The following is a 288,358-nucleotide window of genomic DNA, read 5'->3' as shown; positions in this document are numbered from 1 at the left end:
CCCTACAGCTTCTAGACATTGGATCAAGATTTTCACCACATTTTTACACTGGATTAGAGCAGAGAGGTAGATTGACTATAGCCGGTGTACTAGATAAATTCTAGTTGCTTAATGTACAAATTAAATTAAATAGGGAGGGTTGTTCCTCTTTCTGGAGTGCCCTAGGTTTTGACCTCAGGAAAGAATAGAACCACCATAAAAGAGTGCCTTTGATCCTTCACCCTTGCAAATAATATCAGAACAAGAATAATTGGTTGCATTCCCCCCATCCACAATCCACCACAGGTCATCAACAAGATGAACCAATACAGTTTCTGTCACATGTCTGATCCTGAACTCTGCCTGAAAAGGGGCCAGACGATTTGCTTCTTCCCTACTTTTTGTACCTATTGACCTATTCCATTAACAAAAGGAAAGTTTGAGAAATAAAGAAAGGTGCCTAGCTGAGCCTGTGGCAGGACCAGGAAATCAGCAATCTCTGGGAGCCACCCCAAAACTTGATAAAATATTAGAGAAGTGGACAAATAACCTTCTAGCTGTTTTCTCAAAATACAGAGCTAGGGAGAGAGCAAACTGGAAATCAGGTAGGTGCCCTGTTTTGTGTTTCTGTGTATAATATGAAGATGGAGCTATTGGCTATCTCTTTAGTGACAGAAGAAAGAAATGGGTCTTTAGTGACAGAAAAAAGAAATGGGTCCCACAAGGTTTCTCTTTGGGAGGCAAAAGTGAATTCTAATTACTGGAAAGAAAGGCTGCAATTTGTATGCTTAAATTCTGGATTTAATTATTAACATCCAACCCGTACAAAAATTCTACCTCTGATGTCTCATGGTGGGGCTGCTGAGGAACTTAATCAAGTTCCTTTTTTCATCTTTCAAGGAGGAAAGTAAATCTTAACATGTTATTAAAAGCATTTACCTAGTGATTCTCATCAACGACAGACACTTTTCTGCAAGATTTGTAATTTTACATGCAATAACCAGAAAAGGTTGCTGAGGTTAGAGATTAAATTGAAGGTAGTACAAGTAAATAGGGCAGAGGGATTATGATCTCATGTTACAGATTTAGCTCTTGCAAGCTATGCCTGGATCCTTGTGAGGGCAGACTTACTTCCTGCTTTTCTTAACTTGGGATAGAATTTCAGGTTTAATAGTGAGAACAGCAAAGTATTCTGTTGTTCGGCATGACATGGATAGATAATCAGTACAGATAATGCTGAACTAAACTGAGCTTTGTATGTTATGTTGAAAAGACAGAAAGCTGAATCCAGAGATGCTGCACTTTTTGATAATAGTGTTTCATGCAACACAATGATAATCTATAGGTCTAGATTGGTTTCAGGATTCAACTGGACCTGCTCTCACTTAAGTGAGTTGACATGATAGCAGTGTTCCAATATCTCAGGGGCTACCACAAAGAAGAGGGAGTCAAGCTATTCTCCAAAGTGCCCGAAGGCAGGACAAGAAGCAATGGATGGAAACTAGTCAAGGAGAGAAGCAACCTAGAACTAAGGAGAAACTTCCTGACGGGTTAGAACAATTAATCAGTGGAACAACCTGCCTCCAGAAGCTGTGAATGCTCTAACACTGGAAGTTTTTAGGAAGAGACTGGACAATCATTTGTCTGAAATGGTATAGGGTTTCCTGTCTGAGCAAGGGGTTGGACTAGATGACCTCCAAGGTCCCTTCCAACTTTACTACTACTACTACTACTACTACTACTACTGTTGTTGTTGTTGTTGTTGTTGTTATTATTATTATTATTATTATTATTATTATTATTATTATTATTATTATTATTATTATTATTATTATTATTATTTTGTGGCAGTGAGGTCTGGCAACCTAACCCTGCAAATCTATGAATAGCTCCTAGCTGACTCTTCACATGATTTTCAACAGGATTTTGTACTGTGAAAATGCATGCGGGCGCCTTCTACTTTCTTGTACTTTCATTTCAAATGATTAAATTATGTTTTTAAAAAGGATGTTATATGCTTTTCTTTACTGTAGTTGGGTAAAACTGCTATTCTTTCTATGACAATAGAAGGCTATGTGGGCAAACAATTGATCATCTCTTAGCATCCTGCGATACTTATTTACAAGCACTTGGTTATCAAGTCAGACCTGTCATTCCAACAGACATATAAATCATGAAATGTAGGACCATCCCATTAATTTTTTCTAACTGTCAACGAAATATACCACTTCAAAAAATGGGGGGGGGGAGAAAAAGAATGACAGGAAATCTCTGAAGCATATGATGGTTTCTATAGTTTTATGATGTTAACTGACATCCTTATCTAAAAGTTTTTCCCCCTCATCTAGTGTGTTATTCTATCCTCATGGTAACTGTGATATGAGAGGCAAGTCAGGAAAAGAAACTGCAGGCAAACTAAGACTCCCAAACATATATATTACCTCAAATATGTGTCAAAACCGATAGCACTTTTCAGGCTGAACATCCAGTTTGAAGAGGCGAGTTCATCTTCAGCCAAACAAAGCAAAACCAGAGAGAAGGGAAAGAAAGAACTAGAAAAAGACATCTAGCACTTTTTCCCCACAGTGAGTGGTGATCTCATATTGCAGCCCTCTCTGGATGTGATGCATTAACCCCCCACACACACACTCATCATCAGTAGTCTATACACTGGCTAATAGTTGGAAACCAGGACATCTACTTTGTATACCTTGTCTGCCTCACAGAGATGAGAATTTCAATTTCTCCAAACTGTAAAAAACAAATCTCTGAATAATATGCCATTGCTTGCTCGATACAGCTGAACTCTTGATTGAAAACCTTATTGGAATCTTATTTCCTTGAATAATTTGAAGTAATTAGTGGTGGGTGGTGGTGGTGTTCTTCTTAAAAGGGTTTTTATTTTTATATGCATCTTATTTCTATGTGTACCTAGCCATTTAAACAGAAGAAAGTACCACTAACAGAGAGGAGGAAGCATAATATTGCATCATTTCAGTCTCATACCAATCTGTATTAAATGAGATCTGCCTTTTAAAAAAATGACAATATTTCACATTAGCTTCAAAAAAGATAATGAAAAGGATTATACCCTCACTTATTCAGAAAAAGCGTTTTTGACCATCAGCCCTGAAATTTTTAAAAAATGGTCCATGACAGTGGGATAATATGACATTCAAAGCTATGGAGCTGCTGTTTTTAAATGGAGCCAAATTCTACATCTCCATGATTAGATACTGTGACACTGAATTCAATGTTTCTCAACCATGGCAAAGTTAAGATGTGTTGATTTCAAGTCCCAGAATTCCTCAGGCAGTATGCCGTTTCTTTCCACATCTCCAAAGTATGCCTAGATTGTAAAGCAGCATCCAAAAATTGCTAAATTTTCTGCATGTCAAATACCATAAAAAAATCAACTCCAGGCATTGCTAACTTGTATGTACGTGCTGTGTAACAATTTATTTTTAATGAGCAGAGACAACAGGAAAGCAATCATCTGGACCAATTTATATGAAAGGGTAGTCCAGCCCCAGCTGATCTGAAAAGCAATACTCACAGCAAGCTACTGATGTATGTGCAACTGTTTATTCATAAATAAAATGAATTCAATGGGAATAATATCCAAGTAAATGCACCTCAATAATGCAGTCCTATACCTGTCTGTTCAAATTGAGTCACATTTAATGCATCCTCCCTTAATCTCTAAATGCTTTCTTACAACTCCTGTCACTGTAGCTTAATAGCTGCTGACTGTGGATGATGTTTACTGTAGTTCATCATGTAAAGGATGCCAGGATAGGAAGTCAATTGAATGAGACATACTTATGTGTAGTAAATGTAATTAGTAAGACAGCTTTGGTATGAAGGGAAAAGAGAACATATATAAAGTAGCTCAGAGATGTAGAAACTAGTTAGCAATTCTCTAGAGAAATGTATTAATTTACCTGCTTGTAAATCAGTATAAATTGATCTTATTTTGATAGATTGATAATACTACCTTGTAGAATAAAAATGGAGATGCCACTGATGGAGATTTCTGCAGAATAGTATGCATTTGGTCAAAAAAGACCAGCTTCTTCTAATGCAGACATGTCAAACTCGTGACGTCACATGACATCGTGTGACGTATCTGAGCTTTTTCACCATTGCCGGCAATGGGGTGGGCGCGGTTTCTTCATGACGCGTCCAGCCTACGGGCTGGCAGTTTGACACCTCTGTAATGGCAGCAGCCAGTTAAAGAGCTCATGGGAGAATCAGGAAGTACCAAAGCTCCTTCTTGAGTTGTTCCTTGATATAGAAGCTGATATGTGCTATGAGAATATCTATTGACTTTGCAGAGCTAATTACACTGTGGAACATGGTGCAAGCTTATAGTAGCCTCAAGGGTCTTCTTCTCTTCTCACATATTTTTGTTAAATTAGGCCTTGGAGGTTTAGAGGTGGTGGAATGATGTGGAAATCAACAAGGAGTTATTTTTACCTGGACATATTATTGCTTGTACAGAAGGAGAACACTGAACAGATTCTGGATTGGTTTAGTTTCAGGGATTTGTGCATTGCATTAATGGATTTTATATGTGCAAAAACCAAGCATGCAATAATTACGGCAATGTGAAAATCAGTAAAGTTCATATTTAGGACACTGTTTACACAAATGTGAATTGGATGATTTCTATGTGACTTAGAAATCTTATAGTCATATAGCCATTGAATTGAGTAAGGCCATTAAATTCCAGGGAAATTGCCTTTGAGTAAACAGCACAATACTGTGCTTACTATATCACTCTACTTTTCACTTCATTTTAAGTTGTGGATCAATCATCTAATACTGACGTAAAGTAAATAAATGTTCTTATACCACTGAAAACAAGAGGTGAACCTTAAGACTGGACAGTCACTTGTCTGAGATGGTATAGGTTCTCCTACTTGAGCAGGGGGCTGGACTAGAAGACCTCCAATGTCCCTTCCAGCTCTGTTCTGTTCCGTTCTATTCTTAATGCTTTTTGCTAGTTAAGATCCACTTTCTGCATCAAGAAATTTGTGTAATGTGTTCAGAAGACTCACTGAATTCATTCAAAACCTCACCATAGGACCTGATGCTTTTCAGAAAGTGGAAAAACTAATCTATTTACCTTTAAAGACCTGGGAAGATAATATAAGAGCTGTGGTGGCACAGTGGTTGGAATGCAGTATTGAAGGCTAATTCTGCCCACTGCCAGGAGTCCGATCCTGACCAGCTCAAGGTTGACTCAGCCTTCCATCCTTCCGAGGTCGGTAAAAGGGAGACCCAAATTGTTGGGGAGGCAATATGCTGACTCTGTAAACTGCTTAGAGAGGGCTGTAAAGCACTATGAAGGGGTATATAAGTCTAAGTGCTATTGTTATATCCAAATATGTATTATTAATGGCTTTCGTATCCAATGTTCAAGAATCCAGTTTCACTTGCAACTTACAAGGAATATAAAACATAATACTCAGTATCAAATTCTTACACTCATACATGTCAGTGAAACTTTGGTTTTTAACAATCAACCGAAATCCCAAACATAACTAAAACAGCATACAGATCTACAGAGAAAAATCTTATTTCCTTACAGTTTCTGTCAAGATAATAAAGACTGCAGAGCCAGCATTGTTGCAGAGGTGGACTTCAGGAAGGCATTTGGCCAATATTAAAGCAGATGCTAAAAACAGGCCCCTCCTTGCCAAAAATATCAAAGGATTAAACTACTTATCCCATCATTGTTGTGTGCATCTAAAAGTAGTAAGGACAGGTGCATCATCCAAGCAATGGCTGGGTGATGCTATAGTACAGTATTATATTTATCAAATTTAGAAACCACCCCTCTCCCTAGGACTCTGTACAGCATACAAAAATATTTTAAAAAATAAATATGTAAAATTTAAAAAGAGGCAAAGAGTTAAAATTCAATTCTAAAAATTAATTAAAAGGCAGGGGGAGGGACTTTTGGGTGCTAACAAGTCCCAATCTGTGTATGCCTCTCTGAGCCCCAAGCAAGATAGCAGAGCCAGGTTGTCCCAAAGCTGCTTTAAAATCAAAGGCAACTGGACTTTGGTTTTTCAAGAAAATCCAGTTGCCTTTTTAAAAGCATTTCGGGGACAACATTGACCTGGATGAGTGGAAACTTCAACAGAGAACCAGGTATTTAGATATTTCTGAAAGGCCAGGAGAGTGGGGGCCTATCTCATTTCTGGGGGCAAAATGTTCCAAGGGGAGGGGGCAACAGCTGAAAAGGTTCTCTTCCTGCACTTTGGTAACTGGAATTCTTTGATGGGAGTCCACCCCTGATGGGGAGAGCTGAGGTAAATGGTTTGAAAACAGTTCAGTAGGTAACCTACCCCATACCATGTAGGCTTTAAATGTCATAACCAGCAAATTGAATCAGATCCAGAAGTAAATTGGCACCTAATTCAGTATAACAGCTATAGCTGATTGTGTGCCATGAAATCATTGTCAATTTTTAGCAACCACATATTCTCCATTATGATCTGTCCCTAACCTGGTCTTTTAGTCTCCCAACAGCACCACCCACCCCATCACCACTGTAACCCAGTCTGTCCATTTTGTTGCCGATTGTTTTTTTTTCTTCTCTTTCCTTCCACCTCCACCTTTCCCAGCATTACAGCTTTCTCCAGAAAGCGAGGTCTTCACGTAATGTGTTGGAAGCAGGATAATTATTAGTTGTAAAATGGCCTCTGTCAAGCCAGGGACAATTATTTTTGGTTGAAAGACAAGAGCAGAAAACAGGGCACCTAGGTGGTACTATGTGCAACAATGGGAGCACTCTAGTCTGAGCAGCTGGAAGTAACTAAGATGTATTAACATTATGAATAAATAAGGTAGTTTCACAGAGGGTACTTTTCTGGACAAAGTCTGCCAGGCCTGGACTGCAACATTCCAGACGGTAGCAACACACAGGTACAACCCCCCCCCCCCGGGATTCTTTGCTGCCATCTAGTGGTCGTCTGGGTTTTAGTAGCCCTAATTGCAGTCGCCCAACATCCTCCGCGGAACCCGCCACTCCATAAATGCCAGTCTGCGACCAGGGACACAGAGATGACTCACAGAGACGGGGCATCTCTGCGCATGCGGATTAGTTGCGCAGCCAAGTACGCCAGACCCTTGGAATTAAGGCTCCAGGACCGGAGTAAGAGCAGTGGAGATTCACGGCTAGAGCGGCAAAGGTGGCCTTTTGCTTTCTCGCCGAACGGCTGCCCCGTTTAAGGCGTCAGTTCCGATTCCTGGTGGGCAGGCTAAAGGAGGGAAGGATGGTAAGAGGGGACAGCGAGGTCGTGGCCGAGCCCGAATTCCCTGAACAGTTCCGTTCCTACTCGGAGAACGAAAAACACTGGCAGGCGCGGCGCGCCTTCATCCTGCGCAACGCCCCTCTGGAGGGCGGGGAGGCGGCCACTCCGATGCGTCTGGACCAGCTGCTCTCCCTCTCGATGGTTTGGGCCAATCATCTCTTCCTGGGATGCAGGTACCGCCTCCTTGTCTCTTCGCTCGCAAGGCCTCCAGATGGTTTGGGCCGCAGAGCCCGGCCGGCTCGCGCCCAGCCGGGAAAGATAGAAATTGCCGTCCAATGCACCAGGGAAACGTTAGACTGGGGGAAGGAGTGGGCAGGGAGTAGGCGGCCAGCCGTTTTTTTCATTTGACGCATGCGCCGGGATTGCCCGGTATTTTCTTACCGCCCATTTTTTTTACAGATTACGTCATAGTAAGAGAAGCCGCCTCCTTTATATTTGCAGGTTTGAGAGCTGCTTCACCTCTCGCAGTTAAAGAGAAATAAGCCTATACTTACATAAAATACAGCCACACCACAATCCTGGTTTTCTTTCTAGAATCTAGAGGGGGAAAAGGACAATTATGTATGTAGATGTTGAAATAAGAGAGTAGCATGACAGGATTTCTTGAAGTTGTTTGCTCTGAATGCAGACAAAAGTTGATATGCTGTCTAAAAATTGTGCGTACTTCCTGTCATTCAATGATGATTAACTGTCTGATAAGGGATTGTTCCCTGTAAACTGTATTTCCCAGCATATTGGAATAATGGACTATAAGGTAAGGGTAAAGGTTCCCCCACACATGCGTGCTAGTCGTTTCCAACTCTAGGGGCCGGTGCTCATCTCCGTTTCAAAGCCGAAGAGCCAGCGCTTGTCCGAGGACGTCTCCGTGGTCATGTGGCCGGCCTGGCTAGACGCCAAAGGCGCACGGAACGCTGTTACCTTCCCACCGTAGGGGTCCCTATTTTTCTACTTGCATTTTTACGTGCTTTCGAACTGCTAGGTTGGCAGAAGCTGGGACGAGTAACAGGCGCTCACTCTGTTACGCGGCACTCGGGATTCGACCCGCCAAACTGCCGACCTTCTGATCGACAAGCTCAGCGTCCTAACCCACTGAGCCACCCTATGTCACCATAAAGGAATCATCATGCTGTTGTACAAAAATGGGAAAATACTATTTCAAGATAGGCAACCCACTTATTTTAAGTATTTTGTTCTCATTCTTCGGCCAGCAAGTGTCTTGGGTTAACTTACGTAAGGTCATTAAGAGCAATAGTATGCTATTAAAACATTAAGACTATTTTAAAAGGTGACAATGATGGCATTTTACCACTTCTTTTTCTCCTATTCACAGGTCAGTTTGTTCAGAGGAACTAGAGGCAGGTGATGAAAATTTTGATAGAAGTTCACCTTGCTGGGTTTTTTATCTTCTACTTTTTTAAAGAAACAGGTGTTTAAAATCTGTTTTAGAAACAGTAATCTGAACGTTTATGAGCTTTTGATATTTGCTATAGGGTTGCTTTCCAAATTTCATTTATGCCTTGTTCTTAGAAACAAAGCACAGAATTTTTATTAAATATGTTTGGAAACTTGGTACCTAAAATCAAGGTAACTTCAATATTGTACTTAGCCTGTATTTTGCTTAATTTTGTTCCTAACTTTTATAATTAAGCTGGCCTAAAGCATCCCAATTTTTCTTAACTTTATGGATGCTGTTTATAAAATTGAAAGGATTGAACTTTGTTGATAGCAAATGTGAATTGTGGGAACAATAGAAGAGTATTAGATACCTTGTAAACTTTTGGTTTCTTCATACAGCTATAACAAAGATCTATTGGAGAAGGTGATAGAAATGGCAAACGGAATTGAAGTTGAAGATGTGCCACATTTCACAACTCGGGATGAATTACTCAAAAGGTGAAGATTATTCAAGATTTTGGCCTCCTTTAGGAAAACCTTTCTTGCGGCAATTTTACATGTATAATCATATTTGATTACATAACCCATGGATTCTATTTTCTGGAAAGCTGAAACTGCTTAAATGTATGCGTCAGAACAACTCTTCCCCCATCCCCCCACCCCTAATATTCCTCTCTAGTGCAGCGTCCTATATTCCTTGAAAAACAACTCTTCTTTGGGTGACCTTTTATAGCATTAGGGAATATATCTCAGAGCAGGTTGAGAAAAATTGGATGTAATGACTTGTATAAAAATATAAATTTTCTGCTAAACAAGCAACACTAGATATAATTCTTTATCTTATATTTTCTTAAATCTGCTGGCATATAAATTAAACTTTTATTGCTTCAGTAGAAAGCTTACTGTATATGCTCAACTTTAGAGAAAAGCAGTATTCTCTATAATGGATTGGGCTTCTACAATCTGTAATAGCTCCTTCTGTCTTTAAGCCTAGTTAGTGTAACTTTCTAAATCTGTTCTAATAGATTGTTCTTTTATGATTGGTTAAAAATATCAAAAATTATATAATATGGGTATTCCTAATACACGGCCTTGTCATTTGTATTACAACATCAATATTACTTTTATAGTAAGGGCACTTTTACATTGAATGTCTGTTAAGGGCTCGTTCATGAGCCATAATAATTTCAGCAAAAAACAGCCAAAGTGAAAAGCTAGTAAGTGATGTGTAATTCAGGTTTTTAAGCTATGCCAAGATTTTAAATTTATTATTGCACACCTTTCAAATGGCTGGGTAAACATGATGCTTCTGTTAATACATACAGTAGTCTTCACCATGCCACTATGTATTCATAACTGGCCCAACAAAGGTATACTAATTATAGCTTGTGGAATGCAGCATTAAGTTTTCCCTGGCTGCCATGCGTTTAAATGTTTATATGAATCAATACTTAATCTGCAGTTATTTGTTTAATTATTTAGCAAATAATTAAATTTGTGATTAGTGCTTAAGTAAAGTCTTCGGTGGTTTGGTGTAATAATGCTTTTAAAACTTAGGTTTTGTGTAGGATTTCTAATAACTAAGGCTCTTTATATAATACTTGAATAAACTAAACATTACAAATGATTGAACTTCAGATATCTGTGACTGCAATATACTTAATGGGCTTCTACTGTGCATTTTTTTTAGAATCAATACTAGTGCCTAGGAGAGAAGAAACGTCAGGCTTTTGCTCTACTACACAATCTGTTTATATTGAAAACTGATCTGGATACTTCAAACATCACTTCTGAGATGCATTTTAGATTAGACTGTTTTTATACTGGATGCTTAGAGATTATGTACAGATTTTGATTTATATATATATATGCATATATATATATATAAAATCAGATTAAGAGTGAAGAAAAGAAGACAAGTACTTATGTTTATTTATCATTAGATACTCTCCCCCCCCCAAAAAAAAACCACCAACCTTTCAGAAAGCAGGTTTAAATCGGATATGGTGACACTTCCTAAGGTACCAGTTATATGGTATGAATACAGAAGTAACAAAATCCCACAAAAAATAGATGGGAATAATAAAAACAAATGTACAGTCATGAAAAATTGCTGGATGTAGGAAATAAATGTTTTTTTAAAAAACAAAACATTGTGTTGCCTATTTTTTACTACATACTGTATGCCTTGTACAGGCAGTGCCTCGCTGTTCTTCTTTGGGCTTGGAATTTTTTTTTTAATCCCATTTATATCCCGCCTTTCTCCGAAGACTCAGGGCGGCTTACAATTTAAAGCACAAATCAATGTGCTTAGCAATAAGTAGGCTTGGACCTGGTTAGTTCTTAGATAGGTGACACATTGAAATTCGTCAGCTCTATAGACCAAAAAACCAAACTGGAAGAAGGAAATGGCAAACCATTTTCATATTGGGCACCATTTGCAAAAAATTATCTGCCTTTGGACTGGATGGTAGTTGTGGCTTCTACTTTGGAACTCCTTGTCTTCAGAGTTTTTAGTGTCCCCGTCCTTCATATTTCATAAACCATTAAATATTATTCAACCAATAAGGATTGAATATTTCTGGTGGCTTTTTTGTAATTGTAATTACAATCTTTTGGTTGTTTATTCTATATTTTACTATGTTGTGTACTGCCCAAAATTTCTGGATTGAAGGTTACAAAAACTAAAAACTAAAATGGTAACAGAAAATGACATGGTCTTCTCTGTGACATTAATCAGAGTTCAGCTATACTTAAAGACACTACCTCTTACATAACCCTTTTCAGTATTAAGGCTTTAACCATAAGAAAGTTTCTTGAATTCTCCATGAGTTTTGAATTATATATAACTGTATTCTGAACTCTTGGACTTCAAAGATATCTCTTGTTGAGTATTAGAACATTCCAAGAACCAGTAGTAGTATTAAGCTGACTTGATTTTGTAAAAGGGCAGTACATTTTACCTTAAATTGATTCAGTGAATATAAAGTACTGCCCTAATCTGAATTTAAGAAAAGTACTGGCATACAAGGCAAAAGGAGTCTAATGTTGCAACTAATGATCAGCTTCTTTTTTCATATTTCGGGTCTTGCCTTGTTCTTCCTGGAGATACGGTAATTATTTAGTATAACTAACACGAAAATAACTTAGAAAGTTTCCCACTCAAACATCTCTACCATTGTGGGGTGGGAGAAATTCAGTTTTGGATGCACATTCTCCTTTTCTGCAGAAATTTTCTGCAGCATTTATCCTGATTTTGGGGCTCTGGCATATCTATATATACAACAATATTATTTATGTGAGGGATTACTCTATCCCTACTGTTTTGACACCTGGAAGTTGAACATTACATGTTTTTAGTATCTGAAAGCTGCAGTTGGTAGGGATGATGATGCAAAAATGACCAATATTTTTCCCTTGGCCTTTGGAAAAAGATTGGGGATTTTCTTTTTAAAATCTATTTTACACTTAATAGTAAGCCTTATGCTACAAAACGGCTGGGAACTATGCAACAATTTTTAGCAACTACGATATGGTCAGACTTGGCTTAAGGGTTGAAAAAAGGGAAGACGGATTCATAAAGCCCCCTGAAAGTTGCCCACCCCAATCTTAAGTATTCTTTCTATTGCAACTATAGCAAGGAAAACAGCTAAACGTGTTTAAAAAGACCTAGGAAAGGGAAGCAAGTTTTTCTCCCTTGGTGTAGACCTCTGGACTCCTTAGAGGTTCCAACCACAAAATTGTTCCTATGGTAGGCCTGCTCTGCTTATTAATCAACATTTTGCTGGAGTTGGAGATGCGACTGAATTGCATGTGATTTCATAGGAACGTAAAAGCTTTGTTGGATTAAACCCAAGGTTGATTAGTCCAGAAATTTGTTTTCAGTAGGTCAGCCAGATACTTCTGGGAAGCCTACAAGCAGGCATATATGCTCCCCTCCCCTTCTTGGCTGCTAGCAAGTGGTATTTCCTTTAACCATGACAGCTGACAGCTGATAGATATTTCATGAATTTACTTTTTCTCCTTATCTAGCCATCTAAGCTCAAGGTCTTTGAAATGAGTGCCCTTTTTTCTGGTTTGAAAGAACTGCCAGTATGTTTGATGAACCTGACCTAGAGTGGTCTGGGTGAGCACTACTTCTGTTGAAGACAAATGAGAATGATGGCAGTTCATTGGCATCACTAGAAGTGATGTTAGTGCACAATTGCAATCCACTGCATGGTGTATATTTAGAAAGGGTGGGACAGACAAAACCTTTTTCCAGGAATGCAGTATGGTGGTATTGGGCCTGCTATCATTAGAGGCCTAAAATTTTCAACATCTTACATTTAGGAATAGGTAATTATATTGTACATTACAATACCTATTAGAGAATGTCGACATATTTAACCACTGCAGAGTCATCAGATTACACAAACGCAACTTCTGTGTTATTTTATCATTGTTACAAAAGTACATTCTAACTGCCTTTGAGTTCTTTCGATATCTGTAATAGAAACTGGATTTCCATCTGGTGGATCTGGAGACACTGAATCTCCCTTTCCTTCATTATACAGCTGCAAACCTGAAATATTTCTAGGGCATGTATACAGAAAAAAGCCAGCCCATCTAGATTTTTCAGTAATTAGCTGTTATGTTGTCTATTTAAACATGAACCTTCTCCATTTGAGAATAGCATTTTTGCATAGAGGTATTCCTCTAAAATGAATACAGCTTGTTTTTTCCCTTCATCACTTGCTTTCAACTCACTAACCCAGTTTATTACAATGAAGGGAAGTCCATGCCTATTTTTCTGTTTAGCTTACTCTTTCCTTTACGTAATTCTGATGAAAGATTGGCTAGGCATATTGCTGGTTCTCTGTTCTGAGATAACTTGGAATCATTTAATGCTATTCATAATACTGCAGTTCTGTGATCTACAATCTGATCTGAGCTTCACATAAATCCTATTAATACAGAAAAAAAGTTCTAGTTAAACAGTTCAGTGTACTATGTCATGTCTTTACTGAACACTCTGAACTAACATTCACTGATCTTGCTGGAAAACATTTAGCAGTAATAACTTCAACTGAATGTTTTCTATACCTGTTGATCAATCATGCATTCAGTATGTTGTGTTTATTAACAGAAAAGCTACTTCTATTAAGGAACTGCTTTCATTGATATTTTTAGACTGTCTTTACATGAACTGGTTGCTTCAGGTGATGCTACATCATTTCAGTTAGATTAAGGTAAGAGCTTTGAGTCAGCCATTTCAAAATTAACAATTCAATTGGCTTGTTTTATTTCTGTGTGTTTTAACTGCATTGTCATACTATATAACTCACATTAAAGTTTCAGCTCCCAGACATTTTCCAGTAGAATCCACTGGTACAATCCAGACTCCACTACTCCCTCAACAATTGCCAGACACCTGAGGCTGAAAATCAGCTCCAAATCATGATATGCTTCTCTGTTCTATTTCAGTATTATCAGATATCTCTAGTAACAAGCCAGACTGGGGAAAGAGCAATTCTCTCTGGGCATGGGTTAATAAGATTTATTAGGAATAACAATGCAGTGATAATACAGAACTTTGACCAATACGTTTGTTTTCAAATATAAAATAATTTAGAAGCAGTTTATATTCTGGCTTTCTTCCTTCAGTGTAAAATAAGTGTAAAATAAGGAGGAAGACAATCTTTATGAGAAGGCAGACCATTCTGTCACTGGATTTTGTTTACATAATTCTTATTAATCTGATTGATGTGGGAAACCTATTAAAATGTTTTTTTTTTACAAATGTTACTCATTAATAATCCAAAGTTCCACTTTCATCTTGTCTAACCTCAAAATCTTGTTCAATTGGTACACTAAGTTGTGCAAGTAGTTTTGGGCAAATTTTCATTTTGATTTTTGGAGAACAGCAATTTCCTTGTTACTCCCCCCACAAACTGTTGTAGATCAGTGTTTTTTTTTAATGTGGACTCATGAAAACTGACATCAAACATGGCCTGCAGATCCTTTGCTTTTATCATAGATTTATGACCTCCAGGAGTTCTGTATTCTCCTGAATGATTTGTTGGATAATTACTAGGAAGAGGTAGCAATGCTATTACATTTTCTCCAGTTGTACATCATATCTAACTGTAGATTTTAATTGGAGGCCCAAATCTTTGGTTATGGTTTTGTGGCCTAGCCCAGGTTCAGGAGCACCAGCACTTTTTCTGAGTCTGCAGCAACACCTGACTGAGGCATGATTTATTTTCATAAACCTGTGCTATGATGAGCAAACTCCAATGTTAACAATAATCACAGTTGCGTTTGTTATAACAGAGGGCTCCTCAAACTCATACCTGTGACTGGAATTTCTGACAGGACTTAGCCTCTTACGAGAGCTTATTTTCTTGAGGCTTTTTCAAGAGGGGAAAAGTTGATTCAGTATGTTCAATAAAGACATGACAGACTCCACTGTTCGGACTGGATTTGGATTTTTGCAATTCATTCAGTAAGCATATTCAGTTGCTATTTCTCTTTCATTTACCAAACCTGAGCCTTAAATGACCTACTATGCCTGTTAATAAGGTTGTTATAGTAACATGTAGTCTGATATCAGTACATGACTACTATTTATATAAATGTAATATGAGCTTAACCACAACAAAGAATCACATGTGCACAGCAGTTAAGGAAAATGAATTAGCTCTTTGAACAAATAGCTGCAATGATCCAACAGGAATAGACTTGCACCTCAAGTCTTGTCTATGTTTAAAACAGGAGTGGGCAATTTTCCTGTGGTCAAGGGATTAATGTTTTTGAGTCTGGGTTTGAGGTAACTGTTGGGTATTCTTTGCAGTTCAACTGCAAAATGGTTATTTAAAGGGAGACTACTGTAGCTTTAAAATGGGAAAAACTGATTTGTCAAGAAGCCATATTCAAAAAGCCTTCAAGAGCACTGCAATTCAAATAGATTTTCTTCAGTGATCACGTTCACAGAATTACCAAGGACAGCTTCTCAGCCTTTTGGCTAACATCAAGTGTAGAATTACCACGTAAGGGTAGAAGAATAGTAACAGAACAAAAACTCAGCACAGAAGACTTGCATAGCCAAGGCATGGGTACAAATTATTCGAAAACCCAGGAAGGTAAAAGTTTTGGGGCTATAATGTCCACAATTCATTGCTACTATATATACACTGCTCTGGCACTTTAGTGTTAAGTCCCTAGTGAGCAGTAATTTGTTTCTTCATGTTCAGAGCTATTTGCACTTTATTTAATGGCACTGGGCAAGTTTTTACAAAAATGTTCACTTCGGAGAGCAACCCGGGTGCAATTTACAAGTCCGATGTAAGACCTGTAAGGTCTCTTATGTTAGTTTGCCATACAGGACTGGTGAAAAATGGCTGTGCAGAATGCTTCTAAAAAAAAGCATATAAAAATTAATCAACTTTAAAATCTGTGTCAAAAATAGAATAGTGACCAAAATGTCTTGCACTGAGGTTATGTATTTCAGCTTTACATGAAATATTATATATATAAAACTCTCTTAAGTGATTTGTCCAATTTAAAAATCTAAAGAATTCAAAAATAAGGCATTCAATATTTTGAAAAAAGTACAGATTTACAAAATATGTATATTCTGTCATGAAAACTTCACACCAACATTATACACTTTGAAAAAAATACAAACAGGATATATTACAAATTTATGTAGCAATAACTTAGGTCATAACATGCAATAAAAAGTACATTAATCAAAGTACACAAGCTTTTAAAGTTTTGAAACTGAAGAGCATTTGTGAATGCATCTGTATGCAAGTCAAACGTGGCACTTGAGTTCTGGTAGCATTTCCTATCGCAAGTTAAATTGTACATGATGATTATGGGGTGTCTGTTAATGAAAGTCCTTTCTTATGAATCATTCCAACTTTGTTCAACAATAGCTGAAACTCGTTTTTCATATTCACGTTTGTTCTCCTGATAAAGCTGTGCAGCCTGACTGTTGGCAGGACTATTAGGATTGGGTTCATCAAGCAGTGACTGAAGGCAGAGGAAGCAAAAAAACATGAAAAATAGTAATCAGCATTAAAAGGATAATGACAAAATAAACAGAAACAATGCAACACTGGACAGAAATTATAGCTAGAGTGATGTTACAAATACTTCATGTAGTGTTAAGTTCAACACAACAATCTTTTTTGACAAATGTAGTCATACACTAACTAGCTTAATCAAACAATTCAATATAGCCTACACCTGAAGATTAAACAGCAAGCTAGCACTTCTATATCAAGTTTGAAGAAAGTATTCATTATTATTTAAATTACCTGAATTGAAGTTAAAATAGATGAGACATCGTATGTTGGACTCCAACGATTTTGGAGGATATCTAAACATATGCTTCCATCCGCATATACTAAAACAGAAGATGTTAGAATTATGTAATTGGTTTCAGATTGTTAATTTGCATTCAAGGATCATCTAAAAAAACATGATGCACACTGTCTGATTCCTCTGTAATTGGGAAAAGAATATCCCTCCATAATTTTAGTGTTACATCCAAAATAGGTTTCCTAGGTTTCTTTTTGCTAGTCAGGAAAAAAATCATAAAGCAATAATGGCTACTGATTTTGATGGGAAAAAATGAAGAATGCAATCTCAGTTAGTTATTCTCCGATTTAACTGTTTCCAAAGGAGCTAAGTATTTCAACACCATGCAGAAAGTTTAAATTATTTTGATATTTTATTAAGGTAGGTCAATAATATATTCCTTCCAAGGCTTAATATTTTAATACAAATTTAATTGAACAGTTCAGAAAACTCTGCAGAGGTTCATAAGATTTATTGCCAAAAAATAAGCATCTGAAAATGTATAACATATTTCTCAGAAGAGACTTTAAGTACAACTCATATAAAAAAGTCATTATATTTATTTAGATACCATAACTTATTTAATTATAGTATTTATTACTCACAAAGGAAGAAAACCCATATTTTATAAACTAATGGACCCATATAAAGGTTACTATTATACTATTACTATTGGTTAAGATTCGGAATTCGGAAAAAATTAAGGGGATACAAGTTGGAGATCAGGATTACAGATTGAGAGCATTTGCAGATGATCTGGTTGTTACAGTGACCCAGCCAGAGAACTCTGTTGTGGACCTGATGGAGATAATAACACAATATGGGAAGGTTTCTGGATTTAAAGTAAATATACAGAAAACTAAAATTTTGGCTAGAAATATGACAGTTTCGCAGAAGGCTCTCTTAGAAGGATTAACTGGATTTGAGATTGTTAAAAGGGTTAAATATTTGGGGGTGATTTTGTCGCCCTCTAATACAAAGCTATATAAAAATAATTATGAAAAGTTATGGGGGAAAATTCAAAAAGAACTGGAGAGTTGGGAAAAATTGCAATTGTCTTTGTTGGGACGGATCGCAGCAGTGAAAATGAATGTCCTGCCCAAATTTTTATTCTTATTTCAAATGATACCGATTCTTAAGAAAGATTCTAACTTGGAGGAATGGCAGCGTGGTATCAATAAATTTGTGTGGGCAGGGAAAAAGCCACGAGTTAAACTTAAGATTATGCAGGATACTCGTGAGAGAGGTGGCCTTAAAATGCCTAATTTTAAATTATATTATGAAGCTGCTGCACTAGTAGGAATAAGTGATTGGATTAATTTGACACAATCGAGGTTATTAAATCTTGAGGGCCATGATCTGTTGTTTGGCTGGCATGCATATTTGTTGTATGATAAGAAGGTAGATACTGTGTTTAGGATGCATATTTTAAGACAGGCATTGCTGAGAGTTTGGAAGAAGTATAGACATAAGTTAAGCAGCAAGATACCATTGTGGGCAATCCCAAAACACGCAATAGAAAATATACATGCTGGTTTCAAACATGATGAGACTACTTACAAGGAAATTTTAAGTTTGGAAAGGAATATTTGGTGCTTGAAATCATATAGTTTCTTGCGAGAAGAGAAGGTTGTTCAGACTTGGTTTCAATATATTCAGTTACAGGCCAGGTGGAAAGAAGACCAAAAAAATGGATTTGCAACGACTGATGAAAATTTGATAAAGCAAATTAGAAATCAAGGACCAGCACATATTAAACGGATATATCTTGCATTGATAGAGATCGATTCAGAAACAGAGCTTGTTAAGGATTGTATGATAAAATGGGCCCAAAACATTCAGGAAGTTATTACAATGGACACGTGGGAAAAGATCTGGGTGAGGAATGTAAAATTCACTCAAGCTCAAAGTTTAAGAGAGAACTTTTACAAAATGTTTTATAGATGGCATCTAGATCCTAAAAAGCTTGCAAGTATGTATCCGAATTATCAGCCTAAATGTTGGAGGTGTGGTGATGAAGAGGCAACATATTTTCACATATGGTGGACATGTAAAAAGGTCAAGGCTTTTTGGATAAAAGTCTGGTGGAATATGCAGAAGATTTTTAAACGGAGGATAAAGTTTTGTCCGCAATTTTTTTTGTTGGGAATAATTGTTGACGCTACAGTTGTGGACTCTAAGTTGATGCTGAATTTAGTTACGGCAGCAAGACTTTTGATAGGTCAATATTGGAAGAAAGAGGAACTGCCGACTATACAAGAGTGGATTTTAAAGGTTTCCGACTTGGCAGAGATGGCGAAGATTTCGGCCTATTTGAAAGATTACTCGCAAGAACATTATATTATGGAATGGAGAAAATGGATTGAGTTTATCCAGAATAAGTATAGGGTCAAGAAGTTTTATCTAGCATTTGAATAAGTCTTCTTTCGTTTTCTTTTTTCTTTTTTTATTTTGTCTTCTATATATATTTAATAATGCTAAGTTTTGTTTGATCCTATATAAGTTAGAGAGTGATGGATTTTAGAATTTATAGTTGTTAGTATATGGTTGTTTATGATTGCCTTTTTATATATATATACCTTGTATTTAGCTCTGGGAAGTCCGGGGGGGGGAGGGGGGTTAGGGGGAGGTGGGGGGGGAGGAGGGAGGGGGGGAGGGGGGGGAAGGGGGGAGGTAGGGAGGGGAGGTAGGGAGGGGGAAGGGGGTTTTTTAAAGGAAAACTGTATTTTTAAAACTTTTCAATAAAAAAAAAAAAAAAAAAAAAAAAAGGTTATTTTCCAAATTTTGGACTTTTGCAATGATTAGTAGTTTAATATATGAGATTCAGGACCCAGAGATTTCTAAAATTAAAACAAAGGTAAGTTGTGGTTTATTGTAGATTAAGGTTTATTTTTATTTATGGTAACGGAATGGGAGATGGCGATTACTGTAGTCTAATGCATCTCCTTACAACAGAAAAATATCTGACACACCTATCGTATAATTCCTTTATGGTTCCATACAAACAGGAGCTTTTAATTTCTCTCCCAGTGGAAACATACTCTTTTAAACAATCTGAAGGTTAATAGTTTCTTTCTGCATCTTCTTATCTGCCTATTTTAAAACATTTTTATATTACAACTCATATTAAATTTCACTGCAGTATATAGTAATAAGAATAATAGTAATATATTCTTCCATCATTGTTTGAATTAATACATTGCAAAGTACCTTTAAAAAAGGCTTAGCTAAGGCAATAAAGGAAAATATAAATAAGTCTGATTATATGCAGTCCCTTGGTATTTTGACAAATGACTGAATTACTGCTTCTAGTTAACTCCCTACAATGACTTTAAGAAAATAAGAATTGACCATCTTAATTTCTTAATTTTGTGATTATTCTTTTGATCTAAACATTTAATATTGTATTGTATTATCACTGGCAGATTGCGACGAATTTCTGGGCTAACCAATTGTCATAAGCCTATCTTCAACATACAGAAATAGAACATTGCTGAATATATGATTACACAGAAGATTTTTATTATTGCATACTTACCATTGGGATGAAACATCTTTGATAAAAACCTAACTGTTGGTGGTTTATTTGGGTATTCTTCTGAAAATTCTATTATTAGTTTAAAGGTTCCTGTGTGAAAAAGGTAAGCGATAAGGAAGTGTGGTAGGGATTAGGAAATAAATATATATGTAATTTCTTTTAAAAAGTGAAATAATAATAGCTTTATATAATGCATTCCTATGTCATCTTATTTAAATATTTTGAAACAGTATGGTCACAGTAAACCAATTGAAAATATATTTTTTCATTTTTTTTTCAAAAACAGGATGTACCATTGCAAAAACAAGAGTTCGATAAAGCATTTATTTTTATTTCAAATGTGAGTAAAACACTAAAATGCAAATAGAAGTAACATCAACTTCCTCTAGCAACCCATATAAAAGACTATGGACAGGACCTAAAACGGATTAAAAATTCAACTATCAACTATTGTGAGGGAAATGCTGTAGATCACTAGAATATCACTACAACTGAAGAAACCAAACACAAAAGTAGAATTCAAGATAATATATGACTAGCCAGTTCAGAAGAAAAAAATGTAAATACTCCATTTGTAATAGTTATTAATTCCTCTGCTAAACTAAATGTTATGGCTTCTTTACATATTATGCATTTCCTGTACCAAAAAAAACTGCTTTGCATTAGAAAATTCAAGATTTTCTGTGCTTCTCTCCCTCCTTCTCATACACGCAAACACAGAAAATAAAGAGATACAAACAACCTACACCTGAATTTCATAGCCCTCTCTGGTAAGGAGACAGGTAATTCAACTAGATGAAAAAATTCTACTTTTATTGTAAGGTTACATTAACAGAATCTTGTTAAGTCTCAGCATACAAGCTTCCTGTCACCACATTTAAGCAGCCTAATCAATTAGGGCTGATCCTTCCTAAGTTTCTTTCTCTGATTGTTAAGTCACTGGGGAGGGGGCTCCTGTCTCAACTGTCTGATTGTTTTTTGGGTAGCACACCTAGCCCCCCCCTTGTTCCCCAAGATGATCCATGCATTCCATTACACATACAATACTTTCCTTTTTTAAAAAAATAATAATTTTATTAAGCATTACAATTAAAAGATAAAAACTAAAAAAGGTAAACAAAAGAAAGCTAGAAAATGCAGAAAAAAAGAATATAGTAAAGAAAAAGAAAATAGATTTCCCCCTCATCCCAACAAGTATGAACAATTTTGGTAATTTATTGCCTTTTCTCAAAATGCAACAAATGATCTCTTTTTCCCATAACTCTTTAAAATGAATCCTTAAAATTATGCAGTCCTAGTCAGCAAAAGTCCATTAAAGGTTACCAGAGTTAACAGAATATCTATTTTAACTTTGATCAAATAAATCAAGTTTATATTCCTCCCTTTTATTTCTAACAAAGTTGATTTTTTTAATAATTCAAAACAACAGCATTTTCCTGTAGGAACAATTCCTATAATTTCAAAATCTTTATTTCAAACCTATAGAAGTGGGATCGTTAGTCTATTTGTAACTTTTCCAAATCATCATTTCTAATCCCTCTTTTGCTGCTTATTGCAAAAAAGGGGTTTTTTTAGTCCTTAAATTTGTATTATTATTATTTTTGCTAAGAATTGAAGGAAACACACCTGGTTTTATAAAATAAACTTGTCAGTCTAAATTTTCTAATAGTTAAGAAGCAATTTCCAAAAATGATTAAGAAATGAAGTTTGGTAAACCTTATGTCCATATAGGCTACATTAGAGCTGTGAGCTTAGTTGAAATCCCTTAACTTTCAGCTGCTCAACCTATGAATTGACCATAAAAATCTAAGCTCCTGCAGTGCAAGTGGGCGATCTCATAATCTCTCATTTTTCTGGATTTTGCTGGCTAGAGTTCACCATCTGGCTGTAAATCTCCACCACAATGCCATCCCTGCTCCTTCATGAACAATCTAGTTCACCATGAATCCTCACCAGAAGCCACTTACATGGTATTCTTTTCAACAGAAATTTATTGGCAGGGAAAAGAGCTTAATACATATTGTATAGATGCACAGAAATAAATCTTCAACTTTTATACAGAAGGAATAAAAATATTTGTAATGCAAAATTCTTCCACAGCATAAAACGTAATAGGGACTCATTCTTTCGAGACAAGGGGATTGTAAAATGTATTGACTAAGGCAGGGGTGTCAAACTCCTGCCCCACGGGCTGGACGCATCACCCAGAAGCCACGCCCACCCCATTGCCAGCAATGGCAAAACTGTCCCAATACGTTGCACAATGTTGCGAGTTTGACATGTCTGGACTAAGGGTTTCTGGAATGCAAGCCCCGGTATATCCACAGAAGTAAATACCACCAAGTTCCAAAGGACTATTTCATTACTGTTGTTTTAAGGCTCAGGAATATATTAATTTAATCAATGAAAGTTTATTTCACAACAATTTGAAATTCCACTTTTGGAGTTTTATTTGTAATCCAAAAATAATCCTTCAAAGAAAACTGATAAATGTGTGGACAGTTTTAGAAGGCGTTATTATATTCAATACTGTTGCTATAAAAAGGTAATAGGATCTATATGCTATGGCAGAAAAGGAAGCATGTCATCCATGAGAGTGTTGAACTCCCCCACTTTAAAAAAATAAAATTAAAAAAATAACAGCTGCATATAGAAATCTCAGGCAAAGTTGGCTTGTGAATAGCCATTTGCCTTTTTCAGGGAGCTGAATAAGAATAGTTTCCAGGAAGGGAAGATTCACAATATTATTCTGCTCCTTTCAAATACAACAGAAGCCAATGCCAAATAAATCTGATCCAAAAACTTTTGTGGATCTATCAGACTTATAATGCATCCATTCCCATATTCTAGTATAAATATAGAATATTAACATAAAACAGTTCCAATCATTAAACTGAAACTTTATAGCCTATATTTGTTACTTAAAAATACATCCTCATCAATTATAAGACTCTCACATATATACATATCCTTTAACAAATTTTGAATTATATACAAGCATATTTCTAACTGTATTAAAGCTGTAAAGGCTGTACAACACTTTGGCTTCAATTGAAAAGAATTGCAGAATGCGAGTATAGCATCTGTTGGTGAGTCTTTAAAGCAGGATTGATCCTGGAAACAGATGCATCTGCGTTAATGAAGCAGTGGCAACTTTTCAGAACAAAATCTAAAGTATTGCGCAACCTTAAAAACATGTCTTCAAGACATAACAATTAAACCTGAGAAGTGGTTGGCTACAGTATACTGTATGTCTGTCATTGCCATAATAGCCTCATATTTTACTGTGGTTGGACAATGTATTACTGATAAAACCCAGGGTATTATTGACAAAGGAATACTGCATGAAAGATAAAGTGGCCTTTCAACCCCACTGCTTACTGAAGACACTAAACATTTAGGACACAAAAGCTTGGTCTAATGTTTTGATATGTTACTGTCTTGCAGTCATTTTTCTCAAAATCCAGTTGAATCAATGACCTCAGATTTAGTAAGGTCTTAAAGAGTGCCTCTCACAGGTGAGAACCAAAGAGTGGCTCTAGTAGTATATAGGAATTTGATCATGGTGAAGAGTGTTTTTTTTTCTGACTATAGGGAAGCAATGGTTGTTTTTAAGATTTCGATGTGGGTGAATTCATTTTTAGAATTATCAAGTCTGAGAGCTAATGCAATTAATTATAAATAATCCCATGTGAACCACATACTTGAGCAGTGTTTTTTTTTTAAATCTAACTTACTGCAGATTTTGAGTTTTACTCATTTATTTACCAGCTTATTTATCCTGCCTAGTTCCAGAGATCTCTTGCTGGCTGACATCCAGATGACAAAAATAGATAATAAGAGGGGAGGGGGGAATCCATATTGGGGTTCTTAAATGTACAAATGTTTCCTGTAGAAGTGTTTATTTTTTGTAAAAATATATTTTAGCTTTTTTTGTTGCATGTGCCAAATAGATTGGTATATTTAATTTCCAATTACTGATATTATTTGCCAACAGATGTTTTCTGAACAATTCTTTTTGTCACTGAGAAGCAAATGATTGCATGCTATATAGACAAGCTATCGGTTACTGTTTCTTACATATTATTTTTCAGGATCTGCTTCAGGTATCAGATGCAGGAAATACTATATAGGCTAATGAAACTAAAACTCAAAAAAAAAGTTTAAAGAAACCTACCATCTTCAAAGGGAGTACCTTCAGGCCTGAAAAGAGAAACAAGATTACTATAAATGACAAAAATAAAACTCACATTTATAACTAATCTGCTGCAATTAGGTATTCTATAAATATTTAGAATATATAATTGCAGATAAATATAATTTTCTAGTACCTCAGGTCATCTATTTTCCAGAGTCCTACTTGCATTTATTATTTGAGGCAAAAGAAACACCAAATGGGATTTGCTTACAAATGTTCAACATTATGAGACAGGAGTAGCCTTGCTATGATGCCACGTTTATACTTACAATTATTAAGAACATTTTATTTTGAAAACTATGGAAATACTTTTATCAATACATGTTGTATAGTCTTATTATCTAGCATTTATATCATCTTCACAGAGAATTACCTAATATATATTGACTTTTTTACTTACCCAAAAATTACTGCATTCCATTGCATTATATTGTTTTCAGATGGCGCACCACTGACCCCAACAGGTGGATCTTCTTGTAATCTTCCAATAAACAAAATATAATAAGCAAAAATATAAAACCTGACAGTGTGCAAACATTAATTATGCAGCCTGAAAGTATTCAGAATCATATTGTTCAAATACTTTACTACTTAACTCGAAAAAATTACTGACCTGCTTAAGAAAAATATAAAATATAAAAGCATTCTCTCCAATTTAAAAGATATTGGTCAGAATGTTCCTACCATGAACAGAATTTTATAGAAAAGGATGAATCCAGTTCTCGGAGATAATTGATATTACAGGTAGTTCTTTAAACCACAATTTAGGCTGGAATCTTCAGTTGTTGAGTACAGCGGCCATTAAGCAAGACATCATGTGACCATTTCACTCAAACACAACAATCCTGGCTGTCTCACTTGTGGTTGTTAAATGATCATGCAAATCATTTAAGTGGAGCACAGCAGTGGGGGCGGCCCTAGAAGGCCTGGTGCAGCTACAGGGCTCAGCAGTGCACAGAAAACTGCCTAAGGTCCAGCCCTTCTCCCCACACATTACAGACTTGGGAGGCCTCAACCAGTTGCAACTGCTCCCACTTACCTTTGCATTTTTCTGCAGCTGCTCACTGGTGTGTCCAGCCAATATGGGGTACAGCCTTCCTTTATTCTAGTGAGCATTTGGCGATTTTTTTCTTTAAAAAAAATCATATGATTTGGAGGAGCTCTTTCTAGGTTTCTGAATGATCGTGAGAATGGCACCTGCTTGCAGAATGATCCGAGTGGTTTTTATAGGAAGGCCACACTTCACATCAATTGCATATGCCTGTGAACAGCTGCAGAAAAACTAAAGCTAACTGAAGCAATTTCCATGCACTGCTGGTCCTGTCACTGGTTGAGGCTTCCTGGACATGATGGAATGGGGAGCAGGTCCAGGTGTCCAAGGCTGCAGCAGCTTTGCAGATGCTGATGGGCCAGGTGGGCAGCTGAGATAGGGGCAAGAGAAAGGCAGATGGGGAGTTGCAGAGTCCCTGCAGTCAGTTGTAAGGATGGGTGGACTGCCAAGTGCCCAAATTTTCATCACAGGAGTGCAGGAATGCTGCAACAGCCTTAACTTTGGGTACAGGTTGTAAGCCCCTTTGTTCAGCACTGTCATATTTTCAAATGGCCACTGAACGAACTGAATGAAGTGAGGACTATCTGTACTTTTCCATATAGTTACCTCCATGTATTAGGTATTGATTGTATCTCTCCAAAGAGGGGATATTAATTTTATCTATCTGAAGCACCAATTAATTAGTACAGATTGGAAACCTTTAAGTCCTTTGTTTGAATCCAAATAGTAAACAAACAATACCAGTTTATTTTGGTTGGTGAAAAAGCCTGATTCTGATGCGCTGTCCCATTCCACTCAATCATCTCTACGAGGTATTCCATCTCTCCAAAATACCCATATATTTTGTCTATCCTAACCATGAAGCATCTTAATTTTTTACATCATTCAATCACTCAAACTGAATTATCAACAGGCCATCCGTTAGAGGAAAGTTAAAAAGTACTAAGTTCTATTATGTGGCAAATGTTTCCTCTATAACAGGGGTGTCAAACTGCCGGCCTCTGGGCCGGATGCATCACCAGGAAACCGCGCCCACCCCATTATCAGCAATGGAGAAAAAGCTCCGATACGTTGCGCGATGTCACATGATGTCACGAATTTGACATGTCTGCTCTATAATTTTACTGCATGAAACTTTCCTTATCCTTTCAAACCACTCAGTTACTGTAATATGCAAATGTCTTTACTGTAGCATTGTGGCATTTATATAGCATTATTCTCATTTATTTACATTTAAGAGTAGAGTTCACATCCTTTTATACAGATTAAAAGAGCTGTATCTAAAACAAAGCTATAGTCATATACTGCTGTTTCTTGGAAAGAAAATATTTGCAATACAGTGATAATGAGCATAAGAGGAAATTAACAACATGATCCTGCTAATCTATACTTCTTTGCCCTTTAAAACTACTCTGAACTTTATACAGCTCTGATTTTCAGGCATGCTCAGTTCAATGCATTAATGTCAACAACACAGGCTACCCAAAGCCTTGGCTGGATAGCAAAAGAATTTGACCCTCTGCTCTATGATAGCAAGTTTGCACACTAATATCACACCAAATTATTAATTGCCACGTGCATTTCAGAGATAATTTTGGTTATTAAAGTTTCATTAACACCATGCTGTGAAAAGCTTTTAGATTTTGAATTCTAAATGGGGATTTGATATGTGAAAACTGTCAGCTGAAGGTCACAGAATACATAAATGCTATTTACTACCTCGTTTAAATTCATAAACTTTCTCCCATTAATAAGTCTTCTGAGCCTAGTACAGAAGCTTTCTGACAAGAAATCACCTCCAGGGCCACTATACCAACCTAGCTATCTAGAAGGAACAGTAGAATAAATGAATTCCATTTTGAGATACCTGCTTCTCATTTAATATTTAGTATGGATTTTTAAATCTTTGCTAGATACCACAAATGAAGCATATTTTGCATTCAGTGCTAAATCCAAGCAGTCCTCTAATGCCTGAAGTGCAATTTAAATCCTAACCAAATACCAGGGTTGAACTGCTCTACATATATGCAAATATGTGCAGATTATCAACTATAGCATCCATTCTGAAACATCTACACTTATAAAAATAACTTTTTTTCTCTTGCCATTCCACCTATACTAATTTCAGTCTAAATGAATGTTGGACATCCTATAGCTGTGCCGATTTTCTAGTTAACATTGCATGGGAGCAGCTGTAATATTAATATAGTGATATACACATTATCCAAATGTTCAGTTTATGAGCAGTTGTTTAATTAGGAATTTAGGCTTTATTGGTGAACTTTATTGGCTATGCCAGGAAAGACATTTTGGACAGTGTTCTTAACAGCTTGCTTGAGAAAAGGGAATGGTCATATTTCTGCCAACTAGCAATAACAAGCTCAGATGCCTCCAGATGTCACTAAAACCTAAGAGGCAAAGAAGATAGAAGGAAGCAACCTAAGCAAACACGGAAGTACAAGCTCCCCCTTCCATAAAGAAAATTAAATAGCTTCCTTGTGTGAGAGTTACTCTACAGTACTTGGAATGTTTATTGTATTTGCTTCAGCAGAACTGGCTTTTTCACAAGTATTTAATCAAAAAAGTATTTTCAGAAAAATTCAGAGAAAATAGCAAATCACAGGTTCATAGACTATTTTTCTTCCATCCACATTTCCCATTTTTCCCTCTCAATTATAGAATTCATTAGCCAGCCTTTCCCAGATTTTACATGCCTGAAATAAAAACTGTGCACAATTCGCTCTGTATATGTATTAAAGGACAAAGTGAAGTAAATTCCAGATATACCTTAACGAATACTTAAGGGATTAAAAGATTCAACACACTGACTAAAGAAGAGGATCCTACTTTCGACTCCAGGGTTTCCACACCTGAGATTCAGCAATGCTTGTTATTATTTTTTGAATCAATTACACAGTATTGGTAAAATGCTTTGTAATCAGTGGACAGAAAGCATACCAAATAAACATTTGAAGCCACAATGAAGACTGTATTTCACACAAATTATGGCCCATCAACCAGAAACCAGTAAGTAATCGACAAACGTGTTGGCTTTTTTTTTTATCAAGTTTGCGGCTTTCATGAAAGGCTTCTAATCTTCTTCTCTTTAGAAAGAGAAAGAAACATGCTTTCGTTTCCCCAGGTAGTTCAGTACTTGGCAGAAACGAGGAGAGAAATCAGCAGCTTTTTAAAGCAAAGCTTCTGGCCACCATTTCCAAGGAATAGTTAAAAGAAACCTGGCACTTGCTTTCGCTCTCAACTACATAGGCGTCCCAGTCAAGCTGTTACTACGTGGTCAACTCAGTCCATTTTAATCCGGCTCACTTTATTTACAAAATATGCATTAGACCCGAAGCTTTCACAGTCTAATGGGAGGTTCTTTTGTTGGGAGGATTAAAACCAAAAACCAAAAACCCACACACATCAAATAATCTGATCGTTTAAATCTCGTTTCTCAAATAATCCTTCTTAAATTTTAGCATCCTCATTGTTTGCTTCCCTACCGCGGGACGACTAAAGCCCAGGAGAGTGGAAATAGTTTCTTACAAAGGAGGGCAATACTTTGCCTCCCAGTTTTTGAGCAGAAGAAATCCAGATTTCCTCTTCGCTTCTTTTCTCTACCAAAGGCCCATACTCGTCGCCGCCTGGAAGGGCAAAGAGTAGTTAGGTTCCAGCAAGGGACCCCAAGAAAGATATTCCCTTCCCCAAGAAAAAAAAAGGGGGGAGGGTGTCAATCCCAGCTCAAGCACTTATAAAGAAAAGGGTTCTAGCCCTGGAAAGAGCGATCCGGAGACATATAGGCAGCATTTACCTCTTGAAATCCCTCATTAGCCTCCGCCTGGCTGGAGTGGACATGGTCTTCTCGCCCCGATGATCAAGGACTCCCGGTCGCCCCCTCCCACAAGAGCCTCGGCACTCTTCCTACCGCAGCTGCCCCGCTCCTCGCGTTGGTTCACAAACAACTCTGCAATGGCGTCTCCCTCCGCCGGTGGGAGGAGGGAAAGAAGCCACCCTTCGCGACTCTACCACTGTGCCCGCTTGCGGAGGAGAGACCTAGAACGCCTTAGGAATGTACCACCGCGCCAGGGTGAAAAGGGGAGTGCCTCTTTCTCCGAAAACCCGGCGGTAGCTTTCTCTCTCTTTTGCCCGAGGGGGACGCGGTTGGCGCGCGCGACGTTTTGCTGATTTCACTTGTAACGCATGCTGACCGGATAACCCTTTGATTTCAAGATTGGGTCTATTATTCAGGTTTCTATATTAGCCACAGGTCCCTGGTCGTAAGTTGTGGAGGCGAGGTGTAAGCCTTATGAAGAATTTAATTATAAACAAGTCTTTATGGTGTCTTAAGGAATTTATTACCGCATGAAAAACTGGTCGGTTCTGAAGATGCCACACCATTATTTTTGCCGCCAAGCGTAACCAGCAACTGAACTTATAGGTACGGGACTCTGTGTGTATGTGTGTATAGCGACCTTGCCCAGCAAAGGAGTGCTTTTCTTGCCATAATCTTCTAATCTTTTTTTTTAGATACCGTATATCCATTCTACGATGACATCGGGGTTGCTTGGGTAAGGGAAACAATGATGCCCTGAAAACTGATGGATAATGAAAAATTCTTGTGCTCTCTGTCCACTTCGTTTACTGCAAAATAAAAATAGTTAAGCGGATTCACATAATCTGAGAAGCAAGTATACTTCTGCAGCTGAAGAGAGGCGCAGATATACGTGAAAGAGCATAGGGGGGAAAAAACAATTAGCAGAATGCCTAGTTGTAGCCACGGAAATACCGCAAGCTTTCTATTTCTGAGCCGCTGCTGTGCGATGAGACCCGACTGCCTAAATGCGCTCGAAATGAAGTGGATTAAAAAAAAACCCAATGCAGCATATTGCCTATTAATTTAGAAATAGTTTGACGCAGGTAACTACCGCGCAGCTGAAAACCACCCGCCCCTGGAACTTTTCGATCATCTGATATGTACAGGCGTTACATATAAAGACAAAAAAATGAGCTTTTTCCGGGCTGGGGGCAGTTGGCATTGTCTGGGTGCCTCCAGACTTAACTTTTTGCCGATTCGCGGGACTTTCGTGTAACCGCGGCTTTGCAGAAACCCCGTTAGGCGGGGTAGCACATCGTGTTCCACCTGGGAGCTGACGTCACCCAGGACCTTGCCTTGCCCGAAATCCATCGAACGCCATGACGTCGTCCCTGGCTGTTGACATAGCGGCGGTTGCCATGGAACCGGGCCGGTTTGCTTGGCTAGACCTGGGAAGACTCAACATGGGGATTTCCCGGGATCAGGTCAGGAGCGACCTAGGTCAGGGTTGCGCGGGAGGGCAGCTGTGGGATATCCTGGTGTGACGCGGGAAGGAGGTTCCTTGAGGCCCGGAAAAGAGCAAGGCAGGGTGGAGGTTGCGGTGGTGAAGCTTGCTCAGGTTGTGTTTCCGACTACTGTAGCATGGGAGGAGATGCGGTGAAAGTGAGGAAAATATTGCAGCCTGACAATCGTCGAAAACAAAATGCACGTTTAAAAGCAAAGGATTATTGTGCAGTCCTATAGTCCCTTGCTCCAGAGAAACCTTCAGTACCTAAATTAATGTGCAGGGATTTGAGTTGGATATACATTATGGAACATCCAAATGCAGCAAGGGGCATATTTGCAATGAAGGTTAATCAGAAATTTCCACCCTGATATCCCTCACTATGGGCAGAAGGATCATTTATTTATTTATTTATTTAAGATTTATTTTATATAGCCATCTAACTCACTCACAGTAACTCCTGGAGGCTTACAAAGATAAAAAGACCAATACAAAAATAAATAAAATGCCATAACACACACACACCACCCCCCCCACCCCGCTGGAAACATCAAATGCACCCTTTTATGGGCTTCATCTCATTTCCATCTGTTAAATGGTTTTAATGCTTCCTGCAAAAATTAGGGGGTTAAACGTTTGCCATTTTTTTTCCTTTTTGAGAAGGGGGAGATACTCTGTCATAGCACAGTGTACCCAGTAGAAAATAAGTAAATAAGGATAAGCCACAAAGAATGCAAACAGACAAGGTTCAAAAGAGGGAGAGGTGAGCTGGTCCTGGAATTAATTTGCATTACTTCACCTACATTTCCTTGCTATTGACCATTCTGATAGAAGCTAATAAATTGCCTGCTCTCAATTTTCTTATGTATCACATTTTCCATGTTTTCTGCAATTAACCATTTTGGAAATGAATCCTCACAATATTCTTATAAAGAATAGTTTCTTCAAATAATCTTATTGAAAGAAGAGAATATTTTTAACAAGAGAATACACTCAGCCAATATGCTAGTTCTAATATAGTTGCATTATAAATCTTGGAGCAATGATGTAGTTTTCAGGTGGATATGAAATGAAAGCATTAAGAGTCAAGAGTAGACTATAAACTAATTGCCTGATTTGAATGCAGGCTACCCTTTGTATTACATGGGATATGGTCCACCAAATCACTTTTTCTTAACAACTCAGAGTCATCCAGGATCAGAGCTAAACCCAATTTATTCAACAATGTTCTTTCAGGTAGTCAGCTTACTTATGAAAATAGATAAGCAGAGTCTCAATAAAATTCTTATGTCCTCAGCGACAGTTAGTTGGAAGCATATTATTTCTAATACTGGTGGGAGCATATATCATCATGACAAACAATTGTAGATAGCCTTATCCTGCAGTAGTCTTTTCCAATGAGAATAAATATTCAAAAACCCATTAATTGCCCCCATTTAGTTTAGTGGAACTTGATAAATCAGTGTCCTTAACCATTATGTAGCTTATTAGATACAAGATGTTTGATTCTGATTATGTGCTATCAGGCCAGTATGCCTGTAAGTGTAGGCATAATTTATCTCCTGTTGTTTATAAACATGGCTTAAGAAATAATCAAAAATAAGACTGGTTAACAAAACAAAAATAAGACTGGTTAACAAAATATTTTTTTTTCTTCAAGAGATTTCAGACTTGAGTATGGAGATGTATGAGATCCTTGGAAAAGTGGGAGAGGGAAGTTACGGAACGGTAATGAAATGTAAACACAAGGAAACAGGACATATAGTTGCCATTAAGATATTTTATGAAAAACCAGAAAAATCTGTCAACAAAATTGCAATGAGAGAGATTAAATTCCTGAAGGTTTGCTTCTTTTATTCTTTTGAAAAATCAGTATTTTTAATAGAGGCATGTATAACTTGTAGCAAGAAAAGAGCCACATTGATAAATGAAAAAATAATCACAGGATGTAAATAAACGCCTGATGCACCAATCAGTTGTTCTCCAGCCAGTAGAGTTGTGGTGTAGTGCTAGAGCTGGCGTAGAAAGTATTTAGCAGGACATCTTTGCACTGCCAGTGGCTGTTTATTTATTGACTTTTTTTAAAAAAATGCTGGTGGGCCACATGTTGTGTGGGGTGTTTTGATACTAAAAATTTGATTTATAACCTAGTAAATACATCTTCTTGTAAACTTCCTCTTACCACTTCGTTGTCTAGGGAGATACAAAATTCAGGTTCTTGCACTTCTGGTAGCCTCAACCATTGTTATTTGAGGCTGTTGCAGTGTGTCTTTGATGTTGTCTCTCCATCTTCTTCTGGGTCTGCCTTGTGTTCTTTGGCCTTTTCTTTTTGTGTATGCCTTTTATGGTATAGAATGCCAAGACATTCTCTCCAGGTGAGCGAACCACTTAACTTCTATCTTTGTATATAATTTAAGATTGGTTCTGTTACAGTTCTTTCTCTTATGATCTCATTTTTTTATTTTATCCCTTCTTGTCACTCCATCAGCTTTCCTCAAACATCTCATTTCCGTGAAGACTAGCTTTCACTCATGCTTTATTGCAAATGTCCATGTTTGGCACTGGTAACATAGGTTGGGGAATCAATAAAGATATATATATATATTACTATAAGTAAAGGGATTATGTTTATGTCAGACGTATTTTTATGTAAGCCTTTTGAAATTAGCATGCATTGTTTTTCAAGAACTTAACACTCACCTGAATTTTCCAAAGAAATTAAATTACATTTATTACTGTATGAATTTCTTATATTATCTGTAGCATCAATGAAGGCTGGCTTATTCAGGGTTGGCAGTATTTCTTTGCTTTAGAGATTTAGATTTTTAGATTTTATGTGCTTAAATATTTTGAAATTTTATTTTTCAGTGAGATTGTTTCAGTGAAAGTTGAAGTTGAAGCTTTTCTTTGCTGGCTATCCCGGTGAAGATTCCTCTTGGAATGTACACATGCACAGAAAACCTCTTTAAAGTTATCCTGCTGCAGCTACTTCACATCTTCATGTGGCTGCAGCAAGATATGATTATTTTGCTTTCAGTGGATAATATAACAATTAAAATACAGCAGTTATACATTAATTATATAATATTTATTATTATTATTATTATTATTCCCTCACTTTCCAAAGCTTTGTTTCTGTGTAGTTTCAAAGCCTCATGCTGTTTAACTTTTATGTAAATCTGTTAGGTGAGGTGATCTGGGATTTGGAGGTGGATGTTATTGGCATTCTGATTTTGTCCGACTATATTTCTCCCTTTTATTGGAGTTGTATGCTGTTGCGCAGATAAGGGACTACTGACTGGATGCTTGAATGACTGAGACATGAATAAATTGGAGGCTGGATAGAATTGGGATTCTCAGATGTGGGCATTTGAAAAATAGCTTACTTAGATAAGATTGAACTTTTGAAGACGTCAGTAGCTTTAGAGTATTTTTCATCATTTTTTGTCATTGAAAGGACAAGTAACTTTGATGATCTGGAGTCCCTTTGGCCAGGTATGTCTATTTTTAGTCAGGGATAGAATATTCATTCTCTGAAATTTCCTATCTGATATCTATGAGGTTATATTTGAAGGTGGCAAGCTTTTCGCATCCATTGAAAACGCCACATTTAAGATCAGTGGCTCTTTGGTGCTGTCATACAAGCAGAAAAAAACAGCAGCAATGTGTCACAGATTCTTCCACCTCACAGCCAGAAGCAATGTGTTTCCATTTGCATTGTTCCTGATCTTTATTTGCTAGTTTAAGAGATGGTTGTGATTCTGGTAGCAAGTTATGGGTAGCAGTTTTCAAGATTCTTTGACCAAAATTGACTCAGAGAGGATAGACCAATTTTGCTCTGTTAGATACTGAAAGCAGTAGTAGGGCCCACATATTCTGCAGATTCTGGTAACAGCACATGGAATTCCTAAAAGAATTGCACTGGGTGCCCTATGTTTATGGTATATGTTTGTGGCATTGGTAATAACATTTAGAATCCTAAATGGGACATCTCTCTTGTACGTATTTGCCTAAATATTAGGTTCTGTGAGTCTGTCCTCTTTGTTCCCTTATACAAGCTGTATGTTAGGAAGAGATAGAGATTTTCAGCTGTGATAGCTGAGTTATGGAATGACTCCTTTCATGGGCCTTTCATGGTACATAGATTTATTTCAACAACAGGTTAAGTTGTAATTATATAAGCCTTGAGATTAATATAATGTTATGTTCTTTAGTAGTGTTAATTTTAAAATTGCAGTTGCTATTGTATAGTTTTTCTGATTCAATCTATGGCATAGGTGGGTCAGAAATATGTTAATATAGTTAGTCCTTTTGTTGTTAGCTGCGAAGTTGTGTCCGACCCATCGCAACCCTATGGATAACGTTCCTCCAGGCCTTCCTGTCCTCTACCATCTTCTGGAGTCCATTTAAGCTCACGCCTACTGCTTCAGTGACTCCATCCAGCCACCTCATTCTCTGTCGTCCCCTTCTTCTATTGCCCTCAATCTTTCCCAGCATTAGGCTCTTCTCCAGTGAGTCCTTCCTTCTCATTAGGTGGCCAAAGTATTTGAGTTTTAGCTTCAGAATCTGGCCTTCTAAAGAGCAGTCAGGGTTGATCTCCTCTAGGACTGACCGGTTTGATTGCTTTGCAGTCCAAGGGACTCGCAGGAGTCTTCTCCAGCACCACAGTTCAAAGGCCTCAATTCTTTGGTGCTCAGCCTTTTTTATGGTCCAACTTTCACTGCCATACATTGCAACTGGGAAGACCATAGCATTGACTATAAGCACTTTTGTTGACAGGGTGATATCTTTGCTTTTTAGTGTGCTGTCTAGATTTGCCATGGCTTTCCTCCCAAGGAACAAGCGTCTTTTAATTTCTTGGCTACAGTCCCCATCTGCAGTGATCTTGGAGCCCAGGAAAATAAAATCTGTCACTACCTCCATTTCTTCTCCATCTATTTGCCAGGAATTGAGAGGGCCGGATGCCATGATATTGGTTTTCTTAATGTTAAGTTTCAACCCAAATTTTGCACTCTCTTTCTTCATCCGCAACAAGAGGCTCTTTAGTTCCTCTTCACTTTCTGCCATTAAAGTGGTATCATCTGCATATCTTAGGTTGTTGATAACTGAGTCCAAACTTTCCATTGCTAATCATGACAGTTAAGTGAATTGTGCCCCATTTTAGTTTTTTACCACAGTTGTTAAGCGAATCACTGCCGCTGATAAGTAATTCATGTGATTGTTAAGCAAATCTGGTTTCCCCCATTTACTTTGTCTGAAGCCAACTGGGAAGATTACAAATGGCGATCACATGACCCCGGGATAGTGCAACTGTCAAAAATACACGCCAATTGCCAAGCACCTAGATTTTGAAAGTATGACCATGGGGATGCTGCCATGTCATAAGTGTGAAAAACCAATTATAAATCACTTTTTCAGTGCCACTGTAACTTTGAACAGTCACTAAAAGAATTGTTCTAAGTCAAAAACTATAAATACTGTAACATATCATTATTGAACCTATTTCCATAATTTATTGGTTGCTTGACTACCAATAACTCTGGGAGGCTTTACAATTCATTAAGGAGGGTAGCTTGACTTTCCTTGTGGAAAGATTCCTAAATTCAGAATTGAGGTAAATTTTATGAGGTAAATTCCATTTTAAAAAAATTGTAGATGAAACAAAGTTTTCAGGGTTTTTTTCGTAAAGTAGGTTATACCATAAATGCTGATTTCCTAGTTAACAGTAATGTTTGTGATACTTTTTTTAATTACTTAATAAAATATATTGGCTTAAATTCATTATAAAAAAATAGATGAATAATAAATAATACTCAGAAGCGTTGAGGGCAGTGTAGAGCACACAAAATATTTATTTGCTCTTTTGTTAACAGCAATTTCGTCATGAAAACTTGGTCAATCTGATTGAAGTCTTCAGACAAAAAAAGAAAATTCATTTAGTGTTTGAATTTATTGACCATACAATTTTAGATGAGCTGCAACACTATTCTCATGGACTGGATAGTAGAAGACTTAAAAGGTATCTTTATCAGATTCTTCGAGCAATTGACTACCTCCACAACAATAATGTAAGTACTTTCCAAAAATATTGTAAAGTACTGTACAGCTTGACTACTGCAATGTACCACCTAGAAGCTTCAACAGGTCCAGAATACATCAGCATGAGCAGTGATGGGCCTGCCTCAGTATGCCCATGCAACTCCATGGTTTGCAAGCTGCACTGGTTGCCATTTAGCTTTTGGGTGCTGGTAGTTTCCTATAAAGCCCTTCAGTGACATAAGACCTGGTTACTTGAAGGCTGCCTGTCTTCCACAGTATCTGCCCCACTGATTCAAACTGGCAGGGGTGGTGCTCTCTGGGTTTCTTCAGTTAAACAATGCATCTCTTGAGATTCTGGAAGCAGACTTTTGCTGTAGCAGTACTTGTTATGTCAATTTAGTATAATAGCAAATCACTCCCATATCAAACGTACTTGAGTCACAGACTTCTTTCATCTGGGCTCTTGAGTTAATACTGTATTTGCTTTTCTATCCATCCTGTTCCAAACATCCAACTCTTGAACAAAGGGATAAGTCCCTTTTTTCAAGTCATGCTTACAGGAAATTGAATTCCTAATTAACAGTTATATTATTGCTCCTTCCAGTGTATTAAAACAAAAGCTATAATTACAAACTAAGCATTTATTGTTTCAAAAATGCTTTGTTCCACTAAAAGAAAAAGTCTAGGTTTAAATAAAATGGAATATAGTGTTTCCAAAATGATAATAAGCAAGCTTGTTGGGCTCACCTTTGAAAATAATTGAATGCGTGTCATATCAAGATCTCAGTATGTAACTTGCTTTTCAATCTTTCTTTTATTGCTGGAACTAGTATAAAAGTACCGATATTATAGGTAGGATTTAGTTTTAAGCCAGATACATTTGATCAGTCCAACTAATTGACCTAGACTTTTTTCCACTTCCTAAAAGATAATTGTTTTACTTATTCTTTTATTCTTAGTTGTTTAGCAGTTTGAACTTATATTCTTGTTATATTTACTGAACTAGTTAGCATTTAATTTTCTGTTCAAACAACATATTTTTGTTCTTAAACCAGATTCTACATTATTCTTCTGGTAGGTCATTCACCGTGATATTAAACCTGAAAACATTTTGGTTTCACAAACTGGAATTACTAAGCTTTGTGATTTTGGATTTGCTCGGACTTTAGCAGCCCCAGGTGATATTTACACTGATTATGTTGCTACAAGATGGTACAGAGCTCCAGAACTGGTATTAAGAGATACAACATATGGGAAGTAGGTTTTTTTTAAAAAAATGATTAATTATTTTTAAAGTACAGCCACACAAATTATTCCAAAACAAATGTCTACAAACTTACTTGTGAAGAATAGTAAAGGAACATTAGATGGCGCCCTGATACATTTCTACACTATAGTTTTTGTTCTGAATTTTAAAAAGTCCTTGATTCAGATTCAACTCCTAATGAACCTCTGGGAATAGCCGTGTAGTTTTCTTTGTATAGTAACAATATGGGATGGTTTGCCATTGCTTATTCTGGATTCTTGTTTTTTATTTGTTTGTTTGGTTTCCATTCTACCCTGTGTTCTGGTATTCCCTGGAAGCTCCCAATTCAAATACTAATCAGGTCCAACTCTGCTTAACTTCCCAAGTCAGCCAATGGCTATTGCTTTTCTCTTTCTTTCTTTCTTTCTTTCTTTCTTTCTTTCTTTCTTTCTTTCTTTCTTTCTTTCTTTCTTTCTTTCTTCTTTCTTTCTTTCTTTCTTTCTTTCTTTCTTTCTTTCTTTCTTTCTTTCTTTCTTTCTCTTTTTCTCTTTCTCTTTCTTTTTTTTGATAAAGACTAAACAAAGTATTCAGTCTCAGCAATTTATAGAATTTTGTATACATAATCTGCAGTTTGAAGAGAATTATAAATGTTGCATTAGGGTAAATCCTTGACTACAAAAACACAAGCAAAAGTGTGGAAAATTTGAGCTGAGGAGATTTGGGCTACAGTAGCCTCTGCCAGCTGAAAGTTCATGCAAAGTTTGGTATCAATATGAAACTTTATACAAAAAATATACATTCCTTTTGCATCCACTCTTATGACTATATGAGTATTTATGATAGGAATAGCTGCCTAACTCTGGTTCTAAAACAGGTGGGTGAATTTGGTGGACTTCTTTTGATGGCAAGATTTTTTTTGTGCATGTGTGTATGTATCTTAATTTACTTTATTGAAGAAAAAGTGAAAGTAATAAAGTAATTTATTTTAGAGCATTTATATGATAAGATGTAAACATTTGTAAATTTAGTCTTTGTATTGTTGAGCACTTTGTTCATTTCCTGATCTTAGACCTGTGGACATCTGGGCTTTAGGTTGTATGATTATCGAGATGGCCACTGGCAACCCCTATCTACCCAGCAGCTCTGACCTAGATCTACTTCACAAAATCGTGACCAAAGTTGGTAAGTACTGTTCTTAGTGTTACTCAAAGAGAAGTAATATAAATGGAATTAAAAATAAAAAATAATGTGAAGTTATAAAGTTATCACTTTATAATGCCTTGGTAAGACCACTCTTGGAATACTGCATTCAGTTTTGGTGACCACAATGTAAAAAAGATATTGAGACTCTAGAAAGAGTACAGAGAAGAGCAACAAAGATGATTAGGGGACTAGAGGATAAAACATATAAGGAACTGTTTCTGGAATTGGGTATGTCCAATTTAATGAAAAGAAGGACTAGGGGTGACATGATAGCAGTGTTCCAATATCTCAGGGGTTGCCACAAAGAAGAGGGAGTCAAGCTATTCTCCAAAGCACCTGAAGGCAGGAAAAGAAGCAATAGATGGAAACTAATCAAAGAGAGAAGCAACCTAGAACTAAGGAGAAATTTCCTGACAATTGGAACAATTAATCAGTGGAACAACCTGCCTCCAGAAGTTATGAATGCTCCAACACTGGAAGTTTTTAAGAAGAGACTGGACAACCATTTGTCTGAAATGGTAGAGGGCACGGGTCGGCAACCCGCAGCTCTGGAACTGCATGCGGCTCTTTCAGTCGTCTCTTGCGGCTTCCAGTCCTTCTCCGCCATGTGCAGTCCCGAAAAAAAAGTGGGACTAAAAAAGTTCAACCAATCAATTCAAACTTCTCACGAAAAAAAACCTCACGAAGTTTGTATTGATTGGTTGAACTTCTTTAGTTTGTGGGACTGCCCACAAACCTCTTTTCTTCTTCGGACTGCACATGGCGGCAGCGGAGGAAGAGACTGGAGGATTGCTGGAAAGGTGAGTGGGCCCTTTTTCCACCTGCTGCGCCTTCCTTGGGCTCCCCTCCTCCGAACACACCGCTGCCGCCTCGCCCGACTCCCTCCTCACCCCACTCTTTCGCAGCAGGGCCATCCAGCCCTTTTTACGTCTGCTGCACCTTCCTCAGGCTCCCCTCCTCTGAACACATCGCTGCCGCCTTGCCCGACTCCCTCCCCACCTCACTGGGTGAAACAGTGGAGGAGGGCAGCCCGAGGAAGATGCAGGAGATGGAAATAGGGCCGGACAGCCCTGCTGCAAAAGAGTAGGGATTACCACCTCGGTTGCTGGGCAGTGGCAGGGCGTGAAAGAGCAAGTGGTTGCACGCGTGAAGTTGCAGAAGATGCTAAGCCGGAGGCAACCCTCAGACCCTGGATCTGGATGCAGTGACTTTGGAGCGGTCTTATGTAGTGTTGAGCTGCAAAGAGGTCCGGTTACAAGGAGTAATAAGAGTACTATTAACTACATCCATATTTTGGCTGCAACAATAGGGCATGCAGGCTTGGCTTGCTGAAGGATTTCCTGAAGAAGGAGGTGCGAACTGTGAAGAAAAACTCCTTGCACTCCAATTCTTCCCAGAGAGGGAGAGTGCGGGGCGGGGGGAGAGCAGTGTTTTCCGAGGGGAGGAGAAGCCAGGATGGCGGAGCCATCCATACCAGAGCTAGATGGGGGGTAGGGCTGGTGCATGTCTCGCCTTAGGCTCCACCCTTCAATCAAGCCCCCTGTTCTGCGCGTGTGCACCTGTGTGCGCATGTGTGTATGCATTTTCTGGCTCCCAGGTGGTGTTTGTTTTTTTGAGGGAACCGGTTCTGAGTGGCTCTTTCAGTGTTTCAGGTTGCCGACCCCCGGTATAGGGTTTCCTGCCTGAACAGGGGGTTGGACTAGAAGACCTCCAAGGTCCCTTCCAACTTTGTTGTTGTTGTTGGTAGTAGTAGTAGTAGTAGTAGTAGTAGTAGTAGTAGTAGTAGTAATACAGGGCAAATCTATTGGTCCAGAATACATTCATCTAACCCTATATGTCTTTCTGTTCAGGCTTTGGGATTTCTATAAGTTTGATTAAGGGAATGGATGAATCATATTCTTTATCTAAAAAAACACTTTCAGTAAAATTTTACTTGAAAAGTTCTCCTTGGCTTCAAAATGTCTGCATGTTTTCTTATGATACATAAAATAGAAAATATGTGAAGCAAAATAGATTCAATTCTTTCAATGCATGAATTTCTGATCCACTTTGCTCCCTAAGACTTTCTCTCTTTTCTGCCCCCCTCATATAAAAGTGATAAACTGTGGTAAATCCGGTCTTATTATTCATGCTATCTTACTTGCTTGACTTCAAATACAGATTTCATTTTTACCTACCTCTCATCTCTTAACCTCTCCAAAGTCATATTGGAACATGTTGATCCCATGTTTAAATACTTCTTCCTGTATTTCTAATTTCAATGCAAATTATCTCCAAAAGCCAGAAGCAAATACTTTCTAGAAATGTACAGAAGTCATTTTAAGATACAGCATTTATTAATTGTAGAACTGACCTAAGTGTATATGTTATCTGTTTACTTCCTCCTTTCCTTTTTATGTTATATATTCTGTCAAATATATAACAAATTTGCAGATGACACTAAAGGTAAAGGTTCCCCCGCACATGCGTGCTAGTTGTTTCCAACTCTAGGGGCCGGTGCTCATCTCCGTTTCAAAGCCGAAGAGCCAGTGCTTGTCCGAAGATGTCTCTGTGGTCATGTGGCCGGCATGACTAGACGCCAAAGGCGCACGAAACACTGTTACCTTCCCACCGTAGTGGTCCCTATTTTTTCTACTTGCATTTTTATGTGCTTTCGAACTGCTAGGTTGGCAGAAGCTGGGACGAGTAACAGGCGCTCACTCTGCTATGCGGCACTTGGGATTTGACCTGCCAAACTGCTGACCTTCTGATCGACAAGCTCAGCGTCCTAACCCACTGAGCCACTGCGTCCCTGTGCAGATGACACTAGACTGGCAGAAATAATGAACATTCCAGAAGACAAACTCAGGATCCAGAACGATCTTGACAAAGGGGCCCTATCCAACAAAATGAATTTTAATGGGGAGAAAAGCAACGTTTTACATTTAGGCAGGAAAAATTTATCTGAAATCGTATAGGTTCTCCTGCTTGAGCAGGGGACTGGACTAGAAGACCTCCAAGGTCCCTTCCAGATTCTATTCTGTTCTGTTCTAGATTCTACAATGTATGCTCCTTGGGGCAAGGATGCATACACTTACAGATTATACACTTAAGTTTCATTTTAACTGACAATTGGGAGGATGGTCTATTAAATATTATAGAGCCTGACATCACTTGTGTGATGTTGTCATTACACCAGTGATGCCGAATGCATCATTTATGTCCATTAATATGCAAATATCAATTGATACCAAACAGAAGAATTTAAATGATGACATCATGCAATTGAGATGAATTACATTGCCTATGTCATTTGCATAAGAATGTCATAATTAATCATCAGATTTTTTTATATATTTTGCATATACTAAACATAAGTTGCCAATTTCCTTCACAGTTACTTGTTCCCTGAGGCCTAATCAGATTTAGAAATCTAGGTGTGTTACTCTCCTTCCAGAGTTCTGGAAGTGTTGCATGGTTTAGATTCCTCCCTGCCTTTCCATATTCTTTCTGTGGGAAACTTTAAAGAAATAAAAGCCTTCAGCTTTTAACCTTATTTAACTTCAAGATGAGAGGATTTGTGTTTACTTACAGATGTATGACAGGTAATGTTAGCTTGTGTTCTGGACTAGCCGGATTTTCAGAAATTGCACCGCTCGAGGTATCCATTATTGTACCTCTACTGAACGTGTACAATCTGTAGAACTTTACTAAATAATCATTATAATGAAATAAATCCAAGGTCTTACACAGGGGAATTTATTCCCACTACACTACAGGACAGATAGTCCTCAACTGAAAATGACAACTGGGACTGAAAGTTCCATCACTAAGTGATGCAGTCTGCACTGCAACCGGACTGCTAAGTGATGGCAATTCTTGCTGTCCCGGTTGGCATCCGTAAACTGAATTCCAGGCTAGTTATGCAAGGCAACTCCTGCCAGCTTCCTACCACCAAAGTCAGTGCAGAAGCTGGTAGGAAGTTGCAAATCCCAGCCCAGCAGGCAGCTGCTGAGTGGGGGAGGGAGGGATAGGGTGCCCCAGAGATTCAGCTTGAGCTAAGGAGTGTACACGAGTGTGTGAGAAAAGTATGGATTGGGGAGGGTGTCTGAGGATACAGTGAGGGTTGGGGAGAGTACGCAAGGGTGAGATTAGGGCTGAGGAGGGTATGTGAGGGTGCAGTGAGGGTTGGGGAAGAGCGCATGGATGTAATGCAGCTCAGTAAGGGTTTGTGAGGGTATTGTAATTGGTTCTGGCATGATGAGTATTTATACCTTTGGACTATAACAGGGGTAGGCAACCTTGGCTCTTTTATGACTCGTGGACTTCAACTCCCAGAATTCCTGAGCCAGCATGGCTCAGCTTGGAAACCTTTCCCTTTTGCCTCAGCATGGCTGGCTCAGGAATTCTGGGAGTTGAAGTCCACGAGTCATAAAAGAGCCAAGGTTGTCTACCCCTGGACTATAAGTACCGTCTCCTGTTTGACTAACTGGCATTCCCCACATACCTGACAGTGTCCACTGATATCTGTTCCAATTCCTGGCCAGCAGAACTTGTCTAGTATTCAGTAGACACTTCCTTGTATACATTGTCATTTCTGGCCAAAATGTTTTTAAAGAAGTATCTTCTCTGTTTTTCTACCATATCAATTTCCCATTGGGAGAGCTCCAGTATCCAGGGTCTCTCCTCTAGCTTGATCTGCCTCCCTATTTCTTTTTCTCTTTTGGAGGCTTACATCCTTCCCCACTCAAATCTGGTTGAGAAGAGAGAACATCTATTGCTTTGAAACCTCCTCTTCCTGTTACAGGCTTGTGCCTCAGTAGTTATTCTTACCCCTCCCTCTGAGGATATGTCTAGCCAGGAAAATCTGATCATATTAGCACTCAATAGGGCAATTTAGTACTAGTCACAACTACCGTCATTTCTATTTCATCCTTAACTTGTATATTTGCTCTATATGAATAATGGTACAAGTATAGTATGACTATAAACGCTTGTTAAGTGCTCTTTGTTCACTCTTTGTACTTTTTGACCAAATAAGGACATATTTGCTTCCTAAACCCGCAAATGGGGTTCCATTGATTGTAGCCCATATTGTTATTTCTTATTCTCCGGATGCTTGTAACACGGCTAAGAAAGATTCCTTTCCTTGGGAGATTGGGACAGTCTTAACTAAGTGCCCCATCTTGGCACATTTATAACAGGGCCTATTTTCTCCTTGGTTTGTTCACCCTCCCTTTACCCTGTGTACCTCCTTTTTCAGTCTCTCCTTTTTTTGTTCCCTTTTCCAACCTCTCCATGCCCCCCTTCTAGCTTCCTCAGTTTTTTCTGACTTCAGCTAAGTAGGCTGCCTTTATTTCTGTCTCTTGAGTGTCATTCTTGCACCCGAAATCAGTCAGGACCAGGCAGGATCTGTGGGAATTGTTCAAAAATAATTTCATCTGTACTATCTGTCTATCTGGCTGTAATCATGTTCTAGCTAGGTCTCCCAGCCTTGCCTAGAGTTCTCTCACTCCTTCCTATTCCAGTTACTTATATTCACGGAATCTTTGCATATTTTGTGACTTCATAATAGTAGAGGATCACCTCTTTCTCTTTACTGTAATCCACCACCTCCTGAGTAGGAAGACCTGCATTTCCCTTTCCTATCATACATGGGGCTAACCTGCCACCCAGTCCTCCCTTGGCCATTTAAATGACATTGCTGCACGTTCAGACATAATTAAAAATGCCTCTGTGTCTTCATCACACACTGATGGATGGGTGGATGGATTTTTATATTCCTAACATACCCTACTAAGGGTAGAGCTACCCAGTGGTGGAGCTTTTTCCTATAGTGACTTCTCTTTTCTTGAGGAGGGAAATAAGAAGGTCCCTACGCTCCTTTCTTTGAGCTTCTCTTTCTTCCCCCTTTCTTTTTCTAGGCGATCTCTACATTCAGCCTCTTGCCATTTTGTTTCCTCTTCTTCCCTTCTTAAGAGATGCCTCTGTTTGCTGTTGGTGTAGTACCTCCTTCATAACACTGGTTCATGACTCTGCTGGGCTGGATTTGCTTTAACCCTCTTCCTCATATGCTTTGAATGTTGGATCTGGATCTGTGTGTTCCTCAGAAACCCTCTTTGCCTTTTTTTTTCCGTATCTGCTGCCCGCTTAATGTGTCCTTGAGTTTGAGGGCATGCTTGTGATACTTGGAATTATGTACGAAGAATTATGTATCAAGTACTGGTCACATTGCTTCACCTCCTTCTCCATGCACTTATTTGAATGTCTAAAATGTAATCTGCATGCCTGGAGCATGATATTGTGATCTCTCATGAGGAATTCTTTCTGAAGGGCAGTATTGTATCTAGCCTCCCGCCAGCATTTGACCCGCTTCAGTTTGCTTACCGATCAAATTGCTCTATGGAGGATGCTATTTCTTCTGTTCTCCATCTGAGCTTGAAACACTTAGAGCAGGGGTGTCAAACTGCTGGTCCGTGGGCCAGACGCGTCATCCAGAAGCCACGCCCACTGCATTGCCGGCAATAGCAAAATAGTCCTGATACATCTTGCAACGTCACGTGATGTCGCGAGTTTGACATGTCTGACTTAGAGGAAAGAAATATTCATGCGCATTTGTTGTTTGTCGACTTCAGTGTGGCATTTAACACTCCCCAGCATCTAGTAGACAAACTGGGCCTTTTAGGCTTAAACACTCCTTTATGCAACTGGATTCTTGTTTTTCTTACTAACAGGCCCCAATATGTGCGAGCTGGAACAAATATTTCTAACACCATTTTCTTGAGCACAGGTTCTCCTCAGGGCTGTGTCCTAGGTCCCCTGCTCTTCACCCTGTTGACCCATGACTGTTGTGCTAGGTTTGCCACCAACCATAAGTTCGCAGATGATATAAGAGTAGTGGGCCTTATTCATGATAACAGTGAGGGTGCTTACCGCAAGGAGGTTGAGGGTTTGGTGAACTGCTGTAAGGAAAACAGCCTAGTTTTAAACACTGGAAAAAACAAAGAGATCATTGTCAGTTTCAGAAAAGGCAGCCATAGCCACACTTCTCTGTGCATTAATGATTCACGTGTGGAGATGGTTACCAGCATCAAATTCCTGGGTGTGCAGTTAACAAGTAGGCTGGCTTGGTCGCTCAACAGCATGACACTGGTGAAGCGGGCACAGCAGCACCTGCATTTTCTGCGTTGCATGAGAAAAGCACATCTTCCTTCCCCTATCCTTACCACTTTCTACAGAGGGACGATCGAGAGCATCCTGTCATACAACATCAAGAAATGTATGTTATTATGTGTACACTTTGAGAGCAAGCAACTAAATTTCATTTTTAATGTGTGCCATTGTGCCCACAGTAAAAAGTGACAATAAAGGTTATCTAGTTGTGTCTGTCTGTCTGTCTGTCTGTCTGTCTGTCTGTCTGTCTGTCTATCTATCTATCTATCTATCTATCTATCTATCTATCTATCTATCTATCTATCTATCTATCTAATGACGATACACAGCATAGAATAAAAACTTTACATAATCTTTATTGTACTACAACACTTTACTCAACATTAGGCTGTTACCCTGGCTTCACAGGGTTAATTCCACTCTTCTAGCCCTGACAAATTGGCTTAGCACGTAAACAGGTGAGGCTCAGTCCTTACAACAACTAAAAGTCTTAAAATTTGTAAAGTGGCATACAGACCTCGCTTCTTCCAACATTTTTTGCATTGGGGTTTATATGCTTTTTTAGCATGGCTGTTCCTTGTATAATTGTTGCCAAAGTCCAGGCCAAGCTCTGCTCTTAAGCAATGTTGGTATTGAGCATCCAAGCTGAATTCCAGACAGGAATTGGCCACTTACCCTGTTTTTGGTCGACAGTTGATCGTCAGCCATTTTGTTTGCCTGTAGCTGTTATATGTTCCTAGATGTCACTTTGCACTTCCTCATCTTCTTCTTTGTGTACTCTTCTCCCACTCCTGCAGACACACATTCTTCGTTGGCTTTCCCTTTTTTTAGGCTAAGGGATAAGGTTGCTGTCCATGGACATCGGTAGAAAAGCCCAGGGGATGTCTCAGCTATCCAAGTGGGATGTTGTTATGCCAATCAAATAGATGGGTGTGGCCACATGACCAGCAGAGATGTCTATGGATGGACATTGTTAGTCCATTTCTCTCAGCCGGCTGGGGGGAAATTGAGCACTCAGATTTCCAAGACTGTAAACCTATGTCTCTTTCCAGAAGGAGTTGAGCTTAGCTTAGCCTCAGGAAGTTGGGTGGGTGAGTGGATGACATTTCTGCATGGCTGCAACCACACCGCTCAAGAATTTTTATGCTGTTTCTCCAAAGCACAGAGAGCAGTTCTAAATTGATCTGTCTCTTAATATGAATAAAATTGCCATAGTTTGAGTTTAATCTTTAATTATGGATGCACAATCAATGTTAACTGATGTATTACATAATATTAACAGTGCTCGAATAATAAATGTTGAAGTAACTTGGACTATTTATGTGTATGTTTGCTGTCTTTCAGGAAACTTGACACCTCACTTTCAGAGTATTTTTATAAGGAGCCCGGTTTTTTCAGGGATGGTTCTTCCTGAAGTTCAGCATCCTAAAACTGCAAGAAAAAAATATCCCAAACTCAGTGCACTACTTGCAGATATGGTTCATGTATGTCAGAAGAGGTCTGAGTATCAAGCTTACTGTTGATTATTAATTGTAGCCTGACATCCTTTTTATGTATAATTTATAAACCTTGAAATATCAGTAGTATTTAGAAATGGGAAAGAGACTTGCCATATGATATAAAAACTTCTTTGTTGTTCATTTGTTTGTCACTGCCCTTTTCATATCCTGTAGAGATTTATTGATATTTATCTAAAGAGAGGTATTTGCATATTTCAGATATTTTTGCTAGTCTGTGAAGTTTTTAATTTTCTAGTCCAAGATGCTACTTTCCATTTTTATCCAATAGATTGTTGTAGAAAAGGTCTGAGTATATCTTAACAGGTACTGAAAGGCAGAGAGAGGTACTCTGTGCGTGTGTGTGTCTGTGTATGGGTGAGAGAGAAAAATACATACTTTTAAATCAACAAATATGATTTTGCTCTACAGCAAGTACCATTTTTTAAAAAGGTACCTTCAAATCAATCTCGACTCCTAATAACCACATGGAGACATTCATCTGACCCTTGGAAAAATCAAAGGTTTTTGGATGAAATTCCTATTGACTTAACAATTTAATATGCAGGAGTAAACATATTTTAGATATATTTGTCACGCATACCAATAAATTAATACATTAATATTAAATAAACTTGTTAAATAAATGCTTATTACTATAGTTGATGGATAAGGTTGGCTTCTTAGTGGCATAGCACAGGGCAGTGCATTTGGAGAAAAGAGGATGTCCTAGCTTGAGAAGTCTTGGATTATCAGTCATCCCTTAGAGCAGGGGTTGGGAACTATAGCTCTTTTATGACTTGTGGACTTCAACTCCCAGAATTCCTGAGCCATCCATGTTGGCTCAGAAATTCTGAGAGTTGAAATCCACAAGTCATAAGGGACCACAGTTCCTTACCTCTGCTTTAAAGATTGAGTGGTTGAATTTGCTGGCACTTTTAGTCAGCATTAGGAGATTTTTCTCCCTTCATGAAATTCAAGCTCAACTGTAGTCATATTTTGACTTATACTGTTTACATATTCTGATAGTATTTATTATTTATTAGTCAATCTTATTTATTTGGGCAGCATAGTGCTTCGAATTTGATTCCAAAAGGGTTCTTTGGAGGCCAAATATATGATCCTTGGGAAAGGCATGATTACTTGAAGGAGTGGCGGACAGATGCTATATTTATGTTCCTTCATACTCCAAAGCATACATTGGAATGGAATTTAAGATGCTATATAGGTCTACTGTTTAAGGTGTGATATTATGGAAACTATTAGCCATTTATTAAATCTTATGAGTGGATTATAATTTGGCAAAATATTATGGAAAGCACTAACCATTATTAAATCTTAGTAGTGGATTATAACTCTACAGAGCACACAACTGGCATTGCTTTGGTTCAAACAAGAAATAATACTAACAGAAGATAAAGTATCTGCTGACCCTTTTCATCTTCATTTAGAAATCAGACACACCCAATAATCTGTAAGTTAACATAGGAGATTTTCTTAGTAATGAATATATTGAAACTATCAAGATAATAGTTAATCAAAATGAATTTATTAAGTAGAAATATTGTCTATCATCTTCTCTCAAGTTAAAAATAATAATAAAAAAGAAAAAGATACAGATATCTTCAAGGTATCTTCATTGGCAGCTCAATATTATCCAGCCACATAATAAAATACCAATAAATACTTAATTTTCAAAAACTTTCCCCCCTTTTTATCTTGTTTAATAGTTGCCTACCTGCTTCTTGACTTTTAAAGATCTTAACTGAAAACAAAAAGACACTTTTTCTAAGTCTCAAATATTGTTAATTTTTATTAACTAATAGATATGATTTTGGAAGCCACTGTTTCAAAATTAGACCTACTTTTTCTTTAAAACATGCTATTATTAACTACATTTATACACTTCACTATTAACTCTGTTTAATTATGGCATCAATTGGTGGTCACAGTTTCAGCTTCTTTAAAAGTATAATGCAATTAAAATACATAAAAATTCAAACAACTGTCTTTCAAGGTAGGTAATTAACTTAAAATGTTTCCTAACAAATCTATATTAATAATTACAAGACACTTCTATAATTTTCTATCCATGTCATAGCTTTTGTATTTAATAGCTTGAGTTTTATTCCAACTTTTAATAGGATCCAAATTAACTTATCCATTAGTTTTTTCTTTGTAAAACTACTTTATGTTATAAAACTATTTCATGCTGTACTATCCCTTTTGGCCAATCATACATATATTTGGAAATTATACATTTATAGCTTTGAATTATTAGTTATTTCTTATTAATTTTTTAGTTTAACATTACAGAATAAACTTGTTTGTAATTATTGGTTTTAAACTTTCTACACTGCCTAGAGCACGGGTGTTAAACTCGCTGCCTCATGTGATATGTCACGATGTATCTCGACTTTTTTCGCATTGCCGGAGCTGGAGTGGATGCGGCCTCCATATGATGCAACTGGCCTGTGGGCCGGCAGTTGTTAATAAGAACAACAACAATAAAGTTGGAAGGGACCTTGGAAGTCATCTAGTCCAACCCCCTGCTCAGGCAGGAAACCCTATACCATTTCAGTTTTACAAGCCCTGGCCTAGAGTCACTGTTGTGAGATAAATAAGTAATTTTATTTTTCACGGAGGAAAGGAAGCTTGAAATTCTACAACAGCATCTAAGATTTTTAAGGCAGCTAAAGCAACTATTTTTTTATCCATAATAGTCTAGGCAGGAACTTAGGATTCTGAAAGTCTATTGTTAGCCGTTTATTTGTTTGTTTATTAGTGATGTGATGGATGATTGTTTGTTGTGGATGAATCCTGATGTATTTGGTAAATGGAGTGGTTATTTTGTGTCTTGTAATTAGTTTGGCAGGGAATATTGCTTTTTCATGCTCCTGATGCTTTTGATAATTGCATTCACAACTCATTTTTTTGTATGAGGAAAGGAAGAACTTATAACAGTTTTTGTTTAAGAAGTAGAGGCTACCTGCAAATCTATTTTCAATTATGTGAAAATTTAAGGGTAACATTTTAATTCTGTTTAATCAAAACTTTAGCTAAAAGATTTTCCTGAAATATTATAAGCTAATTATAGAAAATTTCAGTATGCATATTATTTCTATATTTTTTCTGAATAAATTGCTTGAAGTGGAACTCATTCATTCTATCAGCAAATTGTGCTGGCCTAAAATTTGCTGTTCACATTGTCTTGCCTCAACTTGCCTCTCTTGTTCCAAATCACTAAAAGCTTCCATCATCTCATTCCCCAGAAAAAGAGAAAGGGAGACATGGTAGATCTTCTTGACCTCTGAAATACAAAAGTAAATAAACTGTGTCAATTCTGCTGATCATAGTTTGTTTTTTGTCTTAACCACATTACAACTCAGTGGTTCTTTGACTTTATATTGGTTATGCTTAAACTAAGGTGAACAACCTGCTATTATGTTTGTGCCATGCAAGTTCCAGATAGATACATAAAGTGGTTATGCAATGTAACAATGCAGCTGTGACTAATCTGACATGTTATGTCAGCTTTCTTTCCCATGTCTCCTCTCTGTTTTGGTAATCATTACTCAGCTCAAAGACAGAACAATATTGGTTTTTGTTGTCTTGTCACTAAATCTGTTGTATCCTCATTCCAGATTAGATTGGGAGTTTCTATGGTTTAACTGCCTGAACTCTTTGTGAAAAGTCCTGTTGAAATGAGGAAACCTGATTTAATCTATTACGTGATGACATATTTCCTGGAGACAGATCGATGGCCTCTTTATAATTTTTTCACCCATAAAATAGATTTTCCTAAAATTTTCTGCTATACAGTATTTCTGAAATCTACATTATACAAATACTGTTTTAGACAGTGCCTGTTTATCAGATCTTAAATCTAAAGAATTGTACATAGTAACAAAGAGTCAGTTACATTATTAATGGCAATAGCAGTGGCAGGCACATTTGTAATACTACTGTACAGCTATCATTTATACTTGAACAAAAGTCTGAAGTACTTGATTCAGCATAAAGTAATGAGACTTACAGCAATAGTGTTCATGTAAACCATAAGTCCTTTAGCACTGATAGATTTCATTTCAGTGAAATGAAGGGTTATCCATTCATTCATTCATTCATTCATTCATTCATTCATTCATTCATTCATTCAGTGAAAGGTCATTAAAGCTTCAAACAACAGAATGATAGTATTCACAAATTAAAAATGTGTTAGCCAAACATGGACATTTTATGGCAACTTCAGTTTCTACTTTTTGCAATGCTGGTATTTAGTAAATTTCAAGGATAGTACAGAAAGTGCTAGTTATTGTAATTCTGGGATCTCTCTGTGTTAACTTTCATATGCCACAGTATCATCATGGCAGCTAGTCACAGAGTTCTAAGGTTTCTATATGAAGCTTACAATCAACTCTGCTTTTCTTTTAAATTATATAGATAGATAGAGGGAGAAAGCAAATTAAATATTTCCCTATTGCTCACTTTATGAAATGCATTGCCTTTTTGATGGCTAAAACTCACCCCCACCTCAAAAAACCTCCAGTAAAGTCTCTTTGCACCAATATCCAGTGAGATAGGACCACATAAAGATAGCAAAACAATTCTGCATATATCTAAAGGTTCTTGGGCTGCTTCCAATCCAACAGTTTCTAGTTTTCAGCCAGCATTCCCCAGCCTCTTCCAATATGCTGGAATACAATTAGCATGGCTAGGTTGCAGAAGAGTTTTCTGCAACATCACTGTCTTGGCCAAATTCAAAACTACAGAGCTTTTCCTTACCCTATCTTACTAAATGATAGTTTTAAGTTCATTTTTTTCTGATGAAATATTACACAGAGAGAGGGGGAAATGTTCACTGCTGTTAAATCTAAATATGTTTACATTAATTTGTTCAGATCAACAACTTTGTAACCAGAGCACTATGTCATCTCTAATAGAATATATGTTTTAAGACTCCTGGCAAACAAGGGCTCTACTATTCAGGAATAATACCCTTATCCCAAAGATGCTTTTTCCCAAGGCAACTGGACTTTCCTGTTTTTCTTTGAAGACGTTTTACTTCTCATCCAAGAAACTCCTTCAGCTCTGACTGGATGGTGGGGAATGGAAAGATTTCCGTCAGACAGCTGTTCATTTGCATTCTTTTAGTGAGTCATTAATGCCACCTGGAAGCTTATCAGTGTCTTCAGGGTCACCTGAGTAGTGCAAATGGGTGTGGAGCCTTCTTGGAACTGTTGAAAGGACTGTGTTGTAGACTGGAGATAGATGGTGTCATATTCCTCCCCCTCTATTGAGAGAGGGCTGTTCAATTTTGACATACATGGCCTCTTTGATCCCTCTTTCAAACCAGCAGTCCTCTCTGTCCAAAAGTTGGACTTTGCTGTCTTCGAAAGAGTGGCCTTTGTCTTTTAAATGCAAATGGACTGCTGACTTTTGTCCTGATGGGTTTGTTATCCTATGTTGTGCCATACAGAGGGAGAGGGATACAACATCATCTATCTCCAGTCTACAACACAGTCCTTTCAACAGTTCCAAGAAGGCTTCACACCCATTTGTACTACTCAGGTGACCCTGAAGACACAGATGAGCGTCCAGGTAGCATTAACAATTCTCTAAAAAAATGCAAATGAACAGCTGTTTGCAGGAGTATAAATCTTTCCATTCCCTACCATTCAGTGAGAGCTGAAGAAGCTTCTTGGATGAAGAAGTGAAACATTTTCAAAGAAAAACAAGAAAGTCCAGTTGCCTCATGAAAAAGTATTTGGGATTACTATGACCTGATGACTGAGAATCTCCATAGACAAATAATACCCTTATTTATTTTTAAAAGGCCAAGTAGATTTTGTGAGTGTTGTTTTTTCACAGCAGAGCTTTCTTTGCTAACGGGTTTATAAGAGTTCAAATTCAGGATACCTAATCAGCCCCAGGTTGTGGAAATTATGCTTTTCTTCATTTTCATCTTGACTGGATAGTTCTGCCTATTCAAAAACAGGACCTGATAACATGAATAGATTATTTTCTGGGAATGAAGGGAACCATGCTGGTCTCAGCATTTTAGAAAATCCAGTGATGTCAGGTTTACAGTGGCAGAGCTAATGCCTTGAGGGGAAAAAATGCTACTAGGAATGAGAATGAGACGGGTTTCTTCATAGTCTGCCTTAACATAGGAGCAGCCAATTTTTTTCTGTTCTGTGGTGGTGGTGGTGGGAATCATTCAGAGCGACTAAGGGCATAAATGCCCAATTATAATTGGGAATACAGTTGGGAAAAGAAAGCTCCTAATTAACACTGACTATGCATAAAAACAAATTGCAAATGTGTTTCCTAATTATAAATTCAGCATAATGTCCAGTTTGCCCCTTTGTTTTAGATTCCTACTCGCACATTTCTTATTGTTTGTAGGTTTGCAATAAATAATGCTCTAGATCTAGAATAAAAATTAGGTAGGTGTTTCCTAACATTGCACTCTTGTTTTGCACTCAACAATCCTTGGCTAGCATTACCCTGGATACACATGATGAGACTTTTGGTCTGACCGAGTCCTCTAGCTGAGAAAGGCAGAATTGCTAAGTTATCATCAATAGCCTAGCTGGTAGGTTATCATTATTTTGGGTTTTTGAACTTATAATTGGCACTATCAGAAAAATTGATTCACTTTTTGAATCAGCTAATGCACTAAGAAGGAGAAAAAAACTGCATTTCCTCAGAAAAAGTAAAGTATTGTCTGAATGTTAAGAATGTTAACGCAACTGAGGCTTTGGTGAGAATATTTATTTATTTATTTATTTCAGTTACATTATTAATGGCAATAGCAGTGGCAGGAGAAGAATATCCATCCTTGCCCTACTCATCCCCTCTACAACCTTTGATATCATACCATGGTATCCTTATGGATCAGCTCAGAGGATTGAGGGCGGGTGACACTGTGTTGTACTGGTTCATCTCCTTTCTCCAGAGTCAATTCCTGTCAGTGTGATTGAGGGGAATCTTACCCTTGGAAGCTGCTGTATGGGGTGACACAGGGTTTGGTGCTCTCTCTTCTCCTATTCAGCATCTCATGAGGCCGCTGTGGGAGCTCATACATTGCTATTAGGTGAGGTATCATCAATACACTAATGACACATCTTTGCCCCTGGTGAATTAAGCAATACCATAGACATCTTGGTGTGCCTGGAGGCTGTGAAGGTCCAGATGGGGAGGTCCTTCTGGACTCATGATTCCTGCTCAAAAAGTAGATGGCAGTCATGGCTAGAAGGGCCTTTGCACATCTTTGTATTGCATCTGTTCCCAGATCAGGGGCTCTATTTATTGTCACTTACACCTTGGTCATCTTCTGACTGGAGTTATCTAACATGTTCTACATGGGGCTGTCCTTGAAGAGTATCTGAAAGCTTCAGTTGGTGCAAAATGAAGCAGCAGGGCAGTTATGTGTGCCTTTAGAACATCACTTCCCTGAGTTGCATTGATTGCCTGTTTGCTTCTGGGTCCAGTTCAAGGTGCTGTTTTCTACCTTTAAAACCCTCCAGCCTGGTTATTTGAGGGACTGCCTCTCTTCAATTATACTGTATCTGGTAATTCAATCAGAAGAGACATGCTACAAGTCTTGTATGCTAGGGACCTATACTTGACAGGTCTCAGGCAATGAGCCTTCTCTGCCATGGCACTCACATTATGGACCCTGACATGAGGCTGATTCCATCTCTGTTGATTTTCTGGAAGTCCTCAAAACCTGGTATCAAGAGCGGTTTGCCTAGGGGACTTGTGAGGTACTGAGATGGTTCTGTTTTTGTTAACATCTGCTGTCCTTTCTTTACATTTGTAATCTTTATTATCTTAAGCACACAGGTTGTTGGGGGCAATAAGCTGACTTTGTAATAATGCTGCTTGGGTGTGTGTGTGAAAGCCCTAATAAGCAGGCATATACATAGAATGAAGGCTACTGCTAAGCTTGTAAGCCGCCCTGAGTCTTCGGAGAAGGGCGGGATATAAATGGAATTAAAATAAAAATAAATAAAAAATAAATTGTTTTATAGATGAAAAGTATATTTCCTTTAGGTAGGATGGCATGATTCTAGACAATAAATTATCAGCAATTTTCATTTCTTATGCTATAAAATAGGCCTGTGTTCCTGAAGAAATCCTTTCAAAGATCATGAGAAGGATAGCTATTTTCTCTTTCAAGCAAGACAGAATTTGTCTTAAAAGGACTGAGACTTATTCATATCAGTGTGCTAATATAAGAATTTTTGTAGTGAAAAATTGAACTACATTTTTCTGCCAATAAAGAGAGATACTCATTGAAACTAAAAAACCCAATTACATTTACTTTTTTAAATAGTAGAAAAAATATAATACGAATTTTATTACACAACATTCTTCTATAATATATTATTTCTAACATAACAATTTTTATTTACTAGGCTTGTTTACAAATGGATCCTGCAGACAGGATATCATCTGCTGATTTGCTACAGCATGAATATTTCTCCAGAGATGGTTTTGTTGAAAAGTAAGCTATTTGGATATAACATTCAGCATTTACTCAAAGAGCTTTTCGAGATGGTTGGCTTTTTGTATGACAGATGTAAAATTGCTGTTAATTTATTGATTAGAAAGAGTCAAGTCTCCACTTAATACTGCTTACGTTGCTGAGACATTATATTTTCTTTATGCATAATATCTGATTTCTTAAAAACCTTATTTTCTTGAAATGTTCTAGATATAAAACAGAGCAATTTGAAATGCAATTACTGTGTGATTGTTGCTATTCAATGTCCCAGTACCTATAGATCAGAACATCCCACCCTAATACCTTCCAGATTTCTAGGTGCTTACTACTTTTAAAATTTCTATTCAGTGTGGCTTTGCCTGGGAATTCTGGCTTTTTCAGTCGAAACAAATCTGGGGGGCAAAAGAGTATGTGAAAGGTGAGCCAGAGACAGTAATGCGAATGATGGTAACTGAAGAATTCTCCTTATCATAGCCAGAACAACGTGAACTTGAGGGTATTACTTTATGAAATTTAATAGTTTCTTCTGAAACTATTGGTGTTGACTAGCCAAGTCTCTAGGAAGTAGCCTGGGAGAAAGAAAAAGAGGTGGTGAAGTTATCTTATTGTTCTTGTTTTATCTAACTCATGTTCTTGCTTCCAGGATGTACTTAAGTGATGGGGTTCACAGCTCAAATTTGAAAATTATACCCTTTGACAGGGAAACCTTTTCTACAGACAGTTGTTTGCATTTAGAATCTAAAAAATATATAAGGAAAGGGAAAAGATTAATTCCCATTGGAGGAATTAGTCCTGTGGAAAAGGAAGAAAAACCTCACTTTTTGAACCCAGATCTCAGGACCCAGGTTACTGGTTTTTGCATATCTGATATTGAACTAATTGGGCTCAAGTATATAAAAAAAAGTGAACACACGTGTTAAAAAAACCCTCTGAGTCTTACAGATATCTTGGAATGGTGAAAAACGTAATCCAGTGTTTTTCAACCTTTTTGGGGCAAAGGCACACTTGTTTCATGAAAAAAATCACGAGGCACTCCACCATTAGAAAATGTTAAAAAATTTAACTCTGTGCCTATATTGACTATATATAAAGTAATTCTCTTGAATAGGAATCAAATAAACACAAAGAAAGTATTTTATAATTACTTTTCAATTTTTCCCACGGCACACCAGGCAACATCTCGCGGCACACTAGTGTGCCGCGGAACAGTGGTTGAAAAACACTGACGTAATCTATACAAGAGAATGTCCCATCACCAGACAGGTGGTTTTTTATTATAAGAATGTATATTGTTAGAAACTTGATTCATCTTCTGAGAAGGAAAAGGGATCAATGAATGGGATAGTCTCAGTCTCAACAAATGGCTCACAATATAAGCAAACTAGGGATGAGAGAAAGGCAGTATCTTTTCAATACAAAGGCTGAGAACAACGGAACTGGGTTTTATTGCCTTTGTGCAGAAGATGGATTATATAACTATATTAGAAAGTTTACCAGCCTTGTCTATCTTGTCACCCATTCTTGCTTATCAGCACATATATGTTATAGTTTTAGATACAATTTTAGTAACTAGCTTGAATGGATAGAATGCGTAAAGGGAAAGTTTAAAGCACAAGCAAGTGCAAAATTCTTTTTTTGCAGACCCTTATAGTATGGAGCGTATTCATGGATGATATAATAATCTTAAGCATTAGATGAAAAGACTGAATGAATAGTGAATTTGTTGCAAATCTGTCTAGGAATTTGTTCTGTTTTTCAAATTTCAAAATAGTTTTGCTAAAGGGACAAGAAAGAATCCTGATTTTTAAACACAACACATAGAACAGTGCATAATTTGTCAAGACTGAAAGAGAATTGGAAAGTTAGTATATATTTTGTACTGAAAGTAAATATTTAATGTGGAACACAGCAAATTCTTTTTAAAGTCTTTTCCAAGGAGGTCAAATCTATGATATACAGAACATGTGTTGTCATTTGTGTGCTTTGTACAGTATAGTTGCTTAATATAGAGAATAGATATATGGCAGTAACTGAAGCTGAATACTGAAGAGTTACGTGAACTGTCTGTTGCATTAATTTTTCTATGAATTATGCTTAGTTTAATGCATATACAATAGTTTGGTTTCTAGAAAGAAGTAGGTGGTTGGGAAAGCAGGGAGAGCAAAACAGTTGTAGGGAATCAAGCAATTGGACAAGATTATATTTGAAATTGTCACTGTGATGTAAATAATGTTCTTTTTCATATCAGATTCTTACCAGAATTGAAAAGCAAATTACTACAAGAAGCAAAGCTGAATTATCTTTCAAAATTCAGAGACAATAGCAGAGAGATTGAACAAATCAAAGATGAAAAGAGAATAGTTCATATTAACATGTCTCAGAATGGTCCCATTCTTGTAAAGGTAAGAATGATTTATGATTATTCTTTTAAAATGTTTGATCTATGACATAGCATATAACATATACAAATTATTTGTTAAATATCTACAGTTATACCATAATATTGCTTTATGTATGGTTTAATCATATTTTATAGCTATATTAAATTAATTTCCATAGAAAATTTATTCTTCTCTTAACACAGTGATTTATTCTTCTCTCAACAAATCTATTACAGCTCCCAGACTTGTGGTAATTTTTGCTCAAAAAAACTCATGAACTTCAAGTTAGACAAGGCTTAATTAAGAATTTTGATTAAATGAATTTTGATTAAATGATTGTGAATTTAAGATTTATGCTTAACAGTTAAATAGCACAATTCTGTCAGGTTTATTTGTCCATCTCATTGCATTCAGAAAGTCTTATTCTGTGGTAAGAAGGATTTACCATGGGATTGTTCAACTCAGGTGCTGAGAGAGCAACACCTTAAATATCCTTGGTTGATTAATAAAAAAACAACTAAGCAAAGTCATACCTAGCTAGAATTTGGATGGGAGGAATGTAGGAAATCTCTGCTGCAAGCTAGTCAAGAAAGAAACAAAATATCTAGAAAGGCCACAGTGCCAAACCATTTCCATGCTGCTGCTAAGAAAACTACATGGATGGTTATGTGTTTTTCCATTTTGCTTGTTCTCTTAAATAGAGTAAAAGGTCTCAATAGATCTGCCATTGATTTCAAATGCATCTTTGCTTTGAAATTGCTGCTATAAGCTTGATTTTTTTCAGGGGTATTATTCCCAACAGGTGCAGCTCTAATATAATTACATTAATGTCTTATTTGAGATCTCTAGCGTCCATATTCACTTCCAGGGCATGTTTTGTTTTTACTTTTGATTTTATATCTATTGCTGCTGCTTTGATAATCCCGGGGAAAAATAGTTTCTCAATCTAGAGGAAAGCTTCAGAAAGTGCATCACTGCCAGAAATTAAATTGAACAAAATGGGGCTCATGGAACCAATATTTACAATTTTGAATGAAACCCTTAGAGACTATGGGTGAGAGTGTTCTGAGGTTCTGTTATTATGCCATATAAGCATGGACTATTGTGGTATATAAAGCTGAATATCCTAATCTCATCAGACAATTTGGAGAGACAAATCCAAATTTGGTGATATATTTTGTTGTAGAAGTAGATTTAATTTAATATGTAACTTTACTCTTGAGATTATATATGTATGTATTTTAGAAACCACCCAACTCCCATGCAGAGGGACTCGGAGTGATGTACAAATAAAATATCAACATCATTTGTTAAAACTGCTAAAGCATTTATTAAAATTGATAATAAACATTTGGTGTAGTGGCAAAGGCATCAGGCTAGAAATTGAGAGACTGTGAGTCATAATTCCACCTTAGGGACAAAGCCAGCCAGGTGACCTTAGGCCAGACAGTTTTTCTCAGCCCTATGAAAGAGGCAAGGGCATACCCCTTTTGAAAAACTTTGCCAAGGAAACTTGTCCAGGTAGTATGTGAGAATCAGGTACTGTTGAGCAGAAGAAAATGGTGATACTAAGATATCCTAAAAATTCAATTTGATAGAATGTGATATCAAATTATTGACATTGGTTTCATTCTAGCTGATTGGTTTGTACTAGAATTGGCATTACAATAGGCTGTTTTAATTAGGCTGTAAGGCTAGCAGAGGAAAACAATTTAATGTTAATAAAAAACCTCAGGACTTGTGTTTTGTCTAATATTGTTAAGCTGAGAGTCTAAACAGCTTTTTTTTTTTGCAATTACATCAATTGTAAATGCCTTTAGAAATGAAGAAATATTAGCATTCGTTTAATATAAATATTGTGTTTAGGTGTAGCAAGCTGCAGAGGAATACTGGCATTCCTTTTTCAGCAAAAGCAACGAAGAGTTTTGCCACACCTAAAAAACCAACAAATTTATTACAATCCCGATGAGATGGATTTTGTGCAACAATATTTTGATGTAACAAATGTAATAGCTTTAAATTGTTAAAAGACTTTGTTTAATGTAGTATCCCTGTAAAGATTATTTTAGTAAGACAATTCCACAATTAAAAATCCCAGCATATTATCCAGAGAATAAAAGTTCAGGCACTCTATTGGCAAGGTGATATTTTATCTACTGTATCAAAGTTCGTGTTCCATAATTGTTGAGTTAGTATTCCGGATCAGAAAATTACAAAGCTGGGCCTTCCTTATGTTGTTATCTACCAAAATAACTATTTTTAAATTGTGAATTCATATTCTGAAATGCCTTGGGACAGTTTCATTTCTCAATGAATTTCATAAACACGTTTCACATTTTATAGTGTGAGTAGATGTAATGGTGCAGAGTTTGAATGTATTACTTGTTCTAGGAAATGGAAAAAGACAAAAAGTCAAAGGAGATGAAGATCAGAGGTATTAAAGTGAAAGGGGGGAAATCTGAAATTTCGGAGCTTAAAAGAAATGAACAAGATGATGCTGTTTCACAGTGGATGACTTTGTCTCAGAATGCTCTCAACTTACCGCATGAGAGCAAACCCCCAATTGGTGATGGTACCAGCTTGATAACAGTTGGCATTGATGCTGGTGGGATAAGGGATGAAGCTCCACAGACACCCTGTACAACAATGCCACGGATACATCCAAACTGTGGAAATCTTACTGCGAATTTCAGTTCACATTTCCTGTGTCCTAATTCAAGGTATGTATTGGAAAACTGAATGCTGGCCATGTGTAGTGGAGAGTTGGATGGAGGATAGGAAGGGGTATTAATTTTTATTCATTTATTTTTTATTTATGTTATTTTATTTTATTTCCATTTATATCCCGCCCTTCTCCGAAGACTCAGGGCAGCTTACAAGCTTAGCAGTAGCCTTCATTCTATGTATATGCCTGCTTATTAGGGCTTTCATACACCCCCCAAGCGGCATTATTACAAAGTCAGCTTAATTGCCCCCAACAATCTGGGTCCTCATGTGTCCCATGGGCCGGACACATCACCAGGAAACAGCGCCCACCCCATTGCCGGCAATGGGGAAAAAGCTCTGATACGTTGTGCGACGTCACGTGATGACAGGAGTTTGACATGTCTGGTCTAATAGGCTCCTCCAATCGCAATCAACCTGAAGCATTTTTTTATTTCCTCTCCATAACTTGAATTAATACTATACAAAATATAATATCACAAACATAAACTTCACAAAATGAGATCCTGGGAATAACTTCCAAACATCTAGTTCAACCCTCAGGGCTTGTTCAAAGCTTTAAAGAGTAGAGGTTTTTTAATTCATAGATTTAAATGTAATGTGTTTGACTCCTTATTTAAAAATGATCTCTCCAGGATAAATTTTTTAAACTGATATAATATATGAAACATGTTTTTTAGTTTCATTTTGGAGGAAAATGTTACACTCTCAACTGCTCAATCATTGTTCAAGAATAAATGTATTCTTTCTTTATCAGACTTCCAGAAAAAGCAAAGAAACGGCGAAGTCCTTGGCCATCAGTAGGACACATAGGTTCAAACAGTCGTCAGGAAGAGGGGATTATGACTCAAGTAATTATAAAAAAAAATATGTAGTAAACTAATGCTGTTCATGTACTACTGATGCAGTTGTAAATCAAATTATTTTTCAATTAATTTTAAGCTATACACTAGATGTGACAGAAATAAAACTTTTGTTTAAACATGGTTTATAGCCCAGCTATAGGTCAAGTAGGAAGGAGGTTCCATCAACCTTAGGTTTGAAAAACTGGCTGGGTGACTTTAGGCCACTCACTACCTTGAGTTATTTATAAGGTAAAGAAGGCGGGATAAAAAAACCAAACAAATCAGGATATCTCCTCTTTGGAGCTTACCTTCTTTGCAGGCTGTGTATCTTAAAATAAACATTCCTGTTTGATGGTCTCAAATTTAGGTACATTAAAAAACAACCTCTTATGCCCTTTTAAATCAATGAGGAAATAATATCACTGCTGATTTCAGCTGAACTTAAGCAAATCTGTCAATATCACGCGGCTGACTTTTGTAGAGTTTTGATTTCCTGTACAGGTAGTCCTTGTTTAGCGATTGCCTCAGACTATGACCATTTGCAGTTACAACAGCAAGAGAAAAGTAACTATGTAGCCAGTGCCTGCATATATAGGACCTTTGCGTTGTTTCTCAGTCACATTGGCCATTACAGTCAAATAGTACAATATCACATCGTCCTACACCTGATTTTTTTTTTTTGCCCCCTGGATTATTTAAGCAAGCTATCTCTTCCCTGAGAAGCTTTTCTCCACAATGCAGTGCTAACCTCAAGTTAACCAGCTCAGCTCTGTGACTTTAATTAGTTGATTGGAACTCCTCCAGTAGGCTTGTACTGCTGCCTGACACTGACCCTAATTTCACACTGAAGATTTTTTTTTTGCCTCTAAGCCATGAGTTGGATAGAAAAAGTGCCAGCACATTCCTTTAGATGTGTATTCCCCATTGTATGGCAAGTTCCTCTCTTGTAATCCCTTCCTATCGAATTAATGCAAATACAAACATTAATTCTTTTCTTGCTAATTATCCCAGTACGAGGAGGGAAGAGTAGGGGGGAAAAGGGCCATAAGATTTTTGTTTTTGTTTTACCCAGCTCCTTTGTAAGTTGAATTCTGGAAACTTTCCTTAATGTTTGTATTCACTAAGCTTTTGGAGTCATATCTTTCTGGCAGCAATGTAAAAAAAAGCTGAAATCAAATGATGAGCACTGTTGTGGTCATATGGTTTTTCACTTAGGGACTGCTTTGCTTAACATCTGAGTTACTGGTTTCAACTGAGGTTGCTAAACGAAGTCTAGTTGTCTTTATCCCTAGTATTAAAGCATTTAGAAAGTTCTGTTATTTTTCTAGTCTAGCCTGGAGTTAATTATTCCAATTCAGTTATATTCCTTTGCAAAATATTTGCACTTTTTCAGGCTTCTAAAAATGAGTAAACAACTCAGTACTAAATGGACAGGTTTTTTTATTTTTTATTTTAATTCCATTTATATCCCGCCCTTCTCCGAAGACTCAGGGCGGCTTACAAGCTTAGCAGTAGCCTTCATTCTATGTATATGCCTGCTTATTAGGGCTTTCACACACACCCCCAAGCGGCATTATTACAAAGTCAGCTTAATTGCCCCCAACAATCTGGGTCCTCATTTTACCTACCTCGGAAGGATGGAAGGCTGAGTCAACCTTGAGCCTGGTGGGATGCGAACCTGCACTAATTGCAGGCAGCTGGTGTTACTTAAGGAGGCATTAGCCCACTGCTCCACCAAGGTTGATGTTTACACATTTCTGGCCTCTGGACTATAGCTTGTTCCTATGAAAATAAACAACTGTCACTGAGCTATGCATCTCTTTGGCTTTTTTTGGTGGTTTTGGTTACAGTGAAGGCCTATTTGAATGTGGTACCCGGAAAGCAGCAAATTTTTATGGGAAGATTGGCTATCGAATTCTGACCCAGAATGGAGTTTTCGTAGCCTTTGGTGTGCCAGTTAAAATAATTATTTTAAAGAAATATGCTCGGAAACATATTTCAAACATTACCTTGGCTTCCCCATTTTTTTCAGAGGAAGTTACTGCTTCTTATTCTTTAGCAGATGAAATAAACAAATCTTAGTAAACAATGTAGTAAACCAAGAACTGTAGATGGATTTTTCAGAGACATAATGCTGAATGCTGTCAGTTACTAAAGCACAAAAATATATTAATTTAGTTTTCCCAGTAATTTTTTTTAAAAACTTCTACTTCCTGTTGCAACGGTATAAATTTATTTGGTGATAAAAAAATAAAGGAAAGGTTTTTAGCATGTTACACGAAAGGCAGAAATGCGTAAAAACAATTTTAAAAATTAAATGAAGTTCAAATCTAAAGAATTCTTATAGATGTCTCCCAAGACTAGTTTATTTTGCATGATTAGAACCAAGTTCTTATATTTATGGTTGATTAATTTTTAAATTTTTAAAAATTCTTTTTGATTTTTTTAAAAAATATGGTTTTGGGGCAGCATCTGGTACTGTTCTATGTACAATTGTCCACTAAAGTGTTGAGTTGCTGATTTGATATAAGTGATACTATAATCATGGTATAGATGTTTCCTTGGATGCATAATTATTCCATGTTTAGAATCAAATGGAGAAGGTTTCCCTGTATGAAAGAGCTGCTCAAATTGACCACATGGTGAACATATCGGTAAACAGGAAGAAACGCAACATTTCAAGATGCGAGAAGAGAGAAATTCACTTGCCAGAATTAACTACAACAGGGCAACAGAAAGAACTGAAAGCAATGGAAAGTATGTTTGTTATCTTCTACAGATCTTTGTGAATATGTTTTGTGTTTGTCTATATAATTACGGGCTTCACATCTGAAATGTGTATATATATAATTATGGACTTTACATACGAAGTAGCAGTACATAAGATTTGAAGAAATAGTTCCCCAAACGTTTATTGACAGCAAACAATTTTTTTTCTTTTAGTACACAACTGGAGCAGCATCTTTCCTTTGTAAATGGATGACTGCATGCAAACCAAATCTAGAAATTACTGGAAACTGGAAGAAATCCAGCTATTATTGGAGTACAGTTGTGGCTGGCTTTAAGTGGCAGCCAGCAAGCATATTTGCCCCCCCCCCCAATTCAAATGGGGCCTTTAGCCTTGATATTTTTCCATTAGGAGCATTAGTTGCGGTCCTTGACGTAAAACCATTTCTTTAGGGACTGTTTGAAGTTACAATACTGAAAAAAAGCAACTTATGATCATTTTTCACACTTTTGTAACAACCACTGCAACATCCTCATGGACACATGATCAAAAGTTGGACGTTGGGCACCTGCTTCATATTTATGATGGTTGCAGGTGTCCCAGTGTCACATGATCATCTTTTGCAACCTTCTGACAAGCCCGGTCAATGGGGAAGACAGATTCACTTAACAACCATGTTACTAACTTAACAAATGTGGCAAAAAAGGACATAAAATGGGGCAAAACTCACTTAACTGTCTTGCTTAGCAATAGAAATTTTGGGCTTGATAATTTGAGGACTACCTGTATTGTGCAAATGTCACTGGTTGCACTGGTTTTTGTTTGATTTTTTTTAAAAAAGATCAGATTAAACAAGCCCCTCTATCTAGTGCTGCTTTCTCCAGTAAAAAAATTAGTTCCATTAGAATATTTTAAGCATAAATAAAATTTGTTGTTGTTAGCTGCAAAGTCGTGTCCGACCCATCGCGACCCTATGGACAATGTTCCTCCAGGCCTTCCTGTCCTCTACCATCTTCTGGAGTCCATTTAAGCTCACACCTACTGCTTCATTGACTCCATCCAGCCACCTCATTCTCTGTCGTCCCCTTCTTCTACTGCCCTCAATCTTTCCCAGCATTAGGCTCTTCTCCAGTGAGTCCTTCCTTCTCATTAGGTGGCCAAAGTATTTGAGTTTTAGCTTCAGGATAAATAAAATACTAAAAGATAAAGTCCTGAATAGTTTGGCCTCAAGATGGTGAGGAACATGTATTGCTTTATTTTCTTTGAACTGGAGAAATTCCATAACCAACTGAGAAACTACTTTGCAACCCCATCATTTTCTTAAACGGCTTGCAATAGGTAGGGGAGTAGAAGGAATAGGGGAATAGAAGAATGACTTTTTTTATCGGTGAAATATCTTTTGGATAATGCAGTGTGAGATAGCAAATATATTCTGATATTTTGCTAGCCATGCCATTTCCCTATCAGAGCAAATTTGAAACTCAACCTGGCAATAGAAGTCACAACATACTTCTGTGTTCATTGAGGCAGTACATGGCTATAAGCAGTAGATAACCAAACCATCATCCAAATACTGCTTATAGCCATGTACTGCCTCAATGAACACAGAAGTATGTTGTGACTTCTATTGCCAGGTTGAGTTTCAAATTTGCTCTGATAGGGAAATGGCATGGCTAGCAAAATATCAGAATACAATATGTATGTTTGTGTGTGTGTGTGTGTAAGTACAGTATGCAATGTCACACATGTTCATTACATAAGGATGTGATATCTGTTGCTGCATTCAACTTCAGACCTGTTCTGAAGAGACTCGCGGCATGACTAGCAAAAGTATGTATTCATAGTATTCATGGTCTCAACTGATATTACCCAGAATTCATTTCACTAATAAATAGTGGCCATGAAAACTGCAATGATTTCTGTTTTCAGTTCCTTTTTAAAAAACTGATCTTGGGCTATTTTTTTTAACGCTAAGCAGTCTGAGGAGTTTCAAATTTGAACCAGAGGCAGTGATTAATGTTGCTTTTCTGACAGGTATTATGCTCCTGAAAATGGCCATTTTAACCATACAGGCTGACGTACATATACATGTACTGAAACTGAATTAAAACGTGTAAGCTTTGATAAACAGATCCCTTTTCCTTTTGCAATGGTTTCTTTTTTGCAGTCTTCAAGGATTTTGTTAGCTATTGGGTTGTAGATTTTGGAATACTGGAATATCAGAACAGAAAATGTGCAATTCTATATTAATAATATTATTAAGCTTATGAAGATTTAAATACAAAAGAAGGTGAAATATTGGAAAAATGGGGAAGGAAACGGGGAAGAGGAAGAAGTGTAGGGGAAAGGGGAAAAAAGAAAAGAAAATCCATTTTCTAATTCTTTTTAGCACAGCAAAATAAGATAGTGTCATTACAGCCTCAACTTATTTTTATATGCTTAATATATACCAGCCATTTCTAACACAACAAACTAATCTAAACAGCAAAACCCACAGTTTATTTTTTAAAAAAAAAAGGAAAGAAAAAATGTGCAATTCTAGAAATAGTTATTTTTTCTTGTAAAAGTTAAACAGGTTAGAGTGCTGAAAAGGGAGTCAAAGAAACCTGAAATATCCAAAATACCATCTTTACTAAATATGGATCAGAATCGTGAAAAACAAGAAGTAAGTTAAATTTCTCTGCTGTGAACTTATAGCCATGTAACAATGTGCTTAGTCTATTAAAATTGACTGAAACCTCCTTGGCTCTGTATATACAGTAATGACAACAACTCAGCCAAAAATTAAAAGTCCAGGATAACCACAATCCCTTTGGATAGTTTATCCATGGAAGGATAGAATAGAATGGGAAGGTGTGTGATATCCATTTCAAATGACCAAGATATGGTTGATGAAAATGTTGTGACATCAATTTCCTGCTGGGGATATTCACACTGGTGGTGGGCTGTTAGGTCAGAATGCTATATAGATCCTATGGGCATGAAAGCCCTTCATTCCATTTGGGACTTTGCATTGGCTTCCTTGGTTGCATACTGACCAAGAAAGTTCTCCTGATTCCTTTCTGGGACTTGATGCCCATATTACTTTTGAGGTAGCAGAATCTTGGAAATACCAGAAAATCTTGCTCTTCCACTTCCATGTTCCCAGACCTTCTTTGAATTCTTTTGGTCAGTTATTGTTTGAATGGGGTCCTGAGTAACATTTGCATTCTTTGGTCTGTCGTTTATAAGTACATAAAAAGCATGATTTCATGCCGCATAAGGAATGGTAAAAACTGCTGCTAAAACCGTTTGGAAATTTTATTGCAATGTAAAACACTGGGGTTTTGGGGAAGATTGGTGTGCACCGCCCAGAATTGCTTTTATACAATTTGATTAATAAAGAAATAAGATAATTTTAGTGAGCTTTTAATAAAAGTCTTCTGTCAACTAATTGTATTTTTTAATGTAATATTTAGAGCACAGGAAATTCGGGAAATATGCAAAATGAATGAAAAAAGCCAAGTTTTTCCATGTAACAGCATGCATCTTGGGAAGATATAAAATGTCTGGCGTAAGACATTTGCTTTTCAATTAAATTTTCATTTAAAAAGTGCCATGGATAACTCTGCAGAACATGTGTAGATCATCTAATAAAGTATTTTGAAATGCAGTAGTCACCAAACTATTCATTTTGTATGAAATTATATAGTATATTTAAAGGTACAGGCAAAGGAGACCTATAATCAGTTTGTTAAATTAAATGTTTGGGGAGTGCATATGTTGTTGTTATTTTAGTATTAGTTGTAACTGGGGAGAAAACCCTTGCCACCCAGATGTTGTTGATCTACACTTTTTAATAACTACTGCCTGTATGTTCATGGACAGGGATGCTGGGAACTGTAGTTTTCCAGATCTTGAGGAACCACTTCTTTCCATACTGCCTCATGTATTGAGCCTGGGAAATTATCAAATTGTTTTGTTTTCACTTTGTGGTGAAAAAAATAAATAAAAAAGAGAAGACATACCACAGTTTTCACAGAAATTTCAGCACTGTTGATTGATTAGGGATTATGCTGGGGTATGTACTCAATGCTCACTCTAAGACACTAGGGCAGGGGTAGGCAACCCTATGCTGGCTCAGGAATTCTGGGAGTTGAAGTCCACGAGTCATAAAAGAGCCAAGGTTGCCTACCCCTGCACTAGGGGAACACCTTAGCATTCAGCTTCACATAAGCACACATAGAATAATCAAAATTATACCAAAGTGCCTTTAGTCCACTATCCATCACTCGCATTGCTAGCAATGTACAGTTCTATGAAAAAGTATCCATCCATTTTTAGTTTTTTATGAATTTTGCATATCTTTGCCGCTGAATGTTATCCGCTACAAATGTTTTTAATTTTGGTATTATTTTTCTCTCTCAGACATAATTATTTGGTAGCAATTAATAGCAAACATATGCAAAAAGTTCAACAATCCAACAGGGGATGAATACTTTCAGCTCCATGCAAAAAAAGATATTGCTAAATGTGGCTACTACTAATAAAGCATATCAGAACATTGTATAAGATAATATGCAAGGATTCTAGCTTGTGGAATAATTGTAGCTGGTCTCAACTACAAAAGTATTTGTGAGAGTGAACCTAAGATATTGTAAAATGATTTGGCCAATGATAATAAGAGATATCACTGCTGAAATACAGTCATGTAACTTACATTTTATATATAGTACTGTGCAAAAGTCTTAGGCTACCACCTGCTTTGTTGTTTTAGCAATGTTTTAATGACCATAATTATTTTTTTGGTCTTGAATACCACATCTTGAATATCCAGTTTGTTGATTTTCCTTTGAGAATAGTCTTGCTGATGCAAAAGTATGATTTTATGACTGTCAAATTCTGTGTTCCTTGGCATTTTGACTGGAATGTTATGATAGAAATTGGGCCTTATTAGCAAGCTTCCAATGAATTACACTCATACAACATGTGTCTGTACTGTACTGTACTGTATGTAATCCTGAAGCATATGATGTAATACACTTTTTTGCACAGCAGTCATTTTGGCATGACATAATAGGACACATACAGATGTTAGCAATGGCAGTACCTAGGGTTCCATTCCATTTAGGTTTATGGGGGCCAGGTGTCTGCTGTTGCTCAGGTACAAGGGGAGGTGACACTACATACTTGTCACTTTGGCCTGCGGAAGCTGTTTTTTCTGCTTTTTCCTGTTTTGGATTCTGCATACGAATTTCCTATATTTTCTGACTATACTTTAATAATGAGACTGAGACATAATTATATATGGTCATTGTACAATTGCTAAAACAACAAATCCAAAGATGGCCTAAGACCTTTGCACAGTACTGTACATAATCAGGTTTTTCTGATAATGTCTGAATCTAGGTAAGCAAGCACCTAATATCTTGGAGAATTAAAAAAACAACTTCTCATCCTGGTTCTTATTTTGAGAGTAAGACAGTTTATCAATTATATCACTGGTGATGTTAATTAAGGGTACCCTGTAGCTCTGGTGTGCAGTATTTGAATGCATTGCATAGGCAATAGAATATGAGCACTGAAAGTATAATCTTAATATTTAGCACAATCAAAATATGGAGAATCAGAATAATATATACATGTGTGGGGCAAAATATTCAGAAATGGCTTTTGAAAATGGCATTATGGACTACTGCATGGTTTATCAAGATATCTATAGATGCTGAAAGGTGTGAAATTGCAGAGTTAGGATTCTTCAGACAGTGATAGAAAGTAAATAATAAATATCTGTTATGCATGTGGAAGAAAGTAAGAACAGAGAAGATGAGTAGGAGAAGGATAACTGCCATATCCACACTGTGTCCAGTATTTTTATTTATTTATTAGCTTTAGAGGCTGCTGAACTCCAGATTTGGGGAGCTCATAATTAAAAATGGAAAAACAATAAAAAATATGCCTGTTTTGTTTACATCAATTTGACATAATCAGGATTGTGCAATGCAGTGTTATTAATAATATGTCTATTGCTCTAATGACTATTATTTGGAGGAGGCCATTGTCTCAAAGTATGTGGGAAAAACAGCAAGGGCTGTAGTACCCTTTGATTAAAAACAGCCAATACGTTAGGAATTACAAACCACATTCTACTTCAAACTGATAGAAGTATTTTTTATTATTCATATTGGCTGGTATGTTTTAAATGCTCTGCTAAACTGTTTATTTTATTTTATTTTTCAGGAGGTCAGAGAAACTTACTATTAATGCAACGCAAAGTGAATGCAGCTTTTTTCTTTATGATTTTCCATTGATTATGCTTTTCACCATTCAGCTTCAAGCACTTGATAAAGGAAATAAACAGGAAATAGCTTTTTCTCATGCAATGAATGTGTAGCAGGATTTTTTCTTAAATAAATATATACAGTAATTCTCATTTAGCTAATTAAAAATATTTTGATGTGTCTTGCACATGTCATGGACAATAAGCTGAATTTCTGTGATTCTTTATTTGCAGAGGTTTTATTTGCAACCTGAATCAAGGATCATTTTTATCGAATTGGAAAGGAAACAAACACACTATCACTTGTAAAAATAAAATATAACAAAAGGAAAACCTGTAAGTTTATCTGCTGCTAAAGACTTCTTTCCCTTCCTCCACAAAGGCAATGAAGTTAGACACATTCTCACTCAAGTACACACCCAGAAATACATATTTTCTACAGCAGCTGATCAGAATACCACAACAATATGTGCCTGAATATTATTATCATTTTTTTTACTGTTTAATGATTACAAATAACATAGAAAAATTACTATAGCAAGGCGCATTCAATGTCATTAGTTGCCTTGTGTGATTCTGTTAAATTCTATAAAATAGCATTTTTTTAACTTAGTGCTAGGTTTTTGGACATTAATTACAAATATTTATTTTATTTATTTTATTTTAATCCCATTTATATCCCGCCCTTTTCCGAAGACTCAGGGCGGCTTACAATTTAAACCAATGTGTGTGTGTGTGTGTGTGTGTGTGTGTGTGTGTGTGTGTGTATATATACATATATATACATATATACACATATATACACATATACACATATACACATATACACATATATACATATATACATATATACATATATACATATATACATATATACATATATACATATATACATATATACATATATATATATATATATATATATATATATATATATATATATATATATATATATATATATATATATATATATATATATATATATATATATATATATATATATAGTCAGTCTTTCAAGGTAGATGATGTCAGGAAACAGATTCCATAAGATATACTCCTATGAAAAAGGAGTTCTATGGTTTTATGTATCAGGACATAATAAAATAATCCGGTCCTTAGCAGTTTTTATAAGTAGGTAAATTCAACCTCAGATGAACAACAACACATGACATATTACATTATATCTTTTACAAAAAGAAAGCCAAAATGGAGAAGCCATGTGGAAAACTAAGTACATCAGTAGTGCTTCCATAGGTATGAAGAGGCTAAGTAGCAGTCAAGTCTCTTGACCAATTGATCATTGGTAAGTGTGATTATCTGTATAAAAGCCAGGTTTAGGAATTTGCTGGTCTCCAGCAGTCAGGTATGTGTGTTAAAAAAATGCCAAAGAGCAAAGCAATTATCTTAGAGAAGCAATTGTTGCTATCCAACAATCTGGGAAGGTTATAAGGCCATTTCCAAACAATTTAAAGTCCATCATTCTTCAATGAGAAAGATCATTAGTGAAGAACATTCAAGACAGTTGCCAATCTTCCTAGGAGTGGATGTCCCAACAAATTCACCCCAAGGTCAGATCATGTAATGCCCAGAAATGATCCCAAGCACACCAGCAAATTTTCAACAGAATGGCTGAAAAAGAAAAGAGTCATGTAATGGCCCAAAGTTCAGACCTCAACCCGACTGAAATGCTGTGGCAGGACCTCAAGACAGCTGTGCATACGCAAATGCCCACAAACCTCAATGAACTGAAGGAATATTGTAAAGAACAGTGGGCCGAAATTCGTCCACAATGATCTAAGAGAAGACTGATAAGTCATACAGAAAACAATCACTTCAAGTTATTGCTGCAAAAGATGGCTCTACAAGCTATAGAATCATAAGGTGAACTAAGTTTTTCACACATTGCTTCCCCATTCTTTTTGTAAAATAAATGATGAGATGGTGTCAACATGTGTTGACATATTTACCTACTTTTAAGAACTGCTAAGGACCAGATGATTTTTACTATGTCCTGATACGTAAAACCATAGAATTCAAAGACGGTGTACTTTCTTTTTCACATGGCTGTAGATGTCACCTGATATCAAGCAAATACTTCAGGAAGTGGCTCAGATGGCACCCTTTGTTATGGCTTGTTGCTTATTTAAAATTCACTAATAATTGTGTGGCAAAACAAATTCTAGTTAGGCACATTTTTGAGAAAAGCTCACCCAGTTGAATTTCTCCTTTGTTATATAGCTGTGTAGGGCGCTGAGCTTGTCGATCAGAAGGTCGGCAGTTTGGCAGGTCGAATCCCGAGTGCCGCGTAACAGAGTGAGCGCCTGTTACTCGTCCCAGCTTCTGCCAACCTAGCAGTTCGAAAGCACGTAAAAATGCAAGTAGAAAAATAGGGACCACTACGGTGGGAAGGTAACAGCGTTCCGTGCGCCTTTGGCGTCTAGTCATGCCAGCAACATGACCACGGAGACATCCTCGGACAAGCACTGGCTCTTCAGCTTTGAAACGGAGATGAGCACCGGCCCCTAGAGTTGGAAACGACTAGCACACGTGTGCGGGGGAACCTTTACCTTTACCTTTAAGATCCAAAATAGAAATCTGTATTGGGAAAAAATGGCAACTATATTTTAAAAGAAAACCTTGAGTGTGTAAATGAGTCTAATCACAGCTCCCCAAAACCTGTAGCAATTAATTCTATTACTGCCCAAACTACTTTTGTACATTTCTTTATTATCTAGACTTACATATTCATAGCTGAAGTCCCACAATCAAGCCTCATGTCTTCTTGCTTTCTTGCATGTTGACAGGAGAGCTGAACATTAGAATTCTGTTCTCAACTTCTATGCCATCATGAGGGCGTGGTGCATTTTAAACAACACAAACTTTCAAAGCACAAGAAATTCTCACTAGTGAATGCAATAGCCTGTATTAAACTATTTGGTAACCACAAAAATAATTCATGCATAAGTCATGCATGCTTCAGGGTTATAGTAACTGACACGTTTTTTCTTTTGTGACACTTGCACAATTCTGTTCTATCTTGTACTGCCCTAATTTGGTCCTTTGTTCTTTGTATCATTTTACCATAGCTGTAGTTCTTCTGATTTCGTATTTTTAAAAAATCCCAAAACCCAAAATCTTTTTTTTAATAATCATGAGGATTTGGTGGATTTCTCTCTATTTGATTTTGATATCTAGAAGTCTTATGCCCATCTTTATTGTTATCATCATTAGCTTGAACCAAACCACTACACATTAAAGATCTCTTCATTGAAGATTATGGATTCAAATCTATCATGTTGGTTCAGTTTAGGGCTGAGAAACTTGGTCAAAATCACCCAGCCAGTTTCCATGCCTGAGAGGGGTTGGGAATCTAATATCTTAACTATTTTGCCATCCTGGTTCTCATATTTACTTGATAATGGATCCTAAATAGAGATGGTTTCTATGTAGAAAACAATTATTGGGTGTGTGTGTCTCCCAATATTGAATATAAGATTTATTTTCAATTGTAGTTGATTACCTGAGAGCAGCTTTGTGAAGCCAGTACTGGACTTCATATTGTCCTAAATTTCCCATCTCTCTGGATTTGTTTCCCAAGAAATATACACAAAAAAGTGAATATGTTATTTTTGTCTCAATAATAATTGTAAGGTAGGCAGAGAATAGACTGTGTAGAGATCACATCCGACCTCTTGAGCAGGAATAAGTGCTGCCTTTCAGGAGAGTCACTTATATTTATATTCTCTTCCCACATATGACTAAATGCTCCAAAAATAATTCTAAACATAACATTTCAGCCAGTTGATTATCAGATCACATGCTGTTTCTTTCCATGATTTTATCACTTGTCATTACTGGAGAGAGAAGGATTAGGTTTCTCTCTTATCATAGTCACTCCATGAAGTTAACCATTAGATCTTATCAACATCACTTGTTAAGCTATTTTATATGGTTATTCAGGCTAGGAAAATTGGGTATATTGGGGTATTTTACAATTTGATAAAAGTGCAATATTAGAAGCATGTTGGAATTTAGTGTTAATGAAGTAAAACAATAACTTGTTTATCCACTGTACTTATAAAAATCCCCACTCAAGCTATTGTTACGGTAAATCATATTTCATTTTGGATGCACATATCTTTTGCCTGTTTGTTCTCTGAACAATGTAATACAAACTTCCCTGGTGCCTTTGGTGTTAAAAATAGGTGATGATGCAGTTAGGATAATTATGGTGGGTCTGAATATAGTTTGCATTCTTACATAACAACATGTTCTAATCCAGAGCCTTTATTAAAAGGGAGGAGTGGAATGATATGCTGTGGCAACCAGAAATTATGTATATATCATTGTTCCGTTTCCATAGACTAGATCAGGAATATACACCTTCACTGCTTGAGTTGAAACCATCTGCAGTCAAGTATCATGAAATGTGATACTTTTGTTGCCTAGATTCAGTGATGGGTTACCACACTGCAGACGTTTGTGCAATTAGAGAGAGAGAATATGTCCCATCAATCTGCACCTTGTTTTTGCCGAATGATGAAAATAGCATTTAGAATGTTTCAGTGTACAACAAACTGCATGAAGAAGCACTGCAGTTCTGAAAGAATTCATCAAACCACTCAGTGTAGTAATATGTTATTATTTCCATATTAGGTGTAAGTCAGTGGTGGGATTCAGCCAGTTCACACCACTTCGGCAGAACCAGTAACTAATTTTTTTTGTTGCCCAGGCCCAGAATGGACTTCTGGAAGCAGCATCCAGACAAAGAACCAGCTATTCACATATTTGAATCCCACCACTGGGTGTAGTGTTAAAATATCAGGCTAGCAATGGGGAGACTGGGAATTCTAGTCCTGCCTTGGGCACAAAGCCAACTGGGTAACCTTGGGCCAGTCTCTCTCAGCCTTGGGGGGAAAGGGCAATGCTAACCCCTTCTGAAAAACCTTGCCAAGAAAACTGCAGGGACCTGTCCAGACAGTATCCAGGAGTAAGACTGACTCAAAAACACACAAAAGGATTTCATTTAAATGTTATCGAAAAATCCCTAGCTACTGCAATCCTACAGAACAAGTAATGTGTTTTTATCTAGGCACATTTGACTGAGAAATAACAGGCATTTCTTGTGGGTTGACTGCTCTTCTAACAATGTATTTGTAAGCACATGCATGGAAGATGGTAGACTGCCGTCTCTGTTTCCTTGGAGGAGGACCCTTTAGCAGTGTTTCTCAAATAGGGGCCCTGTGAAAAATTTCTAGGGATTCTGTGAGAGATTGGGATTAAAAAAACAACAAACCCACTTTTTTTTGAACTCTGCACACTGTACAGTGCTAGCACTCTTGGTGATGGTAGAGTTTATGGGTCATGACTCAATTGCCAGCCTGCTGTTTTTCTGTTATTGTAAACATTGTAAAACATTGTGTCAGTTAGAAATGAATTGTATTGTGAAATTTTCATATATTTTGCAATTTTTATTCAGTGGTTCCCTGAGATCTGAACATATTTCAAAGGAGGTGGGGTATTAAAGGGTTGATAAAGGCTGCTTTGAAGCATTTCTTCATAATCCCTCTTGGATTCTCCCATTCAGTAACAATCTATTTAGGCCATTGTCATTATTCATGTTATTTCAGGGAAAAGTCCTACTCTGCATTGTGTAACTCAGGAAGAAAAAGGGGGCAAACCGTTCTTATCAACTATTTAGCCAGGTGAGGCAAAAAAGTACTACTTATTTATCTTATGCTATTTCTGTGTTAGATGTTTATTCTACCTTTATTACTTTTATAAATAACTCAAGGTGGCAGTTATTTAATTCTCCTTCCTCCTCCTATTTTTCCCATGAGAACTCTGTGAGATGAATTGGGGAGAGAGAGAGAGAGAGAGAGAGAGAGAGAGAGAGAGAGAGAGAGAGAGACAGACAGACAGACAGACAGACAGACAGACAGACAGACAGACAGACAGACAGACAGACAGACCGACCTAAAGTCAAACAACTGGTTTTCATGCCAAAGATGGGATTAGAACTCAAGTCTCCTGGTTTCTGGGCCAGCACCTTCACCAAAAGTAACACTGATTCTGAAGAGTTTTTTCCAGCCATTTGCTCTTCTAGCCAAGAAAGCAGTCACAGAATTAGAGAATAAAGACAGGAATGAGAAAAACTAAGAAAGGCACCAAGTAGATTTTTTTTCTGTAATACCAATAGAAGAGAATAGTTGTAGCTCAGGATTGAACTGTGGGGCCCTTGGTGTTCTTTGCACTGGGTTATTTTCTGGTAGGCGTCTCATAACCAAACTAAGTAACGTCATTAGTGCTAGAAGGGAATACTGTTTGCTCTCGGTTTATATACTAGTGATTTGCCCTGTCAGTATTGGTGGGAGTGGTCTTGGTGATTCCTTGTTAGACTGTTGCTTACTGTTAGCTTGTTTGTCTGAGTTGGTGGCTCCTTGATAGGAAGGGGTATTGTTAACTTCTTGATTGTTGGTCTAGCCCAGGGGTCAACAACCTGAAACAGTGAAAGAGCCACTCGGAACCGGTTCCCTCACAAAAGGAAAAACTGGGAGCCGCAAAAAATGTGTGTGCATGCGCGTACATGCGCGCATGCGCAGAACAGGGTTTGACTGAAGAGTGGAGCCAAGGCGAGATATGGTGCATATACCCTGCATATTTGAATTGATTGGTTGAACTTTTTTAGTCCCACTTTTTTTTTTTGGACTGCACATGGCAGAGGACTGGGAGCCGCAGGAGACAGCTGAAAGAGCCACATGCGGCTCTGGAGCCGTGGGTTGCAGACCTGTGGTCTAGTGTTAATGTATTTATTTTCTATTTTCTTATTTTCTGTGAAATAAAAGCCATATTTTAATTCATGGCTCTCTGACACTAGTCACCAGATAACTATTTCCTGACTTCCAAGCCCAAATTTCTGGTGAGTAGGATACTGTTTTCATGGCTTGTAACCAGCCCAGGAAGAAATGCTCCATCTTCTATGTGAGAAAAAAGGCACAACTAGGACATTATGGAACCAGCCCTCTCCTTTTTTAAAGGTTTACTTCAATGATAAAACCTTTTTCCTGACTGGGCACGGTACTCAGTGTAATTTTCCTATGCTTTGATTGCTTTTACTTGGTTTCTAGTTTGATAGGCTTAATTTGATTGATGGATTGCATTTGAATTTTCTTATTTTGGGATCTCGCTTTCTTGAGGTGGGATTCCCCCCCCCCCCCCCGCACTAATGCTAGGTGCTCCAAACAATTTTTCCATTGGAGAATCTGTTATAATTTTCCTCCCATTGCTTCTTTTATAAGCCCAGATTAGCACTTAGAAGAGTGCTAGAAGTGTGTGAGGAAAACAAAAGACTATTGCTTTCAAATGCTAATTCTCTGTTACAGAGAAGACAATTTACACTGAGAAAGACAGTCAGATCCTGCCAGCTGTCTATGTTGCTTGTTCTGTCACCAATGAGTTGCTTAACAGGTGGGCCAATCCAGGTTATCTGCTTCTGCCAATGACTGAATCTTTTATAGCTGGGGTGAGGAGGGGCAGTACCATTGTGCCTACCAATAGGCTACTTCTGGGTGGTGTTAGTCATAGCCACACACTGGCAGCATCGCTATTCCCTTGCAGTGTTCCATCAAGGACTAAGCTTGCTTGTTACTTATTTCTCCCTTTCCTTTCACCCTGGTCTTTCCTTTGCACCTATTAGCCTGGAGGACAGGTGACAAGCACATAGGAGTAGCATGTGGGGCAAGGTGAGGAGAACTTCCAATGCATTGGAGGAACTCCATCCTGCTTCTTTCTGTGCCTCTATGTCATACCTGCAACCTATTAGGTAACTTAACAGATGGCTAAATTTACTGTTCAAAGTACCTGTCCATACTCCTCCAACCCCACATGTTGAGAAAACATTGGTAGTTTTATTTCCCATAGCAGCTGATGCTCAATGGGAGGGGAAATTACGGTAAATAGGGAAATCAACCAATGACTTTGCTTAACTTGTGCATTGACACTATAGTAACAAGAGAAGAACCACTTGCTGGCCTTGTTAGTGAGGCATAATAAGATTCACCTGCAAAATAAATCTATCTTACTTTTTTGCTGGTTCAGTGGCTAGTGGGCAGTATTTGTAAGGTATGTTCAGAAACAATTTATGAAGAAGATAAATAAATAGCAAATCAGCACATCAACCAGCAGTTACATGCTGGATGATGTGTTGATTTTCTTTTTATTTATCTTCTTAATTTGTACTTTGAAGGTCCTTCTAGGATGTAAAGTTAACAGAAGTGCCAACAAATAACTGGTGTTTTACAAGCCAATGACTGATTTTCAAGACAATGGAGGCATTGATTGGCTTGTATATTAGGGGAAGCTGATAAAAAATTCTTAATTACATCTCCCAGAATATATATGTATGTAGAGATATTCCTTCATGTGTGTAGGAAATGCCTTCTTCAGATAAGATTTTTTTTCCTCCCTCACATTGCGCAATGCAACGTTTTCTCCTATTTTTATTTTTATTCAGATTGTAAGGCAGGCTGGTAAACTGACAGGTCACACAAACCATCACAGGCACCAAGGAACACTAGCAGTTTAAGTCTGCACATCTTAAAAGTTGCTGATGTTGAGAAGCACTACTCTAAATCACTGGGTTCAAGTCCAGCGCCGTTACAACTAGGGAGAGTCCCCAATGTGTATGTATATATGTATATATTATTCAGGAGTGCTTGTTGTGATTCAGGGTCAGCCTGTGGGTTCCGCAGTTGGGTCGGATGACTCAGAGGAGGAGGAGGAGGGGGGTGTTGAAGAGCTTGCTGAGGGGGTTGGACAGCTTGATGAGAGCCCTCAGCCAGGCCCCTCTCACCTGGTCACGACGCAGACCCAGCTGTGTGAGCCTGACAGTGTGGATGAAGATGACCCACAGCTGGCCCTGTTCAAGGACGCCCGACGCAGGAGGCAGTCAATCAGGAGTAAACAGAGGAAGGCAATGGGGCTCCTCGGAAGGAGGCAGAGAGAAGCCACGCCCTGAACTGTATTTAAGGGGGAATGCGTGGGAGGGCTGGTTTGCTGAAGGCAACCGCTTGAAAAGCTCCTGTTTCTTGGTTCGTGTCTTGTTCTATTTGTTTTTGTAGCAATAAATTTGGCAGGCGTAATTCCAGCCTCTTGCCTTCTTGTAAAAGGGGTTGTCCCTGCCTTTTCTGCAGGGCCGGTAGCAGGCTGGTACAGAACAGTGCTGTCTTTCCTCTTTCCTTCCCTAGAAGAGCTCTTGGGAGGGTGCCAGGTGCAATGGCAGTACATTCACTGTTTTGAAAGTGAAAAAAGTGAAAAAAAAATATGGAGGGGTGAGGAAAGAAAGAACAAGACAGACTGTACTCCAGAGTGGGAAAATGAAGAAACTTCTGACCAAACTTTCTCCTCCTATGCTTAGAAAGTTATTTGCACTTATCCAACATGTACGTGGATTGAATTTGCTATGTAGGTAGCTCCTTCCTTCATTAATCTGGACTTCTGAATCTCAGCTAATTCCTTTTGTTGAAATGCAGCATTTTCTAACCCAGCATATGTAGCCGCTGGTTCTCAAGCTCTATACACAACTGAAGAGTTACGTAACTTAGGACAGGAAGTTCTGACCTGTTGGGTAAGCCTTCAATAACTTCCAGCCTGGTTTTGCAGAAAGCATTGCATATTCATCCCTTTTCCATTTAGAGCTGCAGAAGTGAAAGTGAGTGGCCCAGAATTGGCTGATAGAAGGGCCAGATGCCAAAGAGGGCAAGAGCCCTGCATGATGAACAGATACATAAAAGAGCAAGTTTTGGCAGGCTTGGGTTGCTGTCCTTGTATTTTTCAACCAGAACAAATTGCTGCTCCTTTCTGAATAGGAAGAAAGAGCAGATAGGCTTCCTCAGGAACCGTCACGGGGATGCAGAAATTATATAGAATTTTATGGCTATTGGAGCCATGTATGGCATGCCAAATATATGCAATTTCAATCGCAACATAAAATCCTAGCATATTATCTCCATGACAACTCCTTGTTTATCCTCATGATCTGTTCCGTTTTATTGGCTTTTGTGAACGAATTATGAAGGAACAGGAAACTATGCCTCGGGTTATGTAGTCTGTCATTCAGGGAACGGAGGAAGCCATAAGACATTCAACACAGATCATCAAAGCACTTTGCTACATTCACTTTATTTTATGTGCTACAGTTTTATACCAGAGCTTTCCAGGATTCAGTCTTTGTATCTATTTTCTCTGCCAAGGTTTAGTTGAGGGAATAGATGATTTAAGAACAGACAAAAATGCCCTAGGCAGGCTTATAGTGTATTTCCTACACACCACTGACTGAGCAGAGAGAATCTGCAGCATACATCAGGGAGTAAAGGAAGGGCTTCCTAATCAGAAAATTTCACCCCCAAAGCTAACTGCTGGCATTTCCTTTTTTTAAGAAATTAACCACTGGGGATTTGAAAGCCCATAACAACTGCTGTGTAATGGAATATGGCAACCCAATGAACATATCATCAATTCCCAGCAGTAAATGTGAGCAGATGTCAGGTTCCAAACAGCAGCATAAAATTTAATAGGATTCCCAATGCCTGATTTTCACCAAACTGTAAATGCTGCCAAGTATTTGTTGGCAAATTAGAGGATTTATATTTTAATCTGGTGCTATTCCCCAGGGCACAACATCAGTTGAGATGGATGGGGGAGGTTGACATCCTTGAAAATTGTTGTAGCAGGTGCAGTTTCAGTAAAAAAAGGTGACAAGGTTTCAGTTTGTTTGAAAACTTTACTAGTTCCACTGGAGAAAAAAAAATGATTCAACTGCTTGTTAAACTGAAAGACAATAGCATAAAGGTATTTTCAAGGGTGTTAATGATCTCTTAATTCATACCATCATCATTCATGTATTATGTTTTCTTCCACTCCTGTTTTAAATAATGTATGCACATATTATCAGATTGAAGAGAGTCAGCCAAATATTTATGCTGATCCAACAACTAAACAAAATTGTAAAAGAACTTCAGCAGGTACTTCAGACAGATATTTTAATATGCATTGCCTTTCTGTGTGATAAAAACCTGATATAATCCCATTTAAAGTTACATTTCTATCTGATCCATGCATAGCAATTTAGTCAAAAAAGCAGTAAATGAGACATGTGAAAGTAGTCAGCCCTACATTTATGATAATTGGTTGGAACTATTTAGAAAAAAGTCACTTCCTTTACAAATTCAAGTATTTATTCCAATATTTAGAAAGTGGCTTTCAGAGAGTGTAGCTTGTCCAGAATGCTATACAAAACAACTGCATATAATAATAAAATATTGATATGTAGCACTTTAAATCATGGGTATTCAACCTTTTGGCTTGCCTGGACTACACTGAGTGAAGAGGAACTGGATATAAAATATATCATATAGTAATGTATATAAATCACATAATTGTGTTAAAAGTTTACAATCTTGTGGGGCCACCTTATTAGCTGTTAAGGGTCACCTGTGGCCTGTGAGCTGGACATGGCTGCTTTAAATATTATTAGTTCTTTCCAGAAATGGCATTATTAGGAATGAAAAAGAACTAGTTAAGTGGACAATAAGGATAAGAAAATGATCTAGAGCTGAGAAAACAGGTTTTTTTTCTTTACCGGTATTTACCCAACTATCCTTCTACTCTTATTTTCCCCCAAATTGTTATAGCTTAACTCAAGGATATGGATCTAGTATTGACAGTACAAAGTTCTGTAGAATTTCTGGAAGGGAAATTTCCTTCAAAATGTATTTTTTCTCCATATCTACAAAGACACTTCTCCCAATAAATAACATTGGAATCTAAAATCACATTAACTAACCTAATCGAGTGACTATTGATACTAATATTAACAAAACATTAACCAGATTTTCCAGAGTGTATATACTGTATTTAGGTGTAATAGGTATTTGCATTCCATCAAAGGGCAAATTCCATTTGTTCCCTTGTTATATATTTTTATTAAATTAAATAAATTGTAAAAACAAATATATTTCTTGTTTTTAATTGGCATTATTTTGATTCTTCTTTAAAGAGAAAACAATAAGCCTATTTTAATACATTGAACAGTACAGGACTATATGAAATAATAACTGCTGCTGAAAGAGTCACTTTTAAGCACTGGATTGGCACAAAGCCATTTCACAGAGAAAGACATGTGTTCTGAATGCACATACATTTCTACCTCTTTATAGAGTGTATGGAAGAGGGACATAATAGAGAGGATGGAGAGAAAATGTATTGTTGGAACTCATATATCAAACTAAACTATTTTCTTAAATTGCTATTATATGCCATAATTGGCTGGGCTAACATAACAAATCCACAATATTTCATGATGTGAGTTCTCAAAATAACATTATGACCTGGTAGAGGGTGGGAATCCAGTCTTTGAATGGTATTATATAACTATTTTTTTTACAAAACTCATAGATGAGGGAACATCTATATCAAACCAGTGTAATCTGGATTCTAATCCAATAATGCAATGTATTTAAAATTAGTATATCACCTGTCCTACCATACTTTCCTAGTTTGTTGTTATATATTAAATACAGTATGTAATATTATAAGGTGGTATCACATAATTCAGTAATCAAACAGAATTAAGTGGTGCAAAATACATAATCAGTGATCAAATGGAATAAGTGGCTTCTGGTGTACATCATGGTTAACTAAAGATGACTGCACCAATCAGCAGAGATGACAATTGTGGAAACAGAAAAATATACCTGGCTTACCTTTTTAACTCTGTTCTCCCTGGTCCTTTAATCTTCATTTACAACCTTCATCAAGCCTTTATTCCTAATATGGGCTTAGTTCCATTTCGGTCATTTTCCCCAAATACCTTATTTCATCATATATTTGTTTTTTAAAATCTTAAAGCAAAAAATAATTAATATTCCAAATGTCTCTTGTCTCCCAATCTGTTTAAAACTTTCTTAAAATACTTTCTTTTTTGCTTTTTGCCAATTGCATATTATTTTTAATTCTTAAGTCTATTTAAAAATGTTCAAATCTGAAAAAGGTAAAACTGACAGCTGTCATATTAAGCTTGCTGTTTTTAAGATCTCTGATAATAAAGTTATTAAATTCAACATTTCCAAATATAATTAGAAAGTGAGTTTGGCTGGCTTAGTGTCTTTATGAAATGCTTTGCCATTGCTGAGAGCAAAAATGTTGTTTCCCTTGGCTCCTGGTGCTCAAACCCACAGGAGACTGCTGTTTGTGAGCAATTCAGAACACTTGTAGACAATCTCCCAATCTCTATTTCTTTGGAGAACCAGAAAACTCAATCTATTTGCCAGTCTTGTTGCCTGTTTCGTTCAACTTCTCTTTTTTTGCACCTGATTTTTTTCTTCTAATTTAGTTTGCATTAGTTTTTACTATATTAGCAATAAAATTATTAATCAAAAAATACTGACATGAAGTGCCCTGATAGACCTGGTTCAGAAGGAGATATTCAGGATCTAAAATAAACCCTACTCATGTTTATCTGGTCCCATGGAGCCTTCTTGCAGCTATCTATTGAGTTCTGGATTATGAATGCATAGCCTGATCCTGTGTGCCATCAAAGTAAGCTTATTGCTTTCAGTAGTATTTAGCATAATACAAGGTATTATGGTAAACATTCTCACAAAGAGTAGATGAAACTTAACTAAGACTTGTTAGAAGGAAAAAGAAACAAGTGACTTCAGCCTGGTACTTTGGCCATTTCCTCATTAAAGATTGATAGCATTTTAATGCATCATCCAACAGTTGTTGAAGTAATATATCACTAATGAAGATAGGCCTTACAATGAATTGCCGACGGTTGGATCATTATGCTGCAGTATGTAAGAAATCATTAGTGTGGAAATGATAAAAATATGTTTAGATGGTAAATAGTTGCAATATAGAACCATCTTGTCGGTTTGCCGTCTAGTAAATAGAATTGTGGGAGCTTGATGGCTCAGCGGTTAGAGACGCTGAGCTTGTCAGCTGGAAAGTTGATAGCCCAAGTTCAAGACCTGAGTGTTGCATGATGGGGTGACCTCCAAGTTTCACTCATAAAACTACATACAATATGCTAAACCAAGTAGAATGGCTGAATAAGTCATAATAGGCTGGATTCATACAATGAAGCTCTCAGGATACATTGGGCCAAGTCACTTTCTCAACTTTGCCTACCTCAAGGAGTCTGTGAGAAAAAACAGGAAGAACATTATGTACACTGCCTTGAGCTCTAAATGAAAGCTGTGATAGGAATCAAATTAAAATAGTAACTACATAATTGCACTAGTCATGATTCCTATTTCACAAACAGCTGTGTTGGTGAAACATACTAAGCCATAAACAAATCAAATTATGCCTTGGTACAATGTGTAAACCAAGTCATAATCTGAGATGTGTATACAAAGTTTAACTTAATCTAATTGCATTCCCTCCCTTACTCCAGAAGGTAAGCATAATGCTAGTTTCAAGATTTTGCAGTAGCAAAACCATACTGTCCCAGATAAACTGCTCTTAAACACAGCAGCTCCTTTGCTATCTAAGGAAAGATTTTCAGGTGGCCACTTTAGATAAGAAATTAACAATCAATCAATCAATCAATAATTTTATTTGTATACCGCCCTTCTCCCGAAGGACTCAGGGCGGTGAACAGGGCAAACATATAAAATACAAAATACAATTATTAAAAAGGAATTAAACAAGATGCCCAAGTTAACAATAGATTAAAATACATTTAAAACAACAATAAAATCCAAACCCCATCCCCCATCAGGCCAGGCTGGCTTGTTCGAACAAATAAGTCTTCAGATCGCGCCAGAAGGAGCGAAGGTCGGGCGCCATCCGGAGCTCAACCGGCAAACGGTTCCATAATTCCGGCGTGCCCACAGAGAAGGACCTGCCCCTGGGGGCCACCAGGCGACATTCTCTGACCGGTGGCACCCTGAGGAGGCCCTCTCTGTGGGAACGCACAGGGTGGAGGGAAGTTGACGCCGGCAGCAGGTGATCCCTAAGGTACTCCGGACCCATGCCATGTAGGGCCTTGAAAACCATTACCAGAACCTTGAATCTTACCCGGAAGACAACTGGTAACCAATGCAGCTCACGGAGCAGAGGTGTAACATGGGAGTATCGGGAGACTCCCAACACAACTCTCGGGGCTGCATTCTGTACCAGTATCATTTGTGTGTGCTTTATTGCCAGGTGCGAATCCAAAACTTTATTTGAAAGTTTCTTTTCTCTTTGAAAACAAACAAAAACTGCAAAATACATAGTTACTTTCATCACAGTGAAAACACACCCAAAAAGAGAGCAATTGCTTCTTGTACAAATACATATATGAAGAGTACCTAAGGGACATCTTTTCCAATTGCATCTAATTCTGTAGAACAATCACTGTTATTTTTAATTCTAAGGTCACAACACTGGTAACAAAAGACAGCTCACATGGTTAGTGAAGACTGTTGCTAAAGAAAAAGAAACCTTTCCTCTCACCTCTGTCCTAATTCAGTTTCTATTTCAAGACAAAAACAATGAAGTGTTTTATGGCTCTCTACAGTTTAAAAAGCCACAAGACACTTGGTTATTTTCCCTATAAAAGTGTTAGAGCTACTCTTCCAAATTCAAGTTACAGTTGCTTTGCAAATAGTATTGAAAATACCAAATAGAAAACCACACCATCACAACCCCAACAACAACAGCAGGGCAAACTACAGAGTGAATAAAGCACATACTCACTAAGACTGATGATATTACTTAATCAGGTAATGAAATGTCTGCAAGTAAACAACCAAGCTCAGACAGCACCAAGGACTCCATAGTATTGAAAATGCCTGCATACAATAGGCCCTAGTATCTGTTATGCAGCCTTCTAACACTGTCAGACATACACACTTTAAAAACAGGAATGACAGTGATTAATATTATTTGACTTTCACCTATTTTCCTCCACTAAGCCTAATAAGTATACTTACTTTGTTTTTGTATTGTTTCAAAATTGCCAAGGGACTGTTGCATTTAGAAATATGAAGGATTTTTATATCTTGTTGCAGAGAGGTATCTTACCCACAGAAAATCCCATTTTTTTAAAATCCCATTTATATCCCGCCCTTCTCCGAAGACTCAGGGCGGCTTACAATCTAAAGCACAAATCAATGTGCTTAGCTTTTCCTCCCAAATTTGTAACTCCCCTACAGTACTGATTCTTTTGAATCATATATTTCTTGGTGCCTCTCTTTCTGGACAGTGGCCATGCATAGGTTGTGAGAAACCACAGCCTTATTTTTGCAGCCTCCAGAGTTCCTTAGAATTGTCTCACATTAATATATCAGTATTCACCTCTTGGAAACGTCAGCAAATGTACTTCTCCTATTGCCAGGTTTCCCAATCTTGCTATATTGCAAAATATACAATTTGGGCTATTTTTTGTAAAAGTGGAAACAGAGTCAGTATTTCTTTCAATGTAAGAGATATAACCAATGCATGTCTCTGCTTGGGAAAATTAAAGGAATCTTCCTACATTCATTTTCTCAGCATTATGCAAAAAGTATCTTATAATTATATAAATTAACTAACCTGATTTTATGTTTCTTGATTTGACAGATAGCATTTTGGAGATGCAATTTATAATTTGCCTAAAAGTCTATAATACCTTAAATATTTCATCTATGTTTTAAAAGTAATTAATTGAGCCCTATCTATTATAATAATGTTGGTAATTTAGTCCCCTTTCATTGGTTAGACTTCCCATAATAATAAAAGATTTAGCAGTTGCTCTTTATTTATTTATTTTGGGACTTTTTGAAAAAATGCTTTTAAAGCATCCTTGCTTATAATACTTCACCATTATCAGCACAATCCTATGCATGCCTACTCAGAAATTTGAGCTCAAAGAGCTGAAAATTACAAAGTAATTATACTGATGCCAATTCTAATAAAATAGGATTAGAATATTAATAAATGAATGAATTTGTAGAAGATTGGGAAAAAGTGCCATACCTTAGTAGCATACCAACTCTATTTTTACCATTTTTATTTAATCCTCTCTAGGGTGGAGGTTAGAGAAAACTGGTTCTACTCCATTGCAGGACAGTCCTGATTGGATGCTGCCTTTCTAATTATGAATAAAGGATGTAAATCAGATCTCTAAGCTGAAGTCTCTTAAATGTATGTGCAACAAAGGTAAATGGGGCAAATGCAGATGGTTAAATTTAGACTTGATTTATTTGTTTTTTTAGAAATTATTAGATTTATATCTGCCACTATTTCATACAAGGCAGCATAATATTCTCACCCATTTTTCCACAACCATCCTGGGATGTGGGTTGGGCTGAGAGAGTGACCCAAGGTTCCCAGCTGGCTTCATGCCTAAAATGGGATTAAACATTACCATCTTCAGGTTTCTAGCTGGTACCTTAACCACTACGCCAAGCTGGATCTCCAGCAAAAAACTACAGTAATTCTAATAGAAAGATCCAGTGGATAAAATAAATTAGTTTAAACCAGTTAATGCAAGATTCCGACTGGCCAGTTCAATCTGGAAGAGTTTTAGTGCACTCTGGGTTTCATCAATGAAATAATGTCATCTGTCAGAACTTTGGAAGTTTGCCTTCTCTGTAGCAGCACCTGCTCTCTGAAATGAGATGCTGCCATGAAATTCAAATGGCCCCTACCCTTCTGGTGTTTCAAAGGGCCTTAAAGACCTGGCTCTGGAAAGGACTAATGTTTCTTTCCTTCTTTCCCTGTTTACCACCCAGAGTTGCTGGGAGTTGGGAGGCATATACATTTAATAATTATCAAATTATTTACTCCCTCCCCCCATTTCTGCCTCACAGTTCTCCAAAAACATTGCTACAGAATGGAAGTTTAGATAGCGAAAGGAAAGCATCTGCTTCCCCCTAGGTCAGGGGTCAGCAACCTGAAACAGTGAAAGAGCCACTTGGAACTGGTTCCCTCACAAAAGGAAAAACTGGGAGCCGCAAAAACTGTGTGCGCATGCGCGTACATGTGCACATGTGCAGAACAGGGTTTGACTGAAGAGTGGAGCCAAGGCGAGATATGCACCTACCCTGCATATTTGAATTGATTTGTTGAACTTTTTTAGTCCTACCTTTTTTTTTTTGGATTGCACATGGCAGAGGACTGGGAGCCGCAGGGGACGGCTGAAAGAGCCGCATGCGGCTCCGGAGCCGCAGGTTGCAGACCTGTGCCCTAGGTTTATTTAAAATAAAGAGTGGTAAAAGGTTGGTTACTTTGGTTACATTTGGATCTAAACTTGTTCCCAACAGCTTCAGAATGCTGAACCATAATATTCATCCCATGGTGACTGGGAATGCCAAAGGATGCTGTTGCAGAATTATTAATCATAGGAGCTATAATCCAGTAGAGACGTCGAGAGCACGGCTTTATACCGAAGGGTCATCTTAGTCATTTGAAACTGTTGAAAAATTACCCAGTGTTTTTTTATCAACTGTTGAACACGTCGCACCTGATCTTTGGAGGGCACCGGCTAACATCAATTTCAATGTAGTAGATATATCTTGGATATAATTTTTATTACGTTGACATCTATCCATTTGGGAAATGGGTTTGCGAGGTTTTTCTCTTCGACCTGACGCCCGTCCGCTAAACTGCGGGCTTTTTGCGCTTCAGCTTCAGTGTCTCCTGCCTTTAGTGAAAAGTATCTACCGAAATGGCACAGAAAGAAAATTGCCGGGGACGAGTCAGATTTCTGAAGTTGAGATACGGGCACGACATAGAAGAGAAATATAGCATCTTGCAAAAAGCATCTCCCTCCAAACTTGACTCGAACTTTTTGCAAGAATTAGAATGAACCTCCCTTTCTATACCTAAACTGCGATTCCCGTACGTTTGATTTATGTCAAAGAAGAGTTACCTTTCTTGGCACGCGACCAGGACGCAACCCACCCCCTCCACTCCCTGGAAATCTTACCCCACTCTCTCGAACGCGCGGAGGAACTCATTGAAACATCGCTGCGCCGCCGCGCATGGGGCTTGTGCGCATGCTCGAAGAGGCTTCCTGTGGGGCGCTTAGGGCAGAACCACCCATTTGACTGTAAGGACGCATGTGCGCCGTCTGGTGCGCCTGAGCTGGTCTAAGGAGGGTGGGAAGTGTGGGGGTGACGTCAAGGCGCGGCAGCCATTACACGGAGAGCGGACCGGATCGGCGAGCGTGGAGAAGCAGCCGCTGCCGCCGCTCCCCGTCGCCCGGGAGGGAGAGATTCCGCTGTGCATGTCTCTCTCCTCCTCCTCTTCCTCCTCCGTCCAGCCCTCACTTCTTCCCGACGAGTAGCAGCCTCCCCTAATCTCCGCGAGGGGGAGGGAGAAGGGTGGGCGGAGGTGGGGCAGGGGTGGTGGGTGCCGGCGAGGGAGCGAAGAAGGCAGGCAGGAAGCGGCGGCGGCGGCGGGAGCAGCGACGATGGAAGAGAAGGTCTTCACGAAGGAGCTCGACCAGTGGGTCGAGCAGCTGAACGAATGCAAGCAGCTCTCGGAAGGGCAAGTGAAGAGCCTGTGCGAGAAGGTGGGCAGCCGGTGGCGATCCCGCGGGAAGCGGGGGAAGACCCCAGGACCCCGCTGGGGAGGAGGGGGAGGGGGGAGAGAAGAGAAATACGTGTCGGGGGTGGTGGTGGGAAAGCGAAGAGCCCCCTCCCCCGACAATTGGGGAGAGGAGCCTCGGTAGAAAGGCGCCGGCGATCCGGCAAGGTCCGGAAGGGGGATCGGGGATGGCGGCGGGGCCATTGATCGCGGAGGGCTTCGCTGAGAGGTGGGAAGCGGGTGCGGGCCGGGAGGGCGCTGGGACGAGCGCGGACTTCAGAGCCACCGCAAGGGGCGCCGTCCCGCCGGCATGAAAGGAGAAGCGGCGGCGGCGGCGGCGGCGGAAGCGGGAGTACATCTAGCCAGGGAAGGCAGAGCGGGGTGTGTCCCCGTCAGGTGCGGTGTAGAGAAACGGGGCTCCTGGCGGCCAGGCTGCCCATTCTACAGGCCCCGCGGGGCACCGCCGAGGCCTTTACTCGCGGAGTAGCCCGTGTGGCTCAGTGGATCGCTTCCCCCCGCCGGCCCGGCGCCCCCTGTCGCATCGCCCGCTCCTCCTCCTCCTCCCCCCCTCACTAGCTCTTAAAATGGCGCCTTTCTCCGAAAATAATGCCGCTAGGAAGTCCCTTGTGCTTCGTCAAGCGGGTTTTGCTCCACGGGCGAGCGATGGAGAAGGAAAGGTTTAATAAGATGCCGGCGAGGAGCAAAGAGAGGAGCAAAATGTATTTGTTCGCTCTCGGCAGCTCCAACCTTGGATCGAGAGGGTTCAGCATTAATTTATGCGGTCAGAATGATCGTTGGTTGTAATTTTTACAACGCTTCCTTGGTATTTTATTCCACTGAACTTAATCGACCTTACTTCTGAATAAACACGTAGAAAAGCATTGTTGGAATAATGGGAGAAGCATGGGGGGGGGGGGGAGTGAATCGCCCTGGAATCTAGGGCAGGGGTCTTCAAACTTGGCCCTTTTATGACTTGTGGACCTCAACTCCCAGAATTCCTCAGCCAGCTTTGCTGGCTGAGGAATTCTGGGAGTTGAAGTCCACAAGTCATAAAAGGGCCAAGTTTGAAGACCCCTGATCTAGGGAGTATTTTCTTGTATTGCAGTAGCATGTAATGATGAATCAGTTAAATTGGATTGTAACATTTGTGGTCAAATTCCTTCGTACTAAAATGCAATTGATTTTTTTAATGATGCATTTGCCACTTGTTAAATTACATTAACGAATGGTATTCAAATAATTTATTACAGTAACATTACATTAAATTTAAATGACAGCAGGAGAAAGAACAGTTTTTCTCAGCACGTTGTATTTCCTTTTCTAAATTGACTCCTGTGTCTTGTCTATACATGTCACACAATTTCAGCCCAAACCACCTCACAGGGTTGTTGTGGAGAAAGTAAGAGGAGGAAGGGATGTTGGGTATGTTCATTGCCTTGAAGTATTTGCAAAAATAAAAAAGATGAAATACGAATTAATTAAATAATTATTTAATTCAAGTTTAATTTTAGGATTATGGTTTTAGGTAAGTACGTTTTGGCTAGAAATATATCTGATGAGACTTAAATACTGATTTGGTAATTTTCATTAGATTCATAAGGTTTTTAAAAAAATATTTAACCATCAATGGCAGTGATTTTTGATATAAACGACAGGCAGTCCTTGACTTACAACCACAATTGAGCCAAAAATGTACATTGCTAAGTGAGAAATTTGTTAAGTGAGTTTTGCCCCATTTTATGACCTTTGTTGCCACATTTGGTAAGTGAATCACTGCTGTTGTTAAATTGTTAGAGTTGTTAGTAATACAGTTGTTAAGTTAATCTAGCTTCCCCATTAGCTTTGTTTGTCAGAAGGTTGCAAAAGGGCATCACATGACCCCAGGACACTGTAACCATCATAAATATGAACCAGTCATCAAGCATCTGAATGTAAATCACGTGACCATGGGGATGCTGCAATGGTCATAAGTGTGAAAAACTGCTGTAGCTCACTTTTTTCAGTGCTGTTGTAACTTTAAATGGTCACTAAATAAACTATTGTAAGTACTCAGTCGTAGTTGTCTATGGAGATTCTCCGTCATCCAGGTCATGGTTGCCCCCAAAATGCTTTTTCAAAAGGCAAATTGGACTTTGTTTCAAAAGTCTAGTTGCCTTTTGAAAAAGCATTTGTGTGACATTCAGTCGTAGGTTTCATTGGAATCCATGGAAGGAACTTAAACTTAAGTACAGTTTTAGTTGTAATAATTTTGTGGTAACAAAATTTAATTGTTTGAGTTAGCAGCCTGCAAGCCAAGTCCATTATCAGGAAACCACTTAGGTCTGTATTTACTGCTCAGTTTCTTGATAAGTTTACTAAAGTAGCCTGGTGTGCAACTACTGCAGTGTTAAATGTTTTCAGTTCTTTCACTTTACATCAGACGTGTCAAACTTGTGATGTCACACGACATATCGGAGCTTTTTCCCCATTGCTGGCAATAGGGTGGGCGCGGTTTCCTTGTGACACATCCGGCCCGTGGGCCGGCAGTTTGACACCCCTGCTTTACATGCTAAACATGTTACTCAGCAATCATTTGTAGTTACCAAAAATCTCCCTGGGGATATTTACAGCCCAGTGCCAAAGTTCTGATGGCTGCCTCCGTCATGCAACTGCATGTTCCGTGCTCAGCAACTGGCCTGCATTTACAGCAATTGTCAATCCTTACAGTCATGTGCCCACACTTTATTATGGTGTTTGCCCAAAACTGGCATTTACTTCCAGTTTTTGACAAAACCGCCCATAATGAACCATTGGTTTGCTTAACAACTGCTGCAAAAGTTGTAAAATTGGGTTGGTCACATGGGTGGTTGGTTTTATGACCATCACAACTTATAAAATGGTAGGCAGGCTCTGTTACAATTGTAAGTCAGAGACTGGCTGTACTAAATAACTTTAGAAATGGTAGAAATTCAGTTTTGAAATATACAAATTTTGGGATGAAGGCTGGAGATTGTCCAGTACATTGGCATGTTATTAATAAGAATGAGGAAAACAGGTAATGGAGGATTTATTTTAAAGTTGCCAATCCTTTCTTTGTAGTTGTTTTTGCGTTATGTATCCATCTGTGAAAACATTCAAAGGTCTTAATATACCTTGAATTTGCAGCTCAGATTATGAGATGCTGGTTTTAACTAGTATTTGAAGCTATTATTTTTCTAGTTTTACTAAAGAGTTAGATGTTAAATATTGCAAAAAACTCCTTTCCATACTTGGAGCAGTCTACCTTTGATAGTAAAGAATTTGGAGAGAAAAATTAAGATTGTTCTTGTTTAGTGATTGATTGCCTTTAGTGAATGTTTGCAGTTAAAGTAGTGATGAAAAGTAACTTTACAACCAATTCTCACATTTACGACTCTTGTAGATGTGCAAATCAGAGGAAAGCATAGTCATGGTTTTATTTAAGAATTGCTCTATTTAACAACAAAGATGCTGGTTCCAAATGTGATTGCTAAACAAGGACTACCTGTAATCCAAGAGGTTAAACTGTAGAAATAAATATAGTGGTGATTTGTGCTATAAGGCCAGCATGATTTTAACATTAGATATGAATGGCATAAGACCAGGAAGCTTTTCTGCTTGTTCAGTGATACCTACGTGAATAAGTGAAACATTATCTCATATATTCATCATAAATTTTTTTTTCCTAATACAATAAGAATAGCAGGTAAAATTTGTGGCTTTGCAAACTTGACTGCCTGAAATTCTTTTAAATTTTATTGGAAAATTCACTAACTCCTTTGGGCTGTTCAGATTATACCAAACACAGGTTAGAGGTTCCTGCCAGTTTATGTTTTAAAAAATTCAGAACTGAATTATACTAAAGAAATGCTTTTATAAAGCTGAATTGTTTATCCAATAAAATAGGAATGCATAATGATATATTGGTCAAACTTGTACAAAATATAGCATACATATAGAAAACCCTAGTTGATCTAAGATTTTTGTTCAGGTTAGCAGTCATCTCTTGTTTTGTGTATTTCTTTTATAGTGATATTCATACTTCTGAGACTATAGTCCTGTTCATTCTGCACTGTCCTTTGCTTGGAGTTACCTTTTAAAAAAATTAAAAAAATATTTTGGCAAATCTTGTTCTTAAAGCTGTCGGATGATATTTCAGTCTTATTAGTGCTCAACACATAGTGCAGCATTCCTGTATAATATCCTCTAGGAAATAAAGTTTGATTATTACAAATTATGGAGGAAGGGTAGAATGTCAATTTTTTTTAAAAAAAGTTTTGGATAGAGAAAATGGACTTCGCTTCAGAATTTTTTATTCTGTAGACAAATATAAGTGGCAGGTTTTGTTAAAAACACAGGGAATAGAAAAAATTTAGCATGAAGAATTATTTATACTAAAAAGCCAGACATTTATGGTAAAGGGATTAAAAGATAAATATAAGTTACAATAGTGATTTGTTCTAAGGAAATTAAACAGATTTTAATTTTTCACTTGAATTCTGATATTAATGACAAATACTACCCCACTGATACAGATAATGCAAATAGAGTAATACCTTTATTGTCATCTTGTATGTACACTAATAGGCATACATTAAAATTAAATTTCATGGAAATATAATAAACTATATTTCCTCTTCCTGTCTTGACAAGTTGCTAATAAAGAAAATAATAGTTGGTTCATTTCCTCCATGCTGGTTCTCTTTTCTATTAAAATAGCTTACTGCTTCTGTACTGGTATGTCTTTAATTTAGATATGAAGATAAGTAACAGTACTAGCTAAATATGCAGTTGTTAATTAGTTCTGAATTGGATTAGGTACTAATAGAAACCTGGTGAAACGGAGTGTATAGTATTTACTTCTCATCAGAAGTAATGAGTTTTTTGGTGTTATTAACTGGATCAGCATTTAAGTTAGCAATTAAAGCCCTGTGATATGACCTCACTGAAACATTGACTTACCTTGGATTAGGTACAGATTCCAAATAAAAATCAAGATGTTCTGGTTTTGTGTATTTCAGTGTTTCATGATATATGCTTACGGTTTATTGACAGTAATTCATTTGCTTAGACCAGACATGTCAAACTCACGATGTCACGTGACGTCGCGCAATGTATCGGGACTGCTTTGCCATTGCCAGCTGAGTAATTATGGATTAGATTTAACTTTTCCAAATATGCTATACACATCTTTAGGATGAGACAACTGAATCCTATCACACATCAAAGAATTAATAGCATTTATAATCTGTTTTCAATCATGGAGTGTCTGGCATTTAAATTCAGTAGATGTGGATGTGTTAATCTTAAAATTTTGCAAATTTACCAAAGCTCCTTTGAATGCTGTTCCATGTATTATATCATGAGGGGTCCTTGGTGCTCTATGAGCTTGCTTGTTTTCTTGCAGACATTTCATTACCCGAACTAGGTAACCTCATCAGTGCTAGTAAGGAGTGGTGTTTGCTGTCAGTTTATATTCTAGTGGTTTGCCTGTCACTGTTGGTGAGGGTGGTCTTAGAGCAGGGGTGTCAAACTGTCGGCCCGTTCTTCGTATGTTTTGGTCTCCAGGCCTTTGATCATTTTAGTTGCTCTTCTCTGAACTTTTTCCAAACTCTCAACATCTTTTTTGTGATATGGTGACGAAAATTGGCTGCAGTATTCCAGGTGTGGTCTTACTAGCGTTTTATAAAGCGGTACTAATACTTCGCGTGATCTTGATTCTATGCCTCTGTTTATACAACCCAGGATTGTATTAGCTTTTTTGGCTGCTGCTGCACACTACTGGCTCATGTCAAGTGATTGTCCACTACGACTCCAAGGTCCCTCTCTCAGTTACTGTTTTTAAGCCATGTCTCGCCCAATCTGTACTTGTACCTTTGATTTTTCCTGCCTAAATGTAACACTTTGCTTTTCTCCACATTGAAGCTCATTGGATAGGACCCATTGTTCATGTTTTTCTATATCTTTTTTGGATCCTGAGTTTGTCTTCTGGGCTGTTGGCTACTCCTGTCAGTTTGGTGTCATCTGCAAATTTGAGGAGTTCCCCTTCAATTCCCTCATCTAAGTCATTGATGAAGATATTAAAGAGTATTGGGCCTAAGACAGAAACCTGTGGTACCCCACTGCTTACTTCTCTCCATGTGGAAGTAGTGCCGTTGAGGACTACTCGTTGAGTATGATTTGTCAGCCAGCCGCAGATCCATCTGGTGGTGATGTTGTCTATTCCACCTTTTTCTAGCTTACCAAGGAGTAGGTTGTGATCTACTTTATCAAATGCCTTACTGAAATGTAAGTATATTACGTCCACAGTATTTCGCTGGTCTACTAGTTTAGTCACTTTATCAAATAATGAAATAAGATTGCTTTGGCAGGATCTGTTTTTAACAAACCCGTGCTGGCTACTGGTTATGACTTTGTTTGCTTCTAGTTGTTTGCAGATCTGTTTTTTGAGTATCTTTTCTAGGATCTTCCCAGGTACTGATGTTAAACTGATTGGTCTGTAGTTTCCTGGGTCCATTTCCCCCCCGCCTTTCTTGAATATGGGAACCACATCAGCCCTTTTCCAATCCTCAGATACTTCCTTAGTGCTTCAAGATTTTTGAAAGAAATGGTACAACGGTTCTGAGATAACACCTGCCAGCTCCTTCAGAACTCTGGGATGCAATCTGTCAGGGCCCGGTGATTTATATTCGTCAAGGTCGGATAGGTGTTCTCTTACCATTTTCTTGCTTATTTTAATTTTTGTTTCTAATTTGTCTTTTGCAGTAGTTTTTTTTATGTTGGGCTATGGTTTCTTTTTGTTTGAAGACTGATGTAAAGTATGAGTTAAGCAGCTCTGCTTTCTCCCTGTTGCCTGTTATTTCCTTGCCATCTTCTCTCTTGAGTGGACCTACAATTTCCTTGATGTTTTTCTTGTTGTTAGTATGTTGGAAGATTTTTTTTTATTATTATGCATGATTTCTGTTGCACGTCTTTGTTCATTCTGAGTCTTCGCTTTCCTGACTTCATCTTTGCATGTTCTGGCTGTCTGCTGATAATCGGTCTTAGTTATGTGCCCCTCTTTCCATTTTTTGTATTTGTCCTTTTGGTCTTTCAGTTTGTCAGGGAGATTTTTGTGCAGCCAAGCTGGTTTCTTCTTGAATTTCTTGTTTTTCATTATAATAGATTGAGCTCAAATTTTAGGCCTTGAACTTCCCATTCTTTGTTTTGGTATCTAGTTCTTCTGCAAGCCTCTTGCTTATATATTCAGCATAGTGTCTGGAGTGGAAGGATACAAAAAAGTTCTATTCACAATCCAGTTTTTATGATTGTGGGTCCTACTGAGAAGGCATTTGCAGGGGTTGTGGTGGCACAAATGTTTCTGTCTTCTAGCTTAAAAGCTTAATCAGTTTGAGTGGCTGCTTGAAGAATATTGTGGTAAAATTGAATCTGTTCATTCTGTTGATAATAAACTATGCAAGGTCTTGATTTAATGCTTTTAAGAGGCAGGCTATCATAAAATCTCACATCTGAGTGTGTGAGAGGTACTGTGGGGATTGGAAAAGGTTTGTGGCTGTGCGCCAGAGGTGCAAAGTGGATTGGGGAGGGCATATGAGTAGAATAGTGTGGGTCAGAAAGGGTAGCTGGGGGTTGTGTGAAAGTCAGTATGGGGAAGCAATGTGGGTAGGAAAAGGTGCAAGAGGGGCCATGCAAGTTAGGGAAGGTTCATGGGGGTATGTAAGAGGTGCTGTGTGGTTTTGGGAAGGTGGGTGGGCAGCACAGGTCAGGGAATCAATGGGTGGCACAGATAAGGAAAAGTGTGCTAGGTATGGCTTGGGCCAAGAATGGTATGTGAGGGCCCTTCCCTTTCCACAGCTAAATGTTGCTAGGTGGGAGAAGAACTGAGAGATTGCAAGACTGGCTGGGAAACTGTCACATAACATTGAAAATGATGATTGTGTGACCATTTGAAGTTATGATGATATGGAATGAAGGACTTATGACAAGTTCTTGAAATTCTGGTTGTTGTATTGCCCTTGCAATCAGTGAAGAACATTTGGGCCCACCCATATTTACAACTGCCTTTCAGCTACCTGCTTACTCACTGCCACCAGCTGCTCCCATTGCCTGGCCCTGCCTACCACCTGTGTGTCACTTCTGTACTGGCCTGGGCTGCCTTTCTCAGAGGTGCAGCCGGGCCTTCTCTTGCAAGCTGACCAGAAGGACTTACAAAAGAAGGACTTGTACGGGTTGGGAAAGAAGGTCAGCGTGTGAAAAAAGAGACCCTTTTGTGCAGCTGGGCCCTTTTTCCCCTTATTGACCTTTCATACCTCTCCTGGCTCTTTCTATCATAAAAGAAGGACCTGGATTTCCTAAGAAATCAGACCCAAGCTGCTCTAGCATAAAAGTATGCCCAGGTGGCACTAACAGTATGGGGGAAGATAGGTGCATGGAAGGAGTCGAAGTAGAAGCAATTGTTACCTTCTCCCGAGAGTGGCTTGAATCCAGATAGCTTGTTGCCTAACGATCAGGTAGGATTCATTCATCATCAACTGGGATTGTCAGAAATGCCATCACTAAGCGGAGTCAGTCACTTGACAATTCACTTAATGACTGTCTTGTTTAGTAATGGAATTGCCAGTTGTTACAGGTGAAGACTACCTGTAGATTAAAAACATTTGGGGAAACGACTGTTTTTAGACTGCTGCAAATACTAATTTTTATTCAGGGTCTGGCTTTTCTGAACTTGCTTTCTTGTATGTATGCCGTTCTTTAAAGTTTTAGAAAACCAATAGTATTTATATTGAGGTACTTTAATCCAGGTATAGAATTTGCTTCCTTTCTATCATAGGTAGAGCATTGAGCATAATCAAACAGTATAGTAGACCATTGATGAGCTTTTTAAAAAAAATCAGTTACTGCCAGTATTAAGACACCTGGTGTTGGCAATATAGCTCTTGTAGAAAACTATTTGAAATGTAATACTTAGTAATATTAAACAAAGAATAATTCACTTGACTTTTAGATATCCAAAAATATTTAAAACTAACACTGTAATTTAATTTCGGACTGAACAGCTTTGCATGCATGCTAATATTGGTCTCTGAATTGAAAACTTCCAAAGTGCTATTTTGTTTTGGCAATGCAATGTTAACTGCTGCTTCTTCATTATTTTATTACTTAAGCTATAATTCTATTTTCATCTTCTCATGGTTCTGTTATGCAATTGGAAATACGGGTCTTCAAATGAAGCTGATAAGAAATTGTGACCTAGTTATAATTAAATAAATGTTTATTGGTCTGGATGCTGCAGATTTTCTTTGTATTACAGTAGCTTCCATAGATTTCTGAGTCATAATACTATCATAGAGCCAGGCTTTGTCTAAAGAGTGCCAGAGAGTAGCTGTATCAGTTTGTATTCAGGTAATCCATGCATGTACCGTATTTTCCGGCGTATAAGACGACTGGGCGTATAAGATGACCCCCTACATTTCCTGTTAAATTATAGGGTTTGGGCTATACTCGCCGTATAAGACTACCCCTCTTCCAACGCACACCAAATAAAAATTAAAAAACACCAGATTTGATTTTAATATGGTAATTTTAATTCAAATGCTTATGACATGCAGGTACTTAGTAGGAAAACTGTCACTTATAAACATAAGACTGTCATCAAGCATGTAAACATGAAACAGTGCAAGTGGATTAAACTTTTCCTAATTCACTCTAAAGCTTTCCCTGCGCAGACCAAATGGGAAATCCGCTTCAGGTTTTCCAGCCAGCCCGCCCAGTTCCTGAGTCAAATGTGTCTTTAGAGCTAAGCAGCTGCTCTGGCTGCTGCATTCCCCACCTGCCTTTCAAGTTGGGATAGACTGCAGCTGCTCTTCAACTTTAGAAGGAAAGACGCCCAGACCCCAGCCTGTAAAAAATCACAGACTGCAGCTTCTTCTCCAATTGGTCCCGCTTTCCCTGCGCAGACCAAATGGGAGATCCGCTCCAGGTTTTCCAGCCAGCCCTGTCCCTAAACCCCTGACTTTTGAGAAGATTTTCATGGGTTAAAAAGTTGTCTTATACGCCAGAAAATACGGTACCTGAATATGATAGTCATATTGTGAAAATATCATGGCATTCTGCAGAATTTTAAATGTGCCCATTGCCTCCCTTGGTTTTTGTGCCCTAAAAAGATTCTATTCGAATGCAGACATGTATTTATTGCATGCTAGAATAGAGAAAAACTAAGCAGCACTCAAGAGAAAGCTGAAACATTTCTGCTTTCACACTTGTTCTACATTTTAAACAAAACTATTATTGATTGGGCTGGTTAAAAACCAAAGAGCTTGCTTTTTAAGCTTAAAAAGTGATTTTAATTGTTATGTTAGTAATTTCATTTGCGTGGCTCAATTTATTTTACTTTGATCTGCAATACTGATTTTTGTTTAACTACTAACATTGGTTAATATGACCTTTGTATTTAATAATGCTTTCATTTTTTTAATGTGTTGGCAGAAAATTATTTGAAAGAAAGGGCTTTGAATTAAGCCATAATGCCTATGAAACAATAGCAGATTTCACATTTTAAAACCGGAGTGCTTATAGAGATGTCTGGTCTTAGATGCATATGGTATATATTTCTTATTCTAAAACGGACTTCATTAGTTCTCAAAGCTTTCTGGATGCTGTTAAATGTAAGACTTAATACAAAAACAATACTTTTGTGTTGCCTACCAATTAAAGTGCAAGCTATCCCAGACAACAATAATATTCTTCAGGATTGGCTGGGTTTAAAGGAGGAAAGAAGGTTCACAGTAGTTCTCTTATTATTCTCAGCACTGTTAATAGCACTTGGTTTTGGGGTTTCACAAGTAATAATTTCAGCTACAACGCTGAACCCAAAGTCTCCTTCATATCGGATCATGTTGAGTAGCAATATTCAGTGGCGAAAACATGAAATGTTACGCCAATGGGGAAGATTGGCTGCAGAACTTTTTAGTACTCATGAAAGTAGTGTAAAATGGGCAATGTCTGATTATTTTTAGTTTGCCTCCTTTCTTCCTTTGGTTCTCTTTCTGAATAATTTGAGGGAAACAGAACAAACATGTACATCTTTTCTCTGGTACAAGTTTCACTATGAACTCTGGAACAAACAGATTTTTAATTGGTAATTTTCAAACTGAAAAGATTTCTGAATTATTTATTTACAGAAGATGTTTCACTGTTTGGCAGCAGAACTTTGATATATATGGATACTGTAGGTAGCCTTTTCCTTGGAGATGATAATTTCTAGCTCTTCTAAAAGAAGACACCATTTGAAATGTTTATATATGTAATTTATCAAATTGAATATACCACCAAAGTCAGGTAACAGTGCAGTGATTACATCTTTCTGAAGTTTTTTTTAACATGATAAAAACATGCAATTATTATTATTTATAGGGAACACTGCTGAGGTGGAGATGTGGGTATTTGAGGTATTTGTCTTCTGACCACAGTAATACGTTTTACCATTCTCTAGCTACGTTGCTTTGGGGAAAAATGTTGAAATATGTTGAAGGATTCCCATATTTAGTACTGTTTCATAATTCTCCTTCCCAGGGGCAAATGTATAGGGTGCTATATCTTTCTTGTATGGATTTGTCATGGATGCTCATAATAAGGAGAAAAGTGCATCCTTTTTTGAGCCACTGTTTGTACAAAAAACTTGAACATGTTCATCTAAAATACACCAGGTTTTATTCCACCAGAAAGAATAACAGTTCCATTTCATTTTGTCAAGAAAGTACATGTATTTGGGACAGACATTTATGCTAACTTCTCTGAAATTGCATCACCTTCTGTTTTCTAATAAACAGCTATTTCTATAGGTTTAACTGTTAATATTTTCATATATTTGAGTGGGGAGATCAACTGAAAGAAATTGAGTGTTATTCAGACACATGAGATTTGAACAAGTCTTACAGTTGGTGAGCACATTAATGTTTATCTTTTTTTCTGTATGGCTAGGGTTGTCTGCAGGTAGGACCCTATTACTTACAGAAATATAACTAACTGGCAATTATTGGGGGAATTTAATCTTTCGATTTTGAAATAAATGAATCAACAACTGTAGAATCAGGCTGCAGCATACCAAAATTGTCAAAAGTGAAGTGGGTCTGAATACTTTCTGAATGCACTGTATTCAGAACTGCATTCAAGTGCAGGGTAAGGTCTGACCTGGTGCTGGAAGTTGTAGAATTTGGATAAGGGTAAAAGTAGGATAAAATTGAATCCTAGCAAGACTGGGCTTCTGTTTATTCAGAAAATATCTGGTACTCTCTCTAGTCCAATGTTCTCAGCAGTAATACCCACCTTCTAGAACAGATTTCCACCAGAAATCTAGATGGATCCATTTCATCTGAACTAACCAGAGAAACATTTAAAATCTGTCACCAGTACAATACTCCTATGCTGTTGTCTCTCGTTATAATAATTTGGGAAAGGCTTTGAAAATTTTAAGGATAATGTTTATGTTATGCTGTTCTTTAGTTTTCATTTTTGTATTTTGCTGCTAGGAGTCCAAATGAATTATGCTTGTATGTATGATAAATATTGTTCAGAAGCAGAAATAAATAATACATATGCTATTTTGTCAAATACGTTATTAGGCATTTTGAAATGTTAATTAATTACTTAAGGTTAAGCTGACTTTTTGCTCTGTTGCAGGCTAAAGAAATCTTAACAAAAGAATCCAATGTTCAAGAAGTAAGATGTCCAGTAACAGTTTGTGGAGACGTCCACGGACAATTTCACGATCTCATGGAACTTTTCAGAATTGGAGGCAAATCACCAGACACAAATTACTTGTTTATGGGGGACTACGTTGATAGGGGATACTACTCTGTTGAAACAGTAACACTTCTGGTAGCGCTTAAGGTAATAAAAATACATTTAAAACATGTTGGCATTAGAAATAGCAGGCATACAGAAAATTTTGGGGTTACTTCCAAATATTTTGAACTTTATTATTTTGTGTTTATGTTCTGAATTATTGTAATGCTGTTGAAAATTCTGCACAAAATAAAAATTGTACAGGAGAAAATTATATTATTGTGTAATTTAAAGAGACTCCTACATACTAAATAAGATGCTTAGATATACAGGTAGTCCTTGACTTACAACCATTCATTTAGTGACAGTTCAGTTTTACAATAGCATTGAAAAAAGTGACTTATGACCATTTTTCACATTTACAAGCATGGTCACGTGATCAAAATTCAGACGCTTGGCAACTGACTCGTATTTATGATACTTGCAGTATCCTGAGGTCATGTGATCCCATTTTGTGACCACCTGACGTGAAAAGTCAATGGGGAAACCAGAATCATTTAACAACCGTGTTAGTAACTTAACAACCACAGTGATTCACTTAACAGCTGTGGCAGGAAAGGTCATAAAATGGTGCAAAATTGACTTAATAACTGTCAAGCTTAGCAACAGAAATTTTGGGCTCAATTGTTGTAAGTTGAGGACTGCCTGTAGCTAGAACTTCCATGTTTCTTTAGTTTGTATCTCCATTTCAATAAGATGGAAAAGAGATCTAGGACTGATAAGATTCTACTCTTGAATTTAAATTCAATAGTCTCCCCCCTCACCCCTATATATCAATACTAACAATCTAAACAAATTGGGGTAGGAGGAATACAGATATTTAAAATTTGATTTCAAGAGATGTTTAGAAAATTATGTTTTCTCCATACACCTGTAACTAATGATTAATGATAGGGGAAGATATATGTTAATAGAGATGGGGACAAGTCAAGGTAGGGAATGTAAAATGAAAAGCTCTTAATTGCTCTGATTATACTAACTACATTGTTTTATAGGTCCGTTACCGTGAACGCATCACAATCCTTCGAGGGAACCATGAAAGCAGGCAGATCACCCAAGTATATGGTTTCTATGATGAGTGTTTAAGGAAATATGGAAATGCAAATGTCTGGAAATACTTCACAGATCTTTTTGATTATCTTCCTCTTACTGCTTTGGTGGATGGACAGGTATGCTGAAAATATGACCTTGTTAATAGCAACAAAAATACAAAATAGGGTGAATGTTCCAATATGTTTTAATCAGATGTTTTCCTTTTAAAATCATCTATAATTTTCATTAAACAAGTTCAGCTAACTGTAGTTCTTGATATTTAAGAAAAAGTTATTCTAATACTAGTTTTCAAAACTTTCACAGATTTTCTGTCTACATGGAGGCCTCTCTCCATCTATAGATACACTGGATCATATTAGAGCACTTGATCGTCTCCAAGAAGTTCCACATGAGGTAAGTTAATGCCATTTGAATTCTCAGTTGTGTTTATGCATGTTACTGTCTAATGGTACTCTTTTAATTATTTTTTCTTTTGTAATTTTTATTCACTCTTCCATACTATATTTTAAATACAGTTTGACTATAGAGGCAGACAATCTTACAACTAATTTCTAGGTCCTCATTTTTAAATATATCCAATGGTAAGATATTTTTCTTAATTCTGTAATTGTGAGTTGACTTGGAGTATTCTCCTTTATAATCTTTAGTTCCCTCTGGTCTCCATTTTTTAAAAAAGTTTTTTTTTAAAAAAATATTTCAAAACATTTTTACTACCTTGGAGTGAAGAAGTAAACCAGTTAGGTAAAGTGACTGCTAGTGTCAGCAATCACAACTCAAACTTACAGTGTTTATCTAATTTTCACTGTTCTGAGTTATATTTTCACCATTCTGAAAGAAATTTCTTTCTATAGATGGCTCGTGTGTGGGCAAGGAGATGCTGGCAGGTTTTTCTCCCCAGAAGTACATTCATTGCCACAATGTCTTTCAATATTGTTATGGCTTACAGTATTGTTGTTCACAAGAATTAGCTTTAGTTGAATTCAGCTGTACCTGAAAAGTAGCTGTAATTGAATTTTGAAGAATGCCCAGGCGTAGGGAATGTAGCAGTACAGAAATTCTGGATTTCTGGTATTTTTTACTAGAATTTTTACCATCAGCACGGGATAAAAGCGTACTATTCCAAAATATTTAGCCGCTCCAATTGGCATTTTGAAAGTTTCCCTATGTTGTATTAGCTAAATCATAATGCTGAAATATTTCCTAGGGTCCAATGTGTGATTTGCTGTGGTCAGATCCTGACGATCGGGGTGGCTGGGGTATTTCTCCTCGAGGAGCTGGCTATACTTTTGGACAAGATATTTCAGAAACTTTCAACCATGCTAATGGTCTTACATTGGTTTCAAGGGCTCATCAGCTGGTAATGGAGGTAAGCTTGTTTTGACTTGCTCTCAACTGTTTTGAGATATTTAAAACAAACCCAGATCATACCCTGATATATTTTAATACAGCAATATATTTTATTATAACTACAGCTTATATTATCTGCAAGGGATTCTTATTAAAATTACATAATTTCTTTTTTCAGGGATACAACTGGTGTCATGATCGGAATGTAGTAACAATTTTTAGTGCTCCAAATTATTGTTACCGTTGTGGTAACCAAGCTGCAATTATGGAGCTTGATGATACTCTAAAATACTCATTGTAAGTATTTTAAAAATATTTCTATGAGAGTGACCAAAGTGCACTATTTATACTTCCTAGTTAAAACTTTCTAAAAAAAAAGAAAAAAAGTCATCTGTGCTTGAAATAAATATGCACTGTTGCTTGATCTGGTCTTGCCAGGTATTTCAGAAGAGATTATTTGTGGAATATCAAATTTATTTTAAATTTGCATAGTTTTAAAATAAAAAAACATTTCTGTTTGGATATTTCAGGGGGTATTCATTGATTCATGAGTTACTGTAAAATTTTAACAGCAATCCTTCTTAAATTTTTTCTGGATAAGTTCTTTGAAGTTTAAGACCTAAGTTACGTTAAGAAATACTTGCTTCTGTTAATATTAATACTATGTATGTTGAGGAATCTTTTTACTTCTAAGATTCACACAAATAGGTTGAATTGTTTTTTGTGTAAATTTGGTGAATGACAAGACATTAATTCTGTGCCTGAATAGAGCTTCCTTTGGAAATTCTTTTTCTCCCAAAGTGGCTCCTGCCATTTATTTTGCCACAATTAGTGGCATTATAGGAAAGCTTCTCTGTCCTTCTGAAGAAATTATCCTGAAGTGTTCTTTGAAATTTCAAACAGTATGAAATATATTACAGGTTATTTTAAAAACATCAGGAGATCAACAAATTCTAATTCTCTCTTCCAGTTTGCAGTTTGATCCGGCACCACGCAGAGGTGAACCACATGTTACTCGTCGCACCCCAGACTACTTTCTGTAATGAGATTTTCCACTTGTACAGTATTGCCATGAACCATGTGTTGACCTAAAGGAACATGGGAAGAGCAACAGTAACTCCAAAGTGTCAGAAAACATTTTAACATTCAAACCTGTTTTCACATGGACCAAAAGATGTGCCATATTGAAATTCAAAGCCTCTTGTCTGTCAGCGACTATGACCACTTTAGAATGAACCAGTTCATTGCATGCTTGAAGCAACATTGTTGGTCAAGAGATCAGTTTCTGGCATAGTTCTACTTGTAGTTACTTTTGCTTTCTCTGAGAGACTGCAAATATTAATACGTAGACATTTAAACACTTCGTGAATTACAAGTAACTTTCCATTTAGCTTTAGCTTTCCAGCATGATTGTAGATAAGAATAGCAAACTATCATTGAAGCTTAATGAACATTTTAAATAAGCACCAAGACTGACTTTTCTTATTTGTGTTCTTATTTTGTTTTTTAGGGAAACAGTTTAATTTAATTGTCTTATTGTTTCATCTGAACTCTGTTCCCACCCCATTTTTCTCTCACATTTTTCCTCTACAAAGTGTCCCATGTATGTGTTCATCATAGTGAATTACTTTGAAAGAACAATTTATTTCTGTAAGACGTTGCTGCAGGAGGGTGTTGCAGCATTTTTCATAATAAACTCGTGAACTAAGTTTGGAAGATGATTGACTTTAAAATGTATTGCAAGCACATATCATGTTGTATTTAATAAAAAAATAACTTTTATGTCTCTTTGAACCTTTGAAGGACCCAAACAATACTGAGTTCAGGAAACATATTACAGTACATAAAAATCAAAATCTAAGGGATCAGATTTGGTAATCTGTGATGTATTAGGAAGGCAAATAATTACTGCCATAATTCTGTTAGCATTTGTCAAATACTTAGGGAGAAAGCTATTCTGTGAAACAGATCTTCTGACATTTAATTCTATGTTTAAAGTGGAAAGCCTCGATTGCGAAGTTAAATCTAACTTCACCTAAGCATAGTCTTAATTATTATATATACTCAATGTTCCTGATGAAATTTCTTTTTGATATACTTTTAAGCAAAAGAATATGAGGTTACTGCTTCTGTGCTACTGAATGAAGAATGGAAAGGAACTGGTGAGAGATCATAAATCAATCTCAATACTCTGTACCCATTCTTAGTAGTAACAGTCTCTCATGCACATTATGACTCTCTCTTGGGCAGCTTACTTTCCCTCGGTTTGAGCAGAAGGCAGTGAATAAGTCATAGGCTAAATACTCCAAATACTTGTTGAATATATTCTGATCCCAGAACTTGGGATATTTAAACAGCTAGGAAAAATGAGCCTATTACAATGGAAATTAAATTCTTACTTGTAATTGTTGGTATCAAGCATTTGTTGAATGATGATGGAAATAGTGTAACAATGGGGATATACCAACAAACCACCTGTAACTTGACTGTCTCAAATGTGAAAATCAAAAACATGTATTAACAGTGATTTCCTCTTACTTTGTAACTAGTGTTTTTACTTAGCATTCAATAAAGTAGTAACAGAATAATGAAGTTGGAAGAAAAGTCCTTATGTGCACAGGGCATGTTAAAGTGTTGTGCATACTTGGTGATTCTTAAAACTTTTTCATGGAATGAAGTGGGCTGATACCTTCAATTTCAAGTAGCTGCCTGGCCTTGTAGCAAGGGCTGCTGTTCAGAAGCAGGAAAAAATGCTTTTGTAATTCCCAGCCAAGGCATTTTTAAGTCTACATATAAGTCTATAAATATATAGAGACAGACTTCTCAGTTTCCTGGAAAAATTTCAAAAATTGAGCTTTTCTTAAGATATTGTTACAAAAAACAAATAGGGACAACTATTATAAAGAAATACTATTGGCACCATTATTACTCTCCATTTCCCCCTAGTGTCAGTTGACTAGAATATTCACTTTAATAGAAATTTAACTCCAAATATAGACACTAAATAGAAATTTAACTCCAAATATTTAAAAATATATATCTTCAAATAGAAAGTTGATGTGAGCTAAAATACTGGTAAGAAAAAAAACCATAAGTAATAAACTAAAAGTGGCCAGGTTTTTCTATGAATTAGCCAGATGATACACTAGTTTGAACAATTCATTTTTCTTGCACTGTTTTAACTGAATAATACACTGCAACTTCATTTTGCATCTTTTCTCCACATGATCTCATATTTAAGCATAGATTATTAGAAAATGTTTCCATGTAAAGCATGTTACCCAATTTTAAATATAGTAACTCATGATTGCAATTCCTATCCCATGATGATTGGAGAAGGTTCTCAAAGTGGAAATCACCCTGCTGCTTCTTGGATTCCACTGTCTAATTGGGTGCTTTTAAGACACTTCTAAGCAAGTTACTGCCCTTGGTTAAATATGGTTTCTGGAAGTGAAAGCTGAAATCGTTCTTTTGAAAAAGAAAAGACCTGTTGACGGGTCTTGTGAGCCTATGTATTGTGCAGAAGAATCATTGTTTAAAATTGTTCAGTTGAAAAAACAGGTAGTAAATGTTTAGAATAACTTGAACATAATAAAGTATGGACTATTTTATAATTCTATGTTAACATACTAATAGGAAAACACATCATACCTAGTCATTTACATCACAAAACGGCAATTTAGTGGTATTTAATAAACCTAACAAGTTGATTTTGATCTATGAAAGTTCATATGATAGGTCTGTTAGCCTTTAACATGTTTTAATACTCTTGTTTTAAAGAGTCATGTTTTGAAAATATAGTTAGCATGGCCAGAAAGGAAGTCATAGTTAAATTCTTTTATTTTTGGGGGGGGGGGTAATACCTTGCCAACTTTGGCTTATCTAGAAAGCTAATTAGGAAACATCTAGGAAGCATCAAGTTGGTTTGTTCAGGAACTTGGAAAACATCCTAACGGTGGTAAGACAACTAATTCAATGAGCATCTGTGGAGATATCAATATAAATTGTTCAGCTCGTGCTTAATCCAAAGGCAATTTTACTTACAAGTAATCCTTGTTTAGTGACCCAACAACTCAGTTGTTAAGTGGTTGCTAAGTGTAATTGGGACTGCTTATGGACTCACTTCAACTTCTCTGCTTCACAGGGCTGCCAAGGTCATAGATCCAAGGATTGTTTGCAAAATTATCGTCATAAATCCAATTTACACTAAACAGGGTAATTGCTAAACAAGAACTATATACCAGATGGTGATGGTGGGAATCGGATTATTTTCATCAATATCTGGGCTAAGTACTTCACCGTGGCTGACAGCGATTGCTATCCCTTGTATTGGGTTTATAATACCTCTAGATCTACCTGGACTTGGTCTTTTTGCTGCAGTTCACTCCATATGCCTAAGGAAATTTAATGCTCTAAGACTGAACACTCCATTTCTACAAATACTAGAAGGTGATGTTTGATGACACTAATATGCACTATATTTATCAAGCAAGAGGTGAGATTTTCCAGTTTGGAACAAAAACGGGTTTTCTGTCTTATGCATAAAAGAGAGGGAGTAGTAAGGACATAAATTGTGATATTGCTGTGATAAAAAACATAATAAAACATCATATGGCATTCATCTGAGGTAGTTTAGGACTGCTTTCGGGGGTAGTTTTTGCTTTGCTTAAGAGAGCTAATTTAAACGTTGGTTTAAGTGGCAGAGATCTCTGATTCCAAACAACACTGGCTTAATGTTAGAGAACTGAATCTGCTCCTTGATTTGGAAATAGTCTTTCAGAAGATGCTCCTCTCAAAATTATATTTATTGGGGGGAGGAGGAGAAACTAATGTACCACTTGAAATTTTATTGTGCCTGGAGGAGTAAATGTAGTGCTGCTCATCATATAAGCAGGCCCCTTTCCAGGCTTCTTTCAAATATCTATGCAGTTAAAATAGAACTTTTTTGGGGGGGGAGTTTGAGAGGGTGAATAACCAATAAATCAAGGCTGCATTCTTACTAAAGAAACCACCTGAATAATTCTCCTACCTGGGTAATGGCAACTAACATCTTACTTGATAAGAAACAGTAGATGTAAAACATGTGCCAATGTTAGGATGATGTAGTTTCTTACCAATGATTACATGTGGAAAACATACTTGGACCGATTCACTTATAATCCAAGGGTTCGTTGAAATGTCTGATGAATTTGTGGACACACACAACCAACTCTTTAACATAGTAAATTTAATTTCCTCGGCAGCAATGAACTGCTTGATATATTCCTATTTCAATTTCTCTGCCTTTTATCAATTACTTAACATCTTTGTGTGTGTGTGTGTGTGTGTGGGGCAAATAACCCCACAGAGTAACAACCACAAGGAGCTGGATTCATACAACACCCAGGATTATCAGACACGAACTACGTAGTCGTCCAACTACAACGGGGAAATGAGAAGGGAATAGAAGTACGTCGCTCAGAATAAACGAGAAACCGTCCTTCCTATTATGACGTAAAACCGTCGCCACCCTTATGAGCGAGCTCGTACCGGCAACTTCCGATTCTGCCTGAAGGACCCCGAGGTATTTAATATCTCAATAAGTTTAAGGGTCTCCTTCTTCCTTTTTATATAAATTTGGTTATTCCCCCCTTCGGTCCCCTCCGCAGTCCATCTGCGATGAAGCGGGGAAAGGGGGCACGATGCCTGCTGAGTCGTCCAGCGCAGGCACTCAGACGACCCGCCCAGCGCCGTGAGTGGAAAGGGGCGGGGACAACGATTGGGCCCTCGGCTCGGGTTCGCTCCGCCCCCAACTTTATAACATGCAGCGGCCGCAAGGCGCTCCAGTGCGCCCTTAATTTGAGTTGGGTGGTGTATCTTGTTGGGGAGAGGCTAAAAGGCGCCACCGTTGCCGTTGCCGCCGCCGTTGTGCTGCCTCACGGTGAGTGAGGCCCAGGCCTGGTTGAGGTTCGGGCCTCCTCGGCGGATAGTGAGGAGCGAGAGCAAAGTTAGGAGGAGGCTTGTAAGGCCGCAGGGGAGGACGGCTTGAGAACCTATTGCAGGTGGTTGCTAAGGGAGCGGCTTTTTCCTCGGGAAGGGGTGCGGAGACGCGCAGCCGAAGAGCCGCCTCCGCCATCTCTTCCAGTAGCCCGGCTCGTCCTGGAGACGGACGGAGGAAGGGAGGGAAGGTGACTACTCTAGGAATCCTTTACAGATGTTCGTCTCCCGAGCCTGAGGAGCATTTTCCCATCCTGTTTCCCTCCTGTTAAGGAAATAACGTCTTGTTTTGTTTTTTAAAAAAAGAGGGAGTTGATATGTGCTGCATTGCTTGACGGCGTGAGTTTTCGCAGGGCGTCGTTAATTTGCGAACCGTGCACACTTGAAGAGGAGAGTGTGTTTTGCTGGAGCGAAGCGAGAATACCGTAGTGAGTGAAATAAAGGGTAGTAGGGCTGACGTAGCTAGCCGGGCACTTCAGCCTCTCTTGTTTTATGCAGAGGCTACCCTAATGCTTAGTCACGATTGCCGTTTAATCTGAAGCGGCTTATAAAAACTGTCTCTTAACAATCTGGTGAGTTTTAAGCTTATTGGGAAAAAAAAACCCCGCAAGTAACAATGATAAAAGGGCTGGATGCAAACCTCGCTTTAGGATTTAAGGATGTCCTAAATCAGAGGATTTAAATGAGGATTAAAGTGTCCATTCAGTTTAATGGCTCTGTTTGTCGGGCTAAACAAGAGATTCATCCTGATCCCAGTGCTGCACAGTTAAAATGTTTCTACTGGTACAATTGATGCTTAACATTACAGGTGTATTTTGTTTGTTAAAAACGCTTGTGATTTTAATGGGAACTTTCCTTATGAAAAATACCATGGAAATAATTATTGTGCCTTGAGCTCTCCAAGGTAGTATGCGTTACTTATGGAATACTAAGACATTTATTATCCGCTTTTGTTTTAAGGGGTCACTGCAGCTGAAATTATGAATTTTGCTTAATCTTATCCAAAGTAGATTGTGTACTTTTTAGATACTAGATTCATATATTTAGTGATTTCTGGTTTTGTACCTTGAAAAATAATTTGGGTTCCTCTTAAAAACACTACCGGTAATATTGGTTATGTAGCTTCTTTCATGATGTCTGATCACTTCCCAATATGTTGTTTTCCAAGTAGTGTGAAGAACGATGGTGTAAAGATAGTTAGTTGAAAGTGCAATATTATATTTTCAAAACTTGCTTGATAAATAACCCACATGATTGGAATTAGGTCAGTGACCATGAATCATGTCAAAATGCCCAAATAGTTACCTCATTCTGCAAAATGAATGCCTGCTTTTGAAGCAAGTTTCAGGCATATGTAATACACTGCCTTAAATAGAATAATACAAGTCAGATTTAGAATTTTTTTACTCATACATTTTTATTAGTCATGTGCAGCACTTTATATTGGAAAGTAAAAAGTTGCTTTGAAACATTAAAAGGTAAAAAAAAGGTTAAACAAGCTTCTTGAGATTCTTGATTAAAACATGTATTTTAGTCTTATGCACTGATATTCCATAATAATGATTAGTTTTAAGGCAGCAACATTGCAAATGTAGTCAGAGTAAGTTGTAATCTGATCAAGCCTTTTTTTTAGCCATTAATTTTAAGCAAACCATTCCTTAAATGGTTTGCTTTACTTAGCTAATATTATTGACCACATTGTGATGATGCAGGGATGGATGAAATTGAGCATTGCAAAACAAAAAAATTCCTTTGTAAATATGGTTTACTGTCTCTCTTGATAGGAGATGCTAATGAAACCACAAATGTCATACGTAAAAATATAGGTAAAATATTTTTTCATTCATTTATAGATGCCTTCAATTAAACTGCAGAGCTCCGATGGAGAAATATTTGAAGTTGATGTTGAAATTGCAAAACAATCTGTAACTATCAAGACTATGCTGGAAGGTATGGGCATCATAAAGATAAATGCTTTCTGTATTTCTATTTCTCTGCACACACACCAGCCATTTTTAATTTGATAAATTGGATTTTAATCCTTGAATCAATCTTAGGGGTCATGGGATGTCTTTCTTTTATGGGGGTTTTTACAGCCTAGTGGATTTCCCGAGACTAAGAGCTTCTTGGCAAAGGCATGGGTAAGGTTGTCTTAATTTTTGTTTTAGAGCTGATAGTGAATTCTTACTATGTCTTGCAACTGGGTTACAGTTAAGCCTTGTGAAGCAATAATATAAAGGTAATGGAAAAGTAAAGGGTAAAGGGCTCCCTGCGGATTTTACTCCCCTAGTTGTTGCTGACTATAGGGGGCGGTGTTCACCTCCATTTCAAGGCCATTGAGCCAGTGCTGTGCGAAGACATTTCTGTGGTCATGTGGGCAGCATGATATCACAGAATGCCGTTACCTTCCCACTGAAGTGTTACCTATTTATCTACTTGCATTTATATGCTTCCCCAGCTGCTAGGTTGCCAGGAGCTGGGGTGAGGATGGAGCTCACCCCGTTGCATGGCACTTGGATCTCAAACCTGGGCTGCCAGCTTTTCCAGCAGACAAGCCCAATGTTTCAACTGCTGAGCCATCACGTTGACATAAGGGTTCATAATTATCTGTCATAAGATAGATAATTAAAATGTGAAGTTTTGGAAGCAGTTAAGCCTTGCAGGATGAAAGCTTAATTCTGCTTGGGTCAGTATGTTTAAAAAAAATGATGAGGAATTTAGCCACATAACTTATTTTTTAAAATCAATTGTTCATAGACCTTGGAATAAGAGTCTAGAAATCTTTATAAAGATTTGATTTCAAGCTACTTTTACAGTTTGAATGTTGGAGGAGTAAGTAATATTTGCAGAAATTTAGCCCTTTTCTCTGTCCATAAATGGTTATTTGTAATGTATTCAAATTCTGTATTATACACACTTTCTAAATTTCATTATCTCTGAATTTCAGTAGATAGTCCTTGGGCTACGATGGCAGTTGTAAGCAATGTGGTTATATAAAACAACATCACATGACTATCACTTAGTGATGGCAATTCCAGCAGTACCAGTAGCCATTGTTAAATGAGGATTGGGTAGGTAGTTGAGGACCTCACGTAATCATGACTTCCTATTTCCTGCCGGCTTCCCCATTGCCTTTCCTTGTAGGAAGCCAGCATGGAGCTCAGAAATTGTGAGCATGTGACCAACAACATGTTGTGTTTTAATTGTAAGCCAAGTCCTGAGAACTGAGATTGTAGTCGTGGCTATGGGAACCCTATGATGGCTGGAACTCCAAGGATCCATCATCTCTCCCCCCCACCCCCATACAACATTGTCATAACTTTGAATGGCATTGAACAAATGGTCATAACTTGAGGACTAGTTGTAATCATCCAGATAATTGCTTGTCCCAGTAATAGTAAGGGGAAAGAGGAAATGTGAAACCTTTTAAAATTTATTTCTGTAAATTTTTTATTTTGAATAATGCAGAGAATATTTAAGGAGTGAAAGGCAGTCTGTTTGGAAATTCATTAAATAAAGAAATAAAACAATATATTCAGAAAAGGATGTTTTGTGTGATAAAAATATGCATTTTCAATCCCTTTATGACACTCCCAATTAATATTTGCTATATCTGATTGATAAAGTGGATGACAACATTTAGAATATGTAAACTTTTTTATGTTGGTGGTTTCTTCTATTTTAATTACTCTTGCCTGCTCATTTTTACTAAGTAGGGAAAACAAAGTGATACTACATTGTTTAGAGTTGAACAGCTTGTAGCTCTATTTGTAATACAAATTATTTTAAAATATATTCCATCCCCAAAATTGGTAAATTTTTGCATGAGGTATATTGTTACAGTGTATATACCAAATATGCTTTTCCAAGTAACACAAAACCATATTATTTGATTTTATACTTCATTTTCTAAAAAGCTGTTCAAAAAAATCTAGACATCTTTTTGGTTAGTTACAAGGGAATAGCCACATCAAATACTTATACAGAGACCGTGGCATAACTTTGGAGGGTTTTTAAAATGTATATATTTTAAAATGTTTATATCATCTTGATGTATCTGTCCTCCTTTTATGCTATACTTGAATTTATACCACTTGTTCTGGTCTTGTTTCTTCACTGCTATTTCAGGGTATTAGACAGCTGCTTTAAGCCAGATAAATCCATCAATTAAAATGGATTAAAATGAACTTGCAGTTCTATTCAGTGTAAGCCTAGAAATATTTGTTTTTAATCTCATTTTTTTGGAATATAAGGAAATGTATATTGTTATGTGCTTCAATAATCATAGTAGCTTAGCTTAGGAAGACTGAAATAAAATATTCTTTTTATAATTCTCATTCAACTCTATTCAAATTTTAATATTTTAGCACAATGGTACACAGAAACTTCAACTAATTTTAAATAAAATGATGCAATTAAATTATACAATGGTAAAGTTTATGAGAAAACCATGCTTTATTTCTTATGTGCAACAGTTTTTTTAATATTATAAATAGTTCTCACTTAACAGTGGTGATTGGGACTGGGAATTTGTTGCTAAACAATGCAGTAGTAAAGTAGGATGTCACATGACCACACTGCTTAGGGATGGCAATCCTGGCAGTCACCATTGCCAGGAAGGGACAAGGGGAGGGGGACAGGCTGCCAGCGCGGCTGGCGGCTGTGCTGCCAGTGGCCATGGCTTGAAAGGCCGCTAAATTGCTGGACAAGAGTCGCACAGCATTAAGAGGAGAGTTGCAGGAAGATATTTGTAATGAGGGAGGGAGAAAAAACAGGCATCCCCTGAAGGAGACCAGCAGATGACCCTTGCCCTTTTCATACACCCGTGGCCGGGCGAGGCGAACTGGCAACATGCCGAACCTGCCTGTGTGCGCGCAGAGGCAGAGGAGAGTGCATGCGCCTCAGCCTCTGCACCTGCACAGGCACGTTTGGCATGTCGCCGGTTCGCCTCACCCGGCCGCTCGGCTCAGTGAGGAGAATGTACCTCAGCCTCTGCGTGCGCACAGGCAGGTTTGGCATGTCGCCGGTTTGCCTCGCCCGGCTGCTCCGCGCTGTGAGGAGAATGCGCTGCTGCCTGCGAAAACCAGGCTGGGGGCTGGGCAGCATAGTACAGGTAACATGGACTCTCATGCCGCTTGCAGCGTTCCCTCACCCGGAGTCCATGGGTGTGTGAAAAGGGCGAAGGTCATTGGCTGGTCTCCTTCAGGGGATGCCTGTTTTTCTCCCTCATTACAGATTTCCTGCCTGCTCTTAACACTGTGCGGCTCTTGTCCAGCAATTTACAGTGGCCTTTCAAGCCATGGCCACTGGCAGCACAGCCACCAGCCGCGCTGGCAGCTTGTCCCCCTTCCCTTGTCCCTTCCTGGGCACGGAGGGGAAGGAAGGGACAAAGAGGGAAGGAAGGATTCTCATGCTGCGACCCTTCCCCAGCTGCATTTCTTGCTTGTTTGTCGCTGCCACCCGTGTCCACACCTGGCCTGTTTTTTGTCCTCCTCTCTTCCTCCTCCTCTTGCCTTTAGTGCAGCTCCAGCTGACTCTTCCTCCTCCTCCCCCTCCCAAGGCTGCGTCTTTTTTTCCCTCTCCCTCTCCCGCCCAAACTGCCTCCTTTTATAGCCTCTCTTGTCTCCACCCTCCTCCTCCTCCTCCTCCTCCTTTCTCTTCCGGGTGTGCTGGAAGTGCTGATCCTGGGACATTTGCCTCACCCCAGCAGCGCTGCAGCTCCCGGGGACTCTCTCAAGGCAAGTCCTGCGCTGTGCCGCTTTGGCTCCTTCCCTCTCCCGCTACCCTGGGCTGGGCAGGGCCGTGTACCACCTGCCACGTGCCAATGTGTCACAGGTGGTACGCATACCATCGGTTGAAAAGCCCTGTCCTAGGGGACAACTACTTAAATATGAGCCAGGGGCTAAATTATTTTATTAGTAAAAATGGCTGCTAATATATTTTTCATTGCTTGTTTTTCTTTCTTAGACTTGGGAATGGATGATGAAGGAGATGATGACCCCGTTCCTCTTCCAAATGTTAATGCAGCTATACTAAAAAAGGTAATCTATTTTAATAAAATACATAAAGGGTACATAAAGGGTACAGAGAAGAGCAACCAAGATGATTAGGGGGCTGGAGGCTAAAACATATAGGGAACGGTTGCTGGAATTGGGTATGTGTAGTTTAATGAAGAGAAGGGTGAGGGGTGACACAATAGCAGTGTTCCAATATCTCAGGGGCTGCCACAAAGAAGAGGGAGTCAAGCTATTCTCCAAAGCACCTGAAAGCAGGACAAGAAGCAATGGATGGAAACTAGTCAAGGAGAGAAGCAACCTAGAACTAAGGAGAAACTTCCTGACAGTTAGAACAATTAACCAGTGGAACAACCTGCCTCCAGAGGTGGTGAATGCTCCAACACTGGAGGTTTTTAAGAAGAGACTGGACAGCCATTTGCCTGAAATGGTATAGGGTTTCCTGCCTGAGCAGGGGTTGGACTAGATGACCTCCAAGGTCCCTTCCAACTTTATATTATTATTATTATTATTATTATTATTATTATTATTATTATTATTATTATTATTATTATTTTGTTATTTGGATTGTAGATAGTTTTAATTCTGTTGTTTTTATTGTGATATTGTAAAACATGATTTGTGAGATTGTGGTGGGATAAAATTAAATTTTGTGCATGATGTCATGATTAACTGAAGATCTTGAATTTCTGTACAATAGTAAATGCTAAAGCTACGAGGCCATCTTTGAGGTTTTTCCACACTGCAGTTTATTATTGGCATTTATGTCAATAGACTATAGTATTTAATATTAACGTATAACTATTGTCTTATATTTAGTACATGTGTTTTATGATAAGTTTATGTTTAATAGTATATTATTGAATATTTTCTGTGAGTTACTTAGATTTTGAAAGACTGATTACAAATGCTTTTACACTACTTTGGTCAATCAATAATTAAACAATTCCTCAGTGCAAAAATTAGGCCTGTTCATGTGGAGCTGACTTTTTTTTTAAAAAAATAGTTTTTCTAGTGAAGTTCTTTTGAATCCCTTGTTGCTTCTAGAAGGACAATTTTCTAGTCAAGAATGCCGTTGTTTAGCTTTGCCATTGTAACAACTATGCCATTTCTGGAAAATGCAAGTTTGTCTTGTGTTGATACAGAGAGTGATTAAAGCATTTCTTATATAGAACACTGCAGTGCACTTCACACAAGGTTGACCTTGAATCTTTAGAAGTTGCAGTTAGTGCAAATATGAAGGCATTCTGGCATGGATTTTGTTGTCCATTTTGCACCATTTTTGTTGTCCATTTTGTGCCATTTCTTCTATCACTTGCATTGATTAAAATTAATGTTAATTTAAGTTGTTCGGGGGTTTCTTATTTTTGTCATAGTTTTTGTCATACTGAGAACCTTTTAGAATGGTAAAACTATGAAATAGAACTTTCTTGTGATAATAGCCCAAATATACAATTTTTATTCTGATTAGATTATTCCTGTTTGGTTTACTTTTAGGCAAATTGTTTATTTTTAACACTTTACTTTTTAAATGTTTAAAATTAGACTTAATTTTAAACATTTACTTTTAGAGTACTTTGTATTCATGATGTTTCTGTACTACAAGAGGGTTCAAATAGTTGTAGAAAAAGAAAATATTTGATTATATATTTAATATCAGTGCAATATCCTGGCAAAATTGTTGAAGGATTTATCTTTACCTTTATTTTAGACGTAACAAAATAGAAATTTGCATTATTTTTACATTATTTAAAATATTTTTCTAGGAAGTAGCTAAACTAAAGTATTTTAGTTAGGAACATTTCTGTTTATCATTTTTCTGAATATTTTTCTGTAAATCCTTTATATTAGTATAATTATGCTTGGAATTCAGAATAATAAATTATATGAGAAATATGTGAATTCTGATTCATATTCTCTAGTTTTCTGTCTCTAAAAGATTGGCACTTAAGCATTGTGAGCATGCTTAATTTGAAAATGGTGCAGCCTTTTGTTTAAACCCATAAACCATGTTTGCAGTATTGTGCTAAACAATGTTTATACAAAAGCTTTGTGGATGCTAGTAGAACACTAGTGCAGTAGAAAACACAAAAAAATATATAAAGTTTTTCCATAACATATTTCAATTTCCAAAGGTGATTCAGTGGTGTACCCATCATAAAGATGATCCGCCTCCTCCTGAGGATGATGAAAACAAAGAGAAACGAACAGATGATATCCCTGTGTGGGATCAAGAATTTCTCAAAGTAGACCAAGGAACTCTATTTGAACTCATCCTGGTAGGTTGGCCTAGTATGTCCTGTTCCATTGATATTTACAGACTAATGAAATATTGGAGTATAATAGAACTTGTGTGTATTTTAATGTCATAACAACTTTGCAGAAGTCTAAAATATCAAATGTCAAAGCATCATGATTGTAAAGATGCAGAGATAGACATTGCAAGCGACTCAGTAAATGAAATCACTGAAAGCATGTTTAATTAACTGTGCCTACAGGATTAAAGGCTGAGATTTTGCTTAGTTTATCTCAGAAGTTTAAACAAGAAAAAGTAAGTATGTTTACTGGTTTGTAGTTCTTGCTGCTTTTTTGAAAGCTCAGCAGAACTAGTTGAACAATGAAAACTTGATATATTGTATCGTATGGAATATGTATTCCAAAGTACAAAATTTATAACAGCACAGTGAAATTTTAACTGGCAGTCCTTACAAAGCCTGTAAATAGAAGAAAGGCTTATTGCCATTAGCAATAATATTTCTAGTTATACTAGGCTTGATTTTAGTTATCACTGGTTGCTTTTGTGTATGATTACTACTAGAAATATAATATGCACTGTTATTTAATAAATCACTGATTTGCAAAGCCTTTAAAATCTGTTGCTTTCTGTAAAGGCTGCAAACTACTTAGATATCAAAGGCTTACTGGATGTGACATGCAAGACTGTTGCAAATATGATTAAAGGAAAAACACCAGAAGAAATCCGCAAGACTTTCAATATTAAAAATGACTTCACTGAAGAGGAGGAAGCCCAGGTATGTGAAGCCCTTTTACTTAAAACAAAATCTATTTACTATTTAATCCTACACACACACACACACACACACACACACACATCTCAAATATTTGTTTTTATAGACAATACTTATTTGGCAATTCAGCCTTCATATGCCTTCATATAATTAAAATCAAATGGCGAATAAAATAAATCTGTGCTCTAATTTGTCCCATTCACTGGCTTTGCTACCCATGTTTTCCAGAAAATAAGACCAGGTCTTATATTAATTTTTGCTCCAAAAGATGCATTAGGGCTTATTTTTCAGTTAGGTCTTATTTTGGGAGAAATACAGTACTAAATGCATCAGTCTGGCTGACAATCTTAACTGGGGCTTATTTTTAGGGTGAGGCTTATATTATGAATGTCATGAAAAATCATGCTAGAGATTATTTTCCGGTTGGGTCTTATTTTCAGGAAAACACGGTATCATTCGTGTATGGAAAAAAAAAGTCTCAAGCAAGCTAGCTTACTGTATGTATTAGTACACTTGCTATTCCTCATTAGGGAGCTTAGAACTACAGTATATACCAGTGGTGGCAAACTATTTAGAGACCAAGTGCCCAAACTGCAACCCCAAACCCACTTTTTATTGCTGGGTGCCAGGTGGGTGTGGCCCACTGAGTGGGTGTGGCTGTGGTGGTCATGGAAGATTGGGTGGGTGTGGCCAAGGTGGGTGTGGTCACCTCAATGTTGCTCGTGGGGAGGGACACCTATGGGGGTGGGCAGGGTTGGGGGAGCTCCAGGAGGGGCGGTAAGCAGGAGACTCATCCTGTAGCTTGAGGCGAGGCAGGGTGGGGGTGCCATTGCCATGGGGCAAGGCAAGGGCTGGGGCAGCTGCTGCCTGACACCATCAGCCCCCGCACACAGGCCAGCGAGCGCATGGGGGCCAACGGTGTCTGTCAGTAGCCACAGCCTGCTGGCCCCTCGCCAGGTGCACTTGGGCTCCGCAGCCCATCGCCAGTAATTCAAAGAAGCTGCCTCCAAGATGGATGGTCGGTCAACAGCTGAGGAGGCGATGCAGTGGGTCATGCCTGTGAAAAGGAGAGCATGCGAGGCCAGGAGGGACGGGATGGGGGGGGAGGGAAACCAGCCGTGCCGGGATGCATTCAGCCACGTGGGACCTTGGCGAATTAGCAGGCGGCTGGTTGAAGAGGGACAGCTGCCACCTCCGGGGCATGGCGCGGGTGCCCACAGAGAGGGCTCTGAGTGCCACCTCTGGTACCCGTGCCATAGGTTCGCCACCACTGGTATATACAAAAAACAGCTTTTTTACATACGCAAATCAAATTATTCTATACATAGAACTTAGTACCTCTTAAGTTTTCTCCCTTGGCCCTCATCATTTAGGGACTTGCCCCTTCCAAGACAAGTTATTCTATGCAGAATAATTCGCCTAGTCTCTCTGATGTCAAGATAATAAGGGTAGAATAAGCAAAATCTCTGCAAGGAGCATTACCAGTATAGGAGTCACTGAGGATTTTACTTCACTAGTCGTTGCCAATTATAGGGGGTGGTGCGAGAGAGAGAGAGAGAGAAAGCATTTTATGGGAAAATGCTAGGAAGAAAAAAAATCAGAGATAAAGGCGAGATGACTTGCAAAATATTTTTTTTATTGCTGATTAAACATGAGTTAGAGTAGGTTGCCTGACACAATCTAGATGTTTAGACTGCAGTACCATATGCATGGCCTCTTGAGTGGCACTGTTGAGAATAACATTTAGCAGATGCTAGGTTACCTAGCATAGATCTGTAGTGTCAGTCTTGCTATTGTTAGATTCCAATTGGAAGGACTTAACGTCCAATGCTCTACTATGGAATTACTGTGTGATTGTTTTAAATTCTTTTTAATTCTATCACTATAATTGTTGGACTGCAACAATTAATAGTGAGAGAACCATTTGGACCATTTATCCATTTGATTTCAGTGGATCATTTAGCATGTTGAAAATAACTGCTAGTGTCCTGCAAACAGTATTCTACCTAATAAAACCCATTTCTTCACCCCAGATTTTTACCCATCTTTGATTTTCTTTTGGCAGAATAAGTTCACCGTGTTAAAAAGCTGAATGCAGTCAGTTCTAAAATGTAGCTTTATTTCCTTAAATATAGATATATTAGTTTTGCACAATAGTACACTTAGTTTTTAAATACTACTTGATATCTGGAAGACAGCTGAAATGGGGAAATAATTTGAATCACAGGGATGCTATTAATATATATATAAATATCTAGAAGAGGTATTTGACATAGCTCTTCAAGTGTAATTGTAAGGTTTGTCTTTGTTTTTAGGTACGCAAAGAAAACCAATGGTGTGAAGAGAAGTGAAGCTTTGTGCCTGATACCTAACAACACTGTAAGGATTGTTCCAAATATCAGTTGCACTGCTCTGTTTATAATTGTTAATATTAGACAAATGCAGCAGCAAATGAAGTTGTACTAGTCTGGTGGTGTTCTCTTTGCATGTGTAACGTTTGAATATAGATTTAAATTTTATGGTTTAATCAGTGTAATCTGATTTCCTTATTTTGCCCTTTTCTCTAAATAAAACTAAACTCCGTGAAAGTTCTTTATGGGAATTAGCACTACAAACTACACCTTCCGTGAGTCTGAATGTTTCACTGTCACATTAAAATCCTTGGCATGTCAGAATTCAGAAGTCTCTGACCTTGTAAATAAAATTAATTGCAAAAGTTTTCTGAAACTGAATCGGTGAAGCCTACTTTTATTCATGGAGTAAGAACCACAATATGTTTTGGAAAAACAAGTTGGAATAATTGTTTTGGGATTCTTCCATCTTTTGTAGTAGTAACATTATTGTTAAAACTAAAGCAAATTAGCTTTGCTTGATACCTACCATTCTAATCTAATATAGGTGTGACCATGGTAGCGCCTGAGCAGTTAAAGCTCTCTTCTGCCTAAATACTTAATATTTCTGTCAAGAAGCATATTATTTGGTATGTCCTATTTTTAAAACTAATAAAAATTTCAGTTTTGACCAAAAGTAGATTTCTAAAAAAAAATTCTTGGACAGTTAATATCGGTTTCAATATTTCCTTATAGCTATCAGAAACATGACATCAGATTGCAGTGATTTGTCACTGCATGCTGAGTGGTGATATGTATTAAGATCATAACACTTGCCAGTAGCTGAGTACTTTTTTCATTCTTTGTGATTCCATTTAGGTGTTAGAGGAGAGAGATGTAATAAACAATGTAATTATCCCCCCCCTATTTCTGTATGAACACTAGGTAGAATAAAAGTTAACTAAAGATCAGTGATGAGCTTAAGGATTTAATGTACAATACAGAATTTTAACATTTAACTATGCATAACAAAGTGTGTATACTGGGCAATTTCACAAATTTGGTCATTATCAGAAGTAATAAAGACATTTTTCAATAAAATGGTTGCCAAAAAAGATTAATCACTAGTAATATTTTAATATAAACATAAGTGTATTTCCTACAAAATAGTTCAAAAACCACTTAAGTTTCAGTTGAAGAATCTAGTGATAAAATGAGTAATGAAGTTTTAGAATTTGTCTCTTTTCAGCATATCGCAATTAGATGAGAGGATGATGAAAAACAAAAACAAAACAATAAAAATGTGACAGCAATGGAATCTTAGTTTCTGAACAAAGTCTCCATTCCAATCCACCCACTATTTCTGTCTCTGTGCCTTAAATGTTTTATCTTCGTATACATACACTGCCATTTTCAAGGTACTGTCTCAGAACACACTTTGGCAGCCTACTGGGCTTAGCATGGGGTAGCATTGGAATCTGTTTTCAGATGATAGCAGTGTTCTGTTGTAAAAAAAAGGTACTACAAATCCTTTTCAGTCACTCATTGTTTAGCTGTTATAAGGGAGCACTTAGTAAGGAGAACTGAGGTTATTGCCTTGATAGGAATTACAGTGAGGCAAAAAATTATTTGATCCCCTGCTGATTTTGTACGTTTGCCCACTGACAAATGGTCAGACTATAACTTTAATGGTAGGTTTATTTTAACAGAGAGAGAATAACAAAAAAATCCAGAAAAACACATTTCAAAAAAGTTATAAATTGATTTTGCAATTTAATGGGTGAAATAAGTATTTACCCCTTTGCAAAACATGACTTAGTATTTGGTTGCAAAAACCCTTGTTGGCAAGGGTCAGAGGTCAGATGTTTCTTGTAGTTGGCCGTCAGGTTTGCACACATCTCAGGAGGGATTTTGTCCCACTCCTCTTTGTAGATCCTCTCCAAGTCATTAGGGTTTCGAGGCTGATGTTTGGCAGCTTGAACCTTCACCCTCCACAGATCTATGGGATTAAGGTCTGGAGACTGGCTAGGCCACTCCAGGACCTTAATGTGCTTCTTCTTGAGCCACTCCTTTGTTGCCTCAGCTGTGTGTCCTGGGTCATGCTGGAATACCCATCCACGACCCATTTTCAATGCCCTGGCTGAGGGAAGGTGGTTCTCACCCAAGATTTGATGTTACACAGCCACATCCATCATTCCTTTGATGCGGTGAAGTTGTCCTGTCACCTTAGGAGAAAAACACTCCCAAAGCATGATGTTTCCACCACCAGGTTTGATGGTGGGGATGGTGTTCTTGGAGTCATAGGCAGCATTCCTCCTCCAAACATGGCGAGTTGAGTTGATGCCAGAGAGCTCGATTTTGGTCTCATCTGACCACAACACTTTCACCCAGTTCTCCTCTGAATCATTCAGATGTTCATTGGCAAACTTCAGACAGGCGTATACATGTGCTTTCTTGAACAGGGGGACCTTGTGGGCACTGCAGGATGTCAGTCCTTCACGGCGTAGTGTGTTACCAATTGTTTTCATGGTGACTATGGTCCCAGCTTCCTTGAAATCATTGGCAAGATCCTCCCGTGTAGTTCTGGGCTGATTCCTCACCGTTCTCATGATCATTTAACTCCACAAGGTGACATCTTGCATGGAGCACCAGACTGAGGGAGATTGAAAGTTATTTTGTATTTCTTCCATTTGCAAATAATTGCACCAACTGTTGTCACCTCACCAAGCTGCTTGGCAATAGTCTTGTAGCCCATTCCAACCTTGTGTAGTCTACAACCCTGTCCCTGACATCCTTGGACAGCTCTTTGGTCTTGGCCATGATGGCAAGATTGGACTCTGATTGATTGATTGATTGGTTCTGTGGACAGGTGACTTTTATACAGGTAACAAGCTGAGATTAGGAGCACTCCCTTTAAGAGAGTGCTCCTAATTTCAGCTCATTGCCTGTATAAAAGACACCTGGGAGCCAGAAATCTTGCTGATTCATAGGGGATCAAATACTTATTTCACTCATTAAAATGCAAATCAATTTATAACTTTTTTGAAATGTGTTTTTCTGAATTTTTTTTGTTATTCTGTCTCTCACTGTTAAAATAAACCTACTGTTAAAATTATTGACCAGACATGTCAAACTCGCGACATCACATGACGTCGCACAACGTATCAGGACGATTTTGCCATTGCCGGCAATGGGGTGGGCGCAGCTTCCACATGACGCATCCAGCCCACGGGCCGGCAGTTTGACACCTGTTATAGACCGATCATTTCTCAGTGGGCAAACGTACAAAATCAGGCAGGGGATCAAATAATTTTTTTCCCTCACTGCAGCATTTGTCTGGAAATTTGGGTGAAATCCATGCTTTCCTGGCCAGTTGCCTTCCGTGTGAAGTTCAAGGTGCTAACAATGACATACAAAGCCCTACATGGCATGGGTCCGGACTACCTACGGGAGCACCTTCTGCCAATGTCAGCACCCCACCGTCCTGTGCGCTCCCACAGAGAGGGCCTCCTCAGGGTGCCACCGCTCAAGGAATGTCGGCTGGTGGCCCCCAGGGGGAGGGCATTCTCAGTGGGTGCGCCAGCCCTCTGGAACAGCTTGCCAACCGAAATCCGGATGGCCCCTGACCTCCGCACCTTCCGGCGCGAATTAAAAACTTACCTGTTCCAGCAGTCCGGCCTGGCCTGATAGCTCTAATTGGGGTCCCAGTTTGTATTTTGCTATTGTTTGTTTTTCACTATTGTTCATTCTGTATGCCTACCCTATTCTGTACACCGCCCCGAGTCCCTCGGGAGAAGGGCGGTTTATAAAAACAAATAAATAAATAAATAAATAATAAATATAAACAAGAAGGGCAGAGAACTTAGAGCCCAAAAGAGCAGTAATGGAGACTTCCCTGTAAATTTCAAAAATGTATATTGTTTGTCTTTCAGTTTCAGAAACTTAGTTCTGTTCATAATTATGCTGGTTCCTTCCTTCTACATTGCTGTCTGAGAACTGAGATCAAAGCAGTGTGGCTGGCTGTCAACTCACAGAATGCACTTTGGCAAATTACCCTAGTATTTTTCATCAATGAAGAACAGCTGTTCACCTAATTTGTTTTTCACTCCCTTGCCCTGAAGAAAAGTTAGGGACTGTCTCCCAAGATGGTATTTCTCTTTTAATCATAAGGGGAAGCTCAGGCTAAGTGTTTTTACCCATCATGCTTTTTCTAGCCAAAGAACCAGTTTCATATACATTAGTGGTTAAGGCACCAGGGTATAAACTATATAAGTTCTAGTTCTATCTTAGGTATGAAACTAGCTGGGTGACTTTGGATCCAGTTGGGTTCTCTTAGCCCTACAAAGAAACTCATGGCAAAACACTTCAGAAAATCTTGCCAAGAAAATTGCAATCCGGGCAGTTACTAGGAGTTAACGTTGGCTTGAAGGTACCATTTGCCTTCTAATAATGGCTGATGCAAAAATGAGACCCAGTCTGTTTTAGCCATTTGAAGAATGCTATTCAACTGGACCCTTTCAAATGGAAAACAATGGCTTTCTCTTTGATGGTGGCTACAGACTCATTTGGGGAGGCACAGTTTAATTATAGGAAACAGTCTGAGCATTGAATAATATAAATTAGTGAAATGTCACTTTAGAATAGTTGGAGATACATATTTCATGTACTTCAGTCAGAGTTGAAGATCACAGCTGATACAGTATTGTACATGTATAGTGAATAAGAGAGGAGCTCACACAAAATCAGACAGCAACACCTGCATGTTGCACCTATAGTGCCTTTATTAGATTTAACATAATTGCAGCTTTCTTTCAACTGGTATAGCCCTATCCACTTGAGGGAAACCTCTGTCCCTGAAATAGTATATATTTCTTTTGTAGGAAGAAAATAAAGAAATTATAAAAAAAAATAGAACGATCAATTTTCACTGCCATTGTCTTTGAGTGGCTAACCAGATCTACCATTGTTGATTTATGCACTTAAGATGCTGGTGTTGATTGAAGTTTTGATTGCAGTTAATGCACACTGTCTTTAAGAATAAAGTCCTTTTAATGCTGTTAGATAAAGTGCTAAATGTTCAGTTTTAAATTTGAATGCTTGATGAAGCTAAAATTATTGTGGCTCATTGGTTTTCTTCATAAACTGTCATATACACACACACACACAAATATAACATTGTTTATAGGATTATAGTCCCCAGTTACCCATTTTTGAATGGACAATCTGGTAGATCACTTTTATTTATAAAGCCATAAACAAATTTTAAACAAAGAAGCAAAACAAATTCAAGATTAAAAAACAAACAAATTCCAGATGATAATTGTACAAATGAGAGAATTTTTCCCCTGCTACATACATACATACTTTTTTTGGCTTATTACAGTTAAATTTCCACGACATGGTACATTCAGTCTCTTCAGAAAAGCAAATAATGGCATTAAAACTGCACTTGTTGTGTATACATTTAACTCATGAGTAAAACACCATGATCAAAGCTTTCATTTTACACAGCGAGGGAAGATAAAATACAGAAAATTTAATACAGCGTTTTTAAGCGTCTCTTTTTGGCATTTAAGTGATACTTGCATTTGTGGAATCTTGATTGTTTTTAAATGTTTGTAAATTCTTGTGACTGCTCTAGTCTTGACTAAAATAGCTTATCTTCCTAGTTACTATAAATGATAATCATGCTGATTTATATTGAATAGTTAATTCAGTTCCATTTTTACACATCTAGTTATGTACTTATCTGATTATAGGTGCAAATGCAGAAGTACCTCTTTATGAGCTATGCTTTTATCATTGGGTTCAGGAGGCCTTCACTAATTTCAGAGTTCCTCTGAACTATTGATTGGGTGAGCCTTTCTGGAAGAAGAAATCAAGTATAACATTTTAAAGAATAAAATTTCAAAATGATGATATTTTAGGGGGAAGTGCAGGTTTGGGCAACCTTTTGATGCCAAAAGGCACATCTAATTTTCCATGGGTTACTAAAGGTTTTACAGGAGGACTATTTCATGTATGGCTAAAGATACTGGCTGGAAGCTGGGAGACTCTGTTCTAATCCTACTGTGAAAGAAAATATCAACTGTGGCTTAGTGCCAGTCACAGTTTCTCAGCCCTAGGATGAATGCAACGGCAAACCATTTCTGAAAAATGTTCACAAGAAAACTGCATGGACTTGTTTGTGTAGTTTTGAAGATCAAAGCTAACTCAAAGGCACAAATAAAGTAAAATAAAGTAAAATTCTTATATGTATGTGGGCTGGGATTTTCCCAACTCTGATAAGTTTTTGAAGCTGAATTATTTTACTACTTGTACTATATTTTTGGTGAGTTTTTGCCCTAAAGATGGGGAAAAATACTACCAGCTGTTCTTAGAAGTCATTATATTGGATGGTTAAGGCAGATGGCTAAAAAAAATGGCTGACAGACTATGGCTTATCTACTCTTGATTTAATGAGGTTTCTGAGAGCATTCCAAAAATTTAGATTAGGAGTCACTTTTCTTCTTGTTTCCCTTCAGTTCCTAAGATACTTGAATGAGAACATCATGCAAGTATTAGGAGGATCAACCTTCAATTCTACCTTTGATTCATTTATGGTCAGCTTACTCACTACTTTCAAACTAACCTGTCAGGATTACTGCCTCTTTCTAATCTTGCTGAAAATGGAAGGAAAAGAATGTTAGAAGTTAACTATGGCTGGAGTCTGAAAAAAATGAAGTCAATGAAGGAGTTTTCTCAATCTGTATCAAATGTAGGTCTACAGTTACATAATTATTAATTTGAAGTTCCAGACTGTCCCTACCATTATTTATACTGATTTAAAGCTGTAATTGACTGATTTCTCATTCCCCAGAAATTTCTGTTTTCCTTCTCAAGAGAGAAGTGGGGAAAATCGGAAGCAGTTTCTTCTCATTGCCGCAGAATAAAGTACTATGGGAAATACTGTATGCTCCTCAACACTGCAAATTGCGTAATTTTTTGTGTTAGCTTGCATGTAAAAATACTTCTATTTGATTTGTCTGAATCAGTTTTTTTCTTGCTTTTTGTTCCTTTAGAGGTAGCCTTTTCTAAACTTTATTTCTTAAGGATTCAAGGTTTCTTCAATAAAAGACAGTAAAGAATGAACATGCTAATGTAGAATGCTTGCTCTACATTGCATTCTTTACTAAGCTTCATGTTGCTCAATTAAAAAAAACAAGCAGCAAACTCAATGCAATGGATATGTATCTAGGTTTTCCTCTTTACTCTCACTAGTCCAAATGAATTTATTTCAGGTTTTAACCAGCAATAATTTTTGCCTCGGCTGTGCGTGTTGAGATAGAGCAGAGAAAGCATCAAAATAGGGAGAAGGCAAATATGAATTGTCATAGATGTATGTTTTATGTTGCTAAATATAAGACTTGAAAAAATACGTTTATTAGTACACTTACAGAAAAATACTCCGTATGAATCTGAAAAACTGGCATTGCAATAAATTGCAGTGAGAGCAGAACTTGGTTTTTTCAGTGGTACATTCTTAACATCATGTACCTCTGGTTCAATCAAAGGCTTAATCAATTGTCTTTTCATCAGAGTATTGTATTGCTACTGCTGTTCTTACCTAGAATGGAATCTGGTGCTGCCCTTTTTAGTTACGGAATGGTGTTAGTTAGGAAAAGAGGGAGGGAGACAATTCTTCTCTTCAGCCTACATTTCCTCTCCACCCCCACTCCCCCACCACATCTGTTCTGGGAGGGATCAGAGAAGTTCTACAGGATTGAATGATAGCACAAGAGAATAATTCCCTGTGCAATATTGGATTTTGCCCAAGGTGATATCATAAACAGTAAAAAAAATGTCCAAGAATATTTCAGAATAGTGCTTTAGTTAAAAAAAGGGATGAAAAAAGTAATGCAAAATCAGTCTTTAAGTGAAAAATCTCTTATTCCAAATAAAGGCTAGATTTTTATGAGATCGCCTCAGTTACAAGTTTTGTTGATTGAAAAAGGTACTTTTGATTCATCCATCCTAACACTGATTACAGCAGTGAGCTTAAGATGTATTATAAGGGAAACCACTAATCATTCATTTGCTCACAACTTCTGCAAGAGATGTGTTTGGGCTAGTAATCTGTCATGCTCTATGAGTGGTGAATCGATAGGTTTTAATGTCAGTTAGAAAAAATAATCAGAAGGAGGCAATAAAATAAAGGGAATTAAATATTCTTTGTCCATGCTAGCCAGTCATGTTAATGCTCACACCCATCTTCAGATTTATTGAGGTCCTTTCATATGGAGTGAAGCGATTTAGTTTCAAGTCAATAAAGTTAGAGAAGTGGGTTTCAAACTCTTCAGGGCTGTTACTTCGCCAACTTCCTTTGATTTCCAGAAAGGTTAATGTAAGGTTTGTTGAAATACCATTGTAAAGGTGATAGGGACCTACTTTATCATTGATAATAAAGTGACTCACCCATTTCAGCTACTCCACATTATGAATTTTCCTACCCTTTGTTCAGTAGCTCAGCACTCCCATTGATACTACCTCAGTATGTTGGGATTGGTTGGTATCAATGTGTGACTCTAAATTTGTCCTCTGAGAAAACTTACCATCCCTAAAGTAAGCACCAGAAAGGAACCATCTGGGTTGATTATATGCTTAAAGTTCAAAGCAATCAACTTTGCTTAGCACTGAAAATGAATTGGGCTCTGGGGAAGCGTATAACTTTCAGATAAATATCTTCCCTGTAGAACAGACAAAAGGGATACAGAGAATGAAGAATATGACTAGGCTTCAATATTGCAGCTGTAGGAATGACTCAATAGGCAGAGTGCGCTATCACAATTGGCTTGAAATAGATGGTGGGTATATCTTGGCAAGCTTTTAAGAAGCCACAAAGACTGCAGAGTAATTTTTTAGTGATTAGAGGCACAGCTTATATCCTTTTCTTATTTCCCACTCATTATGTAGCAAAAGCACAGTAACCTGTGAAAAATAAGTATTTTTGAGTTTTGCATATTTTACAGTAGATAGCATAAAAAAAAATCTTTACAGCTGAAAAATTGTGATGCACACAGCCCTATGTCTGGAATACTAGATAGACTTTCACAGCCAGTGTTTTCTCCTATTTCATCACCTAATAAAGCTGCTGGATTAAACATTTATTAATGCCATCCTCCCTTGATCCCAAAGATGAGGCAAAATTAAATATTTTAGTTTTTTACAAGTTGCTTTATACTTTTTCTGTGGAACATTTGAGCTTGTCATTCAATACTGGTTTTGTAACGTGTAATATCTATTGGATGGCTGAAACTCAGGACTGACTATAATAGTTTAATAAATGCCTTAATGTTTATAGCACCTCTCATCTGCAATTAAATTGGGGTATTTTGTTTTTATCTGTTGGAAAAGGAATTAAGTAATTCAGTTACTGACCAGACTTAAGTTTATCTTCATACTTTTCAAAGAGACTATTGATGTCCTTACTCAGACAACACTTTTAGTGCTGCAGTATTGTTGTTTTCTGATTTGGCTTTTAACTGACTTGAAGACTACCATTTGATGGCACGCTGAAGTTGTCTCTCTGTAGCTTCTGTATGCAGCAGAACCAATCGGCAAAGTGCCTGATGAATCTGTGCGCCTTATTGTCTTCATTAGTACTATGTTCCTATTGATATCATATTGTATCCTGAGGATTCACTTGGCACTATGGATTTATGAGGCACTGTTGAACATTTAGAAGGAAGTCCCGATGTGCTTGTAGAAGTTTTGAGATGTGCAGACAAAGAAGAAGGATTGGCTTGGTTTTGGTGTATAAGATCAGCAGGAGCAGCGAGCTTGTTTGGAATAAAAGCAGGGGATGTACACTGGAGCACATCCAAAGGGGGGGAGGGAGGGGAATCTATAGTACTTCCATTGGAAGAAACTGGGCTGGAGCAGTGTCCTTTTCCTTGTAGGTACCGAATGCACTTCTTTTTCCTCCTAAGAACAGTGGAGAGAGTTATCTGTAAATAAAGGGTGAATTTACAATGTCATATTTTTTTTTAAAGTGAAACCATTATAGCATGTAATACAAGTATAGTGTCTAAGGAACAAGGATTTAGACACAAAAAAACGTATTGGTTCTTAACTTCTATCACTCAAGTTTTTGTAAGAAGCATATTTTTTTTAAAAAAAACTTATTGTCAAGTTGCATTTTTTTTACCACTAGATGGAGGTGTAACTGTAAAACTGCTAAAATTTCTCCAAGCCGATGTGCAAAACAGATAAAAAGTTATCAGAAATGTTTAGTTATGGTTATTACTCTCCAAGGGGTTACTGAAAGAAAAAAGAAAAAGAAAAAAAAGCCACACAGGGATATGTAGATTTGGATAATTCCCAATAAATAACAAACATAATGTTTTTGAGTCAGTCATTTAATTGGGTTTTCTTTATTTAGTTTTAGGACTTGTGTAGAGAACAGGTCATGTTTTAAGTTGAATTCATGGGTATAGTGGTTAGAAACTAGAAATGGACTAAAACCTGGAGACCATGAGTTCTAGTCCCACCTTAGGCATAGAAGACAGCTGGAGGACTTTGGACCAATAATTTTTCTCAACCCTTGAAAAGGAGCAATAGCAAACCACTTGAAATCTTATCTAAAAACTGCAGGAACTTGCCCAACAGTTACAGGAGTCAACGGTCTTAAAGGCATCCTCTTCACAAAAACATTTAGAGATGAGTAGCGGTTTTGGCAGGGGTAATTCTAAGGATGCTCTGTCCATACTTGAGCATATTTCAGAAATTATTCTGCTTCCTTGAGTATGAAGTAATTATAATTCATTGACTAGCTTGACTAACAAAGGATGTCACATTAATTTCAAAGCTATAATCTTATATTTTCCATTCCAGTTCTGCATATTTCCATTACAGCTTGGGCAAATGATTAAATATTTATTTTGACAAACAGGCTTGAACTTTGAAAGCAAACAAATTCATTTTCACTGAAAATGCAATCTAATTCACCTTGATTAAGCTATTTATGTGCTCTCAAACCACTTTGGGCAAAGGCTGTGGGAAATGGACTCTCTCAAGTCTTCCCACCCAGGATTAGTTGATGGACTTTCTGCCAGGCAACTTCAAAATTGCCTAGTATAGCATGCAATGAAGCTACGTAGCCTGGAAAGTCTTCCGTTTATGGGAGTGGATCAACGGTGCAACCCTACGATAGATATATTCTAGGCAGTTTTGTAGCAAACACCACAGCCAGTCTATCTGAGCCCTCTTGGTACATAAAAGTTTTCCAAACAGGTTGATTTTGACCAATACAACAGAGTTCTTTGCAGCATGCAATAAAAGTGGCCAGCTTCAAAACACTTCAATCTGAGAATTTTCAGCTTATGAATGCAAAAAGAAAGCAGGGGCAGTAATGGTGATATTTTGGCCCTTATACCTTGGAGAGTTGAACAATTGATGCCAGCCAGCCACACATTTATGGACTGTTGACCAACATGGGAAGAACTGGTGGCAATTTCACTTCAAGTCCTTTTGGCATTGGCTGTCAAAAAGTCTGACAAGCATGTGTCAGGACAGGTGAGTGGTGGTGCACCTTGCTCACACCTGTCTGGCCTATTTGGCACCTGCTGGGGGGTGCTCCTGCCAATTATCTTGAGAAGAACAAGTAGGCCAATGGTGTCACTGACTGCCTCTGCCTAGGATACACTGGATAATGCTCTGCTATATTCTTCCAGCCTATGGTACGAAATGTCTACCCTGTACTGAGAAGGCACTCTCCATCTTCTCTCGCAGGCCTTGCCAAAGAAGATTCTTCTCAGCCCACATTTATAAGCTCTGTGGGAGTATGGAGTCTAAAACAGACTGAAATGGAACAATTGTCTTAAAAGTTGGAGGTCTTTATTGCATTGTGAAACAACTTCAAGGGAATGCCACATTTGAAAATTTGTAGACTCGTATTATTTTGGGGAAAGATAAACCAGTAAGCCAAGGATTTGAATTGCAGTAAGATCCAGCTGTGCTGCCTGTCTGGACAGTATCACTGTCCTGCTCCCTTTCAGATACGCAAATTGGTTTGTGCATCACATTTTAGAAGAGGAGGAGGTAAGGAATTAGCTTCAAAGATGCAGCTCAACTACTTTTGTTAATCTGGAATCAGTGTTCACTACAAGCAAAATGTTAATTCTTACCTCAGTATAAATATATTCAGAAAGAAAAGAGTAGCATATTTGTGTTGCTAGAGAAGTTCACTATTGTTTCTAGTCTTGAATATTAATTGATAACGTAGTCTATATGGATACCATTTATAAAAGAAAACATTTAATAGCAAATAACAAGATCAAAATGAATATTTAGGGTTTTTTCCCCTAAAAGTTCAGCGTTCTGATGGCTAGGTAGACATGATGCAACCATTGCACATTGTTACAGAAGCCATTTATGTTTTGAATTCCTTCGTTCAATAAACCAGCATTGAAAGAAATTATACCAATCATCAAAGTAAACATTCTATACTTAATTGGAGGATTCAGATTGTTTGAATCAACAAATTGCGTAAAATCATGTTGGGCTGAGAGAACATGATTTTAGATCCATGATCTCCCAAATCTAGAATAAACATCCTGACATTGTGCTTCCAAAGAGCACCGAGGTTTTCCTTAGGGCTAAGTAGCTCTCGAAATTCAAAGAAAAGTACTGAGAGCCATCAATAGTATGACAAGAGTGTGAAAAATAAATTGTCCTCTATTCTAAATAAAAGCAAGATAAGAAGACTTATTATGGGAGAAGTGAGTAGATACTCTTTTATCAGTTTCCATGGGAAAGGAAGGATCTGAACCAGGATTGTTGACCCTGCTCAAAGTTTGAAAGCTCTTGTGTTCTTCCTTTTCTGTGTTACGGTATCTCTCAAATAGACTTTGGTTTACAGATTACTTCTTTGTTACTTTTCCTATCATAAATGGAAGCCATTTGGTTTGTATTACATTTGCAGAATCATATTTTGCTTAGCAATCCTACCCCCTCCCCAAATAAATAAATATTGGGAAGTGCTGTCTGTATAAAAGCCCATCTTTGAAGAGCCCTGTATTACAACTTTTTTTTTTCATCCATTATTTTAAAAATAGTCTGAATCTGTTCTGGAAGAAAAAAGTGGGGACTGTATGCTTACATTATCTTCAGCCACAGATTGCTTCATTTGCCAGGATAAGAAACTAAAACAACTAGTTGTAGGGAACTGTTCATGCATAAGTATTGAAATCAACTGATACCAAGAATAATGTGTCATTGCTTCCTTACAACAATTCTAAGGAGCAGGAGTCATTTTTTACTAAAGGACTACTAAGAAGAGAGAATCGTGGAGGACCACATGTTAAAAAGCTCATAGAAGCCATACTGTTTGGATTGGCAATTGGCAAGGAAGGGCATATAGTACCTGTCAGTAGGTCTTGGTTGCTGATTCATGGGAAAGTATTCTGATAGTTTGCCACTTTTACCATTAGACCATTTTAAATAAATCTGATATCCTTTTCCAAAAATGTAATCATTTTTCTGTATACTGTTCTAATTAAAAAAGTTCCTGCCCCCATGTACTATGCTAAGATAATAATAATAATAATAATAATAATAATAATAATAATAATAATAATAATAATAATAATAATAAAGTTGGAAGGGACCTTGGAGGTCATCCAGTCCAACCCCCTGCTCAGGCAGGAAGCTCTATACCATTTCAGACAAATGGCTGGCCAGTCTTCTCTTAAATGTTGGAGAGCATTCACTGCTTCTGGAGGCAGGTTGTTCCACTGATTAATTGTTCTTACTGTCAGGAAGTTTCTCCTTAGGTCTAGATTGCTTCTCTCCTTGATTAGTTTCCATCTGTTGCTTCTTGTCCTGCCTTCAGGAGCTTTGGAGAATAGCTTGACTCCCTCTTCTTTGTGGCAACCCCTGTGATATTGGAACACTAATATCTATTTATATTTTTTCTTTCAGCTTATTGGAGTTATTGGAACACTGCTGTCATGTCACCCCTCATCCTTCTCTTCATTAAACTAGACATACCCAATTCCAGCAGCTGTTCCTTATATGTTTTAGCCTCCAGTCCCCTAATCATCATCAATTTCTCTCTTCAGCCTTAAATGCAGAAAGCATCTGCTCAAACGAGCATGTGGAAAATGGAGAGTAAGCCTAAGCAGCACCATTAGTAGAGTTAGAAAAGGCAGCTACAGAAATGATGCAAGAGAGATAAATCAAAATAGAGAATAACCATCTTTGTGGTAAGAAACAAGGCTGCAAAGCGAAAGTTCCTGATACACACCTGCATGGGCCGCACCAGTCCATTTGTTGGTTGAGGCCAAAACGAGCTCTGCATTTCTTAGGAGAGGCAGGATCTGAACAAGGAGCATGCGTATTGAATGGGCAAGGCAGAGGCACAAACAGCAGCAAGAGCAGGAGAAGAAAGAAAAGATGCAATGTTGATTTAGCTGCTGAAGACAAAACTAAACAGGCCATGTAAACTCAATTCTTCACATAAATGTCTACTAGCATCATCTTTCCCCCCCAAAAAAAGTGAGTGTTAAACAAATAAATTTGATAGAGCCGCGAATGCAATGATTCAGAAAATAAATTGCAGATCACTAGTATAAAATACTAGGGTTTTATTCTTTGTTTTATTTTGGTCACTTTTGTCTTTCAACCTATGCATTTTTAGAGAATATTTGAAAAACCCCTTTAGGCTTGATTAGATCTGAAATTCTGTCGAACAAGCAAGCTGGTCTGCTTTTTATATTAGAATTTTGTTATATTCTTCCCCATGGAGAAGCAACTTAATGACATCCTATTTGCCAAGTCCTTATTGCTAAACAGGTTAGGAAAAAAAAGCAAGAAATCACTTAGAAATTAATGATACTTAGCTACAGTGTAGCTCAGAAGTATTTTTTATTTTTATTTATTTATTTTAATTGCATTTATATCCCGCCCTTCTCCGAAGACTCAGGGCGGCTTACAAGCTTAGCAGTAGCCTTCATTCTATGTATATGCCTGCTTATTAGGGCTTTCACACACACCCCAAGCGGCATTATTACAAAGTCAGCTTATTGCCCCCAACAATCTGGGTCCTCATTTTACCTACCTCAGAAGGATGGAAGGCTGAGTCAACCTTGAGCCTGGTGGGATGCGAACCTGCACTAATTGCAGGCAGCTGGTGTTACTTAAGGAGGCATTAGCCCACTGCTCCACCAAGGCTCTTGGTGTAGCCTTGGTGTAGGAGTGTAGCCCTCCAGATGTTGCTGAACAATAGCTCTTGGAGATCCAGCTCACCCAGCTATTGTGATTGAGGCAGCATCTGGTGGTGCAAGGACCCACCAGCTAGACACATAGCTTTCACATGGGTTTATAGTACTTCTGCCTGACTGAGCTTTTCTGTAGGCATTTTTCAGCTCATGGATGCTTAGTCCAAAAAAAATGGCTGCCTCAATAAATTTCTATAGGAATCGGTTGTTTTTATGGTTGATAACAGGGATTCCAAGCTCATGTATCAAACATTGAGACCTAGACAATTATGTGATTGCTAGAACAAAGGTTTATGAGACAATAGCCAATATTACAGTATGTATGGGAAACTTATATTCCAAAAGCTTTGGTTGGGGCCCTCAGAGAATTTTCTTTTTGCTATTGAAGATTTGGAAATGATTTTTACTTTTACACTTTTCTTTTTTAAAAGGGCTCAAGAGTCATATAAAGAGAAATTGACTAATGTTCATTATCCAGAATGAATTTAACATTTAAAATGTGCTTAATATAAATTAAATTTAAGAAATATTTTGGAATTAATCTTTCTTTTTCATTGGCATCTTACCAAATGTTCTAATGACAAAATGGATTCTTACATTTTAATATGTGAATACTAATTTTAAGGAGAAACTAATATTAAAAAGCATATATGAGAATATGTCTGCTAAGGTTTTGTATCCTTCTTAGAAACTGTTATTACTGTTACAGGCATCAGGCCTTTGTGCTGATTGAAAGTTCCTATATATGTTTTAAAATTAGCCATTAACCTTAATTGATTATAAAGGAAAAGCATACACCCTAAAATCTACTTTTCCACAATATAGATATTTAGTTATAAAAATAGGATCTGGCAAGTATTGCCAAAGCAGAATTGTATTTAATCTATTTTAAAATTATTTTATTTACATGTTTTTTCCTCTTTGAACCAACTCAGTTTCCTGGTAATGTATCGCCCATAGCTTTTTATTTATTTTTTAAATATGGAGCCCTTTGGTCTTAAAAAGATTCCTTTTGTATATTTGGTAGTTGCAGCAAAAATGGGCTTTTGGATTGGAAGTTGAAAAGTTTCATAAATGTTTTAACTTAGGCTTTCCTAATTTTTTATTGAAAAAAACTGAAACAGCCACAAATATAAACAGACTGTTAAGTTAAATTGATGGGATTAAGTTGATAACGTCAAACTGCGGTTAACATGAATTAGTTACTTTTGGTCTCTTGATATTGTCACCACAGAATAGCAGACAAATATATAATTGTATATAGTGGCAAAGCTAGAAAGATTAGTGCAGACAGTAAAGCATAGATAGTCCCAATAGCCATGGTTACACATCCTGGAAGAAATCTTTGCAATGCAAATGAGATCATCAATAACCAGATAAAGTGCTAGATTTTACATAGGCAGGTTTACCTGAATTGGAATCTTGCTGCTTCTCTCTTGTTCGTCTTTTCTTTTTTCCCTATGATTAAAAAAGGAGGAAGAGAAAATAAATCATAAACTGAACAAAACAAGCTAGTTTTGTTTAGAAAAAGAAATTGGTGAAGAACTAATGCAACATAGCTCCCCTCCCCCCAATTTGTTTGGTGCAGTTTTATCACCAAAGATTTTGTTTTTCAAATTCCTTATTTGCTAAAATGAGATGACCCCATTCACCAAATCATCCAAACACGGCATGTTGGATCTTACTGACTATGCTCCAAAGATGCATGATGATAGCACTTCTCACTTTCAAAATAGGATAAAATTTCCCCAAGACTCTAGGGTCACTGTAACAGTGAGATGGTCAGCAAATAGATTGTGTGTGTGTGTGTACACACACACACACACACACACACACACACACATATATATATATATAGAGAGAGATGTAGATATGTATGTGTGTATGCATGTATATATGTATGAATATGAATGTATGTATATATGTGTCTGTGTGTGTGTATATATATATGTTTTCTGAGGTTTTTCGCGGGTGTTTGTATGTAGATCTTTGGTCATTCGGGTTTTTCCCCATGTAGAATTGAAGGTATAAGAGCAACGTTTCGACGAAATCTCATATATATATATATATATATATATATATATATATATATAGATAGATAGATAGATAGATAGATAGATAGATAGATAGATATAGATATAGATATAGATATAGATATAGATATATATAGATAGATAGATAGATAGATAGATAGAGATAGAGATAGAGATAGAGATATAGAGATATAGAGATAGAGATAGAGATAGAGATAGAGATAGATTAGATATAGATATAGATATAGATAGATAGATATAGATATAGATATAGATATAGATAGATAGAGAGAGAGAGAGAGAGAGAGATAAGTGACAGACAGACAGACAGACAGACAGATAGATAGATAAAGTAAATGGATGTAGTTATCCTTACGGCCCTGATTGTAATACTTGACTTACGTTTTCTACTCTACCTAATTGTGACAAACCCAGATTCTCGAAACTTCTATACAGTATTTTAAAGGAGGAGAAGGATAGCAGCAGCTCCAATTGCAGGAAAAGAGATCATTGGGTTAATAAAGAATATACCCATACTCATAACAGAGAGAGATCTCTGCCACACAGAGGAAAATAATGTGCTAAAAAACTCTCCCCCTTTACTGTGAAGTCTGGACACTTCTTGTCTAAACCTTTCTACCTTGGTGCCTCAGTTGTCCATCATAATTACAGTTGAGAACCGTATCATGCAGCAACAGATACCAAAGCTATGCACTACAGGTAGTCCTCGACTTACGACCACAGTTGAACCCAAAATTTACGCGGCTAACGCAAGTCGTTCGTTAAGTGTGGTTTGCCTCATTTTATGACCTTGCTTGCCACAGTTGTTAAGTGAATCATTGCAGTTGATAAGTTAATAACCCAGCTGTTAAATGAATCTGGCTTCCCCATTGGCTTTGCTTGTGAGAAGTGGTGAAAGGTGATCACATGACCTTGGGACACAGCAATATGAAACAGTTGCCAAGCATCTGAATTTTAATCACATGATCACGGGGATGCTGCAAAGGTGGTAATTTTGAAAAATGGTCATAAGTCACGTTTTTCAGTGCCATTGTAACTTTGAACGGTCACGAAATGAACTGTTGTAAGTCGCGGACTACTTGTAGTCCATGTCTCTTGATGACACTTTATGGGCAGCTCATAGTTGCTATTAAAGTCATTGTATATTAACATCATAGCTGATGTTTCAATGAGATCCATTTGACCTTGTCACTTTCATGATTTTTGAAGGATTAACAGACTTCCATTTTCAAATCTGGTAAAGCCTAATGCATAAACTACCACATGGAACCTGATTTGGATAGAGAAAAATGCACAACTTTTGAGGTACTCTGAACCTGAACAGTTTTCTTCCAACAGAGATGGAGAAAAGTAGATGGTATTGAATGCAGAAGATGATTGTGCCTGGCTAACTAAAAGATTGCATTTGCAGGCATGCTGAGGCACTGCTGATCTGCATCAGGTGCACAATTTCTCCCCCAATGAAACAAAATATTTTTATCTGCTGAAAAAGTCTTTTAAAAAAAATCCAGGAGCAAAATGGGGAAGGTAATGGAACGGAAATAAATTTGGTTCAGTTTATAGTTGAGCATAGCAAAATAAAATAGTATAATTCAAAATATAAATATTCAACTTTAGAATCAAAACTATTTCAAATCAGCTTACAAATGAAGACATGTGCCCTATAGCTAGGGCCTGTTTGTGTTTTCATATGTATCATGGTAACAAACTAATGTCTTAATTACATTAACCTCCATTCTCTTGAGTATAAAATCTATAACTCCCAGCAGCTTAAAAGACATACAACACTTGCAGGTTTGGGCTGCCCAGTCCAAAGGATATTTTGCTAAGAACAAGCTCCCACTGAATATAACTTACTCTGGAGTAAATATGTTTAGCCTTTGTTTAACTGCCAGAGATGCAACTGCAATTTTGGACAAAACAAAGACTGTTCCATTTTAAGTTCAAACAACATTTAAATATGTTTGTCATTAACTAGACACAAAAAACCCACTTCCCTGATGAAAGCAGGCAAAATCAAACCAGATTGTGTTTTCCCCACACTTCTGCCCATACAGTACTGATTTTGCTTGCATCAGGAGGCCAAGTTACTGCAAAACTTCCAAAACCCACAATTAAAACAAAGTTGGTGGTTGTTGCTAACTGGAAAACTCCCTGCTTATACTGTGACACAAAACTACATTTCAGCTGTACAATGGAAATACAATCAAAATATAGACAGGCATTCTTAATGCAAACCAATGGCCTTGATTTGGAAAGGCCCTTGTGCTTAAAATCATAAGGCAAGTCGAGACCTAAAAATGGGGCTTTCTTTGCAACATTGAAAACTTTATAATCTCAGGGAAAGAAGGTGGAAGTATTCCTAGGTGCCATATTTAAAAAGTGTATGGTGATGGGATGTGGGTGTGCTTCCTTTTAGAGGCCTGAGTCAAACATCCTGGCACTTGAAGATGGCAACTATTATCCCACAGGGAGATTTGATCTGCACCCTAAGTGCCTTGCAGATTGCATTTCATTCAAATAAAATCTGATCAGACACTTCATTAAAGTTCAGCTGCTGCTTCTCTGCCAGTCAGGAGAGAATAGAGAAAAGTAGTTCCCATCAATGCATTTTACAAGCATTTCCCCCCCCCCTTTCCCCCTGCATTCCAAATGTTCACCACTGGAGATTCTACCTAGTAGTATGGATGGGGAGATAGTCAATCCAGGATGTTGGCAGGAATCATGCAAGTTATACCACTCAAACCAAAGTTTTTTCAATGGGAAACCAGTGGCAGACCACTTTAAAAGCATGAACATTTGGTGTGTAGTTCTGGACTTATAAAAATTTGAAGGTTTCATATGACAGGAATAGTTAAAGAGAGAGTTAAAGAGAGGCTAGTGGACCATACCCAAGGCATTTCTTTTCAGCAATGTTTCCAGTTGTAGTCCTATCACTAGGTAGCTAATGAAAAATTCAAAACCATGCTTTTAGATGTCAAGAACATTATTTCCACAAGAGGGCATCATCTGTCAAGAGTATAAAAATACTTTCTCAAAGGAAAAGCACAGTACTAAAACTTGTCATAAAATTTTTATTTTGCTTCTGTTCTGTTTATAGGCTGCTTGAATTATGAAAGTGATAACGGTGGTGCTGATGTTTCAGATTTAATGTTATGGTTTTCTGTCTTGTTGAGGCAGCAAGCTATAGAAATTGGCAATTACATATATGAAGGTGGGACAGGAAGAGAAGGAGTTCTGTAGAAAAGAAAAGATGATTAAAATGCACCAGCTACCCACCATTAGTCATTAATATGTAAATACTAATGTTGTTTCGGATGACCAACTTGCTTGCTTATATGAATTTCTGGGGTGCCTTGGAGTCAGTGTTGATCTTAGCAAATGCCTAGACAGTTTTCTTGGCAAGATTTCTTGGTAATGGTTTGCAATTGTCTGGTTCCCAGGGCTGAGAGATGGCCAAGGGCACCTAGATAGCTTTTTGCCTAAGGCAGGACTAACACTCATAGCCTCCTGGTTTCTAGGCTCAACCACTAACCAATATCAGTGATATACACTGATAATCCCTGCTAGGAACTGCAGTTGGGTGTTATCTGTGTTTATCATTCACATTGGTGTAGCCAATATAGAGACTACTCTTCCTGGTTGTAAGCATCCATCCTGTTGCTCTAGAAAACAGCATGCTAGACTAAGTGTTCCTTGATCTGGCCAAGAAGGGAAGTTCTTATGGTATTAAAGATGCAATTGCACCTCAAAGAAACAATCATTTCCTCTTCAGTGTAACTATCCATTGCTTCCTTGCTGCATTCTGTGCATATTTCCATATGTATGTGCAATAAGGTATTTGCCACTTAGAAAATCGAATAAGAATTTTTTTCTTGTTTCTGGGTTTTACTTCCCCCCTTCACTCATGTCCAATGGAATATAAAACCAATATGAAAAGACTGGTTACAGGTACATTGTTTCTGCTGCCTGGTGTCCAACTTATAAACCTACACATTTTCTCTAAGTTACCCTCCCAAGACATATGATAAAGAAGATGGTTTACAGCAATATATTTCTGGACCCGCGGGATTCAAAATGGCGGCCTTCTGTTTATATCCTCTCAGAACAATATAGGAAAGGGTATAAATGGAGAAGTAGAGATGTGCTGTGATTCCAGAGTTTTGATTAAACATTATAATTGATATATTAATCTGACAAACAACAAAAGTGCTGGCATGGAGTGTCCACCCACTTCCACTGATACACAAGTTAGCCACCTGACAAATCGTACAGTATGTGGCGTATTGATTGTTCCCTCCCAATTAAGAAATTCCACAGCCAATGAGCAATTCTATGGCCATGGAAAAGCTCAGGGCTCCTGGAATTCTGCAGCCAACGCTGGGTTAGGTGGATGCATGAGTGGCAGATGGTTCCAGACTCTCACTGCCATAATGCAGAATGACATTTGCTGCAGAATTCGCTTACCCTTGCCGCAGAAGCTGGCCAGGAAGTGCTGCTGAATTCCAGGGGCCCTGAATTAAACTGTATGTGATCACGGGATGGAGAGCCTGAAGAAGACTGAAGAGCAAGGGGTAAAGGGTTAAATGGTGAGCAAGGAAAAAAAATAAGCATATGAACACATCAGGAAATATGCAGGACACCATTACCACATCCCAGGCAAAGACTGAATTCACTATTACTGTTGTTTTCTACAGCAAATCATTTCCCTTTCTGCTGGAAATATATCTTGAAACCATACTTTGAGTAATATAGTAACAAATGAACTTCGAAGGAACAAGACTCTCATTGTCATTGTCATTTATTTTATTCAGCATATGAATGCTGAACATGAAGTCTTATTTGTTTAAAGAATAGTAGGTAGAATTATATATTGTGAAGATTTTGTTTGTTTTCTTTCATTTGAACTTTTTATTTAATCTAGTTTTACTTTGAACATGGAGCCGAAAGTAAAGTAGCCCCAGAAAAAGTTTCAAACACTTTCTTCACAATTTAACTTTGGGCTTAAGATGAAAAGTTACATCTTTGCCAAGTCAGTGGATGAGCTGTGCTTTTTTCTTCACTACGTGTATTTATTAATGAATATTCTTAAATGGCATTAGCATCTGATATTTATTTAGAAGTCAGTTTTACTAAGTCTGTGCTGAGGTTTGATACCATGTGGATGGGCACAGATCTGAGGTCTAAAATTATGTTCAGTAGATGAGAACATAAAACAATTACAATGAGACAGTAATTTCTGTTTTCTTAAAACTCATGATACAAACTGTGTTTGCTTTTTTCCCCCAGTGCAGAAAATACTGAAGCCATGTCCTTCTACTGCATAAAGTTGTAAGAGAAAGATCCTTTCTTGTTGCTTCTTGTTACATTCAGATAAATACGGTAATATATCTATTGGGTTGTATTTTTCTCCCCCCACAATATTCTCTTCCCCAATGCTTCTATTGTCCACCACTTTTCAAAATAATAGAATTAACCTGTAAAATATATTTACTGTACTAATGCCTTCCTATGAGTTATTCTTCCCTTCTTTCCGCAAAAAACCTGATTAATTTGGGCTAATTTAATAATGCTTTGTTGTTGTTGTTTTAAAACTGATAGCAATCAGTCAACTTTAAAAATCCACAGAAACACTGTTAATAGAATATGACAGGTTGTACAAGATTAGTAAGCTAGTTTGCCTGGAGAATCTTGTAGGAGACTCTGACCAATTTACCTCTAGGTCAATTGTACTTGACTAATGTGAGAGGCTAAGGAAGAAGAAGAAGAAATAAAAGCCTTTCTACTTGAGGTGCTTTATGAAGATAACCAGAAGATCAACAAACAAGAATTTGCAATTGTGACCTTCAATGTTTGTGGTATTCGTTTTCCTTTCTGAAAACAACCTGGAATACATTTGCAGCAAAGCTTTGACAAAAAAGTAATGGAATTGGAGTTCAAATTGCCACCCTTTAAGAAAAGAAGCCCCATAGTAAAAAAAAAGATAGAAAGTGAAAGGAGAGAGAGAGAGAGAGAGAGAGAGAGAGAGAGAGAGAAAGTGAAAGTGAAAGTGAAAGTGAAAGTGGACAGAGGGAAAAGCACTATCAAATGCACTGGATGAAAGTAAAAACCCAGAGCAAGAAATGAAGATGTAGTCTCTGCTAGAAGTCAGAAACAATATTCAGGTCCTTCAGAAAATGAATGTGAGACAGAGCATGATGCTCTCCAAACAATAAACAGGAAGAAACTGTGCCCAATAAGAAGACAAAGTGTAGTAGTAGTAGTAGTTGGTATTTTAGGACACCAACAATTGAAACAAACATATGTCGACTGAATCCCTCAACTAAGGAAGTTTGCTGTTTGCCAGGGAAAAGTTTCAAGGATATGACAGAACATTTTCTAAGAGTTACCACTTTTAATAACCATTATTCCTTCCTGTTGATAGTTGTAAAAATGATGTTGTAAAAAAGAACTAGAACTAGAAGGGTGAAAGACATATATGATCCTAAGTCAGCTGGTCATGTTAGTAAGCACAGCTGCATTAAGAACATGACTGGCATGGTCAGTCCATACACTGTTCTGAATCCATACTATGGAGAAGACAGAAGTCTGTCTGCCGGAGCCGTGGTGACACAGTGATTAGAATGCAGTATTGCTCACTCTCAGGATTTCAGCTACGGGCTCAAGGTTGACTCAGCCTTCCATCCTTCTGAGGACCCAGATTGCTGGGGGCAATATGCTGACTCTGTAAACCACTTAAAGAGGGCTGTAAGGGGGTATATAAGTCTAACTGCTATGACTATTGCTAATCTTTCAAAGTGGATGCCCTCTGGAAGGGGTGGATTTGGTTTTTGGAATTTGGCAAGTCAGTCAAATTTGGGAAGTTGTGCAAGTTGGTTTCATCCGAAACACCAGATTAAATAAAGTTAAGTTAAAGTGTTTTAGATCATAGAGAAAGACAAATCAACTTCTGTCTTAGTGGAATGTGCTAATAAATACAGACGTATATAAGTTAATTTAACAGTTATTGGCCTTTCCAAAGATTTTAAAAATGAAGAGCAGGCATGAGAGATTCTGAGTGTGAGTAAAATACCATGCACACAAGTGTGCATTGTTTTGCTTTCCAAACAGCAAGCTCCCTCCTAGCTGTTTGGTCCAAAAGCTGAAAATGCAGCTGACGCACCTCTTAAATATATTTTTAATAACAAAGTCAGGTAAGGACATAATTTAACAGCCCTTCCCCATATACTACTTATTTATGCTATTTCAAGTTCTCACAGCAGTTTTAAAAAACAACATCCTGCAAATACATAATTGCCGAAATGGAAAATTTTCAAGCGAGTGAAGACATTTTTCCAGGGCTCCAGAGTTAGCCTTCCACTCATATGTGAGCAAGCAGAAATCAGCCCCTGCATAAAATCTTTGGTCCTCCTCAAGATAGTACCTTGATTCTACATATGCAAGGGGTGTTAAACCAACCTTTGGTTAAGCCCATTGGATTTGTTACTCTTCCTTCTGAGCATCGTTAGCCAGTAAAAAGCCACCTACCAGTCACAGTCCTGTTACAATTGGCTGATAGCATTGATAGACAATTAGACCAGGGCTTTTCAACTTTTTCACCCACTGTACCACTTTTAGGATATGGCAACATCTGAGTACCACCAGTCGCCTAGCAAGGTGTCAAAAACATGATGACCAAAAAAAAAGAAAGGAAAAAAGTGATGAAGTACAGGTACTCCTCGACTTACAACAGTTTGCTTAGTGACTGTTCAAAGTTACAATGGCACTGAAAAAAGTGCCCCCCAAGCCACATCCGAGCAATACACCTGCCTGCCCGTCTGGCAGCGTTCTTCCTCCTGTCCTAGGTTTTCATTGTTGTAACCATTTCTGTTGAGGATTGGCAGCGAGGATGGGGTGGGGGTGTTTGGTTTTTATTCTCCCCCCCCCCTCTACTGGGTGGTTGCAGCAGGTTTTGGTCTCTTCACATGACCCTGGGACACTGTGACCGTCATAAATATGAATCAGTTGTCAAGCATCTGAATGTAAATCATAAGACCCTGGAGATGCTGCAACATTCCAGCTGATCGGCACTTCTTCTGGGCTCAGCAGAAGCGCCAGGATCAGTGCTGAGCTCCAGCTGGAGCCTGGCACTGATCCTGGTGCTTCCGCTGAGCCCTGACAGCCCTGCAGCTCCAGCTGTCTCTTGCTCAGGCTTGTGCAGTGTTACCACCAGTTCAGCTCATTCCCCTCCCCTGCTACTTTTCTAGGATGGTCGCGTACCACCTGCTAGGTGCCAATATACCACAGGTGGTACCTGTACCACTGGTTGAAAAGACCTGAATTAGACTAAGATGACCATTAATTCCAGCCAGAGAATAAACATTCTGCATTCATTCCAGCTGTCAAATTCATCTAGTAGCCATAATTACATGTAAACCTAGGTTCTCCCATCAGACTGACATATTGCCCACAACACCATTATTGGTCTGTCCTGCAATACTTAACTGACCCTAATAATTTGGGCATGACATTAGGAACTTCTTTGAGATGTAAAATTTGCATACTTTTCCTGTGACTGCATTCACAATGCCTGTCATACCAATGCCCAAGGATTGACTTTTCCTCTGAGGAAAAAGTTGATTCTTTAAGCCAAATAGTAAATAGAGAAGTGAGGGAAAATTTAGAGGAAAGATCCCAAAAGAACTGGGGGTATAATATGCAGAATCCTTCTTTTACATTTAGCCATAAAATCACAGACCAACATTATGGAATTTATTTTCTGAGCTTTCCATTTTACTTCTGAGAGCTTTAGAGGGCTTGTTGATGCTGATTCATTCAGACAAAATCCCAAGGTTCAGTTTCTTTTACAAAATCCTTTGCAGAAGGAATAGATATGTAGGTAAATAAATGAAGACATCCCTAAACTGACCTTGCCACCAGTTAACTGCATCTATGCAATCTTCTAAGCAGTGCTATGGAAATGTGTCCATTTTCAGTTTTGTTTTGTTTTTAACTCACAGCACTAGTCAACAACTCTGGAATTCCTTATTGGAACTCTTCCAAGAACTGTCCAGAGCTGACCAGACTTAACTTCTGAGATCAAAGTTACGTGTTGCAACCTGCTGAGGTAAGCATCAGGGAAGGCACCATCAAATTTAAAGAAGCCCGGTGTAGCTTATCTATATCTAAATATTCTTTTAATTTTTTTTCTTCGTTACATTTCAAGATGAGGTCAAGTGCAGCTATATCCAGCTGTATGAATCTTCTTCCTGTTGTCTCTTTTCCACTTTTTTTTGCTTACTGAACTGCTATGAAGATTGCAGTGGTGCATTCCTGTTGTGCACTATTCACAAGATGTACCCAGATTTCTGAGGAACATTTTTTTCCTGAAGTGCTCATCCTCAAATGCAATGTAAATTGTTAACCTAGTTCTAGATCTTCTGTAGACCTGCATAAAGAAAAGTACAGTATTCTCATATAACAAGTGCCCTGTTCAGCAGTTGTTCGACAGTGCGACAGCACTGGAAAAGTAAATTTACAACTGGCCTTTGAACTTATGACCATCGCAGTGTCCCCGTGATCATATGTTCACCAATTGTACACTTTACAGTCAGCTTCTGACAAATAGAATCAATGGCAGTAAAATCACAAATTGTCTTTGTGTGGCATCTTGCTTAATGATCAGTTGTGATTCACTTAACAACTGTGGCATAGTGAGGTCGTAAGTCTGTTATGGTCATGTGATTTCTTGCTTAACAGCTGCATTGCTTAATAATGGAGTTCCCTGTCCCAACTGTGATTGTTAAGCAAAGGACTATCTGCATGAAAGGCTGCAGCAATTTCTCTGAACTAAGAACAGTTTAGATCTAGCAGTATTAAATTGCCTGAATGCAGTTATAATATTCACACACAAGAGTAATAAGGTAAAGCATGTTGTTGAGAGAGAAAGATCCAACATGTTCATTTATACCAGGGGTAGGCAACCTTGGCTCTTTTATGACTCATGGACTTCAACTCCCAAAATTCCTGAGTCAGCTATGCTATGCTGACTCAGGAATTCTGGGAGTTGATGTCCATGAGTCATAAAAGAGCTGAGGTTGCCTACCCCTGATTTATACCAATAATTATAAAGGAAACATCAATTTCTATGAGATTATTATTTACTTTGAGAACACTACCAAAGCCTTTCTCCTTTTCTCCATTGTAATTTTCATTGATCTTATTTATGATGGGCACAGTTTAATTCAAACTCATGTAAATTTAAAAGAAAAATTCTTATTGCCTGATTGTTTTATAACCAATGTTATAGTGTCAGCATGAGAAAGAAATAAACTGTTTCTTGATGACAGCAATAAATTAATGAATAAAGAGAAGTTTTTAAAAAATGAAATTAAACCCTTACACAATTTCAAGGAAAGGAATTATATTGTGTGGAGATCCACCTTAAAGTAATTTATTCCCCCCCCCCCACAAGAACTAAGTATCTTAGGCATTGTATCTAAATACTTGCTTAACTCCAAAAAAGAATCTAGCTTTTATTGTCACTTACATAGTTTGAATATTCTCGGGGCAATCCTATCAGGAGAAATTTAGCATTTTCATGTCCAATCCCATTTAGCACTGAATAACATCTTTTTCTCTGTCCTTCAGATTGTCTTCCAATGCCCTTTTTTCACTTTTTCAACAGTCTGGCGTCCTTGCAACATTCCATGGTTGTCTACTTACCAAGGAGTATAGGTGGGCATGGAATGTTGCAAGGACACCAGACTGTTGAAAAAGTGAAAAAAGGGCATTGGAAGAATATTGGAAAGACAGTAAAGAAGAGGCACTAAAGCTAGTATATCATGAAGGCTTAGGTAAAGGTAAAGGTAAAGGTTCCCCCGCACATGCGTGCTAGTCGTTTCCGACTCTAGGGGCCGGTGCTCATCTCCGTTTCAAAGCCAAAGAGCCAGCGCTTGTCTGAGGACGTCTCCGTGGTCATGTGGCCGGCATGACTAGACGCCAAAGGCGCACGGAACGCTGTTACCTTCCCACCATAGTGGTCCCTATTTTTCTACTTGCATTTTGACGTGCTTTCGAACTGCTAGGTTGGCAGAAGCTGGGACGAGTAACAGGTGCTCATTCTGCTACGCGGCACTCGGGATTCGACCCGCCAAACTGCCGATCTTCTGATCGACAAGCTCAGTGTCCTAACCCACTGAGCCACCGCGTCCCTCTGAAGGCTTACTAAATACCAAAGACACCAAACTGGCCTACAAGAAAAACCCAAAGAAAAATAGAAGAGAGACACAGCAAGGCAAAGTATTACATGACCAGGACACAAAAAAGTAGCAGGCAAAGCAAATAACAACATGGCTAAGAGTAGGAAAGTTGACGAAAGAGACACGGGGTCTAATTCTGGCTGTATAAGACCACACTTTAAGAACAAATGCATATAAAGCCAGAATTGAGAAGACAGAAATAGAGAACAAATGCTGTCTCTGCAAAGAAGCTGAAGAAGCAGTGGACCATCTAATTGACTGCTTCAAGAAGATTGCATAGACTGACCAGAAACAATGACATGACAAAGTAGCAACAATGGTGCATTGGAATATATGCAAAAAATACCACTTGGCTGCAAAGAAGAATGGATGGGACAACAAAACAGGCAAATTAACAGAAAACAAAGAAGCTAAAGTGCCCTGGAACTTAAGAATTTAAACAGACAAGCATCTGTCACATAACACTCCAGACTAAACAATTGATAGGAAAGAAAAAGAAAAAGGCTGGATAGTAGACATTGCAATACCTGGAAGAAGAGAAGAGAAGAGAAGAGAAGAGAAGAGAAGAGAAGAGAAGAGAAGAGAAGAGAAGAGAAGAGAAGAGAGAAGAGAAGAGAAGAGAAGAGAAGAGAAGAGAAGAGAAGAGAAGAGAAGAGAAGAGAAGAGGAGAAGAAGAGAAAAAACTGGAGAAAAATCACAAATTACAAAGACCTGCAAAAAGAAGTTGCAAGGCTGTGGCAAAAGAAAGCAAAGATAGTACCAATAGTAACAATAGTAATAGGCACCTCGGGCCCAATTCCCAAACATCTGAAACATCACTTGAACACCATCAGCACTGACAAAGTCACCATCAGTAAATTGCAAAGGACAGCTTTACTTGGAAGAGCTTACATCTTGTAACAATACCTTTAATGTTGTTAAACAAGAACATCTGTCTATCCCACATTTCCAAAACATTTTGGAATGGAATGTTTTGGCTGTGAAATAGGGGGCTTCAAGGATTTCAGATTCTTTTCTAATCTGAAAATGGGCTACAGGTAATCGAGATACTTTTTGGAACAGCCCATTTCAAGGTTGCATACTTCCTGAATACTTAGAATGTCACGTGGTGAACTTAATGCGTCTGGGAAAAATAACCTGTTTTGAGATTGGCACATTTCATAGCAGAATGTTTTGTGACACCCCCCCTACTCATAAAGCATCATGCTCAACAACAAAAAAAGGGACAGAGAAAAGATGGAGAATGGAGAAGGAAAAAAAGTAGCAGAAATCAAAGGTCAGGGAAAGAAATAGATTTTTGAGCACTGGGTAAACCAAGGTAAGGATGGGGAGATGCAGATCTGAGGGAACCATGAATTATGGGCAGAGGCATTAAATATAAAGCAAGTGGAAGTCAATGCAAAGGGTAAAATATAGTTCTTAACGAGTAGAAGTTACAAGGTGGCAAATAGAGAAGATAAATGAGTAGCCAAAATCTGAAGTTTTTTTTAAAGTATATACATTAATTAAGGAAAAAAGTCCAGGGAAAGGAATATATACTATAAAACAAATAACATATAGAAAACAAAACTATGTTGGCAAGAAAAGTAAGTAAGACGAGTTAAAAAAAAAAGGATAGAGACAGAATGAAACAACTAAAAGTCAAGGGGGAGGCAAGAATCAAGGAGGATAAGGAGAAAGTAAATATTTTTTTAAATCAATATTCAAAAGTTGGAAATAGCAACTTGTGTAAATAAGAAAGAAAAAAAAGCAACTTTATGTTTTATTTATTTTGATTGAGGCTAGAATGGAGGATATAAAAATGAAACAAAATGAAGGATGTGTAGAGATGGAGTAATAGCTCTGCCTTAGGTAAACAGGTACCCAGTCAGAAATAATTACAATCAATGTCAAAATGCTCTGTAAAAAAAGAGGAAAGTTATGCTAAGGTACACAAAAAGTATGCAAAGAAAACAATGCTTACAGGTCTGCTATTTCGAAGAGAAAACAAATATTGAAAGTTGAAATAAGACATGCCAGCAGGAATCAGTTTTAAGAGAATAGGCCCCAAATACCGCTCTGAGGAAGTGAAGGGGGAGGAAAGAGGAAGACAAGGTTCAGCAGCTGTCATATATATATGTGCCAAATAGAAACCTATGAAAAAGCATAGATGTTTAAAACCCCCAAGGGACGCGGTGGCTCAGTGGGTTAGGACGCTGAGCTTGTCGATCAGAAGGTCGGCAGTTTGGCGGGTCAAATCCCGAGTGCCGCGTAACAGAGTGAGCGCCTGTTACTCGTCCCAGCTTCTGCCAACCTAGCAGTTCGAAAGCACATAAAAATGCAAGTAGAAAAATAGGGACCACTCCGGTGGGAAGGTAACAGCGTTCCGTGCGCCTTTGGCGTGTAGTCATGCCGGCCACATGACCACAGAGACGTCCTCGGACAAGCGCTGGCTCTTCGGCTTTGAAACGGAGATGAGCACCGGCCCCTAGAGTCGGAAACGACTAGCACGCATGTGCGGGGGAACCTTTACCTTTACCTTTACCTTTAAAACCCCCAACTGTAAATTACTCAACGTGTTTTAGAATACCCCTTTCCCAATGTGTCAGTCTGTCAGCCAAACAGAGCAATTGTGGATGAACACAATCATCCACTCTCGTGGCATCTGAGTTGTATTGAAGTCCATGTTATAAGATCCTGCTGAAACCAATGGCTGAAGGGTTAGGGTTTAATCTACTCTCAGTATTCTGTTATATAATAACCTATTGAATTCACATCCTAAACTCAGTGGAAGGACCTTTTCTCGTGCTCTCAGTACCTGGACAGTGGTACCATTAATTTTTGAGCATGCAGTTTGCCCCCACTAATCCCCCTCCGCCCCCTGCAAAGGATCTATTTGAAACTAGGAGCTTGTGTGTGAATTATGACTTGCAACACATTGTGAGAAAGTGATGGCATGGCAGCAGAAAAGGTAATCCCATTGAACCTACAAAAGTTCTTTTCAATGTTACGCTCATAATATTTTCAGAGTAAAATGCAAAATAAAATAACTCTTGCCATCAATATTGGATGACCTTCTTCTACCACCTCTGCCAGTTGCATGTGACCTTTACTGCACGTGATTCAGGTAACTCTAAAGCTTTGGAAACCAACCTTCAGCCTAGTCCCCCCACTGGGTTGGCATCACCAGCAAACTACTAAGACAGATAACTGAAAGCCATAAGTGGCAAAGATGAGAAAGCCTGAGGTTATTTAGCAAGCAAAAATAGCTAGTGTGCTACACAAACTCTGCCACCACCACAGATCCCAAATACTCACATAGTTATCTCTTGCAGACCAGCCAGGATAGAGTTGCATGTGAAGCTGCCTTTCCTTGCGGGCCAGTTCATAATACTTGGCTTGCTCCTCCCGTGACAATGCATGCCACTGAAAAGGGACCACAGAAAAACCATGAGCTCCTAAGAAGCTTACATTGGTCTCACACCTTAATCAGAAAAGAGTACTGTTGCCTTCCAGCTGTTGGTAGACTACAGCTCCCATCAGCAGCAATCAGCCACATTCTTGAAGCAAGATCTAAAATATTTCTAGAAATCTTAATTCTCTTAACATCGAATTCATTGCATAAATGTAAGTTGGGCAGAAGGAAGGTCAACATATTAATAAAGATTCAGCCCTTAACTTTACACATGGTGTTTAGAAACAACCAGTTGCATACATCGGATCTTGGTAAACCCATGAAAGAATCTTCCACATAACAGAGCAGAATGAGGATTTTCTGATCTTGCAGATGCTGCTGAACTACAACTTCTGGACATTTGCTTATCAATTATATCGATTTACATAGCTACCACCTCACAGCTGCGAATCTGAAGAATGGCCAGTAGGAAAGATTCTGGGAACTGCATTTCAGCAAAAACAATTACAGTTCCAATTTCTGTGATAGGGTAATGCTCCATTTCCCACTTCCACCTACAAGCTTTCTTTACCAGAACATTAAAAAAAAGATGCAGAAATAGCAATTTTATTTTAGAATTTCTTGGTTTCTCAAATCCCCAAATCACTAATTACTAATACAGTCACTGTAGTCATGCCTGTACTTATCAGTTTTTAGGGAAACTGAACTTGTGTGTGCAGGAAGCAATAGCAAAAGTTTATTAAATAAAGGTAATTTAATCCCTTATTCTATAAATAAATGGAATCCTTGCACATTGTTCAAAAAAACCCAAATTTGGGAATAGAAGATTTTGACTGAATTAACCAACACATTGTTTTGACTTTTTTCAATGCAATAAACAAAAATATATAGTAAAAATAGTTTTTACTATTTGGAATCAAGATCAGAATTTGGGATAAAATTGAAAGTTATTTACCTAACAAGTTTATGCCCAGATGAGAAAAAGTAAATTACATGATTTCCAAAAAAGGAAATTACAGAGATCATTTGTCTTTGAAATCCAAAATGAAAAAGCTTCCTCAGCTATAATAAATCAGTTGAGCAGCCTTTGGTAGATCATTTCTCATGTTACATCCCCTCTCCAAAATGACAATAGTTGTCACATACAGTGTTGTGTGGATCTGTACTTTGTGGAGGGAAAAATATTTTAGATGTAAAAAGTGATCTACAAATAATCAATTTGAGTTTCCTGACATGTTTTGAAAGTCCCAGATAAAGAAAAGTACTTCGTAATCTGCTGATGCAGGGACTTATATGCAATCTTCCTAAAAACAAATTGGAGAAAATGGGGGGGGGGAGGGCGTTTGTTGTATTTTCTTAAACTGTCTTTTCTGCAGCAGTGCAGAAGTTGTATTATACATTTTGTTACATTTTCAAAGCCCATCCAAATGCACTAAAGCAGATGCAGGGACCATTAAGGTCTAAATATGGAGAAGGTGCAGCAAAACCATGGAGATCTCAGCTCTGCAAACTGCACATCAACCAGGTCATTCTACAGCTAGACTATTCATCTATACAGGAGAATAATTTTCAAAGCTTTTCTCCAGCCTCTTTCCCAATCCACTGAAGCAATATCTTGGCTAAAAATAAAGTTTACAGCTAAAACCCAAATCTGAAAAAACAAACAAGTCATTCATCATGACCCTTTCCTAAAGCCTATATATTAATCAAAACAAGACAAATCACTTGTGCTCTTACCCGTCTTCCTAAAATTTGGTTGATCGCTGCGCTTTCCTTCAAGGTGCATTCAGCAATGACCTTTGCCCGCATTTCTTTCATGTACAACATAAAAGCATTCAAAGGCTTCTTGATGGTAGGCTTTTTAGCTTCCTTTTCTCTCTTTGGTTCTGATTGTGATTTCCTTAAACGAAAGAGAAAAGAAACCATTGATAATACAGGGTCATACCTCAGTACTGCAGTCTCTTAGAAAACAATAAAAAAAACACCAAGGACTTGTCAACGGAGTAGTAAAACTGATGAGCCAAAGATTATACGTTGAAAGAGCAAAATATCTTTTCTAATGGTAGCCAACTCCAAAACGTTATCGCTGGAGATATAATTTTGGTCTCTATGGTCTAAAATATCCTTTTCATCCAGTTCAATTAATTTGGTCTGTTACTCTGATATACGAAATATCCATGTAGGAACCATCATGTTTATTACTTTGCCTGGTAGGACTGAAGATGTTCTTTTTGAACTGCTACAACAGATGTGTGCCTGACATAAAGACTATCTCTGATGAGAAACAAACAGAGTGCAGTCTTACAATCTGTAACTATGAAAATGAGGCTTGTGGACCTTGGCTTTGCAAATGAGCAGCTGCTCTTCCAAGAGATGGACCATAGTAGGGAGTGTGTCAAGTTCACCTAGATTCCAGATTCCAGATTCGTCCCATCTGAGGAAGTTCCCCTTGGAGAATGGTAACCCGTTTCTGTGAAGTGAGGGTGGCTGAGTTCAGAAAGCAGTGCATTTCTATCATGGCTGCCCTCTTCTGTGACAGCCTTCCAGAGCATGAAGTGTTCTGGAGGGCCTTCATGTAGTAACTGTTTATTCTCACTACTTGGGTATTTTATTGTTTTTGTTGTTATTTGAGGATAGTCCTTGAGTTACAATGGTAATTGGGGCTAGAATGTGACTGCATCATTTAGTGCAGCAATCCCAGCAGTCCCCATTGTCATTATTAACTGAACCCCACCAGTTGTTAGGTGAGGACACAACCAATCCAAGCCACTCCCAGCTTGGTCCCTCCCACTCCTGAGCCTCAGTTAAGTAAGGGACTACCTCCTCTTTAACTCCCCACCACCACTCTATCTCACTCCCCCATCTCTGCCTTTAGAATGCCACCTTGCATTCTGCCACATCTGTCAGTCTTGCCACCCTGCACTCACTGGCCAGGCTGCTCTCAACTGACCTTTGCCACCTTCCTCCTGCTGCTAGCTAGTTGCACCCAGCCTGGCTCTGACAATGGCTGGCCTTCTTCCTGAGGCCACTTGTGCCGATCTTTAAATAACATGCACGGTTCCCATAATGCTTTAAAAGGCTTTTGTGGCCATCTAAAATTAGACTTATATGCCACTTTATAGTGCTTTATAACCCTCTCTAAGCGGTTTACAGAGTCAGCATATTGCTCCCAACAATCTGGGTCCTCATTTTACTGACCTTGGGAGGATGGAAGGCTGAGTCAACCTTGAGCCCGTCAGGATCAAACTCCTGGCAGTGAGAAGTGAGTTAGCCTGCAGTACTGCCTTCTAACCACTGCACCACCATTCCTCTTCTCCAAATCACTTACACTGTTCTTGTGATGTTTCAGAAAGCCTTTGGAAAGCTTCTGAGAGGTTCTGAAGCATCACAATTTGATGCTTGCCCTATTTGAAAGATAATGCAAGCAAACTCTGGAAGAAGGCCTAGCAGGGCTAAAAGCTGCCTCTCATAGGCCAGGCTGGGCACACTTTTTCAGCAGCAAGAGAAAGATGATGATGGTCAGCTGGGCATGGCAGGGCCTATGGAGTGTGGGGTGGCAGGAGCTTTGTGCTGTACCACTGGTTGTGGGCTTGAACTGAAGTAGAAGCTGGGAGTGGGGGCAGCTGACTGAAATTGCTAAAGGCCTTAGGCCTCTCCTTCAGCCCCTGTATTGTCCCCACTGTTGAGTGCTGCTGTGTGGGGCAATCAAAAGGCAAAGATAGAGGAAAGGAAAATAAGCAAGTGGAGGGAAGTGCCCCTGCAGTCATAAATGTGGCCAGGCTTCCAAATGTGACTGCAAAAGCTCTACAAAGCCCATAAGTTCAGGGACCACTCATAAATACCGTACGTTCAGCACCACTGTAACTTTAAACAGTCGCTGAAAAATTGGTTGCAAATTTGAAAACTACCTGTAATCATTGTTCTGTCTTGTACTACTTTTATTTTCTTGTGGAAAGTTTATTGTGTCTTTCACTTATTGCTGTCAATCTGGAAAATTCAGCAGCACAGAAATGCAATATATAAATAAATGGCACAGTACCTATAAGTCTTCCTCCCAGTTCTTGGCTACTTACATGCTTCGGTCGTAATGATCCATTTCTTGTTTCCCAGATGGAGATGTGATGCCTGGGTGTGGGAGGCCTGTTGCATGCATTCCAGAGCTAAGCACCAAAGGATGTGTAATCCTGCAATATAACACAGATTTCTTACTGCCTGGACTTTTAATGCATTACATTAGAAAGGGATTTTTATGGTAGTTGGACTTATTTCTAAATACAGAGAGTAACTGTTTCGCAGAACTGTGTGTGGATATTGGTTTAACAGCGAAGTTTGCTGACTTCCATGTAATTTGACATTTCCAGAGACACACCACAATAGAAACTGAAGCCTGGGTTTCTAAAGTCTTCTGGAACTGCAACATAATGGGTGCTTGGGCACTCAGCTGCTGTATTCTGAATTAGACTGAGAAATGCTGCAATAGTAGCCAAGGGCTAATCTGCACTTGAACAGAATTTGGGTTTCAACAATTGTGAGACAAGGGGTCTGACTCACTAGGGGGTACTCTCTAGGTATGTTGTTTTCCTTACATTCCCTGTTGGAGCAAACTAGCACAAATGTTACATGTGAAGATGACAGCCTTCCATCCACCATCTTTGGTTACCCTGAAATTCTGTAAGGGAAGCATTCGGCCTGGATGGAAGGCAAACAAGAACGCTTTGACACAGCTCTTGGTGAAGCTTATGGCAATGCTGAGTCAGGCAGCGCCAACTCCAACTTGGTATTTTCTTCTTACGGTGCCTGTAGTTAAATAAAGACTGCAAGACTTAATGTGGGGTTTGATTAAAGAGCTGCATTTAACAGTTCCCTACATGTACCTCAGGTTTAAGTTCTAAGAAAAATAAAAAGGGGTGGGGAAAATTTTATGCTGATTTTCTGGCTTTGTTTCTTTACAATAATTATTTTATGCAAGTTGTTCTTGGCAAGGAAACTAGGCTGTTGGGTGAATAAGCCCATTTTAGATGAGGACCTAAGAGCTGGCTTATGTACCAATTCTTTGCCAAGAATTTCTTGGGCTAACTTCCTTTACCTGCATCTGAGTCTGTGGTTTTAGTGCTGTATAAATATTGAATGGCCCTTTCCCTTTCTTCAGTAATTGTGAACAAAATGGGATAGTAGAAAGTGAGGGCCACATTACTGGAATTTTCATAAAATAGATCATATTCGTTTGCACATTCTTTAACAATTCTGAAAAATACTTTCTGCATTATAGAAAGATGCTGTCAATGTATTAAACATCATGACTAAAGCTTGAGACAGCAAATTTGCCCATGGGAGACAACCAAATGTTCATTAGCTCTGTTGGCACAAAGAGAAATGATGCTTGATATTAATCTACTGGCATAGCTTGAAGCTTGATCATTATCTGTCAAGGTGTGCGTTCTTGTCTGCAAAATCTGCCTCGTTCTCTGCTGTTAATGGGAATGCTGCTATGGCAAAGAATGAAACTACCAGGTAACTAGGAGGTCTGTAATTCATTTATCTTAAATATTAAGACATGCACAGGTGCCTGAGGCAGAGTAGACATTAAGGTAATGGCATAATAATAGTATAATAGTAAAAATAATGATGTGCCTTTCCCCATTATAACTCCCAGAATGTCTTCATCAAGAGACTTATTAGGACAATACAAAGCAGAAGCCAGAGGAGGCATGCAATGAATAGTGCTTGCACATACGTTCCCTGTAGGTTAATGGGTATTCCAGCTGGACTTTCTCCAAAGAAATAAAGAGAAAATAAATTTGGCATTCAGGTCATTCCGATTAACTCCCCCAAATTTACAAGCAAGTGGAACAAATCCCAGCCAATTAATCAAATTCTTTTGTGACAATCAAGAAAGCCAGTGGCAAATCTGTATTCTCTTCTGAAGACTTTTTTTTAAAAAAAGTTTCGTATGAGAAGTCTGCATACCACTTGCATTACAATCCTCAGCTGTTGTAAATTGCCACACCCTTCCATAGAAGCAAACTAGTATTTGATACTAGCCGGTGGCCACCATGATATTGGTGGAATGAGGAGAAAAGTAACTCAGCAGAGCAAAAGTGCATTGAGAAAAAGCGAAAATGGGCTCGTGGGATGCAGCACATAATGCATCAGGTTCTTTGCCTGATTTCTGTTTCTGTTAAAGATTACTAATTGAACAAAGTGATAAGGAAGTCCATTAGTTCTCGAAGCTACACCAGATAGACCATTTTATTTTAATGATAGCCAACAAGATACTGCTTCGTGTTGTCTTTTGAGGACCCAAAACTGTATAAAAAAGAATCACTAGTATGGTCATTCTACTGAGGTCCCTGGAAAAGAGCCTTTGCATAATTATGCACAGCTTCCATATCTGAAAACAGGGCTGAAGGTGGAGACCTAATACAACAAGAAGCATTTTTGAGAGCGCTTAAGTATTCTGGACGTTAAAAACTCCTCAGAGCGTTTTCAGCCCTCCTTCTTTTCCATTACTAGATACATGACAATAAGAGACATGTTCTTTGGCTTGGCAACATCTTGTGAGGGTTCTCTCTCTCTCCTGTCCTACTATTGTTGACCACAACCAAATTGTGTTTCTCCTCTGGAAGTTCACCAAATTGTTTACTTATTTTTGGTCTGAAAAGTCTGCCTGTTTAAACTAAGAGAACGCCTTCCCTGTTGCTGCCATCTGGACATGAGGCCTTCTCCCTAAATCCTGCAAATTTTCATCGCTTGAATTGCAACAGAAGCAGAGCAACGTGTCCTGGCTCAGGCAGCTTATACTTACCTGGAGAAAGTAGCCCCAGCAGAGAGCGCCGACGTATAGGGCTGTCTAAATCCACATGACTGGAAAGGGCAGACAGGCTGGCTCTGCCTGGGAGCAGGAAGAAAGAGGCTATAAAGCATCTACACCCATGTCACTTTTCCTGCATACTTTTTTTTCCCCTTCTTTTTTCCCCCCGTCTGGACTCATAGCTGGCTAAAGTTGGGAACTTGCGTGTTGGGGAAAGGTAAACTTTTTGTTACTCCTTGGCTTTTGTCTAAATGCGAACATGAATTTTGCCTAGAGAGGAGTTTTCTCTTGAACTGTCCCAACAATGCTTTAAAAGCTACCTGTAACGACTATATGATTAGCTTTGAAACCTGGCTAGAGAAGCAGGCTTTCATTCCTGGTTGAGCCACACAATCGGCTAGAGACGTTTGACACTGTCCTTCAGTCTAGTCATTTGGGTGCAAACAATCAATGCAAAATTAATATCCCTAAAAATCCAGACAAATATTTCTATCATCTATGCACAGACTGTATCTTTGCACTATTAGAAATCAAGGTCTAAATAAAGAACAACCTTTCAAATCCTGTTTGACATAAATACAGAGCCATTTCTTAGTTGATGCTCTTGGGTCAGTCCGAAATGACACCACTTGTTCTTTTGCATAAATTACACTTAGAAACTGCTCCATTCTGACCAAACTCCAAAAGGTTACAGAAGATTACATTTCAATAGTGAAGGACATTGTTTAGCTCTGCACATGTTGATTTTTTTTCCTTTCTAAAAAGGGCCGAAATATCTTGGGTTTTATTGTTAAACATCCCCCCCCATCCAAAACTAAGCACATTTCCAGTGTGCTCTTAGCAAAATGTTAAACAAATTTATGCATCTTTGGTTATTAGCCAAGACCTGTGTGCGGGATGCAGAGCTGGCAAAAACAACTTAGCATTACATCACAGGGAAACATGAAGTGGCAAGTGATTGGAGGAGTGGACTGGGAATGCTTCTGCAAAATTCATCGGAATCCAGGACAATATAGTGTATTCTTCTTTATAGAAGCCACCCCCTCAACAATTTAAGAATATATCATTTACACCTTTTCTAAACAGATAATTATCTAAACAGATAATGGCTTGCAATAATCTATACTGAGCAAAGGCAGGCAGTGGATCATACTGTGAAATTCTGAGAAAATATCAGTATTTGCTATAATTACTAACCAGTTTTGGGGGATTTTGAACTGATCACATTTGAAGTCTTCTACTTAGGAGGAAATTGCCTACTCTTATTTTAATCCAAAATACGATCTAGTATAGTGTTTCCTATAACTATGTATCTTCCAGAAATATGGACTTTGAGTGCCAGAATTTCCTAGCCAGCATGACTACTGTTGAGAATTTGTGGAACTGAAGTCCATACATTTGGAAGTTGCCAAGATTGGAAAGCTCAGAGCTGTACTTAATTATGATGGGATGGAAGCATCTACTTAAGAATCAAGAATTTAATTAGAATATACTGCTCGGTTATCTCAAATACTGAAAGAAATTACTGAAAGCAATTCTAGTGGAAACTCATGGCAAGGTCAAAAGGTTGGAAAGCATGTCTTAATTGTGGGGAAGATTATCAGACTTCAGTAGATGTAGATTTGCAGATGTGGACAAAGCCACAAGGAAAAATGTGCACTAATGTTCTCAGTATTGAAAGACTTTTCCCATTTTACAAGGACACATGCAATAGGGCTACAGAATGTGAAATGTATGAATGAATACATTTTGAATGCAGAAAAGAAGGGCGTTAAGGAATAAGTGATTTTATATGGTCTGGAATAAGTCAATTTAAATGAGATGATATATTCAGGGCATGAGACGGTAAGAAGGACTGAAATAGCAAAGGCTATGGTGTGGCAACAGAATGGAAAGGACAATTATGTGTTCTGCTATAATCCAATAAATCATAATAATTGAAATTAATGTATTTTCAGTCAACATGAATATTACAGAAGGATATGTATTCACCACCACACAATGACAAAAGGCAAAGGTGAAAGAGGTAGGCTGTGGCAAACAAGTAAGTGGCACTGAATGCAACACCTAGAAATGCAATACTACTAATGGACAATTACAATGCAAAAGAAACAAGGAATCACAGGAACATTTCAAATGGGCGAATACAATAATTTAGGAGAACAGAACAGAATTATTTTTGTTATTAATACTGATTTTAAGCAACCTAAATAGAGACTCTACACTGGAACATTAACTACATAATATCCTTGTCATCTCCCTTAAGGACTATTGCAATGAGCTCTATATGAGGCTGTCTTTGAAGAGTATCTGGAAACTGCAGCTGTGCAGGATGTGGCTGCTTGAGGAGTCTTGGGCCTCCAAGGATTGTGCAAGTAACACCTCTGCTGCATGAGCTGCACTGGATGCTGGTTGGCTTAAAAAGTCCAATTCATGTTGTTATCACCTTTAAAGCCCTTCATTATGGCATGGGATCATGTTACAAGACAAGCATCTTGTCCCAGTTACATCAACCTGTCCCACACAATCAGGCAGAGAGGATATCTTACAGACCCATCAGTTAAGAATTTCGATTGGCAGGATCTAGGAAAAGAGCCTTTTGTGCCATTGCTCCCACCCTGTGGAATATCTTGTCTCCAGAGGCGAGGTTAGGCCTCATTTTTGGGCGTGCCAGAAGCATGTGAAGACCTGGTTCTGCCAAATGGAATTGGGGTCAAAGAGTGGCACACAACCCTGAGATTGGTGGTGGCTTGAGGGGGCTCCTTTTGCTGTGTTTAACTTTTTAGCTGTGCACTCCTTTTATTTTTATCTTTTATTTTTCACTGTGTTTTAATTCTTTTTAATTGTATTTCTTTATGTGGTTTTATCATTTGTATCTGTAAACTGCTCAGGGTCACTTGGATAGTGAGATGGGCAGTTTCTACATTTGATAAATAGTTAAAGAAATAGGAATTGGGAAAATGGATTAGGGTGCAATCCACTCCCTAGGACACCTCCAGGTAAAAGAGTGGAATTGTTCATTTCAAATACCATATATGGATTAAGTTCAGAAAATTAAAAATATCAGCAAAATTTGATTCAGAGGACATTTAGACAGATACAGGATTAATATAAGGATCAGATTCAGCATACTTAACATATAAGAAAGAGGAAATGAGGAGATAGAGGAAGAAACGAGATACATTATGAGAACCAAAATAGAAAAAAAACTTAAAATCTTAGGAAAAGTTTCAAATGGCTTTCAGAATAAGCTGCCACGATAGCTAGTGAAAGGTGGAAAACGAAAACCTTGGGTAACAAGAAGCATACAATGACTGAACACAGATTTTCAGTTACAAGCAAGAAACGACAAGTAAAGCTATCTCAATCAGGAACATCAGCTAATAAAGCATCACGAAAAGAACAACTGGTACTGAAGAAAATTAGAATTAACCCTCAAAATATACATAGCCATTACTCAAGCGGTTTTGTTAAAGAGGTCTAATAGAGGCAAAGAAGTCTAAAAGAAAGAGGGAAGTTCTAGAATGAAATATTTTACAAAGGTGTTTATAAAATGAAAAACATTTGTATAGAAAGCAAATATTCAAAAACCAGGTCCACTGGAAAGTGAGACAGAACAGGCAACAAAGCAGGAGGCAAACAGTTGCACACTAACAGATATGGAATAAATCTCAGTTTCCCAAATGTTGGAAAAGATCAGTGAATATATATTTTTATTTTTCTATCCTGGTGCTCGATTCTTTTACTTTTTAACATGTATGTATGTGTCTCTGTGTGTGTCTGTGTGTGTGTGTGTGTGTGTGTGTGTGTGTGTGTGTGTATCACATATAGGTTGAAACACACATATATGTTAAAAAGTAAAAGAATCGAGCACCAGGATAGAAAAATAAAAAGTTTAATATGCAAAACACTTAGCTCTGTGTGTGTGTGTGTGTGTGTGTGTGTGTGTGTGTGTGTGTGTGTGTATCACATATAGGTTGAAACCAGAAGGAATAGGTGGTCTAACCTTAATATCCAGAGAACTACCTGTAATATCTCTATTGCTGCCTGCATTGCCTTCATCATCATTCTTACTTAACATAATTATGAATGCCAGAAGACTACTTGAGGTACAAAGAGAAAGAAATATTAAATCTATCCTTTCTAAAGTCCCAGTTTTGTATGCTCCATTCTAATGCACACATGTAATTCTTAATGGCAGAAAAACTGAGCATTCAAATTTCTGTCAGAAAGGTTGAAATCAAACTGTTTAAATCAGGGGGAGAGGAAAAGTATAAATGACACCTTGATGGTTATACTTTAGACTCTACAAAGACAAGGTGTTGTGATTCAGGGTCAGCCTGTGGGTTCGGCAGTTGGGTCGGATGACTCAGAGGAGGAGGAGGGGGGTGTTGAAGACCTTGCTGAGGGGGTTGAAGATCTTGCTGATGAGAGCCCTCAGCCAGGCCCCTCCCACTTGGTCACCACGGAGACCCAGCTGTGTGAGCCTGACAGCGTGGATGAAGATGACCCACAGCTGGCCCTGTTCAAGGATGCCCGACGCAGGAGGCAGTCAATTAGGAGTAAACAGAGGAAGGCAATGGGGCTTCTCGGAAGGAGGCAGAGAGAAGCCACGCCCTGAACTCTATATAGGGGGAATGTGTGGGGAGGGCTGGTTTGCTGAAGGCAACCGCTTGGATAGTTCATGTTTCTTAAAGCTCCTGTTTCTTGGTTCGTGTCTTGTTTGTTTTTGTAGCTATAAATTTGGCAGGCGTAATTCCAGCCTCTTGCCTTATTGTAAAAGGGGTTGTCCCTGCCTTTTCTGCAGGGCCGGTAGCAGGCTGGTACAGAACACAAGGTGGCTTCCCTTTAAACCTAGATATGTTGCTAATATGAAGAAAACCTAAGGAAAAGGAGAATCTCTGGCAACATTACTTCCCTTTCCAGGGTACCAGGAGTTTGATGTCGCCATAGAACAAACAAGATGTCTAGATAAAAGGAAGATAAGAAGACAGCAGAGAAGCAAAATGGGTTTTTCAGATTTAGTTTTGCTGTGAAAAAATACTTTATACTTTTATGGTTATCTGAGGAGGGATAAGATCTGAAAATGCATGCCAAATAACAGTGACATAATACATTGCACAATAATTAATCAGTGGAGCTAGAAAACTTTCACCTGAAGAATTCAAATGAGATTTTGTCATTCTCTAACAAAAACAGACAAGTTGCTGTTAAAATAATTTCCAGAGAACGGAAAGTCAAATAAAACCAGTTTTACATGTGGGCATATGTGTATTGGTGTGCTACTAGAGAAGAACAGAACATTGCAGCCTAAATTAGGATAAAGCATATCTCAAAGTAGTAGGTGGAAACAGTGATTAAATGCAGAATTCTTGTGCTCTGAAACACACAAACATCTTTGTGTGGAAAATCCGTAGAAGTTTGGTAAAAAGAATTATAGCTTTTATTATTTATTTATTTGTTTATTTGTTATTGTTTGTTTATTCATGTCACAAGCATAGTATTATAGCTATTGAGAGTCATCAACAACCGTGCAAAATCAGCACATTCTGGATTGGCAAATATTTTTTTTATTTTTATTTTTTATTTTATTTCCATTTATATCCCGCCCTTCTCCGAAGACTCAGGGCAGCTTACAAGCTTAGCAGTAGCCTTCATTCTATGTATATGCCTGCTTATTAGGGCTTTCACACACACACCCAAGCGGCATTATTACAAAGTCAGCTTAATTGCCCCCAACAATCTGGGTCCTCATTTTACCTACCTCGGAAGGATGGAAGGCTGAGTCAACCTTGAGCCTGGTGGGATGCGAACCTGCACTAATTGCAGGCAGCTGGTGTTACTTAAGGAGGCATTAGCCCACTGCTCCACCAAGGCTCTCACATATCCTTTTAATGGATTCTTAAATCCAGATGGGTTGAAATGAATTCTTTGATTTAAAAAAATACCTTTTGATAAACACCTCCCGCTTCTTTAGAAATATAGGTCCTCTTATGATTGACAATTGAATACAAAACAGGCAAGTATAACGGGAGAGTTCTGATTATGAGGGAAAATAAATGATCATTGAGCTACAGCTACTTAATTTAATTGTAGTAATAAAGAAAATGAGGCAAACAATGCAGTCGACATCTAATTGTCCAGATTTATGAAGTCCAAAAGACTCCAAAGAACTCCAAAATGATTTTTCCAGTTAGATGAATGGCCAACACTTCAAGTGCTGGGGAAAAGATGAAATTTATCATACAAACTGAAGAGGCTTGAACTGAAAGTCCCTGAACACGTAAAAAAAAGCCATTGGAACTGTAACAGACAACTTACTAAAATTGCAAATTCAGCATGGGGAGAGTGAAGCGTGAAAACTTAGGAAATACAATAGAAATAAAAGAGAATCAATGTAATCAGATCTTTCTATAAACTGATCAGTAAAGTCAAATTTCAAGGTGTAGCTACCTCAAACCTTAAGTTCTTACACTGGAAAAGTGCAACCAACATCATACCACTTAACACTAAAATATTTTTTATTTGGGGCTTTTAGTTTAGCAATAAAGATGACAAATGTGACCTAAGTATAACTAATGAACCATAGTATAATTAAAAAAAGTAAAAATGTTGCGAGAGTAGGAGAGAGAAGAGATTATGTTTAGTCATTAGAACTCAAAATTATCCACAGAAATTAATGAATATCAGGTTCAGGAAAAGAAGAGTAGAAAATATAGGCTTCCATAGACTGATTCAGGTTTATCTAAGCAGGTATCTTCCATGGGTGTTGGCCATGCACCTAGGGATTTTAGAAACTAAAGTCCAGTAACTTAAGGTGCCAGGATGGGGAAGAATATGATAGGCATTACTTTTTTAATAGAGCTGTGTGGTGGCGATCTATGATGCTTGCTGATAAATCATTTAGGAAATAGGAAATAGGCAGAATCACATGTGAAAGATGATCACACAAACTTCCGTAACAACAACGATGACGATAACAATAGAGTTGGAAGGGACCTTGGAGGTCATCTAGTCCAACCCCCTGCTCAAGTAGGAAACCTTATACCATTTCAGACAAATGGCTGTCCAGTGTCTTCCTAAAAACTTCCAGTGTTGGAGCATTCACAGCTTCCGGAGGCAGGTTGTTCCACTGATTAATTGTTCTAACTGTCAGGAAGTTTCTCCTTAGTTCTAGATTGCTTCTCTCCTTGATTAGTTTCCATCTGTTGCTTCTTGTCCTGCCTTCAGGAGCTTTGGAGAATAGCTTGATTCCCTCTTCTATGTGGCAGCCCCTGAGATATTGGAACACTAATATCTATTTATATTTTTTCTTTCAGCTTTTATTCTCCTCTGCATCTGAATTAGTTCCACTGCCTAAATAGACCTGCCTAATAAAGAGTTATTAATTGAATGAAATATAGTGGTTAAGACCATGTTTTGTATTGGTTCATGATCTAAATCAGTTGTGCTCACTAGGGGATCTTAGGAAACATTTTGTTCTTTCAGCAAGTGAGAATAATCTGTCAGGCCTGCTGAAATGGTAATCTGTCTGGAATGCTTTGAATCCCTTAAAGCATTAGATAAACATTACTGTTAACTATCATTATTAGTGTGGTTATTTCTCTGTTTTTTTTAAAATCAGAGTTTGGCTTCAATCTGGAGAGAGACTATACTGGTGAGAATATGGAAGTGTCATTTAATATGTCATGAACCAGCCCAAGACCTATAATATAGCAGGAAACCAAAATGAACATCGAAATTTAGCATTTTGGCTTTAGGGCTGAGAAAACAGCGACCTCTAATCCCCAAGTGGAAATTGGTCACTCTGTGACCCAAGATGCTTCAATGAAACCCTCTGGAAATGTATTAAATTGCCAAAACAGTTCAGGCAAAGTAAAATCCTTTCTTCTTCTTCTTCTTTTGTTATTTGGAGCACTCCCAATATAGTCCTGACAAGGGAAAATTCCTTCCACTGATTTTGAAAAGCTGACATAGTTTCAGGAAGGGGGAAACCTCTTAATAATGAGACACTGTCTAAGTGATTTCATAGCTCATAGTTACAAGACTTTTTAGGGAAGAGGTGTTGCATCAAATCTGAAGAAATCGAAGGTGGGATTCTAAGTAATTTGGATAGTTCCTCAAGAATCTTTCCATTTAACTAACAGGAGACTTATTGTTTCCAGAAAACTTTGCAGGTTGTGAGGCTATACTTGCTGAATGTCTCAAGGTTGCTTTTTCAAAAGGCAACTGGACTGTTTTTTTCCTTGAGGCACCTTTGAGGCAACCATGACCTGGGTGACTGAAAATCTCCACAGACATTCCTGCTGAACATTTTTCTTCTGAGGAAAAGCTCTTGCGATATTACAACCACAGGGTGTATTTGAAGTCAGCTTTCTTCCAGAACAGTGAACCTGGTCTCTTCAGAGCCTTGCCTATCACAGCAATCCTTATTGGCAGGGCTTTTTTTGGTCATAGAACGCAACAGAACGGAGTTCCGGCACCTTTTGATAACAGATTTTCCAGAGTTGCCTTGAACAAAATCCTAGTCTTTTAGATACACTAAAAATTGAAGGGGTGTTTTTCAACTACAAAGGTAAACCTTGTAGGGTAGGCAAGGCGGGTTGTACAACATGTGTGAGTTCCGGCACTTTTGTTTTTTTTACAAAAAAAGCACTGCTTATTGGCAAAAAGAGGTTCTGGAGTCTTCATCTTTTCTCCATCTCCTCCCCCAAACTGATTTGAATGCAATTAACACTGCCAGGTTCTGCAAAGGGTGGGGGGTGGAGGGGGGGGAGACAGGAAACGAAATCCTTTGTAGGTTTTTTTTTTGCTTGGGTACAAGCCTCTTATTTTTATAAAAGGGACTAAGAACATTATTCAGGTTTGTCCATACAGGCAAGCTGGATAGTGTGAAGTTCTCTGGGATAAAACGCTTCATCAGCAAACTGATGGATGCACGTGAACCACTTTTGCAGGGGCAAGACTAAGAAACACATGGAAGGCAACTCACATGTAAATAGCACTGTGCCACAAAGTAAAGGGAGTCAAGCTATTCTCCAAAGCATCTGAGGGCAGGACAAGAATCAATGGATGGAAACTAACTAAGAGAGAAGCAACCTAGAACTAAGGAGAAACTTCCTGACAGAACAATCAATCAGTGGAACAACCTGCCTCCAGAGGTGGTGAATGCTCCAACACTGGAAGTTTTTAAGAAGAGATTGGACAGCCATTTGTCTGAAATGGTATAGGGTTTCCTGCCTGAGCAGGGGGTTGGACTAGATGATCTCCAAGATTCCGTCCAACTTTATTATTATTAACTATTATGTCTGTGGGGCTTTCAAGGCACGAAGGTGCACTGAGAAGGTTAAAGCGGGGTTGTAGCCTATGGATGCCAACTATCATATACCACAATCTATATAACGGTTTATGAGAAAATGAAATTGGGCATAAATAAAATCAGCCCAATGAAATAACATTGGTTCCCCTCCCCATAATGTGCATTTTGCTGGTGGGAGTGGAAAATACCAAGTGAAGGCTGGTGGTGTATTAGCAGCCAGCACGATTACTGTTTAATGTGACTTTGGGCCTGCACAAATTGTGGTAGCGCATGTAGAACACTCCATAGAATTATTCCTGAGGAATCAAATTGGGAGAATTAACTTACACACAGTCAGTGAGAAACAATATGATAGCAAATCTGACCACTGCAAAGATCAAGGAGAGGTGGAAACAAGCCAGCCTGCTCAAAAGAGGGAGCCAGGCAGTCTGTTGCATGAGGCAGGGAAGAAAAACATGAGGGGTCTGAATACTCTTTCAGTATACGAACTTGTTCTTGAATCCCAACTGTTGTTGTGGCTTCCTAACCTTCTTCAGTGAGACTGGTTATCCAAACTCTTACAAGCTACTCAAGTGGTTCCAGTCCAATCAGTTGGCTGAAACCTGCCACAAATTAGGTACATCCATGTAATATTTTAGTTGCAGATTCTCTTATGTATTATAATGTGCTGCAATTAAAGGCAAACAATTCCTGTACTGGCAAAGGTGTCACTTTAAAGCCAAATCACATGTGTGTTTTTTTAAAAAAAGCAGATTAAAAATTAACAAAGAAGGATCCAGTCAGGATTAAGGATTTCAGCTGTAGGTGGTATATTTGTGTGTGCCCTTTTTATCCAGTCCAGCCTTCCTCAACTTGGGCTTCCTCCAGAATTCCCCAGCTAACACAACCAATAGCTTCCCTTGTACCTTAAATGAGACTTGGAAAAGACAGCATCAACTCTGATAGAACCAAAAGATTAAACTATATGACTAGGTGCCATGATGCAAAACCTATCCTATTATTTTAAAACAAATATACTTAACACCATATGTACTGTTAGCCTCCCCCCCACCCAGATTTATAGCCAAGCTCAGAAATGACAATTTTATACATGTATACTATGAACTCTCATTTTAATTTTGCTAAAATCAGCGTGGGTTCTTCCACTCTGTCATTGTTTCCATTCTCCAAATACTTAGAAGGCCATCCATTCCTATTTTCTTCCCTTGAAAGGCTTAGGAGGAGATGGGGCAACCCCTGTGCTGTCTTTCCCTGCCTTAAGTTGCCCCTGGTCCATCAGCAAGAGAGATCCCTTCACTCCCACTCCACATAAAGACAAAAGGTGGGAAGAAGCAGCTGGTCTGCCATTTGCTCATTAATTCCTTTGATGCAGGGACGCGGTGGCTCAGTGGGTTAGGACACTGAGCTTGTCGATCAGAAGGTCGGCAGTTTGGCGGGTCGAATCCCGGGTGCTTCTGCCAACCTAGCAGTTCAAAAGCACGTAAAAATGCAAGTAGAAAAATAGGGACCACTACGGTGGGAAGGTAACAGCGTTCCGTGCAGCTTTGGCGTCTAGTCATGCCGGCCACATGACCACGGAGACGTCCTCGGACAAGCGCTGGCTCGGAAACGACTAGCACGCATGTGCGGGGGAACCTTTACCTTTTTACCTCCTTTGATGCAGAAGAGAAAAGAGAAACTGACCAAGTTCTTTTCATTTTCACTCTTGCTCCTTTTGTGTGAATTTCTGAGGGGGAGTTGCCAAGCTAGGCTCAAGCTCAGGAGCCAGGAGCAAGAAATGAGTAAGATCTTCCATCAGTGGCCAATGGAGCCACTGCTTCATAAACCAAAAATGAAATTACAGCAGCAATTTTAATTACACTGCACTCAGCCAGAAATAAATCAGGACAGCTCTCAGGCACTGTTGATGTCATGGGAACACAGAGCTCCGGAGCTGTTCCCAAATGGGCTCAGGCTCTTTATGGGAAGTGTCCAAAGATGCAACTGTTTGAAGTTTTCATCCACAACATTAAAAAATAGGGAAATTCTCTCTGCTGACTATCGAATGAAATGTACTGGGCCATAATGATCATGTTTTATGTTCAAAAAATGTATCAGCTATGAAATACAGGAACAAAGGGAGGTGAAGTCAAAACTACTTAAGGGGAAAGTTGTTTGAGAAAAAAATAGTTTCTTTATTCTTTCAACGTATTTAATGAACATTTGTATTTGCCATCTTACCAATGTTTTTTTTAATTGTCTGAGTGGTTAATCATCACCACAATGTAACCAGTTTAGGACAAACACAATATTTTAAGGAAGAGAGAGAAACGGAGGGAGGGAGAGGAGGAGAGGGAGACAGAGAGGGAGAAAGAAATCTAAATAATTAATCTTGACTTAAGTTGAAGCATTAGCCATTTCTTCTTTTGTGAATATAACTACATTCTTTGGTAAGGAAATACCTTACTGCTTAACTTGCATTGCAGTTTATGACTGCATTTTCTTTACCAAATGCACTTAACCTTTCCATACCAGTGTACCATCCCAATTTGCACACTCCAATCAGTTATTCAGAAACAAATTACTGCCTTCTGATCTTATACTTGATTCAGGCTAAGTTAGAAAAATATATAGCTTACAAGATAAATTGACATTATACTACATGACAGGACTTCATGTGCTGCATAAATATCTTGCATTTTTGCTTCTCTCAGATTAGGAAAACTAGCAGAGCTGTGAAATTCCTGGCAGACAACAACCCACAGCTTGTCCACTGTGGATTGACTTGATGACTCATAAATTGTGTAGTTTAAGGTCCATTCAAGATTTGCACTGACACATTCTCTTAAAAACTCAAGTCAGTCAACACATTGGTTTAGAACACTGCTGATTTCAATGGGCTTTCAATCAATGACTCCAGTGTAAACAGTTCTGGTTCTACTTGCCACTTATTCTTCTTAAGGTAAGTCTAATCTCCACTCTTGGATATTTTTCTTCAGAACTGGAGATTATTCAAGGGTTGTGTTACTGAATATTAATATCTTAACATTAAAAGCTGATTCATCCACTATTCCAGGGTGGTGGTGAGGAATAATGGTGATTACCAAGTATTGTTTTCCCAACAATATTGATGATTCTTGAGAAAACAGGATGACAGTCCACTGTACCATTTCAGAAAAGCTACGGAGCAAGTCATTTCTCAGGCATAACTTGACCACATGGAAATGTTTCATAAGACTATTTCACCACATCAAATACATTCAATCAGTCCTCCAGGTCAGAAATGGCAGTGAGTCAACATGAAATGGGATTCCATATTATTCAAGTCAAACAAACATCTGCCACACCACATCCAAGAAACTAAAGTGATGATATGAATTAAATAGAGTGGGGAAAAGTCCACCAGAAGTTAAACAAATGCAAATACTGACTGAATCTATCTTCCTTCCTTCCTTCCTTCCTTCCTTCCTTCCTTCCTTCCTTCCTTCCTTCCTTCCTTCCTTCCTTCCTTCCTTCCTTCCTTCCGCATTTTCTGCCTATCTAGAATTATTCTTACAAACAATGCTTGCAAAAAATGCTTTTTTTTCTACAATCAACGAAGAATTTTAGTTATCACAACAAAAGCTTCTTAGGGTTCCTATCATTTCTATCTTTTTGTTACCTTGAAAAACCAATTACAAAAGGATGAATGGAACAGCTACACAGGTCTTCACCCATTTTTTTTATTGCAGAGATGCATAACTAAAAATCATGGGGTCATATTTGTACTCCAAAGAATTCTAAAAGTTATTACCAGGTTATAAAGTTTAATATAAAACGGGGAAATTTATTTTTTATTTAAATTTAGGCTTAAATGCAAATGAAATAAAATGAGTTTGCCTCATGTTTTTTTCCTGGCTCCAACTACTATTTTTTGGAGCATGCCAATTCCTGCCAGGTCACTGAATAGCCATGTGCAGCTCTTGGCTCAGAAAAAGCTGTGTGCCCTATTTTAATTAACAATCTAAATTCTATAATCTGTTTTTTTCCTTATTATTTCAGAATGGCAGCAGAGGGCTCAGTTAATGAAGGTATTCCAATTCTCAGTGCAATGATACTGATCAAAAAAAGTAGGAGAGCAAGAGAGAGAACCACTATCTCACTCAATTTAAACTCAGAGATATAAACATGGTATTTGGGAAACATGCTAAAATTCAGCTACCGTGAAGGATGATGGGTATTAATACATGTCTAGTGTTACTCTTTTAAAATGTTCTTCAGTTGAAGACCTTAAATACTTACCATCCCACAGAAGGTGTTATCTGTCCAACCCCACTGGGAGGGAGGGAATAAAAACCAGAAATATCTGATGTTTGAGAAGGACGGTGTACACCTATCAGAAAATGAAAACATGAGGAATTTAGGTTAGCTTTATTTCTATCTTTATATCAAAATGGATCCAAAAGATTCATGTTTGCTAACATCCAATAGCCTGTTAATTCATCTACTTACCCTCACCTTGTTCTTCCTAATATTTATTGCTAAGTTAAATATTCTTGGCCTTTCTTATCTGCAACGTTCTTTTTAAAGCTTGCGGGCAAGTAGTCTAGAAGGTGTGTGGCATAGATGAAATGAGTGAGACAAAAGTATGGAGAGTAAATATCTATGGAAATTCACAATCATCCAGATCATGGTTGTCACAAAGGTGGTTTTTCCCCCCAAAAGGCAATTGGACTTCAGTTCTGAAGAAGCTTCTTGGATGAGAAGCGAAAACTTTTCAAAGAAAAAACCCAAGAAAGTCCAGTTGCCTTCTGGAAAAAGGCACCTTTGGGATGTCCAGAATAAGAGAGAATGAATAGAACATAGTCAAGGTAGAGCTAGGAAAGGAAGCAGTGTGGGAGATGAATGGAACCCTCAATTTATCTAGAGAAGATAAAGTTGGTGTTATGCATAGTTGGGCAGAAGACAATAAATTTAATGGTAGATAGGGAGCAACTTGAGCAACACAAAATTGACTTCCTTTCTGCCCTGAATTATATTACTAAAATGAAGAAAGCATGCAAGAAACCTGCTTGGATTTTTGTGGGAAAAGATGATGAGCTTTACTTGGCGCCACTATTCAGCAAATTAAGTTTGACTCAGAGTTTTTAAATTCTACCTGTTTGTCTATCAATTCATGCTTTAATTAATTTATCCACTAATTAAATAAAAAAGTATTCCTACTTCTTAGCTTGATATTCACTATATAGAGATGCAGTACTGTACTGAGAAAGCATATTTCATTGGGTTATTGTGAAATACAGAGAACATATATGAAGTGTTTTAGAATGAAATGTGTTCTGCTTCAGAAGACAGTCCTTCAAAGAAACATTCAAGTGTGATATTGGGAGATTTCAATTATCCTGACATCTACTGCAAATCTACAAAGATTAGAAGGCCAGATAAGCTCTCCCCGCTTTTCTTGCTGGATTTATTTCTCAGAAGGTGGAAGAAAGAACATGAACAATTCAGGTTTGCTATCCTGGATTGAACCCTTATCAACGGGGATGGATTGGCTGAAGAAGTGAAAGAGATAATTATTTGAAGAGAAAATGAGTTATCATGATGTCCAGGGTTTTTTTCCTCATAGAACGCTCAGAGCAGAGTTCCGGCACCTTTTTTTGATGGAACCTTGTAGGGTAGGCAAGGTGGGTTGTATGACATGTGCGAGTTCCGGCACCTTTTTCTTTTACAAAAAAAGCACTGATGATGTCCAAAAGAGAAGGTCTGAAGTGATCAGTATACTTGAGTTCAGAAGAATGGATATTGATTACTCCAAGGGAAGAGAGATCAGGACAATAGCCTAAAAACTTGAGAGAAAAGTGTCAAGGAAGGAGAGAAAATTCCACAAAATGAGATAGTGAAAACCTGATTATATTCTTATCACAATGCAAAATGGGAGAAATTTAGGCCAGGATGAATATGCACAGAGCTGTCTAAAATACTGCAGAGAAAAAGGAACAGCAGTTATAGGAAACAAAAGATAGACTTATTACTAAAGAAAAAAAAATCAAGGTTGGCTTCAGAAACTTTAGGAATTGTGTCAGGAAGATAAAGCTCAGAATACGCTGAGGCTTGGGAGAGAAACCAGCCCCCCCAAATCTTTGGCTATGTCTGAAACAAAGCCAAGCCAAAGAGAAGTGAATTGACTAGAAGGAAAAATGGAGAGCTGGTAAGTGAACCTTCCAACTGCTATTTTTTCAGCCTTAGTTGATCATCATTATATCTCTTGCGCAAGAAGGGATCTGCAGCTTAGGACAGAAAAGAAGAGGATCACATCAGATTCTCCACTGATACAAGGTGTTCTCTGGATGGACAGGCACTACCTGTTTGTGTTTTGGGGATTTTTCTGTACTTACTACAAAAGTAGAAGAGTAGATGGAGGCCATGGCTACTGGGGCCTTTGCCCAGCTGTGACAGGAGCACCAATTGTGACGCTTACTGGTGCCAGAGAACCTGACAATTGTAATTCATATCCTCATCCCTGTGCAGACTTCTATATTACATTTTTGTAAGGCTGACCTTAAAGATGATATGTAAAGTGCGATTGGCACAGAATGCAGTGACCTGTTTATTTGATGGCCCCTGATGTTGGGGGCATATAACACTGATTTTGTGAGCCCTGCACTGATTGCCAAAGATTTTAAGGTATAATTTGAGACAAAGAGTCACTTTGGGCTTGTGTAACTATGGTAGCTATGCTCCTAACCTTCAGTAAGAGTAGCTAGCAGAAGAGCTTTGCATTCTCAGAGTAAGCTTGTTTGTTTTTATTTTAAGAAACAGTCTTTTAGGAGCACTCACAGAAAATTTCGAAATCCCTGGATGAATTTCTCAATATGTCAAGTTATAAGTTGCTTTGCTTTTTATTCCCTAAAGAGCCAAGCTAGATTTGAATCATCTCACTCACCACTTCCTGACAGATTTGGATATTTGCTCTTTGTGGAGCATCTAGTAACTTATGAATTGGTAACTATAGTTTTCCCTCTTGTCTTTATGAAAAGCAGGTGAGCATTTCCAAGAGGTTAGATAAGCTAAGAGTATTTTCAATGTGTGGAGAAAAGAATGAAACATCTTGGGAGACCAACTCAATATCTGCAAAATCTGCATTGTTAAAAACAATGCCCAAACAATACCCAAAAGGTCTTTAATATAGTCATTTTCAGTTTCATACCCACTTTTCCACAGTCCCTGTGTTTGGCAGCCTGCTTAACCATATTCAATATTCAGGTTTGTTCTAATTTTAAAGCTTGGGGGGGGGGAATGAACAGGTAATTTCTAATTATTTCAGTGAAAGTGAAAAAAGACTGTTCCAAACAAACATACTGAGCAATACTATGGGTGGGACATTTTTACATCTCACAAGGCATGTTGTTTCAGGAATGTTGCAATGAAATTGAATGTAAATGTCTAGGAAAGCCAAAACCCTTACAGGATTATACTATCTCTGAATGCAGGTAGAGAATAGGTTCTCTGAAAGATGTGCCTATTGGTAAAATGAAGCCAAAGTAGGGGCAGAATGAAAAGAAAAAATAAATAAGACAGTATTGTTCTATGAAATTCTATGCTAGTGCTAGGCTTTTGTTATACACTGAAGACAAATTCCTTGTGTGTCCAATCACACTTGGCCAATAAAGAATATTCTATTCTATTCTATTCAATTCTATTCTATTCTATTCTATTCTATTCTATTCTATTCTATTCTATTCTATTCTATTCTATTCTATTCTATTCTATTCTATTCTATTCTATTCTATTCTATTCTATTCTATTCTATTCAACGTAATATTGCATTGCAGGTATGGATTACATCTAGAGTATATGAGATAAGATGCACATGGAAGATCCAAAGGACAATGTATTAACTCTAATAAGACAATCAGGTTATGATAAAGATACGATGCAAAAGAAAGAAAGAAAGGGATCACTTTTCTCATATGCTTTTCTTCAGCTGGGTTGGAAAATACCTTCTCTGACAGGATCTGAGCTATTGTTTCCTTCTATGTGAAAAGATAATCCAACAGGAAGAGCGATTTACTATATAATCCTTTGTGAGCATGCCAAGTTAGAACAAATCTGTGCAGACTGTGCCATGTATCCTCTGTCTTTGTATTAGTTCTGTGAGTAAATATGGAAGTAATTCAGTGTTAAGACTGAGAGAGAAGTAAGTACCAAAACTAAACTGCAAGTGAAACTGCCTTGGCCTGTGAATCTGAGTTTTGGATAAATTATGAATTATAAATGAAAAAGGATTTCCATTCATATTCTTGCTCTCACCATCATTTCACCTCAAACAAAGACTTTTATAGACAAATTGAGAGTCATGCATTTATCCTTGGGTGCATCTATAGCTTTCTTGTCTATGTATAAAAATGCATCCCTTAGTTCATTTAACAACAACAAAATATCATTCATGGAGTTTAAAAAAGCAGTCCTAAAAGTATATGCAAAAAAACCATATACAGTATAATTTCATTATTCCTCATATTTATCAGTCAGTTATTCAACTTTTCCTTTGTCTTGTGACAGCAAAGCTGGTTACAAGAAACAGAGAAATCAAACATCTCAGTTGTTAATTTCATATTGCTAAGCTTGTAAGCCACCCTGAGTCTTCGGAGAAGGGCGGGATATAAATGGAATTAAAATAAAAAAAATTAAAAAAATATTTCAATTTTGATATTTTTGTTCCATGGTCTCATTTAGTTTGGTATTTTCATTAGTGCAGAAATACCATGATTATATGCCTTAATTTATAGATTAATGCCATCGCTCAGTAACCAATACCACACAATGAAACTGTTATTAAAATCAGAAAATTAATTTTTAGTGAAATTTTAAAGACTTATTCCTTGATAGTAATTAGTTAACCAGAGGAAGATGTCACAACACAAGGAATAGAGTTGTGGTCTAATTCAGCAGCCCCCAACCTTTTGGGCACCAGGGACTGGTTCCATGGAGAGAGGCTTTTCCACAGACAGGAGGGGGATCCATGCATCCCTTGGATGGGGCTTTGCTTGTTTGTGCAGCCCACTTTCTGGCATGCAGTGGCCTGGTGCCAGTCCATGGGTCGGGGGTTGGGGACCCCTAGCCTAATTCTCATATATTACAACAACAGGTAAAGCTATGGTGCAACCAAAATTACCAAAATTACAATTTACAGCTTAAATCTAGTCATTCAGAGAAGCATTTCTCATTCTCTAAATGAGAAGTAAGGGACTCATGACTAAGATCTTGGAAGTTTTCATTATTTCGATGATAATGATGATTATGATACACTCAAAGATCATTAGATCATTTTCTGATCTAAACAGTTCATCCCAAATGTACCTGGTTTCTTTTTCCAATATACCCTATACCAGACATGTCAAACTTGCAACGTCACGTGACGTCGTGAAATGTATTGGGACGGTTTTATCATTGTTGGCAATGGGGGTGGGCACGGCTTCCGGATGATGTGTCCGGCCTCTGGGCTAGCAGTTTGACACCCTTGCCCTATACCAGGGGTCGGCAACCTCGGCTCTTTTATGACTCGTGGACTTCAACTCCCAGAATTCCTGAGCTCAGGAATTCTGGGAGTTGAAGTCCACGAGTCATAAAAGAGCCGAGGTTGCCGACCCCTGCCCTATACAGTACAAGCTAGAGTGAAGATATTCTTGGATTTCAGTCAGGAAATGGAAAGTAGTGAAAAGTTAGAATATTTTTACAAAAACATCACTCTTTTTTTGTGTAAGCTTTTTATTATTTTTTCTCTACATACATGATTATGTATTAGCGTTTTTTGAACCCAGACCACACGCTGGTTGAAAAATTAACATATGTATGTAGACAAAAACATCACTCTTTCCTGATCTACAAATTGGGTTTCCAATCAATGGAAATTTAGGTAGTTACAACAGTCCATTTAGTGACCGCTCAAAGTTAAATGGTACTGAAAAAAGTGACTTATAACCATTTTTTACAGTTATGACCTTTGCAACATTGCCATGATCAAGTGATCAAAATTCAGACGCTTGGCAACTGACTCATAGTTATGACAGCTGCAGTGTCCCGGAGTCACATGTTCACCTCTTTTGACCCTCTGACAAGCAACGTCAATGGGGAAGCCAGATGCATTTAACAACCGTCTTACTAACTTAACAACTGCAGCGATTCACTTAACAACTGTTGCGAGAAAGGTTGTGAAATGGGGCAAAACTCATTTAACAACTGTCTCGCTTAGCAACACAAATGTTGGGCTCAATTGTGGTGATAAGTCAAGGACTACCTGTATATGTTAGAAAGTTCCCAACAACAAATATTCTGTATTTATCTTTAGGGTTTTTGTCAATGCAACAAATGTGGGTTGAGCTATTTCTGAGGCACAGGGAGTCATATGCAGTCAGATAAACTCTTGAGAATGACTTATGATCAGCCAAGATAAGTTAGCTGTGAATTTCTGTTAACTGGCTGTTATAATAGACGACTTAAAACTAGAACATAGTGACATTTTTTTCTATTAAAAATGGAATTTGAAGCAATTGGGCATTTAATTTCCTAAACTGTATTATCACAGATACTCCCAGTGATCCTGTCATCTGCTTCTCCATTCTTAAGTATTAAAACACAACGCTTATTTGGTTACGTTACTTTGTTTTATATCTCTCAGAAGTTTAGTATCAGATCAGAGGAACTTTGAAAGGAAAAGAATTGGCCTCGAAAACCCTCCAAGATTGCTTACATATTCCATTTCTCTACCCAGAGTGAATACATTTGTTGGTACAGAGCATGCAGTTCAACCGCCAAGACACATGAAGGTTGTATGTAAAAATGGGCAGAATCCACTATGAAGCACAGCGTTGGGAAGTGGAAGTCTGCAGAACACATTCCAAACTTCATGACTATGGCTAAATGCTTCACAGCACACACTCTTTAACGCACATCTTTTTTCCAAGAGTAGCATCATCACAGGAGAGGTGAAGAATTCGTTACCTTGTTTCTGGTTGATGTCGGCTGGCAGGTGTGGTGAGTGGGAGCCATGGCTGAAATGTTCATTGGTATATGGGATGAGTGGAGTGAGTGGATGGACCCCATGAGATGGCTGTACTACGGGAACCTTGTTAGACTGAAAAACAGAAGTCAGAAGAGAGAGGATATAAAAATACTAACCTTTGCACCCTGTAAATAGGGGATGTGAGGGAAAAGAACCCAAGTCAGAAGTATCCTAAAATTTCTCTCTTCACCCCTAAATTACCTATCATCAGTTACAATACAACAAGAAGCTTTGGAGATGAATATGCAAACACTAACACTTCAACAGAGGTATGATAGGGAACAATTAATCCAGTCTGACTCTTGTCTGTATTAGTGAGATAGCTGAAATGAAAATGAATTAGAACAGGTTTGCCAAACGTAAGATTTACTTTAGTAATTATCATGCTTAGTAATTAACGGCCTAAACAGAGCTCTTATTGTGTAAACTGCTTTTGCCAGCATCCCTCATGATGATTTTTTTTTTGCCACACAGTCTTCTCATGTGAAGTGTTTACCTCCATCAGCCTGCCAAAATTAGCAAGTCAATTTATTTGGTATACATTTTTTTTTACATCAGTTTATTTGCTAGACATTTACCTATACCAGGGATAGGCAACCTTGGCTCTTTTATGACTCATGGACTTCAACTCCCAGAATTCCTGAGCCAACATAGGTTGCCTACCCCTGACCTATACCAATGGGAATCAAGAAGCTTTCCTGCTTTATTGGGTACCGAGCACCTCATCAAATCTTTAAACTTTTAGAAGTTTTGCACAGGTTAGGATGGCTTTAAAGGAACTTTTCAAACTAATACCTTTTAGAGTTGGAGAATGGGAGTTCCTCTACATCATGGGACTTCAGACTTGGCCCTTTTATGACTTGTGGACTTCAACTCCCAGAATTCTGGCTGAGGAACTCTGGGAGTTGAAGTCCACAAGTCATAAAAGGGCCAAGTCTGAAGACCCCTGCTCTACATGTTGCCGAATTAAAGTCTTCAGCATCTCCCAACATTAACATTCTGGGAATTATTGTTCGGCAGTGCTACTTCAGCAATGTCTACAGAACTATTGCTTTAAAAGATTGTGACTATGGGAATAAAACCATTATGTGGAAGTCATGCTCCTCTATAGTGTACAGTGCTAATACCAAGGGAATACCCGGGATACTGCATGCTGTATACTTTATATATACTATATACTGTATATGTACTCACAAAATTTCTATACCTTGAAGTAGATCAGAGCAGGCCTGGAAAAAAGCAGTTTTCAAGGTACTGCTGAAAAGTACCATGAATAATTGTGAATCTGCATGCTTGCAGAAACACATTCTTTGTGCTGGATAACATTGTGTTATCCAACAGTGTTTTGCCATCCAAATTAGTGTATGACGAATAGCACAGAGGATCTGAGCTAGATGCGTTGAGTTCTGCTGAGAGATTTTTTAACTGTGGAATAAGCGTTCTCTCATGTGAAGTTGCTCTACTACAGTGAACTGTCTTTTAAAGCACTGATAATGCAACACAGTGATCTTGTGTACTGCACAAGATCTGCAGCTTATTTAGGCTTTAAAGAAATGCATTAAAACAGTTAGTTCTTCCTTGTCATGTTAAAGGGGGAAAAGGAAATATCTGCCCACATTTACCAGGCTATTGTGTTGCAGTTATTTTTTCAGTTGAAAAGAAAGAATTGGGCGAAAAGTTTAGGTTGAAAATTATCAACATTTTCCAGTTGCAGCAAATTCAGAGGAACTTGTTTTCAGATGAAAAATAGTAGTTGTGTTATTAGAGAAAGCATACAAGAATCTTCCTGTCTGCCTCAAGCATTCTTACCATTTCATACTTGCCCAGTTTCGCCCATGGTTGCCTTTATAATGACACTGACAGTACCAACGCTGGAAAAATTGAGGTTTGTCATTCCGAAAAGCCCGCAGAAAAGTATGTGTAGGGAACAATAGGACTATCAAATACAGGATGTTCACTGATTATTGAAAACGGAGTCTTGTAAATTGCCATATTCCTTATATGAGTCCAACAGAGAAAACTACTACCAAACAAGAGTAAACAAGCAAACCACCACATCTATGTTTGATACTGTCACAACTGGCATTTTATACATATACATTGAATGTGTTCAAGGCAATTAATATACTGGAGAAATAATGAACTCAGCTTGTACAAGCAAGGGGAAAAAAATAGACATGATGCAAAGTTCCAATTCTCAAATTAAGTTGGTTGGAGCCCAGAGGACAAGTATATGTTTTGATCACTCAGGGTATATCACTATTGCATAATCAACAAGTAAGACCATCTGAACAAGGGGCCACGAATCAAAACATGGAGAGAATGAGGCACATTAAAATATATAGCTATTAGTTAGTTCCATATACGCAGGAACTAAGTGATTTGCAGATCTAGATGTGCAGCAGATAATTAAAACAAGTCAACCAAGCCACATTCTATTATGTTAAAAAAATGTAAGTGCTGTATATAGGAAACATAAATCTCTGTTACAAATGGAGAATACTGAAAGATAAATTGCCCAGTTATTAACTTTAACTCATTATTGATTTATCCCTGATGTCCATAATATATGAAAATATGAAAACCATAGCAGAAATTGTCAAAGCAAATTAAAAAGAATATGAACATCTCTGCATATACCTAGAAATGGAATGGGACAATTTGCTGCAGCCAACTCACCACGGACAATTTGCCACGACCAATTCACTGAGGCTAACTCATCATTGTCAACCAATTCACTGCAGGACAATTCAGCCTGGCCAACTCATCAAGGGACAACTCGCTGCGGGACAATTCAACAATTCAATTGAATAATTTAAAATAATTTTAAAAATTGTTTAATTTTTTGTCATTCATATTTCATTTTGTCCCTCCTTGGTATCCTTTCTTTAATGATTCTATTTCACTATTTCCTCGATATTACTGTAACTCTTGTCCCTTGGCGAGTTGTCCCACAGTGAGTTGTCCATGGGGAGTTGGCTGCAGCAAGTTTTTTGTGGTGAGTTGGCTGTAGCAAGTTGGTATGGAACAGACTTATACACACTTTCACACTTGCACTGCAGGGAAGATTAAGAACTCACCCCACTGCAAATGAGGATGATCTATTATCAATTGCTTGTCATCTTGGTGTCAACACTGACACCAAGACATATTACTATTTTGTTGATGAGTATGATGTCAATGATACTATTGCAGATTCATTGTACATGTTGTAAATAGTACAATGTATTATGGTAAATTCAATTACCGTAAATCTTATGGAAGTATGAACTGAAACATTACATAGCATCCTTCATATTTTCATCGGACATTATATTTTCCTGAGATTTTCATGGGAAAAAATGAATAAAATAAAATATAAAGAATATAAAATACAAGATAAAATTGAAACAGAATAAAGAAAGTAAATCTTTTCTAATACCATAACTCTGAGACCTCATTTGGGGCAGTGGTTAAAGGCACTGAGTTAGAACCAGGAGACTGGATTTGAAACTCAAAGACAGTGCACTGAGCAAGCAAGACTGAGTAAGTAGTATTGAAACCCACCACTGAAAGTTAGCTTAGAGTACCCATGCAATTGATACATTTGGATTTAGCTCTCTCTTTTCTGAGGTGCAGCAGAATAGATAGAAAGGCTGCAGGGACACAGCTAAGGTGAGATTTTTATTTTCCACCTTGATGAAAGTTCATGAAGAGCACAAGTGAACCATAGGGACACGGAAGCTGAAGCCAATAAGAGAATGGCCAAGGTTCTGATGCGAGTGGAATCCTACCAGTTTCTATGCAGATTAAAGCATTTTAAATGTAGCATGATAAGCGGAAAAATATTTGCAGAGACCTAGACTGGGCAATGTCCAGTTCACACCAGTTCAGTAGAAGCAGTAGCTAACTTTTTGTTGCCCAGGCCCAGGATGGACTTCCGGAAGTGGCATCCACACAGAGAACCGGTTGTTCACATATTTGAATCCCACCATTAGTTTAAGGACTTGGAATTATTGTAGGCAGATTTCCATGCATCACACACGTTTCAGATTTAATTTAGTTTTAAAAGCTTGGTGGGAACAGGTATCTGTCCTTTAGAAAAACAAACAAACAAACAAAAAAGCACCAGTCCTAGGATTGCCATAATGTTAATGCTAGTTTTGGCACAACTGGGTTTAATTTATTTCTGCTCGACTCCAAAGATTTAAAAAACAAAGCTAAGATATTTAAAAACTAGAACTTGTTTAATTTTAGTTTTTCCAGTTTGCAGTTGAATTTAATGATCTTTGTAGCAATTAGCTCCCCCTCATATTAATATAAGGGACGTGGTGGCTCAGTGGGTTAGGTCACTGAGCTTGTCGATCAGAAGGTCGGCAGTTTGGCGGGTCGAATCCCAAGTGCCGTGTAACAGAGTGAGCGCCTGTTACTCGTCCCAGCTTCTGCCAACCTAGCAGCTCGAAAGCATGTAAAAATGCAAGTAGAAAAATAGGGACCACTACGGTGGGAAGGTAACAGCGTTCCGTGCGCCTTTGGCGTCTAGTCATGCCGGCCACATGACCACGGAGACGTCCTCGGACAAGTGCTGTCTGTTCAGCTTTGAAACGGAGATGAGCACCGGCCCCTAGAGTTGGAAATGACTAGCACGCATGTGCGGGGGAACCTTTACCTTTACCTTTACCATATTAATATAGATATATAACATTTTGATCCTAGATCTTGATCATAAGGTTTTTCTCCCTGCAAAATTCCACTGGCCCATAGACCTCTACTGAGGACCACTTGTGCAAGCAAAATGATTAATGTTTTTGTAGATCCAAGGAACTGTATGATTCGGTTTCAGCCTCAAACCGCAAGACTTTACAGGGTTTTTAAAAATTTAATATGAGAAACAGGCTCCTATCTTTGTTTTCTTTACTAATTAAATTTCCATATTAAGTGTACAAACTTACTGACTGTGGCCCTAATATAGCATCGTGGAAACCTCTGCTGCTGCCAACTTTACAATGCCTAGAGGTCTGAGGTCTTACCTTCCATCAAATTAACAATGGAAGGCAGTCTTATTTTCATTCAGAGGCAAGAAGCGAACTAGAGAAGCCAGCTAAAGAAGCCAACTAAATTCAGTGAGATTTAAACAGTGAACTATATAGTGCTGCAGCCTGGAGAATGAATCATGAAGCACAGAAAGACAGGCATAACTTTATTAAGACAAGGGATTTCCTACTTCATTTTAAATCTGCTTGTATCATAAAATACCCTTTGTTAGTCATATGATTACAGCCTAACTGGTTGGGTTGGCAATATATAAGCCATGATTTGTAATGTATTGTATCCCTTTAAATGTCTAATGATTGGCCAATGCTGTGTTCTTTCAACAGCCATAAGAGGGAGCTAGAGACATAGCTTCTCTCTCTCTGTGTTAGTTACTCTGTTACATTGCTTGCTGATTATTGTTGATTGTGGTTTTGCTACTGTTTGCTAAACCAGAAGAACTGTGTTTTTGACTTTTGGACTGGTAAGACGACTTTGTATTGGATAACTCTTGAACTGTTGATATCTTCTCTGTACCCGTGTATGACCTGGACTGTTTATTCTTGACTTGTGCTACTCCTAAAAGTAAAGTTTTTTTCCTTTTTACACGCCTCAGTGTATCAGTGTGGTTGCTGTGTAAAACCTGACTACTCTCAGTACCACTTCTTCTGTGCATTCTCCTTGTTGGCTCAGGAGATATTCTGCACAAACTCTGTCACCCTTGATCAGAGCTGCCTTGTGAAATTTAATTAGTAGGATTTAAATTCCACTTCCTATAAATTAATATACAAATTTGGAGTGGCTAAATAGGTTTTATCTGACTATTCTTGCATTTGATAAATTAAGCATTTGCTCTTCTCCTTAGAGACAGTTGTCATATTGGATACTTTGAGATACACCTTTCCTGAATGTGGGAAAGTGTACACTCCCTAAGCAACAAGTATAACTCAAACATTATTTCATTATTTCCAAACCTAGGGTGTTCCAGATGTAATGGACTCTATCTTGTTCAACTGCGATATGAACTGTACCATATGTCAAAGAATATTTGGCATCTTAAAGACAAACACATTTATTATGATCTAAGGGTAATACATTTATCAGTAAGGGGCTGGAAAGGCTCTCTTCTAACACATATATCCTTCTGGAAATTGTTGCAATATATTCTGCTGTGCTAATTTGGGTAAAAATTTCTTATTTCATTACTTACACAAACTTGTCTATTTAGACCTTGTGAACATTTGTTTTCAATATGTTTATTTATTTAAATATAATACATCAAGACATACAGGTTCTATTTCTTAATTTATTCATATTAGAGAAGGTCTCAACAGTCTAACATTCCTAACTATTTATTTAGATCACATTTCCCAAACTTGGCAACTTTAAGATGTGTGGACTTCAACTCCCAGAATTCCCAGCTGGAGTTTTTTTTTTTTAAAAAATCCCATTTGTATCCTGCCCTTCTCCAAAGACTCAGGGCGGCTTACAATCTAAAGCACAAATCAATGTGCTTAGCAGTAGCCTTCATTCTATGTATATGCCTGCTTATTAGGGCTTTCGCCCCCCCCAAGCAGCATTATTACAAAGTCAGCTTATTGCCCCCAACAATCTGGGTCCTCATTTTACCTACCTCGGAAGGATGGAAGGCTGAGTCAACCTTGAGCCTGGTGGGACTCGAACCTGCACTAATTGCAGGCAGCTGGTGTTACTTAAGGAGGCATTAGCCCACTGCTCCACCAAGGCTGTAAGTTGAAGTCCACACGTTTTAAAGTTGCCAAGTTTGAGAAACAGTAATTTAGTTAAAACGTGAATGATTAGTGATAAAAATTGTTATAAGATATACAAAATATTGAAGATGGTATTTAAGGACAGATGGGAGAAAACATTTCAGTTTTAACATTTGAGAACAATAGAAAGCAATTTAACAGAAAAGCATGAAACCAGTTCACATATAGTTTTGTTAAATTGATCGTTTACAAAATGTTTGTGCCTACAGTATTTACACCATCTAAGTTACAAATGAAGTATGACTTGAAACAAGTGGAATATAAATTCTCATTTGAACCATCACCCAGTCTCTTCTATGGACTCAGAATGATAATACCAAAGAGTGTAAAAAATTAAATTAAAGGGGGATTTGTTGCCCTCAATTCCATTTAGGCTCTAAGTTAAAAAAAAAAGGTAAAGTCATGGCTTTGCCCTCCTGGACATCCTAGTATTCACAGTGAATGTCCACCAACTAGCAGATAGTTGCTGTTGGACCAATCCTGGGGCTTCTTTTGTTCAAACAAGAGAACAGCAGAATAATTTTCAATTTTGAAACTAATCTCAGCTATGTATCAAAGTTTCATAAAAGACAAAGATTTATTTGGAAAGAAATTAACAGCAATATAAGTTTTGAGAAACTATTTTAAGTAATTTTATTGTAAAGTCATGCTACTGAAAATTATCCCACTGTTTTGAAAGCCTGTGTGTATTCAGTTCATACAAACATGATCACTATTTTTTAAATTTAACAGGTAGGCACAAAAATAAAAAATATCCACCTTCTTTCTTCTTACCATCCTTGCTTCAAAGTGTTAATTGAATTTTCTCCTTTGCTTGGCAGATTCAGCTGCTCCTCAGATTACAAGGATTCTGATCCAAGGACAGTTTTCCTGTGGGTTTCTCTGAGATTTAGAAGTGGCGCTAAGTGCTTTCCAACAGCTTATAGGAGTTTAGCAGCTAACTTAACTACTTGGCACGTTCCCAAAGATCTTGTGGACACACACCTGCAATCTCATTTCTGTTATTTACCGGGCACACATTTTAAAGAGATAAGCAGGTACTGCCACAGTCAATCAAAAGTACATTTCATGCTAACCACACCATTCAAATAACTTTAACAGACATGGGGCATCTGCCTTCTGTGGTGAACCTCCCCCCCTTAGCAGGGTCTGCAAAGAGAGAAGAAAAGCTTTCTTGTGCTGGGAAAGACATCTGCAGTCTTGAGAAAGACGACAGAATTGTCATTTGTATTCAGTTTCTCAGAAAATTCAGTTTTTTCTTAAAGATAAATGCAATTAATATGCTGGGGAGGGAAGCATAAGTACAGTGGGGAAAAATGATTTCATCTGAGAAAGTTTAATTAGAGAGGAACTATTATTGGTGGCCCATTTTCTTCCCTATATATTTAGATCAGCAATTATGTGTAAGGAATAAAATGTCTTTATCAGACAGAACGTTATTAATACCAGTATTCTAATTGTGGGAATACTCTCCTTGCAAGTATAAGTTGATACCTACTTTTTTCAGACTCAGCATAACCCTTAAGAAATTAATCAAGGTTTTGGCTGATGTCTAAACCATGTTTAACTTCTCAGAATAAGTATAACTATCATACATGCAGTAGCAGACAAGGATAAAGCCATTAAGAAATATACCAGACTTTCTATTCTTACAAAGAATTAAAACAAAAAACACCAAAACACTAGAGCACTATTTCTTGCTTGGAATATTACTGTTGTCATCCTATGCACTGAGAATTGGTCATCATTTTTGTTAAATTTAGACACATAATTTTTTATGCTTGCTGTGATAACTTTAGCTAAAATTATTATTACTATATCTTACGATGCTAAGACTTCAAACGCTCAACAACATTGAAAAATCAAGTAAGCAATAGTTAAAATAAACACTAGTGTGCAATTAATCAAGTCAGCTATGTTAAAAGATAAAAATATTAATTGGTAACATAACAAACGCAGAGATTTCTTGATAGATAGAACTTGCTTAATATTCCAAAGGCAACAAAAGATTTTTGTTTGTGGCTTAATTTTTTTGTCGGGCTACAATTTTATATATACTAATGTTGTCAATAGAATACTTTTCATTTCTTCCCAGAATGTTTTTATTCATGTAAAGAAATCAGGAAGCTTCTCTATAAACTGATTCTCTGAGGATCAACTGCTGTTATACTGTAATTTGATTCTGCATCAATTCAATTGCATTTGTATTGTCTATATACCCATTCATACTAAAACTGGACAATTTCCCCTGCATTAATCAGAAGCCACCTTGAGTCCTGGATCCAACACTGGGCACCATAGTTAAGAAAGGATTCAGATACATTGCAACAGGTTCCAAGAAGGGAGCAACTAGGATGATCGAAGCCCTGAAAATGAAGTCCTAAGAGGAGACATAGAAAGAATGGAATCTATTTCAAGGGGGAAAAAAACCAGAGGGAAATGCATTACCCAACTTCAAATATCTGGAGATTTTCATACAGAAAGATGCAGAACAAATGGTCCTTATAAGAGGAAGGCAGATTCTGGCTGAATGTTAAGAAAAGAAAAAACCTCCTAACAATAACAGCAGTTTGGTAGTGGAATTAATTACTTTATCTCAGGACATGGTAGGTTGTATTTTGCTGAAGTGATTCAAACAGATGCTGGGTAATCATCTCTTAATCTGATGAGTATCTTATCACAAATATAAACTGCAGCTTCGCACACCTACATTGCTGTGATTTCCAGTTGCATTCAAAATTGAGGTCTGTATTTGTGAAGAACAGTTGACCTCTTGGTTTGCCACATGTGAACTGAAACCTGGTTAAGAACCATTCTGGTTGGCAAAATGCAAACTAATTTTGTGATCTGGGGACGATCCAAATACTACATATTTGCTGTCGGTTGATGATGGATTTGATCTTAATTAATTTCCATATGAATTGGGTAATGTGTGGAATCAGAAGAAAGATTTACATTATAAAATCATTCACTTGCACTTTCCAGAAATTCTGCTTTAGCTGTCAGCTCAAGTTACAAAACATATATTATAGTAAACATTCTGAGAGAAATCAAGTTTAGGGATACCTACTTTAAAATCTTTCAAAATATACAAGGAATGAAATGAACATTTATTTTGTGCTAATTAAAAATAAAATGTAGGGATTACTACGAAAATATAATATAACAGACTTGTGGGCATACACATGTAAAAATATGAAGAGATTTATGTAGCTGGTTAAGACCAGAGAATGTGGAATTAATTATCTGTTTCTTTTAAATTCTCATGAAGAGATGTGCAGCTGATAGTGTATTTGATGTGGTGGCCCATGTCTTCCTGGAACATATGCTTCCAAACATTTCTGTAAATACTTCACATTTTACAGGGTTCACTGCAGCAATCACCATGCAACAGATGTACCAACTATCCTAGCTTTTTCATTTGAAGACATTCTTCCTGGGCCACAAATTATTATTTACCATTTAGTATATAGCCTGAGATGAATTAGTTTATCTCTGCTTTGATTTTTTTTCATTTGCAGTTATGTTTTATACTCCCATGAGACACACTGTAAGCAAAATTTGGTAGTCAGTAGTCCATAAATAGACATATATTTTAGATTTTCAAAAGTAGAAAACTCTTGATTACAAATGCCACTTATGCTGGATGCCGACTTCATGAAACTTTGACCTGAATTTACCAGGAAAAGAACAAGGCATTATTTGGCAATTGCACAGCTAAGATAGTTTTGGACTCTTTTAATTTGTATTGGGGATATTCATCCTTAGTAAAGATTGAATAGGGTATAGAAACCAAAGAAAAGGTAATTTATATATTCCTAGTCATCTCTTCCACATATGATTTGAGTGTTTAAGGGAAAAGCTATGGAGAACTTACTGGATAGTTTATTTGCTTTGCCAACTCATCTTTAAAAACAATTTATGGAAGGGGAAAAATATCATCAGCAGAAAACTCTTCCTTAATTAATAGTTTAATGTAAAGATTAGTAGCCACTGTGAAACTGTAGAACTCAGAGGACAAGCCCAGTTACAATAAAAAAGACTGATATTATTCGATAAATTGGTATAAGATTTTCTTCAAAAAAAGATGGCTGAATTGTCAAATGAGTAAAACAGACACTGCACAGTTCATTATGGTCAAGCCATCAATCCCTGACAATATAGGTTAACTCCGGAGAGTTGGCTGTAATTGCAACCCTATAGAAAGTAATTAAGGAGAAGGTAGTTGCAACCCTTTCCCAATGTCCATTTTTTGTGTTTGGTATGAAGGAACATTCCTAAATGGAAGAGCATTCATTCTTATGAATCCACCACCGAAAGGTATATTTGTGGGACAGCAGAACCCTTGCACTATTTCTACTTATAGTACTTTCTAAATGCAAAACTGGCCATTGTGCAGTTTTATCTCTCTACCTGATTTGCCCTGAGGGCTCACCCATCTAGACTTGAAAAGCAAACCTAGTTACAAGTTTTTTTCCCCCTCCCAGAACTGAGTGTAAATGGTAAGTGCCTTTCTCTTCTGCACTATTGCAGGGGACAGAACTAAATGAATTGGCTCAAAGCTCAAAAGAAGAGGATAGAAGATAGCTTCATCTGCATAAGCAATGCTGGTGTTAGAAAAGATATCTTTTAATATTGTTTTTTAACTAATTTCATTGCTCTGTTTTTTAAAAAAATCCATTGAAGTCTTCAACTTGCCCCAAGCAGTCATCTTTGGTCACTACTGAAGCTGCGATGGAAACAACCCAACAGGTTTTGATATGACAAATATTGCACTATTATCACCCAAACATTGTACACAACTTTGCTGTGGCTGCTGAGTAAATTCGCCTTGTGGTTCTTAGCACTCAGGCAAGTAAGCCCTGGCTGTGGTGAATTCAATGAGTCATTTCTCCCTCAAAACTTTCCTAGTTTGCTATTACAGAACAGGAGTCAAGAGTCATATCAAGTTTCTGGTACAAGGAGTGAAAGTATTTATGTATCTTTGACACGTTTTAAATATTATGGCTATGAGGAGTATTATGTATAATACAGCATCAAGAAAGAAAAAAGAGAGAGAGAGAGAGAGAGAGAGAGAGAGAAAGAAAGAGAAAGAAAGAAAGAAAGAAAGAAAGAAAGAAAGAAAGAAAGAAAGAAAGAAAGAAAGAAAGAAAGAAAGAAAGACAGTTGGAAGGGACCTTCGAGGTCTTGTAATCCAACCACCTGTTCAAGCAGGAGACCCTGTATCATATCAGACAAATGATTGTCTAATCTTTTCTTTAAAAACTCCAGTACTGGAGCACCCACAACTTCTAAAGGAAAAGCTGTTCCACTGATTAATTGTTCTCACTGTTGGGAAATTTCTCCTTATTTCCAGATTTGTTTTCTCCTTGATTAATTTATATCCATTGGTTCTTGTTCTACCTTGATGCTTTGGAGAATAGGTTGATCCCCTCTTCTTTGTGGCAACCCCTGAGATATTGGAACACTGCTATCATGTCACCCCTAGTCCTTCCTTTCATTAAACGAGACATACCCAATTCCTGCAACCATTCTTCACATGTTTTAGCTTCTATTCTCCTAATCATCTTTGTTGCTCTTCTCTGCACTTTTTCTGGAGTCTCAACATCTTTATTATATCATGGTGACCAAAACGGGATGCAGTATTCCAAGTGTGGCCTTACCAAGGCATTATAAAGTGGTACTAACACTTCAAGTGATCTTGATTCTATCCCTCTGTTAATACAGCTGAAGCACTCTGCTGTCTCATATTTAAGTTGTCCACTAGGACTTCAAGATCCATTTCACAGTTACTACTGTTGAGCCAGGTATCATCTATTTTATAACTCTGCATTTGGCTTTTCTTGCCTAAATGTAGAACCTTACTTTTCTAGCATTGAATTTCATTTGTTAGATAGAGCCCAGTGTTCAAGTCTATCAAGATCCTTCTGTATCTTGAACCTGTCTTCTGGAGGGTTGGCTAATTCTGCCAGCTTTGTGTCATCTGCAAATTTGATGAGTTCCCATTTTGTCCCCTCATCTAAATTGTTTATGAAGACATTGAAGAGTACTGGACTAAGACCAAGCCTTGAGGTACCCCACTGAATGCTTCCCTCCATGCAATTCCATTAAATGAAATTCTTTTGCCTGCTCTCAAAGGTGTACACATACATAACACACAATTAAGGACTACTTGTTGATGCAGTTACAAATCCAACTGGTAGTGATGCTGTTTCACCCACATTTTTCTATCTTATCAAGTAGTAGGTTTTGGGTCTACTTTATCAAATGCCTTACTGAAGTCCAAATAAATTATGTCCACAGCAGTTTGCTTTATACTAATTTTGTCAGGAAATAACATAGAGGAACAGCCACATACCTACTTACAAGCCCCTGGCAACCTAAGAAAACAAAAATGTTAAATTGTTAGATGTAGGATATTTACATAGCAAGTACTTTTTAACAAAAAAGTGGCAAAAGTCTGAGAATTACCTAAGCATTGCACCTGATCATTATTGGCTAAATCAATTCACTGAAATGTTCATAATCAGAGATTTTTATGCTACAAGTGTGCAATGACTTAGATCAGAGGTCCCCAACCTTTTGGGCACTAGGGACCGGTTACATGGAGAGAGGTTTTTCCATGGACTGGAGGGGTGTGGTTTTGTGTACTGCCTGCATCCCACGGATGGGGCTTGTTTGTGTGGACCGCTTGGTGGTATGCCGTGGCCCGGTACTGGTCCATGGACCAGGGGTTGGGGACCCCTGACTTAGATCATGCTTCACATTAATGAAGCTAGTTTGGTTTCGGATTAATATATTTTGTGAATCCAGCAACTGCTGTTTGTAAACCTGAGTTAAGGGAATGCTGGTGAATATAGTCACTGTGGCAGATTCAGCAAACCATGACTTATTGTGAAGTGTGAAACATTAAGCAATCTAAACCTAATAGTTGTAATAGGTATATTCCAGAAAGCACCTGGTCAACATAGCCTAATGTAAACAGCACAGAAAAAAGAATGATAATAAAAACTCATAGCTTCCGTATCAGTTTTCCAAATTTGGTTTCATGCACTGCTCAAAAGATACGTCAACAACCTCCTCAATAACTCTTCAGCTTGCTGTCAGGATGTGATCAACACAGAGTCATTTCAGAATTCAGCAGATTGTTTTTGTGTTTTCTTACTTTTGCTGCAATCAGTTTGCTTCAACCCACTGGCATTACAGAAAGGAAATGAGGGAAAGTTATTGCAACCTACGCTTGGGGTTTTACTACTGCTGGCTCCTTCCCACACTGTCCTCTGCAGTGAGATCTGTGCTTAGGAAAAAGAACTTTGATGCAATTTGGGTCTGACCACATTAGAGTGGCTGACATAACTTTCCTCTGACATGGTATGTGATTGGAGTGATAAAACATCTTCTGTGCAATGAACAGTGCTTACAACTGCTATATCGCCTGAGCTTCTAAGCTGCTGGCTCAGCAAATATAGGCTGACTTGGAATGAATGAATGCTGAATCTCACCATTTGTCACACTGGGTCCACTGAGAGTTCAGTTTATGAGACAGTAGTTTTACCAGCACACAGAGCCGTTGCACCCCTTAGAAGGATAAAGTGCAATGGGAACCACACTGTTTGCCTGATACATTATGGTAAAAGTGTATAGGGACTATCTGCAGTTGGCAAACAAAACTGTATTTTGACAGAAGTTGCATAACTACTTAGGAAGTCACTAATGCATCCAATCAACCACTAATCAATCATTGCAGGGTGGCCTTAGGTCTCCAGGGTCTTGGAACAGAGTTTCTTCCAGTCTATATCCGAGCTTGTACTTGATAAATTTTGAATGTGTTCTACAAGTAAGCTCTAGGCTTTTCCATACATTTCCATCAGAAGTGAGAATTGTAGTCCTGAAATGCCAGTAGGAATTGGAGGACAGTATTGCAGATACAAAAATTATGAGCGGGGAAAATATAGGTGCCACTTCCATCCTGCAAATATTTCAGTGCTGTTTGGTTCAAATATTTACCTGTTAGAAGAATTTATTCTCCCTCCCAAGACCAGAGTTCCCTGCTCTCCCCTTTTCCTTTGCTGGTAAGTGAAGGAAGAGATCCTAGCTAAGAAGCAGACAGATGTGAGCGATCAAACTGTAGGAGACTCATTAGAGTCTAGAGAAATCCTTGTGACATGTATTTCAGATCTGGATCTGGATTGTTGTCTAAATCTTTTGGTAAAAATATTCAGTTCTCTATCCCAATTCCCATATTTTTAGGAAATATAAGATGCTCAATCTATACTTACAGATAGGGCTTGGTTTGTAGAGTCACCCCCACCTTGTCAGTCATTCTTGGGACTTGCCTTTTTGAAATGTGATACTCAGCATTGGAGATTGCACCCTAAACCGGTTCTGAGCAGCACAAACAATGGCTACAGCCTACAGAAAAGACTCTGAACATTTGAAGGATTGTCAACTGAAGAGGCAGTAGATTTATTCTCTGCTGCTGGGAGGGGGCGGGATGAGGGTCAATAGGTTAACATTACAAGGAAGCAGATTTCAGCTAGGCTAGAAATCAGGAGGAATTTCTTGAATGTAACAGCTGTCAGCCTGTGGAACAGACAGCCGTATCATATGGTGAATTCTCATTTGTTAGAGGTCTTCAAACTGAGGCTGGATAATCATCTGTCCACAATGTTCTCAGAGGTTGGACTAGATGACTTCTAATGAACCTTCCAACTCTGTGCGTTATGTTTAATAGAATTTTAAATGAAAACCTTAAAATGTATTTAGCATAAATCTAAAAAAAACCCCAGTAGAATCCCCCAATTCTTTCTCCCTATACTAAGAAAAAGAAAATCCCACCCTATTTGTGATATAATAATAATAATAATAATAATAATAATAATAATAATAATAATAATAATAATAATAATAATAATAATAATAATAATAATAATAATAATAATTTTATTTATATACCGCCCTTCTCCCGAAGGACTCAGGGCGGTGAACAGGGCAGATATATAAAAAATACAAAAATACAAAAGTTAAAAGAAAATTAAACATATGCCCGACTGCTAAGCTTGTAAGCCGCCCTGAGTCTTCGGAGAAGGGCGGGATATAAATGGAATTAAAATAAATAAATAAAAATAAAAACAGTAAATACAGATATTAAAAATGACCATAAAAACCCAACCCATCCCCCATCAGGCCAGGCCGGCTTGTTCAAATAAGAGTGTCTTCAGATTGCGACGGAAGGAGCGAAGGTCGGGCGCCATCTGGAGCTCAACCGGCAACCGATTCCATAGCTCCGGGGCGCCCACAGAGAAGCACCTCCCCCTGGGGGCCACCAATCGACATTCTCTGATCGGTGGCACCCTATTGCATCCTTTCATCCCTCCCCTTCAGAGATGACAGAAAGATGGGTCACCTCTAGGGAACCGGCCCCCTCTACCTCTTCCTCCTCTCTTTGACTTTCACCCCTGGTGCCTGCTTAAAGATGACAATGCAACAATTCCAGGCATCCTTAGAACCACTCCACATTCCAAAAAGTAATCTGAACAATTGTTTTTGTGGCAGAACTGCCTGATTTGCAAACCGCAGCCTTGTTATTCAAATGGCATCAGAACTGCTAGCAACACAGATATTGTACATAGATTTGCAATAAGTTTCAATTTCTGAGGGTGGATTTTTTAAAAACTTTCTCAGCTGCATACTAAATGGGCCAGAGTGCTGATACTTTTTTTTTTTTGCTTGGCAAGCATTTCTCTTCTGAGAGGAAGATGTAGGTGGCTCAGCGGGAAAAGAAGAAAAGTGGAAAAATGAGGTCAAATGGTTTGACTACTTGTGCTGCCCCAATAGTCAAATAATCCCCAAACACTTTTGACCTGTCTTGTTTCATATGATTTTACATTTACAGTACATTTACGAGAAAAACAACCTCACACCTATCGGTGTCTTAATCATAAAGGAAGCCCCATTACTCCTTTTTTCAAAGTCGCTTACATACCCACCTCCGTTCCTTAGAAGTTAATCTGAAATGAAATTAATGAAACAGAGCTATTTAGAGTTCAATTGTTTACTTCTTAACTTTTCCACAAGTTGAAGACTAAACCAGGGGTGTCAAACTCGCAATGTCACGTGACGTGTCACGATGTATCGCCACTTTTTTGCCATTGCCTGCAGTGGGGTGGGTGAAGTTTTGCTATGATGCATCCAGCCTGTGGGCCGGTAGTTTGACACCCCAGGCCTAAACTGACAAGGCAAATAATATTCTATATAATCAGGCTGCTGTTTGTTTAAAAAACTCAGAATTCCCATTTGTCATAGAGAGAAGTTAGACAAATTATTACAATTGCTTTGGTTTATATCCTGCTTTTTCTCCATGAGGCATTTTACATTTTTTCCCCTGTTAATTTTATTGTACAACAATCCTGTGAGGTAGATCAAGTTGAGAGAGTAACTGAATTGAATTTATCTGGCTGAATTTCCATGGACGACTTGAAACTGAATTGTACACAGATTCCTTCTTGTTATAAATAGAAGCATGACCCTGAAAGTAAGGAAGGGAAATAAGACCTATGCAATGTGATTCATGGGGCTTTCAATTCTTTTGACATTTGACAGGGTTGCTTCAGGGCTGATTATTTGAACTTTCAAGTTTACACTTGTGCATTCTTCTCAATGTCAAATCCCTCTTTAACACAGTGGCCAATTGAGAAGGCAGATTGGGATCAATAAGGTCTCCTGTAAATCCAAGAAGCAGTATAATATCTTTTCATGAATGAAAGAGTAATATGGTTACAAAAAATGCAAATGCAATTTTAAGTCCATCAAATATAAAAATAGTTTCCAAATTTTGGAAAACAGTTATTTTTTATCACAGACTAGTTCAGCACCTTAGCCACTAATACACCAACAGTATGGAGAAAAAAGAAGTCCTATAAAGGAAATTTAACACTGAGGAGATATGACAGATTCTTTACAAGCAAAGATCTAAAATATAAGTTGTGGAATAATGGATTCAAGATGAAGGAGCAGATTCTCGCTGAATGTTAGGAGGAAAATGATGTTGTATGCTATCCAAAGTCACTTGATAGCAACATGGGTGGCATATAAATTTAATAAATAAAATAAATACGGAGAAACCCCTTTCTAGGAGTAACAGCAAGCCATCGTATTCCTTGAACCACTCTATGGAAGCAAAAGTGGACTTTGAAGAAGCAGGATAAAAAGAGTATTGGTATTAGAGAAGACTCCCAAATAGGCTGTAAACAGCCAAAAAACAACAAATGGATCATCAAACAATCAACTCAAGGCACAAATTATCCTACTTTGGACATATGATCCAAGTCTTAGCTGTCTGGGAAAGACTCTAATACTGGGAAAGGCGGAAAGAAAAAAGAAGGGATCAACTAGCAACTAAGTGGATGGACTCAGCTATAGCAGCTCTTCCAATGCATTGTTGGAAGAGCTGAAGAACCAGGTTAGGGACAGATCACCATGGAGAAAATCTACATGTGTTGTCATTAACAGTCAACAGAGACCTGATGATATGCAACCTTCATAATCAGGAGTAAGAGCAATTCAATTAATTAGCTAAAGTAGTGAACTCTCCTCGACAGAATGCATTCAAAATCAAGACTAACAACCATTTCCTTGACTGCTTCAGTCTGAATTACTGCACTGAAGAAGTGGTCAAATTCTAGGGGCCTAAATGGCTCATTCCATCTGATGATTCTTTGATTTTGGCTCATTCTAGAATAATAATTTTAAAATACTGATCTCAGCACAGTTGACAAATAAATATTAAATCCAATTCTACTCAGAATTTACAAGTGTTAATCTGTAGAATGTGAATGTTAATTCTAAATTTGTTTTGTCTGCCACTCAGACTGGACATGATTTTGTTCCATACAGTATTTTTTGTTCCATACACATTTAACCTTGTGAACTCTAAAACTTCCTCCTTCTGTTATGTATTCAAGATGGACAGTGATTAATATTTATATGTTACTTATATGTAAGGGTGTAGATCTATACATATGTTGTATATAGCATGTTTAAATGTGTGTTATGTATGTTTACACTTTGAGAGCAAGCAACTAAATTTCATTTTTACTGTGCTCACAGTAAAAAATAGCAATAAAGTTCTGTCTTTCTTTAATCATTTCAACTGACTTTCTATAAAGCTCATGAGTGATTATGGGTAAATTTTAGTGTATTAATTATGAAAAAAAATAATTATGAGAATCGCTTTTCTTCAGTGCTTCAGTTACAGCACTGACTGATACTTTTCTTCAGTTGAAGTCACTTCAGATTCCATTTATTTGCTGTATACATGATGAAGTGATTGAAGATATTAATAGGGAAACATCAGAAGCATTCACAGAATTGAATCAAGCTGGCTCTTTCATATCGGATAGCGATTTCTACTTGTGCATTTCATAGTTTGACATGTGACAAATTTTGCACTGCAATCAATGAGTAAGTTGATATTATTTATTAACCATTTGCTCTTCCTCTTACATTCGTCTGAATTACAGACGAAGCCAGATTGAAATGTCAACATAATTGCAACACTATAAAGGACCTTAAAAGGCTCCACTGGGCAGGCTGAGAGACATGAACATGCCTTCTTTTAATTCCAATAGATGCCCATCCACATTTGCTTACATAAGATGTAAACTTAGCCTTACTACTCCCATTCATGCCGAAGTCTTTCATATTTTGATGTGGTTACATGCTCCAGAATGTAAACTAGCAGCGTACAGAAAACAAGCAATTATCAAAACTGGGCCAGTCTCAACACAATGATTCCTTTGTACAAATCTCATTTGAAATATGCTAAAAAGCCTAGTTAAAGATTGCTCCCATTCAGCTCCATAGTTTTCTATTGAAGTACTCATCACCCTTGAGCCTTGGGGCAGCAGTCTCACTGGCCATCAGGTATAAGCGATGATGAAAGGAGAGTGCTGTTCTCTTGAGGAGTTGCATGGATAATACATTTCCTGAGAGCCAAATCAAAAGGAATTTTGGATGGAGTCATCGTATGAATATTAGAAGACGAAACAGTACTGATAAGAAATTGTGGTGGTTATTGTATGTCATCGCAACTAAAAGACTGGATTGTATATTCTGCCCAAATGTATGCGTGAATGTGTGTGTTGGGAGGTCATCATTTTCTACCTCTGTCTTCGTCAAGGCTGGTACAGACTCTCTTCCACACAGTTGAGCTGAGCCTACAAGAAAGTCTGATTTTTCTGTCTTGGTTTCTGTCCTTCTGAATCTTCTTTTCTGAGCCTTGCAAAGTTGTGTGTGTGTGTGTGTGTGTGTGTGTGCACATTTATGTGTTTATGGATTCTAGGTCAGAGGTCCCCAACCTTTTGGGCACCAGGGACCGGTTACGTGGAGACAAGTTTTGTGTGCTACCTGCATCCTACAGATGGGGCTTTGCTTGTTTGTGCAGACTGTTAACTGCTATGCTGTGGCCTGGTACTGGTCCACGGACCGGCGGTTGGGGATCCCTGTTCTAGATGCTAGCCATGCATTCTCTAAGTAAGAGCCTTGGTGGAGCAGAGGGCTGATGCCTCCTTAAGTAACACCAGCTGCCTGCAATTAGTGCAGGTTCGCATCCCACCAGGCTCAAGGTTGACTCAGCCTTCCATCCTTCCGAGGTAGGTAAAATGAGGACCCAGATTGTTGGGGGCAATAAGCTGACTTTGTAATAATGCCGCTTGGGGTGTGTGTGAAAGCCCTAACAAGCAGGCATATACATAGAATGAAGGCTACTGCTAAGCTTGTAAGCCGCCCTGAGTCTTCGGAGAAGGGCGGGATATAAATGGAATTAAAATAATAAAAAAATAATAATAAAATAAGTCCTTTCTCTTTTCCCGTATCCTTTCTTCCTTATATTAGTGTTTAAATGCAGCTATTGTATCTCTTTTATTGAGTTACGATTATAGATAAATATGTTTTATGTGCATAAAAATCTAATCTTTAATATATTTCTTTGGTAATATAAAGCACATATATTAAACGTAAATTTTCTTCAATTTTAGAAAAAGTGGACTGCTAGAAGCGGTCCAGGATTAACATTTATTCACATCTCCAAATATTCTTAAAACATTGCATGAAAGAAATTTCCCACACACAATATCCATCCTAGAACATGGATATTGATGTTTACTCTGCGAAACGTAAAAGAACACTAATTTTTTTTTATTCCTAGAATTCTTCCTATAAGGGAAGGGTCTGGTTGTTTTTTTTCCTGATCACTGAGTGTTGATTCATTGGTTGCAACAGAAATTGTCACCTGAGCATTATATTGTGGACTGCACTAGAGTGACTGGCCCGAAGACACCCAGTCAACTTTGATGCCTAAGGCATGACTTAGACTACATTGGCTCTCATTACACAAACAAACAAACAAACAAACAAGCAAGCAAGCAAACAAACAAACACTAATAATAATAATAATAATAATAATAATAATAATAATAATAATAATTATTATTATTATTATTATTATTATTATTATTATTTTGCAAGGACGTCAGAGCGAGGAAGAAGAAAAAGGGACATTCGAAGAATATTGGAAAGACAGTAAAGAAGAAGCACTGAACCTAGTATAGCATGAAGGCTTACTAAATACCAAAGAGTCCAAACTGGCCTACAACAAAGACCAAAGAAAGAATAGAAAAGACACATGGCAAGGCAAAGTATTACCTGGCCAGTACATAAAAACCTAGCAGGCAAAGCAGATAGCATAAATGTCCAGCAATGATTAAGAGCAGGAAAATTGAAGAAAGAGACAGAAGGGCTAATTCCAGTTTCACAAGGCCAAGCCTTTAGAATAAATGCATAACTTGCCAGAATTGTGAAGATAGCAGCAGACAGCAAATGCTGCCTCTGCAAAGAAGCTGAAGAAACAATGGACCACCTAGTTAGCTGCTACAAGAAGATCGCACAGACTGGCTGCAAACAATGGCATGAGAAATTTGCAACAATGGTGCATTGGAATATCTGCAAGAAATGCCACTTTTCTACAAGCAAGAACTGGTGGGACCACAAAATAGACAAATTAAAGAAAATGAAGAAGCTAAGGTACTCTGGGATTTCAGAATTCAGACAAGTACCTGCCATACAATACCACAGTCATAACCATTGTTGATGAAATAGTGGATATTGTAATACCTGGAAACAACAGAAGAGAAGAGAAAGAACAGACAAAAAAATCAACCTTTAAAGACCTGTAAATAGATGTAGAAGGGGGAAAAAAGAGACAAAGGTAGTACAAATAGTAATAGGTACCTACAGTTCAATTCCAAAATACTGTACCTGGAGCAACACTTGAACACCACTGACATTGACAAAATCACCATCAATCAATTGCAAAAGGCAGCTTTACTTAGAACAGTTTAGATCCTGAAGATGATACCTTTAACATTATTAAATAACACCATTTGTGTGTCCCAGGTCCTTGGGAATGACCTGATAGGTAGCCAAAACTGCCAAATCCAATCTATACAGCTAACTGACTGTATCATCAACAATAATAATTTAAAAAAAACACAGAATATATACATACACATTCAAAAATGTTTCTTAGTTCTACTGAAACACAGTTGGCATGTTTGCAAATTATAGAATGTTTAATGAAGAATTTCCTCAATATCTGCATATAACAGAGTCCCACCAAGTTACTGAGAAACAAAACTACAGAAAGACAGATTGATGGTTGTGTTATCATAAAATGAGATCTAGAACAGGCAGGGTGAGTTTTGCAGTATTTTGTATGTAAACTCCATATTTTAGACTTGCCTATGATGTACAGCTCATCTTTGCTAACTCTTTTCCCCCTGCATATCTCTCTATCCATGATACAAAAGATGAGATGTAAAATGAATGTAAAATGAATTACTGACACTCTCAATATAGAAAATGATTGTTGTCCACTTGTTCCTCACTTTCATCAGTAATAGGTTGACAAAAACTACCATTGTTAATGATACCCATTCATTTGCAGGTAGAAATAATCATTTTCTTGAGAGAGAGAATTAGTGCCTTTCAGTGTCTAATTCTTCTTTTTGCTATCCCTCCTATCCACTTAAAAGGGAACTTTATTGTGCAGAGCAAAACAAACAATTCTGATAAAAGTTGAGCTGTTTCTTGCTGCAGAATTGTTTTTAAAGCCCTATTGTAAAATAATAAATCTTACGTTTCCCCCTCCATATTCTGCCTCTCTCTTTGATCTCTTAAAAACATGTCTGAATGAAGATCTGTACTATGTGAACTTGCATTAATTTGGGCCAATTAGGGAAATTTAAAAATTACATTAAAATCAATATTATTATTCTTTATTTTATATATGGTATTTTTATTATGTGGGTTTTTAGATTAACTGAAAATGAGATTTGACTTTATTTTATTATTAATTAGTACTATTAGTATTATTTCTGGTAGTACTAATAGAAAATTAATTCACATCTAGTACTACTAGTAGTACCAATATATTCAATAATATTCATCTTCTCGTGATAAATGCAGGAGTGAAACAAACATAGAATGAAGGCTACTGCTAAGCTTGTAAGCCGCCCTGAGTCTTCGGAGAAGGGCGGGATATAAATGGAATTAAAATAAAATAAATAAAATAAATAAATAAACACGTTCATTTTAATAATGGAATCCTGCAATATGAAGCAAATGTCAGTATGATTAATTAGAATGGGTTCTTAGTTAATCCCCTTTAGTAACTGACTTTTTGAATTTTCTGAAATATTATCTTATTGTGGGGGATTGCATGGGACTGGTTTATTTAAAGTTAATCCAGGTGTTTATAAGAAAGCTCTTTCTTTTAATTACATATTTCCATTTTGTGTGAGTATAATGGATAACACAACATGGCACGTTTTGGAAAAAGCTGAAAACTGCACCAAAGGTACTGGGGAAAACGTGATTGTCAGGAGCCTGGCTAACAGGTGGGAGAGAGCTACTGTACATCTGAATTGATGGAAAGGTGAGATTTAAACCAGGGCTGGCATTCAATCAAGGCAGGGTGCTATTTAAAGGGGAAAGGTTAGCTGCTCCATTTCTCATGTTCCAGGCCACATATCTAGCCAACGTCCTCCTCAAATAATAGACATATTTTAATGAAACCCAAGCTGTACGTAGTTTAGCTGGGCTACCACATTCTCTTTGATTGTTCTAATTTCTTCTCTCAAGTGTTTGCATAGCCCATCATCTGTGTTCATTTGTAGGGTTCCTCAGCAAAGCAGAAGAGATTAAGGCTCTTCTTTCACTAAGAATCCCAGTGGGTTGAATTTATACCTTACAATTTGATGTGGAGTTGATTTCAATTTCAGCTACTGTTCCTCCTATGCTGTCAGTGTGCCTGGTACCTTGTAGAGTAAAAGAAGGCAAGATTGTACTCCATGGAATTTATAATGATGCAAGCAAAGCAACAGAAGAAAAAGTCAGATTCATGGATTTAGGCTTAGTTATCTACTATTTCAACAGGGCATGAGAACCAGGGTAAATATACTTGTACTGAAGGGTTCAAGAAAAAAACAAATGCTGTCTCAAGGAAGGAAGACAGGGGCATCATACAATTATTATGATGACATGTCAAGTTTACAAGATAGCAGGGGAGAAAGAATGAAGACATCTTTCTATGGTGAAGGGTAAAGGAGGAGAAATGAAGGTTAGATGCTGAGACACAGCTGTAAAGTTAAGGGAGAAAAGGGCCTAAAGAATGAATGAATGAATGAAATTAGCCAAAAAATTAATAATTTCCTGTCTCAAGGAGCTTAAAAATGTAAACTTCCAGAGAGAGAAAAAAGCGAAAGATGGAGAAGATGGATGACATATTCAGGTTAATTTCTCATCAATATATTAATTTGGAAGGAAATTGCAGCCATGGACTATGCCACCTATATTACAGATTGTATGAAAACAATATCTGGTACCAGGTATGGAGATGACATTTGCATAGGGCTCTTGATATCTCTGTATAAACAGGTCAATTAGGTCCAATGAAATAGCTATGTACATGTAGTTTTGTACTCACATATAAATTTTTACATGTCATTGACTGAGCAGAATATCTAGTAAGGTTACAGCAGTGTTCGGGGTTTGCTGTCAAAAGACAATCCAACTCATTCCAAGAATTATTCTAGAGAAAAACAAGTATCGTAGCTGAGCATCAGAACTCAGAGTACATCTGATCCAGAATACAGAAGTTGGAGATCAAATTAATCAGATTAATCAAAAGACAAGCTCCTTTGGCCATGATAATAATGACCTAAATATTACCCTGCCAAAAGGTGGCAAGAGGAATCCCTTTTCATGCAGTACGTTCACAGCGATCTTTCTGAAGCTCCACAAAGTCCCTCCCAACTTCCTCCCCACCCTGCTCAAAGTCTGCTGAGAGAAAGAGTAACTACATAGTCTACTCCATCACTGGATCAATTTTGGCAAAAGTAATTTGGACCTCTTGTTTTTTCCTTGCACATAGCTGATTAATTTTGGCTTGGGTTGCAGCACAAGAGAAAGCGCTGCAAAAATAGCTTTGCAATACTAATTCTTGATCCAGGTGCAGGTGGCTTTCATCTTGTCCCACCCTAGTTCCTTGGCTCTCTTCCTCCCACTAGTCAAGGTGTCTTGCCTCTTGCTGCTGTTTCAAGTGGGTGTCATGTCAACTGCTAAAGTAGATGTCAAAGATGCCTTCACTTCACCACATTTAAAGGGCAGAAGGGTAGCATTACTTCTTGCTGTGAAAACAAATGAAGTACGGCCTGTCAAGGAAAGGAATGGGGTAACAATGACATATCAACTTCTGGGCTTCCCTGATAGCCAGATTGCTGGACCATCCATGAAAGGAATGCTAGACAACTTATTTTAAAGAATGTTATGTATGGTGAGGACATCCTGAAGCAGTGAAAAGTTGCATTCAGAAGTACTGGGGAGTCCAGTCTCCTACTTGTTTGTCAAATCACTGACCCTAAGGAGAGAGCCTTTGGAGAAGGAGAGAATTTTTTTGATGCTACTCACTGATCATTTGTGGGGTAGAGAATTCTAATAAAGGTATCCTCAGATGCAAGTTGGCTCTCAGACTGATAAAAATCCCACCAGCCTAGCAATTTGCAACGTGCCTTTTTCAGCCTTGGTCCATTTACCCACACAGCATAACTGGCTAGTAGTACTGATAAAAAAAAGCTTCAGTAAATTGCTTTAAATTGTATTTTAAATGCAAAAGACTTCTGAGAAGCAAGGAACTAAGAATTAAATGACTGCATTTTATAAAGTTAACTTTTCTTTCTGTTCTCTATGAAGGTAGAGTTTAAAATTAGTGCCATACTGAATAGATTAGATTGAGGGCTTAATTTCTAGCATCACTGAATTGGCTGATGTTCATCAATACAATTCTAGCAAGTATGCTTATCAGAAAAGTGGACAGATTTATTATTTTTTTTACTACTGGTAAGATAGCTTCAGGATAAGTGAATACTACTATAGCTAGTGCTACATTTTTATAAAGGAATGCATACATGTTCTATTATTTGGTTTGTAGGTTAACTCCCAATACAAATACAAATATATCCAGAGAGACATATACAACACCAACACAGTGCATAATAATGATAGCTGAGTTAGGAAAAGCTGGGCTAGGAACATTAAGGTTATGACACTCTAAAACTAAAGCAAAGAACTGATCAGCATCATTACTGAAATCAATTTAAAATGAATATGTACTATGGATAATTAGGAGTCCTACGTAAAGGTAAGACATCGTAACTATTATGTCGTGGGCTCTGATGAGAAGGAATGAAGACACACAGTTTAGTACAGAGAAACTCATTCTTTATTTAAGCAGAAACTGTACTGAGGATTTGGAGTCACCTTGCCTCAATATATAGCCAGACCCTCTGGTAGCAACCAATCAGATTGAACCCATGTTTGCCACCCAAAGTTGACCAATTACAGGACCGGAGACATCCTGTCTGGGTTGCTGGAGAACTGTTAGTTCTCCAGCAATGCACGCGGTGATATTCCAAAAGCCCAGTACATAACAGTAACCATAATGAGAATTATAAACTTTGAGTTTCCTACACTTGATTTGTGTGTGTGGTTTTTGTGTGTGTGTGTGTGCGTGCGCATGTGTGTAGCCAATGTTAACTCATGGAGATTGCTTGAACAAGTCCTTGCAGTTTTCTTGGCAAGCTGTCAAAAGTGGTTTGCCTCTTTCCTGCCCTGAGAGAGTGACTGATCCAAACTGGCCTTCAGCCTCAGTGGGACTAGACATGGCTTCCTGGTTGGTAGCCTGGTGCCTTAATCACTACACCAAACTGACTGGCACTTAGTTTTAAGGTCACAAATTCTGGAATGCCTATTTAGTTAGGCAGTGTCATTAAAAAACCGTTTCACCAAAGATGCCCTTATGTCTTATATCAGTTATCTGTTTCAGATGTAAAGTGATTTATTGCTGACAGGGTAAACTCTGGGGCAAATGGTCTCCATCTTGACTTGCACTACCTTCTTTTATTAAAGTACTGCAATTGAATGGAGGATTTCTGAATACTGAGGCTAAGAGCACATTAAACACCATCTATGCCAGGGGTGTCAAACTGCCGGCCCGTGGGCCAGACGCGTCATCCGGAAGCCACCCCCACCCCATTGCCAGCAATGGAGAAAAGGCTCTGATATGTTGCGTGATGTTACATGACATTGCGAGTTTGACATGTCTGATCTATGCCCATGGAATTAATCCATTTCCAATTCCCCACATCAATTAGATAGAAATGTAGAATGTCAAAACTGATTTTGAAGGAGGCAAAGAAAAAAAATTCAGATCCAGATGGTGTAAAATCTATAGTAATATATGTAGCAAACTTAAAACTGTTTTTTTCTCTATTAAAAGTTTCTCAACAATTCTTTGGGTCAATTCTACCCACCCTGTCATTTTCTTTCTGAAAACAGACACATTTTTTTCATAATCTGTTAACTATACCATACCTTCACTCAAGCCTGGGTAATTTATTTATTTTATTTACTTATTTAAAATATTTACATGGCTGCCCATCTCATACTAAACTCTGAGTGACTCCCAATTAAGAATGAAAACAACATAAAACCATATTAAAACTATTAAAACCATAAACATCAAAAACAAAAGCCTGGCACCAAGTCAAATAATGAAATTCTTGAGTCATCTAACACTCAGCATGGTGGTTTGAGTGAAATATCCAAATAGCGAAGATGATTTGCTCCACTGATCATTAATGAATAATAAAATGATGTCCAAACTTAGGGTAGGCTTTGAATTAACATGCCAGTATGCATCGTAATTAACTGTAGCTCTGAATAGTCCGCATGCAAGAAGCATCAAACTCAGCTATTATCACATTGAGTTTCTGGAATCTAGAGGATATCTTGTAAAACAGATGGCAAAGAAAGTTTCTCACATTATCATGGGAAAATTAATAATATTGAAGTTTTTCAGGCCGAGGGCAAAAATACATTAACATTAATGTAATTGCAACACTTATTGTACTAGTAAGAGCTAATGCAACATTCCCCGAGTATGTAATTATTTTTCCATCTGTCACAACTTAGCAACACTTTCAGAAATGTTCTGGGGACTATGTGTAGGCTTTTTTTGTGGGGGGGGGGGCTACAGGTTGTGTGCTTCTATAATAAACCTTCTCTCATCTTCATTAACATTACATTGTAAGTGGTTCCAATATCTGATTCTTTCAAGGTGCTATCATAACAAGGGTTCAGCAGGTGGCAGTACATGGTTGACCTTGTTTGGGCTTAGAAATTTAACTTGATCAGACTGGTTATTGGCCAGATGAGAAAGTCCCTCTCAGGGTTACAAGCAGGATTGGAAAGTAAAAACAAACAAACAAACAAAAAACACCTGGGATGACAAACCATCTATATAGCATATCATTACTTAGAAAACATCATTTCTGTGTCCATGCAGTTAAGTTTAACGCGAGCCAGCTTTTGTTGTTTGAGCACTGTCAGTAACAGTAACAATAGGAAAGTCTTCATTTTCTTCACCAATCAGATGATTATCAGTAGAAGGTCTATACTAGACTCCTACTGTGGGTGTGGATCTCTAAGACAGAAGCTTTTAAAACCTTTTGCTTCTTAAATGGAGATGATTCATATGCAGGAACTGTTTTTCCTGAGAGCTTACTCTGTACTGAATCAGATGATATTTTGCAAATAATAAATCCAGAAATGCATGGGCATCACAAATTTACCAGTAAATTGTGCATCTGTAAGTTCAGGCAGATGTATGCCCCAGTTAGAAGACCTATGTAAGCAACGTGTACATCCTACTGTGGAATATGATCTGATAAAGGTAAAGGTAAAGGTAAAGGTTCCCCCGCAAATGCGTGTTAGTCGTTTCCAACTCTAGGGGCTGGTGCTCATCTCCGTTTCAAAGCCGAAGAGCCAGTGCTTGTCCGAGGACGTCTCCATGGTCATGTGGCCGGCATGACTAGATGCCAAAGGCGCATGGAGCGCTGTTACCTTCCCACTGTAGTGGTCCCTATTTTTCTACTTGCATTTTTATGTGCTTTTGAACTGCTAGGTTGGCAGAAGCTGGGACGAGTAACAGGCGCTCACTCTGATACTGTATCACAAAATATGCAGAGTTGAGAGCCAGAGTTTTTCAGGGTGAGTTATCAGTTATTTCAACTAACAACAAACAACTATCCTAGTTTTCAGACAGAGAAGCACAGGCTCTAAAATTGCTTAACAAATGGGAGGATTGAGAGGAAAAAAGTGCTAGAATTTAACTACAGTTAAATATAAAAAGGAGAATGCACTTTCGTGTTGGCACCTAATAAACTGTTTTAGTAGCTTCTTCGTAGAAGACAGCAACAATTCTGAACTAGCCATGCCATATTATGCATCTGAGAGCTTTTAAGTATGAACTTAGAGACCAATCAAACTATGCTAAATACAGGAAAGTTAGATAGGTTAACACTATCACTTAAATAATATATTTATACGTATATACTAAAGATACTTAATAGAAGTAGATATTCCACGACAATGCTACTGCTAAGCTTGTAAGCCGCCCTGAGTCTTCAGAGAAGGGCGGGATATAAATGGAATTAAAATAAAAATAAATAAAAATAAAATATTCAATCATGTCCAGTGCCAGCTAGACTATGATTTTTTTTTAAAAAAAAAAGCAAATGTGGACAATTTTCACTGGAAAAAAATGCTATCATTAACAGAGCCATTAGTATTCTCAAGAACAAGGAATTCTTTAGCAAGAAAAGTAGATACCATTGTTCTATTTTTCCCACCACCATATGCCAGTAATGTAAAGGAGATGTTTACTATTAGCTTCATCCAAAAAATGAGGAGAGGCATCTCCTCACTGAAAAAGAATGAAAAGATTGACCGCTAAATGTGATCTGGAAGTATTCCCAACACATACTTACAAACATATGCACACATAAGCACACATACACACCTTTTATTACACCTATCATATTTAGCAAAGGAAACCTTTCAAGTATTGCAATATCTCTATGGAATGTAAATAATCATTCCCTCACAGTAAGTATTATATTGGCTTTGCCGTTTCCTGTAATGCATGCGTGCTAGTTGGGGAATATTTTTTGTTTGGCTGCAAATAAAAACTCAAGAAAGCCTTAACTGTAAGGATGTTTGCTGAAATGTGGCCCTTGTAATAACAATAATTATAACATAAAACACAGTAATAATAGTTTATCATTACTTATATGGTATCGAATGGGCTCTCCTAGTTAACTTTAGATTCTGTGAGCTAGAAATATTCTTATCTCTAGAAACACAAATGCCTGGAAAAATGATTTATTATCCTACTCCCCCATTAAATACCATCTTAAACAGGGAATTAACAATCACAATACATTTGATTGTTATAATATGTGAACAACCAATATGTACTTTGCTATGATTAAATAGAGAGAGGGGGGTGGGATATATTGTCTGTTTTTTCTGCCTTTCTTCGATAGTTGCTGTTCATCCTATACACACCAGGAGAGTTGATGCACTCTGGTTCCCACTGTTTAAGCAACATCCCCTGATGGGACTTCTCTGTTGTGGTGCCTTTCCTCTGGAACGATATCTCCCCAGAGGTTTGCAAGTGGTCCTTATTATTATCTTATTTAGACAGGTCTTAAGACCTTGCTTGTTTCCCAGGCCTTTGACTAGAACCCACAAGGCAGAACCCTTGTGGGTTTTCTGATTTGTGAGACTATGGTTGTCTTCTCTAGATGTTCTTTTTGTATTTCCTATTATGCGTATGCATTGTATGCTGCCCAGAGTCATAACGGAGATGGGTGATGAGATAAGGTCAGATCCGATCCAATCAGATGTATTGTACATGTGCATAATGAGCCCATAACTTGGCAGAGCCCATATCTGATTGGGTTCCTCCTAATATTTTTCCCCCTAGTATTTTTTTTGGTACTCTCAATAGCATCACAAAGGCATATCTGCCACTTATTTTAATTTCCTACATTTATACTGCAGATGTGGGAAATTAACAATGGTGGTCTTCAGAAACCTGTTGCTAAGGATGATCATCAGAGGACACTCAGTGAAGTAGCCTCTTCCAGTTGGAATCCTGCTCTCAACAACTCTACCACTTTCCAAAGTGGTATGCTGCTCCTTATGAGACAACAAAACATCCCTGGGAAACCTAGCAGAAAAGTTTGAGTGTAATCTTGTTTTGGCTTGCTGTTGTTTTTCCAGCAACTGAAATATACAGAAAATATAGTGTCAGCTAAGTGTTACAATTCCATTGGTTCATGCACAGAGTTCTCACCCATCAGTACATTTTTACGATTACATGAGCAGTTCTCCTTCAGCCAACCTGGCACGGATGAGCTCAAGCAAGTCTGAATCCTATGGGTGTAATATCAGACTCATCAATCATTTGAACAAGACAAACCAAGTAGGAAGTAATGAAAATTCTGGATAACAAACTATTGCTTCAATAATTATTCAGATTTATCGGCTTTGCTACGTAGTCAGAATTTTCTTAAAAACAGTTTGAATATATTTTAATGTTATATCTGATCAGAATAATTTAATCGAGTTACAAGTCATCACATAGTTAATGGAAAACATAATTTATGCATAATGGGTCTTCTCACATGTATGGAACTCACAGATGATGAGAGCATGTTCAGTAGGTACATAAACTAGATTTCATGGCATGTGTCCTCTTTGTATATTTCTCGGCATTCATGTGATTTCATGTGTTCTGTTGAATGCCATGAATAGTTTGTAAGGAGAAAAGAGTAAGTACATTCACATATATACAGAATTCATCCATTCCAGCAAAAAAAAAATATGTCTAAGGCACATGATATAGGCAGCATTTCCTCTAAGATGGTCATATCTACCAACTCATGAGGTCCCACTTGCCTGGACTTGCATTCAGTATACAGCACTGAATTGTCACTATTTAGCTGAACTACAGTTATACATTTGGGTCTAGGATGTAAGTCCTTAATCTAATTTACTTAAAATTCTCCTAAATAACAGAATAGGAAGTATGTACATAGAGAACTTTGCACACAACACACAAAAATCTGTAGATCAGTTCAAGTGCATCAGGCCAAAGGAAACGAAATAAAACCAAACAATATTTTCCTTGAAAGGTATCTATTGGTGTTTGTGGGTTCATGTGACTGCACCTACAGAAGAAAGCCAAGTGAAAATTAGAAGCCAAAGGGCTACTGTGGACACTCTTGAAATATTGCATACCTACCCACCCATCCAAAGAAAACACCCCAAAAGATGTTCATGCATCTTTATTGTGCACAAACAATAAACGCACAAATTAAGCATTAAATAAAATATCATTAAAAGAAGACAGACTGCACAGCTAACATAATACCTCCTCAGGCAGGAGCTCAGATTAAAGTTGATTATCTTATCTTAATGCTAGATCTTGACGCTTTACCATTTAATTCCCTAGGAATTAAAACATATCCAAAAGAGTTGCATTAACATATTTTATGAGATATGTAACTTTATTTCCAAAACTATCATCCACAAGCCCAAATGATAAAACCAGATTTCTCAGCCTACATCTCCAAGCCCTTTCAGTAGTGATGCAATATTCAGACAGGCTATGGCAATGGAGATGGGATTTATCTGTTCATCAATGGTACAAAATCTTGGTAGTGGAGATCTCTTGCCAAGAGCCTGTGGCTTCATCTAATTTAAATATAAAAGTGAAGCATTCTCCTAATAAGCTGTAAGTATTTATTTTGTCATTGGTTGCCCACCAAACTATAATAATAAAAAAATATTCCTTGCAATATGAATATTTGGTTGTGGCGGAAAAATAAAGTTCAAATAGCCATTCCCAAATTAAATGTTTTCTAGATATGTTTTGGCTGAGAATGATTCAAAGTGAAATTTGATATGTCAGTAACATTCAGAAAAACTGATTTATGGCATTCAAGGTGCCTCTTCCCTTGACTTTCTGCTTTCATTGCTGAACAGTGCTAGAATCCAAGTTCTGGGCCAGAAGCCAAGTTTTGAGGCATATTTACAAAGATGTTAGGTAATAATAAAGCATGCAAAGGAGTTTACGAAACTGGAATTTTGTAAACGTACTTGTTTTTCTTTAACTGCAGCAAAATTTAACTGGTTAGAGTGGCTATTTTTTTTTCTTCAAATTTTCAACTGATCATGGGCAAAACTCCAACAGGGTAAAATGCAGGGTCCAATTCATCTGTCTGTGAGTTTAACTGGGTCTGTAAGCTTAGCCTGAACAGGAAGGGAACAGGTAGTGCAGGATCCAATCTCGGTCTGTTATCAGAACCAGAGGTTTAGTCTTCTGAGCTTTTGGACTTGTGCTGGAGCCCATCCTCAGGAAACTTCTCTCTCATCAGAATGTACATTCCAGTAGAGAGATGGGCTCCAGCATGAGTCCCAGTGACTGACCCAGATTGGATCCTGCAACATTATCCTGGGACACATATATTTGCTTTCATCTAGAACAGGTACTTGGGACTGTAATTTCTGTCGCTAAGTGATGCATTCATAAATTGCAATGACCTGTGAAAGCTATGCCTAGTGTTGCCTGCTTGTTTCCTGTCTATTCATTTAATTTCATTTCAATGAAATGTCTCATTCCAAATAGAAATTTCTGGGCTTGCTTATTTCCATCTAGTAAAAAAGCACACAAATATACTAGACCAGACATGTGAAACACAAGGCCCGGGGGCCGGATCCGGCCCACAAAGTGGTTTCATGTGGCCCGCGAAGCCATCCTGGAAACAGTGAGGGAACGGCCTGCACTGCCTTGGCCCTGGCTCAGAGACCCTCCTTCTGCCAGAGACCCTCAGATCTGTCCCACTCCAGCCCAGGCCCCCATAGGCACCCTTGATGCGAACGATGTAGAGCTGGCCATGCCCACCCAGTAGGCCATATGCATTCTAGCCACGCCCACCCAGTAGGCCACGCCCACCCTGGCCATACCCACCCGGCCCCTTGAGGGCAACCGCAATGCTGATGTGGCCCTCAATGAAATTGAGTTTGACACCCCTGTACTAGACGCAGACTGTTTTCCCATCTAGCCTAATACTCCTTTTCTCTGATTGGCAGGTATTCTGTGAGGTATATTAGGCACATGAGTTTCGCGTTCATGCTGTTTAAATAGGTTAGGGACTGAACATTCTGTATATATTTTACCACTATTATATTTTCTGCTCTAATATAGAAAGGAAATGAAAATGTTACTTTTTTGGGTCTATGGAGATTCTCAGTCATCCAGATCATGGTTGTCCCAAAGGTGCTTTTTCAAAAGGCAACTGGACTTTTCCTAGGTCCAGCTGCCTTTTGAAAAAAGCACCTTTGGGTTACTTTTTTGTCTATAAAAAGAAATCACAGTAAATTGAGTCTCCAATTTCCGTTCAGAAAAAATATATTTTAGGTACCAGAAATTTGAAAAAGATTCTAGAAGCTCATTTTGTTGTAGTCACACCTTCTTAGTTAATTGTTACATCCCATATATGGGATGCAAGTGAGCATTTCCAACCAACTGTATTGTTGTTTTGCTTCAGCTGCTGTTTTACCTTAACTTAAAACCTGTGTTTCTCCGAAGTGGGCCATGCAGTTTGTTATGACAGACTTTGAGACCCCACTTAAAAAAAACTGTATGGATGCCAAACATACTCTTGAAGTTCTGAGATTTATGCACAAAGTTTAAGGTAAACAGCTTAAATGCTTCCAGAAAGGCTGCTGTGCTAGTCTAATGCAGGAAAAAGCAATGTAGCCTTATCAATAACTGGTAACAGTAGATTGTTTGGGCAAATATATTCAATTTCATTCAATGCAGCCTCTTGCCCACAACAAAAAGTCTTTACAAGCCAAAGAATAGTTTATTAGTTTATAATTTCTTTAATACATGAAATCTGGAATCTTCAAGACCCCCCCCCCTCCTGTGAGATTTCCTGTATTTTAGTATCCTGGAGGGTGGTACCTGGCACAATTAGCCTTGGTGGAGCAGTGGGCTAATGCCTCCTTAAGTAACACCAGCTGCCTGCAATTAGTGCAGGTTCGCATCCCACCAGGCTCAAGGTTGACTCAGCCTTCCATCCTTCCGAGGTAGGTAAAATGAGGACCCAGATTGTTGGGGGCAGTAAGCTGACTTTGTAATAATGCCGCTTGGGGGGGTGGGGCGAAAGCCCTAATAAGCAGGCATATACATAGAATGAAAGCTATTGCTAAGCACATTGATTTGTGCTTTAGATTGTAAGCCACCCTGAGTCTTCGGAGAAGGGTGGGATATAAATGGGATTTTTTAAAAAAAATTAACAGCAAAAAGGAAATGCCCAATTACTTTTATATTGTTGCCAAGAAATCTATACGAATTTTTGGAGGTTCCTCAAGACCTGGTTGTGTCACAGGCTTAGGGCTTCCAGAGAATCAATAACACTTAAAAGGGCTCCAAAACTGATATATTAACTCTTTGCATGCCCGTGGTTTGTATATCTTACTTTTTAATATATTTCAATTTTAGTAAGTATTGCTATATGTTATTATAGGGATTGTATTTTAATTGTTGTGTTTAGTTGATTATGGTTCACCACCCAGAATCACTTCTTGTGAGATAGGCAGCCATAAAAATTTGACAAATAAATAAATCAAATTACCAGTGATCAAGCTGTGTTCAAGGGAAATTGAACAAACAACAAAAACCACTAAAACATAACCAGGCAACATTGGTACTAATGAAATCCTTTTGATCTTTAGCATTCTATTTTGTTATGTATTTGATGAATAGTTGTTTATGAATATATTTTTTATATGTAGCCTACAGTCATTCATATGTGTTCGTGTGGTTAGTATTTGAATGAGGGATTACCAGGGGATGCCAAACTGTAGGAGAGAATGGATAATCCATAAACCATCCCAGAAGAAGACAACTGAAACCACTTCCGCCCTGCTGCCCTTAACATTACATGATATAGCACAAAGAAAATCTTAGGGGAACATTTCTCAACCTGGACCACTGTATGATGTGTGGACTTCAACTCCCAGAATTCCACAGCCATTTTCACTGGGAGTTTATGTCCCCACATCTTAAAGTGGTCCTGGTTGAGAAACATTGTTTATAGCAGGGATCTCCAGACTTGGCAACTTTAAGACATGTGGACTTCAACTCAAAACATGTCCAAGACAGCATGGCTGGCTGAGGAATTCTGGGAGTTTAAGACTTTACTAGTCCTAAAGTTGCCAAGTTTGGAAAACCCTGCTTTACGGCTTGCTCTTAGCTCCAGGCATGCTGAGTGAATGCCACTGCCTGCTCCTGAGCCCAGAGAAAATAAAGAAACCACTTCAGCTCAGCTGTCATTCTTTCTGACAGTGCTTTCCACACTTGCAAAAATTCCAACCAGATCAACTACGTTGCAGACAGAGAGTAAGGAAGAAAAAACAAAACCTGGTATAGCTCTCTCCCTTTTTTACAAGTGTGGAACTTGAAATTGTAACCTTTTTTTTACATGATATTGGCAGTGTTGTGAACAAATTATCATCATTGGGGGGGGGGCGCGAAAGCCCTAATAAGCAGGCATATACATAGAATGAAGGCTATTGCTAAGCACATTGGTTTGTGCTTAGAATGTAAGCCGCCCTGGGTCTTCGGAGAAGGGTGGAATATAAATGAGATTAAATAAATAAATAAATAAATAAATAAATAAATAAATAAATAAATAAATAAATAAATAAATAAATAAATAAATAACCAGTTAATACCAAATCCAGCAAAAACTCAGGTATGTGCCTTCCATCTTTCCATCTTTGCAATAAACACGCTGCTAGGAAGCTGTATTTTATATGGAAAGGGATGTTATTGGAGCATTACCCAATAAGCAGGCATATACATAGAATGAAGGCTATTGCTAAGCACATTGGTTTGTGCTTAAATTGTAAGCCGCCCTGGGTCTTCGGAGAAGGGCGGGATATAAATGGGATTAAAATAAAATGGGATTAAATCATTGGGGAAAATATCTAGCAAGTCAGTCCTTTCGAAGAAATCAGGAAAATCAGCCAATAGTTCTTCACTAATGAATCCTGCTAGTTCATGGTCAATATTTCCTAGCATAGCCTAGTGGAGACACAGTAAGAAATTGAACTGATACCGGTTACAGTTGCTTGGCATCACAAAACACTGAAGAATTAAGTGCATCTTTTATCAGGATCATTAGCATATAACAATGAAAGAAATTGCTTTAATCAAAAAAATACATAGAAAAGTTATTTGAAAAAGTCTACCATTAAGTGGATATTCATTCAAAACTACTGATCACATTAACTATCATTTTTCTCATTAGGCTTACATAAATGACTAGAAATACAATGAGGTTTGCATAAATGACTAGAAATACAATCATGTTTCAAATGGATTTGGCGTGTGTGTATCTTCCCAAATTGTATTTCTTTTTTTCCTGATTTTTTCCCCTGGCTTTATTTTTCCTCCTAACTCTATGATGTTTTAATTTCTATTTTGATGTTTTCTTTGATTTAAAGAAGATTAGGGTTTTTGCCATTACAAAAATATTTAATTTTTATCACATATTTAGTGAATCGCATATAATGAGATCAGAGTTACTGTATCACCATATGTTAGACTATTGCTGTTCTTCTGGCATTTACATTGCCTTGAATGGATTTGCACCCATTTGGGGCTGCATTACCAAAAGACTCCATTAGTCTCATCAACTACAGATTTAAACTCTGGATTTTTCATGTGTCCCTTGCCAATCCTAGTTACTACTACACATTATTTGAAAGAAAGGCCCAATGAGTTGGTGAGTAATTTTAAATTTAAATTGACCAAAATCATGATAGACAGTAGAGATAAATGTATATAGGCCCATGTGGGGTTGATCATGATATTTCAAGGAAGGTAAATTAAAATGTAACAGAGCAAAGAGTATGAAAAAATGAGTTCTCTTGGGTGTTTGCAATTCAGATCTGAATGAAGGTGGTTTAATCTCATGGAGTGAATGTTCATTGAAGAAAACAAAAATGATTAAAGATAGAACATTATTGATTTGATTTATATCCCACCTTACATTCAGGAGCTCAGGATGGCATACACAGCACTCTGACCTCTGTTCTTTTTATGAAATGGAGTAATTAATATGTGTGAAAAAAGTAGACTCACAAATGCTAAATAAATGTGGGTGGAATACAAAAGTTGATGACCAATTCTCATCTGCAATATAGTATAACTATGGCTAAATTTTGAACAGCAAAATAAACAAGTATAGGTAGATGGTGGGCATCACTTTATTTTAATCCACCTCTTAAAACTTAAGAACTTACATTGATAAAAATACAACCTTTTTTAAAAAAAAAAGCCCGCCCAGTCCTATAAATTGACTGAAAACTTCCCAAACTAGCAGTAGTAGAGGAAAGGAAATAAAAATATAGTAATTTGCATAAATCGCTATTCTGCTGCAATGCATGTTTTACATTTTAGCTAATCTGACTGTTTTGATTAAAGAAAAGAACTTAAGTACTTTTGTTGCCACATGGAGACTGCTTCTGGATTTTGTGCTTGAGGTGGAAAAAATTGAAACTTTGATTTTGGGTTCTACTGATTAGATTGATTTGTCATTATAGAAATGCTGTGGACATAGTATTTTTAGATTTCAGTAAAGCATTTGACAAAGTAGACCATAACCTACTGCTTGGTAAGCTAGAAAAACTTGGACTAGATAACATCACCACCAGATGGATTTGTAGTTGGCTGACAAACCGTACTCAACAAGTAGTCCTTAATGGTACTACATCCACATGGAGAGAAGTAAGCAGTGGGGTACCACAAGGTTCCATCTTAGGCCCAGTACTCTTCAATATCTTCATCAATGACTTAGATGAGGGAATACAAGGGGAACTGGCAGGAATAGCCAACAACGCAGAAGACAAATTCAGGATCCAAAAAGTTCTTGACCAACTTGAACAATGGGCCCTATCCAACAAAATGAATTTTAATGTGGAGAAAAGCAAATTTTTACATTTAGGCATGAAAAATCAAAAGTATAAGTAGAGATTAGGCAAGACCTGGCTCAAAAACAGTAATTGTGAGAGGGACCTTGGAGTCCTAGTGGACGATCACTTGAATATGAGCCAGCATTGTACAGTAGCCACCAAAAAAGCTAATACAATCCTGGGTTGTATAAACAGAGGCATAGAATCAAGTTCATGTGAACTATTGGTACCGTTTTATAAAACCCTAGTAAGACCACACCTGGAATACCGCAAACAAGTTTGGTCACCATACCAAAAAAAGATGTTGAGACTTTGGAAAAAGTTCAGAGAAGAGCAACTAAAATGATCAAAGGCCTGAAGACTAAAACATGATGAATGGCTGCAAGACCTGGATTTGGCTAGTCTAAAGAAAAGAAGAAATAAGGGGGACATGATAGCAGTATTCCAGGATTTGAGGGACTGCCACAAAGAAGAGGGGGTCAAATTATTCTCCAAAGCATCAGAGGGCAGGACAAGAAACAATGGTTGGAAACTGACCAAAGAGAGAAAAAATCTGGAACTAAGGAGAAACTTCCTAACAGTGAGGACAATTAGCCAGGGGAACAGCTTGCCTTCAGAAAGTGTGGGTGCTCCACCACTGGGGTTTTTTAAGAAGAGGCCAGACAGTTACTTGTCTGAAGTGGTATAGGTTCTCCTGCTTGAGCAGGGGGCTGGACTAGAAGGCCTCTAAGGTCCCTTCCAGCTCTATTTTATTCTAAATTCTAAATGGCTAGTTTATACTACTTTGGAAAAGTAAAACATGCAGGTTCAATGTTAATGCTTTATTCTACTGCAACAGAGGAAGTGGGAAGTCAGTATCTTTTTCTTTTTTTTTTCTTTTTCCCTTCTCTCATTTTCCTTTCCCTTTTCCCTCCACGCTGGGTCTTACTATTTGTTATTGTATTTTTGTATTTTATTTTATAATCTAATAAAATGTTATAAATTGCAATACATGTTTTACATTTAAGCAGGCTCACCTACATTTTTTTCTGAGTAAAATAATTCTCATATAAAAAGAGATCCTAGCTATCACTGCATCATTTATCATTTTGCCGATAGAAATTACCATGGCCTCTTACAAGCAATCAGAAATACGCAGATCAGCATTTTTAGAATCCACCCTGTACATGTGCACACATTTTCGCTCAGTTTCCATTTGCACGGAAGAGATTAACTCTCAAGAATGACTGGTATCATATTCTTTCAAAAATCCAGGTTCATCCTAAATGTAATGGCCCTGTGATATGAAAATAAGACTGGTTTTTTTTAAATTTTTATTATTTTATTTCATCAATTTAAAGGCTGCCTGACTCCTAACGACTGGCTTACTTTAAAAAGTAAGAATAATACCATGAAAAAAGAGAAGAAAAAGATCATAAGTCATCTGAAGATAGACTTATAAAGAAGCATCTCATCCAAGAAGTGATCAACTATCAACCTGCCCCAAAGCCTGGGAAAATAGCCAGGCCTGCAAAGGTTCCTGAACGTCATCAGGGTTGGAGCCATCTCTGGGGGAGGCTATCATTGTAGAGGGCAGATACCAGAACTAAACAAAGCCTTCAAAGTTATGTTTGTATTACTGAAAAGTCACATAGCAGCAAAAATTCCAAAGGGTTGGATGCAGTAAATGATATTCCAGTAGATGTCAGTAGATGTCATTAGGTTTTTCCTTACATTTTTCCATGCCCTTCCCAAAACTGCTCTGGAGGTAGGACAGTGAATGCTTAGAACTTGTCAAGGTGACATAGAGGTGTCCCAGACTGATAAAAAAATCTTTATTTTAAATCATATTGGCATTTATTAATGAAATAGAACTGAAATTGTACCAAAGTTGCAACTTCTTGAGCAGGAGCAAATCTTGGTGGTGCGGTGGTTAGAATGCAGTATTGCAGGCTAATTCTCCCCACTGCCAGCAGTTTGATCCTGACTCGCTGAAGGCTGATTCAGCTTTCCATCCTTCCGGGGTCGGTAAAAGGAAGAACCAGGTTGTCGTGGGGCAATATGCTGACTCTGTAAACCGCTTAGAGAGGTCTGTAGAACACTGTGAAGCGATATATAGGTCTAAGTGCTATTGCTGCTCAACACATTGGGCACTATAACGATAAGATTGGGTCTCATATTTATTTATTTGCCCTGAGCCATTATTTTTTACAAAGAACTCAAGGCAGTGATCATATCCAACACACCTTCCTCTTCCTATTTCAAAATCTATTGCTTTCAATGGGTCTTTAGCTCAGTGAATGTTTGCTAAATTTTTGCCCAGCAGGTAAATGTGTCATCAGCTGTGTTTGAAATAAAACATTAACACTCTAACAATAATTCAGTAATATTTCTACTGCACATATCAGCCTGTTTAAGTCACATGAAATGCAAGCTAGGATTTTTAGTCTAGAGCTAACACTTGTCCAGAATAAATTTAACTTTATATTTGGCAATAGAGAGAAAGGAATGTGTACTTTACATATTTTAATTCATCACTATGGGGTATAAACAGTGCTGGGATTCAACCAGTTTGCACCAGTTCGGTAGAACTGGTAGCTAATTTTTTGTTCCCCAGGCCCAAAAAGGACTTCTGGAAGTGGCATCTACACAGAGAATTGGTTGTTCACATATTTGAATCCCACCATTGGGTATAAACATAATATGTAACACTTGCATATAGATTGGCATGGAACTTTTGGAGTAAGGGTTAGTAAAATGGTTCACAAATGTTACAAATAAAGAAATAAATACAGTAGGTGTCTGTAATATAATTAATGGTGACGACAGAAAGAATGCTAAATGAAACATCATAGGCTGAGGGCTATTTCACAATCCCAAACTGTTAGATGATAATAGCAATAGCACTTAGACTTATATACCGCTTCACAGTACTTTACAGCCCTCTCTAAACAGTTTACAGAGTCAGCATATTGCCCCCAACAATCTGGGTCCTCATTTTACTGACCTCAGAAGGATGGAAGGCTGAGTCAACCCTGAGTTGGTGAGAACTGAACTGCCGAACTGCTGGCAGCCGGCAGTCAGCAGAAGTAACCTGCAGTACTGCATTCTAACCAGTGTACCATCCCAGTTCTTATGAGGCCCAAATGGAGAGACAAAGCTAGTTAAGTCAAACTAAAATACTAAAACCCAGCAAAATAGTCTATGAGGATGTCAGTTCTGTCTGATGCTCCTCAACTACTTTTTTTTCAGGGTGGGGGGAGGGGGGCAGTGCTGTCTATAACTCTGGCTGTCAGGACATCTATATATGTGGTATTTTCCTGAATGGAACCTATATAAAATGAAAGCTATAAAACTATAAATTATTAAGATTTAACATTAAAAACTTGGCTTTTCATATGTTATATATATATATATATATATATATATATATATATATATATATATATATATATATATATATATATATATATACATATATATATATATATATATATATATATATATACATATATACATATATATATATATATATATATATATATATATACATATATATATATATATATATATATATATATATATATACATATATATATATATATATATATATATATATATACATACATACATACATACAGGGCTTTTTTTCTCATTGAACGCTCAGAACGGAGTTCCGGCACCTTTTTTGGATGGAACCTTGTAGGGTAGGCAAGGCGGGTTGTATAACATGTGTGAGTTCCGGCACCTTTTTCTTTTACAAAAAAAGCACTGCATACATACATACATACATACATACATACATACATACATACATACATATCTGACTATCTATATCTATATCTATATCTTTATCTATGTCTATATATATCTATCTCTATCTATATATCTATCTCTATCTATCTATAAATATTTATCTATATCTATCTATCTATCTATCTATCTATCTATCTATCTATCTATCTATCTATCTATCATCTATCTATCTATCTATCTATCTAATATTTAACTATATCTCTATCTCTATCTCTATCTGTCTATATCTCTATCTCTATCTATCTATCTATCTATCTATCTATCTATCTATCTATCTATCTATCTATCTATCTATCTATCTATCTATCTATCTATCTATCTATCTCTATATATAATTTTTATATTTTATTTGTACACCACCCAGAATCCCTCTGTGAAGGAGATGAGAGGTTTAAATAAATCGGTGAATAAGTAAATAAACAAACAAGCTGAAAGCATCCCATTGCCATGATGCTCCAACACATTCCTGGTTAAGCCATTATCTTGAGTTACAAGAGTGTGCAAGTGCTAGTAATTTTCTCATTACTCTGAGGGTGAAACAGTTGTTGAAAACACATTTCAGAGGTGCTTTGAGCTTAAAACTGGCAGTTTGGATTAAAAACAGTTCAGATTTGAAATATTTTGTATACTTTTCCTAACATTGTGACATCAAAATGCAGTCGCTGAATGACAAACTACTTTATTAACATTTTAATCTCTGTTGTCTGCTTAAAAAGCTAACAAAGTTATTTAAAAACAGGATGAAAATATATTTAAAATAATGATTAACAGGCACAACATACCAGTGTAAAACATAAATCAATGAGACAGAAATAAAACTGATGGACAGAACAGCTAAATAAAGTCAGCCAAAGCCAATGTAAAAAGCTAAGTCTTTGTTTAATGCTTGAAAATAAGAAGAGTTGGAGTTGGGCAGCCTTGAGAAGTAAGAAATTTTACAAAATGGGAGCAGTCCCCAGAAAGGGCTAATTTCTTCTGAATAACAACCTAGCTTTATAGGGGAACAAGCAGATGGAAGAAGCCACAAATAGGCTGGGTAAATGCATGCAGGGGCATATGATCCTTACATCCCAAGACAAGCAGGTACCAAATCTTTTATACAGTTATTTACCAACTTTTGTATGCCACCTATTCTCATGGTTCTTCAATTAAGTAAAGTTAAGTTTCAATAGAAGAATATATTTGTAGCTCAGGGCTGAAATGTGCTGAACTTGGTAGTTTGCTTGCAGACTTTTCATTATCTGACTAGGTAGGCATCATCAGTGCACTTTATTTCACAAAAGAAAGGTTTTTTTTTAAAAAGGAGAGTAATATTATTAAGTTAATTATTAACTATTATTAAATATTAACATTTATTTTAAAGTACATATTATTTTGTCCAACCATGTTTTATTTGATTCCTTTCCATATATTTTTGCTGGCTTTAAACATCACCACTTCACAGAGCTACAAAAGTCAAATTAAAACAATTGTTCTCTTCAATTTTCCTCAGATTCTGAATTTATTGTCTTCTGGGTGACAATGAAATCATGAATTTACTCCTTTAAAATGCAGCAAAAGACCCGTATCAAAAATGGGACAATGTATGTAGCAAGAAAAAAATATACACCAACCAATTTATGCTTTGCACACAGACTGAACCACCTGGGGGGAGGGACATGGCAGAGTCAACAGCCAAAGTAATTCCTGTAAAACTCAGACAATAATGGCTGCATCAAAGACATCCAGAAATGACAAAATACCCCTGTGAAACAGCCAATACTCCCCATCAATACAAAGAAACCAAAGTAAAACCACATAAATCAAATGTTCCTCTGCTGCTGAGCTGCATAAGGGAAGTCATCTGGGACCAAACCAACTGGAGCCCTAATCCTATGCTTGATTGTGGGACTGGTTTTTAATCGTATCACCGTTTTGATAAGAGTTTCCTTTCCTGGGAAAGGAGCAGATACATAGGTGTGCCTGGCAAAGCAGTCATGTGGTGATGCCATGATTCACCCTGCAACCACAAGCAATTTGATCTGGAGCTTTACCATCACTTGAGCAAGAATGGCAGGAGACCTTCTGTGGGCTAAATTAGAAAACTGAGTCTGAGAATGTATAATATATATATATATATATGCAAATTATTCAAATTGCTAATAAAGAATTTTGGGAGGCTGATATGGCCATTTCGAACTCTTTAGGTTCTCATCAGTCAGTCATACCCTTTATCTGAGATTCGAACCTGGGCTGATTGTATGTTAGGCAGTTGTTTTTAACTTGCTGAGCCACAGGTTCTTTCTCTCTTTTTATTAGCTAGAAGGCAAGGCAAATATATGTTAAGTATTTGTCAAGGCTTTTTGAATATATATATATATTAAAAAGGACCTTTGTCCTTTCTATTTCACACCAACATTGTTTATTCTGTTGGTAAGCAGAATTTCACCAACAACAGTATTTCAAATAATTGGATGGATGCCACTCACAACTGTGGTAGCTTGAATATCAGTTACCATTGACCATTGTTCATCAAACTAAACATTTCTGAAACAGGGACAAAATAAAATCTCACCTGGATTAAAATTGAAAGCAAACTTTCTTAGGAATTAGAAATACTTAGGATAACATCTAAAACAAGGAGTCTTATTCTGGGGTTGTCCAATCCCTTGAGGGTCTGTGGATAGATTTCGGGGAGTCTGTGAACCTGGATAGCAGCCCCCCCCTCCAACCCTTTACTGTTAATCTCTGAAATTTAGCTGTTCATTCAACGATGAAGGTAAGCAACTAAGTAATTTATGCCTCTGGAGTTCAAAAATATTTTTTTTAACTTCAAGAAAGGTTGCTGTCTAAATTTATTATAGCCTATAACAATGATGGCAAACCTTTTAGAGACCGAGTGCCCAAACCACAACCCAAAACTCACTTATTTATTGCAAAGTGCCAGGTCCACATCAGCATTGTGGTGCCCTCAGGAGAGGCAAGGGGGTGTGGCCCACTGGGTGGGCATGGCTGCAGTTGTCATGGCAGACTGGGTGGGCGTGGCTGGGGTGGGAATGGCTACCTCGATGTTTCTCTTGGGGGGGATGCCTGCAGGGGCCAGGCAGGGTTGGGGGAGATCCAAGGGGTCTCTGGCAGATGGGGCGGTGGGCAGGAGGTCCAGCATAGATGGGGGGAGGCATGCAATCCTAGCTGGGACTGTGGGGCCATGGCGCTGATGGGGATCTGGCTTTCCCTGCTCAGGGTGGCCTTTGGCTTGCTGGGCGTGGGTGTCCTCTGCCACCTCTACTCGAGCTTGCTAGCTGGCCGCTTCCCTTCCTTTGTGCTGGGTGGGGCTGCTGTTCCAGGCGGTGGCGGCCTAATGGACCTGTGGAAGCTGCTGGCAGCGGCAGCGCACGTGCCGACAGAAAGGGCTCTGAGTGCTGCCTCTAGCACACGTGCCATAGGTTCACCACCACTGGCCTATAAAAATATTTTTTTCTTCCTAGCATTTTTTTGCAAGTGCAAGGGCCACTTTTTGGGGATCAACCAAATGTTGATCCAGTGGTTGTATATGAATTGACTGACTGACTTGTTGCATGAACCTGGCATTCTGGTTTGAGAGAGTGACTCTCCCAAGGTCACCCAGCTGGCTTTCATGCCTAAGGCAGGATTAGAATTCACTGTCTCCCAGTTTCTAGCCTGGTACCTTAACAATTAACCAAAGTGGCTCGCCTAACCCTAAAAGAAGGATATTGTCAGATATTGATTCAATGGATTAATAAACTGCATATATTATTACATTACATATTTGTTATTTTTTAAAGTTTTGATACTTGCATTTGAGCATAATTCTGAGAAGGTTTCATCAGACATTTAAATAGTCCGTGGCACAAGAAGGCAAGCCATACAAAAAAAAGGTTACATTTTATAGATGGGATTGTAACTCTCTTTTTTAACTGAAAGAGCTGAAGTGGGGTGGTTAGTGACAAGGAGATCTCACCATATTCGAAATGTTAGACTTTTCTGGGTTTTTGAAGCAAAGGTTTGTTTTTTTAAGGGATTGTGTTGTTGGTTTGTTACCAACATATCCCAAGCCTCTGGGGAATGCAAAAAAAGAGGGGCCACATGCAAAACAAGGGTTGCATCTTGTCCACTCATGCTCCAGGTATTCCACAAATTATGCTTTGAGAAAAGAAAGAATAAGCTGTAAAAATGGCAGCATAATTGAACAATGATTGAAATGTCAGCTTGTGAAGTAAGTGGGAATGATCAAGGAATCTCTGCAATGGTGGGCAGGCAAAATGACAGCATAACTGAGACAGAATCCAAGGATAGGAGGAGATGCCTATTTCTCATCAATTATACCAGAGGCCCCCAACCTTTTAGGCACCAGGGACCGGTTCTGTGGGGAGAGGTTTTTCCACGGACTGGAGGGGGTGTGGTTTCATGTGTGGTTTCCCTGGGCTTCACTTGTTTGCGCGGCCCGGTTTCTGGCATGCTGCGGCCCAGTGCCAGGTCACGGACTGGGGGTTGGGGACCTCTGAATTATACAGTAGACCATGGGTGTCAAACTCACGACGTCACGTGATGTGTCACGACGTATTGTGACTTTTTTCCCATTGCCAGCAAAGGGGTGGGCACAGTTTTAGTGTGAGGCATCCGGCCCGTGGGCTGGCAGTTTGACACCCCTGCAATAGACTGCAATAGACTGAATAATCCCATAATTTAGCAGACATATTTTCTGCTTGGAAGACTGTATGTAGGAGCTCATATATTTAATTTCCTTGTTTCCGTATTATTAAATAAATTGACTTCAACATTAAAAAGATGCCATGAATGAAGGACTAATTTTTGTTTCATACATAAGAGGTTACAGGGTTTTGTTTGAATATAAAAAAAAACTAATAAAGACTAGATGGAGCAGAGCCAATGCAACCCATAACTTCGCATGAAGTCTTATTATAAATGCAGGCAGATGATACAGGTAGTCCTCAACTTACAATCACAACTGAGCCCAAATTTTCTATTGCTAAGCAAGACAGCTGTTTTGCCCCTTTTTTTGACATAGTTGTTAAGTGAATCATTGCAGTTGTTAAGTTAATTATGCAGTCATTAAGCAAATCTGGCTTCCTCATTGGCTTTGCTTGTTGGAAGCCAGCTGGGAAGGTTATAAATGGTGATCACATGACCCCAGGATAGTACAACTGTCATAAATACATGCCAGTTGCCAAGTGTCTGAATTTTGATCATGTGACCATGGGGATATTGCAATGGTAGTTAAGCGTGAAAACTTGTCATAAGTTACTTTTTTCAGTGTTGTTATAACTCTGAACCGTTTCTAAAGGAAAGGTTATAAGTCAAAGATAACTATAAATTCTTGAACTAGTTCTAAAATATATTTATAATACTTGCAAACTTTCTAAAAAAGCAGAAAGTTCAGATAAATGTTTACCTTATATGAAGACTCCATGCAGGAACCTGAAATAAGTAAACTGAACAGAGTTTCAGCATAATCATATTCATATCTGAAAGTTTTACTGTGCCAGTCCAGAATATATTGCGGCAACTGAGGTAATTTATAAGCATCTACAAAAACCAAACTGGGCATTTGTGGTTACACCCATCTTTGATATCAGCTAACCATGAGCATGCATGTGATTCTTTAAAGCTTAAAATCCTCACTTTCAAGATATCATAAAGAAATGAATCACATAGCATTAGGGTAAGTATTTAGAGAGGATGTCTGAACATCCTTCAATCTGTAGCCTGCATCCCAGTAAAATTATAAGCCTCCATCTGAGCTGTTCCTCTTCAGAACAGTGATGGCAATCATAGGACTGAATTTATACGAAGTGCTGCACATAGAAAATATCTTAGAAAAGAGGACTAATGTAGTTCTCTTCCCAATGTGGTTGTTTTCAATGTACAGAAAAGTCTTTTTGTGGGAAAACAGTCCTACATAGATGTCTTCATCAGCATTTGGAAATAGTACAGCCCCAATTTAATTTCACCACTTCAATGAGACCTCAGGCTCCTTTGAAGACTTTGCTTTCTGATGGAGTGTACAACCATGTGGTATGTTTTGCTTCGTAGCTCTTAAGAATGTATGGTGAACTATGGCTGCAACCATATTGATGTTGTCAGATAATAAAGGCGGATCAGTTATCCTTGCAATGGTCTTCTTTTGGAACATCTTAATACAGTACAGCCAAAAAGATGGATGCATCAATTGTCAGCATATATGAACTCTTGGGACCTCACTCAATAGATGTAAGTAGCCTGATCTTGCATATTGAGTCAAGCAGTCTGATCTTGCATATTATGACTCAATTTACAGGAGTTTGGTTTATGAATGTAGGACTTCTGATAAAATGCTTTTTTGCTTGTATTTAATAAGATTTCATGACCTGGATTTGGATTCAAACTGACTTAGACGTCTATAAATTGTTTTGGAAATATTTTAATTTGAAATACAGAAGTTGTCATTTGAAACTTATTACAATAACTAATCCACCTTAGATTCTGTTAAGTAATGGAGTCCAGTGAGGTTCCACAATAGCATGCACAAATGCTCTTCAAATATCTAAATCAAATTGTGGCAAATTTTCTAAAGAAAATTACATCCTCAAATAAATTGTTGACTTGATACTGAAATTCAAATCAGATCAGGGTTAGTTTTAATGCAAACTAATATTGGGTTTGGCAGATTAATAAATTGCATGATCTGGAGAGTTAATGCCAGTGCCTACTTAGAAGGCTTACAAACTATATTGAAACCTTCATGTTTTCATATACCCCAACTTAACTAGAAATTTATACATGTAAAACTAGGAAAATTGTCCTTAAAGGCTGCAATTTTGCTGGCTTGCAAAAAACAATCATGACAGGCAATACCCATCCATTATCTAGGGTTACATAATGTTTAATGTTTGGTTCAGTCTGAGCTTGGGACCCAAATTTGCTTCCAGGTGTAAAGCAAAAGCATATTTAGTTTGAAACTTCAGTGAACAATTCTCCAGAATATACAGCATATCCCATCAGAAAGCCAAGGATAGTGCAGTTTAATGAAATTTTATATGACAATAAACCGTTTGTTTTGGATTATTTTAAGCAATGATTTTCAGTGATGTTTTTACTAGACATGTACAAATTTATGGCAGCAATGCAAGAAAAATGCCACATCAAAGAACTCTGCTTTGGATTGAAGCTACCTTCTATGCATATACAGTACACACAGAAGTGACCAAGGAAGACATTGGAATAGCTGAGTTGAACTTTAGGAGGATGAAGCAGAAGCATCGTGTGAAATGAATGACAGAGTTTAGATCTTTACATTCATACTGAATTGGATCAGAGCATATCATCAATGCCTGGACATGTCCCTGCAGTTTTTTTGTGGCAAAGTTTCAGAAGGGCTTTGCTATTGTCTGCTTCCTAGAGTTGACAGAGAGTGAATGACCCAAGGTCACCTGACTGTCTTTATGCTTAAATTGGGACTAGAACTCATACTCTGCTGATTTCTGGCCTGGTGCCTTAACCCCTACACTGAACAGGCTTTCTAGTAGTGCACAGCAGGTCCTACAGAGCTTAAATGTTGCTGTGCAGTAGGACATTCATTATAGGAGTCCTGGTGGCACAGCGGTTAGAATGCAGTATTGCAGGCTAACTCTGCCAATAGTCTGGAATCGATCCTGATGGGCTCAAGGTTGACTCAGCCTAGAACACCCTTCTAGGGTTGGTAAAATGAAGACCCAGATTGCTGAAGGCAATATGCTGATGTTGTAAACCTCCCAGTGAAGACTGTAAAGCACTATGGGATGGTATATAAGTCTAAATACTGTTGCTATTGCTATAAATGGAGTTGCATCTTCATCACGACAATAAGGAAGGACTCATATGACTTCTTCACATGAAATGCTGCTGCATAAAGTATCCTGCATCAAAAGGCATATGGTGATCTTTGAATAATTTTTCTTCAAGAAATTTACACGAGCTATGCAGAAGTTTGCACTGCGAATATCTCCCATCTATTACCCACCTTGCATAACTTTATCTTGAAATGAACATGAAGTTTGGTGGATGTACCTCATGTGAGGATAGCTAATAACCAGTGAAAAAGTTGTTGGATAGATTCAATTATTTATTGAATGACAGTTGTCATTCAACAGCAAGGATACAAGGAGTGCATGCATACAGACATATTTAATTGTCATAACGATATATAATTTCCTAGTGACAATAATTATGTAATTTTGCATTCACAGTTTAGCAAAGGAATGTGGAAGAATAATACATTGGAAATACAGATTGAAAACCAAAGTTTGTCTGTGGAAAGACATGCTCAAAAATTTGTTAAATAAAAGTTACAGAAAATAGAAAAATAGAACAATCCTTTACACGTCTATGTGACCCATTCTTAATCCAAAGCATAATGCGCCGTCCCAGTAAAAGGTTTTTTTTTAAAGGAAGAGGGATTATGTTCTTTAATGGGAAGTTGATACCACACTATTATTAACTGATTAAGAGGAAATATCAACTCCAACATATTAGGAAATAAGAGTCACACTATCACTGAGCATTTTAAGCTCCACATCATTTAATAAAGATATTGATGTTGACACCGAATTTTCTAAAAACCCCTAATCTCAGGATGAAGGATCAAATTTATTTTAAGAAAATTGTTTCCAACCTTCCAGATGTCAAGGTTATTATTTATAGAGGATAATTTACCAAGCAGCCTATCAGAATCAACAATTATTACTCTGGCTGCTACCAAGAACACATTAAAGTGCCGCCTTTGAAAAATTTACAGTCTGAATAGGAGAGATTTAAATAGTCAGAAAGAAGCCGTTTTCACAAGCCAGAATCTGTTCAGTGGGAGTTATTATAATTGCAACTGTGTCTCCTTCCAAAAGGTTTCTTTAAAAAGACACTACGAACCCTTCATTATCTTTGCAGTTAACTTCCTCCATTGTGGTCCAACCCTAGATACCGTTTCCATGGTGGTGAGTATCCTGCTCTCAAACATCTCCAGATTTTTTTCCCTTTGGCAAGGTGCAACATGCCAAACGTGCAATTGGCTGGATCATCAGTTCAAAGCACACCCACTGAAATGAGTGAGATTTAATTTAATTATGACTGACTTAAAGCTGAAACTGACAGAATGCCAGCATGTTGCAAACTTCATTTGAATAAGGTTACATTGACCTGAGAGGCATTTTCATTGTAATAATAATAATAATAATAATAATAATAATAATAATAATAATAATAATAATAATAATAATAATAATAATAATAATAATAATAATAATTTAATTTCTATACCGCCCTTCTCCTGAAGGACTCATTGTAGGTAGGTATCTGATCCTAATATGGTGGTTCAGAGTCCTAGAGTATTTAAGACTCTTATACAAAGAAAACTGGGATAAAATAATCATAACCTGTATGGCAACTGAAGTTTCAGCTGGAGAAACAATTGTTCTTTTATGTGAGAAAGCCTAGGAGCTACAGGATCTGAAGAAGGGGGTTGGAACAAGAATTCTCCTGTGTCATTATTGTTGATTAGTTCAGTCCTAAGGTTCTCTGGGGAAAACCAGGATTCTTAAAAACCACTAATAAGTAGAGAGCTTCTTACCAGTGATGGAAATATTTTATTTCTGTATGTATTGCTTATCAAAATAAAGCTCATAAAACAGTTTATAACAAATTTCTACTACTTCACAGTAAAAATGATGTGAAATTTAAAACAAAAGGTTTTAACTGCTCTAAAAACCAGCACAGTGCCTGACGCTGTTAAGGCTTGATTGATATTGACCATTATAAATATTATATAAATATATAAATATAAATATTATGCTTTCAATAAGGTACATGTTAGAAATATACGAAAGGCAGAATTATTTCAGTTGGGTTTCATGGTCAGTGAAGTAGAAAAGGAATATGAGAAACTAATGTTATAAACTAATATTACATGACTACAGATACACGGTTAACAACTTCAACTTTTGAGGGCTGGTTGAAAATACCCATTGTTCAGCACTATTGTAACTTTGAACGATTGCTGAATGAACAGTCGCAACTCAAGATGAGCAATGATAAAGCACATAAAACAACTCTTTTTTTAAAAAAAGCAGCAGTATACGCAATGCAAAATCTTATAGCATCTACTGTAAAGCTAGAAAAGGTGGTGATAAAAGAAAGAAACAAACAAAAAATTTACCTGGCAACCACTTATAAAAAAACCCCAAACCCCTGGAGAATAATAATCATGAGAAAAAGGCTTGGTCTGTTGTTTCAGTGATAAAAAGACCAGTGCCTGCCAAATCTGCCTAGAGATGGTTTCTATAACCAGGACACGCATTAAAAAACAACTTCTGACCTGCCCAGTTGTGAAAGAAAAGGATGTTCAGTGGAGAAAGTAATGGTTCTATGTCACACAACTGGCAAAGGAACAGTGCCTCCTCCCAATTTCAGGCTGGCTGGAGCAAGTGTTCTTGATAGCCTCGCCACACTTGTGATTTGCCTGATCAGCTGATCTCCCCATCAGCTCTACTTGCACTAGCATTTATGGAAGCTTCTCTTTGTTCTTGATCACTTTCTAATAGTTTTAACTGCAGAAGCAACAACATGGCTTTCAGTGCTGCTACTATTCATGAGCGATTGTTCTGTTGCTGTTGGCTTCGCCCCTGACAAAAATAAAATAAAATAAAGCAAAACAAAGCATCAAGTTCCTTCCCATTTATTATCAGGGATGTTCACCCCAGAAATGGAGAATGAGCTAATATGCAGCGTGAAAGGCCTATCTGCAAATTTAAAAACATAAAGCTGTAGCTTTGCCAGGTGTGAGCATCTTAATTTATAGCATCTAAATGTAGGTTCTGTATACTAACAGTTAAAATCAAAAGAAGCATAGCGTAGCAAAGATGCAATTTGATAGCAATGTGAAGGTGCCAGTTTCTATCTTAACTGTACGTTTCCTGTGCCCAATTTAGTTATGGCAAAGTACGGAAGATCATATTTTTAATGTATTTTAAATCTGAATGACTTATTATAGAGTAGTAGCAATAGGAATAGATACACATATGTAATACACAAAGTATCACAGAATACAGTATGAAGCAGTGAGAGAACTGCATATCCTAACCCAGGGGTAGGCAACCTCGGCTCTTTTATGACTCATGGACTTCAACTCCCTATGCTGACTCAGGAATTCTGGGAGTTGAAGTCCATGAGTCATAAAAGAGCCGAGGTTGCCTACCCCTGTCCTAACCAATATGGGAAATGGCCAGTGTTAAACATTTCCTGAAGTGCATTTTAACCTTCGCTTGATATTTCACAAAAGACTTTTCACTTACAGTTGAGAAAAGGTATTTCCTGTTTATTTTTTTATGTCTAGGCTGCTTTTTTAATTCTCTGACCTCTAGTAGTGTATAATAATATAATCGCTAGTCACTAATACTGTAGAAACAGTTTTGACAAATAGAACATGAAGACAGTAAGTTCATCAAGTTGGAATTCTCCGAATGTATTGAGACTCTTCTTCCCAGAATGACCAGCCAACATATGTATTAGGCATACTGTTTAGGAATTCCTGGCACCATTGTCTGAGTACCTGGAAAATGCACAGCTTTTACTGGCCTTTAGAAAAAAAAGAAAGAAAAATGATTTTGCTAAGAAAGAAGGACCAAAAGTGAGGAACCACAACAAAAAATCCTGTCTAACAAAACCACCTATCAGCTTCAAACAGTTGACTTGCCAAATTACAACAGGCAAGCCTGAAGCTGTTTAGGACATTACTTAACAGGAGATAATCAGCTGAGCTTGGTGTTCATAGCTTTGTTTCTGTTCGCCCCCTTTAAAATACTTTTCTAGACGTGCTTTTTGAGACCATCTTTCAGTATGCCCTAGATACCAACCCTAGATACCAACTCAAAGTTCAAGAGCTTCTATGTTATGCCATGTTTTATGTATGGGAGCCAAGAAATCATTCTCACCACTTTACCAAGGGAGATAGACAACTGGCTATGTGAGTGCAACATGCAAATGAACCAGTTTGATAAAGGGAAAATATTTTATCTTGTTCACCTTATATCTGGGTTAACTCCAAGCCCCATAATCAAAATGCCCCATATTACTATGCTTCCTTACATAAGAGAAGTTTGCCTGGTATCCCCAGGCCCCAATTTTAAGCAAATTTTAAAGAAAGACAAAAATTATATCCTTGGATAAGCTTCTGGATTGATCACACAAAGGGTGGGTTAAGCACAGTTATCCGGACTTCCTGTTTGTAAATTCATAGGTAGATTACTTCTTTCTTCGGAGAATTTATCTTTTATGAAAGCCAACTATTTTGGGGAGATTGACAGCACTTTGTTCAGTCAAGGACATAATTAGAATGTCCTGGGTTTAACCAGGAAATCAGAAATTATCTAGGGCAGGGGTGTCAAACTGCTGGCCAGCGGGCTGGACGTGTCATCCGGAAGCCGCACCCACCCCATTGCCGGCAATGGCAAAACTCTCCCAATGCATTGTGCGAAGTTACGTGACGTCAAGAGTTTGACATGTCTGATCTAGGGGCTAAACCAACCTACCTAATTATCCTTGGTGGAATTAGAATTGGTGGACTACTACTACTACTACTACTACTACTACCACCACCACCACCACCAATAATAATAATAATAATGTGGGACCTTGGAGGTCATCTAATCCAACCCCCTACTCAGGCAGGAAACCATACCATTTCAGACAAATGGCTGTCCAGTCTTCTTAAAAACTTCCAGTGTTGGAGCATTCACAACTTCTGGAGGCAGGTTGTTCCACTGGTTAATTGTTCTAACTGTCAGGAAGTTTCTCCTTAGTTCTGGGTTGCTTCTCTCTTTGGTTAGTTTCCATCCATTGCTTCTTGTTCTACCTTGACTCCCTCTTCTTTGGGGCAGCCCCTGATATATTGGAACACGGCTATCATGTTAGTCCTAGTTCTTCTCTTCATTCAACTAGACACACCCAATTCCAGTAACCGTTCCTTATATGTATTAGCCTCTAGTCCTCTAATCATCTTTGTTGCAGGCCGCACTTCAGGAAGTGGATTTATCAGATGCTTAATGGCCATCCTTGTGTCATTCCAAAGCTAAGATTTTGTATAAAATGTTGTTTTAAAATTAAGCCCCTTCCTAATATTCCTCAATTTTAATGGATATGTTGTGGTTTTAACCACTCAGCCATGTAGTCATGTCTGACTCTTTATAGGCAAGAGCTCTCCATGCTACCCTGTCAAGCACATCTTCTTTCAGTTGCTGGATGCTTAGTTGATATATCCTTTAGCCATTTCTTTTTCTTGTTTATTCCACGGGTTGGTCTTTTCTTTCTTTTTTTTTGTAGGTTGTGTTTTCTGTTTTTCTGTCAATCATGATGAATGCATTTTTTGATGCCGAAGTATGAGATATAAATGACTGATACTAATAATGGATCATTAAAGTGGCATGGACACTATTACAGGTAGTCCTTGACTTATGACCACAATAGAGCTCCCATTGAGAAGCAAGGCAGTTGTTAAGGGAGTTGGGCCCCATTTTGTCACCTTTTTGTTTTGCCACATTGTTAAGCAAATCACTGCAGTTGTCAAGTGGATCGTGTAGTCATTAAGCAAATCTGGATTCCCCGTTGGCTTTGCTTGTTGGAAGCCAGCTGGGAAGATTACAAATGGTGATTGCATGACCCCCAGGATAGGGCAACTGTCATAAATACATGCCAGTTGCCAAGTGCCTGAATTTTGTTCACATGACCATGGGGATGCTGCAGCAGTCATAAGTGTTGAAAGCAGTTATAACTCACTTTTTTTAAAAAGTGCCATTGTAACTTAGAATTGCCGCTAAATGAATGGTTGTAAGTCATGGACTCCCTGTAAAGGTTGTCTGCATGGAGACAGGAGGAGAAAGAGGAGAACAATTGATAGTTTGTCAAACCATAAACCAGTACTATCATCATGTCAAGAAACATTGTTATTAAGCTCTGTAAATTAGATGGAGTATCACCTTGGAGAAATTGTATTACAATGACCATTTGTTGCCAAAGTGAGTCTGGCCTAGCTGGAAAATGACAATGTTTTTTTTATTTTCAGTGAGAAAAAGGAATAACTGCTGAATTAAATTAAGGCTGTACTCTAGATCTAATGCCCTGGCTGGCTGCATACAACCATATGCACAATTGCTTCTTGATAGATTTGTTATAAATAGACAGACCCTATTAAGCATCATAATGTTCCTTAGTGTCACCATCCCATCCTATGTTAACTGTCTACAGACTGTTTTTTTTTTTTTTGCAAACCAGGTGTGACTGTGGTTAATACTGTTATATGACAGTTTACCTCAAGCTGCTTTTGGTATATTGTTATTGCCAACTGTATCTGTTAACAGGTACCTTGGTCAGAGCAAGAGTGTTAAAACAGCACATATACACCCAGAAAGTTTACATAAAATATTTTTAGCAAACCAGACACAGAAGCACAGATATATGTGACAATTGCTACAGAGCAGTCCTTGCAGAAAGAAATCCTTTTTTATTGTAGTCCTTCCATAGAAATGCACAACTGATTTCACTGGAAGAAAATATGAACTTTCCTCAGCTGTTGCTACAAGCACTTGTGCAGCATACTGGAGCTTTGATCTTACTGTAGCTGTGTACACACTTCCTGTGACCTTCTGGTGGCTAAATCTGAGCTTGATGCATGTACAGATAGATCTAATGAACAACTGAAGTCAAAAAAATTTTTAGCCAAAACATTGCAGTGCAAAGATTCTCATATAGAGATAGTACGCTGTAAAAATACACAATGCATAGTTTCCCAAAAATCTGCCGGAAGCAATGAGGTGTTTTGCTACAAAACGGAAGGGTGGCACAACATTTTCAACAACATGGACTTTGATATTTAGAACAAGTATGAATTAAAACATGGTCCTTTTTTGCAATAGAACTGTGTGTCTTCTATTGTTTTAAAGCAAGGGGAAATATGATTGAATTGGTGTCTGCAGTGATTGCGTAAAGACTAGGAACAACTTCCTAAGGGTGGTTGCAAAAAAACTTCCCACCTCACCTACTGTGGCGTTTTTATGAAGCTTCAATTACACCCACCTGTCCCCAAGCAAACCCATGCAAACTTCTCAGCGTAAAACAGTTACAATTTTGAATCAGCCTGCACATCTCATTATCATGGGTACAAGCAGCTCATTGCTAAGTCTCCAGACATATTTAGTCTACTAATCCTAGAATTCTCAGGTTCCAAATTGTAATTCTTCATCTATGGAGATCACCGGGTCAGGAATGGCAGTCTGAAAAAGCAATAGTGGTCCATTTTAGAAATTAATTGAAAAAAGCAAAGTGGGCAGTGTTAAGGGCAAAAGGATGGATCCACGATCTAATCTTTTCAAAAGAACCCCTTTTGTAGCTCTTGAAAATTTCCTTCTAGTAGTGAAATCTAAAAACAAATTTGGGTCATAATGGAGCTCAGTGCCCTCGCTCACATGTGCAGTTTGTGGTTAAAAGCAGACTTCCCTGCTCATTAGGTGCCCATGGGGTTTCGTGGAATATCAAGAATGTCCATCAGCTCTCTTTACTACTTAGGCAAGCCCACAATTTGTGCCCACACGGGATATTATACATCAAACTAACAGGATGAATTCTAGAGTTTTTCAACCAGAGTCACAATGTGAGATAATATAAATTGATGTAATATTAAATAAATAAGGATAGGAAAGCCCCTTAAGAGGAATGGATGTGATATTTCAGAAAAATTAGCTTAGGCTATATGAGGATATCTTCGCTTATGAAAACAGTGACCAATCTATATGACTGGGCAAGATCTTTCTTTACTTTGCCCCTGAGAGCTGCTTGCAGATTCAGGGACAAAGTCAAGGTAAGAAACTGTGATGCTTGGCCTTTGAGAACAGCTGAGAGATCAAAGCATAATGCAGTTCTGAGCCACATGATGGTAGGTGAGTGCCAAAGCATGTAAAACTTCCTGAATTCAAACTCTGGCACAGAGATGTCAGGCAGAGCTTCTGGAAAGTTCTTGGCAGTCAGGACAAATCATATTAGAAACAGAGAAATATAGAAAACTGACGGCAGAAAAAGACCTAATGGTCCATCGAATCTGCCATTTTTTACAAAAAATTTTAAAATCATTTTTATATTTTATTAATTATTTGATTTTTTAATTTTATTAGATGATGGACATGTGTTTATCTCAAGGATGTTTAAACTCAGTTACTGATGATAGACCCATTACCTCTGCTGGAAGCTGGTTCCAGGCTTCCACTACTCTTTCTGTGAAGTAATACTTTCTGAAAGTATTAAATCAAAGGAGGGCACTGATCTGAACTGGAGTAAGATAGTTCCCCACATTCAAGTCTGAAGGAGCAAGAATAAGGTTGATGTGGAAACAGGAACAAATATGTGAAGGTAAACTTTCTAGAGAAAAGGAAATGCAAGAAACCAAGAACCTGTAAAACCACCATATGCAGAAATTTGGAACCAAAAGATTGGTATATGTACATTCATATGTGAATTATAAGATGGATATGCTTTGAGAAAATAAAGATATACTTTGTCCCTTATTCACTTTGTAAAATTCAGACAGTTCTTCAAATAATAATAATAATAATAATAATAATAATAATAATAATAATAATAATAATAATAATAATAATAATAATAATAATAATAATAATAATAATTTGGAAGGGACCTTGGAGGTCATCTAGTCCAACCCCCTGCTCAGGCAGGAAACCCTATACCATTTCAGGCAAATGGCTGTCCAGTCTCTTCTTAAAAACGTCCAGTGTTGGAGCATTCACCGCTTCTGGAGGCAGGTTGTTCCACTGGTTAATTCTTCTGTCAGGAAATTTCTCCTTAGTTCTAGGTTGCTTCTTTCCTTGACTAGTTTCCATCCATTGCTTCTTGTCCTGCTTTCAGGTGCTTTGGAGAATAGCTTGACTCCCTCTTTTTTGTGGCAACCCCTGAGATATTGGAACACTGCTATCATGTCACCCCTCGTCTTTCTCTTCGTTAAACTACACATACCCAATTCCAGCAACCGTTCCCTATATGTTTTAACCTCCAGTCCCCCAATCACCTTTGTTGCTCTTCTCTGTACCCTTTCTAGAGTCTCAACATTTTTTTTACATTGTGGTGACCAAAACTGGATGCAGTATTCCAAGTGTGGCCTTACCAAGGCATTGTAAAGTGGCATTAGTACTTCACGTGATCTTGATTTCTGTTGAAAAGATCACCTCAAGTTAAATTATTATTTTACCAGCTAAACCACCTCATACAATACTATGAAGATAACAGATGTGAACTGGAAAAGGATTTATGATATCCTGATGCACAGACAACATTTTATCCTATCAGCCTCATATTTGATCATGATGGAGATGAGCCACACCAATTTTACAATGTAACTGTACTTTTGACAACAGTTGTGGTACTGAAATTCACTCATGATTCAACACTAATAAACCCAATTTGAAAAAAAACAAGATGAGGAATATCTCCCTGGGTTTTATTATTTTCTTGCTAGCACTATAAAGGGGGATTGAGAGTGTAATTGGCCTTATGGCTCTATAACCTTTATCAGTGACATTGTATAGCCAGATGTCAGAAATTATAGAAGTTGAACTAAAATATCTAAAATATCTAAAGAAAATATTCCAGCGCAAAATCCTAAAAATGCTTTGCTATTTCTCTGAAATAATATTTGCACATTGGACAAAACGGAAGTCAAGAACTTTTTACATTGGGCCCTTCTACCCCAAAGAGCACATATGGCATTGCTGGTCTCGCAGGAGTCAAATGCTGGGACCCTGGTGCCAATATTGAACGCAGAACGTTTTCAGTGCTCCAGTCCCTCTGTTAGTCCACAATTAAGATATTATGTTTATTAATGTGCTTGGAGGCCTCAGCATGTTTAATAGGTCCAGATATTGAGTGAACCTGGCTTATAAAACTCCTGGAGTTTTCTCTGAAAGATTGCAGAAGAAGAATCTTGAGGTAAACTCATTAAGAATACAACTAGCAAAGAAATGGAATGGATGTTATCTATTTTTTTACTTATTAAATTTGTTAAATTTATTTGTTCCCTATCTTGCCATTGGGCTACTCTAGGAGGCTATTTTAGCTCTTAATATATTTTATTTGGTATGAAATTGGGAATGTTAGATCAGCAATAGTGTAAACATAACTTCAAGATATAGCTAAGTTTAATCAAGGGCAATTTGAGTGATAGTTCTTGATTACAGATCATTAGGAGAAAGGAGAAAATTTTTAAAAAATGTCATGATAGATGAACTGCCTTAGCATAAATGCTTACACTGCATGGAAAATGGCCTAACAGCAACAATTAACATCTCTACTGGAACCCACGCATCACATCAAGTCCAATGTTTTAATTTGCTTATAACTACCATAAGAAGAGAGCCAGCAATTAGGGTATTTGCAATTAAAATCCCAGACAGGCAGAATGTTTGAAAACTTGGCAAAAGAGCTGTTCTGCCAGCCACAATCACAAAATTAAGAAGTGTTTATTTATTATTAATGTAATTAATCTGGAAAAATAAATAAATCCACCTTTCACTAATCTGGTAGGAAATTCTGGCAGAGAATTCTAGGGGTGTACTCTAACATATATGGAGACTATCTGATTGTGGAATGTATTAATCAGAACAGGGGTAGGCAACCTTGGCTCTTTTATGATTTGTGGACTTCAACTCCCAGAATTCCTGAGCCAGCCATGCTGGCTCAGGAATTCTGGGAGTTGAAGTCCACGAGTCATAAAAGAGCCAAGGTTGCCTACCCTTGAATCAGACAAAAGATTGATTACCTGGGTTTCTGGTTCCTATGCATCATTAAGACTTTAAAAAAAAACAAGCAGTGGTTTAATAGTAAGGTATAGTGTCAATAATGGTAGTTATTATGGGTATAATACATTATGCTGAGCCAAAACCAAATATACCAGATGATTATCATAGTGTGAAACAGGTCACAAATATATCATTTGTGAATGCTACTGGCTAAAGAAAGAAAACAGTTAAGTTCAGTTTGAAATCTAATCTACATGATTATAATTTTCAGAGCTGTTTTTGAAACAGATCAATAACTTGATCCAACACACGTGAGTTCGATTATATATGAAGCTCACATGGACATGCTATCCATTAAACATTTAGAGGACTGCAGCTTAACAGTGCAAAAGTATGCATACATATTCAAAAATAGGTCCCATTGTAGTTATTGGATTTAATTGTGCAACAGAGTTAGCTATCATGCAAGTCCTGAACTCAGGTTAATCTTGTTAAGTTAATATTGCCTGTCTTTATTGGATTCCTAAATTGAATATAGTAAGTTGCAAGCTTTTTTGGTAAATTACTAAGGGAATTGCAGACAGTTTCAGTGTCGGGAATAGTTAAACTTTTTGCCAGTCGTAAGCAGACAGGCATGAATTGCCCCCTGAGGTAAAATACAATTAAGTGGCTCCAACAGCTAAACCAAAATATCTGAAAAATAATATTGGGATGTGGGAGTAAGCCTTTGGCTCAAACCCAAGTTTTACCAGCACCAGAAAGAACATGAATCGAAATGGACTTGGTTTACACAGACCTCTATATCAAACCATGTTTCTATTAAAGTAATAATGAAAGCATTTTCAACTGTTATATTGATTTATATGTTTTGGTCAACATCATGTTAATATTAAGCAGTCTTTTACCTTCCTTCAGGACCTCTGGTTTATGAAAAGAGATATAGGAGCATAGGGTATGTACCGTAATACAATAAATAAATGTATTCTCCCCCATCCTCTGGTGAATAGGGTGCTTAAATCATTCTTTCAAAACTAAGCTAAGTAGAACTAAGGCAGAATCCCCACATTTAACTGCAAGTCAAGGGATGACTGAAGGATGTGGTAGTGGAATTCACAAATAATAAACTTCTCTGTGATTTCAAAAAAAGCTCCAGTGCTGGGAAAAGTGAAAGGAAAGAGGAAAACCAGCAGAAAGGTGGATGAACTTAATTACAGAGGCAATGCGTATGCTGATGGGAGACTTGAGAGAACAGGTGGAGAAAATCTATGTGGTTACTAGGAGTTGAAAACAACTTCATGACACATAAATAAATCAATATGTGATTTTAAGGCATACAAGCTGTAGCAGAAATATCTATAAAGCAGAGAGAGGTAATGAGTGGAGAAACAAGACTATCCAGCTACAAGAAATTGAGCCTTACAAAGAGTAACATCTGATTCAATACAAAATATTATCAGTGATTGCAGTTAACACAAGATATTTCTGTTCATACAAATATTCTCTCAGTAAATGTAAAGGGAGCAAATCCCACACGCAGTAGCACTGACAATGTCACCTAGATGGGTAATGAAATATCCGCAAGCAAACAACCGAGCTCAGAGAGCACCAAAGACTCCACAGTTCAACCCAGAGCTACCTATATTTTCTTTTATTGGGATTCTCTCTCAAGCTATTAAGAAGGAAAAGAAACTTAAGTGAATATATAAGGGGTTATTCAATTTTATTAAAGCAGCCTCCATTGACTATGAGATCGAAGCCTGTAAGTTTAAATATAAAATCACTTAGTGTCAACAGATTTACCCATTCTAAATCTAAACAGTTTAGAACAGGAATTTCCATGAGTAGCAGATATTCATTTCCTTGGAAATGCCCAGATAAAATCAATTTGCAATGAACATCACATATCTTTATCAGGAGTTGCCAGTTCTTGGAAGCAACTGGGCCACCTTCAGCAGAAAGGAGAGCATTCCACTTTACACCGCCCCTCCCCAGAGAGTTAGTTTCTTTTAGCCAAGATTCAAGATTTCTATAATGAAAGCAATCCAAATATAATATTCCACTTGGCTGACTTCAGATTCGCTCTGGTGACATGTTTGTAACTATCACCACCTGGGCCAGCTATGATCCTCAGCAGACAAAGCCATAGTCACACACATCCGAATAAGGACTTGTGAGCTGATGTAACAGCTTTTAAAATAGCAGTAGACTTATATAACGCTTCATAAGGCTTTACAACACTCTCTAAGCAGTTTACAGAGTCAGCATATTGGCCCCAACAATCTGGGTTCTCATTTTACTGACCTTGGAAGGATGGAAAACTGAATCAAACTTCAGCCAGTCAGGATCGAACTCCTGACAGTGAGCAGAGTCAGCCTGCAATACTGCATTCTAACCCCTAGGTCACCACGGCTCTTCAATAAAATCTATTTTTTTTTTGCAAAGGTATACTATTTGAGCTTCTGTTCCCTATTGGTCATGAAATTCTTCAAGTCAGTTCTTCAACAAAATGCATTCCCATTGCTTGCCTAGATGTAGCAACATTCCTCTCTAAAATGGATGCCAGCTGCAAGACAAAAATATTCTGAGCAAAAATTACAGCATTAAGAAGTCAATGTAATTATCTGCATTGTCAAACTTTATATGTTAAGTTGACAGAGCAGAATACATTTTTCCCTTACAAAAGAGAATCAAAGGCACATATACAATACTCATTCATGCACACAAATTATCTCCTCAAAGTAGCCTACAAGCCAGTTTAAGAAAATCTGACTGCATTTACTTCCACAAAATTAGCTCCACCCCGAAGCTCAGCTCCTGGCAAAGAGATAATGAGCTAGATTTTCTCTTCCCATGTGGAACTCCTGAAGCACAAGAGAATCCAACTCTCAAAGTTACCACCTTGTTCTCTGGGAAGACAGAGACAAGATGGGGACAAACTGGCTTCAGATCTGCAATTCTCAAGGACATGCAAATGGAATAAGTACTAAAAGCTCCAGCTTTGGTGCTTTTTGGCAGAATGGCTAATTTAGCCTCAAGGCTCATGACTGATCTGTTTTCATCCATAGCAAAAAAAAAAAAATAACCTGGAAGAGAAGGCACTCATACTAAGGAGCAACTAGGATTGCCAACTTTTTTTAAATGCTAGACTGAATTGACCCCTGAGGAAAAGCTGGTTCTTCATCTGCACAAATGAAAGGTCCCAGGATAATGTTGCAGGATCCAATCTGGGTCGATCAGTTGTTATTCAAGAGTTAATGACAAGCACCCTACTGGACAAAGAGTCACCTTGCTAGTTAAAGTTCTTTGTCAATCTTTGCCCAAATATCTTTCCCTAACAAATGCAGGGAAACCATTCCATTCCCTTCTTCTACAGCAGGGGTCCCCAACCCCTGGTCCAGAAACCGGGGCACGCAAGCAAGTGAAGCCCGCAGATAATGCGTGAAGCCATGCTCCATCCTGCAGAAAGGCCTCTCTCTATGGAACTAATCCCTGGCACCCAAAAGGTTGGGGGCTGCAGTTCTACAGCAAAAAGACATTACAGTAAATCCACAATTTGCACCATCCTGCAAAATTAGGTCTGTCTGCTGTCACCCCAGAACAACTGCTTAATGTAAATATGAATTTTAGGCCATAATTGCCTCCAGAATATGCTGGAATACTGTACTACTCAAAGAAAAGAAAGCATGAAATATATCTACCTTTCAAGTCTCAAAATTCTGAAGTAAAATTCAGGTAAGTCACTGCTACCCATCCAGATTTATGTTATATTGAACACCAGATCTTTTTAAAGGACAGTGAATACATTCTATCCTTTTGCCTCTATGTTTGTCAGAGAGGGAGCATCCTAAAGTCAGAATACACAAGCTGCTGGGTCATATATATGAGCAGCTTTGGGGTTTGCATGACCATAATTGGCATCCTCTATTTACCCAAGGAAGGCTTCAAAGGAAGCATTTAGACGACTGACAGCTTTGCTATCTTCTAAATGGCTGGGCTAACAAGGAGCCCAATTGCAGCTAAGTTATTCCTCAACATTTCATGTCTTCTCACAGCTTGGAAGTTGCTAACACTCTCATGTATACTTGGAGCAGTCCTTTGAAAGAACTTCCTTGCTGTTTGGATTTTCCCTTCCAGCTATTAATTGACAGTCTGGCTGCTAGCTGTTGTTAATCAACATTTTCCAGTCAGGGAGTATAGTACTGCTTTAATTGAGGTAAAAGGTTTCAAAACCAATATATCTGTCCTATACAACTGGGGATTTGAATTATAGGACATAGTGTACGCTTTAGTAGATATACTCCATAGATATTTTCTATCCCCAAATGTCTCCCTTATACTGTAAGTTAAGGACTAGAGTGCATATGCATACATGTATACACACACACACACACACACACACACACAAACACATTCACACACACATTCACACAACACATATCTGCAACTTGTCAAAAGCAAACAGATGATTGTGTTCCATTGTTTGTGTTTCTGGTATCATTCATTCATTTACAAGTTTAGATTCTGTTGTTTCTAAAAAATAAGAAAATGTAATTGTAATGAATTGAAATCGATATAAATGCATCTTTTCAGGTCTTTGCAACTGCTGTATTAATTTTTCTCTAGAAAAATTCCCACAGATTGAGAACTCTCCTGTTGTCTGTTTGTCCTCCTTAAAAGGGATTCCATAGTTTATATTGTTATATTTCTAATCTACCCAACAACCAAAATTCTGACTGAATTAAAAGATCATAAATATTTTAAAGTACTTTAAACATTATCAAGAAAAGAAATAACATATAAACCATTATTAATGCCTAGCATAGACAACATCATAAGAGTAGAACAACATCATAAGAGTAGACAACATCATAAGAGTAGAACATCATATTCAGGTCTTTCTTGAGTCATGAACACTTTGATGTAGCAATAGGAATAGCACTGAGACTTTTATACTGCTTCATAGTGCTTTAGATCCTTCTCTAAGCGATTTACAGAGTCAGCATATTGCCCCCAACAATCTGGCTCCTCAATTTAACGACCTCGGAAGGATGGAAGGCTGAGTCAACCTTGAGCTGGTGAGACTCTAACTGCAGAACTGCAGGCAGCTGGCAGTCAGCAGAAGTAACTTGCAGTACTGCATTCTAACCACTCTGTCATCACGTTACTGGCTCAGTAACTTGGGCCAGTCATTATCACTTGATCCAGACCCCAAAGGGTTCTTTTGATAGAAAAAACTGGAGAGTGGAATGTAATAGATGCTTTGAACTCCTCTGTAAGAAAAGCAGCATATAAATCTAATGGGGGAGGGGGAAGTTAGGTAAGCAGAAGTGCTTAAGGCAATTGCTACTTCACTTCAAAAACAAGATATAAAATTTCTATCCATCTTGAAACCATGTGAAGGTTCAGAATAATAATTAAATCTTTAAACTGGTGCACTCCAGATGTGTCTGGTTCTAAAGGCCATACTCACTGGATACAGATTCTCAGAATCAAATCCATATGAGAAATATCCTGTACATTTAATTTGTGCTTAGATTGTAAGCCGCCCTGGGATTAAAATAAAAAAAAATAAATAAATCTTACAATGCTACCACAGGTAGAAGCCAATTCTTGTGGCCATTTTGGGGCCTTTTATTTTGGCAGTTTCTTTTCCCCAGCTAAAGAAAGCACATAAAAAAATAAATGTTTTCTTTAAAAAAATATTTGCACCACAACTTTGAAGCCAAATTATGATAGTCATACATAGCAGCACATCATAAAAAGTAAAGGATATTTAAAAGGCATTGAAAGAAATACGAAGCAGCAACAAAGTACAGGTCATCCCCCCGCAAAATGCACAATATTTTACCAAGCTAGGAAAAGTAGACCGGAGAGGTAGTTTCACAAGTGAGGTGCAATTTCTGAAAAAATCTTGTCTCAAAGCCACCCACCTTGCCGCCAAAGTTGGAGGCATCCAGAACTGACTGAGCAGTTCTTTATGGAAGAAGACATTCCTTCAGGTGCTGAGATCATGAGCCAACATAACTTTAAGTACTGGCAAAATGTACTCATTTTTAGATGTTCCAGTTAATAGGCTCACTGTTGTATTCAGAGCCAGATAATACTTCAAAATAAACCACTGGTTTTAGTTCAGATATAACACTAAGCCATCAATTAAGATTTACAAATCCTAAAGGCTAAAATGAAACCAAACATGGTATAGGTGCAGCTTAACATATGTGTATATACTGACAGTAATCTGGTTTTACATTAATAAAAAAACAAACAGATCAGGTGATTTTTTGGGAGGGGGAAGAGTCACAGCTAGTAGGCATCCTTTGATTCATTAAATCACCAGCAATCACACCTTCAAACTACAAATCCAAGCCATTAGGCGAAATATAAACTTAACTACATTTTCCACCAAAAATATCTCAAACTAATCTGAGTTGAAGGCCAGTGTAGTGGTCTCCATTAAGCCCATACTTGACTCCAAGTTATTATTTAGTACATTAATAACTTTTGGGAGAGGAGAGAGATGGAGAGTTGTAAGTCACCACAACATTAGACTAGAAAAGCTTTACAAAACCACAACATGAATGTTTTAGGGCACAGCAGCTATTTCCCAACTTCTTCTAGAAAATATATATTCCAGGAGAATGTCTGCTTTGGCTGCAGTACAAAAAGAAAGCATGGTCCAAAATATGTTCCTAAAGTTGGAGGAAATCATTTAGGTCCTCTATTTTTTCCCTGAGAATATTAGGCAAACAAGATAGATTCAATTTCAAATTCAGGGTAAAGTTAACATAAGATGGGTAGCACTGATCTCTTAAGTCAGTAATACCTGAATATCGCTTCTATTCCATCTAAACCAAGATATCCAAGTCCATAAAAGGCAGAGTGTTATTTTAGTTCAGTGGAATGTCTTGCCTCAAAATGTTGTGGGTGCTCCAACAGTGTAAGTTTTAAAAAAGAGATTGGACAAGGATTTGTCTGAAATGGTATCGGGTTTTCTGCTTGAGCAAGGGTTTGGACCTCCAAGGTCCCTTCCGATTCTATTATTCTGTTATTGTTTCTTCCACCTTTGTAAATTTTATTTATTCTCTTTGGACATTCATCATCTGGATATATTTACCTGGGACGTATTGCAATGAAGCATTTAAAAACTCCACATCACTAGGCATTCTGACAAGGCAACGGAATACTATGAAAGTTACATTTCAACTGCAAACTTTGCAGGTGATCGGACACAGATTGAGAGTTGAGTGAGAAGAAGGAAGCACAGAATGCATCTCCATTGCCTTCAGATTTAGTTGATGAAAACCTGAGGAAAGCTCTCTTGAGGAACAAACTCCAGAGTTGGCAGACACTGGGAAGAAAGATTTGCCTTCCTCCTCTGGGTATTAAACCTTAATTATCAAAGACAGCAAAAAGTCTGCTAGATATTTATCAGCATCAGGAAGTTTAGTATTGAAGTGTAGTAATGAAAGCTTTTTCAAGAATAATATCTTCAGTGCAGAATAGGGTGCCTGGCAATTTATGTTATATTATATGTTGTATATTATATTATGTTTAACGTTAGACATCAGAAAAGACTAGGTTTAGTATTTTTGTGTGGAGATGGATGAACGGATTCACCATTCATGAAGTTCAACAATTGAAATCTATTGCTGCTTCTTACAATTTGATTTTCCTCCACACACTTAAGGAACTTATGCAAACCACAGAGAATATATGATGTTACTTTACAACAATTATTTCAGTATTACCAAGTGCCAGTAAAAATTTAGGAGCTGGACAGAAATGTTAGTAGAGAACTGCTGCCTTTTGAGAAGGAGCGGAACATGCAGTGAAGATTTAAATTAAAACATACACTTGGAAAACAGATAAAAACAGCCACAGCAAATCCCTTAATGGTAGAGTTCCCAAAGAGTTTGTGTGCCCTAGCCACATCTGAAGTGAATGAAGCTCTGACTTTAATAATTTTGTGGCCTTTTATTAAACTGCAACATTGTTTTTATAGAGAATCTTATTATTTTATTAAATATTTGCCAAGTTCCCATTCTACCATCTCCATCCCAAAGCAAATGTTTTTTTACGGAAATAAAATAGTTTAATTTCAACTAAATGGTGTATATGTCTCATTTTATCATTTTGTACATATTATTACAGAAGTAATTTGGATTTTTAGTGGCTTGGCTTTTTAAAATATTTTTAATCTCATCTTTTTAAAGTGCAGAGAATCATGACACCTCCAAATAGAGGCAAGGTGGAGGGAAAACATTTCATATGCACAAAAAGTAAAAATATAGAAGATTTTACAATGTTTTCAATTAAAAAAATACCAGAAAAGGTTGCAAGTTATTTAAACAATATATGTGAATGGAAACAGTTATACCTGGCGTATGGTTATTGGTTATGGAGTTCTTTTCAGATTATCAATGTATAGCACAAGGATAGTTGACTGTCGTGTGTGTTCATCTCTCTCTCTCTCTCTCTCTCTCTCTCTCTCTCTCTCTCTCTCTCTCTGTGTGTGTGTGTGTGTGTGTGTGTGTGTGTGTGTGTGAGAGAGAGAGAGAGAGAGAGAGAGAGAGAGAGAGAGAGAGAGAGAGAGAGAGAGAGATCTTCAAGAAGTCCTTCCCTCTGTTTTATAAAAACTTGATAAAAGGAGCAGTAAAATGCTAATAAGACTGTTATTGGATAGGGTCTACTGTACAACATGAGGCTTGAATAATTTTATGAATTAAACATATTTTCACATATATTACTGAGTGGTGCTAAGGCTGGCTGGCTGGTATCTTGCTGGTGATGCCAGACATATTGACTCTGTTGCCATCTCCTTGTTTGTTTTTCCTGTTCCAACACCATTTACAAGCTTCCAAACAGTGGCTAGAAACTATTTGCTCTTCTTGCCTTGGGGCCTTCTGGTGGACAATGTCTTATAGCATTTCTCAATCTTGGCAATTTTAAGATGACTGGACTTTGCTGACTGAGAAATTCTGGGAATTGAAGTCCACGCATCTTAAAGTTGCCAAAGTTGAGGAACATGAGTGAAGCATAAAGAGAACAGCCAAAATGATCTGAAGCAAGAGTCAGATATTTCAACAGCGTTCTCCTCATCCTGAACATAAAACTGTTACTAAACTTGAGCACTTGAGTGCCGTATCCCCCTTTATCCAGCCTTTAAAAAAAACAAAACAACCCCAGCAAAGCTTGGCCTTCATTAGCAGCAATCATTTTCCATGCCCCACCAAAACCTCTTGGCTGTATTATTTGCCCTTTCTCAAACTTTTATTTTCTTTTTTCAACTTTTTGAAAGCCAGGAGTTCAGTCATGCCCCTGCCCAGGCAACCTTTGGAAAATAACAATATCTGAAGCTTAAACTGTTCATAGCCAGCACCTCCCTAGTTTTGCTCTGTGGTGTTTATGTTTATCATGATCCTGACAACACAACAAGACATTTATTGTCAGAATAGAGACAGTTGCCACTGATGCAAATAGGAAGACAAGGCTGAGAGCATCTGTCTTTTCTAGAGAAACAGCCTTTAGCACAAGAGCTCCTCTTTTGTTGAAGGGTCACACAGATGATGGTGTCACCCAGCTGGAATCATATGTGTCTCCAATACACATATTTCACCTGGGAAAATACAGGTAGTCCTTGATGTAGAACTGTAATGGAGCCTGGTTGTCTCCTACATGCATTGTCTACAAAGCGTGGTGATTCCCCCCACCCCCCAGAACCGGAAGTAAATGCCAGTTTCTGGCAAAACCATCATAAATTGTGATCACGTGACTGTGGGCTGCTGCAAACGTCCTTAAATGTGGGCTGATTGCTGAGCACCCAAAATGCAATCACATGTTGGAGGAACTTTGAATCCAGGTCTTAAGTATCTTTTGGGAGGTCTGTTGTAATTTCAAACAGTCACTAAGTAACTGTCCGTAAGTTGAGGACTACCTGTATTTTTATAGATCATGTCTCTGTGAGTGGGAAACAGAAGATTCGTATTGCCCTACCAGGTGAAATGGACAACACCTCACAAAAAGGAAAACAGTGAACATGGGAAGTAGACCACAACTCCAGATGTTAAATGATTGGCTTTTTTATAGAAATGCCTATGTCTCAGGATGGATTTAAATTTAACCTCAACATGGCAGAATATGTAGCTTTGCTTCCTCTTTTATGCATATGCCGAGAATTAATTTTGTCAGCTTCCACTGCCAAGACAAAAATCAATTTATGGCAAAATGAAAATGACATCATTTGTTATAAATAAATGATTTTTTCCTGAGCAATAAAGAAAGGTAAATCAGAGAGAAAAGACCATGTGCTGAAACTTTTAAGCACTGGTTGGCAGTGCTCTTATTGACAGAGATTTGCCAAGAAAGCAGAGAAATGCTTAAAAAGACTGGAGTTAGCCAGGTAAATTTAAAACAGTAATGGGAATTTGTGAGGGCCTATTGTGATTTCTATGGGATGGATAACATGAACACAATGCAAGGAACTACTGTTGCTGGGAAGGGTCGACCTATAATATTACTGCTGGGAAAATGGCTGTCTACACAGCTATTTCATTTCATGAGCACTTAAATTACGACTAACTTGCATACTCTCTGAATAGCTATTTTTAGGTCTTCGCCTTTCATGTGGCAAAATGATGTGGAATTTACAAGAGCATTTATAATGTGTTTCATATGCTACAGAGTCTTCATGAAATTGCTAAATACATACATGCATACACATAGGGCGTTCTCTCTTTTCCTTTATGTTGCAGGTTTATTTATTTATTTATGAAGCACATTTCTACGACCACCTAACTCCAGAATGACTGGGCAACTTATAATTTTTTTTAAAAAGGAAGAAATATTGTAATATCAGAAAATATATGTATTGTTCGCCCAGAGGGAACAATAAAACCCATTTTTCCTCATACAACACCCAACCTAAAGGACCTGACAGCTTTAAAATGCTGGTTAATTTTAATGGCTTTCTTGTACAGATGTGGCTGAAGTTAAAGGCTTCCCTGTTGAAATCATGGAATGAATACAATGAATATCTGCCAAGCAATTGCGTATCTATCTGATGAGATTTAAGCTTGCTAATTTCTAAAGATTAGCCATAAACATAGGTTGAACATTCCCACTAAAATTCCAGGGAATTGTGCTTAACCTCACACACAAGCACACTCCCTCAGACTAAAATGTGAAACTTAGAGGCAGTTACTACCAATTCTTGTAGTCATCAAATCATAAAAATCTCCAAGGACTGGCATAATAAAACTAATTTATGTAATAGGCGCTTTACTAGGTTGTGTCAGTTGGACCTCTTCAGCATTCCCTATCAGGGGGTAGGCAACCTTGGCTCTTTTATGACTCGTGGACTTCAACTCCCAGAATTCCTGAACCAGCCACGCTGGCTCAGGAATTCTGGAAGTTGAAGTCCACGAGTCATAAAAGAGCCAAGGTTGCCTACCCTGCCAGCATGCTTGTTGGCTGGCAATTCTCAGAGCTGTATTCCCAACATACCTGGACAGCAAAAGTTGGGAAAAGCTGGTGTATTTGTTTAAGCAGTATAACTCTGGAAGAGAACGACTGTAAAAGATTTCTAGTCAAGTTGGAGAAGGGGAAAAAAGAATGTAAATGCTGGAACTGGAAATTCCTGCTCACTGAACAACATCTGTAATGTTCTGCTTTCTTCTGCAATGCAATGAACATTTCATTGTTTCTTCAAAACTACTTACCTGAATAATTCATGATTGAGAGATGTCCCTGTTAATGTTTGAAATCTGCTCATATAGTGGGCAATCATAATAAGCAAATGTGCCTTCAGAGATATAAAGACATATTTAATAAATATGTGAATCAAAATCTTGTGGCCATTTTCACTAATCTGTGAATATCAATCTCTTTCAGTGCTGGAGATCTTAATCCCAAATGAATCATAGGATTAAGCTACACAGAAATTACCCTAAACATTATTTTCATCCAAATTGAAAGGAATGAATAGAACAATGGTAAATAAACAGGGAACAAAGAATATTAGGTATTAATTATATAAATTGGACATTCAGAAAAAAATGTCTATCACTGTCTACACATCCAGCTTTTTATTAAGGCATGGTTTGTTCAAAATGTGGAATAAGCCACAATTTGTTTGGAAATGGAAGTCCAAAAATCACATTATGATGGTTGCATTCAGTCTGGCTCCAGATTGTGTTAAATCATCTGAATCAGTATTTAGATTTATTTCACATGATGGGCAGCTTAAGAATTAATAATGAATATATTCTGTTTAGAACTAATATATACAAATTATTTTTTATTAATGAGGTATCATGTCAGAATATCTAATGTATATTATGTAACATTGGGTTGAAGTTGCTAGCAACTGCAATTATTATAACTCAACGAATATAATTGCTAATATAAGTTGAATATATTTGCTGATACATGAAGATAAAACTTTTGTGTTAATACCAGCAGACAAAGATTGCATTTTTGTTTGAATTTTAATTGAAATTTAACCAAAAGAACTGGTAAAGTTTGTTAAGGAAACCATTTTAAGAACATCTTAAATACCATGCACAGTGGTAGCATACTAGAAAATCAAAGTTGGAAGAACATCTAAGTGTACCTACCACATGTTTGAGGTTCATCAGCCATCATTTCCTGAGAACTGGTTACTGCCTTTAAATCACATTTCTCTGTAGTTATTCTATTTTGAACTTCTTCCTTTGCCTTTGGATTATTATTTAATATAACAATAATAAATAACAGCAAAAATCTGTGGTGCTCAGATATTAAAATACAATTAGAAATTCATTCAGACCAGCATTACACAAGTCTAGTTTAAATTTGGAGAGATGGGATTTGAATTTATGGGATGGTTATACATCATAGAACAGGGGTGTCAAACTCAATTTCATTGAGGGCCGCATCAGTATTGTGGTTGCCCTCAAGGGGCCGGGTGGGTATGGCCAGGGTGGGCGTGGCCTACTGGGTGGGCGTGGCTAGAGTGCGTATGGCCTACTGGGTGGGCGTGGCCAGCTCTACATCGTTCGCATCAAGGGTGCCTGGGCAGGAGTGGGACAGATCTGAGGGTCTCTGGCAGAAGGAGGGTCTCTAGGCCAGGGCCAAGGCAGTGGGGGCCGTTCCCTCACTGTTTCCAGGATGGCTTCGCGGGCCACATGAAACCACTTCGCGGGCCGGATCTGGCCCCCGGGCCTTGTGTTTGACATGTCTGTCATAGAATGTGAATTGGCAGGGATTTTATCTTCAGTGGGAATCCCACTATTCTAAACAAATTATTCCACTGCTTAATAGCTCTTAAAATCAGGAAATTCTTCCTAACAGCATAAATATTTTTCCTTTAAATATCAACAAATTGGTCTATATTATGCATTCATTTTCAGGAGTCCCTTGTAGGCCACTAGCATATCTTGCCTCAATCTTATCTTTTGCAAATTGAGAAATTCAATTAATGTATAATTGTCTTACTGAAATCAGTATTTCCAGATAAATAGGCATTACACAAAATTAGATAAGTTTTGGGAAAGCCCATTGTAATCTGAATAGCATGTAAACAGAACAGCAATCTAGACAGATTTCACTGCACTGTAGTGTAGTTTCTAAGTGAGGATCCAAATCTTAGTTATATTAACAGTCTGATAATGGCTGAAAATTAGTCAAAAATAGCATCTCTATGCTTATGTTCTTTGGTATTAAGTAAGGCCTATTTTTTCAGACACAATTTTAGAGGTAGGAAAGATGAGATATAAACAATCATGGTTATATCTGCTGCTGAGTTGCTTTTTGTGTCAGTATTCTAACAGTAATATTATTGGATAATCAGAGTCAGGCTAGATTAAGCTTTTTTAGATAATAATTACAGTAAATAGCTAGCTAGAAATCCTCTAAAGCATTTCAATATTTAGTAGACAAATGAAATTTGTCATTATATTTGCAGTTCATTAGAGAGGCTTTTTAAGCAATATTGTCTAGTAGTGATTATGGATACCTGTTCTTCCTCTTCTGTCTGTGTTAAAGAAATAGAATCATCAAGGTACAGTGTTTTGACCATCGAGTCCAATCCAAATCAACAAACTGAGAGCTGACTGCTTGACTTTCCTTGAACGAACTCAACAAAGGAGAGTCCACCAATTTTCTGAGTAAAATTCTTTTTGGGTTATTGTGAGTTGTGGGAGAACTGATGGAACCTATTATTATTCTTTAAATGCATCTGATCTTCTAGGATTCCCTTACATACTATTTGTAATAAAACAGAAATAATTTATTAAGTAACAAATTTACTTTAATTGGACAGTCTGCCTGTCCATCCTAAATGAAGAATCTTTCCAGATCTCAAACTACCATAGTCTTTAATTATGGTCATACAAGGAGTGATAAGGGCTGTCTTGCCCAGGAAATTCTTATGGGTACCTTTTAAACCCCCATTCCCAAATGGCCTGTCAGATTTCAGGAAGAAGGCAAGAACATCATTCTCCATGTAAAACGCAATATGTAGAAACTCTCCTCCTTCTGTGCCTTTCAAATATCTGTACCATTCTTTTCAAGTCAGCTCTATTAAACTGAACAGAAATGCTGCCATTTCCCAGAGACACTGTGTACTCATTTAGTTCAGAAATCTCTTTGTACTTCAAAGTGAAATTTTGTAGGATGTTAATCGGTAACATGGAAAAGCCTTGTGGGTTTGGGTTTTGTTTCCTCTACCAAAAAAGAAAATAATAATAATGAAAAGCTTGAATCATATCATTTCAACAAACATCCTTCAGCTTTGCTCAGAAGGGTGGTGACTTCATGTCAATCATTATATTAAACATAAGTATTGATATAATATGTAGCTTGTTGATGTACAATATCAGTCTGAGAGGAAATATTCCAAAAGAGATAAAAATGCTTCCATACTTTCTCTTGGCTTTGTATGGCATTTCATCATAAAGCCAGGAATTGAAATTGATGCTTCCTCACCCTCTTGTCACTTTGGATATTCTGTGATTTAAGTTACCGTGATCATTAACTTCACTTACTCAAGTTTGTTTTAATTGTGTTTTACATTTCTTATCACTTCTATTTGTACAGGTGAAGTTTAAGAGAAAATAGCTTGCAGGAGGATAGTCACTGAGCTGAGACAACAAAAAGATACGAAGCGGCACATACATTATCATAACCTGGACTTTAATTAATCTAGCCTTCTAAAATATCAATTCCTTTTGTCGGTCCACATGTCATGATAACCTTACCAAAGTCTGTGATTGCATTCAATTTTCCTATACGTAAAAATGCTTTATGTATTTCACAGACCTTGCAAATGCACATGTTGTATTATAGTAAAAGGTAACACAAGTTCCTTAGGAAAAGGAAGATTTATTTTTTTCTTCCATTCAGTCATGTCTGATTTTCAAAGACTGCCTGGACAAATCCCTTCAGTTTTCTTGGCAAGGTTTTTTTAAAGTGGTTTGCCATTGCCTCCTTCTTAGAGCTGAGAGAAAGTGACTGGCCAGGTCACCCAGCTGGTTTTGTGCCTAAGGCACAAAAGATCTCCCAGTTTCTAGCCTAGTGCCTTAACCATTATACCAAACTGGGTCTAAAGGAAGAGTAAAAGGCTTTAAGCAAACAATGTGTCTTTTTTTTAATGTGAACAGAGCTTCCAAATAGACATGATATAAAAAATGGAATGAAGATATAAAAAGTTGAAAAGAAAAAGAGAAAAGTAAGAAAAATAGTTTACACAATGAGTAGCTATCTTTAGAATTTAACACCATAGGATTTGTTAGTGACTAGCAATGTTCCTGACTTTAAAAAGCACTGAACACAATCCGGTCAACAGCTATACAATATCTATTTACTTCAAAATCAAGTTGCACGGTTTTAATTGTTTAACAAATTGCTGTAGAAATGAGAATCTTTCAAAATGTTGGGCTGTTAAAAAAATGAAAATGTCAAAGTATCCATAACTGGATGCTGGCAGAGACAGGGCCAAATCAAGTTCAATATTACTTGTATACAAGCATGGATGTCCATGAACAAAAGTTTACCAAATCTTCAAATCTATTCACAAGTACATGATTTGATGTGTTCAATGGATTTGATAATTTAGGCTGGCTAATTTGATGACATCAAAGCTTTTGCGCAACCTTAATAGGGGTGTTTTGCTTTCAACTCTGAAAGCTGTGCCCCCTTTATTTTCTCATGGGAGGAAAAGCCATACTACTTTGCTCAACAAAATTGGCTTCTGTACCTGTGCAGAGAAGCTGATGTAAGAGAGATAGATTAAAGTGGAATTACATGCTTCTAGGGCTAGGCCTTTGCAAGGATCTTGAATTCCTTGAACTAAAACCAAGAACTCCAAAATGCAGGCGTTCTAATGTAATAATAAGGGCCACTGTTTGTGTAGAACCAGGAGAAATATAGCTGAAATATAGAGCAGGCACTTGTTTGTGAACCTCCATTTCTGAAGAACCCTCCATGGCTTTTTTAAGACATACATGTTATTTTGAAAGAGGGTCATAAATCTTGGAACTCAAGGAATGGTCTCCCATTCTAGAAGGGTAAAAAGAGGCTACAGTTCATTTCTAATAAGCAAAGTAATTTTTTGTACACTGAAGCAAGACAAAGATAGATTAGATTTGGAATTAAGCAACTGTTTCTTCATCAATGAAAGAATCAGGCTGAGACCAAGCAAGAATTTACCTTTATATTATGTTTACTTTTAGCTCATAAAACTCTCTATATCTTTTTAAAAAGTTATATTCATTAAATTTGAGAGTCAAACATTAAAATGCAAGTTACCATTAAATTCTATATATCTTAACTTAGCTTGCAAAAGCCAAAGGAAATCCTCATGTTTCCTGAGAAGGGGCAAAATAGACCGACAAATACCTATGGTAGGGGTGGGCAACTATGGCAACTTTATGACCTGTGGACTTCCAGAATTTCTGACCCATCATGGCTGGCTCAGGAATTCTGGGAGTTGAAGTCCATAGTTTGTAAAGTTGCCATGATTGCCCACCCCTGACCTATGGGAAGCACGAGTTCCTTTCCATTACTCACATACCCAGATCCAAAATTAAGAAACCAAAGTGCTTGTTCAAGCCTTTTACATGTTTATATATCACCAACTTGCTACCAGATGCAACAATGTTCATAAAATACCCTCAGGTCTTAACTTAAACATGTTGTCATAGCAAAGAGAAAGATTTAATCTGATCAAAGTTTTGACATGTCTGACCTTTAAGATTTGTAACCACCTAAAAGGCAGATCTAGCCAGTCCCCAGACACCTCAATTTGTTTTTAAAAAGGGATATACTTTCGTTATTTTTTAAGGGAAAGGGAATCGGCTAATAATGCCGATGGAACCTTGGTGGAGCAGTGGGCTAATGCCTCCTTAAGTAACACCAGCTGCCTGCAATTATTGCAGGTTCGCATCCCACCAGGCTCAAGGTTGACTCAGCCTTCCATCCTTCCGAGGTAGGTAAAATGAGGACCCAGATTGTTGGGGGCAATTAAGCTGACTTTGTAATAATGCCGCTTGGGGGTGTGTGAAAGCCCTAATAAGCAGGCATATACATAGAATGAAGGCTACTGCTAAGCTTGTAAGCCGCCCTGAGTCTTCGGAGAAGGGCGGGATATAAATGGAATTAAAAAAAAATAAAAATAAACTTCATACAGTTTTGCCATAAATTTCTTTTCCTCTGTTTTCAGAAAGCTACCTTTGCAAAGAGGAAAATGTGTAGGAAGAAATTGTATAGTATAGTATTTACAAGATGGCTAAGTTCACACATCATAATAAAGTGAAATGCAATTGGTCTGAGCTGGATTTAGTGTGCCCTGCAAACTCAGCCAGTCTATTTCATGACTGAACAACATGCATATAGTACCATACCTTGTTTGACAAACCACAGCTAAGCTCTCTGTATCAGTTTTTTTTCACAATACTGAGCATACTCAATCCAGGATTCAATCCAGTTCATTTTTCTGCCTAGAATGAAGCAGCAAGTGGTCCCTCAAGATATATAAGAGTCAAGGTCTGTTATGGGGTTGTGGTACCTGAGGCACAAAGCTCCACAAAAATCCTTCATCTCCTCTGATAAAAATAAGTAAATATCTCCCCCACTTGCCCTCCTTTTTTGACATCAAAGCGTAATGGCCCTAATTTAACTATTTTAGAGAGAGAGAGAGGGTTGGGCCTCTGTGCCTTTAAACAATCTTTTACTTCTGCTTGCCTCATTGTTTACCCAATTCCATCCAAGTATGGCATTGCTTCCTTTTTATTTTTCAAAGGCTCTGCTTTGGCTCTCATCACCTTACCACAGAATAAAATGAGTCTGCTGTTAGACAAGATGGTTTCAACTACATTAAGACACTCTTATTTGAAGAAGGCGGAATCATCAGGCATTTTACCTTGAGTGTTATTCATCCAGTTGTTTTAGAATAAAATAAAAAATATTTGCATTGTTTGTCATGAAAGCCTATAAGAAAGCAAAATATTGCAGATTTAATTCTTAAAAGCTAAGTTGCACGGTTGGAAATATTGTTCAAGGAAAGCACATATGTAGGTAACATCTGAATGCATTTAAGATTTAAAAATGCAGTCCAGCCACATTTCTCTAATGGTCAGAACATATTCAAAGCTTTAAAATGAATATAGTTGCTTCCAGAAAATGCCCATATGAGAACCACAGTGAAATAGTGGCTAAGGGTTTGGAGTAGCAATAGGAAGACTAGCAATAGGAAAGATGAGCCTTACCAATTAGAGCTTCCTGGGTAACCTTTGGCCAGTAATACTCTCTCAGTACATCTGCATCTTGGGCTGTGGTTATGGGGAAAAATGGGGGGGAAGGACTGCTGGGTATGCTTCCTTGAGCATTTGTGCAAAAGGGAAGATATAAATTTAAAAATAATATATTTGCACAAGCAGTCTACTATGCTGGAAGAGCATCATTGAATTTAGCCCATAGAATATGCTGTACAGCAATCTGGATTCAAAGAGGAAAAGATGTTGAGCACATGAGATGCTTTAAAGAGTATCTGGATTGTTGTGCAGCTCTCTTGGATATTTCATTATTTCAACTATTCAAATATTGCCAAATTTTCAGAAAGTGGGGGAAGGAAGGAAGGAAGGAAGGAAGGAAGGAAAGAAGGAAGGAAGGAAGGAAGGAAGGAAGGAAGGAAGGAAGGAAGGAAGGAAGGAAGGAAGATATGGTGGATACCAAAGGCTAAGAAACTTACATTTGCAAACAAAGTATGTATATAATCTAATTGCTAGAATCTCCCAACTAAACAACAACTATCTTTCTTACTGTCAAACAAGTTGCCTACTCCCAAATGACTCTGGGCAACTTATTATATAAAAATCACCAGCATAAGAACGCCTAAACACTCGGACCTGGATAAAATGGTAGGTTTTAAGCTGTAATAAGGAGGGAGCTTGCCTGCCCTTCAGCAGCAATTTGATGAACAATGAAAGCTGCAATAAAGGAAAATAAAAATTCAGACGTATCCCCAGCAGAACCTGGAAAATGTGGATGTTTTTGAAGACTTAAGATTGTGAGGAAGACTGTATGGATACTCCTACTGAAGCTTCAGGCTTAAGCCTTAAAAGGTTTTGTACAAGGGCAATTCAGAAATAAACCTCTATTTGGTTATCAATGACAGACACTCGCAGATACAGAATTTTTATTATATACATTAGAAAACTACATTACATTACTTTTTGACATAATCGCCATTCAAATTGAGCCACTTGTTATAACATCTTACAAGGTTTGAAATTCCTTCATAGTAGTCGCTCGGCACTAAATCTGGGCTATAGTGAGGAGCGGGTTGATCAAAAACATCCCAATGGAACTGCTTCAAAAGTTCTTGGGTGTGTCTAGCAGTGTGCGGGTGAGCTTTATCATGAACCAACACCACACCGGAAGTGGTGCCATAGAAAATCCCGCCAAATGTGAAGATGCCAAAGGACTACTGCTAGCAAAGCTCATGGAGTGTGGTTCGACCATCAGTTCAGAAGTCTACAGTGAAACGTTACGAAAATGCAGATGAGCCATCCATAACAAGCGTGGGGGCATTCTGATTTCCAGTGTGGTGTTGGTTCATGATAATGCTCACCTGCACACCATTAGATGCACCCAAGAACTTTTGAAGCAGTTCTGTTGGGATGTTTTTGATTACACCCCCCCCCCATAGCCCAGATTTTGGTGCCGAGCGACTACTACGAAGGAATTTCAAACCTTGTAAGACGTTATGACAAGTGCCTCAATTTGAATGGTGATGATGTTGAAAAGTAATATAATGTTGTAGTTTTCTAATGTGCATAATAAAAGTTCTGTATCTGCGAGTGTCTGTCATTGATGCTGTAACCAAATGGAGGTTTATTTCCGAATTGCCCTCGTATATCAGAAAGCACTTTGAATTATTTTCAAAAAGTAAGTTATGTTCTAACAGTTGTATTGATGTGTTCTTGGCCAGCTACAATTTACAGACAGATTTCCAAGGGCGTGCATTGCAATTACTGGTTGGTGAGGCTATATGTGCATGTGTCACCAATTCCAGCCAGGTCTCTTTCAGGTAGAGGCGTACCAGGTTTATTAGCCAAAGCTGACAAAAGGGGCTCCCTTGCCAGAGATGTTATGTCACTGTCCAGCAGGAGGGGAAGATCCTCTGATGATGAATCTGTTCCTTAAAGGCTGAGCATGACAGTGTTGAGAAGAGCTGAATCATGTTCCTGAAATCAGCAAAAATGTGGTCCAAATTGCTAACTCTTCCTCCAGTGTCCAAAATGTTACATACTGAAGAAAAATGCTATACCCTAGAGTCTCTCTCAGTATAGGAAAATTATAGTTATGTATCATCTGCAGGCTGATGTCAATTGACTCTAAACTCATGTTAATCCTTCCCCATGGCTTTGCATATGTATTAAATAACTTGGGCGATAAGATGCAATTCTGTGCCCTCCCTCCCCGCAAGCTTCAAGCAGATTTCTCTCAATATGACCATCCAATAGCACTTCAAGAGGTTGGAGCAAGCATTCCTCCCTCTGAATGATGCAAAGTGATACTGTGGTCAACAGTATCCAAGAACATCAAGTGGTCTTAAAATATTGACTACACTTCCTTTGTCTTCTTTTCTGGGATTTAAATGAGCCTACATCTCTAACACCAGATGATTTACACCTCAGGGTACTAAAGGAACAACTGCAGATGATCACAGAACCATTCCTGGTAACCTTTGAGAACTTCTGGAAGACTGTTGAGGTCCCATAGGGTTAAAACAAAAGTTGTGCCCATCCTCAAGAAGGTGAACAGGGCAAAGCTCCCAGGCAATTATAGAAACTTATTTATGGGCACTACTGTTAACAAGGATAGCATTGGTGTGTTGCAAAGTACTCAGGTGAAACTTATCGCCTTTGATACAGGTACAAACCTATTTGATTTGGGTAATGCCATATGTGTAATGTATCTGGATGTCAGCACAGCTTTCAACAGAGTGCTTCATATTTTTTCTTTATAAAATAGTAGAATATGGGCTAAATAATACTACTGTTAGGTGAACTCACAGTTTGCTGAATAGCAGCACTGGAAAAAAAATGCTCATTAACTGTTGTACTTCAGCTTGGGATGAAGTATTGAGTGGAGTGCCAAAGGGTTCTGTTCTATCTGTTAAAAATTTTTTTTAACCAAAGATGAGATAAATTTACTATTTATTTTACTGGGCTTATAAGTCTCATTAGACATGAACAACTCTGAATTGTCTACATCCCACTTCTGTAAGTCAACTTAAAATGGAACAATAAAAAGCAAAAGATATCAATAATATAATTATTATTCCCACTTTGATTCACTATAGAATGAAGGTCTCTTCACTGAAGGTAATGGACCATAATCTACCATGTAGGTCTAGTGCAGAGGTTCACAGAAAACCCAGAACTGGGAAGGTGGCTAACTTTTTACATGAGAGAGAAATGCTCCCAAAAGATCTAGATAACCTTGAGTAGTGGGCTGAAATGAATGGGATGAAATATAACAGAGAATAATAAAAAATAGTGCATCAAGATAGGGGAAAAAATGTAGGACACAAGAAAAAGATAGGGCAGAGCTGGCTTGTTAGTAGTGCATGTAAAAAGACTCTATTCTTTTTGACTTCAGGTAAAACATGAGCCAGCGGTATGACACAGCTCTTAAAAAAGCAACTGCTTCATTGGTACCCCAAAGGTGCTTTTTTCACGAGGCAAGAAGCTCCAAGAAGCTTCTTGGATGAGGAGTGAAACACCTTCAAAGAAAAACAAGGAAGTACAGTTGCCTCATGACAATTGAGACAACCATGACCTGGATCACTGAGAATCTCCATAGACCAGGGGTCTTCAAACTTGGCCCTTTTATGACTTGTGGACTTCAACTCCCAGAATTCCTCAGCCAGCATGCCTGGCTGAGGAATTCTGGGAGTTGAAGTCCACAAGTCATAAAAGGGCCAAGTTTGAAGACCCCTGCCATAGACATTTGCTTCATTGGGAGTACATTAATAGGCTTATAGAGTGCAAGTGATGAAAAGTAATTGTCCTCATCAACTCTGTCCTGCTCAGACCACATGTCCAGGTCCACACATTATTGCTCAAAAAGGACACCAACAAATCAGAGCAAGTTCAGAGGAGGCCTACCAAAATGGCGGACGGTCCGAAAACCAAACTCTATGAGGAATAAGCAAAGGATCTGGATATCTACAGCCTTCAGAGAATACTCCATTTCTGGAAGGTTGTTACAATAAAAATGCAATGGCCTTGTTTTCTATTTCTTCAGAGGACAGGATCAAGATCAGCGGATTAACATTCAAGGGAGGGAGGTTCAAGGAGACCCTTCCTGACTACAGAAGCTATTAATCAGAAGAACAAGCTGCCACGTGATATGGTGAGACTGATGATGTGGGAGATGCTAAGGTGGAGCCTAGACTGAACAAGGGAACTGAACTAGATGCTGTCTGATTTCCTTTCAATCATTCTAAGTACACCAACCTTCTATTTGCTTGCTGCACATGAAACCATTTGCTGCATGAACAGGGATATCCCAGTCTTCCCATTTTAAAGGACTACACTAGGAACTGATAAGGTAATAACATTCTACGTACATTTTTGGCATTGCTTGGCCTTAAATCTGCTATTAATTATATGTAAAAGGAATTAATGCTTTTATCCTCCACAGTCAGTGATATCAATTCCCTCCGCCATGAAATCACTACATCGTTTTGTGCTAAGAATTTCCTGTTAGCTTCAGTTCATCCATACATAATAAAGGGGAGGGTGAAGAAAACTGATTTTATTTATAAAGACGCTGTACAAATTACAATCAAGTATGCGAAGTGCTTTGAACTATATGAAATATTAAAATAATATTAAAATATATTAAAATAAATATTAAAATATATTATGACATCCCTCTGAGCCCATTTCTAATGCTATTTCATTATGAATGAATTGCTAAAGAGTTAATTGATCCTCAGCTCAAGGAATGCAGGCCAAAGGCAAAAAGTAAAAAAATCACTGTACTTTTCTCTGCCTCTCTTTCTCACCCACACACACATATACACGTGCACACACATATAGCAACTGCTTAATCCTGTAACTGATAATTAAAGGAGAAAAAAAGAGAGATGTTGTAAAAATGCTGCTAGTAATGTTTTTAAAACTATTCACTAGTTTTAATGATTTTAAACCAGTTAATATTTAACATTTTAGCCAAGAACAGCTTTAAACTTCTTTGACATGCTGCCCCATCCCTATTAATATCTTTGTCCTCTGAAATCCAGAGCTGATCCTCCCTGCCCCATATAGAACAGAAAAATGAGTTTTCCCCATGCTGAATATCAACCTCTTTTTCTCTCCATCATACACACAAACACACATGCACCAATCATTTTAGTGTTATGATAATAAATAGAAGGAGAAGATATTTTGGAACCCTAAACGAGACCATTCCCGTCCATTTTTGGATAAAAATACATGGGATATTGATGTCAGACTCTAAAACATAGATATCTTTGATCTTTCATTAGCTGAAGTATTCTTGAGTAAATTTATTAAAATACAGACTATAATTGGAAAAATATGCTTATGAAAAATTCAAGAGAAAAGATTACAGTATTAACCCCAGCATCCTATACCATGGTTACATGAACTCTGATAATTCACTGTTTGCTCATGAATAGATTCCTGCAATATATAAGAATGCAACATTAATTAGAAACCTTTCTATGCTGTTACAACAATTGGTTCGCCTCTCACCTTTCCTTCTAGCTAGCAAATGCAACTATTAGCACAAAATTCCCACCTAATACTGGTAGATCAATCCCTGAAAGAGTCTCTCTGCTCAGCTGCCTTCTAAAATTCCTGAGATCTTCAGATCACTGTAAAGATCAGGGCATTGCAACACATGAAGGGCAAGACAGGCCAGTCCCTTGAGAGAATCCTGTAAGGGTATGCAGGAATCTTCAGTTGCTGGAAGTGAAGGCCCTGGTCTCCAAATCATTGGTTGGTTGGTCCTACTGCTGTTCTGCCTCCTGCCTTTGTTTCCTCTTCCTGCTTCCGCATTATTATCTGTGTCATAGGACTGCTGATCAAGCAAACAGAGTTTTTGACTCCCTAGCCACTGCTGGGACCTGCTTTCTCCAACAAAGTCTGCCTGGGACAAATTTAGGAACAAAGGAAGTTCCCTTATAATGACCCAGTTCACAAACAATGCCATTTACATGATTCATTTCAGACTTGTTTACTAAATAAGCTACAGCTACCTGGGATCATACATATTAAGGAATAAACCATTGTTTAGAAACAATAATAATAAAAATATTTAACTTTATCCACAATGTTTTGATGCAATTGATCAATTAATTCACGTCAATCCAACTATTGATCTATTTGGGGCAGAGATTGGTGCATCTCTCCAAAATTCTTACATTCCTACACTGAATGATTTAGCCCTTCTACAAATAATGGCTAAGCTTATTTCACTACAGCTTAGGCTCAAGGCAGCCATGGTAATTGTGGTGCTATCAGATGCACAAACAAAACTAGCAACTCTTGAAATAGGGTACAAAAAAAAGAAAAAAGAAAACTGTTAATAAATATTGGTGCTAGCTGGATTTGCCACCTTCTTCATTGTTTATTTGATCTGGATTGCATAGGGCTGTTTATTTATTTTTTAACCCAGAGTTGAATGGAGTTGGGCAGCATCCAAGGTGAATAAAATAAATAATAAAAGACATTATTAATTACTTGAGAGCATATCTTTTCTTTGAAGAACTCAAGTCATATACATAACTGAATGGCCATTTTGTTTCCTCATCATACCTGTGCTGTAACTTAGGCAAAGAGACCATGTATGACTCAGAGTCACTCACTGAGCTTTCTAAACAAATAGCAATTCGAATCTGGATCACTCCAATCCTAAGCTGGCAATTTAACCACAAGACTCGCAGCATAACTCCTGAACTGTACACATTCAGCTGATAAAGCAGTTCTGCAGAGCGATGCTTATTTTGTTGACGATGTTCTGCCTTTAAAGGAACTTTCTTTTGAAGGGCTGCTAGGCAATAAGCTTGTAAGACCTTGTCAGGGATCTGCCTGGCTGCTGGTGGTGGTTCAGTCGTATAAGAGTCACAAGCAGCTACTAGCTAAATTCAAAGTTCTCAGAATAGGATGATACCACAGAATTTTACAAAACAACTGTCAGGCATGTATTGTTTACATGCTTACCTTGAAGAATGTGGCTATATTGCAGTTGATGTTTATATAGGATGAGACTTCATGTATCAGTTAATAACAGCTGAATAACTAGTACACAAATTCAGTTTTCTATAGCTTTAGGAGAGTCATGCACAGCCACTTCTTCTTGTTGTTTTGAAACAACAAAGCCAAGTAGCCATCCTATGCACACATGCCAAGATAGCTGGGAAAAGCTTACAAAGCAGCCACACAAGCCTAGGAAAGGATATTTCTCCTTTAACCATGTTAAGAGAGGTATTTTGTAGGTGTTCCTGCATGTTGCAAAGCACCTTTTTCAAAGGATTTGCACAGCCCTAGTCAAAAAAGACCTTTTCTAGTCTGAAATACCAGAATATTTCCTTCATTTCCTTCCGTTACCCCAATACTCCTCTAGGTTCCCCAAGGTAAAACTTAGCAGAGAGTTGTTTGTACTATATTACAAGTAATAGAATATATTACATGAATTACATAACCTCCTCCGGCATGTATTCAAATGAATTAAAAGGAACCTTTGAATAGATAGGTAGACTGGAAGCCCTGCTCACGGTTTAACCAAACACAGAATTATTTTTGCTAATTTGCAGGTCAAAATAAACACTCTTTCCCTTGTTGGTATTTTTTAAAAAATTGAAGATCCAACTGAGAAATCATACAAGCACATCTGCATGTGGCATACACAGTTTTGTTTAATATTTTCCTGATTATAATGTGAGCTTCAATCAATTTCTGAAAGCCAACCACTGGAAAAAATATGTTTTATTTTAGTATCAATACATATTCTGTCTCCATATGAAGAGCTCTGTTATTTCAAATTGCTGTTCCATTTAATTTTCTTCATCCCAAAAAATAGTTTAAGATCATGATCAGCTGGGGCAGGATCTATTGCAAACAATGGCATTTATTTTTTAGCAGATTTTTTTAGATATATACAGTATAGACAGCACTACAAAACATCTCCTATATAGTAGTCCTCCACTTACAACAGTTTATTTAGTGACAGTTTGAATTTACAACAGCTCTGAAAAACATGACTTATGACCGCCTTTCACACTTACAATTGTTGCAACATCTCCACGGTCATGCAATCAAAATCAGACGCTTGGCAACTGACTCACATTTATGACGGTTGCAGTGTCTCAGGGTCACGTGATCACCTTTTGTTGCCTTCTGACAAGCAAAGTCAATGGGGAAGCCAGATTCACTTAACAACCATGTTACTGACTTAACAACTGCAGTGATTCACTTAATAACTGTGGCAATAAAAGTTGTAAAATGGGGCAAAATTCACTTAACAACTGTCTTACTTAGGAACAGAAATTTTGGACTCCATTGTGATCATAAGTCGAGGACTACCTGTACTTGGACTACAGTTGATAAAAACACTTTTGTGAAGCCAGCAACCTTTTAAAGAACAATTTCACATATTATGATGTGGAAGTGATAAGAAAGGAAATGTCAGTGCTCTTTCTGCATAACAGACAACCCACAAAGTTGCTCTAACAGAAAGTGCTGATACACTCCATAAAATAGAGTTTTGCTCCATTAATTAGCGGTAGGGATAGTATCGCTTTTGATATGTCTGTTGGGTAAATCTCTTCCAGACTGTGCTTTAAAATAATTTTCCATTAGATATAAGTAAGAATGATGCTCCTACAGTTAATTCTTCAACAGGAAAGATAATTTTAGTATATATAGGAGGGACAATTTGCAGAAAAATTAGAAAAGATGATTTACAGTTTGCAGGAAATATGACCATAACACCTTTCTGCAATTCTTTATAGCAGTTGCATCCATCGCTTTCATTTATTTTGCAGATGACTGAGAGAAAATTCAAAGGCCAGTGAAACACTATAAAGCTAAATCTCTCCTTTCTCTCTTTTTTTAAATGCACTGTTGCTAAAATCATTTTCTTATTATTAAGAGATACCGAGAAAAATATTTTTAAAAATGAGGCTACTACTTGTCAGGAAATTTCAGAATTTCTGGAGTGTTAAAACTAGAATCTATTACTTTGTGTAAAACTGGCCCAGGGAAGCCAGTTAAAACATAGATCAGCTTTACTATCAATTTCAGTGATTTCTGAGCAAAGGAAAGCTTACATTGAACTTGATGTGGTCACTCTGCTCCTTGCATACTATCTAATGATCAGTGCTAAAAATTCAATAGTGACCATTGGTTGTTAAGCAGGAAAGAGAGATCAATGCCTATCTCACTCTAAATGTCACAATGCACTTAAGGGGCGAGTGCCAGAAATGTTAGTTTCCACAACTGCTATCTTGATATTTTCTTCTTCTTGGTTTCCAGCAACATGTACAGTTTCCATTTACAGGTGTACCCCATTATTCTTTTAGCTTACACTGAATAATTTTTTTTCATTGATAATGACATTTAACCCCTTTGATCCTTATTGGAAGGAAGCTGCTTGAAATTTGCTTGTTTATCTTTCGGCTTATTGCTTTTATAAAAACAATTTCCATAACAAGTTGCCACTGAGACAGAAAAGTTGCAGAGAGGGACAATCAAAACTATCAAAAAGCTGAAACGTACAAGGGGGAGGAAGGGAGGGAGCCGTAATTTGGGTCCTGTAGATTAGGAAATTTCAAATTTTCAATCCAAATCACTTCTGCTACAGTCTACCGTTTTAATCAAATGTATTAACTCAAGAGCCTGCCGCCACAAGCTGAATTGACAACTGTGCCAGAGATGGCTTTAAATTGAGATAATAGGTGGTTGACAGACTTGGTAACTTAAATAGCAAAGTGAAACTTCCACTTTCATTGGCATAATACCCCCAAATGTCAATTACTAGGGTGTCTAGAGGGAATCTGTTGCCTTCTGTGTGTGAGAAAGACACAAGAAGCCAAGTGATAGAACTTTGGTAAGATCCACAAGTTTAGCCCAGGATGGATTCATTTTCTTGCCCTGTAGAATTCCACTTGGAATCTGCTACCGTCTTTCCTTGTACAGATCTGAAGTCTTGCTTTCTTTCAAAATCTTATTTTATCTAATAAACAGATAAACTTGAAACACCTCTCTTTGACACCAGCTAGCTGTCCAAGAAATCTATTCTCTTTAAGGAGGGGGGAGACAACACTAATGTTATACCTGATAAAACCCAAACAAATATTCCACCTAAGCAAAAGCAATGATTTTTCTGAGTTAAACATGCCATCAATTTCTAGTGAGAGCACAGAGTGTTGTTATATTTCCTTGACTGCATTTCTTTTGACACTGACCTTTTATGGACATCAGATAGACCCGTCAGACAGAATCAAGATCTTTAAAGAGCAAAGCTCCTCAAGAACTGAAGTGTAATCAAGTCATATTGAAAGGGCAGAGAAATTGTCCTTAATTGCACCATCCTATGTATACTATAGTGGAAACGATCCCTTTTTGATTAATGGGCTTACTTCCAGTTAACTATGTACTAGATTGCAGCCTGAAGGAGCAAATCTGGGACCAAGCCCCACTGAAATGAACTAGATTTATTGCTGCAGAAACCAATTTAGAATTCTAGAGTAAGACTGCAACTGAATTGTCATATACTTGGGGTTAAGCTGTTAAGAAAAACAAATCCACACTCACAGCAACATTTAAACCTTCCAATTAACCTCCCAAATATTGGAAAGTAGGCTTCATTGAGTATAAGCACCAAAGAAAGCCTTGCAATAATTTCATAAAACAATTGCAGGAAAATGGCAAATGAGAAAGCAGAAAGAGGTAACACTTTATTAATGAAGACAAATATAATTCTCCCAAGATAGCGGTGCAATCTGAGTTGGTTACTGGTATCAGAAGTTTGTTTTTCCAAGCTTTTGGACTCATGCTGGAGCCCATGCTCAGGGAACTGAGGACTCAGATTGGACCCTTCAACATTTTATTATACTGATCAATTTATCCTTTTTTTTTAACTAGTAAGGAAGAAACTACAAGCAGCTTTTTACAATATAGAATCTAAATCCTACAAACTTCAAACACATCCTATCAGCAGCTAAATCCCCATCTGATATCCACAGAACTTTTCTGTAACTAGTGAGGCCAAGATCACAGTTTGTATTATAATCATTTGTCAACAGGGACAAAACATTGCCCTGCTGCTAAAAGTATTTCACAGAATACTAAACATATTTTATTTATTTACTACAAGCACTTAAAAAAAAGCTTCTTTGCATATATTTTTTGCAGTTCTTATTCAGTGGAGAAATATCTACATTTACAACTCTCTATAAGCTGAAGAAAACAAAAGATATTTTAAAAGAAAGAAAATGTAGAATACACATTTTATTAATACCAAACGCCAATAACAAATATTATATTAAAGAAGAGTTTTTATTGATATAATATTTCCTGATATCCAACTTTAATATACTCCCTACTTCCCCAATGCAACAAAATAAGTTTTCATTAAAACATTTTTCCCTCCTCTAATGTTGGCAGGATACTAAAATGTACCCTTCTCATGTGCCTGTGTGCCGTAATCTTACAAAATAGGCAACAAGCTCATTTCTAACCCATGGTCACTAAACCAGTTCACGAACACAAATGTTGCCTTCTTAAAATAATCTCAACAATATTAAGTGAGGATTCAGAATTCAGTTGAAACTCCTCTGCTTCAAATTCAGGGGGATTTACTGTGGAATGAGCCTGATTCATAGAAACTTCAATCTCTGCACACACAAATACATGCTGAACCTCTGACAAGAGGGAGGGAGGGAGATACATGTATTGATGAAATCTCTAACCCTCAGAATTATATGTAAGTTAGGGCTTGGCATCTGTAAGGCACACATGTATAAAGCCTGCTTAGCGTAAGTTACATTGGGGGGGAAATCCTCATTTTGCCATAGGAGATTTTTTTTTTAAATAGTCAAGGAATGAATCCTTAACTGGGCCATTTGTGATGATTTTTTTTATAACTTTGGTATAGTAGAACAGTAGTAGCAATAATAATAATACTATAATTCTGCTCTGGGGTGGTAGGAGACCCCAATAAGCGAGTGCATATAGCAGCATTGCAAGACAGAGGGGATATTGGCTAAAAGGCCACAATCGCCCTTTATGGAACCCATCATGTTAAAAATTTTGAAGATTAAAGATGTTAATTTTAGTCTTGAAACATGATCACATAGACATAATGTAAGAATTTAGGAATGGGAGGGGAAGTGTACTCACCAAAGGTGACATAGATCCGTTTGGCAGGTAAGGATCAGACAGCATGAGGAAAGGGTATCCAGAATAAGGCGATCCTTTGTACATTCCTGGGTCCTGATGTTTTAAACCTGTTAAAATTCAAGCCCCTGGTTAGGATTTTGTCTCAGAACCAATCTCCCATCCATTCCACACACATTTGTTTTACAAGAAGTGGATAATTTGAGTTCACTGGCATCTGTGAGGTTCACCTGACATTCAACTCCCCCGTTACTGCCACGCGTGAGCCTCAGCTTGCAACTTATCTGGCGGTTAAAGATAAGCCACAAATGAAAGGACCGCGTCCCAGAATGAAACCAGTGTGCACACGTGCTCCTTTCTCCACCTTTGTTAAAACTGGTGTTCTTGGTTATTAAGGAGTGGGGTGCCTTCAGTCTGTTTTTGTACCTGCTCTAAGCCTCTTCCCCAAACCTCGGGCTGTGTGTGTGTGTGTGTGTGTGTGTGTGTGTGTGTGTGTGTCCCCTTCAAAGGAACTCACTGTGCCAACAGTACCCAGACTAATTTTACCTCCCGCGATGTAATAGCCACTTATGGGGAAAAAAAATGTGTTGCGGTGTGGTGTGTTTGTGTGTGTGCAAAAGGGGTGAGGGGAGGATGACAGCCTACGGAGTAGCACCTTTAGGTTCAGTTTCAGTCGCCTGCACCCGGTGGCCCCGCAGGTCCGGGCTTTCACGAGTGGAGCAGAGTCCGTCTCCGGCACGAGCGGGAGGCGTTTGCCTGCTTTGGTTTCGCAGCGAGGCATTGACGTTTCCCCGCGACCACGAGGGCTGCCAAACCTTCCCCCTTCTCCCCTCCCCTCGGCGGTCATGCTCCCTCCCTTGAGGCACGGAGGGGCAGAGGAAAAGGTGGGCGGCGGGGCGAGGAGGAGGAGGAGGAGGAGGAGGAGGAGGAGGAGGAGGAGGAGGAGGAGGAGGAGAGCTTTTCGAAAACTGACCCTCGTCCATGTGATCCGGGAGTTTCTCCGGATAGACCCTCTGAGGCTCCTGCAGCCGCCGGATTGCCTGCAAAGGCAAGGAGAGAGAAAGGGATGGAGGTGGCTGGCCATTTGTATTGATTTATTTATTTTATAAAGTTGGCAAGTTCCTCAGCAATAAGAGGAGAAAGTGATCTGGGGCGGGCGGGGTTCGGTCTCACCTCGGGATGGGCTCCTGCGGCGGCGGCGGCGGCTCCGGCCACGGTTGCTGCTGGGTTGGACGCCTGTCGGTTGCCGCCGCCGCCGCCGCCGCCGCTGCTTTCCGACTCGTTCACCAGGGATGATTTGAGGTCAGCCAGGTCCCCCTCGGTGAAGACGTTGGCCTGGATTTTCTCCTCCTGCTCACCTTCGTCCTTAAAGGCGATCATCTCGTCGTTGGCTCCCAGGTCATCGCCTCCGCCGCTGAGTTGGGGCATTTTCTTCCCGAGCCAAGCCAGGGAAACGCGAACTTGTGAGTCGGAGCGACGCTGGGAAAGGAGACTCCCGGCTCCCTTTTTTTCTTTCTTTCTTGAAGAGGAGGCAAAACGTTTGGCCAGCTCCTGGCCCGGTATATATCCTGGCACCCAACCCAACGCGGGAGCTCTAGCCTAGGGAGCGGGGGGGGGCTATGCTTGCGGTCCAAGGCAGGAAAGGCAACCGGAGGGGTCGAGGCAACGACCCACCGCTTCCCTCCCGCGGTCCCGGGTGCCCCTCCTTCGCCAGGCCCGGGAAAGTTTGACTAAGCAGCAGCAGCAGCAGCAGCCGGCCGGCCGGCCAGCCAACCACCTAGCCTAGCTGGGGAGCAAAAGCAACGCCGGTGACTTTCGCTGGGGGAAAAAAAAGAAGAAAGGAAGAAAGAAAGAAAGACAAAAAATCCCGAGCAGCAGCCGAGCCAGCGCTGTAAAGTGCGCGACTCGGGAAGAACACTGGAGAGTCCTAGCCAAAGATTTTCAACATCAAAGCCGCCGCCGGCTGATTGACAGCGGCGGGGAGGGATTGGAGCGCTCTGTTCTCCGGAGACGCGCTGCAGCCTTAAAGAGACAGCGCCCGTCTCCTCCCGCCCGGCTGCAGGCGATGCTCGCCACCAGCAATTGAGAACCGGCCCTCTCGCCTCCGTGGGATGAAGGGCGGCAGCCGTTCCCCAAACCTTGGCAGGGGCGCAATACAATCTCGAAGCTTTCCCCTCTCCTGGCGAAAGTCTGTCCCATCCGAGGGACTGGCGCACTTACACGTGTCGGTGCGCCAGTAATACGCAGACGCCGCCGTCCTGTACGCAGACAGTGCGAGGCTTTGCAAGGGAAACCGACGAACAATGAATGGCCTTTGCCTCCGGGCTGCTCCCTTCTATTGCACCCCTTCTCCCCACCTAAGTTGCCTCCAGAGGGCTCGGACAACTCGCAGCATTCCCAGTCAGCTGATCTAACCAAAGGCCGTGGTGACTGAGGATTATGGGAGATGTCGTCCGAGACGTCTGGAGGAAAGCGGGTCGGGAAGCCTGTTTTAATGCAACAGCGTTAATCTTTGGGTAATTGCCTCAGAGAAGGAGACGTGGTGTTTTTTTATTTATTTATTAAGACTCTGTACTCAATATTCACTTTTACAAATCCCCTTCATCATTTCGGAATACCCTGTTAAGGTTATGGAACCAATTCCTATGGAACAATCACAACCTGTCTGTCTGTCCGTCTGTCCCTCTCTCTCTCTCTCTCATCTGGATGAGATCACAGCGGGGTTTCTTTCTGGGCAAAGAAAGAAACTCCACTGTGACCCTTAATTGCTGTAAGGGTCTAAACCCATAACCATTTATTTGGAAGTCATCTCAGGAATGGAACCAGGATGGGTTCATCTATCAAACCAAACCGTGATTTGTTTAACCCGCTGTTACTTAAAGCAGTTGATTCATGCAACATGCTAAATTTTTTAAAAAAGCATGTTATGGCTCCAGTTAATCACACTATTTCCTAATAAACTCATATGAATTACAACTAGATACTATGTGAAATAAAATCAGGTCTTTCTGACACCCAGTCACCCAAAACTGCACTGCTGCTGTTTACAGCTGTTGTTCTAGCAAGACATGCCTGTCTTCCCCACAGATCCTAGACACAATTTTCTTAATTTTAATGGCACCAACTTTTAAATATGCACGGGTTAGATTACAGCCTTAATTGCCCTTATTTTATTGTATTTTATTTTCTTAATGAATGGGCAGAACTATTTTTTAAATTAAACTTGAGGTTTAGCCTAAACCCAAACTAGTCAAACAACATGAAGCATCAGCAGTGGGTTTTTATTAATAAAGACTCAGCTTTTCCAGCTATGCCTAAACCTCTACCCACATATTCTGGCACATTGAACCAATGAGACTGACTTCTGAGTAGATCAAGATTGGGGTCTATTTCTGATATTTACCTACTGCTGGCAACCCTCCCTTTTGGTCTCATTGGCTGCAGAGAAGCTCAACTAACCTGGGCCCAATGGATGCCCATTTATGTTTGGGGTGAGGCTGTTTTGCGCTAGGAATGGGCAAAGTCTCTCTTTTTTGTGCCTGTCAACTGGTCATACAGCGCTAAAAACATTTATCTGTGTTGGGATTTCCAGGTTCCCGAAGTCCCCATCCTCCCCCACCCCCGCCGCTAAAAAAAAAATCAGGAACACCTTTATTTTTTTTTAAATTATTATTACTATTTTTATTTTCTTAATTTCTCCTCTTCTGGTATCGGTGGTCCCTCCTGGAATAAAAACATGTAACACTGGATCTCAGATAATCGTTACTTTTCCTAACTTGCCCCGAGGGTCAGGAAACATGAAATTAGCAACTTTTCAGCCGGTTTTCAAACCACTTAAAGAGGGGCGTCGTCCAGAGGCTGGGTGGGTGGGTGGGTGGGATGGATGGGGAGTGAACTTAGGCGACCAAATTTTCATTCGGGATCCTCCTCAAAGTCCCTGCTACTCACGAGACAGTTCGGAGACGACATTTTCCAACTTGGCGCTCATAATCCTTGTACACAAGAGTTAATGAATAGTAAAAAAAAAAACACCCTCCGACGAGACTCCATAGCGGGACAGCTGCGGGTCTCGCAAACCATCCATCTGGTCGGGGATCTGAACAATTCCACGTAAAGAGTTCTTCATGCTCTCCGCATGGCACGTAATTGTTACTTTCAACACCTCAATTATCTCCGGCGCTTCCCTCTGCTTAAAGGTCGTGTTCTGCTATTGAAAAGATTTATTTTTTCGGCAGCTCAAAAGCAAACCCACCTTTCCACTAACAAAAAAAAAAAGGAGAAGAAACAGCCTTCCCACCAGATTCGTGACTTCTCAGGGCATAGACCTCTATCTTCAACTTGTCTCCCTCCTTCTTTCTCTCTCTCTCTTTCTCTCTCTCTCTTTTTTCCCATGAAGCGGGTAAGCTAAGGATGGAGACAGAGACTCCTCCGTCTCCCAGGCACTGACACCCCCCCTGAAACACCGAAAACAGCCGTGCAGAGCTTTTCTGAATCTCTCTCCCCGCCCCCACCCTCTCCAAAGGTCCGAAGTACCTGCTGAAACAAACCCTCTGTAGATTAAACATCAGCCCGGGTCGCCCCTTGCTTTTCTGCCCTGTTCTGCTTACAAGCAAAACGCGAAGAGTGGAGGAGGGAGGGAAAAAGCTAAAGCAGATTTGTTGCTTCCAGATTTTCGTTTCTCTCGCTCTCTTTTTGTATGCCTCGTGTTTTGAGACTCTCTCGCTTTGCATGTGAAAGGCGGCGAGCAAGCGAAATAGCCCGCGATTTACAGCCCTCCCAACTGGAGATAAAACCTTGGCAATGAGTTGGAAACCTGTTGTAATCTGTGATCCAGGAAACAAAGAGGCTCATTAATGCAGAGTCTTTGCTGAGCCTTTGATGTTAGCTAGCATAGCATTCACTCTCCGTTCCATTTGCATTTAAACATTCATAAACATCATTTCTGCTTCCTTTGCCTTAAGCAATTTAGAAGTAAAGTATAGCTTCTATTTAAAGAAACCCACAGTGGTGAAGCTGAGAATACAAATATCACATAATCTTCCAACGGAGCAAATATTTTCTCCTACATTTCTAGTGGACAGCGATCTAACATAGACTGAAGATTTAAGGAACACAGATGGTTAACCCAAGTTTAAATTGAGGTAAAGAGAAAGAGAGGTCTGAATAATTTTCTTAAGGTGAACTTCATATATTAAATGCCTTTGCTGCATGTGGAATTTTTACAATTAGATCCCTAAGCAGAGCACTTATAATTAATCTACACCCCTCTTGTTCCCCTTTTAATTTCTTCAGTTGAAAGATCTTGAATTACAAAATATTTATTCTAATTCATGATCCAGGAAAAAGAGACTAGCAGGTCATAATATAAATGTTCCCTAAAACCTTAATTCCCAAGTCATCTGGACATGGCCAGCAGATTGAGGGCTGTACTTACTATAGTTGATTTAAGTGGCAGAACATGCCTGGAAGTTGCATAAAAAGAATCCGCTTGGATGTGCATCACTTGGAGAAAGAGATGTGAGGCATAAATACCACAATTCTGGGTTCTTGCACATGTTGTGTTGCCTATATGCCTTGGGAGATCTGCAGTTATGTCACAATCTTATACCACTACATTTGGAAACATCCACCAAATTCAAGAGGGTTTACATTTAAATATGTGTGGTTTACAGAAGAGTAAGGCCTTTGTTTTTAGGCATAATGCAGCATGAATAAACATGCAGGGATTTGTCTTGCCTGACAATATTGTCTCTAACTGTTGAGCTATATTCTGCTATATCAAGAAACTTGGCAGCCTTTTTGACAAATCAAAATGGAACAGAACCCAGTAGAAGGAAGGCGGTCATTGTTATTACCTTGGATCCCGAATTCTACATCTGAGGGTTTTTTTTAATGTAACCTTATAACTGAGGATCAATCAACTTAAAGAATTTAGTACATGTTAGTTCCTTGCCAATCTCAAAAAGATAAGTTCAACTGTGCTTGGTTAGAATTTGGAAGAATGACTGCCAGAAAATTTGAGGCTATGATTGAGAGAAAAAAAATAGATGGGAAAATTAAAATGACAAACTTAAATATTCCAGGAAGAAATGGAGGTAGTGACAGATTTTATTTTCCTGGGCTCCAAGATCACTGCAGATGGGGACTGTAGCCAAGAAATTAAAAGACGCTTGCTCCTTGGGAGGAAAGCCATGACAAATCTAGACAGCACACTAAAAAGCAGAGACATCACCCTGTCAACAAAAGTCCGTATAGTCAAGGCTATGGTCTTCCCAGTTGCAATGTATGGCAGTGAAAGCTGGACCATAAGAAAGGCTGAGCGCCAAAGAATTGAGGCCTTTGAACTATGGTGCTGGAGAAGACTCCTGCGAGTTCCTTGGACTGCAAGGTGATCAAACCGGTCACTCCTAGAGGAGATCAATCCTGACTGCTCTTTAGAAGGCCAGATCCTGAAGCTGAAACTCAAATACTTTGGCCACCTAATGAGAAGGAAGGACTCACTGGAGAAGAGCCTAATGCTGGGAAAGATTGAGGGCAAGAGAAGAAGGGGACGACAGAGAATGAGGTGGCTGGATGGAGTCACTGAAGCAGTAGGCGTGAGCTTAAATGGACTCCAGAAGATGGTAGAGGACAGGAAGGCCTGGAGGAACGTTGTCCATAGGGTTGCAATGGGTCGGACACGACTTCGCAACTAACAGCAACAGCAACAGCAAATATTCCAGAAACAGGTGGCAGCAACCCATCTCTGTACTGGTACCAAGAAAATAACAAACTCCCCGGGAGTCCAGCTTTCCTTTTTTACATGGGGACCTTTTAAAAGCCATTTTTCTTTTTTTAATGCAATATGAAACAATGAGTGCAAGAAATTTACCATTATCTCTGGTAGTAATGTTGCATTTCTAGAAGTAATATTCCTATATAATGCATCGTGTAGGAATCTGAATGGTATGTGTGGAATTAGTGCAAACTAAGTGATCCAAAAACTTTCTACTATGGTAATTGTATTGCTCTCTTTTCGTTGATTTAAGTCTTCATGTGTGCAAAACATGAAGACTTTTTTTTTAAGGGACGCGGTGGCTCAGTGGGTTAGGACGCTGGGCTTGTCGATCAGAAGGTCGGCAGTTTGGCGTGTCGAATCCCAAGTGCCGCGTAGCAGAGTGAGCGCCTGTTACTCATCCCAGCTTCTGACAACCTAGCAGTTCGAAAGCACGAAGAAATGCAAGTAGAAAAAATAGGGACCACTACGGTGGGAAGGTAACAGCGTTCCGTGCGCCTTTGGCGTCTAGTCATGCCGGCCACATGACCACGGAGACGTCCTCGGACAAGCGCTGGCTCTTCGGCTTTGAAACGGAGATGAGCACCGGCCCCTAGAGTCGGAAACGACTAGCACCCATGTGCGGGGGAACCTTTACCTTTAGGTCTTTTTTATGAAATGTATTCCTTTAAGCACAAAATTCAGGTTTGTGATTGGATTACTGGCACACACACCCTATAACATTTAGAAACATAGAAGAAAATAATCTTTCTGATATCTTATTGGAGGCAGATCAAAGTGGAACAATAAGCTTGATGCATTTGTCAAATCGTATCTGCAGGCAATGTCACAAGTTGATTTGTATTGTTGTTATGGGGAAGAAACCCTGAAGAAGCCCTTGTTGTAAAATACCTTAATTACATTGTAACTGCAAGCTTCTCCAATGATTTCAGTGAAGGCAAGTTTTCTATTTCAGTAATTTGAGGAAGAGGCACCCAATTATAACTTAAGAAAAATGAATGCCTTCGTTTCAGTTCTTCTGATGGGTCTCCTTAGGAATATTTTTTTAAAAAAAAATACACCCCTCCCCCACACAAAATGCTGCTGGCTTCCTAGTTGCTTCCCTGCAGGAAATAAAGAAAGGTAAGGTAAACTTTTTTAAAAAATAAAAAATAAAATAAAAATTGTCAAACTCTTTCTGGTATTTCTTTATTTGCTGTATTCATTAATCACCCAAATCTTATAACTCTATGAGTGGTGTGTACAACAAAGCAAGCACATATAACAAACATCAAACATAAACACCATCAGACAATATAAGGAAATTATATAAGTACAAAGATGGGCACCTGCAACAATCAATAGCAGCCAAAGGCTTGTTGGAACATGAAAAGGCTTTAGCAATCTTTTGGAATCCCAGAAAAGGAATAGAGCTATTCGACTCTCTGAGGGTAGAATGTTCCACTCTACAATGGAAGCGGGGGGGGGGGGGGGAGCTGCTATTTTGTCCATTCCACTTATGCCAGCCTGGGATTCCACTTGGTCCACTCCACTTCCTAGATGGTTCCTTTTTGGCCACTGTCCAGCAGCATTTCATGGGTGTATTTGTTTACAGAAACATCTAATTTAATAAAGGGATATAAATCTCTGTATCTGATCATTTCAACATTTGTTTTTATGGCAAGTTATTTATATCAGAAAGTAAGAAAAATAAATGCTGAAAATGCCATTTTCAGAAGCAAGACTCCTTCCTGGACTGGCAGATGTCATGGAACTCCCTTCATCTCTTATAAGCTTCAGGTAAACTCTTAGGTGGGTGATGGGACAGTGATGTGCATGTGTCAGAATTGGCATGGCAGATGAATGTTGCAGTACAGGCTCCAACCCTTTTTTTGTACACTTGACCATACAAAACGAGTGGGGCTTGCACTGTGATGTTTTGTCTGCCATCTTTCCAGTGTTGACCATTGTTTCCAGATATTGCTGGCAAATTGTGGTTTCTCTCCCCCCTACACACCTCGTTGATGCTATGAATGGTACCCCTTCCTTTTTGTCACAAACTAGAGAGTTATCAGTGTTCATTTGTTTATTTAAATCTCATCCTAGAAAAGCTCCAAGACTTCTACTGTTATTGTGGATACCCGTAATAGTTTTCTTTTGCTTGAGCTTTTAGAGAAGCTAGCTTTCATCTTATTTCTCTTGAGGCTAAATTCATCTTGCTCTGCATTTTGGACTGTGATCTTTGTACACACTTCCCTAGAACTTAAAGCTCTCTGAACTCAGTACATGATTGGATTTTTTTTTTGCAAATAACATTGGTTTTTCTATATTATTTATTCTGTTAATTAAGTAAAAAAATGTGATCTGCTTTTGTGGATGCTTGCCCCACAAGATAAAGTGGGGTTAAAAAGAGATTTGAAAAAAATTCATGGGTGAGTTTATTTATTTATGACCCAAGACCAAGTCATGATATTTAAAAATGCAGCACACATTAACGCATGCCTTAGTAATTATATATAGCACATACATACAAAAAAAGAGGAAGAAGTCCTATTAAGCTGAGATTTCATTGAGGGGTTAAATGACTTCTATAAATAAAAGAAAAAATTATAAAGGAAAAAATTAAATAAAAGGCTACCAATAAAAAAAATGCTACTGCCCTTGAAGCATCTGGGTATTGGTCATTTGATAAGAAACCTCAATGTCATCATCATAAGATCACACTAACGAGCAGGTCTGTTAGTTCTGATCATCAAAGTGAGTGCAGTGGGCACTTTAAATGGATGTAAAAAACAGACTCAACCTCTACACTCAAGCGGATATATACTCAGTCTTTATATGGAAGGTGGGCGTATTGACCAAGTGACAGCTCATGGATGAGTAATTGGAATCTGGTCCTAATTGTTACTTGGAGACTACCACTGAACAGTAGCAAGTAAGTGTCCTTTCCTTTAAAGCCTGAGGCCAATGTATACAGTATTAGATTTTGCAACATCTAGTCCCACTTACCCAGTGCATGTCCAGTTCTATTGATGTTAATTTGCCTTTAATATATAATCCCTTAAGACATTTGTTTCTTTGCCTTTGTTACTTTAATTCTCTGATTTTTTTTATACTGTATCTAATTCTCTTGTCTAAGACTGCTATACCTAATATATATCATATTGAGGAGAAAAGAAAATGTCAAGTAATCCTTTCCTTCAAACACAGAAGAGAAAGCTGAATCTGGTTCTAAATACGGCAGTACCAGATGAATTAAGTTATGCTATTTGATGTTAATAGGGACGTGGTGGCTCAGTGGGTTAGGACGCTGAGCTTGTTGATCAGAAGGTCGGCAGTTTGGCATGTCGAATCCCGAGTGCCGCGTAACAGAGTGAGCCCCTGTTACTCGTCCCAGCTTCTGCCAACCTAGCAGTTCGAAAGCATGTAAAAATGCAAGTAGAAAAATAGGGACCACTACGGTGGGAAGGTAACAGCGTTCTGTGCGCCTTTGGTGTCTAGTCATGCCGGCCATATGACCACGGAGATGTCCTCGGACAAGCGCTGGCTCTTCAGCTTTGAAATGGAGATGAGCACTGGCCCCTAGAGTTGGAGATGACTAGCACTCATGTGCGGGGGAACCTTTACCTTTTATTTGATGTTAATGTTTAGTAAATTTAATTAAAGACTTTAATAAAGGACATTTCCATCATTTCACAGACCCTGAATTTGTCTAAATTAAGAAGACCACTGTAGGATTTGTGATGTTTGAAAGTAGTTAACTATAAGAGGGACGCGGTGGCTCAGTGGGTTAGGACGCTGAGCTTGTCGATCAGACGGTCGGCAGTTTGGCGGGTCGAATCCCGAGTGCCGCATAACAGAGTGAGCACCTGTTACTCGTCCCAGCTTCTGCCCACCTAGCAGTTCGAAAGCACGTAAAAATGCAAGTAGAAAAATAGGGACCACTATGGTGGGAAGGTAACAGCGTTCCGTGCGCCTTTGGCGTCTAGTCATGCCGGCCACATGACCACGGAGACGTCCTCGGACAAACGCTGGCTCTTCGGCTTTGAAACGGAGATGAGCACCGGCCCCTAGAGTCGGAAACTACTAGCATGCATGTGCGGGGGAACCTTTACCTTTACATTTTTAACTATATTCAATATTTTAAATCAGGTATATTTCTCTTGGAAATGATTCTTGATTTTGGTATGTATTGCACTAAAAAAAAATCCTATTTACTAAAGTTGAGGATCGTAATTTATACTGCTTATTGTAATTTAGAGTGCCATTATTATTTTAAACATATATTGCTTATATGATTAGGTGACATTTGAATTTTTCTTTGTTATTATCTGGATCTACGTCAATCAGGTATATTTCTCTTGGAAATGATTCTTGATTTTGGTATGTATTGCACTAAAAAAAATCCTATTTACTAAAGTTGAGGATCGTAATTTATACTGCTTATTGTAATTTAGAGTGCCATTATTATTTTAAACATATATTGCTTATATGATTAGGTGACATTTGAATTTTTCTTTGTTATTATTTGCATCTACGTCAAGATCGGAGGATTTCTGCTACTTCCAGAATCAATTTAAATCAGTGTTTCTCAACCTTGATAATTTTAAGATGTGTGAACTTCAATGCAGGCTAGGGAATACTGGGAGTTGAAGTCTACACATCTTAAAGTTGTCAGGTTTGAGAAACACCAAGTTAAATAGTTTCAATAAATCTGAAAGAGTCTTGTAATTGCTTATAAAATAAGTAGCCAAACATATCTGTAGCCCAGAAATTTTTCTTCCTTTAAAAAAATAAATTTTAAAATGATTATTTCCAATAAGTTTTAGCATTTTTACTATGAAAAAGCCCTGGATGCTACCATTAATTTGTGTCTGTAAAAGTGAATTATAGATTATGGTAGTATAATCTTCACCAGTGCTTCCTAGTTCAAAGATATGCAACAGAGATATGCAACTAGAGATCCCAGGATGGTATAGAGCAGGGGTCAGCAACCTGAAACAGTGAAAGAGCCACTCGGAACCAGTTCCCTCACAAAAGGAAAAATGAAGCCGCAAAAAATGTGTGCGCATGCGCGTACATGCGCACATGCGCAGAACAGGGTTTGACTGAAGAGTGGAGCCAAGGCGAGATATGCACCTACCCTGCATATTTGAATTGATTGGTTGAAATTTTTTAGTCCCACTTTTTTTTGGGGGGGACTGCACATGGCAGAGGACTGGGAGCCGCAGGAGATGGCTGAAAGAGCCGCATGCGGCTCCGGAGCCGCGGGTTGCAGACCTGTGGTATAGAGGCACCCAAAAGCTTTGGATATGTCATCATGACCCTCCAATATGTCACCAAATTGTGATTTTTTTAAAATATGGCAGCAGGAAAAAAAATCCATAAAAGAGACATCATGGGATCAAAAGTCCTTTAAAACACAATTGACATACAATCATTTTTTATGTTTTTTTATTCCGCTTCATTCATTTTTGATTAGGCAATCCCTTGTACACATTCCTAAGGCCAGTCCACTCCTCTTCCAGTTACGGTTTCTACCCTCTGTTCATACAAGCCAACACCAACTTGGCATCGTCAGAGGAGTTGGATTACAGTGCTCATAATTCCCAGGCAGCAAAGCTTATAGTGCCTGTAGTCCAATACTTCTGGAATGTGCCACATTTGGCAAAGCTTATCAGCTGTATTCATTCTCAAATTAATCAAGATGTCTTCTAAATGAAAACCAGCAAATTTCTGGAATTCCTTTAGGAAAAAGTTTTTTAT

The 288,358-nt window shown here is 38.0% G+C and overlaps 6 protein-coding genes across 12 annotated transcripts; 4 read left to right on the top strand and 2 right to left on the bottom strand.

Annotated features, from left to right (window-relative positions):
• Window positions 1-7,149: 7,149 nt before the first annotated feature.
• Window positions 7,150-10,869, top strand: CDKN2AIPNL (CDKN2A interacting protein N-terminal like). 2 transcript variants are annotated; one of them, XR_014024944.1, is made up of 4 exons: window positions 7,150-7,480; window positions 8,638-8,666; window positions 9,102-9,200; window positions 10,393-10,869. XR_014024944.1 is itself a non-coding variant. In XM_081316322.1 (3 exons), the coding sequence occupies exons 1-3, from the start codon at window positions 7,269-7,271 to the stop codon at window positions 10,409-10,411; spliced, it is 330 nt and encodes a 109-aa protein (XP_081172448.1). In that variant the 5' UTR covers window positions 7,203-7,268; the 3' UTR covers window positions 10,412-10,868. The 2 variants fall into 2 exon arrangements, 1 of the variants encoding a protein (XP_081172448.1); XM_081316322.1 differs by lacking the exon at window positions 8,638-8,666 and having other exon boundaries at window positions 7,203-7,480; window positions 10,393-10,868.
• A 5,299-nt stretch (window positions 10,870-16,168) lies between these two features.
• UBE2B (ubiquitin conjugating enzyme E2 B) lies at window positions 16,169-29,824 on the bottom strand. The gene is made up of 6 exons (XM_081318028.1): window positions 29,650-29,824; window positions 25,188-25,268; window positions 24,767-24,792; window positions 20,590-20,679; window positions 17,009-17,097; window positions 16,169-16,721 (listed from the first exon to the last, which is right to left on the bottom strand). Exons 1-6 carry the CDS (start codon window positions 29,691-29,693, stop codon window positions 16,593-16,595), a joined length of 459 nt encoding a protein of 152 aa, XP_081174154.1. The 5' UTR covers window positions 29,694-29,824; the 3' UTR covers window positions 16,169-16,592.
• A 2,994-nt stretch (window positions 29,825-32,818) lies between these two features.
• Window positions 32,819-71,826, top strand: CDKL3 (cyclin dependent kinase like 3). Its single transcript, XM_081321254.1, has 13 exons — window positions 32,819-32,998; window positions 37,030-37,224; window positions 38,274-38,452; window positions 39,511-39,623; window positions 48,141-48,280; window positions 56,719-56,807; window positions 59,056-59,209; window positions 61,580-61,908; window positions 62,670-62,763; window positions 65,346-65,514; window positions 68,053-68,150; window positions 68,944-69,038; window positions 71,705-71,826. Exons 1-12 carry the CDS (start codon window positions 32,834-32,836, stop codon window positions 68,977-68,979), a joined length of 1,761 nt encoding a protein of 586 aa, XP_081177380.1. The 5' UTR covers window positions 32,819-32,833; the 3' UTR covers window positions 68,980-69,038; window positions 71,705-71,826.
• A 19,079-nt stretch (window positions 71,827-90,905) lies between these two features.
• Window positions 90,906-108,329, top strand: PPP2CA (protein phosphatase 2 catalytic subunit alpha). Its single transcript, XM_081321642.1, has 7 exons — window positions 90,906-91,293; window positions 103,983-104,192; window positions 105,143-105,316; window positions 105,504-105,593; window positions 106,405-106,566; window positions 106,726-106,844; window positions 107,518-108,329. The coding sequence occupies exons 1-7, from the start codon at window positions 91,192-91,194 to the stop codon at window positions 107,588-107,590; spliced, it is 930 nt and encodes a 309-aa protein (XP_081177768.1). The 5' UTR covers window positions 90,906-91,191; the 3' UTR covers window positions 107,591-108,329.
• Window positions 108,330-112,322: 3,993 nt separating this feature from the next.
• Window positions 112,323-130,856, top strand: SKP1 (S-phase kinase associated protein 1). Of its 6 annotated transcripts, XR_014025414.1 has the most exons (8): window positions 112,323-112,467; window positions 114,377-114,473; window positions 118,491-118,564; window positions 120,673-120,816; window positions 121,429-121,569; window positions 123,882-123,945; window positions 130,421-130,653; window positions 130,756-130,856. XR_014025414.1 is itself a non-coding variant. In XM_081319965.1 (7 exons), exons 2-6 carry the CDS (start codon window positions 114,377-114,379, stop codon window positions 123,915-123,917), a joined length of 492 nt encoding a protein of 163 aa, XP_081176091.1. In that variant the 5' UTR covers window positions 112,323-112,467; the 3' UTR covers window positions 123,918-123,945; window positions 130,421-130,843. The 6 variants fall into 6 exon arrangements, 5 of the variants coding, with proteins under 5 accessions (XP_081176091.1, XP_081176090.1, XP_081176094.1 ...); XM_081319965.1 differs by having other exon boundaries at window positions 130,421-130,843; XM_081319964.1 differs by lacking the exons at window positions 130,421-130,653; window positions 130,756-130,856 and having other exon boundaries at window positions 123,882-124,298.
• An 816-nt stretch (window positions 130,857-131,672) lies between these two features.
• TCF7 (transcription factor 7) lies at window positions 131,673-277,266 on the bottom strand (the record flags this gene model as incomplete). The annotated part of the gene is made up of 11 exons (XM_081319033.1): window positions 131,673-133,859; window positions 138,181-138,253; window positions 140,563-140,611; window positions 155,745-155,852; window positions 157,579-157,741; window positions 159,915-160,025; window positions 176,232-176,322; window positions 182,934-183,066; window positions 275,842-275,948; window positions 276,812-276,878; window positions 277,012-277,266. The coding sequence occupies 11 exons, from the start codon at window positions 277,264-277,266 to the stop codon at window positions 133,538-133,540; spliced, it is 1,479 nt and encodes a 492-aa protein (XP_081175159.1). The 3' UTR covers window positions 131,673-133,537.
• Between the last annotated feature and the right edge of the window lie 11,092 nt (window positions 277,267-288,358).

Source organism: Vipera berus (genome assembly GCF_964194415.1).
Source record: "Vipera berus genome assembly, chromosome: 2".
NCBI classification, from domain to species: Eukaryota; Metazoa; Chordata; class Lepidosauria; order Squamata; family Viperidae; genus Vipera; species Vipera berus.
Note: the sequence above shows the minus strand (reverse complement) of the source record. Positions and strands in the feature narration are given on the sequence as shown.

Excerpts from the sequence above, each read along its gene's own strand:
- CDKN2AIPNL (XM_081316322.1), top strand. The coding sequence starts at position 7,269 with ATGGTAAGAGGGGACAGCGAGGTCGTGGCCGAGCCCGAATTCCCTGAA. Across the intron at positions 7,481-9,101 it reads CATCTCTTCCTGGGATGCAG|CTATAACAAAGATCTATTGG; the intron begins GTACCGCCTCCT and ends TTCTTCATACAG.
- UBE2B (XM_081318028.1), bottom strand. The coding sequence starts at position 29,693 with ATGTCCACTCCAGCCAGGCGGAGGCTAATGAGGGATTTCAAGAG. Across the intron at positions 25,269-29,649 it reads CTAATGAGGGATTTCAAGAG|ATTACAAGAAGATCCACCTG; the intron begins GTAAATGCTGCC and ends GTTTATTGGAAG. Across the intron at positions 24,793-25,187 it reads TGGAATGCAGTAATTTTTGG|GCCTGAAGGTACTCCCTTTG; the intron begins GTAAGTAAAAAA and ends TTCTCTTTTCAG.
- CDKL3 (XM_081321254.1), top strand. The coding sequence starts at position 32,834 with ATGGAGATGTATGAGATCCTTGGAAAAGTGGGAGAGGGAAGTTACGGA. Across the intron at positions 37,225-38,273 it reads ACTACCTCCACAACAATAAT|GTCATTCACCGTGATATTAA; the intron begins GTAAGTACTTTC and ends TTCTTCTGGTAG. Across the intron at positions 65,515-68,052 it reads AGAACTGAAAGCAATGGAAA|TTAAACAGGTTAGAGTGCTG; the intron begins GTATGTTTGTTA and ends TTCTTGTAAAAG.
- PPP2CA (XM_081321642.1), top strand. The coding sequence starts at position 91,192 with ATGGAAGAGAAGGTCTTCACGAAGGAGCTCGACCAGTGGGTCGAGCAG. Across the intron at positions 104,193-105,142 it reads CACTTCTGGTAGCGCTTAAG|GTCCGTTACCGTGAACGCAT; the intron begins GTAATAAAAATA and ends ATTGTTTTATAG. Across the intron at positions 106,845-107,517 it reads GATACTCTAAAATACTCATT|TTTGCAGTTTGATCCGGCAC; the intron begins GTAAGTATTTTA and ends TCTCTCTTCCAG.
- SKP1 (XM_081319965.1), top strand. The coding sequence starts at position 114,377 with ATGCCTTCAATTAAACTGCAGAGCTCCGATGGAGAAATATTTGAAGTT. Across the intron at positions 114,474-118,490 it reads TATCAAGACTATGCTGGAAG|ACTTGGGAATGGATGATGAA; the intron begins GTATGGGCATCA and ends TTTCTTTCTTAG. Across the intron at positions 121,570-123,881 it reads CTGAAGAGGAGGAAGCCCAG|GTACGCAAAGAAAACCAATG; the intron begins GTATGTGAAGCC and ends CTTTGTTTTTAG.